The 270,417-nt window shown below is 37.6% G+C and overlaps 2 protein-coding genes across 9 annotated transcripts; both read right to left on the bottom strand.

The window, feature by feature from the left end:
• Positions 1-20,986: 20,986 nt before the first annotated feature.
• On the bottom strand, positions 20,987-144,406 carry LOC132302401 (ADP-ribosylation factor GTPase-activating protein AGD4-like). 8 transcript variants are annotated; one of them, XR_009480819.1, is made up of 21 exons: positions 144,280-144,406; positions 143,660-143,736; positions 134,359-134,459; positions 133,606-133,676; positions 126,334-126,396; positions 117,366-117,410; positions 110,191-110,256; positions 107,948-107,995; positions 107,633-107,728; positions 107,495-107,536; positions 89,985-90,200; positions 87,120-87,251; positions 73,959-74,177; positions 73,609-73,692; positions 73,254-73,523; positions 53,298-53,419; positions 39,019-39,106; positions 37,321-37,784; positions 35,955-36,092; positions 21,538-21,759; positions 20,987-21,370 (listed from the first exon to the last, which is right to left on the bottom strand). XR_009480819.1 is itself a non-coding variant. In XM_059799230.1 (20 exons), the coding sequence occupies exons 1-19, from the start codon at positions 144,325-144,327 to the stop codon at positions 35,978-35,980; spliced, it is 2,367 nt and encodes a 788-aa protein (XP_059655213.1). In that variant the 5' UTR covers positions 144,328-144,406; the 3' UTR covers positions 20,987-21,370; positions 35,955-35,977. The 8 variants fall into 8 exon arrangements, 5 of the variants coding, with proteins under 5 accessions (XP_059655213.1, XP_059655217.1, XP_059655216.1 ...); XR_009480821.1 differs by lacking the exon at positions 21,538-21,759 and adding an exon at positions 33,142-33,269; XR_009480820.1 differs by lacking the exon at positions 21,538-21,759 and adding an exon at positions 33,121-33,269.
• Positions 144,407-186,276: 41,870 nt separating this feature from the next.
• LOC132302403 (uncharacterized) lies at positions 186,277-216,429 on the bottom strand. Its single transcript, XM_059799237.1, has 3 exons — positions 214,717-216,429; positions 188,217-188,656; positions 186,277-187,990 (listed from the first exon to the last, which is right to left on the bottom strand). Exons 1-3 carry the CDS (start codon positions 216,187-216,189, stop codon positions 186,511-186,513), a joined length of 3,393 nt encoding a protein of 1,130 aa, XP_059655220.1. The 5' UTR covers positions 216,190-216,429; the 3' UTR covers positions 186,277-186,510.
• Between the last annotated feature and the right edge of the window lie 53,988 nt (positions 216,430-270,417).

Below are 270,417 nucleotides of genomic sequence, written 5' to 3' on the forward strand. Positions count from 1 at the left end.
CCTTTTAACTCCATCAGGTGCATCACAGTGACTTCAGTGAGAGAATACTACCCAATTTTCAGGACCACCCTTATACCTCTCTTATTTCATTATCTGTTTATCCCATTTACACTTGTATGTTCACTGTGCACTGATTATCCCATTTTGTTATCTGATAAGCTTATCTAAGTGCCAGTTTTCAGGACCACAGTTCATCCCAAGTTTGGGGGGGCCATGCCACCCACTTCGGATACTTCAGTCCCAATCATTCTTACTTAGTTGCACTGGTATACTCTTTCCTTTGTTCTCTTTGCACATTGAGGACATTGTGCAATTTAAGTTTGGGGGGAATGGTGCTCTATAGTGATAGTTTTAAATTCAAAATTTTAGCATAACTCGTGTATTAAAGGGATATTTTTATGATTGGTCCATACCTAGCTATGATTTTAATCTTTTGAGGGTTATATTGCTTAAAATTTAAAAAATTGCTTGATTTGAGAGTCCAATACTCCTTGTATGCCTTATGAATACCATTTAGGAGTAAATTTTTTGAAAGATTGATATCTTGCTTGCACTTGTGGTCCACATCATCTTGATTTTGTGATTGTTTTGAGATTCACTCTAATCTTCTACACTAGTACAGGCGCACACTAGCATTCATTTGCGGGGTACATGCTTTGTTAATTATTGAATTGGTTATATCCCAATTGACCTAGTAGTGCATTGAAAGCTTTCATTCTTGATAAAGGTGGATAACAACCCATTTTCACTAAGTAGCATGGATTCTAGTCTCATTAAGCACTGAACTTCTCGCGCCGAAAGGTGGAGGGCCCAAACTCTAGGTTAATAATTGAACTGGCTTACAAAAAAAAAAAAAAAAAAAAGCAAAAGCAATAAAAAGTGAGGACTTCTCCCAAATGGTGAGAAGTGGGAAATGATTAGATGGTTATTGTCTTGATTTCTAGCCTAGTTGATTTGAGCTTGTAAGTCCGTAGGGGTGTTTAAACACCTAGTGCCCTAAAGCCGTCTGGTTTGGGAGTCATTGACCTAACGCTCGATCTCATGAATCGCTAGAAAGCTTAATAGATCAATACATTGCACTATACTTCCATCTTTGATCCTTAAAAAAAAAAAATGAGTGAAAAGAATAAGCGCACCTAGAACAATAAAGCTTTAATAAAAGGTCCACTTTTTATCTTGATGATCGGTACTAGATTTGTATGCTAATTTGAGGGTAAGGATGTGATTAATTCTTTAGTTAGCTTAGATAGCAACACATTGATGCCGGTCCACTCAAAAGAATTCTAAAGTTGTTTTGATTTGCATGATCATTTTCTTGATGTGTGGAGGACCATACTTGCTTGGTTGATGTTGAAATTTTGAGAGATTGCTTGGAAAGGGTTGAAAAATTGCATACTTGAGGTAGTTTTTTCCCAATGTTTGTTTGCAATATTGGTACCTCTTTTGACAAAAATGAGCTTAATGTTTGTGGGTACCATTTCTGAAAACCCTCACGAGACTTCACTCGTCCACTAGGGGTAACTTAGGGGTTTAAAAGGCTTGTTGCATGTGCTAAGTGCAATCGTGTTCCCTACAAAAGTGGCGTTATCCATTTATTGCTTTTTAGTTATAGTCGTATAGTTGTTCATTTCATTCCTTTACTTTCTAGTTCATTGCTAGGGACTAGCAATATTTAACTTTGGGGGTGTGATGAGCACTGAAAAGTGCGTATTTAAACCCCTTAAGCTTAGGCATTCTAGTACCTTTATCTATCTTACTTTACCGTTTTAGATTGATTTCGTATTATTTCCATTTTCAGGCGCTTATCCCGAAAATAAGCTAACTCAGCCAAATAAGAGCTTAATTGAAGCAATTCTGGGATTGAACAAAGTAAGGAGCAAAGTAGAGGAAGAAAGAAGTAAAATGAAGCAAAGCAGCAAGTTCGATCGATCCAAGTCCAAGGTTCGATCAATCAAACATTGATCGATCTCAGCACTTTAAGATAGATCCAAGCCTTGACCTAAAACACTTAAGTCCAAAAGTTCAATCGATCCAACATCATTCTTCGATCGATCGAACACCTTTGTCCTTATCCAAATGATTGATCCCCTTTTGTCCTTTTCCCATAAATATCTCCCACAAATATCTCAGATTTGTCTTTTTCCAAAAAACTCAGCCAATTGGATTGATCTAGCCTAAGTTTGATCGATCTCACTTCCTTTCGATCGATCGAACTTCCTCAAGTACGAAAAAGTTAAAATTCCATCCCATTAAAAGTTTCCCTTTATCCAATCATTAGGGAATATTGTGTGCACGACCCCAGCTCATTTTGGGTGTCATTTTGACCTACCTATATAAGGATAAGGATTGTTTTTTTCAAAGGGAATGAATATTACTTTGATATTATCTCTTGGAGAGGAAGTTTAGGAGAGGAAGAAGGCTAGAGACACCATTAGAGATCTTCATCAATAAGGAGCAAACCTCTTCCATGGAGTTAGCCCTTGAGGGTTGGAGCATCCTCACCATGAGTGGCTAGACATCCTCTTGGGGCTAGAGTTAGCCCCAAGCATGCTTTCTATATCTTAATCTTGTGTATTATTGAGGGATTAGTGTTGTAATTAATGTTTTGACACTTTGATATATATAGATCTTGTTTAATCAATGATTTATGTGGTTTAATGTTTCCAATTGATCATTTCATTCTATCCATATGTCTATGTATGTTAGAATAGATGTTCATGTGCTTATTTCTAGATTTTGTGTTGTTGATACATGTCTATGTGTGTTGATGCCATAAATTTAGAGGTTGTCAAGACATAGTGCTTAAAGGAATGTTCTTGTGATTCTCTAGATGGTTCATGCTCATATCTTGATGGATTGTGTCTCCTTCTTAGCTAAATTAGTTTAATTTCAATGGTTTAATTGTAGTTTAGTGATAGTATAATATTATATGGGAAGACAATCCATGTAAGTTGTTTGATGCTCCATACTTTTGAATGCAAGTAGCATTTGTCTCTAATCTTGTGTTGTATTTGGATTGTGAGCCTAATGAAAAGGACCAATGATTTGCTAGATATGTTGTGCTTTTCACATGCTATTTAGATAATATATACTTAATTGCTAGATATATTGTGTTTTTCACATGTTGGTTAGACAATATATACTTAATTAGTCATCCTTGCTTGTTGAATCAACCAAATACACACAAACCAATATTGCAACACCCTAATTGCCCTCATTAATCACTTGTCAATAATATAGAAATGCATTGCTTGGTGGTGATCTCTAAACCCCAAGACTCTTCTCTCTCTCTCTTACTTAATCTCCATTGCATTCAATTACTTATTTTAATTTTGTTGCTCTTTAATCAACCTACCAACCAATTGTTTGATCACTCGACCTACTAACCCTAATAGCGATTCCACAATCAACTCCGACTCCAATCCCTTGGGACGATCCCTACTCACCCTATCTATATTTGTAGTGAAAGGTAGCAGTGGCTTTTACAAATGTAAAACTTGACCCTCGCCTAAATTGCACATTCTCAAACGTATGGTAGGACGACGGCCATCATGTCATTACGTTTACCGTGCAAGGGAGTGCGAGGGAATCGCTCGATTATGGCACCCTTAGCTTCAGAAATGGGTGAGGTGACATGTGCTGCAGTACTAGAGGCTGTTGTGGCTGGGTTTCCTGTCAATCCTAAAGTAACTAGAGGCTATACTACCGCAGGGCCAAGTGTGGCCCAACCGGAGGTGCCAGTTAAGTCGAGAGGTGGCAAAAAGTAGGCGAAGGCTACTTCAAGCAATGAAAGCGACAAACCGCTCATAAATTTGGTTCAACGTAAACGAAAGGCAGCTGTAATCAATTTATCAGAAAGCGCCAGTTCAGAGGAGGTTGTGTATGTAAGTGATGATGAAACAATGCAAGCGGATAGTACAGCAGACCCATCGGCTGGCGAGAGTGTGTTTAGTGGAAGTGTGAGGGCAGTTGTGGCAGCCGGAAGGTCAAGAAGCGAAATTTTAAGGCGGTTGATGACAGCAACAACTTCGTCGACCGTGAATGTAATGATGGGTAAATATCTAAAACTTCTAAATGTTTTTTTTTTTTTTTTTTTTTTTTTGTGGGGGAAACTATTGATCGTTTTAAATAAACTGTGGCAGGTAATCGACCAGAATGGGAAGTGAGGCAACCAGTTCGAATACTCCGTATGCCCCAGGTTGAAGAGCCTTCGATACCAAGAGTACCTACGCCGTTGCTCTTAGAGTATCATCCAATAGCAAACCCTGTAGAAGATGAAGTGTCGGATAAGCGAACATCAGGGGATATAGTGAGGATTGAAGATATGGATGTTGAAGGGATGAACGAGATAGGAGTTCAACCATTATCGTCGGTAGAGGGATCAAATAGTGCTGTGAACAAACTATCGATCGACGATGAAGTGGATAGTGGGAAAAATAGTGTAACAGGCAATGTAAATCGCAGCAATGTTGGTGTTGAGAGAAATTTGAATGTAGCAGACCAAGCTACTATTGAAGTGGAGCGTGAGGAAATGGATGTGGAACGTTCTGCGAAGAAAGCCAGTGATGATCATCAAATATTGGGGGGAGATACAAGTCAAGCTATTGCTGATGTGGAGGAAGTGATTGTTCGACCAGAGGTACTCTGGCGTGGTGTAATGATATGTGCCGAGTATGTTCCTCGATTGGAAGCAGTCGGCTGAGCTCATCCTGCGATGGATCAAGCCATTAGGGGACGGCATCCGGTTCTTCGGCGATGTGGGTATGAAGCTCTAGGCAGGATTTTAGAGATTTTTGCTACTGTGGCCTAAGGACAGGGTTCTGAGAATTTGGTGGCAGAGGGGCATGAATTGGTTGAGATACTGAAGGATAATCGTGTAGATATCAAATGGCTTGAAGCCAGACTCGAAGCATATGAAAGAGTAGTGGGTCGAGCATTTCTGGCCCAACAAATTGCTGAGCTTAAATCCAGGGTTGTTAGAGAGAGACAACAATTCGAAGAGGCTCAAGCGCGATTGGCGATAACACAGCATGAGCTAAAGCTTGTGGTTGAGACTTATAATGAGCTTGGGGTTGATGACTCTATTTTACTGTCTTATAAATGATGTACCAAGTAACCAATGTAATAACTAGTTGAAGCAAAGTAATAAAGGACAATATTTTGATCAAGTGTCATGGCTAAATATGAACTTTGTTATTAATATTGAAAAGGAGGAAATGTAACATAGATTAGTAATATGATGTAACTAGCTATGATAGAGCTTTAGCCAACAAGTGTTGATAGGTTCGGCGTTGCACCCATCACCATGTAACCTTCAATATCCACTAGGGTGGATTTCTGTGATGATAAAAGGCCCTTCCTAGTTGGGAGTAAATTTTGGTGCAGACAAGTGACGCATAATATGTTTAGCAGCTTTCAAAAAAAGATCGCCTACCTGGAATTCCCGAGGTCGGACATACTTGTTATAAGCTTTGGCTAAAGTATTTTGGTAAACTCGATGATGTTGTCTTGCCAATTCCCGTCGCTCATCTAAGGCTTTAAGGTGAGTGAAATGATTAACTTCGCTGCGAGCTGCTAGAGCGGCAACAGGGATTGCAATTTCGACTGGAAGGACGACCTCCATTCCGTAGAGGAGAGAGAAAGGCCAGTTGCTCGTTTCTTGGAGGTGCGATGGGCCCATAAGGCTAATGGTAGTTGATCAACCCAGTTGGACTTGTGTTCGACTACCGTTCGACTGATTATCTTGAGGAGAGATTTGTTTATTGCCTCAGCCTGGCCATTTCCCTTGGGGTAATAGGCAGAATATCGGCGCTGCTTGATGTCATATTGTCGTAGGAGCTGGGCGACCCTATGATTGACGAAAGCTGTTCCGTTATCTAACAAAACGATCGCGGGGATGCCAAAACGGCAAATGATGTGCTCTCGAATGAAAGAGGCAACAGCAATGCCTGTAGCATGTCGTAGGGGTACAGCTTCAACCCACTTGGAGAAGAAGTTAGTGGCAGTGAGAATCCAGTGCATTTGGCAAACCGTAGGGTTAATTGGGCCGATGAGATCTAAACCCCAAGTATGGAATGGCCAGAGGCAGCGAGAGGATGTAACTGGTTGGGTGGGTATGGATTTGATGGTGATAGTATTGACAAGGCTTACACTACTGAACATATGCTTTGGCATCGTGCTCCATGGGTGGCCAGTACAGCCCCTTCTGAATCAAATGTTAAAACAGTTTGTAAGTGCCTTGATGTTTGAGGGAGTGGGTTTGATGAAGGGCTTCTTGTATTTCAACCCCAGCCAGGCATCGCAAGGGGTTCCCTTAGCGAGAGATGCGGAACAATCGACCATTTGTAAGTGCGAAGCGGGTTGCCTGATGTTTGAGCCTTGCTGCTAAGGTGGGATCGTCCGGTCGATGACCATGCTGAAAATATCGAATGAAGGGAGTTCGCCAATCAGCCAGCTCTAGTTCCAGTACCTCAGCTGTATCAGGACACTTTTGGCAGGCGATACAGGCTCATTGTGACGCAGCAGCCTGACTTGACATTGAAGGCTAATAGTAACCCTGGCGTTGAAGATGTCGATAAAGGGCTATATCAGTTGTGGCACAATGCCGCTGATGGACTTGATGTAGTACTTCGCGAGCCTCAACATCTCCAAGATAGCGACTAAGGATGCCTGAAGGGGAGCGATGGTAAAGGATACCTTGAATGAGATGAACTTTCTTAAGCTGAGCAAGAGGCAAAGAACTGATGAACGTCTGCATCTGATCGATTATTGGGCGATGCCAATCAATTATATCTTCGATGGGAAGGAGACTTGCTATCGCAGATTGTGTTTGCCTGTGAATGGTAATCTACTGAGTGTCGTCGGTTATGTCAAGCTTTGAAGGGAGTGTGGCTAGGGCATCAGGGTACCGATTGACAAATCGAGGGACATGAGCCAGGCGAACAGTAGCAAAATATGGTAAGAGCTTTTGGATGATCATTCGGTAAGATGCTAATGAAGGTTCCTAGATTGCAAAATCACCTAAAGTCTGTTTGACTATCAATTTAGAATCTCTGTCGATACATATGCGGGAGATCCGTCGGTCGAGTGTTGTCAAGAGCCCCAAAATAAGAGCCTCATATTCTGCTTCATTATTGGTGCATTTAAAATCAAGTTTTATAGCGGCAGTGGAGGTTAATGTTGGGCATGAAAGTACAATACCAGCACCATCACCCTTGGCTGTCGTAGACCCATCAAAGGACAAGTGCCATTCTTGGGGCTTGTCGATGGAAGCGACTAGGAGATCATCGAGAGGTAAATGTTCAGCTACAGGCTCATAAATGGCATTCGGGAATTGGGCAAGTAAGTCGGCAAGAGCTCGACTTTTGATAGCCTTTGGTTGATGACAGGTGATGTCAAATTCGGCGAGAAAGAGAAGCCATCGCGCAGTCCTGCCTGCTAGCATATGTTTAGAGAGAAGATGCCTGTAAGGATCGCATTTGGTGAGTAGTAGGATGCGATGAACGAGAAAATAATACCAGAACTTATGTGCTGCGAAGACCAGGGCAAGGCAATGCTTTTCGATGATGGAGTATCGTTCTTCTGTATCGCGGATCAAACGGCTAATATAGTAAACCGGCCGCTCCTGACCATTGACCTCCTGTGCCAGCAGTGCTCCTATAGATCGAGGAGTGGAGGTAATGTACAATAAGAGGGGTTGGTCCTTTTGCGGGGCATGCATGATTTGAGGAGACATTAATGCCTTTTTGATCCGGTTGAAAGCTGCCTGGTGGATGTCTGTCCAAGAGAATTTTGTTTTTCCCTTGACAAGGGTCCTAAAGGCATGTGTTGCCTTGGTAGGAGCTGGCAAGAAACGCCGAAGGTAATAGACCTTTCCTAAAAAACATTTTAGCTGCTTTGGGGTTGCCGGGGAAGGCATATCAAAGATTGCTTTAGACTTAGCTGGGTACACCTCAATACCCTGTCGATTAACCACGAAGCCCAATAATTTGCCATGATTCATACCAAAAGCGCACTTAAGTGGATTCATCTTGAGATTGTATTGTTGACAACACTCGAACACCTGACGTAGGTCCAAAAAATGGTTAGCTGCCTTCTTGGATTTGATAACCAAATCGTCTACATAATCCTCGAGATTGTGATGAAGTAGGTCATGGAAAATGGCAGTCATTGCACGCTGATAAGTGGCACCTGCATTCTTCAAACCAAAAGGCATAGCAGTATAATGGAAGTTACCAAGAGGAGTTTGAAAGGCTGTTTTCTCTGCATCACCGTCAGCCATACGAATCTGGTTGTAACCGCTAAAACCATCCATAAAAGAGAACATTTCATGACCTGCAGTACCGTCAATGAGGGTATCGATGATGGGCAAGGGGAAATCATCCTTGGGGCATGCCTTGTTAAGATCTCAAAAATTGACACATACCCTTATCTGGCCATTCTTTTTTTGAACTGGGACGATATTGGCCAGCCAGGTGGGGTGGATGATCGGTTTAATGAAACCTGCATCTAGTAACTTTTGCCTTGCGAAAGGTGGATAGAGGCATGACATTGATAGATGATCCATTGTCCAGAAACGCATGCTTGAATTTTACTCCCTTGATTGTAGCGAAAACGTACAGTGGTCAATTTTGGGCGCCCTGGCTCTGTTTATCGGTATCAGTGAAGGTAATTACCTTTTTATTACCCAATGGCGTGGATTTAGCTGCAGTAGCCACTAAACAAAGATTAGCCTCTGGTGAAGAAGGTTCGACCTTCTGATCTGGGTTTGTTTCTGCGTGTTCGTCGTAACAAGAGATAGTTGCTGCTCGGTGATTAAGGTATGGAAATTGGCGAACATCCTTGGGAGGAGTAACCTCGAGATCTCCCGCAGCCAGCCGTAGCTGAAAAAGGCAGCGTAACCCCCAGCAATTGAGAGTAGGATGAGTGGTACTTTGATGATATGCGCAAAAGTCAGCACTGGCCTTATCTGCTGGTATGGGCTGTCGACGAGGAGTAGGTAAGACAACAACACCATCTTTAACCTACTGTGCAAGTGTACTCTTAACCTCTTCGATACGAATCGGAAATGGTGGTGGCTTCTCACTAGGAGGTTTAGACTCGGAAGCTTTTTCAAATCATTTTCAAGGGCGGTCATCAATAGCCGTCGTGGGTGCAGGCCGCCGACTGGATACCTTTAGAGCTTCAAATTTTTGGTTATCGTACTTGGGAATTGTATACTTTGCAACGACAGGCTTGAGGTCTTTGAGATTTCTAGCCGCAATCTTGAGTTCGCCGAAACTAGCGATCTTGAGATTGACTAGATGAAGCTTATAGATCTGTAACATGCCTTGGATACAGATATCAACCAGATCCATCTCATTGTTGCTTTCAAAGCATTTACCTGCTCGATCTCTGAAGTGACTAATGAAGGTGAGAATATCCTCGGTCTCCTCTTGGGTTTCTTTGGTGAGAGAGGGAGTAGTTACACGTTCTTCAACTTAAAAGAATTTGGTGAGGAATTGATCTTTCAATTGTTCCCATGTGCTGACTGAGTCAGGCTTGAGATTGAAATACCACCGGTGTGCGCGATCTGTTAAAGACTTGGAAAATTCCCGTAGTCGAACCATATGGTTCTCACCAAAGTGTCCCAATGCTTCAACGAAACGCATGACATGCTCCCTAGGATCGCCCATTTTGCCATTGATCTGCGGCAATTTTGGAACCAGATACCCCTGTGGATAAGGGGTCTGTACAATAGAGCGAGGGTAGGGTGGTTCACTACCAAAATCCAAAGCCCTAGAGGCGAGGGTACCTTTTTTGAAAAGATCACGAACCTCAGAACGCGTAAAAACCTCTTTTGGGGCAGAATAAGAATGGGAAGGGAAAGTAAAAGATGTCCTAGGGTTGGCTTGTGCATAAGTTAGTGGGGAGTAAAACATAGATTCCTTTCACCTAGAAGGAAGAGTGTGAGGAGCCCTTGGGGTTGTCTGTGGCATGAGGTTATAAGGTTTTGGAGTGGGTTGTAGAAGTGGCTCTGTACTGTTGCCTGGATCCGCTGGTAGTTGTAGCATGACTAACTGTTCAATCTGTAGAGGGGGATGCGTGTCAACCTGGTTAACAGCGTTGAGTGCTATTTGATTAAGTGGGGTCAATTTTGCCTGGTCGGTAGTTGTGGTTGGAACCCTCTTATTGAGAGCATGAAGAACCTCCTCGAACTTCTCTATTCGGGCTATGAGTTGAAGGTTAATGTTCTGCATTGTTTCTAAGATGGCATCTATGTTAGACCTGTGTCTCGACCGCGAGGAACGGGATCTAGCGCTGGTAGCTCTGGCGCTAGTAGCTCTAGCGCTGGTAGCCCCGACGGTAGATACCTCTGCTTGTGCTAGTAGGTTGGATCACTCTGGATTCATCTTCTTGCTAGGTTATTCCCTAGCGGAGTTGCCAAAATATAGGTACTGGTTCCTAAGAACACTGTTTGAAAAGTCAATTAAACCCGGGGTATATCACTCAAAATAATGTGCGGAAAGCAGAAAAGCAAAAGAAGGGAGAGAAATCTAGCCTGGAAGCAAGGATTGGAGCGATGGTAGGAGAGATGATGCCAGGAGATTTCTGTCTCCTCTTGGAAGTTACCAAGAGGCGTTCGAAAGGTTGTTTTCTCTGCATTACCGTCAGCCATACGAATCTGGTTGTAACCGCTAAAGCCATCCATAAAAGAGAACATTTCATGACCTGTAGTATCGTCAACGAGGGTATCGATGATGGGCAAGGGGAAATCATCCTTGGGGCATGCCTTGTTGAGATCTCGAAAATCGACACATACCATTATCTGGCCATTCTTTTTATAAACTGGGACGATATTGGCCAGCCAGGTGGGGTGGATGATCGGTTTAATGAAACCTGCATCTAGTAACTTTTGGACCTCCTCCTTGATCTGCAGTTCAAGCTCTGGCTGGAATGTGCGCGAGCTCTGCTTAACCGGTCGAGCATTAGGTAAGACGTTAAGGTAGTACGATACCAATGAAGGATGGAGACCGGCATTTCATTGTGTGTCCATGCAAAGATATCGCAAAATTCCTGTAGGAGAGAGACAAGGTGAGAATGATCTTGAGAATTGAGTGTACCCGAGAGGAACGTAATGCGAGGCTGCTCATTGGTATGGGCGAGATTAACTTCAACAAGGTCCGGCAGCCATACTTTCTCAAGGATCCAAGGTTTGTATTCTGGGGGCCAATAGAGTGAACCTGTACTAACCCCTGGCACCTTCATAAATGGTAGATGACACGACCATTGGGGAAACGGACACGCTTGCATTCACGTGGCGTGTCGTTGGTCTGAACTGGAGTTGGTGGGTGGAATATGCCTTTCTGGGCATCGGCCCATGTGGGTAAGGGAGTGCTGATAATGGTGGTGTCGCAGTCTTGTGCGTAGTCATCAAGTTCGTTGAAAAATAGTGTGTCGGTGTAATGAGCTTCGAATGTGGCGAAAGGACGATCGGAGCAAGGGACTGTGACCACCTTGTTGTTCCAAATTCCTTTGAAGCATTGATGGTAAGTAGAAGGGACAATGCCAAAGCGATGCATCCATGCACGTCCCAACAAGATATGATAAGATATATCATTATCAATGACATGTACCTTGGTAGAGGCTTGGAATTTATTGACAACTAGATCGATATTGACGTAGCCCAGCGTTCGGCGAAGATCATTGCCAAATCCTGCTACTTCGATGGATTCCTTGACCAGTCGATCCTCAGGGATTCCTTCCTTGCGAAAAGTGGATAGAGGCATGACATTGATAGATGATCCATTGTCCAGAAACGCACGCTTAAATTCTACTCCTTTGATTGTAGCGAGAATGTATAATAATCGATTTTGGGCGCCCTGGCTCTGTTTATTGGTATCAGTGAAGGTAATTACAATTTTATTACCCAATGGCGTGGATTTAGCTGCAGCAGCCACTAAACAAAGATTAGCCTCTGGTGAAGAATGTTCGACGTTCTGATCTGGGTTTGTTTCTGCGAGTTTGTCGTAACAAGAGATGGTTGCTGCTCGGTGATTAGGGTATAGAAATTAGCGAACATCCTTGGAAGGAGTAACCTCGAGATCTCTCACGGCCAGCCGTCACTGAAAAAGGCGGCGTAACCCCCAGTAATTGAGAATAGGATGAGTGGTACTTTGATGATAGGCACAAAAGTCAGCACTGGCCTTATCTGCTGGTGTGGGCTGTCGACGAGGAGTAGGTAAGACGACAACACCATCTTTAACCCACTGTGCGAGTGTATTCTTAACCTCTTCGATATGAATAGGAAATGGCGGTGGCTCCTCACCAGGAGGTTTAGACTCGGAAGCTTTTTCAAATCGTTTTCAAGGGCGGTCATCAATAGTCGTCGTGGGTGCAGGCCGTTGACTGGATACCTTTGGAGCTTCAAATTTTTGGTTATCGTACTTGGGAATTGTATACTTTGCAGCGACAAGCTTGAGGTCTTTGAGATTTCTAGCCGCAATCTTAAGTTCGCCGAAACTAGTGATCTTAAGATTGACTAGATGAAGCTTATAGATCTGTAACATGCCTTGGATATAGATATCAACCAGATCCATCTCGTTGCTACTTTCAAAGCATTCACCTGCTCGATCTCCAAAGCGACTAATGAAGGTGAGAATATCCTCGGTCTCCTCTTAGGTTTCTTTGGTGAGAGAGAGAGTGGTAACATATTCTTTAGCTTGAAAGAATTTGGTGAGGAATCGATCTTTCAATTGTTCCCATGGGCTGACTGAGTCAGGCTCGAGATTAAAATAGCACCGGTGTGCGTGATCTGTTAAAGACTTAGAGAATTCCCGTAGTCGAACCACATGGTTATCACTAAAGTGTCCCAATGTTTCAACGAAACGCATGACATACTCCCTGGGATAGCCCATTTCGCCATTGAACTGCGGAAATTTTGGAACCAGATACCCCTGTGGATAAGGGGTCTGTGCAATTGCGCGAGGGTAGGGTAGTTCACTACCAAAATCCAAAGCCCTAGAGGTTGGGGTACCTTTTTTGAAAAGATCACGAACCTTAGAACGTGTAAAAACCTCTTTTAGGGCAGAATAAAAATGGGAAGGGAAAGTGAAAGGTGTCTTAGGGTTGGTTTGTGAATAAGTTGGTGGGGAGTAAAACATAGATTCCTTTCCCCTAGAAGGAAGAGTGCGAGGAGCCCCTGGGGTTGTCTACGGTGTGAGGTTATAAGGTTCTGGAGTGGGTTGTAGAAGTGGCTCTGTGCTGTTGCCTGGACCCGCTGGTGGTTGTAGCATGACTGGCTGCTCAATCTGTGGAGGGGGATGGGTATCAACCTGGTTAACAGCGTTGAGTGCTATTTGATTATGTGGGGTCAATTTTGCCTGGTCGGTAGTTGTGGTTGGAACCCTCTTATTGAGAGTATGAAGAACCTCCTCGAACTTCTCCATTCGAGCCATGAGTTGAAGGTTAATGTTCTGCATTATTTCTAAGATGGCATCTGTGCTAGACTTGTGTCTCAAACTCGGGGAATGGGATCTAGCGCTGGTGGCTCTGGCGCTGGTAATTCTGGCGCTAGTAGCTCTGGCGCTGGTAGCCCCGACGGCAGATACCTCTGCTTGTGCCGGTAGGGGTTAGATCTCTTCTGGATTCATCTTCTTGCTAGGATATTCCCCAGCAGAGTTGCCAAAATGTAGGTACTGGTTCCTAAGAACATTGTTTGAAAAGTCAATTATACCTGGGGTATATCACTCAAAACAATGTGAGGAAAGCAGAAGAGCAAAAGAAGATAGAGAAATCTAGCCCGAAAGCAAGGATTGGAGCGATGGTAGGAGAGATGATGCCAGGAGCTTTCTGTCTCCTCTTGCTTGTCCCAACTTTCTTCCTTTTATAGCCTAAAGTCAGTAAAGGGGATTTGAATTAGCACTTATTAGTTTCCTTCCAAATAAGGTAAGATTTATGCAATCATTAAAATCACGCTGCCCTAACTCCTATCCTTTAGGATCCCCTAAATGGGTGTAACGTTCCTTTAAATGACCTAGGTAGGATTTAAGCATAACGGCAACAACTTTTACTCCGGCTATCTCTCACTCTGATCCTTGAATCAGGTCTTGTTTTGTAAGACTTGACTAGATTTCTTTCCTCCAATCCAAACTCCCTTATGTATTCCCCCTGACAACAAGGCAAGTCCTACCATTTACTCCTCGTTCTGATTAGTTTTAGTCTATCAGGTCGAGTCGGAGTCCTGAGTCCGTCGATTAACAACTTGTAATTGGGCCGAATCGAGGTTCTCGGCACCTCGATCGATAATTCATATTTGGTCGGATCAAGGTTCTGGGCCCATCGATCGAGGATTCATATTTGGTCGGATCGACGTTCTGGGCCCGTCGATCGAGGATTCGTACTTGGTCGAATCGAGGTTCTAGGCCCGTCGATCGATGGTTCGTACTTGGGTCGAATCGAAGCTCTGGGTCCGTCGATCGACTGTTCATACTTGGGTTGGATCGAGGCTCTGGGTCCATCGATCGATGGCTCGTACGATTCGTGGTTGGGTCGCTTTATTCCTCGACCCTCTCTTTGTGATTTTTTTCTTCCTGCAATGATTCATGGGGGCCACTTAAATGACTAGTAAGTGATGTGGCTTTTGCACATCCACATTTAGATTCTGGGTTTGATCCCAGCAGAGTCGCCAAAATGTAGGTACTGGTTCCTAAGAACACTGTTTGAAAAGTCAATTAAACCTGGGGTATATCACTCAAAACAATGTGAGGAAAGCAGAAGAGCAAAAGAAGGGAGAGAAATCTAGCCCGAAAGCAAGGATTGGAGCGATGGTAGGAGAGATGATGCCAGGAGCTTTCTGTCTCCTCTTGCTTGTCCCAACTTTTTTCCTTTTATAGCCTAAAGTCAGTAAAGGGGATTTGAATTAGTACTTATTGGGTTTCCTTCGAAATAAGGTAAGACTTACGCAATCATTAAAATCACGCTTCCCTAGCTTCTATCCTTCAGGATCCCCTAAATGGGTGTAATGTTCCCTTAAATGACCTAGGCAAGATTTAAGCATAACGGCAGCAACTTTTACTCCAGCTATCTTTCACTCTGATCCTTGAATCGGGTCTTGCTTTGCAAGACTTGACTAGGTTTCTTTCCTCTAATCCAAAGTCACTTCTGTATTCCCCCTGACAACAAGGCAAGTCCTACCATTTATTCCTCGTTCTGATTAGTTTCAGTCTATCGGGTCGAGTCGAAGTCCTGAGTCCGTCGATTGGCAATTTGTAATTGGGCCAGATCGAGGTTCTCGGCACGTCGATCGATAATTCATATTTGGTCGGATTGAGGTTCTGGGCCCGTTGATCCAGGATTCATATTTGGTCAGAGCGACGTTCTGGGCCCATCGATCGAGGATTTATACTTGGTCGAATCGAGGTTCTGGGCCCGTCGATCAACGATTCGTACTTGGTCGAATCGAGGTTTTGGGCCCGTCAATTGACGATTTGTACTTAGTTCGGATCGAGGTTCTGGGCCCGTCGATCAACGATTCATACTTGGTCGAATCGAGGTTCTGGGCCCGTCGATCGATGATTCGTATTTGGGTCGGATCGAGGCTCTGGGTCCGTCGATCAACGATTCGTATTTGGGTCGGATCAAGGCTCTGGGTCCGTCGATCGACGACTCGAACTTGGGTTGAATCGAGGCTCTAGGTCCGTCGATCGATGGTTCGTACTTAGGTCGAATCGAAGCTCTGGGTCCGTCGATAGACTGTTCGTACTTGGGTCGGATCGAGGCTCTGGGTCCATCAATCGATGGTTCGTACGATTCGTGGTTGGGTTGCTATATTCCTCGACCCTCTCTTTGTGATTTTGTTCTTTCTGCAATGATTCGTGGGGGCCACTTAAATGACTAGTAGGTGACGTGGCTTTAGCACATTCACAAAGTCTAATTGACAAAAGGACATGGTTTGATCAACCATTTTCCTCGAGTCAATTATGCTCAAACAAAATATCGGGTCAAAGTTCTATCTTTTTCACTTCAGTAGTGACTATGGAGGTAACAGGTTGGATATTATAATGATTTGAAACGAAAAGCTCTTTTAGAGATTGGTGTACTCTTGTGGATTAGTAAAGGCATCATTAAGGATAGGGTGTTAATTGATAGTTGTATTTGGATTGAGGATACTGTGACTCTAAATGTTTCATGTGACTAGTCTGATGGATTCGCAAAACTTGTTTTCGAGACTTGTGATTTAGGAACTTGTTAATGCACTTGATGATGTAAACGATCTCCATAATTATGATCCTAGATAGGATTAAATTCTATTTATTATCTTGGAGTTGAGAGATTGGGTGGACGGATCGATCCTGTCATTTGTGATTAGTTGTGTAGTAATGTGATGGTATGACTTGATTTTCGCAGGTGATAAGTTGGGTGACTGTATTGCCTCGGGATTGGTTATAATGAGTGACGATGAATGGTTCGTGTCCTGAGCAGTATGCACCGTTATGTTGAGTTTGGTACTTTCTGTAGTAAAGTGTCATATGGCCACATGGTCACCATTCCTTTGAGGGTAGATTGTGTCATGAGGACGGAGTTGCTAACCAGATTACGACGTGGGGGTTCCTGTGTTGGGGCTTGTTGGTGTAGCGTGTTGTGTGGGATATTCAGAGACATGCTCCGTTTTAATATCCTGGTTGTCCTTCTCGTGTGTTATAACTTTATTTCGGGGAAAAAATATTTTTAAGTTGGGGAGATTGTGACGTTTTGTAATTTTTTATTTTTCCAGTGTTTATTTGATTTTTTGAATTATTTCTTTTTCACGTCTCGTTTTGCATGTCACACACCGCTTAGCATGCCACGGAGATTCCGAGAGTGATTTGGGGTACTTCTTTGAGTTTAGAACTCTTATAATGCAATATGGATCATTTTAGCATTTTTTGAATTTTCGGGAGGTCTAGGGTGGGTCTCGTGCTCGAATTTGTTGTACTCGGGATTATTTTTCGGGGTCATTGTATTTTATATTTTATTATTTGACGCATAATTATGTGGTCGTGTGCTCTATTTTATAATTGTAGCATGAATAGTGTATATATATACATCAAAAGGCATATTAAACTTTTTGTGGGTCAATGTAGGACCCACCATTGACCAAGGCTTGTAATATAGAGCTGAGGAATGCATTTTCTGCATTTTTCTCCCCACCACCAGCCAAGACCTCTTTATTATCTCTCTAAGTTTCTTTCTCTCTCTAATTACATAACTTCAAGCCTAGATTTCACCCCTCTTATAGGAATTGATCTTTGCCGTAGAAGGCAATCTTGTAGAGCTCGACTAGAGCTTCAATTTGATTAGAGCGGATTTCCATTTGGGTGGCAATGGATTTTCAAAAATTGGGAAAAATTGGGGCTTTGCTCTTCTTTTAAGGTAAGGGTTTGTAAATCTCATGTTCTTTAATTTTTGTAAACTAATTCTCTTGTATGTGCCATGATTATGTGTAAATTGTGAATATATTAACATGGTGGTTAGTGTTCGTTGCTACAAGTGATGATATACATGTCTTATGTATCTATGATGTACTAAATTGCATGATTATGTGGACTATAGTGAAGTTATGTGATGAGAATATTGCTATGTGATTTATAAGTCCAAAATGCCATGATTATGAAGTTGGTTGTGTTAGAATTCTACTATTAAATTGTTGTAAAAGCATGTGAGCATGATTATATTTAAGTTGTGATCTTCATATTGACATGATGACATAATGCTTGAGACATTCATCCTATTAACATTGTATGAGTGTGGGGTTGTTTTGAAAAAAGAAATTGATTTTGAAAAAATTTGAAAGAAGTTTTTGAAAACCGGACGGTAAGGAATTGCGTTGTGTCCGTGGGGTTAATGGAACCTAGGGGAACGTAGAGAGATTGCCTTATGTGTGGTTGAGTTATCTAGGCTCCAAATGATGCTAAAGAGTTTCCTTAGGTCAGGGATAGTTAGCCAACCCTTCTCTCGTGGCGCCGAGGAGTCGCCCCGGGCTAGGTTACATTAACAGTTTGATGGTTGTTACATTGGTAAAGATTTTGTAAATGGCGAGTGAACATTGGCATTTCATTGATTATGTTCGGGTTTGTGTGATGATGCTTATTTGATTCTTTTTCCCCAAAGTAAGTATAATCCATTTTCCATACCCTATTCTTTGTGTGTGATTGACAGAATAATTAAAGAGTGTGTTTTAGGCACTACCTACTGAGCCATTGTGCTCACCCTTTTATTATCATTTTTTAGGAACAGGGAAAAAGGTTATGGAAAATCCCCAACCTTATGTGTGATGACATGAAGACCTTCTTTAGTCTACTAAACGCTTAGACTTTTAAATTATGTAATATTGGACATTTTGGGAAATGTAATGATAAATGTTTTTGTTAGCCTCAGACTTGTATGTATTTTGCGGATAGAAATAGTGTTAAGATCATCCTTGGTCTTTTGTGGTTTCATTAGGATTTCTAATCTCATGTACGGCTTATGGCCATGTTGAAATGTAAACGGATCTTCTTTGGCTACATTTGATGTATTTAGACTTACTATGATGTAACCGGATTCATTTTAATCACATGTGACGTATCAAGCTCGTTTAATGTTTTTATAAATGCATGGATGTCAAATTGTGGTCGTGTTCAATTTAAAGCATGATTTTGGGATAGGTTTATTTCATATTTAGGGTCATAAATAAACTAACGAGGATGCTGGGGACTTAGATCACCAAATCAAGCCTTAGACGACATTTCGGCAGAGAACCAGTCGATGTGAGGAAGCCTACACGTCGACTAGTATCTCATTTTCCTGGGCAGTAGCCAATTTCAAGGCGTAGACTCAAACCGGTCGATGTCTAGGCCCAGACGTCGGCTAATTTACATGAACCGGTTGACGTGTACCATGCACACATCGACCAATTCTTGTGGCTTCACTGTTTTCATTTCTTTTCCAATTTTGTCCAATCCTGACACATTCGACGATGCCCTTGTGCATTATAAAGCATAACATGACGTATTAATTACATTTTGACTTCAAAAATTTCGGGTTCGGGTCGTTTCATGTAATGTAGTGGTGGTGGTAAAAGGAGATAGTTGTGTAGGTGGTGGTGGTGGAAGCCATTGGAGGTGACTATGGCCATGGTGGAAGGTTGTAGAGGTGGTGGTGGCAGTGCTAGAAGGTGGTGGAAGGCGATGGTGGTGGTGAAAGGCGGTAGCGGTGGTGGTGGTAGTGGAAGGTAGAGGAAGATGATGGCGGCGGCGGTGGTGGTTGAAGGCGGTGGCAGCGGTGGTGATGGTGAAAGGTGATGGTGGTGGTTAAAGGCGGTGGTGAAAGTTGGTGGCGGTGAAAAGCAGTGGCGGTGGTGAAAGTTGGTGGCGGTGAAAAGCAGTGGCGGCAGTGAAAGGTGGTGGCGGCGATGAAATGTGATGGCGGCGATGGTGGTGGAAGGTGGTGGTCGTAGAAGGCGATAACGATGGTGGTGGCGGTGGTGAAAGGCAATGCAGTGGTGGTAGTGGAAGGTGGTGAAAGGCGGTGGCGGCGGCAATGGGGTTGCGGAAAAGGAAGGTGGTGCCGGTGGAAAGCGGTGGGCAGTAGTGAAAGTCAGTGGCAGCGGCAGTGGGGTTGCGGAAAAGGAAGGTGGTGCCGGTGGAAAGCGGTGGGCAGTAGTGAAAGTCAGTGACAGTGGTGGTGGTGGAAGGTTGTGGTGGTGGTGGAAGGCAGTGGTGGTGGTGGTGGTGGAAGGCAGTGATAGTGATGGTGGTGGTGAAAAGCAGAGGTGGTTGTGGTGGAAGGTAGTGGCAGTTTTTGGACTTGGAACATAATGGTCTTTTGGAAAGTTGATTTTTCCAACAAAAAAAAAAATAAAAATAAAATAAAAATAAAAAAACTACTTGGGAATGAAATTGTCATTTCATAGGTTTAGTTATGGAATGAATGATCTTTCCAATTGAACGATCATTTCCATTTTAAATTGTATACCAAACAAAGAAATGATTGAAATGAACATTCCATTCCATTCTATTTCTGTACACCAAACACAACATTACAAGTCGAACACCACATGATCTCAAATACATGTATACCGTCCCATTAATAAAATCAATCCATCCTAGCATTCTATTATTGGAAAATTTATCAAGACGCCCAGTACATCAAATCTTAATGTTGCTAATGAACTATATTGGCAGGAGATGGGCAGAGAATCCAAAGATTGTAAGTTTTTGTAAGTTGTTGTAGATAAAGTTGAAAATTAAGTAATAAAAATATTAAGATTTGAATTTTAAGTATTAAAGTTTTTAACTAATAATTAAAAAATAAATATTTTTTATACTTTTTGAATTTTCAGTGTACAACATTCAGTTATAAGTGATTTTTTGTCAATTAAAATTTTTCTCCATTTTAGATGGCACACTTAATTGAATAAGCACTTAATTCGTTCGGAATATTATAATTGTACTACATTTAAGGTGGCACAATAAACACTTAATATTTGAGTTATCAAATAATACATTAAATTTTGATACCCCATATTTACACATTATAAAGTATATAATTTATTTATTTATTTTATGATTATACACACACTTCGCTGCTCACATGAATCGCGCGCGTAAACTCTCTACAATTAGTGACTTAAGGTTTAAAGAAAAAGAAAGAAAGAAAGAGAGAAAAAAAAATCCTATACAAGCGTTTAGATTCTCTCAATCTTTAAATCCATAAGAAGATATATATAATCCTATATAGTCAGGGCTTAATGTAAAAAATAAAAATTAAAAATTAGTGACTTCATTTAAGTACAGCACGACCAACTCGTTTACAGTAGAAGATCCCAACGCCGACAAATTGCTCTATGTTAGTTGGGCTACTGTTATTTCCGTTGTAATGCCTTTTTTCTTTTAAGTAATTATCTGCCCCATACCTAAAAATAATTATAAAATAAAATATAATAAAAATAAATAAAGCATAAAAGTATACACATAAGGGGGAAATGAAGAACAAAAAGGCGAAATCATATCGGGTTTACACATCCTCCACTAAAGTGAAATAACGAAACGTAGGATACTTTATAATTAACAAGATTCCATACAGTATATATTATGATTGATAGTTCTCAACTCCTCCATCCTTGAATGATTTCAATTTCCAGGTTTAGACATGAAATATATATATATATATATATATATATATATATATATATATATATTAATTTATATATAAATTTGATAAGTAGACATTAAAAACAAAGATTACAAGGGTCTCCAAATAGCTAGTTCAAAAGTTTACAGCTCTTTCTATCTTGTAGAGAGATATGCCTTTTGATGCAATCTTATTCAATGTCCAATGCCCTGGTGAAGCATGAGCAGCTGCAACCGAACTGCAAATACATATTGAAAACTGTCACAATGGCAACAGTAACAGTTGCAATGGAAAAGGAGAAAAAAGGAATAAAGAAATAAAATATTGAAACATAATATGATTAAAAATAAATAAATAAATCCAACCCTCTAAATGCTTTTTGTCCCATTATTGAATTTATCTAACCTGATAGCATTAATTTGAGCAAGGGTTGAAGCAAAATATTTCTCATTTCAGCTATCACCATACAGTGGTTACAGGTTGCTACTCCACAATGAATCGAGATGGACAAATTAGATTCGGATTTACCAACCCACCCAAGTAAGTGCACAAAGTATCCAACCGCCTCACTATGTTCCCCTTCAAATAATAGCTTTTTTCTTTTTCTTTTTTTGTGAAAAAATATTTCTGTTTCAAACAAAAGTAATAATGAACAAAGAAAGAAACGAAGAATTAGTCTTCTAAGAAGTCAAGGGTAAATATGGAAATTGATGATTTTATAACTAATGTCAGAAATTCTATAAAAAAAAGTAGCACGTTGTTGTCATTAAAAATTGTTAAGAATTATTAGTTTTTAAAGAGCGAAAAAAAGGACATTTGGTAATTTTCCCTTTCATAAAAATACAAAATAAAATTAGAGGTTAAAAATATAACATAATAAGGAAAAATAATAATTTGAAAAAAAAGGCCCATCAACACCATAGCTGGAACTTTGTTTAAAAAGGTTTGTTGAAACATAAGCTATCACGTGTCTATGTACTTTTTGAACAACAATATCTTATTGCACACTTTAAGATAATTTAAATTTTAAAGCATGAAATGTGATCAAATCTATTTAATGTTGTTGAGAGAGAGAAAGTATATGAAAACGTATATGTTATGAGTAAGTAATACAATAATACAATGGTATTTATATAGGAGAAGTTACGGGAGTAGGTGAGTGGAGAATAAGTAAACCCTATACATAGTAATTCTATATATGGAAAATGAGGGGTAGGTGAAAACTCAAACAATATTAACTGTACACGTGTGACAACTCATACAATACTGTACAACACTCTCCCTAAAGCTGAAGAGTAAATGTCAATAACTCCCAGCTTGCTACATATGGAATCAATGAGTTCTTGGGAAGCGCCTTAGTGAAGATGTCTCCCAGCTGTCTACCAGAAGGAACAAAAGGTGTAACAATCTCATTCGAGTCAACTTTAGATCGAATGAAATGGCAATCTACTTCAATGTGTTTAGTCCTCTCATGGTAGACTGGATTGCTAATAATATGAATAGCTACCTAATTGTCACAATGGAGAGGAACTGAGTACTGGACTAGAATCCCAATTTCCTGTAAAGAGTTTTCAACCAAGTAAGTTCACAGGTAGTGTGTGCCATGGCATGATACTCTGCTTCAACATTGGAACGAGCCACAACTAACTGTTTCTTACTCCTCCAAGTTACTAGATTTCCTCCACTGAAGGTCTAATAACTCGTGGTGGACTATCGATCAGAAGGAGAACCGGCCCAATCTGCACGTGTATCCTCAATCCAAAGATTTCCAGAAGATCGATAAAGCAAACCACGGCCCAGAGCACCCTTGAGATACTTCAAAATCCGTACAACTGCCTCCATGTGAGGTACCTGAGGACTGGTCATGAACTAGCTCACAACACTGACTGCATAGGAGATGTCAGATGTCTGGACAAGTGATTGTGAGGTAAATAAGTTTACCTACAAGTCTCTGATACATCTCTGGATCATGGAGAGGGTCACCATCATCCACTTCAAGTTTTAAATTCGTCTCTATGGGTGTAGCTACAGGTTTCGAACCAAGATATCCAGTATCTTGTAAGAGATCAAGAGTATACTTCCGCTGAGAAAGACTAATGCCTTGCTTTGACTAAGCCACCTCAATTCCTAGAAAATGCCAAAGTTTGCCCAAATCCTTAGTTAGGAAGCTAGAACTCAAGTGATGGATTAAAAATTATATCCCATCTTTGTCACTACCGGTGATAACGATATCATCTACATACACCACAAGAATCACAATACCACGTTTCGTTTTCTTAAAAAAGAGATAGTGGTCAGCTTGGCTTCTGGTCATACCACAAGCTACCACTGCTTTACTGAACTTATCAAACCATGCACAAGGGGACTGTTTGAGGCCATAGATAGACTTCTTGAGATGAAACACACACTCCCCCTTATACTTGAGTCATATAGGATGTCTCAGTAAGGTCACCGAGCAGAAACGCATTTTTAACATCAAGTTGATGAAGTGGCAGTCTAGATTAGCTGCAAGAGAGATTATCACACTAACAAAATTCCCTTTAGCCACAGGAGAGAACGTCTCAGTATAATCAAGGCCATAAGTCTGAGCGTAGCCTTTAGCAACAAGTCGAGCTTTGAGACGGTCAACGGTACCATCAGGCTTCTGTTTAACAGTAAAACCCAACGACAACTAACAACCTGAGTATAAGCAGGCTTAGGAACAAGGCCCCAAGTATGATTCAATTTTAAAGCGTTTATTTCTTCTTCCACCTTGGATGAGAAAGTGCCTCCCTGTAGGACTTAGGAAGAGCAATAGAGGATAATGACAAAGAAAAAGCTTGAAAATAGGAAGACAATTTATTATACGATACAAAATTGGAGATAGGATGATTGGTACAAGACCGTTTACCTTTCCGAACAGCAATAGGTTGATTAAGATCAGAGTCCGGAGAGATGGAATAATCTCCAGGCATTGAAGTGACTGGTGGAAGAGGCAAGGCTGGGTTTACTACTTCAGTCGTTGGAAAATGATTAACTACTCTTTTCCGGCGACAAGCATAGACACGAAGAGCTGGTGGGATGTCAGAATCAAAAACTGGACAGAGTCCTCCAAACGACTGCCTTCCTGATAATAATAAGGAACATCCACAAAGAAAGTTACATCTGCGCACACAAATTGTTTACGAAGAGTTGGACTGTAACATTTATATCCCCTTTAAGTGCGAGAATAACCTAAGAAAATACATTTGTGAGCACGGAGATCAAGTTTGTTTCGTCCTGGGTTTAGATTATAAACAAAATAGACACACCCAAACACCTTTGGAGGAATGGAAAAAGGGTTTTTGTCAGAAAACATCATTTGGAAGGGTGATTTTCCTTAAAGGACCTTAGAAGGCATACGGTTTAAAAGATAGTTTTAGAACATGCATTTGAATTATTAAGGCATGAGCGATAGCTAGGAGTGGGCCATTCTTCCGTTCAGCAACTCCATTTTGTTGAGGGGTATCAACACAAGATGTTTGATGGATAATGCCCCTCGACTCAAGAAAATTTTGAAAAACATTTAAGTTTATTTTCAAGGGCATTGTCAGTTCTAAGAACAAGCAATTTTGCATCAAATTGATTTTGAATTTCAACATAAAAGGAATGAAAATAGAGAATACTTGAGATATATCTTTAACAATATAAATCCAAGTTAAACGTGAATAATCATCAATAAATTACACAAAATAACGAGCACCAAATAAACTAGTAGTACGACCTGGTCCTTAAACATCCGAATGTACTAACTCAAAAGGTTTTAAACTTTTATTATCAAAACAAGACTTAAAAGTAGCCCGATGATGTTTACTAAGTTCGCGAGTAGTACAATTACACTTAGAAAAATCAACTAAAGATGCGACCAAGGCTCGAAGACTATTTGAAGAGGGATGTCCAAGGCGGCAATGCCACTAGTAAGTTGAAGAAGAGGTGGAATGTAGAGCTGTCGAAACAGTAGTTGGCTGGAAGTAGTAAAGACCATCCTTCTCAAAACCCCCACCAACCATCTTCTTCGTCTTGAGATCCTGAAAGACACAACGGGAAGGAGAAAAAGTAACTAAGCAATTTAAATCTCATATGATTCTGCGGCTAACTATAAATTGAATGAAAATTGAGGGATATATAAAATTGATGAAAAAGTGAGACTTAAAGTGTGGAAAGTACCAATTCCATGAACAGGTGATTTGGCACCATTCGCTATAGTAACAACCGATGGTGAGAAAACATGAGAAATATCAGAAAGAAGAGATGGGTTACCTATCATGTGATCGGATACCCCCGAATCAATGATCAAAGGTATATAAGATGAAGCATGGAGACACGTATTACCTGAAGTAACAATAGTAGCAATGGAGGTGGGCTGATTCACATGCTCACGCATTACCAGTTTGGTGCTGGTGATTGACCTAAGAAGATGGAATTCCTTAGTATCCATCACAAGAGCTGCCAAATAAATGAGATATAGTAGCAAGAGGGAGACGAGTTAAGAGAACCAAGATCTAGTCGTGATGAATCCGAGAAATTATCGAGGAGAGAGCCGAGGAGGGATCTGAGAGAGATTGCTAAGATGAGAACTGAGATCACCGAGGAGAGATCGCCGAGAAGAGATTGAGAGAAAGCAGAGATGGAATCAAGATTGGAGTCTGAATAAGACTAAAAAAAAAAATTTAAAGAGGGATCGATTTCAGCTTTGATACCATGTTTAAAGAGAGAGAGAGAAAGAGAATATATGAAAACGTACATGTTATTGAGTAAGTAATACAATAATACATTGGTGTTTATATAGGAGAAGCTACGGGAGTAGGGAGAGGTAAAAAAGGCTGCTACAGCATATTGTTGCTGAATACAACTTGGAACAACCTTTTTATAAGACATAAGGGATCCCCTAGCCATGAATTAATCCTAACCCTTCATATAAATATAATCTAACAACTAAAATTCTTTCCAGAAAAATAAAGACGCTACAATGACAAAACGGAAGTGGTCACATGACTCACTTAAAAAGTAATAAAAATCAAATGGCAATAATATCCTAAACATCAAATAAAGACTTATATAACTGACTCTAGACCAATAAACAATTACACAATCTAACATACTTAAAGACTTACATAAATGACTCTAGACCAATAAACAATGACACAATCTGATCACATCATCAGCTGCCCCTATTAATGAAAACTCAGTCTAGACTTCTTAGGATTTTTAACTTTGTAAAGAAAGTCCTCTTCCATTTGCATTGCGTCAGTCCCCCCAAGTGAGAAAACTCGACCTCGAGTGAGAAGCAAAGTTTCACGATCAATACGATCAATAAAAAATCTGAGCATGGTGTTCCATCCCTGCTTTCTTCTTTTCCGAACTTGAATCAAATACAATCATCTTCTTATACTAACAAAGATTACAAGGATTTTGCTAGATTTTTTTCTGAAATTGGGTAGATTCGCAAAACTCAGCGGAACACGTATCTTGCAACAAAAGTTTAATCAACATTAATTTTTCTTCCAACAACCTCCTACCAGTTGTAGTATGTTCCAAGAATTCAACCAAATCATATCATAAAAGTGAAATCCATTTAGAGTGCTCGAATCTTCAAACACCAACCAATGATCAAATGCAAAACTTTCGTTGGTGAAAGGTTAAACACTTCATTGTTCTCCATTGCTCTTGTTACATCCACATTCTCATAGCTTCCTTTCTTTTGAGATTCTTCTTTTGTAGCTTCCTTACCAAAGATCGCTAATTGATCCCAATCCATAGATTCAATGTGTGGTTCTTCATCAAAACTTTGAGGCTTACTCCAGTCAACAATCGGTTCTATGGTAGTCGAATTTGAAGAAAGGCATTCGGATGGCGGCTTTAAGGTGAAAATTCTAGAATTCGTAGGATATCTTAGTGGAGAAGAAGAACCTATTTATGATAAGGATCAAGAGTCCAGTGAGAACACTTTCGTCAATCATGAGGAGCCACGGTTGGAAAGTTTCTATCATGATTCCGAGAATGATTCAACAAATGATGAGACATTTGTTGTTCATAACATCGGCTACCACAGAACCGTTTGTTGACTGGAGTAAGCCTCAAAGTTTTGATGAAGAACCACACATTGAATTATGAACAACCACGACCTATGTTACCCGGGCTAGGGTACGGGTGTCGGACACGGGTGCGTGTCTAGGGGCCGGATTCGTCAATCTATCAATTTACAGGATACGTGGACACGGCTCAAAAGTGTCCAAATATTGGACACGGGTACTTGGACACTTTGGAATGTTAAAAAAAAAAATTGGAATATTTTTTTATGTTTCAAACATCAATCATAAAACTAAAAAAATAAATATATCAATTGTAATTTTTTATAAACATTTTATGATTATTACTACCATTTGTTTGCCTCAATTGATTGGTGGCATGGCCATAGTCATGGATATGCATTCTCGTGTTACTATTTGATGGGAACTTGTAATCAGAAATTTTAAGGGCTCCTTTTGGGCAAGTTTGGGCCTGGGCTAATATGCCTTTGAATTGTCATCTTAGTCTTGACCTTTGGGCCTGTACAAGTCAAAGCACAATTAAGAAGGAAGCCCAACTCAACAATATAAACAATATGTATATCAGTCATAACTCGTAATAAAGGTAAGTAACAGCTGTATACCACACACAGCTGTAGGTATTGCTTTCCAGTTGTAAGTCATTGAATTTTTTACTTTTATTGAAAAGCCCATTATTGTCTCTTTCTTTTCAGATCCAAATACATAGGTAAATAGGTGGCATCATCCTGGCCATTAAAGGCTGGGTATTAACAATTGCGTGAAACCACGCTCAGGTAGGTACTTGCAAAGTCAGCGCGTGCAATTTCACAAACAAGAAGTCGTCTTCAACCTTTAGACCACCGATTCGAATCAGAGCGCCATTGTTGAACCAGGAAGCTTCGTATAGCTGCAGATCTATTAAATAAAACACGAAAAAAATCCCTAATCCTTCACAAGCATCGAGTTACACATCCTTTTGTTTATTTTCTTCATCAGCCGTGTCCGGTTGAAGAACGGAGGGTCGGACACATATCCCATGTCGGTGTCCGTGTCGTGTTGTGTTGACACGAACACTCTGGCCGTCGCCGGCGAGTCCAGGTAACACAGACCACGACTCATCATTTTGTTGAATCATTCTCGGAATCATGATAGAAACTTTCCAACCGTGGCTCCTCATGATTGACGAGAGTGTTCTCGTTGGACTCGTGATCCTTATCATAAATAGGTTCTTCTTCTTGTGGTTGTTGTTCTTCTCCACCAAGATATCCTACAAATTCTGAAATTTTCACCTTAAAGCCACCATCCGAATGTCTTTCTTCAAATGGAAGAGGTGTTGGTCTGGGTGCTGCGTTTCCGGAAAAAGGATTAACTAAATCCGCTTCCAGATCGTCCTCCTCCTTAAATTCGACGCCATCTTGAGAAGGGACTGAGGTTTGCGCAACACGCAGGGCTAAAGCTTTAATCTGCCTTCTTAGATCTTCCATCACAGCAAGCACTTGTTGATCAACAACTGTGTCCTGATGAGGTCAAACGGCTAGTTTGCGAAGTGGATTTCTTCTCCTTGGTGGCATTTTGCAAAACCTAAGAGAGATATCTAATATCCCAACACAAAACCACTGGATCAGAACTTGCTCTAATACCAACTAATGCAATCAGCTCTGAAAGAAAGAAAATACAATCTATAAGAAGGGAAAACAGACTCAATCCCAAAGAAAGGGAGAGGTAAAAAGCTGCTACAGCAAACTGAAAAATATTGATAATACAAAAAAAGGCTGATGAATACAACTTGGAACAACCCTTTTATAAGGCATAAGGGATGCCCTAGCCAGGAATTAATCCCTAACCCTTCATATAAATATAATCTAAAAGCTAGAATGCTCTAATACCAACTAATGCAATCAGCTCTGAAAGATAGAAAATATAATCCATAAGAAGGGAAAACAGACTCAATCCCAAAGAAAGGGAGAGGTAAAAAGCTGCTACAACAAACAGAAAAATATTGATAATACATAAAAAGGCTGCTGAATACAACTTGGAACAACCCTTTTATAAGGCATAAGGGATGCCCTAGCCAGGAATTAATCCCTAACCCTTCATATAAATATAATCTAAAAGCTAGAATTCTATCCAGCAAAATAAAGACCCTAAAATGACAAAACAGTCCATAAGTGGTCACATGACTCACTTAAAAAGTTACATAACTTACAAAATAAAAACCAAAATGACAATAATATCCTAAACATGAAATAAAGATGGGACTTAAAGACTCATACAAATGACTCTAGACCAATAAACAATCACACAATCTAATCACATCACCAGCTGCCCCTATCAATGGAAACTCAGCCTAGAGTACTTAGGATTTTTAATTGTTTGAAGAAAGTCCTCTTCCATTTGCATTGCATCCCTATTTCACAAGAACAAGTGATATAAAAATATAAAAAAAAGATCTATTACATAAAATACTTGAATTAGATGCTTCACATGCAACAAACATATTACTTGCTGATTTGTTAAGCAAGCGGATTAAACTAAAAATATATCTTTACCTTATCCGTATTCCTTAAGCTGCATGTGACATTTTTTCTTCTCCTCTTTTTTTAGGAAAACAACTCCCACAATGTTCTAGGGAGACTTGAACCCTCCACCTTTCACTTTGAAAGAAGAGGAATACCATTTGGCGACTGGCCTTAGTGGTGCATGTCACATGATATGGCGCTAAACTTTTCAAACTCGAAGCACCGACAAAACCAATTGGTTCATGTCTTTATATTTCTTAGTTGATGTGATGCAAACTACTATTTGAACTTCAGATCACATACAATTAATAATTGAAAATTTTGTGATATTATGCATAGTATTACTATATGCATTTATATTACAAAATATGGAATCTGTAAAGTGTAAGAAATAATAGCACCACTCCTACTTCGAAGTAGCAAAGGTTACTTATTGTGTAACTTTTGAAAATCAACAATGCAAGTGCGATGGCTTTCTGATTATCCTATCTGTGAAATAGATACAATTCAAGAGAGAGAGAGAGCAGATTGATATGAGAGAGAGTACAGCAAAGAGATGCGCAGCCCTCTGGTTCTCGTCAACTTTTACCCTTAAACATAAAAGGGTATAAATAAAATACAAGAAAGGCCTATTTGCATAATGGCTACAAACCCTATATATAATTACAATCTGACCCCTACACTAATATATATTTACATATGAATGTTATAACACTCCCCCTAAAGCTGGAGAATATATATCATATAATCCTAGCTTGGAACAAATCGCCTTTAACCGATTATGATCAAGAGCCTTTGTAAACCTATCTGCTAATTGATCTTCAGACTTCACAAATGGAGTAGAAATGTTCCCACTCAATATTTTCTCTCGAATGAAGTGACAATCAACTTCAATATGCTTGATCCTCTCATGGAACACAGGATTAGATGCAATGTGGACAGCCGCTTGGTTATCACAAAATAATGGAATAGGAGCTTTAACCGTCAGCCCAAGTTCCTCCAAGAAATGTTGTATCCATGTCAACTCACTAGTGGTATGAGCCATTTCCCTGTACTTGGCTTCAGCACTAGACCGAGTTGCAACCGTTTGTTTCTTACTTTTCCACGTAACCAGATTCCCTCCTACAAATGTGCAATAGCCTGTAGTAGACCTCCTATCTGAGGGAGATCCAGCCCAGTCAACATCTGTAAAACCTGCCACATTGAAATGACCATTGATTTATATAGTAATCCAAAACCCGGAGCTTGCTTGAGATATCGAATAATTTGAAGAATAGCATTCCAATGTGGTACTCTAGGTACTCTGGGAGCACTCATGAACTGACTTATAACACTAACTGCATATGAAATGTCAGGTCGGGTGATAGTGAGATAAATTAATTTCCCAACCAGACGTTGATATCTGCCATGGTCGTCAAATAAATCACCATCCTCAAGTAATAGTTTTATATTTGGATCCATAGGAGCATCAACGGGGCGACTACCTAACATACCTGTTTCTTCTAATAAGTCTGACACATATTTCCTTTGAGATAGGCTTATACCTTCCTTGGATCTAGCAACCTCAATACCCAAGAAATATTTGAGTTTGCCTAAATCCTTAGTGTGGAACCAATTCTGCAAGAACAAATTCAACTTTGCGATGCTGTCAGAATCATTACCTATTATAACAATATCATCTACATATACCACAAGAAATATAAAGCCAGTTTTAGTATGCATGTGAAATACCGAATGATCTATCTGGCATCTGTTAAGGCCGAAGGAAAGTGCCGCCTCGGAGAATTTTCCAAACCAAGCCCATAGAGATTGCTTTAATCCATACAGGGCCTTCTTAAGGTGACATACAGCATAACGAGAATCCCCTTGAGCAACAAAACCTGGTGGTTGCTCCATATAAACCTCTTCATGTAAGTCACCATGCAAGAAGTTATTTTTCACATCTAATTGAAACAACGGCCAATTACAATTGGCAGCAATGGAAATAAGGATTCGAATAGAAGAAATCTTCGTAACCGGGGAAAAAGTCTCATCATAATCAATACCATAGGTATCGGTGTATCCCTTTTCAACAAGGCGAGCCTTCAACTGCTCAACAGACCCATCATGGAGATATTTGACCGTGTATACCCACTCACAACCAACCGGTTTGGAATCAGGAGGTAAAGGAACAAGATCCCATGTCCCATTATGATGAAGAGCATCCATTTCATCTATCATGGCTTTGCGCCAATCTGTACTAGACAGAGCATCCTACACATTCTTCGGAATAACAGTTGCAGATAATGTGGATAAAAAACAAGAAAAGGAGGGTGATACATTGTTATAGGAAACAAAGTTAAAGATGAGATGTGCAGTGACATAAGAACGAATACCTTTGCGCAACGCAATAAGAAGATCATCAGTAGCAAGAGGAGCCTCAATAGAAGTAGACAATTGGGGGGGGGGGGGGGGGGGGGGTTGCTACTTGTGATCGTCGACTATACACTTGAAGTGGCTGTGGTAATTGAGGTGGTTGTGGCACTTGAAGTGGCTGTGGTGGGTCACAGTCTGATAACACAATAGGCAATGGAAGCAACAACTCGGAATCTAAAGACAAACCACTTGAAGAGAAATAAGGAGTGTCCTCAAAAAAGGTAACGGTCATGCACACAAAAGCACTACGAGTGCTAGGATCCAAACATTTATAACCTTTTTTAGTCCGAGAGTACCCAACAAAGACACACTTAATGGCACAAGGAGACAATTTATCAGTGCCAAGGCGTAATATGCGAGCAAAGCACACACACCCAAAAACACGAGGAGTCAATGCAAACAATAGCCGAGTAGGAAAAACAAAGGAATAAGGGCATTTCCAATTAAGAATGGAAGATGGCTTACGATTAATTAAATAACAAGCAGTTAAAACAGCATCGCCCCAAAATGCCTTTGGAAGACGCATATGGGTCATCAATGTCCGAGCTATTTCAATTAAATGCCTATTTTTCCGTTCAGCTACGCCATTTTGTTGGGAAGTATAAGAACAAGAAGTTTGGTGCAAGATACCACGAGAGTCACAAAAAGTAGAAATAGCACCTTTGACATATTCTATAGCATTATCAGATTGTAAAGTTTTTATAACACAACCAAATTGGACCTCAATTTCTTTAAAAATAATTGAAATATGGAAAAAAGTTCAAAACGGTGTTTCATTAAAAACAACCAAGTCATCCTTGAATAGTCATCAACAAAAGTAACAAAATAAGAAAAACCTGATAGACTAGTGTGACGAGAAGGACCCCAAATGTCCGTATGCAGCAATTCAAATAAAGAAGACCAACGATTATCAATACGAGGGGGGAAAGGCACTCTATGGTGCTTACCTAGCTGACAAGACTAACAATTTAAAGTAGACTTTAAAAGGTAATGCAGACTTTAAGTACCACAACGAGGGATGACCTAACCGATAATGCCACTGGTATACAGACATCTGGGAATGTAGAGCAACACCACTAGTGGAAGGTTGGCAATCCAAATAGTATAAGCCATTTCTGTTAATGCCCCCACCAATCGTCTTTTTCGTGTTGAGGTCCTGAAAGACACAAAACGACGGATAAAATGTGACAAAACAATTGAGTGCTTGAGTCAGTTTAGTGACAAATAATAAATTAAAGGGAAATTATGGAACTAATTGCACAAAAGATAATGAAATGGATGGAGTTAGTTTAATTGTTCCCTGGCCAATAATGGACCATGTTCTACCATCAGCCAAAGTAACAAAAGATGAGGAGCTAAACTTTTGAAAATTAGAAAATAGAGATTCATCACATGTGAGATGGGTAGATGCCCCAGAGTCAATAACCCAAGGGGAGCGCTAAGTCTGTAAATCGAATAAGCATGCAATATTACTTGATTGCGCAAAATTAACCACATCAGTAGAGTTGGGATGTGTCCGGTTGACCAAGGCACTGAACTCAGCTCGTGATAGTGTCACGCTGTCACTAGTAGATGCATGTGACGGCAATACAGAAGTCTGAGAAGGCGGGTGGTTGAAGTCAAGAGAGGGATGAGACCTAGCAATGTCAGAGGAAGACAGTACTTGATTTACCCACGTTGGTTTCCATAAAGAGCCCAACAGTGCTTAACAGAATGGTTAGTACCTCAACAGTGACTGCAGTAGCGAGTATTAGTACGTCCACAACCACGGCAACTGCGACCTCTATCACGGCCACCACCGCCACGAGAACCACTCGAATTTCCTCCATACCCTTTGTTGCTACTAGGAGTATCACTGACTCTATAGAACTATGTGGAGAGATAGAATGAATCATCATAGCTGAATTTTCTTTCACAGTGGACATCCCATGTGATTGTTTAGAAACTTGAAGTAATCGGGCATAAATGTTACCCAAAGATGGGAGTCCTCCATCACCAGCAAGGATTTGATCCCGAATATTTTGAAGGCTAGGATCCAAACCAACAAGAAAAATGGAAACATAAAATTCCTCACGTTGTCACTTGAGAACGGCAACATCAGTAGTTAAGGGATGGTATTAATTCAACTCATCTAACAAGCTTTTGAAAGCACTGTAATACTCACCGATGCCTTGACCAGATTGACGAGAACGGAACATCTTCTCATACAGTGAATATATGCGAGAAACATTGGTGTCCATAGAGTAGGTCTCTTTAACTGCATCCCATATTCCCTTTGCAGTGTTTACAAACATAAAAGTGGATGCAATGAAAGGTGCCATACTATTCCACAACTAGGACATAACCATATAGTTATTAGTTTCCCAGTCCTCATACGATGTTGATGTTTTAGATGGAGGGTCATCTATAATAAACTTTAGCTTTTGTCGAGCGCCTAAAGAGATTTTCATTGCTCGAGCCCATAGTAAGTAATTGGAATTACTTAATTTCATAGTTGTAATTTGCAACCCGACAGGATCAACATATGTTGCAGGAGATTTAATTCCAGTAGACTAAGAAGCAACAGTTGAAATTTCCGACATGGATTTAGTGCCACAGAAACAGAAGCAACTGCTGAAACAAAGTAAATGTATATGTAAACTGAAAAGAACTTATCTATCCCAAGTTAAAGTCACACTGATGCCAAATCTGTCTCGAGAAGAACCCAAGAGAAACAAAAAAAGAAAAGAAACTGCTACACCAGAGAAGGCCAGAACAGAACTGAACAATGCAGGAAGAAGAAAGTAGAACAGAACAGACCCAGATCAGGAAAAACATGGTCGAATCGGACCCGGATCAGAAAAGGATTCGGGTCGAACCTCAAACTGGATCTCAAATCAGGTCGGATCTGTAATCGGGTCTCTGCAAAACTGGCTTGGGGGAAAACCGGTCTAGACTAACCCAACTTCAGTGGCCAAACACCTCAAATCCCATCGCCAATCACCCCTCTTCTTCTTCACCTTCAGTCCCAATCTACGGCTCAACAACAGCAAGCCCCAAACGAAGAAGCCGACCACAAAAACAGTCACAAAGGGCAACTACACAACCAATCGACACTGGCGACAGCAACACAGATGGTCGTCGATTAAGAAAAACGACAACAATCAGCGACCGCGGGACTGGTTCGAAGCAAGAGATCAGTGATCACAGTGAATCACCTAACAGCGAGGACAGCCTCACGAATCGAATCTCTCTCGAAGCTAGTACACACCTTAGCCAATGATTACCCAACTCGTAGAGACAGCGGCAATGATTGTCGCTCTGATACCATGTGAAATAGATACAATTCAAGAGAGAGAGAAAAAGCAGATTGATATGAGAGAGAGTACAAAAAAGAGAGGCGCAACCCTCTGGTTCTCATCATCTTTAAACCCTAAACATAAAAGGGTATATATGAAATACAAGAAAGGCATATTTGCATAATGGCCACAAACCCTATATATAATTACAATCTAACCCCTACACTAATATATATTTACATATGAATGTTCTTAAACTATCCATTTCACACTCTGATGCCACTACTCAGGGTAAACATATATCTAACTCCTTCCAAAAGTACTAATACATGCTCAAGGGTACAACCAATATCATAGATACCACTAATTTTAGTTCACAATATAGATAAGTTGCAACATCCAACCAACTATTACATGCATTAATAAATTTAGAAAATAAAAAATAAAAAGAATGCTACTTTCCCTTAATATGAGAGATCAAAGAATCAGAATTGACCCATGATGGTGACAGACAACAAGAAGTGTGGCTAAAATTAGTGAAGCGAGGAATTCAAAAGGATTACCTATTTAGGCAGAAACTGCAATTTTACTCGCACTTAGTAAGCAAGACAAAAAGCTCTTCGTCCGTTATTGCTCCCATCTCCATAGCCCTTTCCAGTGCATCTAGGCCGCCACCATCTTTAATTGATGAGCATGCACCTCTGAAATTTATGCATGTCAGTGAAGGCATAACTGGAATAGCTGGGTGCAATTAGGAGCAACTCAAATGTTTTTAAATATAATTAGGAGCAATCCAGTTCGGTTTGCTCCCTGGCATAGCAAATATCAATTACTTTCGAATTTAAGTACAACAATCAATATTAATAAGACTGACGCTTTTACAAGAATGGAACGCTGTCGAGTACATGAAATTGAACACTACTAGATTTGTAAATATGATATGGTAGATATTGATAACAGAACTAATGTGAGGCTGTGAGCATATAAAGGTGAGGGCAAGTTACTTGCAAGAATATAAAGAATGCAATCCATACGTGCTGTATAAGGGATCATTTGATTCAACTCAAGAGTTTAAGTTAATGATGTACCCACAAATAATTACAAACTTGACTATAAATATATGCAGTCAGAAGATCTGAAAGCAGTTTGTTCACAGGAGAACAAAAAATCATCGTAAAGAATTTTCACACAGTTGAAAAATTGGGTAATCTTACGACACCAGTTCTAGTCTAGCAATATATACACAACAAAGAAATTATTTCACCTTTTCCAACAAAAATCCCTTATTGAAATTAAAACAAACAAAAAGAACATCAAGCAATATACTCCTAGACGAGTAACTTGCTACCTTAAGGGATTTCAATCTAAGACTTTCCAAATACGTATCCCAAATTGTGATTCTACACTATAAGTTCTTGCACCAGATGAGGTGTCAAGGAATAAAGGAAAATGTTAGATACTTGGCCTCTTTAATTACATCCCAATGCCCTATTGTTTTCATAGGGAAAAAATGCCCATTACTTAGAAAAAATTAAATACAGTAGAAGGTTTTAGATGTAATAACCAGCTACAAGGTTCTTGGAAGGTTTTTAGATTTGAAAGTTTTAGATGTGTACATTTGGCATCTAATAATCGTTGCTTGAACCTAAGAGTCTCCATAATCAAGTTCTTTGTGCAACTTTTTGTCAAGGGAATTTTTTTATTTATCTTTTGAAGTGGGACCACAAACCAAAAGCATCGTCTCACCAATATAATTTAATCTGAGAGAAACTTTGTAATACCACCAATAATTCAATATAATGAAGTTCTTTTCTTCTTAATCCAGGAAAGAAAAACAATAGATTTACCAAGTTCCACATGAGTGGTCTTCAATAATAGTAGATTTACCAAGTTTCATGTTTCAAATGAACGAGTCTCACTGATAAATACCTTCTGAGTAGAAATTTTGCCAATTGGTTGTTCCCTTTGGAGATGCAATGGTGCAGAGGAGTCCTTCCATGGAAGTCACACCTGTTTATATCTGCACCAAATTGTAGTAATAGCTCGAGCATCACCGAATTGTCAGAGTGACAAGCCAGATGCAATAATGAACAACCTTGAAGACAATTTTCTGGCGCACTAGAATCCTGGATTTTCTGACAGGCCGCTGGACTGTATTGTTTCTTTTCCACAGCACGATAAGGTACTTGCAAGTCTTGATCATTAACATGATGGTATAAATTGACACCAATTACTTCATCGTAAATGGAATTGACAATGGCCATATCTGAAGTAACAATTAGGCGATATACTTCCCGCAAATTATTGGCCTTAACTGCTTCCCAGATGCTGGTGGTGTGAGAAATAATGCCAGATGCAGTTGCTTTCTTATTGACTAGCAGTTTCTCGACATACTGGATTAGAAAAATTAAAATCAGGCCTTATTTCTATGATTACACCTTCTTCCTCGAGTTTACAGCGGGGAATTTGTTAAACTGATTATAAACAACAGATTGTAGGACATGATTATGGCAACAATCAGGGAAATATGTTCGAAGTTCTTACAAAAAGAAGTTGTATTTCTCAAAGGTACAAAATGAAGAGTTCTATATGAAAGAACATAAATGTATAATTAATACATCATAATGATCACACTTTCATATAACATCAAATAACCTACCAGACACAGCTACACATCAAACAGTGAAATCAATGTAGGAATTACTTCACATTTGGCATGCAATGTTTAAGCAACGATTTTAAATGAACAGATTTGCTCTCATTTCTTCTCTTTTAATTTTTAATGTTTGTGAGGCCATGATACCTACTGAACATCCCTGAAGGATTGAATAAACCAGAAACTTCCTAGCATTCATATCCAAAATTATTGTGGCACCAATATGGGATCAAGATATATATTGGCAATGCACAACTTCTTTAAACAGGTCCTTACACAATCAGGGCAGGAGATGGGCAAGGAAGAAACATCGGAATGGAATGGATCTGTAAGAAAACTGATGCTGCATATAAACTTATCACCTCAAAGTAGAGGTATTGGAATTGTACTAGAGATAAGATTTAACACGCACTAGATGTAGAAAGCATTGATGCATGCTGACTTTCAGTAAGGCCTGAAGATACCTCATTTTCGTCGACCAAAATGGTCTACAAATTTCTGTACGGTTGGAAAACTTCTGCAGAACGGAGAATATAACATGGGCTACAGTAAATGCAATGTTACAGGATATCACATGTTTAATTTCTCAACTTCACTGGAGAGAAAAGATGGGCCCTAGTCTTAGTATTTTATTTATTTATGTTTTTCAGAATTAAAATATTGGGGTAAAAAGGAACATCTAAAATTATGTTACTAAAAAAAAGTAAGAAAATGAAAGGAAAAGAGCAAGTACAGAAACTCAACCAATAATTGAAACATCAAACTAACATGTGATGGCTGCTTCAAATATAAAGTATATCTAGCATACAAGGATATTTTTGTCCAATAAAGCAGAAGGCAACCAAGCAAGTGCCATTGTTATGCAAAGATCACCAGTAAAATAATTGAAGCATCTCAAACTATTAATAAGAAAATTGCCTCTAATGCAACCAATGATTAAATTTTCATACACAATGACTGTAAAGATATACCTTTGCTTGAATGTATTTCTCCTTTTGTTGAATGACATCTTCAGGGCATGGTTTTGTAACTGATAAAAAAACACTTGGACTCCTTATTCTGCATGAAGATCATTTCAGTCATCAGTGTTAGATTTGTGCAAACAGTAAAGAGAAGAGAAGAAATCTGTAGTTGCTGTTATTCGATAATACAAAGTAATACAATATATAAGAATATAAAATAACCTAAACTAATAAACTGAGGGAAAGGACAAGACTGCCCTCAAATATAAAACTAATCAACCCCTCCCCCTTCCCCCCCCCCCCCCCCCCCCCCCCCCCCTTCTTTCTCAAACTCACGATGTGATAGAAAGAAGCATCGAGAGTTTGCCTAGAAGAAAACGAAAACGCATAATAGTATGAGACTTCATGAAGAAGTCAGCCAACAACATTGTAGAAGAAACAAAGGGGAGAAAAATATTGCCAAGCTGAAGATGATGGCGAGTGAAATGACAATCAATCTTTATGTGCTTTGTACGCTCATGAAAAACAGAATTGTGTGCAATCTGAATGGCACTCTTGTTATCACAATACATAGGCGTTGGAGCTGGCAAAGAAACACCCATATCAGCAAGTAATCATCGCAACCAAACTACCTCGGCTGTAGTGGCAGCCATGGCATGGTATTCAGCTTCAGCAGAAGAGCGAGAAACAACTGTTTGGATCTTGCTTTTCCAGGAAATGAGATAATCACCTAGAAAAACACAGAAACCAGTGGTAGACTTACGGTCTGTTGGATCCCCAACCCAATCAGCATCAGAAAAAGCTCAAAGTTCCAAAGGTGATGTAGAAGAAAACAACAAACTCTGGTGTATAGTACCACGAAGATAACACAAGATACGAAGAACTGCAGCCCAATGCATAGTAGTAGGAGAGGATACAAACTGACTGACAATGTGAACTGCATAGGTAAAATCAGGTTGAGTAACAGTGAGATACACTAAACTGCCAACTATAGCACGATATAAACTGGGATTTGCTAAAGGAACACCATAAGTAGAACAATAGCGAACATTAAGCTCTAGGGGAGTCTCAACTGTCCGACAATGACTTAGAAAGAAGATAGCCCTTGGGAGAAGAGGCTACTTCAATGCCAAGAAAATAGCGAAGGGGACCAAGATCCTTCATCTCAAACTGTTGTTGAAAATGCAACTTCAAAAGAGCAATGCCAGCTTTGTCATCACCGGTCAGAATCATGTCATCAACATATAAGAGGAGAATAATGTGACCAGCAGAAGTAGAACGAAGAAAGAGAGCTGAATCATGATCACTAGGTTAAAAGCTAAAGCCACGTATCACTCTAGAAAACTTCTCAAACCAAGCTCTAGGAGCTTGCTTGAGACCATACAAAGCCTTCTTGAGTTTGCACACCTCTCCAGGATTATGTGGAAGACTAGGAGGAGGAATCATATAAACTTCCTCAACCAAATCTCCATTTAAGAAAGCATTTTTCACATCCATTTGAGAAAGGTCCCACTGACGAACTGCTGCGACAACAATTAAGACACGAACAGTTGTCATTTTAGCAACAGGAGCAAAAGTCTCCTCATAATCAATACCATACTCCTGTGTGAATCCCCTTGCAACCAAACGAGCTTTATACTGCTCTATGGAACCATTAGACTTGGTCGTAATTTTATAAACTCATCGAAAACCAACCGCACGTGTATCAGGGGGTAAGGGTACCAAATCCCATGTGCCAGTCTTATGCAAAGCAGAGAGTTCTTCATCCATAGCTTGTTGCCAATGAGAATCAAGAACAACCTCCTTATAGGAGTTAGGTTCAGAAAGTGAATGAATAGATGCCAAAAAGGAACAAAAATTAGAGAAACCAAAACGATCAGGACACTTACGAACTTGTTGAGGAAAGCGAGGAGGTGCAGGATCCACATTTTCAGAATCCAATGGAGAGTCGGCCGAGAGAGGTGGAATTGTACCTGCAGAAGAAGTTGTATTCCTATGATGGTAAGTGTGAATAATAGGAGGGACAACAGGATCGGATGTAGGGATGGAGGAAGATCGAACATCTGGAATAATACTGAAATTGTCTTAAGAAAAGGGATCAATGTGAAGAAGATCAGGTTTACTCAAAGTGCTAGAACTAGCAGGACTAGTGATGCAGGCAGAATTTCAAATTTCTGCAAGGGAATTTGTGTTTTTCAGAAATTTTCCATATTTTGAAAGTTTCCTTATTTTGAGCAGTTTTCTTATTTTCATCAGCTTTCCTTTTTGAGTAGTTTTCTGATTTTCAACCGCTTTCCTGTTTTGGTTTTATTTTATATTTGGTAGTTAGTTAATATAAGGTTAGGATTGGGGAGGAAGAAATTCTATATAAAGCCTTGTAATTTCTAGGGTTTAATCAGTTTTTTTTGAAGAGCTGATGGCCTTACCAAGAGGAGACAATCAAATTGTCTTTCACAGCAATTTTAAAACGAAATAAAAGAACGATGCAAGAGAAAAGGATAAATTGCAAAGCAAATTTTATTTGCTGTAAAAATAATAATAATCTTTGATGCCGCCTTACCAAGAGGAGACAATCAAATTGTCTTTCACAGCAATTTTAAAACAAAAAAAGAACGATGCAAGAGAAAAGGAGAAATTGCAAAGCAAATTTTATTTGCTGTAAAAATAATAATAATCTCTTCAAAAAAAAACTAATTGAACCGTAGAAATTACAAGGCATTATATAGAATTTCTTCCTCCCCAATCCTAAGCTTATATTAGCTAACTACCAAATATAAAATAAAACCAAAACAGGAAAGCGACTGAAAATCAGAAAACTACTCAAAAAGGAAAGCTGATGAAAATAAGAAAACTGCTCGAAATAAGGAAACTTTCAAAATATGGAAAATTTCTGAAAAACACAAATTCCCTTGCAGAAATTTGAACTTCTGCCTGCATCAGTCTCCCCGTGTTGGAAAAAACTCGCCCTCGAGTTTGGAGCAATTTTCCACGATCAATCAAAAATCCAAGCATGGCTTTCCATCCCTTCTTTCTTCTTTTCCGAACTCGAATCAAATACGTTAATCTTCTTATACAAACAAAGAATACAGTTGCAGAACAAACATGAATTTTGTTAGATGTTCTTTGAAATTGGGTAGGTTCACAAAACTCGGTATCCTAAACTAGAAGTTTAATCAACTTTAATTTCTCTTCCAACAACCACCTAGTAGTTGTATTGCGCTCCAAGAATTCAATCCAAACCATGTCATAAAAGTAAAATCCATTATTTTTCATCTCCATGGATCCAAAATCTTCATGATCAACCAGGCATAATTCATCTTGAGATCTTTCTTTTGTAGCTTCCTTACCATCCTCATGTTTTAGAATCAACAGTGGCTTTTGCATAACCAAGAATTCACCTATATCTCCATATATGATATCATCCTCTTCCTCCAGGTAATCATCATATTTTGGCTTGACCATTGGGGTTGCATCATCTTCCTCGATCAAAGGTTGTTTTTCTTCTCCACCAAAATTTCCTACCAATTCAGGAATTTTCTCCATAAACTCACCATCCCAACGACTTTCATCAAGTAGAATAGGTGTTGGTTTAGGTGTTGTATTGCTGCAAAAAGGATTGAAAAATTCCTCTTCATAAAAATCAGAAATCTGGAAATTGATATTTGTCGGCCAACAACGATCAGTCCGCTCATCAAGTAATCTATGGCGACATGAAAAATATGAAATTTTCATAAGTCTCAGTGTCTAACACATCCTTATCCACCGAAACATTGTCATCAACCAGCGTGTTGACAACACGTTGACCCAATAGTTGAGTCAACAACTCAACTTGTCTCAGCAAAAACTCTCTCTCGCTTTCATGTTGCATGGGTAAGGGTTCAGCCAAATTCTGCATCCTACGATTTCCTCCTCTCGGTTGTTGTCGTGGAGGCATGACTGAGCAGCCGGAAAGCCGAACCTAAGCTCTAATACCAAACTGATGCCGCCTTACTAAGAGGCGACAATCAAATTGTCTTTCACAGCAATTTTAAAATGAAATAAAAGAACGATGCAAGAGAAAAGGAGAAATTGCAAAGCAAATGTTATTTGCTGTAAAAATAATAATAATCTCTTTAAAAAAAAACTGAATGAACCCTAGAAATTACAAGGCTTTATATAGAATTTCTTCCTCCCCAATCCTAACCTTATATTAGCAAACTACCAAATATAAAATAAAACCAAAACAGGAAAGCGGCTGAAAATCAGAAAACTACTCAAAAAGGAAAGCAGATGAAAATAAGAAAACTGCTCAAAATAAGGGAACTTTCCAAATATGAAAAATTTCTGAAAAACACAAATTCCCTTGCAGAAATTTGAAATTCTGCCTGCATCAACTAGAGAAGAAAGGAATGTGCTCAAGAAACACTACATGATGACACATATACAGTTTATGTGCAACAGGATCATAACATTGATACCCCTTTTGACCTTCAACATAACCAAGAAACACACACATCGCAGAACGTGCAGACAACTTAGTACGAGCTGCTAAAGAGAGAAGAACAAAACAGCTGCAACCAAAAACTTTCAAGGAAAAATAATCTGGAGGCTCACCACACAATTGTTCAAAAGGAGAGATACCCAAAATAACAACAGATGGTATTCTATTTATTATATGGATGGCAGTGAGAACAGCCTCCCCACAAAAACTACTAGGAACACTGGCAGATAACAAAAGAGAACAAACAGTCTCCATGATGTGCTTTCGTTCAGCAACACCATTCTGCTCAGGAGTTTCAACACAAGAGGATTGCAAAATTGTGCCATCGGATTGCAATAAGTCAAGGAAGGGACTATAACCATACTCTCCACCTAAATCATATCTAAAACATTTCATAACAGAGGAATATTGAGTGTGCAAAAAGCACTAAAGATGGAAAAGAATTCAGAACGACGCTTCATTAAATAAACCCAACAATATCGACTGTTATGACAAATACAACGAACCCAAGTTGAACCAAGAATCACGACAGAAAAGTAAACACGCCACACAAAGAACACAAAGATTTATATGTGGTTCGGCAACAGCCTACATCCACAGTTGGGATCCGGCGAAAGTTTTCACTATGTGTAAAATCGAAGATTATAAGTTTTCAGCCCCTTACTCTATTTCTATACGAATTTCAGTCTCTCTCTCTTCCCCCACTCCAAACCCTAAGCACCCTTATATATCGGGCTACAAGAGACTAATTAGGGTTCACGGCCCATGAGCAAAAAACGAGTCAAAAATTTTCCTCGGGGCCAAGCCCCTGAACCCCAGAGCCAACAGGTCATCGGGTCGCGCACCAAATTCGGGCCACAACATCACATCAACTATAATCAGCAATAAAAGAAACATAATATCTGGACCCTCCTTTAATAGAAATAGGAGCAGGTCCCCACACATCAGAATGAACTAAATCGAAAGGTGTCATAGAAATAGTAGAACTCTTATTAAAGGGTAAGGCAGAAAATTTTGCAAGTTTGCAACCACTACAGTCAGAGATATCATGACTACGTAAATTACCCAAAACATCAGTAGAAATTAAATATTTTAAGCGAGAACTAGAAACATGTCCAAGATGAGAATGCCATAAATAAAAATTTGACGACCGTGGACTCAAATGAAAAGAAGACAAATCAACAGAAGAAACAACTATAGGTATAGCTGGAACATGGAGCTTCTCTAAAACATACAATCCTCCCTCTCTATGACAAGTCCCAATCAGCTTCTTGGAATGAAGATACTATACAACACAACTGCTTGAAGAGAAAAGTACAGAATATCCCGAATCAAACAATTGACTAATAGAAATTAAATTCAAAGTAACTTAAGGAATGCAATAAACAACAGGATGAGACAAATTTGGAGAGACAATTGTGCCCATACCAGCCAATGGCATAGATGTGCCATTAGCAGCTGAAACCGATATAGGTGATGGAGGGGGGAAAACAAATGTGAATAATGAACTATCACTGGTCATATGGTGCATAGCACCTGAATCAAAAACCCAAGTGGTCCGAGATATACCTGAGAAAGCTGAAGACAAACCTACCGAGGAAAAGACTGAAGGAGCATTTGGCCGATGAAAGGAAAAAAGCTTCTGCAAATGGTCTCCCAGACAATGCGGGAGCTGACGAAAATGATTCATGCCCAAATTGTGCAACTTTCGTAGTGTATAAATTGTTACACTAATGCTGCTGTCCATAATTTATACCCCACATATTTTTGTCATTGGTCATCTTTAAAAAGAAATTATTTAACCAATCAAAAGGATTGTGAAAAACTACCAAACTAAAGTGAACAATAGTCGAACACAGTCCCAAAGCGATGGAGCGGAAGATGGTGCGATGCACTTGCAAACCAGAGTTTCACCTCGAACTCTATCCCCAAGAATGACTTCATTCGATATGACTATTCTGGATCATTTCGAGTTATAACAAAGTCACCACTATATACAATAAGGGCAGTGGTGCAGCCCTTGTGCTTCTTGATGAAGAGAGTATGATTTGCCTAACTCTGTGTGTACCCGACTCTTTTCACAGCAGTGTTGAACCTCTCTAACCAAGCACACAGCGACAGTTTTAACCCATACAATGCTTTATTTAGCTTGCACACTAAATTCTGACCATTGGCAAGCTTAAACCCTGGTGGCATAATCATATATACCTCTTCCTCCAAGTCACCCCGAAGGAAAACATTCTTTACATCCGGCTGTTGAATACGCCAATTCAAATTGGCTGCCAAAGAAAGAAGGACGCGTATAGAACTGATCTTGGCAACTAGAGCAAATGTTTCCAAATAATCAATCCAATAGATCTGAGTGAAGCCCTTTGCAACTAACCGGGCTTTATATCTTTAATTGTTCCGTATGCATGATACTTTATAATGTAAACCCAGTTGCAAATCATTAGTGTTAGAAGGAGTAGACATAGGCACCTCAGTGAGAAGCTCCCCCAGAATGGGAACAGGCAATGGAAGGAGGCATTCCCACTGAATGGAAGACGGATTCTCCACACGAATAATAGTCTCCCCCTGTAGAGAATCCCAAGGAGTGGTAAAAAAAGGAACATACTCAAAGAATGTAACATCCATGGAGACAAACCGACAATGAGTGGTAGGGTTATAACACCAATACCCTTTCTAAGTGGCGGAGTATCCAAGAAAGACACACCAAATTGCCTTAGGGTCCATTTTGTCCTTCCGACGTGAATGTGAATATAACAAACACCACCAAACACTTTCGGAGGGGCAGTAAACAAAGAAGTGTGACTGTGTAAGACAAAGAAGGGGATTGATAGCCAAGAACCCTAGAAGGAATGCGATTGATAAGGTATGCAACTATTAAAATTGGATTGTCTATCAAACCTCTTGTGCCGATACACCAAAACAAAATCGTGTAGCTGAAAGAAAACATCGTCATATTACAAATGTGACCTATTCTCTTCTAATTGGGATGGGAGTGCCTAAAATTTATTTGGTAAAAAAGGAGGCAAAACCACCATACATAAACTCTCTTCCATTATCAGATCGAAGGATTTTGAGGGGACAACCAAACTGAATTCATACCATCTTATGAAATGTTTTAAAAATGGAAATGGAACTTTATCTTTGGCTTTCACAAGATAAAGCCAAGTATAATGACTAAAGTCATCAACAAAGACAACAAAGTAGAGAAAACCAAGTAACGAAGTAGTAGATTCAGGACCCCACACATCAGAATGAACAAGCTGCAAAGGAGCTGTACTTTCATAAATACTAGTTGGATAACAAACACAACATTGTTTGGCAAGAACACGTGTTTCACAACTCGACTCCAAAGATTCAATAGAAGCAAACTGGGAAAGCATATGCTTCAAAACAGGAATAGGACCGAGTCTATTATGCCATCGAATTAATAGATCATTTTTTTTTTTTTTTTTGATAAGTAATAATTAATAGATCTTTATTGACATTACTATTCCTAACACTAGATTGATTTGCAACATAATAAGAAGTTGGCCTTGCGTTCAGCAAATACAAGTCATTGTCTTCACGTCCATTGCCAATTGTCTTCCTCGTGTCCAAGTCCTAAAATACACAGTGAGACGGAAAAAAAGTTACACCACAATTCAAGCCTTTTATAACGTGACCGACAGAAGGAGGTTATTGGTAAACTTTGGGACATGAAGAACATATAATAAGGTAAGATTAGGAGAGGTAAAAATAGTTCCCTTCCCCGCAACGAAGGAAGGTACCATCAGCCACTCTAACCTTATCCCTACCAAAACATAAATTGTACGAAGAGAAATCAATTGCCATATTAGTCATGTGATCAGTGTTCAACTTTAAGAGATAATCAAATTGTTATGACAAAAGTAACGAACTCAAGATAAAACCAAGAATCAGGACAGAAAAGTAAACACACCACACAAAGAACACAAAGATTTATACGTGGTTCGGCAACAGCCTACGTCCACGGTTGGGATCCAGCGAAAGTAAACGTTCACGGTTAGGCAACAATCTACGTCCACGGTTAGGCAATAGCCTACGTTCACGGTTGGGTCGTTGGGTTATTAGCGGGTCGCGTTGACCCAGCACCAAATTCAGACCACAACATCACAAATCTCCACCTTAGCTCGAATTACGCCAAGCTCTACAATCTCCAACTACTCCTTTCGCCTCCTCCATATGTCCGTAAGGGCCTCAACAACTGCAAGTACCAATCAAGTCCATACAGTGTCTGAACTTGAGTGTAGGAATGACCTTAGAGTCTGGAGAGATGGAAGAATCTCTAGGTGTTGAAGCGACTGGTGGAAGTGGCAAGGCTGGGTTTACTACTTTAGTCATTGGAACATGATTAACTACTCTTTTCCAGAGACGAGCATAGACACGAAGAGCTGGTGGGATATCAGAATCAAAAACTGGAGTTGGAAGAACAGACTCTTGAAGAACAGAGTCCTCCAAACGACAGTCTTCCAGGGAATAATAAGGAACATCCTCAAAGAAAGTTACATCTGCACACAAAAATTGTTTACGAAGAGTTGGATTGTAACATTTATATCCCTTTGAGTGCTAGAATAACCTAAGAAAATACATTTGTGAACACGAGGATCAAGTTTGTCTCGTCTCGGGCTTAGATTATGAACAAAACAGACACGCCCAAACACCTTTAGAGGAATGGAAAAAGGGTTTTGTTAGAAAACATCATTTGGAAAGGTGATTTTCCTTAAAGGACCCTATAAGAAATGCGGTTTAAAAGATAAGTAGCAACAAGAACTGCATCTGCCCAAAAATGTTTTGGGACATGCATTTGAATTATTAAGGCAAGAGCGATAGCTACGAGTGGGTCATTCTTCCATTTAGCAATTCAATTTTGTCGAGGGGTATCAACACAAGATGTTTGATGGATAATGCCCCTCGACTCAAGAAACTTTTGAAAAATATTAAGTTTACATTCAAGCGCATTGTCAGTTCTAAGAACAAGTAATTTTGCATCAAACTGATTTTGAATTTCAGTATAAAAGGATTGAAAAACAGAGAATACTTGAGATCTATCTTTAATAATATAAACCCAAGTTAAACGTGAATAATCATCAATAAATGACACAAAATAACGAGCACCAAATAAACCAGTAGTACGAGCTGGTCCCCAAACATCAAAATGTACTAACTCAAAAGGTTTCAAACTTTGATTATCAAAACGAGATTTAAAAGTAGCCCGACGATGTTTACTACGTTCGCAAGTAGTACAATTAAACTTAGAAAAATCAACTAAAGAAGGGACCAAGGCTCGAAGACTATTTGAAGAGGGATGTCCAAGGCAACAATGCCACTAGTAAGCTAAAGAATAGGTGGAATGTAAAGTAGTCGGAGCAATGGTTGGCTGGAAGTAATAAAGACCATCCTTCTCAAACCCCCCACCAATCGTCTTCTTCGTCTTGAGATCCTGAAAGACACAACTGGAAGGAGAAAAACTAACAACCGATGGTGAGAAAACATGAGAAATATCATAAAGAAGAGATGGGTTACCTGTCATGTGATCGGATACCTCTAAATCAATGATCCAAGCTGCAGAAGATGAAGCATGGAGACACGTATTACCTAAGGTAACAATAGTAGCAATGGAGGAGGGCTGATTTGCGTGCTCACGCTCACGCTTTACCAGAGAATCATACTCAACTTTGGAGAGAATGACTTGTTCATTCGCAAGAGTGGGAGTAGTCTCCTCTGAAACCGAAGCTTGATTAGCCCAAGCTGGATTGCCATGAAGAGCCCAACAGAAGTCAACACAATGATTGTTTCGACCACAATGAGTACGTTTCTTGCTGCAGCGACCCCCTCTGCCACCACGAGTACCACGACCTGGGTTGGAAGGACCTTTGCCCCCTCATCCTCCACGGAAAGTATCAAGTCGCTCAATATGAACAACAAGAGCAGAGTGGTTGTCCTTCTCAATCACACGGGCATGAATAAATGCTCTTCAAACTCGAGCAAAAGTCTCACTAGTCGTAGTTATCTCCTTGCCAGACAAAATCTACAAACTGATTAGAGCGAGTTCGGGTTTTAGTCCAAATAAAAATTTTGCCACCCGAAACTCCTCCCTATGCTATTTTTGTTCTTTAATGTCTGTTGTCAATAGTTGGTAGACATTCAATTCTTCCCACATACCCTTCAGCTCTGAGTAATAATCTTCAACAGAATGATCTCCCTACTTGAGATTAAAAATACCCTAGTACATCTAATATATACGTGAAATATTATTCTTTGAAGAATACATCTCCCTGAGATTTTCCTAGATATCTTTGGCAGATTCTAGGAATGACATATTGTTGAAGATCTCAGGCTCCAAGTTGTTCTACAACCAAATCATAATCTGAGCATCTTCTTTCTCCCAAGCCTCAATAATCTTTTTATCACTGGTGGGTTTGGCTGATTTAAGATAGGACAGTTTTCCTCAAGCCTGTAAGAACATCTCTACGGCTCGAGACCATTTAAGGTAGTTTAAGCCTTTCAGTTTGGTGCTGGTGATTGACCCAAGAAGATGAGATTCATTAGTATCCATAACAAGAGTTGCCGAACAAATGACATATAGTAGCGAGAGGGAGCCAAGATAAGAGAACCAAGATCAAGCCGAGATGAACCCGAGAGAAACTACTGAGGAAAGAGCCGAGGAGGGATCTGATAGAGATTGCCGAGACGAGAACCGAGATCATCGAGGAGAGAATGCCGAGCAAAGATTGTTGGGAGAAAAGCCGAGATGGAATCAAGATCGGAGTATAAGTAAGACCTAAGAAGCACGGACACGGATACGACACGATACGAACACGGCAAATCCAAAAAAATTAGGATACAAACACGGCGAATAGTGTATATATACGTTGTAGTACTTTAAAAATTACTGAGTGTTACTATTTTTCATCAACCTCACAATGAAAAAAATACACAAATCATAACTCATAACTAAAACTATAAAAAAAGAACAATCTTGCAGAGTTATAAAACCAAATGAAAAACAAGACATTAGAATAATAACTAGTATCATTTAATCATCATTGCAACTTTACTCCAAATACAAAAGCACAGACAGAAAGGACTATTGACATTCATGACTGTTTAACATTCAAGACTTTATTCTTAGCACTTAACATTCACAAAAACCTAAAGGCTAGTCCTCAAAAAAGATACAAAAACAAGTCAATGTACTATCATCTATTCCCACACCCCTAGCGTGTCGGACGAGTGTCCGCGTAGTGTCTGTGCCGTATTCGAGCCATGTCCGAAAATTAAAAAAATAAAAATTTCCAAACACGTTTTTTTGGTGTGTCCGACACGTGTCAAACACGGATTCTTCGCCCATTTTGGTGTGTCCATGCTTCCTAGAGTAAGACTGAAAAAAATATATATATATATTAAAGAGGGATCGATTTCCGCTATGATATCATGTTGAAAGAGAGAGAGAGAATATATGAAAACGTATATATTATTCAGTAAGTAATACAATAATACAATAGTGTTTATATAGGAGAAGCTACGGGAGTAGGTGAGTGGAGAAGAAGTAAAACCTATACATGGTAATTCTATATGTGGTAATGAGGGGTAGGTGAAGGCGGCTACAGAATTCAGAAAACCCTAACATACAATGTAATCTAACTGTACACGTGTCACAACTCATACAATACTGTACAACAATCATCAAGTGAAACAACTTGAGAAAGCGGAGTTGGTGCCGAAGGGACAGGGCAGACGGTTATGGGAGCAGAAGCTTGAATCGACTGTTTCACAGAAACAATTCCCCTGGAGGGGTATCACGCGGAGGAATAGTAAAACAGGAAACTTAAAAACCAAGGGTTAATGGGAACCACCCACTCTAAGAACCAAATGAACCACTATAGTACTGCGAAGAGACATCCATGGATATAAAATGCCGCCTACAGGGAGGATGGTAATACCTGTAACCTTTCTAAGATTGAGAATAACCCAAAAACACACTTTAATGCCTTGGGGTCAAGCTTTGTACAAGATGAACAAAACACACTCACCCGAAGACTCATGGGAGAATCAAAAAAAGAGATTGATTGGGATATAAGATGAACAAAACACACTCACCCGAAGACCCTGGAAGGGGTATTAAAAATGTAGACAACTGTAAGAACTACAACTCCCCAAAACGACTAGGGAACATTCATGCCAATGCAGATGGCTCTGCCTAAGTCAAGGATCTAGTGATTATTTCTCTCATAATCGCCATTTTGTCGAGGGGTTTGAACGTTAGACACCAGATTTTGGATTCCAAATTATGTAAATAACCGTTGTACCTCCCCATAAGTGTACTCGGTACCATTATTGCTTCTGAATTTTTTACTGGTTAAAACATACTGAATCTGAACCACTGTCACAATTTTTTTCAAAATAGTATACACCTCATTCTTGGTTTTCATGAGATGGACCAATGTAACACGATTATAATCATCAATAAACGACACAAGATTTCGAAATTCAAGACTGTCAATACTAGCAAAATTTGTCATAGGAAATAGCTGGCTGCTCACTGGTGTGAAAGCCATCATGAAAGGAAAAGTGATAAAAGAGTAAAATTTAGTACATTCATTATACATCTTAGCTCGTGGGTGAACACAATAGCCTATTTTTATATTTGTGTTAACTATATTAAGTGAACATGGTTCATTAAATTCATTATTAAAAGTTCATATATGCACTAGACTTTAAAATGGACTGCTGATTTTTTATTTTGTTTTGGGATAGATGTGGGTCCTTAATTGAATATTAGATGATTAATTCCTATCAACATTCGATTGACAAAAGTTTTGGCATGATATACAGTAGTTTATATATGTTAATTTATAGAATAAAGTTTTTAAAAATATAAAAAATAATGGAATATGATAAAAAAATGAAAAAACACAAAACGATTTTCTTTTTCTTGCTTAGAAGATAGAGTATGCTTAGATTAGGGTTAAGGAGATTTCTTTTTCTTGTTTGCAAGGTACAAACCCGTTGGGTCTCCTGTGAGATTGAGGCATGGAAGGTAGATGCCTCTCGTGTTTAAACGTGAACCTTCATGTCTAATTGTGAAAATATTTTTCATGCTTTTTTTTTTTTTTTTTGATAAATAAAAATATTTTTCATTCTTACCTTGTTTCACCTTGCAACTTGCAAATAATTTCAAACTTTGGTTGAATTTATAAACTTCCAATGACATTCCATAATTGTAGGCTGAAATTAACGTATGATTACTAATTTCAGATTTTATAGGTAAATCAAGCTCAGAAAATATGACTAAAATGTTGCTGATGGACAGAATAAAGGCATTAACAATTTGATAGACAGATATTATAGATGAACCAAAATCATAATGCTGCTGACCGTATAGGAATGGATGCTTATGACTATCAGATCTGTTGGAGAAAGAAAAAAGAAAATGAACTTTTAGAAGCTTTATTTTAACTACAGTATACAATTCTCTAACTGTTTGTCCGGTAAATTTCAGTAGCATCTTATCAATATATTTTTTTATGTAGCATCTAATATAAGGAAACTTGACACCAATATTATTGCGCACATCACCTCAAAATTTAGCATTTGATATAAAGAAAGTTGATACAAATAATATGCCACATTTCCTCAAATCTCAATTAAGGTCCAAGCCAACCCGCATAATTTATATATATGTCCTTGTAACGAAGGGATCAACAAAATATGTTCAACGATACATAAACTTAGTGACATACTGCACTGCTTATGTGGCATTAAATTTTTGGAAACTTACCCATCATTCTGAGGTAGAAGTAACTCCTCCCACACAGAGTTACAATATGCATTACCTAGGGTGCGAAATAAATCCAAGATTGTACGTTCCCAGACCTTGACATCCAGTGTTATAGATCTTACCTGTAGTTAGTAGGACAAACTATTTCATTAATCATGAGCTCCCAAGTCAAATCATAGTGTTAAAATAAATTCAGGCAATTCATACAGCCAATTCATAGTGATAAAATTAATTACTTTTTCTTCTTCTATGCTTAAACTTTGGGTATAGTAAACCCCAAACTTATATATATTAAAGTCAATATACTGTCCAAAATATATATTCAATCACAATGCTCATTAACTAACTTTACCAGTATCAGTGAGGTTGTGGCAGTTGGAAGCTATGACAGCACATATAATTCATAAACCTCTTCATGTTGCTATTTGAAAACTAGCAACATTTATGCCATCGTGTAAATTTAAAAGGGATAAAGGAGACATTGCGGAATGGACAAGAAGGATAATCAGCAATGAAAATTAAAGTTGACTAAGTGAAGCTGCATATTAGTATAACACTATAACATTAGTTCAATTAAAGTGTTAGGTTATGAGGCCATTGGATGGAGCAGTGATGTCTGGGCTAATACTATCAGCAATAGTGACATTCTCCTATCATTTACGGAATTTCATCAAAGCTGTTCAGTGATAAGCGCTGAATACTGTATATTCAAGCGCCCTAAATTACATTAACAAAGTCCAGTTATTGATTATTTTATGTAGATTAACTCCATTTGCATGTTTTTATGCATTTTCAGGTTAAAGTGCAAAAAGGAAGCAAAAATGATGCCTTGTGGAATTTTGAACAAAAAGGGTGCCATTTCTGAATTTCTGGCAGCAATGATCCTGACTTTTGTCGCCATTTTCGACCTAGCAAACTCAAGAACTGGACTTCCATCATAACATGAAAGATTTAGATCTCTGAATCAGCTTTCCAAATCTTCAAGCGGTTCATCATTTGGAGTGCGGAGCAGAGAGTTATGATCTTCTTAACAGAGGTGCGCAGAACTGCCTGGCAGCACTGAAGTACTGCCTTTCTCCCCATTTTCGACCAACCAGACTTGAGAATTGGGTCTTCATCAAAACATGAAGTTTTTAAAGCACTGAATCAGCTCTCCAAATCTTCAAACAGATCAGCATTCGGAGTTCAGGGCACAAAGTTATAGCAGTTTTACCAAAGTAGGTCAGCGCTGAGCAAGAAGAGCATGTTGCACATTACACTAATTTAGAGTGCTCGAGACCACTTTTCGAGTGCTCGAAAATCAGGCAGATTGCACTCGGAAATGGCTCAATTTCAGCCACTTGCACATTGGTTTCCTCAATGCCATCTTCCTTCTTTATGAAGTGGTTGGAGGTATTCCTTGGAGGAGAGAGAGAGGGTTTTGTTGGAGAATAAAAGGCTACCAAAGGCCACACATTGGCTATCCTTGAATTTTGGCAAGAATAGAGGGGAGAGAAGAGAGCAAGGAGGAGAGTGTTCTTGAGTGCGACAGTAGAGCTCGAAAATGAAGTGGTATTCTTCTTCTTCTTCTTCCATTTTTGTATCAATGGAGAGCTAAACCTCCATCTAGGGAGGTGATGAAGCCTCCTCTTTTGATCATGTTCTAGATTAGGCTTTACTTTTGGGGACTATAATGTATAATGTGTGGAAGTTTCATAGTCTAAGAGCATATTCCTTCTTGTAATGAATTTTAATGTGTAAATGGTTGATGTAAGTTCATTGTCATATCTTTGATGATTCTTGGATCAATCTTATTGCTTTTATTTTCATAGTGACAATGAAAATATAGACTATGAATGTTTTTCAAGGCATGTTGATTTTGAAACTTGATATTCCATTGCTTAGGTACCTCCTTTGATGGCTTATACTTGATTCCTACCTTCATGTGCTTCACCATTTGATTGAAAGCTTGTTGGTCTTTTGCTTGAGATAGTGTATTTGATTCTACACCTTAGTTTAAGTAGTTCAACTATGGTAGCTTTTGATGGATCATTCTTGTTTTGATTAAGTGAGCTCCTTGATGATTATTAAGCAACGGAGTTGCTTCATATTTCTTGACCATTGCATATATGCTATTTATCCCCAAATGTAGACCTAATCTAGCATGTACTTAGGGCGTAGTGTGGATTCATCTCCCTAGTCGTTTCTACTTGTATCTCACTTCTTCAATTTCATTGCAATTTATTGCTTTATGCGCTTTTAATTTCCTAGCTTAAGTGACATCCAACAAAACCTCTATAAACCCCTTATCATTCTAAGAACAATTCTAGACACTTAGGTTGCCATAGACTAGCGCAGTCCCAGTGGTTCGACTTACCCGACCAATAGCCCTATTTTACAATGATTCGTGCTATTGCGAAGGTTGATGTTAATTGACCAACCGATCATTCAGATATGGACTGATAGCATCTCTTTTTCCTACAATGGATGATGAGATAGAACAACGAATGTGGTATCTGGAGGAGTTTGGCAGTGTTAGGCCAATAGGACTTAGGTTGGCAATTTCACAAATCCAAACTGAGTCTATACTTTCGCTCTAATTTCTAGCTGAGTTAGAAAATATTCAAAAGTTGGTTAGTGTTTACCTCCCAAGGTCGAAGATAGAATTCAGGATACACTCAAGGATGCATTGGTAATCTTCGTCTACAAGGGTATAAAGGTAAATTGAGACACTAATGCACTCACCAAATTAGGGTTTCTTTGTTTACAATATTTCAATTTGATTTGAACCCCTAAGATGTTTTAAACTCGCATGAATTAGATTTCGGAAACTTCCATAAAGAAAATTTTCCAAGTATAAATCTGCAGAAGATTTCGATCTATCAAGGTATCGATCAAAGCCTTCTGATTCTGGAGAGATGTTGAACGACTTCAGACTGGATCGATCGAGCTGTTCAAAACAATGGTTTCCAACATGGTTTTTAATTCTGTAACAACCTATTGTCCCTATCTTGCTGCCTTTAAATACACAAGACTAGGATAAACTTAAAAACGACTCATACATCATAATAAGAGAATATTTTTGTGAATTTTTTAGTGCATCTCTTTTTCAATTAAATTAACTATCCACATTAGTTGGTGAGTGTATTCATATGTGTTGACATCAATTGTTGCGTACTACAAAGATCAGATAAGCACTACAATTCAAGCAACTAGTGGCTACGACCGAAACACTAGAGAAGTAGTTTTGTGAGGAGCGAAAGCTATTGACAAGTGGAACTACGGACTGAAGACTTTCAGGGGAAAGTTTGGAGTCTTCTGTGTTAAGGAGATAATTAGGATTCTTGGGGTAGAGTTTGTTAACCTAGGTTGTAACAATTTTTCTTAATAGTGGATCTGGTTTGCCTGGACTAAGTCTAGTGATTTTTCCCTCCTTAGTGCTTTCCAAGTAAAATACCGAGTCCAATGTTTATTGTTTTAATTGTTGTGGATTGTTTACGATTTTAACTATTTGAAATATAATTATTTTTTTTTAGGTAATAGGGTATCCGGGGCTTTGCTCCCTCTAAATCCCCACGACACTATGTAAAGCGCCCCTCCACACGGGTTGGGTAAAGATCGGGCTTTCACCCATGAGCGTGGCCCCAATGAATAGTTTGCACTCAAGGAGGTTCGAACCTTATACCTAATGCTTCATGAGGCACCAAGCCCAAGTGACTTGCCACTTGAGACAACCCCTTGGGGTTTATTTAATATATGTTTGAGATTGAATTTCTGTTTTACTTGTTTTAATTTAAGATTAGTTAAAGCAGTTAATCAGTTCGACAAGACCTATTCATCCCACAGGTCTAGATTAGTGGACCTTACGCGACTCTCTATCAGAGCCTCAAATTCCAGTCCTTCAAACTTTTTGCCAGGTTTATAGGGCTGAGTGGTGATACTCAGCTAGTGTTGTCCACCACAGGTGATATAATCCTATCAATTATGGACCTCCCATAAAGCTGCTTATATGTGGATGGGTAATATCTATGGCGGGGTAAAATGTCAAGGAGGGAGGTGGTCGTTGGGTTGGTACATAATTCTGCTAACCAAAAGAAGAGAAATAAGAATGGTAGAAGGGTTAGAGACAAATAGCTTAAAAAGAAGTACCACTGTTATGTCTAGGTTTTATATTTCTTTAAAGAAAATGTCCCCCGTGTAGTGACATGGAGGCGAAAAAAGGAAAGGGGATGGGGTTTCTCTCGCTTTTGGCATGGCGCCACCAATGGGAGGCTCACAGGATGGGCTATTAGCTCAAAGGTAGAGTGTGCCCCTGATAATTGCGCCGTTGTGCCTGGGCTGTGCAAAATCATGTCTTTTTAACAACTCAATCACTCACATATGGTTCGGGTTACAATGTAACAAACAGGATTCGGACAAGTTTGGACAAAATGGAGACAATATAGTCGTATTTTTATGTGATAAGAGAAACCAGATATATTAAAAGGAAAACTGTATAAGACTATCAATAGGCCAACTATCTAATACAAAGTATAATGTTTGGCATTAAAAAAGAAACAGGAACATGTTATGACAAAAGCAGTGAACCAAGAAATAATTACCAATCAAGTCCAAACAGTGTCTGAACTTGAGTGTAGGAATGACCTTAATCATCATATCTGCCGGATTCTCTACTGTCCCAAACTTCCTCACTGCAACAGCATCCTGTGCAACCACATCTCTGATGAAATGAAACCTGACATCAACATGCTTGGTCCCCTCATGGAACATCTGATTTTTAATCAGATGTATGGCACTCTGGCTATTGCAAAACACAATCAAATCATCCTGCTTCAAGCCCAAATCACCAACCAAGCCTCTCAACCATATAACTTCCTTCACTTCTTTTGTAGCTGCCATGTACTCAGCTTCAATGGTAAACAATGCAACTACGGGCTGCAAAGTTGTCATCCAACGGATCACACTCCCACAAAGAGTGAAGACATACCTTGTCATGGGTCACCTTCTCAAGATCTCCAACATAATCCGAATCCAGCAACACTACCACACGTGTTGCTGGTTCTACCATAGACTAAGCCAACATCTCCAGTGCCTCGCAAGTACCGTAATATCCACTTCAGAGCCTGCCAATGGACCTTCCCGGGTCTATCCATATATCTGCTCACTACGCTAACTACATGTGAAATGTTTGGCCTAGTGCACACCATAGCATACATGAGGCTACCAACTAGGGATGTAAACGAATCGAGCCGAGCTTCAGAGTGTTCGGGCTCGGCTCGGCTCGTCACAACAAAAGGGTTGCTTGAGCTCGATCGTGCCTTGGCTGAATCTAACCGAGCTCGGCTCGGCAATGCTCAAAAGGGCTCGAGCTCGGCTCGACAACTCGTTATGGCAAAAAAAAAATACCAGATGAGGGAGGGAGATAACAAGAAATGAGAGAGAATATGGGCTGTTGTAATCGTTAATTGATTGGAGCTCTTGCCGCTGCTGTGATCGTCAATTGATTGGGGCTCCTGACGTCCCTATAATCATGGGATCACGTAGATAAGATCCCCATAATCATGGGATCACATAGATTTAGGCATATTTCCTATTTTTCTTTGATTTGGTTTCCTTTCTTTATACCCTATTCTTGTATATAAATATAGCTCTTGGCTCTCGGTTTAAGTAAGCCAGAACCCAAAAACTCTAATTTTGTTTTTTTATGAAGCAAGCCTACAAAATTAGTTTGAGCTTGGTTCGTTTACTAAGTAAACGAACATGAACCAAGCTTTTATTGAGCCGAGCTCGAGATGTTTGTTGAGCGCTTAATTCATTTACAGCCTTACTACCAACTACACTAGCATAACGAACACGAGACATCTGCTCCACCACCTCCCCAATCTACTGAAAGTCTAAAATGGGCAGCCAATGGAGTACTCACAGGCTTTGACACTTGCATACCAAAGCGTTCCAGCACATTCTCAATATATTTCCTCTATGACAAATACAACTACCCGCTCCTCTGTCCCTGTGAATTTCCATACCCAATATCCTCTTTGGAGCACCAAGATCCTTCATCTCAAATTCACCACTAAGCTGAGCCTTCAACATGTTGATTTCAGACATGTTCTTACAAGCTATCAACATGTCATCAACATACAGCAACAAGTACAAATATGAACCATCTAAGAGCCTCCTGTGATACACACAACTGTCAAACTCACTCCTACAGTAGCTATTCCCAACCATAAAGGTATCAAATTGCTTGTACCACTGTCTAGGAGACTGCTTCAGCCCATATAAGGACTTTTTGTGTAGGCAAACATGGTCTTCATTTTCCAAAATCTCAAACCCCTCAGGCTGATGCATATAAATCTGCTCTTCAAACTCACCATGCAAGAAAGCAGTCTTGACATCAAGCTACTCAAGCTCTAAGTCATACAAAGCAACCATAGCAACACCAGGATTGAGCTATATTTCACCACAGGAGAAAAACTTCGTTGAAGTCCACTGCTTCCCTCTATGTATAGCCATTCGCCACCAAACGTGCCTTGTACCTTGCATCTTCCAACCCCTAGATTTCCTTCCTTCTACTTGAAAACCCATTTACAACACACAATCTTCTGGCCCTTAAGCTACTTAACTAGCTCCCAAGTCTGGTTCTTATGAAGAAACTCAATCTCCTCACGCATGGCAATAGTGTGCTGACATCAGTCAATGTCCTCACTATGCCGTCATACAACTTCATTCGAACTATACTGATACCTACAACTTTGCATACCGCATCATTCACCCATCAGAACTTCCCTTCCATCAATAGATCGATAAGAGGTAAAACGGTCTCTGTTTGGTTAAGCATGAAACGAGCAACCCGAATCAAGAATTCCCTCATCGCAAGAGCTGCCGAGTGAAATCGTGAGAACGTTACCACCATCTGAATCATTACCCTCTGCAACAGCAAAAGTATCAACTTCAGAGGATTTTTCCTTTCCCTTCTTACTCTCCAGACAATCTTTCCTGAAGTGCCTTTCCTTGAGACAAATGTAGCATCTCAACACCTTCGTTCAATTCTTAGACTTGGAACAATTTCTGCTGCCAGACCCTTCCTTCTGATTCATTCTCCCTCCAACAACCAGCCATTCTACCAAACTTTCTGTGTTGCCCTCTAACGCCCTTTTCTGCAACTCCTTGCAATTCAGAGTTGCCTTCACGTCTTTCATGGACAAAGCAATTCTGCCATACATCATCGTATCGACAAAGTTCTCATACGAGGGTGGTAGAGAACACAATAAAATAATTATCTGATCTTCATCCTCTACCTTGACATCAATATTATTCAAGTCCATGATGATATTGTTTACCTCGTTAAGATAGTCTTTCAGAAACGAACCTTGTGCATCTAAAGAGTGAACAACTGCTTCTTTAGATACAAGCGGTTCACAAGAGATTTCGTCATATACCGAGACTCCAACTTCTTCCACAGTCCATCCACCGTAGTCCTGCAACTTCTCGCAGAACCTCGTAGGGGTGCATAAAAGAACTGTGGAACCGGAACCGAAACCGGAACCATGAGAATCGAAATTCCAGTTCTCACGGTTTCGGTTCCTAAAATGAGGAACCGTTGAGATTCGGTTCGGTTCTGGTTCCGGTCTCACGGTTCGGTTCCGACACCGAACCGAACCGAACCGTAATATATATATTATATATATTTGATTATATTATTAATATTATTAACTCTAATTTATAAACCTTTAAAACAAAATATTTTTAGGGCAAATCATTTCAGCCTCCCCAAGCGCCTACATCTCTATTCTCGTTCTCGACTCTGAACTTGCCCCCTCTCTCTCTCTCTGTCCGTCTCTCTCTCTGCAACTGCAAACTACAAAATCTACAAGAATCAGAAGTTCAAAACCCATATATTTCAGATCTACAAAATCTACAAGAATCAGAAGTTCAAAACCCATATATTTCAGATCTGTTTGCAAGAATCAAAAGTTCAAAACCCATATCGGCATATCATTTCAAGATTGTTCAAAAAATCAAAACCCATATCTTTCAGTTTCCATCGCCCGCTGTTCCAGTTCGGGTTCGCCGTTCGCAAGCTTCAACCGCTGTCTCTCAACTCTCAAGCTTGCAACTGCTAACTAGTATGTATGGGTTTTCTTTTAATTTTTTTCTAAATCAACTAATCAAGGTCTGTAATTCTTGTTTTACAAACTAAAATCAAGTGTAATCTTTTTTTTGTGTATACATACATATATATATATATATATATATATATATATATATTGTTGAGAATTCTTTCTTTTTTCTCAATATGTAGTGGAGATATGGATTTATCCGTGAATAGCTGGCACCCTAATCTTAGGGTGTAAATGCTAGCTGATTGTTTTTCCTATTTAATGTTGATTTGATTCTTTCTGTGTTGACTTTCCTAATTTAATTCCTATTTATTTGTTGCTTGTTTTATTCCATCAATTTAGGAAATTGAGTACCTGGTCTGTATCCTCCAAATTTTCCTATTTATGTATTGTTTCTGTACAATTTCTAAATATGCAATAAAAGAATTTCTTCTTCTCTTTCTCTCGGAGTATTCACCTATCATCATTATGGTATCAGAGCAGAAATAAAGCGCTTGCTTGGATATGACATCTACTCAAGAAAAAACCATCCTTAGCCATGTCGGAGGATCCGAAGGCTCAGTCTTACCAATAATCGGACACAAACTGAACGGAAACAATTTCCCACAATGGTCTCAATCCGTCGTGATGTACGTTTGTGGCAAAGGAAAGGACGACTATCTCACCAGAGAGATTACTGCTCTAGCGAAAGAATATCAAAAATTCAAAACTTGGAAAGCTGAGAACATGATGGTTATGTCATGGTTGGTTAATTCCATGACTACAGAGGTGGGAGAAAACTTCATGTTCTATGCAACAGCAAAGGAGATGTGGGATGCAGCAAGAGACACTTATTCTGATAATGAAAATACATCAGAACTGATTCAAATTAAGGGTATCCTTCATAATCGACGACAAGGTGAGATGTCTGTTACCCAATATTTCAATATACTCACTCGTCATTGGCAGCAACTAGATATGTTCGAGACCTCTGTATAGGATACTCCCGAAGATGCAGAAAAATATAGAAAGATTGTCTAGAAAGAACGAATCTATAAGAGTCTGTTGGGTCTTAATAAAGACCTTGATGAAGTAAGGGGAAAAGTCCTCGGTATTAAAACTCGACCAAACATCCGTGAAGTATTCTCAGAAGTTCGACGTGAGGAAAGCAGAAAAAAGGTGATGATGGGTAGACAAAATCAACCTGCTTCAACAGAAGGATCAGCCTTGGTTACCCAAAACTCCAATCCCTCAAACTATGACAACCGTCCTCGGAAAGGCAGACCATGCTGTGACCATTGCCGCAAATCAGGTCATACCCGAGAAACATGTTGGAAAATACATGGAAAACCACCAAACTGGAAGCCAAGATCAAAAAGAGAACCACAAGGATATCAAACTGCAACCGACGGTTAGCCACCGATCCCTGTTCCAGACAGCCATAGCTCCGGTGCCTTATCTCTCAACAAGGACCAAATTGAGCAGCTGATCAAACTCCTTAACCAGTCTAGCACAAATTCCAGCAATCATTCGTCTTTCTTAGCCCAAAAAGGTAGTTTTAAAATTGCTTTAAGTGTCAGCAAAAAGGAACCCTGGATCATTGATTCAGGAGCCACCGATCACATGACAGGTTGTGCAAATTTTTTCTCTTCATATAATCCATGTCCTGGAAATCTAAAAATAAAAATTGCAGATGGTTCATTATCTTCCGTTGCAGGAAAAGGCTCAATTACAATTTCAAAGAGTCTAACCCTCAAATATGTTCTTCATGTTCCTAATCTTTCATGTAATCTTTTGTCTATTAGCAAACTGACTAAGGATCTAGACTGTATTGCTAAATTCTCTAATTCCTTGTGTGAATTTCAGGAACTATCTTCGGGGAGGACGATTGGCAGTGCTAGGGAATGTGAAGGGCTCTATTACTTTGATGACGACATAGTCGTGAGTGGACAAGCTCAAAAAACAAGCTGTGAGAGTGAAGTTCTTTCTTTATTCGGAGAAAAAGAAATAATGTTGTGGCATCGTAGACTTGGCCACCCTAGTTTTTCCTATTTAAAAAACCTATTTCCTTCATTATTCAAGAATAAAAATCCAGCCTAATTTCAATGTGAAATATGTCAACTTGCTAAACATCATCGCACTTTTTTTCCATCTCAACCGTACAAATCATCAAAACCTTTTTCCATCATTCATAGTGATATTTGGGGGCCTTCTAAAGTAACAACTTTTACTGGTAAAAAATGGTTTGTAACCTTCATTGATGATCACACCAGAATTTGTTGGGTCTTTCTCTTAAAAGAAAAATCTGAAACTGCGCATATTTTCAAAGAATTTCACTCCATGATCCAAAATCAGTTTCAAACAAAAATTCAAATATTAAGAAATGATAATGGTCGTGAATATTTTAACTCTGTTCTCAGTGAGTTTCTTAACAAACATGGCATTATTCATCAAAGCTCATGTGTGTATACCCCCAAACAAAATGGCCTCTCTGAAAGAAAAAACCGCCATCTCCTAGAAGTGGCTCGGTCTATCATGTTCACCTCAAATATGAAAAAAAAAATTTGGGGAGAAGCAATTCTCACTGCCTCTTATCTCATAAACTGTATGCCCACTAAAGTCGTAAATTATCAAACTCCCCTCAACTCCTTGATTGAAGCCTATCCTCATATACATTTCATTAGCAAATTACCTCTCAAAGTGTTTGGTTGTGCTGCTTTCCTCCATATACATAGCCATAACCGTGGCAAGCTTGATCCAAGAGCCATAAAATGTGTGTTTGTGGGATACTCTCCTACTCAAAAGGGGTACCGATGTTATTCTCTAGAAAAAAGGAAATTTCTCACCTCCATGGATGTCACCTTTTTTGAGAACCAGCCATTTTTTTCAAAAACTGATCTTCAGGGGGAGCAACATATTTCGGAAGATCAGTTTTGGGATATTTCTCTACCTAACTCAACCCCATCTCAACCAGATCAACCTCCACCTTCTCCTCCTAATCCTACTATGCCATTAACATGTGAAAATTCTCAGGTAAGGGGAGAACTTCAACAACCGAATGAACAAGAGCTACGGGTTTACACTCGACGAAACAATCAACGAGTAATAGAGCAACCACCACCTCAGCATCGCCAAGAATCCGAACCTTAGACAGTGACTCGAAATTCTGATTCAGGTAATCTCCCCTTCGAGTCTACTTCTATGCTTAATAATGAATCTAACCTAGATTTGCCAATTGCCCTTAGAAAAGGAATTCGATCATGCACCCTTCATCCTATCTCTAGATTTGTTTCGTATAAAAAATTATTACCATCCTATAGAGCTTTTACCACTAATCTTTCCAGTGTCGAAATTCCAAATTCTATACAGGAGACTCTTATCTATTCCAGAGTGGAGAGAAGCTGTTAAAGAAGAAATGAGGGCTCTTGAAAAAAATGGCACGTGGGAATTGGTAAACTTGCCTACAGGAAAGAAAACAGTGGGATGTAAATGGGTCTTCACTGTGAAGTACAAATCTGATGGTTCTATTAAGAGATATAAAGCTAGACTTGTAGCGAAGGGATTTACTCAGACATATGGAGTGGACTACCAAGAGACTTTTGCACCGGTGGCAAAACTGAACACCATCCAAGTCCTTTTATCTTTCGCAGCAAATTTGGATTGGCCTCTACAACAACTAGATGTGAAGAATGCCTTTCTTAATGGAGATCTTGACGAGGAGGTATACATGGACAGACCACTAGGATTTGAAAACAGGAGCGAATCTGGGAAAGTATGCAGACTGAGGAAATCCCTTTATGGGTTGAAACAGTCACCACGTGCTTGGTTTCAAAAATTCACTAAAGCAATTCGCAGCCATGGATACAGTCAAACTCAAGCAGATTATACTTTATTCTATAAACAATCCCGTGAAGGGAAAGTCACAATATTAACTGTTCATGTTGATGATATAATCCTCACAGGTAATGATCTTGAAGAAATTGAACTATTGAAGAAGACTCTGGCTAGTGAATTCTAGATTAAAGATCTTGGTTTCTTAAAATATTTTTTTGGCATGGAAGTTGCAAGAACCAGCAAAGGAACCTCAGTCTCACAGCGAAAATACACTCTGGACTTACTAAAGGAGACGGGTATGCTTGGCTGTAAACTTGCTGACACTCCGATGGATCCAAATCAAAAGCTAGGACTGACAGAAGGTGGAACTCCTGTGGATAAAGGCATGTATCAGCGATTGGTTGCAAAGCTAATCCATTTGTCTCACACACGTCCAGACATAGCCTTCGCAGTTAGTGCAGTCAGTCAATTCATGCATTCTCCTGGAAAGGATCACTTAGAAGCCGTGTACAGAATCCTCAAGTACCTCAAAAGAACTCCTGGTAAAGGCCTGTTTTTTGGAAAACATGAAGAGAATAAAATTGAGGCATACATAGATGCTGATTGGGCAGGTTTAGTTACAGATAGAAGGTCCACTACTGGTTACTGTACGTTTGTTTGGGGAAACCTAGTAACTTGGCGAAGTAAAAAGCAAGCAGTTATTGATAGAAGCAGTGCAAAGGCTGAATTTAGAGCTATGTGTCACGCCCCGCCTATGGAGGTTGTACCACGCAGGCGACACGCAAACGCTGAGGAGGACGCTGCATGGCAACTGCATGGCAAGTGGAGTTTCTAGAGTCTTCCGGAGTAGTCTAGAGTTGTGTGTAAGATTCTAGATATGTGTAGAAGTGTGTGGAAGGTTTTAGAATTCTCCAGAATTGTGTGGAGTAGTATGGAGGGTTCTAGAATGTTGTAGATATGTATGGAGATGTGTAGAAGGTGGAAGAAGATTCTAGAGAATCAATCTCCACCGTTGGTTAAAATGCATCCTAGCCATCCATTAGGGATGGGGATGCCTATAAATAGGAGTAGGACTTCATTTTGCAACCAACAAGTCCTAGAGTGAGTCTTGAGAGCCTTGTAGAGAGCTTGAGTGTTAGCCTTGTACAAAGCATTCTTTGAAGTAATAGAAGTGTTCTTTCCTTGCCAACTTAAGCGCCTTAGTGTGTGTGAGTGTGCAAGCCAAGTAAGGAGAGGGCGAGGGCAACTACAACACTAGTAAGCGCACGAGGGGAGTGTGTTGGCTAAGGTGTGCACGGGAGTTAGGCTGACCAAGTACTTGCAAGAGTGAAAGCAACGTCTTGGTGCCGCACGAGAGCAGCTAGAGTGGTGCTGAAACTCTAAGCCCGTGACATATGGCTCAGGGTATTTGTGAATTATTGTGGTTAAAGTTATTATTACAAGAATTAAAAATTGAAGCAAATCTACCTATGAAGTTGTACTGTGATAATAAGGCTGCGATCACTATAGCTCATAACCCTGTTCATCACGATCGAACAAAGCATGTGGAAGTAGATCGTCATTTTATCAAAGAGAAAATTAAAGAAGGAACAATCTGTATGACATTTGTTCCTACAAGTAGCCAAACTGCTGATATCTTGACAAAGGGCCTACCGAGATTGAATTTCGAAAAATTAGGAGCCAAGCTGGGCATGATCGACATCTATGCTCCAGCTTGAGGGGGAGTGTTGAGAATTCTTTCTTTTTTCTCAATACGTAGTGGAGATATGGATTTATCCATGAATAGCTAGCACCCTAATCTTAGGGTGTAAATGTTAGCTGATTGTTTTTCCGATTTAATGTTGATTTGATTCTTTCTGTGTGTTGACTTTCCTAGTTTAATTCCTATTTATTTCTTGCTTGTTTTATTCCATCAATTTAGGAAATTAAGTAGCTGGTCTGTAGCCTCCAAATTTTCCTATTTATGTATTGTTTCTGTACAATTTCTAAATATGCAATAAGAGAATTTCTTCTTCTCTTTCTCTCGGAGTATTCACCTATCATCATTATATATATAAAGGTCTGTAATTCTTATTTTGTAATCAAAACCCATATATTTCTCTTTTTTTTTTTTTTTTTTTTTTTTTGGATAGGAAGAGGGGTTGACCGTGGCCGGAGATTTGTGAAGCACTTGTTGAGGATTTAGCCGCTGTCTCGGCGAAAGTCTTCTCAGATCCGGTCTCAGTTTGGTCATCGGTTCCACTGCTCACGGTTCCAGTTCCATTTTTTAGGAACCGTTCAGACCGGTTCCGGTTCCAACAGGAACCGAACCGAACCGAACCGTGTGCACCCCTAGAACCTCATTACTCAAGCACAACAAAATAGTAATGTGTGCTTTCTCCATAACCTTATCTTTGTCTTTAATCTTTTCTGGCAGTACATCCTTCCCCTTCAGCGCCTTGGATAAACCATCCTAACCCGCCACTAGTTGAAATCGTTCCTGCCTTTAAACTTCTCAATTTCCAGAAGCTTGGACGCCATCCCTACTTCAAACCAGAAGCTCTGATACCAGTGAAGCGAACTTAGCAACAATTACGAAACACGACAAAAAATAAACACACCACACAAAGAACATAAAGATTTATACGTAGTTCGGCAAAGCCTATGTCTACGGTGGAGATCCAGTGAAAGTCTTCACTATGTCCAAAATCGGATATTGCCCCTCATTCTCTCTTTCTACGATTTTCAGTGTCTCTTGATCATCACACTCCAAACCCTAAGTCCCTTATATATCAACCTACAAGAGAGTCCTAATTAGGGTATGTGATGTGGTACAAATTTGGTGTCGGGTCACAACGACCTGCCGACCCGTTGGATGAGCTTTGTGTGGGCCCATGGGTCATGGACCCTAATCAATCTCTTGTAGCCTAATATATAAGGGTGCTTAGGGTTTTGAGTGGTGCAAAATAGAGACTGAAATTCGTACACAAACAGAGTGAGGGGTTGAAAACTTGTAATCTCTTATTTTACACGTAGTCAAGACTTTTGCCGTATCTCCACCGTAGACGTAGGTTGTTGCCGAACCACGTACAAATCTTTGTGTTCTTTGTGTGGCGTGTTTATTTTTCTGTCGTGATTCTTGGTTATATCTTGGGTTCGCTGCGTTTGTCGTAACAAACTGGTATCAGAGACAATGGTTCATGTTGAGAAGTTCAACCTTTATTCGAAAAAGATCCAAAAAACACAAAGAGTCTCAGCAGAATTTGCAATGGAGTTTAGTTGCAGGTGGAGTCAATCAATCGGTTTGTTTGGTCACGATGGTCAAAAATCGTGATGGGTTACATGGCATGGAGCTCAAGCAGTCAAGATGGAGCCTTCAGGTTTAATTGATTGAGCAGCGTATAGTGGGGACAATCCGAGTTCTGCCATAAGATCGAGAAGATTGAAGTTGCAAAGAATTGCCCAGATCAATGTCGTGGGAAGCGATGTTTGGCAGGATGATATTTGAATAAAGGTGGAGATTGTTAGGAATTGTGTTTCAAATTATATTGTAATTAGGTTTCTATTTTAGAATTATTTATTATGGTAATTTCTTGTAGAGACAAGTCTTGGGCTCTAAGAAATTGTAATCCTTGTCCACCAAGGAATTAGGTATGTGACTACAAATAGATACCTAAGTTTTTGTTGAGAGTTATGAGTTGAGAGAGATGTAACTTCATGTGGGTTGGAGTTGATGGACAGAGTTGTAGTTACATGTTGAGTAGAGTGAACACTAATGGCAAGAGAGTGTCTCGTGGAGTACACGAAGAACTCGGTTAAGAGTTTGTGTGCATTGTCCAGTGTTAGAAATTCTCTACTGTTAGTAATATCTCTACATATATAGTGAATCTCTTCTCATCCATGGACGAAGCCCTGATTTTGGGTGAACCACGTATATCTTGTGTTTGTTGTGTGATTGCTTTATTTCTTCTATTCCTTCTGCTATGCGAGGTTGAAATGTGGATGCTGCAGAGGGTAATGATTCAGATGGTGGCAACATTCTCATAATTTCAGTCGGCAGCTCTTGTGAAAAGTGGATACTTGATTCGGGTTGCTCGTTCCATGCTTGTCCAAACAGGGACTGGTTTACCTCTTATCGATCTATTGATGGAGGGGAAGTTCTGACGGCGAATGATGTGGCATGCAAGGTTGTACGTATCAGTACAATTTGAATTAAGAAGTATGATGGGATTGTGAGGATATTGATGTCAGGCATGTACCAGAACTGAGAAAGAATTTGATTTCCCTAGGTACGCTGGATTCCATCGGGTTTACAAGGCTGAAGGTGGGAGTCATTCGGGTTTCAATGGGTGCTCTTGTGGTGATGAAGGGACTGAAGAAGCATGGTTTATATGCTTTGCAGGGTAGCACAGTCACGGGTTCAATTGTTGTATCGTCCTCAGATCCGGATTCAAATATTACCAGATTCTGGCATATATGACTTGGGGCAAGGTTTGCTTGGTGGTCAGAAAATTGGGAAGCTGGATTTCTGTGAGTATTGTGTCTTCAGGAAGCAATGCAAAGTGAAGTTCAGTACAGGAATTTATAGGACCAAGGAATTCATTCTGATCTTTGGGGTCCCTCTCAGGTTACCACATGGTGGTGGTAGATATATGATGACGTTGATGGATGACTTTTCTCAGAAAGTTTAGGTTTATATTCTGAAGCACAAGAATGAGGCTTTTGTTACATTCAAGCAGTAGAAGACCTTGACTAAGAAGCAGACTGGAAAATAGGTCAGCACTTGAGGACAAACAATGGCTTGGAATTTTGTGATGGAGAATTTAATGAGTTTTGCAAGACTCACGGAATTGTGAGACACCACACAGTGAGGAAGACTCCGCAGCAAAATGGAGTTGCAAAACGGACGAATATAATACTATTAGAGAAGGCACGGTATATATTGTCCAATGCAGGGTTAGATAAAGCATTTTGGGCTGAAGCTGTTTCTACAGCTAGCTACTTGGTGAACAGGTCTCCATCGACTATAACACTCCAGAGATGGTCTGGTTCTCCTGCCAATTACAGTAATCTAACAATATTTGGGTATCCAGCGTACGCTCATGTGAATGAGGAGAAGCTTAAATTGAGGGCTAAGAAATGCATATTTCTTGGTTATCAACCTGGGGTCAAGGGATACAGATTATGGTGCTTAAAGGCTTCGGGAAAGAAGATACTTGTTAGCAAGGATGTGACCTTTCATGAGTCTGCGATGTACACTCCGCAGAAGGAGGTAGTTGATTTAGGGAGAGCTCAAGGTGTCAGTGAGCAGGTGGAGCATGTAAACGTTCAGTTAGAGGATAGTCCTATTCGGTTGACTCACAAGCAAGTGCAGTTTCAGACAGAGAGGGATGCACAGTTGCAGCAGCATAGTTTGGCTAGAGACAGGCCTAGGAGGGATATTAGGCCACCTGAGAAGTATAGGTTTTCACATGTTGATTCGGTTGCTTATGCACTTAGTGTGGCAGAAGATATTGATGAATCGTGTACTTATCACGAGGCCATAACAGGTGGAGAGTCAGCACAGTGGTATGTTGCCATAAGTGAGGAGATTGAGTCTCTTCATAAGAACCAAACTTGGGAGCTAGTTAAGAAGCCTAAGGGCCAAAAGATTGTGTTTTGTAAATGGGTCTTCAAGAAGAACGAAGGAACTCCAGGGGTGAAAGATGCGAGGTACAAGGCACGCTTAGTAACGAAGGGCTATATACAGAGAGAAGAGGTGGACTTCTATGAAATGTTTTCTCCTGTGGTGAAACATAGCTCAATCTGGTGCTACTTGCTATGGTTGCATAGAGCTCTAGCAGCTTGATGTCAAGACTATTTTCTTGCATAGTGAGTTGAAAGAGCAGATTTATATGCATCAGCCTGAGGGGTTTGACATGAGGTTCTTAGATGGTTCGTATTTGTACTAGTTGTTGTATGTTGATGACATGTTGATAGCTTGCAAGAATATGTTTGAAATCAGCATGTTGAAGGCTCAGCTTAGTGGCAAATTTTTTTTTTTTTTTTGATAAGTAATAATAAATTAAAAAAGGCGTTCAATAGGGGAACGTGTCCCATGAACATTAGAGAGACCGGGGTTTAAGGCCACAAAGAATCCAAAAAAGAAATTAAATCATCAGAAGAGGAACGAGAACTTCTGTTCACATAACTAAAGAGAGAGCGAATAATAAAAAGTTTCAGTGTCATTGTAGACAACTCCTTCCCTTCAAACATTCTACTATTTCTCTCCTTCCAGATACACCACCAAATACAATGTGGTACAGATCTCCAATAATCACGAACACTCCTACTCACACGACAACCTCTCCAAGCATGAATCAACCCCTTAGTAGAACATGGCATTACCCATCACATGCCAAATAGCCCAAGAATAAGATTCCAGCAATCGTGCGCTACAGAGCAATGCATTAGGAGATGATCGACTAACTCCCCATCCTGCTTACATATGCAACACCGATTAACAAGAAAATTTCCCCTTTTCCTCAAATTATCGATCATTGGAATCTTACCCCAAACGGCGGTCCATACAAAGAATGCCACCCTAGGAGTCACAGAACGCCATATGGTCTTCCATGGGAAATCATAGGATGCAAAATTAGACAAACATAAGAACAAAGACCTTACTTCAAAACGATCGAGAGAAGAGGGAATCCAAATCAAATTGTCATAACCCCTGCCAATTTCTTCCTGCCGATACAATTGATCCAAGAAAATGCTCACCTCTTCCAACTCCCAGTCCTAAAATGAACGCCGAAAATGAACATTCCACGTAATCCCACTATTATCAAGCTGATAACAGTTAGCTACGATGGCATGTTTATCAACTGCAATACTATATAATTTGGGAAATGTAAGACATAAAGGCTGGTTCCCACACCAAAGATCTTCCCAAAAACGAACGCAACTACCATCACGAACTCTGAATCTGATATGAGAGGAAAAGGCATCCCATCCTTTCCGAATGGATTTCAAAGCCCCAACTCCTCCTGCAATAGAAATCGGACGTGTAGTCCATCCGCCAACGTCTTCCCCATACCTGCAAGATACTAATCTATGCCAAGGGCGGTGTCTTTCCTTCCCGTATCTCCACAACCATTTGCCCAGAAGAGCTTGATTAAAAGGAATCAATCGTCTAATACCGAGACCCCCCAGTTTTAGAGGCTTGCATACTTGCTCCCAACTAACAAGGTGATACTTGAACTCTTCTCCCCTCCCTCCCCAAAGGAAATTCCTTTGAATTTTTTCAATTCTATCAGCAACTGAGCATTGAATTTGGAACATAGAAAGAAAATAAGTGGGAAGGCTTGATAAAGTGCTCTTAATAAGAGTTATTTTACCCCCCTTGGACAACTATTGCTTCTTCCAACCTGCCAACCTCTTTGCATACCTATTAAGCACAGAATCCCAACTCCCCACTAACCTGGAATAAGCCCCTAGGGGCAATCCCAAATAAAGGATAGGAAAGGAGCTCACCCGATACCCAAGAACTGCAGCTAAAGAAGAGATGTCCTATAGAAATTCACAGGGATAGGGGAGCACGCAGATTGCATTTGTCACATAATAAATACATTGAGAAAGTGCTGGAACGCTTCGGTATGCAAGCATCAAAGCCTGTGAATACTCCATTAGCTGCCCACTTTAGACTTTCAGCACGATTGTCACAATAGCTCGTGTTCCTCTCTAAACACCGCTCGCCACACCAAGAATCCTCCCAAAAACTAACAAGGTACCCGTCCCTCACCCTGAACCAGCTATGCTTGGAGAAAATCAATTCATGAATCTTGACTTGTGGTTTAGCACAAATTACTACGTACTCGAGTTTTTAAATATAAACAATTTTGATAGTAATTCACTCATAACACAACCACCATACTCTGGAAAGGCTACCAAATATGTTCTGAAGATATCAGAAACAATTGTATTCAGTAAGAAGAAAAGACATGGACAATAAAATAAAATAAAATAGACAAAAATAGGAAGGTAAAATGTTTTCCAAATTAACATTTAAAAGAAAGTGCACCTTTGAAATGTGAACACCAAGATTCCGGTGAACACCAGAGCACTCAATGCACATCAAAATCCCAAGATTTAGAGATGCCCAATCAGGTTCAGGAGCACTGCATTCTGCACAAATATCATTCCCAGGAATTTCTCTGAGAATCCTAGAAACACAATCTGCTCGATTGACTTTCACGTGATCCAGTGAACTTTCACAATTATCAAGTGGTCGAACATCACAAGGAACACCCCAGACAAAGTCATTCTTCGTATCCTTTTTTCCAGGATCTAGCTGCAGAAGCCACAATGACTTGTTATTCACACACATCCTTACAATATGATGTCATACAGAAGGAATGAAGCTTCGTAGAGTCAACCTGCTGCAGGTGATAGTTCAGAAGGGATGCAATAACTCCAGTGATTTTGTTAATCCAGTCCATCCTATCTGCTTCGTTTTCGGCCTGCACAAACCAGATAAAGGAAATGTCTGCATAACTTTCTCCAAACTAATTTAGAGATTAATCCAAAGGAAGAAAAAAGGAAAAACATTTATTTCATCATACTGTAACAAGATAGCAACAGAAAAGACACAAAAGCTTGTTAGCTCTTTTTATAACTCTTATCCCTCTTTGTGGATAGTCCCATTTATCTATTTGGTGCAACGCGTAAGATTTTGAATCAAAATTCACGGCATGATGAGATGTCAGATACCCATCTAATTTTTCACCTGCAATGTGTAAGATTTTGCAGGGGAAATTATTCGGAAGCAAAGCCGCAGATCTGTATCCTCAGCATCAATCTTTATTGTTGAAGTACGAAGATCAACAGTACGACAAGCAAACTTTTCCTCTCCAATTGATGACGCCCTATGATGCCTTGCTCGGAATCTACCAAATACACGACTATTATGTTCTACTGAACTAGTTGATTGAAATGACTGAGATCCCTGTGAAAAATAGAGGCAAAAAATTCAGAAGCAGTTCAGGCATGATTCTAGCAAATATTTGTGGAATATTTCAACTTTCAAATAACAGACATATAAATAAATAGATTTATAATCATCTGTCTAAATTAAAAACTATGTAAAATAAATTAAAGATAAAAAACATATTACAGTAAGCATCAGCAAAAGAAATGGATGTAACATTTATTTGTTTGCTTATTTATATCAGAAGTCAAAGAACAGATGTGAGAACTAGGTGCTGAGCATCTAAAACAGTCAACCACAAGAAAATAGAATGGTGATATACAGTTCACAATATTCTATTGACATAATTGCAATTTTTTCTTCCAAAACTTTTGTGATTATGTACATTTATGCAAATCACTTACTGACATGTGATTATGATCCTAAATTTTGGTCCAAGATTCTTAGGATCTATGTAACATGAGAACTTGTGTACAGAGTTGTGCCTATGTCAAAACCATGAGAGTGTAGGTGTCAAAGATAGAAAATATTGACTTTCCGTTTTGGAGCATATGGGAGACGTAGGCACCATATCAGGAACATGACAACCACTTCTTTCAACAAAAGAAAAAAAAAAAAGAACATGACTTCAAAGAAAATTGAATATAAATAATCCAGAAGAAAGACAACAATACATTTGTACCCTTTATAATTATGAGATATATATTATGAGAAGGATCAATATATATTTTTTTCCTAGTTGGTACTCCCCCCCACCAAAGGAATTGTTTGCACGTAGCAGGAATCGATCCTGAGACCTAATGCTTCATGAGGCGAGGGCCCAAGTCTTTTCCAACTAGGCCAACCCCTTGGGGTTGAGAAGGATCAATATTGATCTCAATCCTTGTATCATCTCAGATTGTGTGCATGTGTAAATGTGAGTGCATACACGTGCGCGCGTACGAGCATGAGCCCATGAGCATGAGTGTGTGTGTGTGTGTGTGTGTGTGTGTGTGTGTGTGTACGAGATGCATGATTTAGAAGTGGTTCAAGTTAGCTCAGATTCATATATAAACCGTGAAACTCAACCCAAAAATCAAGTTACATTTATTATGAGATGAATAGTACAGAAAATGGATTAAAAACTCCGTGCATGCTAGGAGGAGGCAAAGGGATGTCAAAATAGAAAACAGAAATACAACCTCACGAAGCATCGCAGTTAAGTCTGACCTGTAAGTTAGAAGGCACAACTATGAAAAAGCAATGAACTACCACTACAAAACTAGATATTAAGAGAGAGAGAGAGAGAGAGAGAGAGGGTTACTGATATTTGTAAAATTATTTGTTAATACTATAATTGAAGAAGTTAAGAGCTTCCATTTTCAATTGTCTGCTGTAAATTACTCGTGTGGTTTCCCATGGACCATTGCATCCCAAAAATTTAAATTAGTAGTTCCCGCTTCATATTTTAGATGCAATGGCTTTCTGTCATTTATGAAACTAGAGGAGTGAATCTTGTAATTTGGCAAAAACCCAACAAAGCTTAATGTCATTTACCTTGATGTTACTTATTGCTAATATCTTATTCCTCCAAAGTGCTCTAGATATTTCAAGGATGATGCCTAGTGTGAAAAAATAAATCTAAATATTCCCAGTTGTGATGATATGCACTTTTAGCCCCATGCAATAATGACCTTTTTCCTCATGTCATAGGAATATTTATAGCACAGTGAACTGCACGGAATATTTTAAAACTTTATTGAGAATTTTTTTTTTTTTTTTTTTTTGATAAGTAAATATGTATTGAAAAGCGTTCAAAAGGGGGACGCATCCCACAAAACAACAAGACCTAATAGGGCCTTTAAACTCTCAAAGAGTCCACAAAATCAACAATCTTATCCATGGATTTACAATTTCTCCCAAGAACCCAACAAAAAAGAGTATTAATAATGGAGAATTTCAGTGCGCCAATAGGGGTCTCCTTTCCTTCAAAAGATCGCCTATTTCTTTCAAGCCATAAGCACCAGCAAACACATAAAGGCGTGACCCTGCAGAAGTCACAAGCTTGGGTCCCCCACCATACAACCTCTCCAAGCCTCAACCAAACCTCTGGAAGACCGGGGCATAGCCCACTGAACCCCAAACAAAGTCAACATCAAAGTCCAACAGTCCCAAGCAACTGGGCAATGCAAAAGAAGTTGATCAACTGTTACCCAGTTTTTCAAACACATGCAACACAATTGACCACAACATGTCTCCTCCTCATAAGATTATCCTGGGTCAAGATCTTCCCCAAAACTGATGTCCAAGCAAAGAAAGCCACTTTGAGAGGAGCCTTATAACGCCAAATAGTCTTTCACGGAACACTTCCCCTAGAGCCTCCGCAAGACACCCAAAGAAAGATCGTACCTCGAAGCGACCCTGGGGAGATGGAATCCACACCACAGAATCAGGAACTCCGTCCACAATATCCTAGCGATACAACAACTCCAAAAAGCCAATAGCCTCCTCAATCTCCCAATCCTAAAAGCTCCTCACAAAACGCACATCCCAAGACATTCTCCCACTATCAAGGTAATAGCAATCAAACACCAAAGCATGTTTGTCCGTGGCAATCCTAAAGAGTCCGGGAAACAAAAGGGCAAGAGGGCGCTCACCACACCAAATATCGTCCCAAAATCGAATCCTGCTACCATCCCTAACTCAAAACCTGATGTGTTTAGAAAATTCATCCCAACCCTTCCGAATGAATTTTCAAACACCACCACCACCTGGGATTTTCACCTCAAGAGAACACCATCTACCAAAATCCTCCCCAAATCTACTCGCTATCAACCTCCTCCATAAACGATGTCTCTCCAACCCAAATCTCCAAAGCCACTTCCCCAAAAGAGCCTTATTGAAAGGCACCAGTCTTTTGATACCCAACTCACCTTTTTAAATAGGAGTACACACCTGCTTCCAATTGACCAAATGATATTTAAACTCCTCCCCCTTCCCTCCCCAGAGAAAGTTACGCTGCAACTTATCAATCCTCTCAACCACAATAGAAGGAATCTGAAAAAGGGATAGGAAATAAGTAGGAAGACTCGACAATGTGCTCTTCATCAAAGTAACCCTTCCCCCCTTTGAAAGATACTGTTTCTTCCGACCTGTCAGCCTCCTCTCAAACCTTTCAACCATGGGATCCCAATTTCCCACTCTCCTTGACGGCGCTCCAAGAGGTAGGCCTAAATAAGAAATGGGAAAAGAACCAATGCAACAGCCCAAATTGTTAGCAAGAGTATCAATCTCAAGAACCTCCCCAACTGGAACCAAAACACTCTTTCCCACATTGACCTTTAACCCGGATACAACTTGAAACCATAATAAAATGCATCTCAAAAATCTCATCTGAGCCACATCAGCGTCACAAAAAACCAACGTGTCATCGGCAAAGATCAAATGGGAGATCTCAAGCTGAGAAGGAACATCTCTCCCCACCCGGAAGCCACACAAAAAAACCCAGATCCACTACCCTCTTCATAATCCTACTAAGTGCCTCCATAAAAATGAGAAAAAGAAAAGGAGAAAGAAGATTTCCCTGCCTCAAACCCCTCGAGTTACCAAAGAAACCCGTCGGAGCTCCATTCACAAGGACCGAGAATCTAACACTTGAGATACAAAAATCAACCCATCTCCTCCATTTCTCTCCAAAGCCCATCCTTTCTATCAAATAAAGAAGGAAACTTCAAATGACATGATTATAGGCCTTCTGAATGTCCAACTTGTATAAAACCCTAGGAACCCACTGCACAGTCGAGAATCAACACACTCGCCCGCTATAAAGACTGAATCAAGAATTTGCCAGCCTCCTACGAAAGCGTTTTGGGAATCCGAAATAACCCCATCCAAAACCTTTCTCAGTCTCGAAATAAGAACTTTAGCAATTAATTTATAGATACATCCCACCAGGCGAATGGGTCGAAAATCCTTTACATCACACGCACCCCCCTTTTTAGGGATAAGAGCAATGAAAGTGGTATTCAAACTTTTCTCGAAGTGGCCCTAAAATGAAAAGCATGAAAAGTTCCCATCACTTCCGCCTTAACAGCCCCCCAAGCAACGATCTCCAACTGTGAGTCTCAGTGAATAAATTCTAGTAAAAAGAGGCAATTCCTCTACAAACCTCCTCATCCTTGCAAAGCAACTCCCCTTCCACCCACATCCTCCCGATATGATTGCCCCTACGATGTGCATTAGCAAGTCTATGGAAAATTTCGTATTACGGTCCCCCTCATTTAACCACAGGGCCCTAGATTTCTATCTCCACGAAATCTCCTCCAACACAGCTATTTCAGCAATCTCCGCCTGGCAGACCACCTTTTTATCTCTCAAAACCTCCCCAAGATCTCCCAATCCATCCATGTGATCAATATTAGCAATCTCTGAGAATGCCCCATTCTTCCTCCACTCTAAGTTCCCAAAAACCTCCTTATTCCATCTTTTAATTTCCTCCTTCAAACGACGTAATTTTCCTGAAAGAATGAAACTTGGAGTACCAATCACATCAAATCCCTCCCACCAAGGGCGAATCCTCTCAAAAAAGCCCTCTACTCGAAGCCACATATTCTCAAATCTAAAAGGAGAGCTTCTTTTCCGTAGTCCCCCACAATCCAGAACCACAGGAATATGATCCGAAGTTGGTCTACCCAACGCCACTTTGACTCCAGCCGGATATTTCTCTACCCAATCTCCGGCCAACAGGAATCTATCCAAACGAGAGAGCGTAGGAGACTCTCTACCACTGGACCAAGTGAATGTCGCCCCTTCTAATGACAAGTCAATCAACTGCAAATCAGCAATGATCTCGGAAAACAGCTCCATAGGTAAAGTCCATCTGCCCCATCGACCTCTCACTAAGGGATCGGATAACATTAAAATCCCCTCCAACACACCAAGGCAGAGGCCATCTACTCTGAATGGAAACAGGCTCCTCCCACAACAAATGTCGAACTTTATCCCCGTTAGGGCCATAGACACCGGAGATAATCCAATGGAATCCATCCTCCTCCATAGAGAACATACAAGAGACCAAAAATCTTACCATACACACATCAAGTTTTGAGACCCATCTTTTATCCCACATCACCAGAATGCCTTCCGAAGAATCCAAAGCATCCAAAGCAACCCAATCCACAAATCTACCACCCCAGATACTCCTCACCACCTTATCCGAAACCAATGAAAGTTTCATTTCTTGTAAACATACCACATTAACATTCCACTTACGAATCGCCAACTTCACCACCTTCCTCTTCTCCAAGTCATTTAGACCGCAGACATTCCATGATAAAATTCGTAACTTCATGAGCAAACAATTAAGTTCTCCTTCCCTCTTCTTTTCCCTCTACCCCTCTCCTTCGATCCCGCACTCATCCCCTTGTTGACAGTCGAGACAAGGTTCATCACCCCCATCTCCCCTTTCTCCAACGGCTTCTTTGCCTTGCCCCCCACCTGCTGGATGTTATTGAAATAGTGAAATATTCCCACAGCCCTACAGAAATCCCCTTCATAGGATACCTCAACCAAACAGCCAACCACCCCTACATTAACCCTAATCCACAACTCCCTATAATCTGCATCAACCTCCCTATCCCCTCCCCCCATAACCGACGATTCATTCCTCACTCCCTCACTACCAATGGGACAGAAAAATCACCATCAACACCACCCTCCCAAGGCACAATCCCCAAATCCCCACCCATCGATGTGTTTAAAGTCCCATCCCATTCATCCAATGCAGAAACAGAAGCACAACTGGCTGCCACCGAAGTGCCATACTCTCCTTCTGAATCGGAACTGCATGCATCAGACCCCTCCATCGAAGCACAATTAAGTCCCTTCAAGGCTTTATGCAATCGCAACTCTTTCACTAATAAGGCTACAGACTCATCCGTCAACTGGAATTTCAAATCTCGACCAACACAAACTATAACATCTTTCACACCCTTCAAACATATGGAAAAATCATCAACCTCGACACAAGCCAAACTCCCAGGGCTCCTGGACCCTAAGATGAAAACAAAGAATCGCCATCCAAACAGCCATCAGTCTCATCAGCTTCAACCACAGGCGACAAATGTCGAGAACCAACTAGCAAACCCCCAAAATCCATCTCCACCGAACTCCTCAACACCCAACAAAGAGTAGAAGAAGAAGAAGGAGCAAAAAAAAAGCTCTAAGAATTCAGAACAAAAGATTTACCGGAGTTCATATCGCAAGCCTTGGTCTTGACCCACTTTTGTTTCTCCTGTGTACATCTCCTGTTAGAAAAAAGCTAAACATTTCTCTATAAATTCGGAGACTGAAAAGAAGGCTATGGGTGCCGATTAAAAAGCTTGGCATTAGCAGAGTCCTTGTGGCAGTGTAACCCATCATAAAGCCCACTGTTAAGCCCCAACTGAAGAGGCCCAAAATGATTATGCAAACCAGGCCCAACAGACACTTTTTGATGGTGGTCAACAGACATAGATCTTAGGCCTTTTAAATCTAACCAACATTGTTGTTTAAAAACAGGCCCAATATAATGAGGGCAGTCAAACGTGGAGCTTTGGCCTTTAATGTTTGGCCCAAGTTGCTGTAAAATATCTGCCCAAGAAGAGAACTGCCAACACGTTTATGCATCTGCCCTAACATGTTTGCATCGAAAACAGACTTTCTTTTCAAGCCCAAATCATAAGTCTTCTCTCGATTTGATCCATAATGAACTGGGTCAACAAAGGCCCTTGGATTGCGTCCAGCACCCGTTCCCTCTGGAAACCCATCAAATCTTCTAGAAGATCTCCACCGCCCTTTAACATCATCAGAAAATCTGCCCCTTACACGTGACCTAGTTTTGAAATTCAAACCTTCCCTAACGATAAGGTTGGAATCCGGATAATAGGCTCTTTGTCCGCCACGTGTCCCACCCCACTTCCCCTCAGATCCACTCGCTGCATGCGCGTGAAAACAACTTCGTCTTCCTCTAACAAAACTGATCGACCTCTGCAACTCCCATTCATCCATCCATTTCTGGAGATCGTCGGCACCTTTCACGCCCATACTAAGAAGCTTCCAATAGTCTTCCTCCCTCGTAACATAAGCACCATCTCCTCCCTCCAGACTTTCAGTCGTAGGCACAAGCTCTGGTGGAGTCTCTTCCCAGATCATAACTTTATAACAGAAACGATCATCGTGGATGAAGATCGCTTGAGGACAAGTAGAACCATCGCACACCGTAATACACACACTTTCGGCATCTTTGGTCTCATCAGCTTCAGCCCACACGAACCCTCCACAAAAATCACCCACAGTTACAAAAAAGGGCATGACACCATAAGTGTAAAGGAAGGCTATACAGTCAAACCTTTTTCAACCCCTGTTGCTTCAAGATACCTGTGCATCCCACCCTAAAACTCCAAGGGTTCACGTGCAGCGTTGCCTTACCGTAGTCTCGTCGGCCCTCCTTCAAAACCCAACGTGCGTCCGATTGCGATGAAAGGCGGAAAAGAAGTAACGAATCAGGTAATGGTACAACATCAACACCACACCCAACACGAAAATTGTAAAGCCACTGAGCAATCGGAAATAAGGTCATACATATAGATGGTGCTTTATCACTAAATTTATCAATCAAAGACCCCCCTAAAAGGACAATGATGCCACCTTACCAAGAGGAGACGATCAAATTGTCTTCACAACAATTTTGAAACGAAATAGAAGAACGATGCAAGAGAAAAGGAGAAATTGCAAAGAATTGCAAAGTAAGTTTTATTTCTTGTAAAATATAATAATAATCTCTTCAACTAAACTGCCAAACCCTAGCAATTACAAGGCTTTATACAGAATTTCTTCTTCTCCAATTGTAGCCTTATATTAGGTAACTACCAAATATAAAATAAAATCAAAATAGAAAAGTTGCTGAAAATTATAACTACACAAAACAAGGAAAATTTCAAAATATGGAAAGTTTCTAAAAACACAAATTCTACTGCAGAAAATTAGGTTCTCTGACTCGATCAGTCCCACTGGGTTGGAAAGAACTCGTCCTCGAGTTTTGAGAGTTGGGCAGCAAATACAGTGGCTCATCGTATATTAGTATAAACAAGATTTCATACCATTGAAGACTTGATCTTAATGTCACAAAATCTTGCTTTATAATTTTCTGGCCTTTAAAGTTATCATGGGTTGGACGGTCACCATTAAAGATTTCAGTAGATGCCATTTGCAATCCATGGTGATGATACATCACTGAAGCCACTTCATCAGATCTATGTTCATTAAACCTGTAGTCATCTAGCCCACAAATTGCACTTGAAGAAAGGAACTTTAGTACTTCCCACTGTCCAAGGCATAAATCCCCTATCCAATGGAAGCCCGGTGATCCATAACTAAGGTAATAGGTGTCAACTAATTTGCCAAACACATTCAAGCTGTCCAAAATATTATTTGGGACATGGCTATGCATGAGAAGGCGTAGACCTCGCTCATGGACATTATCAATAGATAATTGGAGGTCGTCCTCATTCTGGATGCAAACTAAGTTAACACCCTTAGCATTAGTATGTGTGATCACGAGCTACGGCTCTTCCAACTTGTTTTTATTTTTCTCTTTAAAACACTGGTCAATATCACCAGTTGAGTAAACATGGGTTCTCTCACCCCTGCACTTTTGTTCCTCTGTTCTCGGCTAAGGACTCCACCATACCAAAAAAATCGGAATAATTCTGAAAATACTTGGGGATTTCATAATCATAAAGGAAAAGGTCAATGTTGGCCACCCCAAGGAACAACCAAGCTAGGCCACCAAACTTGAATGGAGATCCAAATTTCATAAACTTACCACATAGGTAGCCTTTGAATGGAGCAAGACTAGTACCAGCAGCAATCATCATGTGGGTGAGGCTTGGGTGATCTTGAGGCAAAAGCTTTATCTTGCCAGGAGGACATGTGACCTTAACTTTATCTTCACGTTTCGAGTTGCATAAGTAAATGCTATATATACCATTGTTCGAAAGGTCCTCTTTTTCTATCTCAAGACCACTATAAACAACACGACGAACACATGAAGTTGCTGTCTTGCCATCAAAAGAGTCTCCATACTTGGAGGATACAATTGAGAAAAGACGAGGATTCTAGGTAGTTCCTGTTTTCTACGGATTTTCTTTTTTTTTTTTGATAAGTAAAGATGTATTAGAAAGCGTTCGAAAAAGGAACGCATCCCAAGAGCTATACAAGGCCGATGCCAAGAAAGAGGTCCAAAGGACCTAAAAAACCCAAAAAATCAACGATTTCCTCTATGGATATACAATTTCTCCCCATCACCCAACTAAAAAGAGAACAACTAATAACATATTTCAAGGCCGCAATGGAAGATTCTTTACCTTCAAAAGATCTACTATTCCGCTCTTTCCAAATGCACCACCAAACGCAAAGAGGGGTCGCCCTCCAACAGTCACGGGTGTGGGCCCCAACGTTGAATCCTCTCCACACATCAATCAATTCCCTTGCAGATCGAGGCATGACCAATTGGACACCAAACAAACCAAAAATAAGGCTCCAACAGTCGTAAGCCACGGGGCAATGCAAAAAAAGGTAATGCACGGACTTTCCATCATTTTTACACAAACAACACCAATTAACAGTAATATGAATTCTCTTTCTAAGATTGCCCATGGTCAATATCTTACCCCAAACTGTCGTCCACATCAAAAATGCCACTCTGAGAGGAGCCTTAGATCGCCACATCGTCTTCCACAGGAAGACAGATACATGAGTCCTGGAGAGACAAAGGAACACGGAACGGACCTCGAACCTCCCCTGAGGAGAGGGCACCCAAAATAAGGAATCAGAGCCTCTACCATCCACCTTCTGCCTATACAAGAGATCCAGTAAGCAAGAAACATCTTCCACCTCCCGATCCTGAAACGATCGCCAAAAACGCACGTCCCACGAAAACCTACCGCTATCAAGTCGATAACAGGCAGCCACCATGGCATGTCTAACGACAGCAATTATGAAAAGTCTGGGAAACAAATAAGACAGCGAGCGATCCCCGCGTCATAAATCCTCCCAGAACCGAACATCCTTGCCCTCCCGACATCTGAATCTAATGTGCATAGAAAACTCGTCCCAGCCCTTCTGAATAGACTTCCTTCCACACTCCAACATCAGCAACAAACCTAGCCAGACTAGAGGACCACCCTCCTGTCTCCTCCCCAAAGCGGCACACAATCACTCTCCTCCACAGATGATGTCATTCACTACCAAATCTCCACAGCCACTTCCTAAGGAAAGCTTTGTTGAAAGGGACCAACCTCCTAATGCCAACACCACCCGACGAAAGAGGCTTGAAAACTTACTCCCAACGGACAAGATGATACTTGAACTCCTCTCCCCAGCTGCCCCACGGGAAATTCCGTTGAAGAGTCTCAATCCTTCCAGCTACAGATGAGGGGATCTAGAAGAGAGAAAGGAAATAAATTGGAAGGCTCGGCAATGTACTCTTCATGAGAGTAACCTTCCTGCCCTTCAAAAGATACTGCTTCTTCCACCCAGCCAGTCTTCTCTCAAATCATTCAATCACTAAATCCCAACCTCCCACCTTCCTCGACAAGGCGCCCAGAGGCAAACCCAAAAAAGAAATAGGAAAGGAGCACGTCCCACATCCAAGAACCACAGCAAGAGAAGCAACATCCTAAACCTACCCCACCGGTACAAGCACACTCTTGCCCACATTAACTTTAAGGCCCGAGACTACCTAAAAGCAAACCAGAACAAACCTCAAATATCTTAACTGGGACACCTCCGCATCACAGAAGACCAGTGTATCATCAGCAAACAACAAATGGGAAATCTCCATATATTGGGGGGACTCTAAACCCACCCTGAACCCCCTCATAATCCCAGAGCCACTGCCCTCCTCATCAACCTACTAAGGGACTCCATAACAATAAGAAACAAGAAACAAGAAAGGGGGTCTCCCTATCTCAATCCTCGAGAGCTACCAAAGAAACCGGATGGAGACTCATTGACCAACACAGAAAATCTAACAGAAGATATGCAAGCCTCAATCCATCTCCTCCACTTCTCACCAAATCCCAACCTCCCTTGCAAATATAAGAGGAAACTCCAGCTAACATGATCATAAGCTTTCTCAATATCCAACTCACACAGGACTCCAGGAACACCACTCATCAACCTGAAGTCCACACATTCACTGGCGATAAGAGCGAAGTCAAGAATCTGCCTACCACCAAGAATGCATTCTGGAACTCTGAAATGACTCCATCTACAACATCCCTTAATCTCAACGCAAGATCTTTAGCAATAAGCTAATAAATACACCGCAGCAAACTTATAGGTCTAAAATCCTTGACATCAGAAGTTCCACCCTTCTTCGGAATATGGGCAATAAAAGATGTGTTTAGCAACTTTTTGAACCTCCCGTTAAAATAAAACTCATGAAAAGTTCCCATCACCTCATTTCTCAACACACACCAGCTTTCTTCAGATTTTCACTTTACTGCCCGAACTCATCTATCTCTTCTTCAACAGGAAATTTGAAATTTCATTTATCTGATCATCAACTAATCCATGTTGCTTACCTTCATTAGCAAAAATTCTTGTCATCGTCTACCATAATACATGCAGAAGAGACCACATAACCCAAAAATACTAATATGTCTGCTGCAAAACTGCACTTCTTAAGGTTAGCATATAAGTGTTTTCTCCTCAATATATCAAAAACTGAACAAAGGTGTTGTAGGTTCTCATCAATGCTGCGACTGTACACCAAAATATCATCAAAATAAACAACTACGCACCTGCCAATAAGTGGTTTCAGAACTTGGGTCATCACACGCATGAAAGTGCTAGGTGCATTGGATAATCCAAATGACATTACTAACCACTCGTACAATCTATCCTTAGTTTTAAAAGCCATTTTCCATTCATCACCCAGCTCTGATACCAAACTGATGCTGCCTTACCCAGAGGGATACAATTAAATCGTCTTCTTCCTCCGAGTAATCATCATATTTTGGCTTGACCACCAGGGTTGCATCATCTTCCTCGATCAAAAGTAGTTTTTATTCTCCAACAAAAATATTTTGCAAATTCAAGAACTTCCTCCTTAGTGTCACCATCCCAACACCTTTCATCAAGTGGAATAGGAGTTCGTCTACATGTTGCGTTACTGCAAAAAAGATTGACAAAATCTTCTTCAAGATTGTCCTCCTCCTCATGAAACTCAAGAATTTCTAATTTGACATTTGCAAGCCAACGACTCAGTCCACTTGTCGGGTGATCTATGGCAACGCGGAAAATAGAATGGATTTTCCATAATATTCTCGGTGTTTGACACATCATCCACCAAAACATTGTCATCAACCGGCTGGTTGACAACATGTTGACCCAAAGGTTAAGTCAACAAGTCAACTTGTCTCTGCAAAAACTCTATCTCGCCATCGTGTTGCTTGGGTAAGGGTTCAGTCAGAGAACCTGCATCCTATAATTTCCTCCCCTCAATAGTTGTCGTGTAGGCATGATTGAGCAGTCGGAAACACGAAATCTAAGCTCTGATACCAAACTGATGCCGCTTTACCAAAAGGAGATGATCAAATTGTCTTCACAGCAATTTTGAAACGAAATAGAAGAACAATGCAAGAGAAAAGGAGAAATTGCAAAGCAAATTTTATTCGTTGTAACATATAATAATAATCTCTTCAACTAAACTACCAAACCCAAGCAATTACAAGGCTTTGTATAGAATTTCTTGTTCTCCAATCCTAGCCTTATATTAGGTGACTACCAAATATAAAATAAAATCAAAATAGGAAAGTTGCTGAAAATTATAAAACTACACATAACAAGGAAATTTTCAAAATATGGGAAGTTTCAAAAAACACAAATTCTACTGCAGAAAATTAGGTTCTCTGATTGCATCAGACAAAAACATACCGAAGGTTTGATGCCCTTATATCTGTGATAATATAAGGACCCATGACTGTCAAGAACAAAGAATCGCCTCTTCCAATCTGCCCTCAAACTTGAGGATCGTTTTAAGAGATATCCTTGCTTGATTGTTTGGACCTATGAAAGATAAAATAGCCTTCACAAACTACAAAACAGTAAATGAAATTTTTTTTTTTTTTTTTTTATAAGTACAAAACAATAAATGAAATTAAGCAATCAACAATTGAAATTCAATATTTAAGAAATTAGAGATCAAGAGAAGAGAATATATGTTACTATATATCAAAGGTACTTGGATTGAGTGACAAAAAATGCATCAACAAACCTGTGAGGCCCGAGTTCACTATTCATTTTTCTGCATTTCTTGTTTTTTATGCATTGTGTACTTTATGTGTGGGGATGTGTGCCACGAGGGTTCCGGAATCCTTTTGGACAATTCTTCAAGTCACGGACTATTAGAAATGCATTTAGAGTCCCTTTGTTCATTTCGGGATTGTGGGCCCAAGTTGGATTTCATGCTCAGGAAACTTCCAGACTTCATTTATTCATTATATTCTATGTTGGGATACTTTATTTTGCCTTGGTGTAGCTTATTTGTATATGTATGCTTAGGTGTATAGTAAAGGGACATGGTTCTCATTTTAATGGTTGTAGTGGAAAGTGGGTCCCAACCCCCACTTACTTGTGGATATACATATAAGAGAGTTAAAGAAATGAGAACCATTTTTCTCCCCCTCTATAGAAACCGGATATACACCCACACAGAGCCCATTTTCTTCTTCTCCAATTTTCATGATTTAGATGAAGTTTCATCTAGCTCCACCTAGAATTTGAAGAAGCCATAGTTGAAGAGAGTGTAAAGCAAGCCAAGGGCTACCTCTCCATAGTCTTGGATTTCAATTTGATGCACATTCAGTCTTGGGACACTTAGGGTTTTTCACCTATTTTAAGGTAGTGGTGTCTAACTTTCAATTCCTTTGTCTATGTAAGAGCCTTTGTGATCCTAGGTGCTTTCCATGATGTAAATATATATATATAGACATGTATAAATCTATGCATGCTGATGTTTGAGTGCTGAAAATTTGCAATTTGATGCTGGAAAATAATATATTAGTTGCTGGAAAATGATAAATTCATGTTGGAAATCATTTATTAGCTGCAGGAATATAATATTTTATGCTATAAATTATATATTATTGATTAGTTGCTAGAAAATGATAAACCCATGCTGGAAATTAGTCATTTTACAGCATGATAAACTCATGCTGGAAATTAGTCATTACGACACAACTCTCTGTTTCTAATAGATCTTAAAGGTCAAGCTAAGATATCTGTAAATGGACTAGATAAACCTTGTAAGTTTGAGTTCATTTTGAAATTCTATTCCGTATTTCTTCTTTTTTGTTCTTGTGGGAGATGGAGATTGGATTTCATCAAAGAGATCAGGGCGTTTTATTGATTTTGTAATCAGTGGTGCTGTAATTGAGGCCGAGCCTGAGCCGAGCCCAAGCTTGTAGAAACTTTATCGAGCCCGAGCCCGAGCCCAAGCACCTCTCTGGAACTGACGAGCTGAGCCCGAACAACCTAAGGCTCGGCTCTGCTCGGTTCATTTGCAGCCCTACAGAAAATTATAACTAAAGTGCTGGAAATCATATGGAGGTGCTGGAAATTTTGTCAATTGATGAATTGCATATTCTTGAAGTTGAATTTGAATTATAGCATGCTTAGTTGCCTTGCTCAATTTGAACTCAATTACCCAATAGCATGCCATGTGTTTGTTTAAATTTCACAAGAAGTTGCCCTAGTGATATGTGTGTAATATGGAAACATGTTGTATGACAACTCCTCTATTAACATACCATCTTGCATTGCATAGTGTGTGTGTGGTGGAATGCAAGTGTGAGAATTGAGTTTCACAAGTTTGTTGACATTGATTTTCCTAAGTTTGTGGAAAATATCTTTAAAAATGGGATTGGTTGTGGTTGAAATAGGAAGGGCGTGGCTCTAGGATTGAAAATCCCAAAACTTGGCCAAGCAGGCGTCGCTACCGACAGGCTAGTAACCATGAAGCCAGGGTAGGGATATGGAGAGGTACCTCGTATTCGGATGTGAACCAATCCGTGTGTTTGAGTTGGATTTTGGACTACATGCATATGTTAAGTGTGAGTCCATGTGTCTGGTTGCATAATGAGTAGGTGTGTATTAATGTGTAATGGACAATGAGATTTCCAGTGTTGCTCATTTTCAAACCATGTTGCATTTCAATTACGTTCATCTTGGTATTATTCATTGAGACTTATTGACGCATGTTTACTTTTCTACTTCTTTAAATGCAAGCATGACCCCTCATTTCTTGATTGTACTATGTGAGCATGACTTATGTGGCCTTAGGAACTGTTAGTTAGCCACTTTCTATTGAGCAATGTAAGCTCACCCATTGACAATTTCAGGTGAAGTTCAAGCGGAGGGAGAAATTCCTCAATCTCAATCTTGAAGTTGCTACTGTGGAGCCATGGATGTGTTTTGCTATTACTAGCATGTTGTAGCTTTTTGGTGGAACTTGATGCTATACATGGAAGTGTTATGTAGTTTGATGCAAGACATGTAATATTTTGGAAAACATGTATATTTTGATGTATAGCATGTATAGCTAAGGACATGGTTTTGGGACAATTATGATACCATACTTAGGTCCATTTGGATGCTTGTGACCGTGGATACTAAAATAGGTCATTTTATTTGGCTTGAATAAGAGCCAGTTAACATGCTTTCTGGCACATGATTTGGATCCTATGGATTCGGGTCATGACAAAACCTATAATGGAAAACTATGTGAAAGAAATTATTTACCTCCCCTTTTGCAGTGGATTGCATAATTGCTTCTATGTTCTTGTAAGAAATCATACCGACACCATTAATAGCAGCAGTACTTGTTGAGGCTCCCACATTACTGGTAGCTCGTAAAAGGTCCAGCTCTGCTTGTGTCCTGAACTCCTGAATTCTCTTTGCAAGTTTGTCTTGTTCAGTATTGGCAAGTTCTTTAGATTGTTGTGCGTAAGTTAATACCTGATTTCAAGAGAAGCAGATATTATGCATGAGGACATAATCTCCCTGAAATGAGTCTGAAATGCGTAACTACAGTAATACTGAACTAAAAATAAACTAATAACCATTCTAAGACACCACCCATGAATTCAAGTACATCAGAAACTATTAATGTGCATGTTATGAATACAGATGCATATCACCAATAAACAAGCTGGTGATAAACAACAAAAGAGTTCAAACTGCTTAGCATGAAGGTAAGCAAACCAGGAAAAAATGTTTTATGCATAAATAAGATTTCAAAATTAGAAGATCAAATGTAGTTTGAAAGATGTTGATGCAGTAAATAATGTGTTGTAAAGTATCTAATCAAAGTTTATTGCATAGTAATTATGGTATGGGGAACTGAAGATGTCATAGGAATACCAGAAGTTGTTATTAATGTTGTATGGGAAGCTCAAAGGTCTTTCTAGAAAAGTCTAAGTGTCATTAAAGCTGTACTACAAAAGGACCAGCCCTCTTTTTCTGCTGGAACAAGTCTTGATCAATATATTCTTGAGATACTATCAATTTATAAACTATTCTTCAGGCTTTTCTCAGACACTTTAGACATCTAGGCTCCAATGGTGATTGAAGTGGTTCTAATCTATCATACAGCTTTAAGAGGACTTCTGCTTTGTCGTTGTCTTCTCTAAGTGGTATAAGAGCCTGTCCTCCATATCTATGACTTTTTGCGGATCTATGGCTGGGTAAGGAAACAACCAAATAGGCAATCAGGAGAATGCAGAGATAGCTCAAGTAATAAATGTTGGTAATGTGGTTACAAAAGAAGCCTTAGAGATCCTGCAGCAACAAATTAATCAGTTGCGCACAAGGTTAGAGCAAACTGGAATCATTAGTCCTCCTAAACCAACCATTAGGAGATAAAGGGAACATCAAATGAATCTATATCAACATGGAAACCAGAGGAACCAGACAGTTTCAGAAATATTTCAACTTGTAGAACAATTTTAAGTTGAAGAAGACGGAGTTTTACAATTTACAAAGTAGCTGATACTTAATCATAAGATTGAGGAAGATGGCAATCCCCGTTGTTAGGTATCTAAGTCATGTGTTGGCATATTCCTACTTAAACTTGTGTTGTAATGTGTCTATATCTACTGAAGACATGGCAGACACAGAACGCAAACTCGGCATCCTCAGTCACATATCTAGGGCAAAGTCAAAGATGTAAATTATACTAGTTTGATCTTGGTAAGGCTCACAAATTTGTTTTAAATGTGTTTTCGAACAATGGCTTTTAAAAGACTATGTTATACACATTTTTCAAAACTGGATTTTAAGCATGAAAAAAATGTGTGTCGATCAATTGAACATTTTCCAGTAGCCATTGATCCATCGAGATTTTGCAAAATTTGAATAGTATGCCTCAACCGAAGTGTATACAGATCGAGGTCAATCCAGTAAACTTCAATGGGTGGAGAGATCGAACTCGATGGAGTGGAGATTCAGCTTCAAAAGAGCTTGGAGCAAATGTAGGGTTCAACATCCAGTTGTGCCTTGGGCTTCTGTCTCCTGGAGTGGAGGTAGACCACGCTGTTCAGTCACTGCTTGCTTGGTTCTGTTAGATAGAGTGGCCACTTTCTGTAATCTGCAGAGAAGAGGTTTTCAGCTGGCTTCTATTTGTGTGAATTGTAGGTGCTGCATCTGAAGAGATTGATCACCTTTTCTTTGGGTGTTGCTTTGCCTCAGAAGTCTCAAGTTGGTTTCAGCGGTTCTTCATTGGAACTGGCCACACTTTAATCCCGAGGGAGGTGTGCTTTTACAGCTGGTGCACTGGTTTCAGCATAATGTCCAACATTCTCTTCATTGACAGCTGTTTGCAGCTATCATTTGGGGTATTTTTTTTTTTTTTCTTTTTTTTTGATAAGTAAGAAAAATTTTATAAAAGTGCTCAAAAGGGGAGCGAAGCCCAGAAGATATACACAAGGCCACTAAGGACCTTTAAGCCTTCAAAGAGGCCAAAAAATCGACAATTTCCTCTAAAGATCTATGATCTCTCCCAGAAACCCAACAAAAAAGGGTAGAAATAATAGAGAATTTAATAGTAGAAATCGACAACTCCTTCCCATCAAAATATCTCCTATTCCTCTCGAGCCAAATACACCACCACACACAAAGAGGCATAGCCCTCCAAGCATCCAGAATGTGAGCCCCCACATGGCAACCTCTCCAAGCCTCAATCAACCCTCTAACGGATCCAGGCATAACCCAAAGAATCCCAAACAAGCCAAACATCAAATTCCAGCAGTCTCTAACCATGGTGCAATGGAGGAGAAGGTGATCCACAGTTTCCTCATCCCGAAGACACATATAGCAACGATTAACCACCACCTAATTTCTCCTTCTCAAATTATCCTGGGTTAAGATCATTCCCATAACAAAAGTCTAAGCGAAAAAAACCCACCTTGAGAGGAGCCTTAGAGCGCCAAACAGCCTTCCAAGGAAAGCGAACTCTAGGATCATCTGCGAGGCATCTGAAAAATGATCTAACCTCAAAGCGCCCCTGAGAGTTGGCAACCCAGGACCAACTATCAGAAACCCCATCCACAATCCTCTGGCGATACAACAACTCCAAAAAACGAATGGCCTCCTCAATCTCCTAATCCTGAAACAACCTCCTGAATCAAACATCCCAAACCAGTGTCTCGTTATCAAGATGATAGCAATTAACCACTATGGCCTGCCTATCCGTAGCAATCCTGAAAAGTAGAGGAAAAGTGAGGGCGAGAGGAGAATCCCCACACCAAACATCCTCCCAAAAACTGATCCTCCTACCATCCCTGATTCGAAAACGAACGTGTTTGGAAAACTCATACCATCCCTTCCGAATGACTTTCCAAACCCCCACACCCCGAGGGCCACGCACCTCCAGAGAACACCACCCTCCTTTAGACTCCCCAAAGAAACAAGCAACGACCCTCCTCCAAAGCCAATGCCTTTCCACTCCAAATCTCCACAACCATTTTCCAAGGAGAGCCTTATTCAAAGGCACTAGTCTTCTAACACCCAAACCTCCATAACGAATTGGCCTGCACACTTGATCCCAGCAAACCAGATGAAACTTAAACTCTTTTCCTCTACACCCCCCCCCCCCCCCCCCCCCCCCCCCAAAAAAAAAAAAAAAAAGAAAATTACGCTACAATCTCTCAATCATCTCTGTAACTGAAGAGGGAATCTGAAACAAAGAGATAAAATAAGTAAGAAGGCAAGAAAGTGTGCTCTTAATCAGAGTGACCCGACCTCCCTTGGAGAAATACTGCTTCTTCCAACCCGCCAACCTCTTCTCAAACCTATCCACCACAGGGTCCCAAACCCCAACACATCTCGAAGGGACCCCCAAAGGCATCCCTAAGTAAGAGATGGGAAAAGAGCCAATACGACAACCAAGAATATCAGCAAATAACTCAATCTCAAGGACCTCTCCCACTGGCACCAAAACGCTTTTACCCACATTCACCTTAAGGCCAGAAACAACTAGGAACCAGATTAGGACACACCTCAGAAATCTAAGCTGGGACACATTCGCATCACATAGAACCAAAGTGTCATCGACAAACATCAAATGGGAGACCTCCAACTGGGGAGCAGCATCCCTGCCCACTCGAAAGCCTATCAACAGCTCAATAGCCTTGCTCATCAGTCTGCTAAGGGCCTCCATCACAAACAGGAACAAGAAAGGGGAAAGCAGATCCCCTTGTCTTAAACCCCTCGAGCTAGAGAAAAAACCGGTAGGAGCACCATTCACAAGAATCGAAAAGCGAGCACTGGAAATACAAAAATGAATCCATCTCTTCCACCGATCACCAAACCCCATCCTCTCCATCAGGTAAAGAAGGAAGCTCCAACTCACATGGTCGTATGCCTTCTCCAGGTCAAGCTTACACAAAGTTCTCGGGACCCCACTACGCAAACAGGAGTCCACACACTCACTAGTAATAAGAACTGAGTCCAAAATCTGACGACCTCCCACAAAAGCATTTTGAGAATCAGAAATGATGCCATCCAAGACTTTCCGTAACTTTGAAGCAAGGACCTTAGCAATCAACTTGTAGAAACACCCCACCAAACTAATAGGGCGAAAATCCCAAATATCCATCAACGCCCCCCCCCCCCCCCCTCCGGCCCCCCCCCCACTTTTCGTAATGAGAGAAATGAAAGTGGCATTCAAGCTCTTCTCAAAAAAGCCCCAAGCATGGAAAGCATGAAAAGAACCCATCAACTCCCCTCTAACCACCTTCCAGCACTCCAAAAGGAATCTCATGGTAAAACCTTCAGGACCTGGGGCTTTGTCCCCGTTACAACTCTTAAAAGCAATTAGAACTTCCTCTTTAGAGAAGGCTCCTCAAGACCCGAGCACTCCTCACTAGAAATAGAGGTAAACTGAAGCCCTTCAAGCAAGGGTCTCCACTCAACAATCTCAGTGAACTACTTCTCGTAGAACTCTGAAATGCCCTTGCAGATATCCTCCTCCTTGCAAAGAAGCTCCCCTTCCACCTGAATCCTCCCAATATGGTTGCCCCTTTTATAAGCATTGGCTAATCTATGAAAAAATATCGTGTTACTATCCCCCTCCTTGAGCCACAAAGCTCTAGACTTTTGTCTCCACAAGATCTCCTCCATGATCGCAATCTCAGCAAACTCTGCCTTACACTCCGCCCTCCTAACCTTCAAAGCATCTGCCAGATCCCCTTGACCCTCCATCCTATCAATATCAGCAATCTCAGCCAGAACCCGATTTTTCCTCCACACAAGATTCCCGAAGACCTCTTTGTTCCAAATCTTAATACTTCCCTTCAAAAGACGCAAATGACCTGCAAGCGAATGACTTGGGGTGCCAACCACCCCGAACCCCTCCCACCAAAATCGGACCCTTTCCAGGAAACCCTCAGCCCGAAGCCACATATTTTCAAATCTAAATGGAGAGCGTCTACTCCGCAACCCGCCACAATCCAGCATCAGCAAAACATAGTCAGAGATAGGATGAGCCAAAGTAGCTTGCACAACATCAGAAAACATCTCCTCCCACTCCCCAGACACAAGGAACCTGTCAAGCCGAGAGAGAGTAGGGGGAGAACGTCCACTGGACCAAGTAAAAGGCCCTCCCTCCAGAGGCAGATCAATCAACCTAAACTCATCAATGAAATCCGAGAAAAACTCCATATAGTCCACCTACGCCCCGTCGACCTCTCAAAAGGAGATCGAACAACATTAAAATCCCCTCCAACACACCAAGGAAGCATCCATCGTCTTCGAACCTCCCCCAATTCCTCCCAAAGCAGATAACGCACACTATCCTCTGTAGGCCTGTAAACACCAGAAAAGACCCAAGGAACACCATCCTCCACTAAAGAAAAAACAGAGGAAAAAGAGAATCTCCCAACATGAGAATCTACCATAGACACCTATCTGTTATCCCACATGATCAAAATGCCACCCAAAGAGCCAAAAGCATCAAAAATAATCCACTCCACAAATCTCCCACCCCAAAGACGACGCACCATCCTATCCTACGTCGAAGCGAGCTTAGTTTCTTGTAAACACACCACATGACCTCCCCCTTTACGAATGACCGACTTCACCACTTTTCTTCTGACCGAGTCATTGAGACCCCGGACATTCCATGAAAGAATTTGTAGCTTCATAAGGAAACAACAGAATTAGCAAACCCTCCCCTCCTTCCGCCATCACTTTCCCTGGATCCCCTATTCCTCCTTTCATATGTGATAAAACCAGTGGGATTTTGCAACACCATTTCTCCCATCCCATCCTGCCTTCTTCCCCTACCTCCCACCCTTTCCCTGAGTTGAGAATTGAGAACTTCCTGGAACAACCGCATCACCTCATCCTCCCTACCCTCAAAAGATACTCCCAACAGAGAGCCCACATCCATCCCTTTCTCCCTCACCCACTCCTCCTCCAAATCGTTTGCTTCTTTAGTAACAGAAGGACCTCTCATCCAATCCCCCTCCGGACGAACAACAGTCAAAGGAACAGCCATTGCTTGCTCAATGAGTTCCCATTGAACTAAACCCAAATCCCCATCAGGTGCAGAACCAGCATCACCCTCCCAATCATCAAGGCAAGAAGAGGAAAGGGAGCAATCAGTCATCAGTGAATCAGGTTCATCCTAAAACTAGACAGATTTCGAAGCCAAAAGATCCCAAATCTCCTTCGACAGAACAGTGGCAGAAGCATCATTAATCTTCACCCTTACATCCCGTCCCACACAGACCGAAACACCCTCACCAAAATTCACTGAAAGTCGAGCGAGACCAAGCCCATTCACAGACCCGCCACCATGCCCTTCATCTGACTCAAACACCGAGTCACCTTCACCAACCGGAGCCAAAGGATTGGAAACAGTGACCATCCCACCCTCCTCCAACCCCAACAATCTACTCGATCCCCCAATAGAAGGAGAAGGGGAAGAAGAGAAAGTATGGAAAGTAGAAGACCCAGAAATAACTATGGACTTACCCGGATCAGAACCCGATTGCGAAGACAACACCCATTTCTGCTTGTCCTTTCGAGTTCACCTCTTACAAAGCGCAAGAAGGAGGACTTTCTTCTTAGACAAACGATGACGTTGCGCAAGCTTTCCTCGCTGATCCTCTCTGAAGCTCGCACTGAGAGAGCCAGATGGCTGAGAGCATCTTCCGTCCACTGAGGAAAACGAAGAAAAAGGCCTAAACCTGTTGCTCAAACCAACCCCAGAGCAAGAAGGGACTGAGCCCAGCCCACTCTTCAACCCAGAGATCCCTTCATCAGAAACATCATTTAATGGTTGAGTAATCAAACCTCCAACAAGCCCACAAACCTTAGGCCCCTTACTCGGCCGACCAAAAGATGTAGAAACATCTTTAATCCCTTTAACAACCAAAGCCCCACTCCCCGGCCCAAGAACAAGCCCGTCATCCCGAGTAGGCTTTGGACCCTTCCTAGCCCAAGCGAATGAAACTGAATTTGAAGCAGAATTTGAATTAAATGTGGGTACAGATGTATTCCTCTTATAACAGGCATAGCCTAGACGCCAACCATGGCCTAGACGCCAACCACATGTATGGATAAAGTTCCTCCCCCACCCACACGCTTGCTACACGTGAAGATCACCGCGATGCCTTCTCTGATCCCAACTATGCAAAAAAGACTGACGGCCGCTCCCGGTGATACCTCCACCCCACTGATTCGGCCGGAACCCAACTTGCCGGCGACGATCCGTCATGAAAGAAGGACCTTCCCGCCGTTTCTGAGTGAACAAACTTATAAAGCACTTCGTATTCCGGATCCACAGCGCATCCCTCCATTCTTTCCATTTTCAAAACTCTGCCATCCCCTTCTCCCCCGTCGATTCCCACCGCAACCATTCATTCTCCTTTAGCAGATGAGAACCATCACCCCCTTCCAAACTATCTGTCGTCGGAACAAGCTCAGGAGGCTTCTCCTCCCAAATAGCCACCTTAAAGCAAAACAGATCATCATGAATGAACACAAACGGAGGACAGACCTTACCGTCCGAAACTGTGATACGGACTCTCTCAGCATCAATTGCTTCATCGGCGTCCACCCAAATAAAACCACCACACAAATCTCCGATCGTCACGAACAAAGCATGGCTCCAGAGGTGAAGAGGGAGACCGTAAATCGAAACTTTCTTCAGCCCCTTCTCTTTCAGAACCTCCGAACACCCCACCCTAAAACTCCAAGCATCCACACTCAGAGGTGCCTTTCCCCAGTCACGTCGACCCACTTTAAGAACACGAGATGCCTCCGCCGGAGAAGGAAGCCGAAAGAGAAGCAGAGAATCCGGCAATGACGAAACCCCCACACCAGAGGAGACATTCCAAACTCGCGATGCCCAAGCAGCAATTTGAGCCCCATCACCCACATCCTTATCAAACTTTCCCACCAGACACGATCGAAGATCATCTCTTCTCCTTCGAACCGAATCGTCATCCAAGAAAATCGAGGGCCCTCTATACGGATTTGCAGATCTCGCAGAGCCACCTTGGAACAAACATGGCAACCTAGCAACCTCCAAGAACGAACGCATGCCAAAAACCAATGACAAGAAAACCACATAAAACACCAACAACAATCTTTAACAATTTTCCTTTTAATTTATTTGATATGTGTTTGACTTGTCGCATAGGATACAGGTAGCTTGCCTCCATTTTGTTCACCCTGCTCCACTCTACTTCCTAATTTTTTTTTATAAGTAAAATTAGAAAGCTTTCTCATTTGGGGTATTTGGAAGGAGAGAAATCTGATATTACATCAGTCCACTGAGCCAACTCCTTCAGACCATGTTAGATCCATAGGGTTTAATGTTCTTGATGCAAATTCGACATCTCTTCATGCAGTATTACCTTGGTATCAGTTTGCTTCGTTGTATTTCATTTTTCTATCTTTTCCATTCCTATTGGAAGTGGATGTACTCCATCCATGAGGGTGTTTTGTTATAGAGGGTATGCCCTCTCCTCTTCTTATACTCTGTTGCTCTATCATTTGATTTATTATTAGCAACCCATTCATGAAAAAAAAAAAAAAAAAAAAAAAAAAAAAAGCCTTCTTGATGGACATATATTTTTGGTAATTCTCTCAAAATACAATTTTACAAGAATTCTACATACTAAAACGTATGTGCTACCTATATATTGTTTTATAAATATGGGGTTATAGTCGTCTAGGAATGAGCTTGAAGTCTCTAATCATCCAGAACAAGAAAATCCTTTAGAGAGAAGAATTCCAAATTTACTCAATCTAGGGTTTCAAAAGACTCCATCATATGTGATTGTGTAGTCAGCAAAGAGGATTTCAATAATCTGATCCAATTCAACCAATCAAACGGCAGAGCAGAAAGGGTAAGCAATCCCTAGAGAAGCGGATTCGTGAGGAGCGAAATTTGTTGATGAGTATAAGAACGGCTTGAAGACTTTTTGTGAAAAATTTGGCATCCATCAATGTCAAGAGGTAACTAGGAGTTCAAAGGTGTGGGAACTGTCAAGGTAGTTGGAACTTCTTTCTCAAATAGCAGATTGTGTCTGTCTGGCTTGTATCTCTGCTGTACCTTTTTTTTTTCTAAGTGAAATTTTATTAGCAAACCAAAACTATACAGCAGAGCAAAACTTCTCTACTCTCTCTCTTCGATTCTCAGTTTGTTTACAATTGGAAAGTGATACAAATAATAATTTATAGTCTTGGAAAGTGTCTAGTCAAAGTTTTAAGTAGTAATTATAATATGGGAATCTGAAAATGTTATGGGAATAGTAGAAGTCATTATTAATGTTTTGTGGGTAGTTTGAAAGTCAGTCCAGGAAAAGTAAGTCATTAATTCTTGTCTTATAAAAGGACAGCCCTATGTATCTGCTGAATCAAGTCACAATCAATATAATTTGAGTTATTATCAGTTTATAAACTGTTCTTCAGGCTTTTCCCAGATTTCCCCTTAGAAATCTAGGTTCCGATGGTGTTTGGACTATCTTTGGTCTTGCTTACTGTTGTAAGAAGACTTGTGTCATTTCCTGTTTGCTTCAAGTGTATCGGAGTCTTTCCTCTAAGATCTGTGATTACAGCGGATCTATGGCTGGGCTAGGAAACAACCATGTGGGCAATACAGAAACATCTCAAGCAATAAATGCTGGAAACATGGCTAAAAATAAGATTTGGAAAACCTGCAACAGCAAATGCAGCAACAAATTATTCAATTGTGCACCAGGTTAGAGCAATCTGGAGTCTTTTGCCCTCCTAATCCGACCATTGGAAGACAAAGGGGGCATCAAATGAATGTATATCAACGTAGAAATTTGAGGAACCAGCCTGTTGCAAAAAGATTTCAGCAAGTTGCAGAAGAATTTTCCGATGAAGAAGATGGAGTTTTACCATATGCAAGGCAGCCGGCATTTAATCATAATTTTGAGAGAGATCAAGATCCAAGTATAAAGGTGGAAATTCCAATTTACACTGGGGAAGAGAAGCCGGAGGAAGTTTTGGACTGATTAAATGAAGTCAAAAGGATCTTCGAATTCCTTGACCTTCCTGATAATAAGAAATTTTGGTAGCTATTAAGATGAAGGGATATGCATCCTCTTGGTGGTAGCAAGTTCAAACAAATAGAGTTCAGTCTAGAAAGGATCGTGTTCAAACGTGGAAAAAAATGCAAAGGACGATCCAGAGCCAATTCCTTCCATTAAACTACGAAGGAATTCTATTTCAGCATTACCAGTCCCTCTATCAAGGAGTGCGCTCAGTTCGGGAATACACAAATGAATTCTATAAGATGAGAACTCGAGTGCAGTTGGTTGAGACAGAAACACAGGTGATTCATCGTTATTTGATGGGATTAAGGCCAGGTCTAAGAAACCACATGGAATTACGTGTTGTTCAACTAGCAACGAAGGTTGAAACACAGCAAAATCAGTGCAACAACCATTCAAATCAGTTCAGAAGGGGACAACTACAATTGGAAGCTGAACTTTATCAAGAAAACATCAGTCAGAAGGCTGGAGCAGCAACCAATGCTATGCAGGAAAATAATACAGCACCTGTTGCCTATGGACGTGGTCGAGGCCAGAGACGTGGAGCGACAAATACTGCTACTGTGAGTGGTAGCACACCATTTTAGTCCATGGGAAACAAGATAATTAACATCATTCAACTTTGTCTGAAGAGATAGCCACTTGATTGGCCCAAGTTGGTTTTCCATATAAATCCCAACAAGTATCAATATTATGATTGGTGCAATGACAATATCCACAATGACGAGCTTCTCCAGGGCCATGACCACGTCTAGTGTGACAACCTCTATGGGCGGGTGTGATGTGGGCAGGTGCTAGACAATGGGCGAGCTACCACACTAACAAGCTACCGGTATCATGATCCCACATCGCCTGGGGAAGGTGATGGTGAAATATTATATGTCAGTTCAACACCCTTCTATGACACAATGCGTTTTAAAGTCGTGATGGCCACGAATCCATCAGAACTCCACAGTTAAAGCTTGCTTATGCAAGAGTAGTACTAGGATGGGTGACCTCTTGGGAAGTCTAATCCGAGGGAGCAAAAAGCGGACAATAATGTGTCGAGTAGGGTGAGGGTTGTTACAAATGGTATTAGAGCCAGAACCCAGCCAGAAGTGTGGCCAGCGAGGACGTTGGACCCCATGGGGGTGATTGTGACAACCTCTGTGGGCGGGTGTCATGTGGACGGGTGCGAGACACTGGGCGAGCTACAACATTGGCAGGCTACGGGTGTCATGATTTGATGAAAATCACCAAGGGTACTTTAGTCAGGATTGAGGCAATCAATGGTTCCTTGGAAAGTGCCTTGAAGAAAAAGTCAAAGAGTCATTCTAGTTTTTGGGAAGTAATTAATTAAGTTTTGGAACTACTAAGTGTTTATTTAGGAAAGTGATAAAATGCTATTAAAGCTGTGTGGGAATTCAAGAAGTCGTTCAAGGAAAAGTCAAGTTTTATTAATGGTAGTATTATATAAGGGACAGTCCCCTTTATCATTGGTAATAAAATTCTTTTATCAATATAATTTGAGATATTTTCAGACTATAAACAGTTCTTCAGGCTTTCCCCAGATTTCCCTTCAGAAATCTAGGCTCCGACAGTGTTTGGAGTACCCCTAATCTTCCTTACTGTTGTAAGAAGACTTCTATCTTTTTCTGTTTGCTTCAAGTGGTTTCAGAGCCTTCCAGTAAGATCTGTGAATACTGTGGATCCATGGTTGGGCAAGGAAACAACCAAGTGGGCAATACAGAAACATCTCAAACACTGAATGCTGGTAATGTGGCTACAAAAGAACATTTGGAGAGCCTGCACCAGCAAATGCAGTAACTTTCTCAACTAAGCACTATGTTAGAACAATATGGAATCAATACTCCTCTAAATCTGGACATTGGGAGACGAGGGCAGCGAATGGATGCATATCAATGTGAAAATCAGGTAAGACAGCCTGCTCGATAGAGATTTCAATGCCATATGCAATCTAGAAGTCCAAAGCAGAGTGCTGCCAGATCACAACACACATGGACATCAATGGTGAACCATGCCCAAGATTCTGAATTTTGGTCGTACACCTGAGGATTCAAGATTCAAATCTGCCAAGTGTCCAATAATTTTAGACAATCGTGTGATCAATGCAAAACAACTCATCGTTGAGGAACACGTTGGAAATTGTGTTGATTTTGTGGATGTCACTCCAACTTGGGATGAAATCACCGGAAGAAATCTCAACTTCCTCACTTCCAGAAGTTGACAACAATGGCAAGGAATATGAAGAGACAGTTAAGGCAGAAGAGGAAAACTCTGAAGAAGCAGCCGAGAACTTGTCAGAAACTGAGGCCGCTATCATTATTCAGTCAGTATATCGTGGATTTGTGGTCAGAAAGTGGGAGGCAAAGATTTCATGTTGATTCCAAAGTTGCAGAAATTTTAGACTTCACACTTTTTGACAGACAAATAGGTGGAGATTTTGAAGATTAGATCATCGAACTTCCAATGGTATGTGGTTCAATAGGCATTACATCAGATTCAAGTTTCTTGAATAACTTGGTCAGCAATGAAGCTACTTTGTTCATGGAGTTGGAAAATCATCAACTCCATATTCATGACTCTATTTGGGATGGATTCTTGCTGCGACATGCAGCTAGGAGTTGTTCCAATTCAAAAATCAAATTAATTCAAGTTTTGTTCCTTCATATTTGTTCAAGCAAGCTTTGGAAATCTTCTGAATTTAAAGGAAGTGCTCAGAGAGTTCATGAAAAGATGCTCTTTGCTGGAGAAAGAAGATTATTGTGCTTTGTTTGAGTAAGGAAAAGAAGAAATAAAGGATTGAAGGCTTTACTCGGGCTCTTATTTGATCGTGGTAAATTGTTACAAACTCGAGGTCGAGTTTTATTCAAGGAGGACGGTCTGATGCAAATCACTAAGGGTACTTTAGTCAAGATTGAGACAGTCAATGGTTCCTTGGAAAGTGCCTTGAAGAAAAAGTCAACGAGTCATTCTAGTTTTTGGGTAGCAATTAATTAAGTTTTGGAACTACTAAGTGTTTACTTAGGAAAGTGATAAAATGCTATTAAAGCTGTGTGGGAATTCAAGAAGTCATTCTAGGAAAAGTCAAGTGTTATTAATGGTTGTATTATATATGGGACCGTCCTGTAACAAAGTCTTTATCAATATAATTTGAGATATTTTCAGAGTATAAATAGTTCTTCGGGCTTTCCCCAGATTTCCCTTCAGAAATCTAGGTTCTGGCGGTGTTTGGAGTACCCCTAGTCTTCCTTATTGTTGTAAGAAGACTTTTGTCTTTTTCTGTTTGCTTCATGATTCCACACCTCCTGGGGAAGGTGAAGGTGCAATGTTATATGTACTTTCAACACCCTTCTATGACACAACGCATTTTGAAGCGATGTGATGGCCGTGAATCCATCAGAACTACACAATTAAGCGTGCTTATGCATGAGTAGTACCAGGATGAGTGACCTCCTTGAAAGTCTGGTCCGAGGGAGCTAAAAGTGGACAATATTGTGTCGAGTAGGGTGAGGGTTATTATATCTACCACAACCACGATCACGACCACCATGTCCTTGTTTACCACCCATATTTCCTCCATAGTTACGGTTACCACTAGAAGTACCACGGCCACAATCTTAGTCCTTCCACATTTTGAGAAGCTATTCCAGGTGGATTGTGATGGCTCAATCGTTGGAATCGCAGCAATTTTGTCGCAAGAAGAAAGGCCAATAGCTTTTTTACAGTGAGAAGCTAAGTGAAGAACGCAATAAGTGGACTACCTATGGCTGGAATTCTATGCGGTTGTGCAAGCTTTGCATACATGGGAGCATTATCTTATTCAGCGAGAGTTCGTGCTATTTATAGATCACCGGGCACTGAAATCCATTAATAATCAAAAAAGTGTTACTCGGATGCACGCGCGATGGGCAGCTTATATCCAACGATTTACCTTCTCGCTAAAACACAAGTCAAGTTAGCAAAACAAAGATGCAGATGCACCAAGTCGGAGGACAAATTGCTTAGTGACTATGAGGGCGAAATCATAGGGTACGAGTGCTTAAAGGAGTTATATGAGGCCGACGAAGATTTTGGCCAAGCCTAGGCAGCTTGTAAACTGAACCAATCCTTTAAAGGGTTGCACATACACAAAAGGATTTCTCTTTAAGGGCAATCGGTTATGTATCCCACGTAGTTCTTTGCGAGAGCAAGTGGTTCATGAACTGCATGGAGGAGGATTAATAGGACATTTGGGGCTTGATCAGACGCGAGAGCTGGTGGAAGAACGATATTATTGACCGCAGCTCAAGCATGACGTGGAGAACCATGTGCGGCAATGCTTGATCTGCCAAACTAATAAAGACTAATCTCAGAATATTGGCCTTTACACAGCGCTGCCTATTCCAGATGCTCCATGGGAGGATTTATCCATGGATTTTGTTCTGGGGTTACGAGTTACCGACGACGCAGCGAGGAACAGACTCAGTTTTTGTGGTGGTCGGTCAATTTTCCAAGATGGCCCACTTTACTACGTGCAAGAAGACAAATGATGCAGTCAAGATGGCAAATAGATTCTTTAAGGAGGTGATTCGTTTACATGGGGTGCCACAATCCATTACCTCAAATCGTGACACCAAGTTCTTGTCTCACTTTTGGCGGACTTTATGAAAGAGATTTGATACCTCTCTTAATTTCAGTAGCACTAGTCACCCCAAACTGATGGCCAAACGGAGGTGGTGAACAAGACCCTTTGAAATCTTATTCGCTGTATTTTAGGAGAGAAACCAAAGCAGTGGGATCTTGCTCTTGCCCATATAGAATTTGCTTACAATTGCATAGTTAACCGGTCCACTGGCAAATCTCTATTTACAATTGTGTATTGCTATCCTCCAAAGGACGTTTTGAATTTGGTATCCTTACCAAAGTTACCGAGGAAGAGTGTTACTGTAGGGAAAATGGCTGAGCACGTTATGACCATTCAGAAGAGTGTCAAGAAACATTTAGAGGAAACTTACGCCAAATACAAGGCTACAGCTCACAAGAGACAAAGAAAGAGCTTTTTTTTTTTTTTTTTTTTTTTTTTTTAAGTAAAAATGTATTAGAAAGCATTCAAATGGGGAACGCGTCCCAAGAGTTGTACAAAAACCAAAAAAAAGAGAAAGGGGGAGTCCTATGGACCCAAAGAACCCAAAAAGTCCACGATTTCATCTAAAGATATACAATTTCTACCCATAACCTCTATTATATGGACTTTTCAAAAGTAGTGAAGTACCCATGTTAGACAAATATCCCTTGGACATGGATATGGGATATGTGTTCGACACTTTTGGTTAGACATATATTTAAAAAGCATATCCAATCATTCAATTACATTATATTATTACTTTAAAATGAGTTAAATACCTATATTGAACATTATATTAGATAAAAACATTACTTTACTCTAGAAAATAAAATAAAATAATTAATAAAATGAATATTTAGCCATGTCCGTGTGTCCTTCTATTTGGAGATTTGACACGTCCGACACATGGATACATACCCGAGTCCAATACATGTACCCGAGTCCATGTAACATAGCCCATAACCCAACTAAAAAGAGAACAAATGATAGAAAACTTCAACGCCCCAATGGAGAATTCCTCCCTATCAAAAAATCTTCTATTCCGCTCTTTCCAAAGGCTCCACCAAACACAAAGGGAAGAAAGAGAGTATTTGAAGAAGGGGACCTGGTTATGGTGTATCTAAGAAAAGAAATTCCAATGGAAACATACAACAAGCTGAAAGCCAAGAAAAATGGTTCGTACAAGATTCTAAAGAAAATAAATGACAATGCCTACGCGATTAATTTACCTGCAGACATGGCCATTTCTTCTACCTTTATGTGGCTAATATACATGAGTAGTATCCCGCAGATTCAGGCAACTCAGGGATGAGTTATTCTCACGCAAGAGAAACTGATGTAGAACAACTGGCTCACGAGTATATAAGAACACAGGATCACCGCAAGTCAGGGAGACTGAAAAGGTAAGGAAAGCTATAGAAGTATAGAAGAAAATTAAATAAGGAGAAGTCAACAATAAAAAAAGGAAAAGTTGAAAATAAACAGCAAGATTGGTGGTGGAATTGACAATAGGCAACAAGAAGATTGGTGTAGTTACCAACAATAGGCAGCTTAAATGAAGAATTATTCTCCACTGCAAGATTTAAGGAGGATTCTGCTCCACCAAAATCTCAGCAAATACTTCTTTGGATTCCCCTTTAGTAGAATTTTACGAAGTGTAATAAGTGTCCTTTACTTTCATAAGTGGTTTGATTTTTCTTTTGACTTGCCTATAAAGGCAAGAGTTGTAAGTTTGTACGCAAACAATTATGAATACAATTTCAAGTTTTCTCTATTGTGAGTGTGTTCCTTGTGGATTCAAGGTTTTAGTTCTGTTCTTATCATTTACGTTACTTCTTCACTAAGCTTTCTCTCTATTTATAGAGAATTCCTCAACCTAGCTTAGTGAGCAAGTAATACTATTACGATATACGCAGCGAACCCACGAAACAATCATGAAACATAAAAGAAAGTAAACACGCCACACACAACGAACGCTAAATCTATCCACAGTGAAGATCCGGCGAAAGATTTCACTATGTGAAAATCTGGAGATTACAAGTTTCAGCTCCCAAACCCTAGCTCTCATTCCCACACTCTTTTCTGCAATTTTCAATGTCTCTCAATCTCGCACTCCAAACCCTAAATGCCCTTATATATCAGGCTAAACGAGAGTACTAATTAGGGTCCACAACCCACAAGAAAAAATGGGTCAAAATTTTTCCTCAGGCCCAAGCCCCCGAACCACCAGAGCTTTGGTGGGCTTGGGCCCACACAAAGCTCATCCAATAGGTCGACCCGGCACCAAATTCAGGCCTCAACATCACAAATACAAATCCTTGTTGGGCAAGGAATACAGTTACTTAGGGCTCAAGTACAATTACTTTAGGCCAAAATCTAAAAACACATCCCGAAACCAATACAGCTCAAAACCCAACCTAGTAAGAACTTGACACATACATAACACTTCATATCTTGTACACGGAATTTATAACTTCCAAGATAAGTAACTACTTCTTGAACAAGTAATATAGCACATCTATAAGAAAGCAACTATCCAAATTGTAATAACAATATATCTCTAAACAGAAGCAAGTACATAAATTTAAGTGTTTGATGCATAAATGTTATACCTGGTGAATGAAAGGCTCCAATTGGCTCAATAAGTCGTATCCCTAAAAGGATAAAACAATCAAATTTGTTTAGTCCAGGTGAAGGAAATCACAGCCACTTGTATAGAAGTTAATGTCTAATAATTTAATAAAACACACCAACTTAAAATATCTCAGATGAGCATCCATAATTGCACCAAAAGATTCCAAGAACTCATACTTCTTTTTTGCTTCAATATTCATGAGGGCATTTACCTGAATTTCTTAAAACACGGAGGAATCAATTAGAATCAGAAAGACAAACAGACGAAAAAAAAATATCAGCAAGAAATTACCTGTGGTTTGGGGTTATTATGGGGATCCAAAGGGATGAGTCCCACCCCCAAAGTGGGTTGAGACACCCTCCCATTACCCAAAAAATATAAACCAAGATTCAGCAAGAATGTAGAAAATAAAATTGTGTATTAGACATACTAGATTGAATCGGCTTCTCTCAAATGCTGACTTGGAGTTGTGAAGATCCTGACATTAAATATGAGCAGATAAGCTAAAATGTTGCTAATGTGCCTTATCATAGATATGTTAAAAAGAATGTGGACCTGCCTGATTATTACACAAAAGCAGCGTTGAACTTTCTAATTATGAAAACAATTAGCAATATTTTACATGGAGTAAATTAATCACAGTTTCAAAATTTTCATTTAATTTTTCTTAGTTGGTACTCACACACACATGCCTCCATTGAGGCTTGAACCCCTGACCTCCCTTTGGAAAGTAAGGGCTTGATACCGCTAGGCCACTGGCCTGTTGGTAAATTTTCATTTAATTAATTTCCATTTTTTTAAAAAAAAAACATGTATTTGGAACTTACAGATATTGTCACCTTCAATTAGACTTTTAAGAGATGTAATCCAATAACTATAAGGTCAAACAGTTTGAAACAAGTATTTGCCAATTATCAAGGAACTATTGGAGCAGAATGATAAAGAGATTTCCACCAATGGGTAGCTGAGCATTGGCGAATATGTTCCAGGCCAATATGAGAAATAGATATCTGACATTGTTGTTTTGACATGAGACATTTTGTGAAAAATCAGATTTTTTCAGCATTTCTTTTTCACTAAGATAGAATTAAAGCGACAAATCAGTATAAAGAAAAGGAGCAGTGAATTGGGCAAACCCCAGGGAACTACCAAAATTAAGTTCAGAAACTTAAACAACTCGAGCTCATGGAAATAGACTACAGAACCAAAACTTTCACAAAAGAAGCTGGGTTTCCACCGCCACACTCACTAAGCCAACAAAATAGTAGCATCCCATAAATAGGGATGTCAATTTGTCCTGACCCGGATGATCCCACCCTGCCCCGCATCTAATGGGACAGTTTGGTGAGGGAGTATTCTGAAAAGGGATGGGTTTAGGTTAGAAAAGTTAAAACCCAACCTGGGTTCAGGGCAAGGTGGGTTTATGAGTATCTGGCCCCGCCCCGCCCCACCCATAATGCATTACATTATCTACTCTTATTTAAATTTTATATCGCATAACTGCCATTATGTGTGTGTGTGTGTGGAGTAGTAAGGTTTTGACATTTAACCTTCTCTCTCAACCACCTCAACCCTCCTCCCTTCCCCACTCCACTCTCGAATCCATGACTGAAGTTTATTGATGACGAGCACATCCAATCAGTGATCATTTCCTCCGCTCTCTCTATATCAGTCCCTCCCTCCATATCGAAACTAATCCATATATATGTAGATGTGCATATATAGATGTTTATAACTACATGTATCATAAGGTTAGAACTCATCCGCATGCCCTAACTATATTATATAGACAGAATTAGAGAAGATGCCCTGTTACTGGTCATGCTAATGATTTTTGGAGGGTCACCCCTCACTGTGTTTGGTGGTGTATTTGGAGAGAGAGAAATAACAGAAATTTTGAAGGAAATGAATCGTCTTTTGCAAACCTAAAGTCTCTTATTCTTCGCTCGATTGATGATTTTTTTGTTCTATTGGACTCTGTTGGTCCGTAGGTTTGGCTTTTGTTCTTTTGTTTTTGTGTATTAGGGACGCGTTCCCCTTTTGAACGTTTTTCTAATATATTGTTTACTTATCAAAAAATATATATATAGACAGAATTAGAATCTGTACATGAACTTTGAAATTCATTCACCGCTAAATACTATTGGTTCAATCTGCGTAAGTGGATTGATATTCTTATCACAAGCAAAATTAGATATTCTATAATAAATATTGGGGACCTCACGAAAGATGAGATCGAAGAGAATGCTCTATAGGAGGAACTGCATCATGACCATAGGTGATGGCGAATTGGTCAATTGGACCTTTAGATTTGAGTAAAAAGTAGTCAAAAACCATCTACAACAAAAACTGAACCGTGGTCAGTAGTGTGCCTTTTCGGTAGACATGGACATGTTCCATGGCACGAAGTCTTTAGTTGAAGTGCATATTTCTATTGTTCATCGATAGAGAAACCGTTGGCAGAAACCCATTGTAAGATGGTATAGCAGGAATCCTATTTCTTTTCACTATAGTTAGATTTTGAGGGCTTAACTTCGAAAAGTCAAATGGCAACAACAAAGAAAAACAATAATAATAATATAGCAATAATAGCAACAACAATAGTAAACAGTATGTCTACACTATTTTACAAAAGTATATCACAATAATTACTGCATAAAAGAAAGAGCATACCTCTTCTAGTTCAGCAACAATGTCATCCCGTGCACTCTTCTTTAAAGAAGCAAACTTTTCACGTGCCTGGCTATGATTAATTACAATTAACACGTTGAAGCTTGGAAAAAGAGAATTAATATAAAATATTAACATAAGGAAATACAGGGAAAAAAAAAAAAAAAAAAAAAGATCAAATTCTGAAGTCATGCGTAAAAAGTAAGAATTTGCATGGATAAATTGTATTCATGAATCCAAAAACTTTGACCTAATTATTTTCGTAATATTAACAACGTACAGAAATAGAAAGCCCGCCTTCTTAGTCAAACTAAAACTATTTAAAAATTACAACTGTTGTGTCGGTGTCTCGGATTATCCTTCCATTCATATTTCTCCACCAAACTTAACTTACCCAATGGGCCCAAACGGACCTCCAAACAGAGCTAGTGGTGCCTGTTATGCCTGAAACGGTGTCCAAATCAATGATACAAGCAACTTGACATTTCAATTGGCATGACTACCCCAAAGTATGATAGTTGTGTGTACTACAGGAGACAATGCAATGGGTTTGTTGACATGTCCATTGTAGTGAAAGATTTGTTTGAATCAATAAAATGAAAACTCAGCTCCTTAGTAGGTTAATAATCTTTGGAATGATTTTCCTGTTTGTGTTTTGTGTTTATTCACTCTGGCATGATATTAACCACATACATAAATATTAAATGGATGATGGAAGTGACTAAAAAAGATAGGGTCAATAATCAACATGTGAGGGACAAACTAAGAGTGGTGCCATAAAGATAAAATAAGAGAAAGTAAACCTGAGTGGTATGGTCATATACGACAAAAACCCTTGAATGCACTGGTAAGAAAAGGTAGATTTATTGCATAGAAAGTAAAAGACAAAGAGGCCAACCAAAACTCACGTGGATAAAGTAATTCAAAATTAATTCAAAAAATTAAACATAATTGGAGACAAGGTTTGTAATAGAAAATAATGGAAAAAGAGAATCCATGTGGCCGAACCCATTCGTATGAAATAAAGGCAAAAATAATGATGATGATATTAATATTAAATTGATACAATTCACCAAACATCTCCCACCTGTTACTTGCTTGAATATATCCAATTAAGCAAAATTACAATCAATAACCTAAACTATTGATATCTCCAAGCAGTTCTTACCATTGTTGCACAACCTTTTATTCTTTTTCTTGAGGAATTTTTGGGATGAATAGGTGAATGCCAAAGTTGTCCAAACGATTTCTAAATGTTAGAACTTAGTGCCTAGTGTGTTGTCAAATTTAGTAATAAAGGCCTTGTGTTTTATTTTTTTCATATTGGATTAGTTCCAATGACAACTGAGTCAGGAGGAGAAATGTCAACAAATTCATGCCACATGAAGAACTTTCACAAAGCAGGAGGTGATTGAAACTACGTAGTACCAAAATTAGGGCCCTTGCATTTCGCATTCTTTGGCATGCCTATTTTTATAACATGTTGAGAAAGGTTTTGAGTGTCAAAGAGGATTTTAAAACCCACTGAAATGAGTTTTGGACTTAACTTCCAAACTGCAGTAAATTAGAATCAGTACTAAATTTGTTAGTACAGGTACTAACAGAAGAGAAGAAGAAGTCGTATTCTCTCGTTCAGTTTGTTAAAGTGATACTAAATACCAAAGAAATATAATTTATACCCCAAACTAACTAAAGAATAGAAAGTACAACATTCCCTCAATAATAAAACTAAACTTCAAACCTTTTTTTTTTTTTTGATAAGTAAAGATGTATTGAAAGGCATTCACAAGGGCAATGCATCCCTCAGAAAATACAAAAGGCCAAAAAGGGCCTCTAAACTAAGAGTCCAAAAATCAATTATCTCATCCATGGATTTACAATATCTCCCAAGAACCCAACAAAAAAGAGTGTTAATAATGGTGAACTTCAGCATGCCAATAGTAGTCTCCTTTCCTTCAAAAGATCGCCTATTTCTTTTCAAGCCATAAATGCCACCAGATGCATAAAGGCGTGGCCCTCCAGAAATCACGAGCTTCGACCCCTACTACACACCCACTCCAAGCCTCACCCATGCCTCTAGACGACCTGGGCATAACCCACTGAACCCCGAACAAAGACAACATCAGAACCCAGCAGTCCCAAGCAACTAGGCAATGCAAAAGAAGATGATCAACTGTTTCCTCATTTCTCAAACACATGCAACAACAATTGACCACAACATGTCTCCTCCTTCTAAGATTATCCTGAGTCAAAATCTTCCCCAAAACAGATGTCCAAGCAAAGAAGGCCACTTTGAGAGGAGACTTAGAAGCATCAAGAGGTTTGCCTAGAAGAAACTGAAAATGAACGATAGTATGGGACTTTGTGAAGAAGTCAGCCAACTGCATAGTAGAAGAAACAAAGGGCAAGGAGATATTTCCAAGCTGAAGGTGATGACGCACATAATGTGAAGCAGACAGAAAAGAACACAAGTCTTCTTACAGTAACAAGGAAGACTAGGAATACTCCAATCACCGTTGGAGCCTAGATTTCTAAAGGTAATCTGGGAAAAGCCTGAAGAAACTGTTTAAAATCTAATAATAAGTCAAAATGTATTGATTATGAATTGGTTCAGCAGATACATAAGGCTGTCCCCTTTTATAACATTTTCAGATTAATGATGACTTCTACTATTCCATAACATTTTCCCATATCATAATTACTCCTTAAAACTTTGACTAGACACTTTCCAAGACTATTAATTATTATTTGAATCAGACCCTCTTCCTTGAAGAAAACTAGACCTTGAGTTTGAAACAATTTACCACGATCAATGAAAAACCCGAGTAAAACCTTCCATGTTTCTTTCTTCTTTTCCATGCTCGATCAAAGCACAAGCAGCTTTTGTTACTGACAGAATAACTTTGAACGAACTTTCAGAGCTCTCTTGTGAAATTTCCAAAACTTGCTTGATGATAGATCATGAATGAAGACTTGGACTACTCTGATTTTTATATTGGAGCAACTCCTAGCAGCATATCGGGCCAAGAACCCATCCCAAATCAAGTCGTGCATATGGAATCCATATTAGTCAAATCCATGAATGAAGAAGCTTTATTTTTAACGAAATTATTCAAGAAACTTAAACTTGATATAATGCCTAGTGGTAGTTCAGTGTTTATATCTTCAGATTGCCCAACATGAGAAGACTTTGCTGGATCAGATTTATTATCTTTACTCTCAATAGCTGCTGAAAAGATGAACTGAATTTTTTTCTTATAAGCAGTAGCAACATCCCAAGCCTTAGTTGTCTTGTCCTCTCCACAAGTTATGAGGCATAACTTTGGTTTGGATGAGAGAAAGCAAGATCAACATAAGCATCAATCTCTAGGCAGAAGCAACATCCCAAGTCTTAGTTGTCTTGTCCTCTCCACAAGTTATGAGGCATAACTGTTGGTTTGGATGAGAGAAAGCAAGATCAACATAAGCATCAATCTCTAGGTCGTTTTGTATATCCTTACCAGCACGATAGGAAGATGTCTGCACAATGTGCTAGGAATTCCCAACATCCAAAAGGATGCCATCAGGACTCCATATCACTCTCTTCACTGATGCAGGATACTCATTGGCCAAAGATGCTTGTAGAGTCAATGAACATGATCCAAGATCACAGACCTTGAAATTTCTAGAAGCAAACTCCTCCCTACCACCAACTTTCCATGATGCAACATCACCACCGTTCGTTGCAACAAGAAACAGAGTTTGTTGCACTGGACAGAAAATTCATGCTCTTGACAGCAAATGCCTGATTCAGTTTTGCAACTTGAGTCTTGGGCAAATAAGCAGAAGAATACAAGCGATCAGCAGAACCAGGATTTGCGATAGGCAAGATGTCAACAGGAAAATTGTTGACAACTCCATGACGCGCAGGTTGAACAATGACTGCTTCTTCAACTTTAGACAACTTGTTAATTGCTTCCTTAGATTTGTTCTCTTTTCTCTTACCTGCCTTTTTATCCTCAATCTCAGATTGGTTGTGGGCTGATTGATCTTCAGTTGTTACATTGTTCAATTCAATTGCATCACTTGAATTTCTTCTATCCCCATGCAAATCAACACCATTATTCACTAAAGAAATTTCATCTTCATGTTCCTCCTCTTATGTGGCATCCACAAAATCAACATAATTTCCAATGTTGCAATTATCAAAAACTAGTGAACTCTTGGCAAACTTGTATCCTGAACCTTCGCATGTGCAGGACCAAAATTCAGATTCTTGAGCATGGTTCACCACTGCTGTCCAAGTGTTTTGTGACTGTTTAACTGATGTGGCAGCAGCCAATTTTGCACTTTTGAACTTTTATGCTGTTGACTTCTTTTTCTAGTAAGTTGTTCAATCCAATTTTCACTCTTGAATTGCTTATGCTGCTGAATTCTTTCTCTAGTAGGTTGTTCTGTCCAATATTTTCATCCATTTGCCGATCCCTTTCTCTCCGATCCTCCAGATTCCCTCCAGTCCTGTTAGGCTAAAATGCCTTTAAAATGTAAATAAGGTTACTAATCCAAGCTTCAAGTTCAGAGCGGATAGCAGGCCGTGGGCTTTGTACATCAACATTCACATATAGGGGCACCCCTTCTCCAGTAGTGTTTTCACGATTTCCTCAACAGAGGATAAATGATTCCATATTGGTCAAATAGAGTGCTCAGTCGAGAAATTTGATGTTGCAGATTTTTTTGCTGATTTTTAAAGTTTCGAAAGTCTTCTTTTGTGGCTATCTTGCTTCCTTGCCTAGTGTCACGGGCTTAGAGTTTCAGCACCACTCTAGCCAAACCCATGCGGCAGCAAGGCGTTGCTTCTACTCACACAAGCACTTGGTCAGCCTAACTCCCATGCACACCTTAGCCAACACACTCCCCCCGTGCGCTTACTAGTGTCACAGTGGCCCTTGCCCTCTCCTCACTAGGCTTCCACACTCACACACACTTAGGCACAATTTAGTTGGCAAGGAGAGAACACTTCTATTACTTCAAAGAATGCTTTGTACAAGGCTAGCTACTCAATCTCTACAAGACTCTTAAGACTCACTCTAGGACTTGATGTCTACAAAATGAAGTCCTACTCCTATTTATGGGCATCCCCTTCCCTAATGGACGGCTAAGATGCATTCTAACCGACAGTGAAGATCGATTCTCTAGAATCTTCTCCCACCTTCTTCATACTTCCAGACATATCTACAAGTATCTACACATATCTACAATATTCTGCACAATTCTAGAATCCTCCATACTACTCTAGATAACTCGGAAGACTCTAGAAACTCCTCTCACCATGTAGTCGCCATGCAGCGTCCTACACAGCGCTTGAGTGTCGCCTGCGTGGCATAACCTCCATCGGCGGAGCGTGACACTAGCCATAGATCCACAGTAATCACAGATCTTAAAGAAAGTCTCTGATACCACTTGAAGCAAACAAAAAAGAACACAAGTCTTCTTACAGGAAGTCTAGGAATACTCCAATCACCGTTGGAGCCTAGATTTCTAAAGGGAAATCTGGGAAAAGCCTGAAGAAACTATTTAAAATCTAATAATAACACAAAATATATTGATTATGACTTGGTTGAGCAGATACATAGGGCTGTCCCCTTTTATAAGTCAAGTATTAATGACACTTGTTTTTCCTAGACTGACTTTCAACCTACCCACAAAACATTAATGATGACTTCTACTATTCCCATAACATTTTCAGATTCCCATATCATAATTACTGCATAAAACTTTGACTAGACACTTTCCAAGACTATTAATTATTATGTGCATCAAAATGACAATCAATCTCTATATGCTTTGTGCAATCTGAATGGCACTCTTGTTATCACAAAACATTGTATTAGGAACAGAACGAGGAACACCCATATCATCAAGTAACCAATGGAGCCATAGTAGCGGCCATGGCATGATCCTCAGCTTTAGCAGAGGAGCGAGCAACAACAATTTGCTTCTTAAATTCCCAGGAGATCAGTTACCAAGAAAAACACAGAAGCCAGTAGTTGACTTGCGATCAGCAGAGTCTCTGGCCCAGCCAACATCAGAAAAGGCCCATCCAAAGCAGAAGTGGAAGCAAACTAGTAAAGTACCCCGAAGATAGCGCAAAACATGAAAAACTGAAGCCCAATAATAGTAGTAGAAGACACAAACTGACTAACAATATGAACTGCATAAGCAAAGATAAGGCCGCGTAACTGTGAGATACACTAAACTACCAACAATAACTCGATATTAATATTATGTTTATTGTTAGAGGTAAATCAAAACTATGAGCTCCAAATAAAGGACATTTGCCTCAAAAAAATTGACACAATTATCACCATGTAAACTGCCATTCCATAAATGATTCTTCCATAATGCATCTTTGTATGTATGACAATGATCAAACTTCAGAAAATAACTACATTTAACATGTATAAGTGATGTTGACGATTTGCACTAACATTACCTAAAACAAATTGTTCTAGTACATAAAGTGGGATTGTGAATATTGTACATGCATATTCGAAAACATGATATTGCAAGGGTACATAGTTGGAAAGTATTTGAGGTTCTCAACTCCAGAGTGATGTTCTATTAACAAGTACACAATTAGTGGAACATAATGTCATTACAATGTACAACCGTATGTTTACTGTAGAAGTTTGTTTTGTTGGAATCAATCATGTCAATTGTCAAACCATAGAATCTAGGACATCCTACATAGAGTTGAACAATAAAAGTTACAAAACTATCATATAAATTTATATTCAATGGAAGAGATTATATGTAATACATCATACAACAATTAGTTATATATATATATATATTGCTTCGATTATGAATATATGTTCTAATTTTAATAGTATACAAATTTCTACACTAGTAACTACATAAAAGATAAGGTTAACATCATAACGCCAAAAGCTATTATAACTTGTGGACTTGAATGAAAGCATGATTGTCTACATATTAAACACTATTCCACTATTTCCAAATCAGATCAGCATAAGGCCCCCCCCCCCCCCCCCCCCCCCCCCCAAACCCACCCAAAAAAAAAGGGTAAGCAAAAACCACTCTCCAGTCATAACTAGGCCTTGTATCTTAATTCCATTTTTATGTTTCAATTTAAGGCATACAGGTCAAGAAAAAATATTTTGTGGTGTCTCCATTACCTGGTCATAAGCATACATAGCTTTGTCAAATCGATGACGGGAATCCTGCAAAACAAAGAAGCCAACCTATGAGTAACATGAAACAAGTAAAAACGTTAAATAATAGGGTAAAACTCAAAAAAAAAAAAACCCGAACCATGTTTGAATTTGCAAATAACCCTCTTAAACTATGTTTTGTGCATAATACCCCCTAAACTATCACATTTTGTTGCAAAATACCCCAATGCCTATACTATATTTCATTAAAGACCATAATGCCCCTTCTTATTGAATTACACTTAATCTATTTTTCTTATTTAAATAAATAAATTTGGTAAGTAAGAATTTATAAAAAGGCGTTCAAAAGGGGAACGCATCCCTCAAAAACAAAAGGAGGCCAAATAGGGCCTCTAAACCCTCATTAGATCCAAAAACTCTACAAGCTCATCCAAGGATTTACAATTTCTTCCTAAAACCCAACAAAAAAGGGTGCTAAGAATAGAGAATTTCAGCGACCCAATATGATTTTCCTTTTCATCAAATGATCTCATATTTCATTCAAGCCATAGACACCACCAGACGCACAAAGGAGTGACTCTCCAAGAGTCACGAGCTTGGGCCCTCACTATACAGCCTCAATCGAGCCTCTGGTACACCGTGGCATAACCCAATGAATCCCAAACAAACCCAAAAACATTAGCCAACAATCTCGGGCCACTGGGCAATGTAAAAGAAGATGATCAACTATTTCCTCGCCATTTTTGCAATGTAACACCAATTCACTACGATAATATTAAATTGATAACATATTCTCTATTAAATTTGCATAAATTTACCTTTAATTATTGAAATTAATTGTTTAAGAAAAAATCTTTAGTAGAAAATTTTTAGAAAATTTAATTAATTTTTTTAATTTTTAATGAATATATTACATGAAAAGAAGGTATTTTTTATTTAAATAATCTATTAATTGTTCATCAATATATTGCATAAAAAAGAAGATATTTTTTATGGTAAAAAAGTTTAAACTAGTTATAATAAGTTTAAATATATAATAAAATTTTAAAAATAAGTTAATCATTTAGAAAATGGTAGTTACAAATCTATTTATCTTTTTTTTTTATTATTGTAAATTGATACTAATAATAAATTTAAGATATATAGTATAATTAATATTTAGATAAGAGAAGGAAGGGATGGCGAGGGAGAGGGGAAGGACTAGGAGTGGGAGGAGGGGAGATGATTTTTCCGGCCTGTTAATGAAGCTACGTATTATTTCCTGGAACGTCTGCGGTCTCAATGATCCGGACAAAAGGAGGGTGGTGAAGGTAGATTGGAGAAAGTGGGATGCCCATGTTGTCTGTTTGCAAGAAAATAAGTTGGCTGCGATGACGGATGGGGTGGTTAGAAGTCTTTGGGGAGGAAGGTTTGTTGAGTGGGAGGCCCTTAATGCTACAGGGACTTCTGGTGGTATCTTAGTTATGTGGGACTAAAGCGGATTTTGCTGAGATTGCCAGCATGGAGGAGATTTCATGGCGTCAGAAGTCTCGGGCCTTATGGCTCAAAGAGAGGGATCGTAACACGAAATTTTTTCATAGGCTTGCAAATGCCCATAGAAGAAACAATCATATTGGGCGAATCCGTGTGGATAGTCTAGAGTTGTTGAGGGAGGATGAGGTTCGTAATGGGATTACTTCCTTTTATCAGAGGCTTTATACTGAGCCGTTACGTTGGAGACCTAGGCTTGACGGTCTTCTTTTCGATACTATTTCTGAGGCGGATAGAGATGGTCTTGAGGCCCCATTCTCTGAAGAGGAAGTCTTGAAGGCTTTGTCGAGCTATAACGGTGACAAAGCTCCGGGGCCAAATGGGTTTACCATGCGTTTCTTGTTGGAAGGCTGGGAGGTGGTCAGAAGCGAGGCCTCTTTTCAGGAGTTTCATTCTCACGGTGTTTTCGAGAAGTCGTTAAATGCCTCTTTTATTGCCCTCATCCCGAAGAAGGGCGGAGCTTTTGATATTAAAGAATTCAGGCCAATCAGCTTAGTGGGCTGCATTTATAAACTCATTGCTAAGGTTCTTGTTCTTAGAATGAGGGAGGTGTTGGATGCAGTTATTTCAGAGCCCCAGAATGCCTTTGTTGGAGGTCAGCAAATCCTTGATTCAGTTCTTATTGCCGGTGAATGTGTGGACTCCAGGCTAAGGAGCAGCATCCCCGAAATTCTATGCAAACTGGACATTGAAAAAGTTTATGATCACGTCAACTGGAGCTTCCTGTTGTACATGCTTCAAAGGATGGGTTTTGGATGTAGATGGAGGAGATGGATTGAGACATGTATTTCGTCCATCAAGTTCTCTGTTCTTATGAATGGGTCACCTGCTGGTTTCTTCGAGAGTTCTCAGGGGTTGAGACAAGGTGACCCTTTGTCGTCTTTTCTCTTTCTCATCGTTATGGAGGGTTTAAGCAGATTAATGAGGGAAGAGGACTTGGGTTTTATTAAGGGATTCAGGGTGGGTAGAGATTCTTCTCAACAGATTGAGATATCTCATTTGTTGTTCGCAAACGATACTTTGGTTTTTTGCGATGCTAATGTGTAACGACCCGAACCCGGGGGTCCGAATCGCTATCCGGGTCCTTACCCGAGCCAGAGGTCATCTAGGGGCCTTACTGTCATTTCTAATGTTGATACATCATTAATATACCATGCCGAGTTTCATAGCATTACGTAACATCATCATGTGGCTTGAAAATAGAAGCCAAGGGAAGAAAATAAGCAAGCTGCACAATAGCTACTTCAGTCATCTGAAGTGGTTATTTCAGCCGTCCGAAATGACTATTTCAGTAGTCCAAAATAGCCCAACCGGTCTGCTGGTTGTGAGTCTAAAACAAGGTTGGCTACTGGAATCCGTCTGAATTGCAACCGGTCATCTGGAATGGTCATTTCAGTCTTCCGGAATGGTCATTTCGGTCGTCTGAAATGACCCTGAGGAAGACCCTTCGTTTGCAAAACTGCTATAAGCTAAAAAAGCTTAATGGCCTCACTTAGGGCCTTAAAAATGGTTAAACCTATCCCAACGCATGGCAAGATAATACATACAACGTCCCAAATCATACACATCAATAAAACATTAGAAATAACTCAATTCCCATCCCATCCATTCCATATAGCAGCATAGATCATACATGAATCAATGGCTGTTACAAAACAATTTAATTTACATCAAAATACTACCAAGAGTTCATGATTCCAAATACAAGGCCATAATTTACAAGTTGAAACATCCCATTTTAATACTTTACAAAGGAACGAAATCTAAATACAAAAGATAGAAAAATAAGCTTCTAATCCCGTCTAAGCCTGTGGTGGAACGTCGTCCGCCACTTCCTTCCCGTGTCCTGAAAATAGTAAAGGGGTGAGCTGCAACAGCTCAGTAAGAGGTGCCTAAAACACACCTCTTAATGACCCCATGAATCCAAACAAAGCATAGAATGAAGAAGTACGGGATCATACCATTCCGGGGAAAATATAACAACAACATCAACAACAACAACAACTAAGCCATAAGCAAGTAATGCCATGCTAATGGAATGCAATGATATGCCATGTCGCTCCCCGTTTCCAAAACATTTCCGTTTTTCCATTCCAAACCGTTAATGCAACCCGGCAATGGCAACTCCATGGCGCCACGAGAGAAGGGCTGGCTAGCTATCCCTAACCACAAGGCAACTCCAAGGCGTCAGTTTGGGCCTAGATAGCTCAACCATGCTAGGGTCTCTCCCTAATTTCCTCTAGATCACATTAACGCCACAGACCACTAGGCAACTCCCAGGCGCCCGGGTTTTCGCAAACCACTTTTCAAAATCTTTCCCTAAAACGATTTCATTTCTTTTCAAAACAATTTTCCCATTTTTTGCTCAATGCCATGCATGAATGCATCATGCCTTTCGATGCCATGTCAAATATACATTTTCATATATCTCATTCAAACCTTAAGCACATAACATGCTTAACAAGAAAATTCTCATAGAAACATATCATGCTTTCTAATAACAAGAATCCGGCACGTTAAGCATATAAGACATGAAATAATTTCATATAAGCATGCTTTTTACACAATACATCAATTATCACATAGACATGCATATCATACACAATATCATAATCATGTTTCAAGAAATCGCTTCAATTGAATATGCAATACCTCAAATATTGAGAGATGAATCACAAAAATCAAAGAGATCATGCCTTAGAAATCCCCTACCTTAAAATAGAAGAAAAGCCCCAAAATACACCCAAAATTCAAAATCCCAAAGTGCTCCGAATAAAGAACGGCTCCGATCAAATCGCAGCCCTCACCAAGCTTGTCACCTTTGCTTCAATGGCAAAGTTGAAATCCAAGTGGAAAAGGGGGAAATCAAAGCTTAAATGGTGTAGATATAGAGAGAGAGAGTTTACTTATTGAGAGAGAAAGCTAGCCACGGTTTTAAAGAAAGAATGATCAGAAAATGGGTTATGTAATAATGTGTGGTAAGCTTAGTGCCATGTGGGGCCCATCTAAACAAATATCTCTTTTGCTTATATATAAACATATACACTAAACACATTACAACCACATAAATAACCACAAAGCCGCATAAGAATACATCAAATAATGATGTATGAAATGCAATAATCCCGAAAAATAATTCCTGTGCACTACAACTCCAATTACGGGTCTCGCCCGGGACCTCCGGGCCCGAAAGACTGAAAAATGTCGAAATGGCAAACGATGCATTTCTAAGAGTCCCTAACTCGAAGAAATGCCCAATCGACCCTCGGAACCCATCCGGCTCACCCCACGGTGTCTGGCATGCAAAACAAGGAAATAAATAAAATAATCCCAAAAAATCAAAAAAAATTCCAGAAAATAGAAAATATAAAAATGAGAAATACTACATGATGTGTCCCAATTGAGATATTTGAGGTGTATCCTTGCTTGTTTTCAAGCGGTTTCTTGGCTGAAAGTTAATGTTGGTAAGAATGTGCTTGTCCCACCTGGACACTGTGCGAGCGCTCGCACAGTGTCCTCCGAGCGCTCCCAGGTCCACTTAAGGCACCTTTTTTTCATTTCATCTTAATGTTATTTTTAGGCGTTTGTATACAGCATTGAGGTCAAGTATTGATTCACGAGACTAGAATGGACCTATTCATCTATAGTATGGTGTCATAACGACCATTTTACCCCTAGTTCTTCATAATGACTGTTTTGACCTTCGCTTCCACATTCGTGTTAGTTAGGACCTTTTTGTCCTTAGTTTCCGCAGTAGTACCGGGTTTGGGTCTCGTTGACTCTAATTGTCGTTCTATTGTTGCCTTAGAGATAGCTTTCATCTCTAGCGGCATCTTCCCTTGTTCTTGCTCCCGCATTCCGAACTCGGTATTGGGCCAGGGTTTTGGGGCATTATCGATGATGCAACGGATCATGGGATTCGGGGCATCACAATAACTCTCAGCTCGGGTATCAGATTAAAGCAAACCCAAATGTTTCGGAAAGCTAATCCATAGAGGGATGTATTTGTATTTCACAAAGAAGCCCTAACTCCGATCTTTAAGGGGTGAAAATCACGTATCAAAGTGGACCCAATAGTCTGCGCGAAAATTACACCAGTTATGATAATTTGACCATAACTTTTTACTTAGTCCTCATAATGGCGTGAAATCAGCGGCTATGGAAAGATTACTTGAAGCTCAAGATGTTTGTATTTCACGAAGATTTTATAAATCATACTCCAAATTAGTCAAAATTGGGCTCCAAGTTATAGCAATTATGGAAAGAAGATTTTGGCAGATTTTCATTTCCTATCTATTGCTTCTTTTGGAAAACCCTAGAGGATCTCTGTATAAGAGTAAGTATAAGCAGCCGAGACGAGAGGGAAAAAGAGTTACAGAAAAACATAGAGGATTGGCGGCTAAGGAACTCGTGCAACTAACAGAGAAACCACAGAAAACCTACTTATGATTCCAAGTTTGGTAGTAATCAATTTATTTTTCATGGGGTTCTAACTAGGAAGCACGAACACACCTAAAAGGGCAAAGAATCCGTGTCGGACACCGACACGCCCCGACACATGTTGAACACGCCAAAATACGTGTCCGAATATTTTATATTTTTTCGAATATCCGAACACGCTGTGGACACGCCATGGATATGTGTCCGACACGCGTGTCACTCTTTGGGAATTTTTAAGAAAGTTCTAAAAACAATGTTGAGTTGAAGTGTAAATATTAGGAGTTGTTTAATTACATAATTACTTAAAAACTTGTTCTTTCATAAAACAATTTTATATTCAAACAATTAGATATTTATTCTTATATTTTAGTTTAAAGGTTCGAACCCTTGCACAATCCTTTTGGCTATCTTGTTGTCCCACCAACCAAGCTTTCCTACCAGTGAATGGTCTCTCTATCTCTCTCCCCTCTTTCTCCTCTTTTTTCTCTTATTCTTCGTCGTCCTCTTTTCTTTCTTGTTCTTGTTCTTCACAAACCCTAAATACATTTTTTTTTTCCTTTCACAATAAATTTCTTTTCGTCTCTTTTTCCTTTTTCCTCTATATTCCCCATGAACTTTTTTCTCTTCTATGGATTCTTATCTTTCTTTTTCTAACAAAACCCTAATTCTCTGTCTCTCTGTTTTTTTCTTATTTTTTTTCTCTTTCTTAACCATCTTTCTATCATTCTTTCTTTTTTCCAGCAAAACACATTTTTTTTTCATTATGAGATTGTAAAAAGTAATATTAATCTTAATTTCTTAAAGTACAACATCATATATATAGAAAATATATTTCTTATTTGTCATGTCCCCGCCATGTCCGTGTCCTAAGTTTTTAGGATTTGCCATGTCACTATATCCGTGTCGTGTCATATCCGTGTCTGTGTCCATGCTTCTTAGGATTCTAATCTCTCAGCCAAGGCTAAGAGGAAGCCCTAACCATTGTAACTCTACTGTTTTCAACTGTACATTTATTGAATGTTTATTTGATGAATAAATCTTTTTCTCTATTTCAAATGCATGTTTCAACTCAATTAATTTTATGTGCTTGACCATAGACTAGGATTAAACTTTGGCATAAAGGTTGTTTGTCTAACATGCCTAGGCTTAACAGCCTCGAGGATGTTTCCTAGGGGTTTTACCTTGTATATCCTTGTGTTGTGTGATTTCTGTTTAGCACTCTATCAAACACTTGCTGAAACTGTTCAAGTTCATTCTATTAGAGACCTTTCACTCCATACAAGTTCTATACCTAGTTTAAAATCCTTCTAGAACCAATTCACCCCTCCCTTCTTGGTTATTCAGAGCCAAAATCCAAATGAAAAACCTCTTATTCTTTTTTCTTTTTCTTTTTTTCTTTTTTTTTTTTTTTTTTGGGGGGGGGGGGAGGTTTCTAAAGATTTAGATGCTATGCTGGAAAGCACAACAAATTAGGAACTTAAAAAATGCTTCCTGTGATTATTTTTATGGTAAGCTAAAGTCAGCATAAGGTTGTAAGTTAAGGGTTTCAATAAGTGGAAGTATAAAAGGGGTTGGAATTGGCTTCATTCTGAAGGCGATTGGTTGTAGAAAATCCAGAGGGAGGGAGGGAAAGGTGTATTGGAATCTCTAGACAGAAAGTATTTGAGGTTTTAGTGTTAAATGGAAAGTGAATAGTTAGAGCAAAGAGTTAGGGTCTACTAGGGCTGGTAATGCAGAGGTTTAGGACAAAATACTGACCATTCTGGGACTATGAACAGTAATTAAGAAGAAGAAGGAACCACAAATCTCATCAAGAATTCCTTAGGACCCACCCCAAGAGTTAGGCTACAAAAAAAAATTATACAACCTCAAATTTTCATAGTCAAATGTATATTAAATTAAAACTATTATGGATAATTTTTTAGGCTGCCGAACTACTAATTCTACTAGAATCTGATATAGGAATTTAGAATTACAAGGACCATTCTAGACCTACTCAATAAAATAAATTGACCCACAAGACAACCCATGGACCAACACTGCAGCCTATGTTTAGCAAAACTGGAAATTACTGAAGTATGCTTGATTCCTAAAACATAAAATAAAAACATAACAGCAATATATGAAATTAAAAGTAACTCAAAAATAAGAAAAAATTGAACATAAACACAATTACACTAATTGATCCAATCCTCAACCATGTTCCACATAAAATTTCCAACTAGCCAATTTTCATGTTATCATGTGCTGCATTATATGTTTTGAGTCCTATACTTATGAATGCTTCATTTAATAATTCATGCCACCATAGAAATGAATTAGATGGGCTATTTTGGTCTTTCAACTTTCTTTTACGTATGCATTAATTAAAGGTTCTCTAAAAAAAACAAAAAAACAAAAAACAAAAACAAAAATAAAAGTTGTTACCATCTCTTACAAAGTGATATTCAATTAGTTGCAGCTTTAGAGCTTTGCTTGATATTGTGATTGTCTTGGTTCTATCTTCTTCCTCTTCCATTAGTCGCTCTTACTACTTCTCAACTTCTAAGTTTCATTCTCTTCATCCTTTGTCCCAGATTTCCTTTAATTAAACACTAGCTGTTTTTAAGCAAAGTAACTTAAATACTTGTGAACTAGTAAAAAAATCCTCTACAAATCCCCAATCACTCTTAACCAGTTACAGTATAACTCCAAAGCACACTCTTAGTTATAGTGCTGTAATTTCAAAAGTCCCGCATCATGAAACTTTAAAGACTTTGATAAGCAAAAAGTTGAACTATATTCTCTAAATGTTTTATATATAACAACACATGAAATCTAGGGTTTGCATCTTGCAAAATTCAGGAATCTTTTCAATATTATTCTTACATATAAAATTATTTTGTGATGAAATTATTACCATTAAACAAGCAGCCATCTGACATACCAATTAGTATTTAAAGCCTATCAGTATCTATTGTAAAAGAGCAATTTCATAACAGCACCAATGGAGCAAGGGTACCTTTGCATATTGCAGATCAACTGACAAAAAGTGCATCAAACGATCAATCAGCACATGCTCTACCTGTAAACCCAATATCCAAATCGCATTTCAAATTCATAAAATGTTAGCATCTAAAACACCCTGCCATTGTGAAAAAGGGTACCAGAGTCCCCTTCTTGAAATATTTGGCTATATAATCAAACAGGTCTAATATCAGCCTCAAGTATTAAAGAACTGCCACAATTTTTTTCTTCGGGCTCTTTTGTTTTTTTTTAACATTCTACATATAGCAGGGCTACTGGCTTTTTGGCTTCTCTAGAAGAGGGACAAAAGATTCCAAACTATATCTCTTTGTGCTCTTCCGGTCTCATCATTAGTGTATTGTAATATTAACACAAAAAAAAAAAAAAAAAAAAGAGCTGTAAGCAAATAAAATGACATAATTGCAGGACATTTATATAGTCAAACGCCAATCCAAAATCAGTACGTCCATGCAGGAAGTTTTACTTAAAATGTTTCAATCGTGTGGTTACAATCATCTCGTTTCTTGCAATATTTTAGGGTACCAGAAAAAAGAGCAATTAGAAAGAAAGCATTAAATGGATATGATCATCAGCATCATCATCATCATCCTTGCCTTATTCCCATTTGAATGGGTCGGCCACGTGAATTCTCAATATCCACTCCTTTCTATTACCTACCATATCACTTACCATATTTAACTTTTTTAAGCCATTTCTAATAACTTCATCCCACGTTATTTTTGCTCTCCCTCTCCAACTCTTACCTTCTATGGATATTAAACTTCCTCTTCTCACCGGTGAATTCTAATAAAATGGATATGATCGTCCAAATCAAATCAAGTGAAATTTGAAAAACCTATCTCCAAGAGATATAGAAATATGGCCCAGAACAGCATGAATAAACCTGATATGTCATTTGCAGAGGAATGTCAAACTGTGCTCCTCTCTATCATGGAAAGGAGAGGGCAAATCCTTCAATGCTGCTTAGTTTAGGCCAAAATCATGCTACCAGTATGTCTCAATTGCATAATTCAGCAAAACATATATATATATAACACACACACACACACATGTTTGAGTGTGTGTAACAAGTAGATGCTCCAAGAAGAGAGGTAAACTGTTGATGTGGGTTCTTTATAAGTAACATGAGGCATCACCCACAACATAGTAGAGATCCGAAGTAGACTGAGTGAGAGGCGAACTTAAGAGAGGGAGAGTGTGGCAGTGTGCAAGTAGTTCACCATTGACTCCCTTGGTGAAGGTTTAGAGGGTGTGGTGAGAGAGAAAATTGGGTTAGAGAGCAAGACAGCTTAGACTGTGGGTGGGGTTTCTCCTCCATTTCTTCTCTCCTTTGACCTTGGTAACATGTCCTTTTTATAGGTCAAATGTGAGGGTGGGTGATGTCAAGCTAGGCTAAAAAATATAAGTTTAGTATAACGATAAAAAGGAAAAGAATACAAGGTAATAGGAGACAAGGATAGAGTGTGTAATTGTAGATGCAATAGGCTGGTTATTTATAAATAATGTTAATATGGTCAGGTAGGCTGGGGATAGGATCTATAGGAGTCAAAAATGGCTCTCTCTCTCTCTCTCTCTCTATACAAGTCAGGTCAGTGGTCTGCCTTCTAGACGGGCCAAGAGCTATATTTATATACAAGAATAGGATACAAAGAAAGGAAACCAAATCAAAGAAAAATAGGAAATAGCCAAAATCTACGTGATCCCAAGATTATGTGGATCTTATCTACGTGATCCCATGATAATAAGGATCTTATATAAAACACCTAATAAAAGGCTGAAAACAGCTAATAAAAATAAAAATAATAATAATAATAATGATAATAATAATAATACAGATTTTTCAACACTCCCCCTCAAGCTGGAGTGAAGATATCAATCAAGCCCAGCTTAGTAATCGAGGAATGAAGCAAAGATGTACCAACGGATTTGGTGAACACATCCGCCGACTGATTAAAGAAGCGAACAAAGCACGGATTGATAATCCTTGATCGAACCTTCTCTCTGATAAAATGAATGTCCACCCTATATGTTTAGTCCTCTCATGAAGAACAGAATCTGAAGCAAGCATGATGGCTGACTTATTATCACAAAACAAGTCTGAGGACTGTTTTTCACTTAGCCCTAGTTCCTCCAAGAAAGATCGAAGCCAGAGAATCTAACAAGTACCCTGGGCCATGGCACGATACTCAGCATTTGCTGAAGATCTCGAAACTACAGGTTGCTTCTTACTTTTCCAGGATATAAGATGATCTCCATAGAAAGTACAGAAGCCAGATGAGGAACGTCTGTCAGTCTTGCACCCAGCATAGTCTGCATCACTGAAACAGGATAACCCAACCTGCCTACTAGAATAATAGAATAATCCAAGTCCAGGACAGAACTTAAGATATAGAAGAAAAAGATATACCGCATCCATATGAGTTGTACGAGGAGCATGCATAAACTGACTCACAACACTAACAACAAAAGACAAATCAGGACAGATGTTGGTAAGATAAATCAATCTTCTTACCAAGTGCTGATACAGCGAGGGATCAGAAAGGAGATCTCCAAAGTCAACCGAGATCTTCATATTAGGATCCATAGGAGTGGAAGCAGGTTTACACCCAAGCACACCCTTGTCTTGAAGAAGATCCAAGATATACTTCCTTTGCGATAAAGAGAAACCCTGTTTAGATCTAGCAACCTCAATTCCCAAGAAATATCTGAGCTGCCCAAGGTCTTTCACATCAAAAGCTTTAGCCAATTGAAGCTTGACTTGAGCAATCCTAGAGATGTCTTTGCCAATAATGATGATATCATCAACATAGACAAGAAAAATGATACATCGACCAGTGAAGGAACGGTGGATAAAACATGTATGGTCAGAATGGCATCAAACAAACTCCATGTATAAAATTACATCACTGAAGCGGCTGAATCTGGGAGATTGTTTTAACCCATACAAAGACTTCCGCAATCGACAGACCTTTCCAACATACTTCCCCTCAGCCCGAAAACCGGGTGGAGGATCCATATAAATAGGCTTAAGAAGATAACCGTTAAGGAAAGCATTCTTCACATCAAGCTGATGAAGAGGCTAGTTGTGAGAGGCAGCCAGCGAGACAAGCAAACAAACTGAGGTCAATTTAGCCACTGGAGCAAAGGTATCATTAAAGTCTTTACCAGGAATCTGAGTAAACCCTTTGGCCACCAAACGGGCCTTATACCAATCAATAAAGCCATCGGCCAGATATTTAACATTGAATACCCATTTGCAACCAATAGTCTTTTCACCAGGAGGGAGAGATACAAACTCCCATGTTTCATTTTGCTGCAGAGCATCCATTTCTACCATCATAGCAAACATCCAGTTGGGATTCCGGAGAGCCTCAGAGATATTTCTAGAATGGAAAGGAATCAAGTTTACTTAGAAAGGCTCGATAAGACCCTGAAAGACCATCATAAGAGATGTACTGCGAAATAGGATGATCAGTACTACAAGCGAATCCAAATCCAGCAGGGGGTTTGCGGTCCCGAATGGAATACCGAGACTCAGGAACAAGGTCAGGGAAATGTAAAGGAGAGAGGAGATGTACCTGAACCTGTATCTAAGGAGGTTGAAGGTAGTGGAGGCAGAGCACAAGGGCGGCGAGAATAAACTTGCAAAGGGGGTAAGGAAACCACAAAAGAAGACTCTTCTTGAAAAATAGGAAGAGGACGATCAAGAGGTGTCAGTAGAAGTTCCCTGCAAGATAGTGTTAGAACCATAAAAATGGGTATGCTCATGACATCAAGAGAATGATACATGTGTTTGTGTACAGGATCATAACATCGGTAACCTTTTGACATTGAAGAGTATCCTAAAAAGATACATTTAATGGCCTTGTCATCAAGTTTAGTACGAGAAGGGCTACGATTCTAAACAAAAGAATGCACATCCAAACACCCGAGGCATGATGGAAAAAAGAGTAATATAAGGTTGAAGCACTTGTAAGGGGGCCTTACCATTTAATACTTTACTAGGGGTATAATTAATGAGAAAAGTAGCTATAAGAACCGCCATGTGCCAGTATGAGTTTGGCACATTCATACCACTTAAAAGGCATCGAACGACTGACATTAGTTGCGGTTTTTACGCTCTGCCACACTATTCTGCTCAGGGGTATATGGACAAGTAAGTTGATGAAGAATACTTTGTTGGTTAAGTTGAGACCGAAACTCATTGCAAACATATTCACTACCATTGTCAGACCTAATATTCCTAACAACAGTTTTATATTGAGTTTTGATCATTTGGAGGAATAGAGTGAACAAGGGAAAAACTTCAAATTTCTTTTTAAGTAAATATACCCATTTGCAGCGGGAATAATCATCAATGAATGTGACATAATAACGATGCCCCGAAAAAGCAGTAACAGGAGAAGAACCCCACACATCAGAATGTATGAGATCAAACATACTAGGTGCACGATGCATATGAGAAATATAACTAGTTCTAGTATGTTTAGAAAGCTCACAAATTTCACATTGAAACTTATTATCCTTACAAGCCGTTATTAATGAAGGAAAAAGCAGACATAAATACTGAAAGTTTACATGCCCAAGGCGAGCATGCCATAAATTTAAAGTCTGAAAAGAAAAATCATAAGATCTAGAAACTGGAAGAACATAGGCTTGAAGGCTTGAAGCAAGTGGAGGAGGTGTCAGTGGAGGATCCCTAAAGTAGAAGAGGTCATCGTGCTCATATCCCTTGCCAAAAATCCTCTTCGAACACAGGTCCTGTAAAACACAGTAATGAGGAAAGAAAATCACTACACAGTTTAATGATTTGGCAAGTTTGCCAACAGATAGAAGATTAAATGCAAAGTTAGGAACATGAAGAACAGATGGTAAAATAATATCAAGGGATAAATGAACATCTCCTTTATTACGAATAATGGTGGTTGACTAACAGCCTAATTAACAGGGGTAACGGGAGTAGAAAATAATGACAACTCACCAATTATGTGATCATTGGCTCCAGAATCCAGAACCCAAGTAGGTTTTCCCGCTTTAACATTAAAAGTAGAAGGAGCACCTATAGCTATAGTAGCCGTGGGAATAGAAAAGCCAGCCCTGGTAGATAAAGCTCCAAACTGCTCCTGAAGCTGACCAATCTGGGATTGTAACTGATTAAGTCCTAAAAAGATGGTTTGAGAGGAGTTGAAGCAGGAGAGACAACAATCTGTGGAGTATACCCACCAATAGTATCGGCTACTACGGCAGTGCGGCCACGGCCAGAAGGACGATTGCGAGAAAATTTCTGCTTTAGTTCGGGATGTAGCTAAAAGCAGCGATCCTTTACATAATCCGTGGCTCCACAATGTTGACAAATAACCTTTCCCTCTGAAAGTTTAGAATTAGCAGCAAGAGCTATCTGATCAACTGGAGTCTCTGGTAAAGCTACTGGCTGAGAGATCTGACGTCTTTGCTCCTCATGGTCAACAGTAGCGAAGGCATCATATAAATCAGGCATATGAGCAATGTTTATGATCTGACTTCTAAGAGCATCATACTCAAATCGTAAACCCATCAAAAACTGGTAGGTATGCTGGTGATCCAGTCAGAGTCGCAACTTCTTCAGAGAAATCGGAGAGAGGTTCATATTGTGCTAATTCTTCCCACCTAGACTGGAGGTACCCAAAATACTCTGATACTGACAGCTTGAGTCTCTTGAGATGCATGAGCAATCTCCTGATAGAGTTCAAAGATACGAGCGTCATTGCGGGAATGGGCATACATCTTGTTAAGGGCTTGCCATAGACGAAAAACGGAAGTGTGAAACGTGAACATATTATAGATACGCTCCTCCATTGAGTTGAAGATCCAACCCAGAATGGTGCACCTGTCCATGTCCCATGCAATATATTTAGTATCCGTCTTTTCCGGTTCCTTGACTAGACCCAAAAGCCAACCAGTTTTCCCTTTCCCTTCAATATAGAGTTGAAGAGAACGGGACCACGATACGAAGTTGCGCCCATTCAAGATCACACTAGTAACCCGTTGTGCCGGAGTATGATATGCCGAAGATAAAGTATGCTGGACCTAGAATAAAGTGTCCTTTTGGCTACTAGAATCAATCATAGTACCAAAATAAGGCTGGTCCACACGTCAAAGCGAAAAAAAAAACAAAAAAAAAAAAAAAAAAGAGAAAGAAAGAAAAAGAAAAAGAAAGAAAGAAAGAAGAAAAAAAGGCTAGAAAAATCGGCACTTTCCTCCAAATATGTTGCCGAACAAACACAGGCAGCTCACAAAGGAAAAAAACACCAGAAGGACCCTTAGGTCATTAAAAAACCTAAGGGAAATCTCTAAAAAAGGAGTAAAAAACACAGGGTTACCCGAGGGGTCCGGCACAAGGGCTGGGAGGAGACGGAGGTGCGCCGGAGGTGAGGGAAAATGGAGAGAGGGAAAGAGAAGGTGACAGCGTTGGGGAGGTGAAGGTTTTTGTCTTACTCTGATACCAAAAAGAAGAAGTTTTGGGTTTTGGCGTACTCGAACTGAGAGCCAAGACATATTTATATACAAGAATATGGTACAAAGAAAGGAAACTAAATCAAAGAAAAACAGGAAATATGCCAGAATCTACGTGATCCCATGATTATGGAGATCTTATCTACGTGATCCCATGATAATAGGGATCTTACATAAAGCACCTAATAAAAGGCTGAAAACCGCTAATATAAATAAAAATAATAATAATACAGATATTTCAACACTCAGTATACTTAGGAAAGTAGTAAAGTGTTATTAATGCTGTGTGGGGATTCTAAGAGTCATTCTAGGAAAAGTCAAGTGTCACTAATAATATTATTATAAAAAGGACGGCCCTTTATATCTGCTATAATCAAGTCTTTATCAATATCATTTGAGTTATTTTCAAAGTATAAACTTCTCTTAAGGCCTTTCCCAAATTTCCCTTTAGAAATCTAGGCTCCAATGGTGGTGATTGGAGAATTTCCATTCTCTCTTACTGTTGTAAAAAGATTTCTGTTCATATCTGTTTGCTCCAGTATGCAACGGAACCCATGCTCTTTAAGCAAAGCAAAAGGAAGAACTTCATTTATAAAATATTAAGGTATGTACTAGCTAGAGAGGTCAATAATGCTCTTTATGGAAATCAAAAATGCCATATAAAATCATTAATAGGCATAAAAGAAAGAAATTTTTATAATATATTATAATTAAATATCATAAGAAAGAACGTTCGCATGATTACAACACTTACTTGGGAACGAAGAAGCTCTTTATAAGTAGCAAGCTCACGAAATGCAGTCATGAACTTTGATATGACTGGACCTGGACAGAGGAAGAAAATGAGAAGAAATTAAACTATAGCTATCTCTTTCTGGTGGTTCTTAGCATCATACGCTATGCAAGTTGAGATCTTCCATGTGGCATTGCCATCGGGCAAGCGGCAAGCCTACTTTTGACATTTTTAAACTAAATTAGAAAAGAAAAAAAAAAAAACGTTATTGGAAATGGAGCCCATTGATATATAGAAACGGGCACTCATAAAGTTAGGTGACCATCAATTAAACGTGTGATATTCAGCGTATAAACAATTGATTGCTACAAAAATTGCAAGGCCTTGTTTGGATGCAATAGTTGCCTCACAATCAAACAAGGGACTGAATTTTGAAGAAGCAAAAAGCAATCAACTGGCCTATTGCAATCATATGGAAAAAGATTAAAAAAATTTAATCAACAAAAAAAGTAAGAATGGTTACGGAATCTACTTAGATTCGATTTAGACCCAGGGGAAACCTTTGTTAGAACCAGCTAAAGGTTAGGCTTTATATATTGCACATACCACGTTTCTTTCACTATAGTCCGCTGAGTATAGAAGTAATTATACTAACAAAACCTGTTTTACCCTAATAAAAACTTCACTATAATCCATAAGAATCATTTTTCATTTCATAATATTTCTCTAAGAAGGAAGTAGAACAGACTATTGAGAGTTGAAAATTCCATTAACCTCCTATGGATACGCTTATGGGATCGTCTTCACCACCACCAAATGCTTCTAAAGTTTCTGCAAAGGAAGTGTCACCATTACATGCTTCTCCAATAGTTTCCCTGTAGAGATAGAAATGAACACATTTCCTCTTAACATGGTTTCTCTAGTCTCAGAATGTGGATAAACATAAGAACTTAAAAAGACACAAAAAGCACAGCAGAAATAAATTTCTAATGTTTATAGAAATGCTTCTATATTTTATATGTTACTTCTAAAAGGTAAGAAAGTTCCATGGAACAAAAACACCAAACACTGATTGGCAAGTGTAGAAAAAGCCAATGAAACCCATTGATGGTATTATTGAGACCTAAGAGGAGAATCATACTTTCCATTGTTCCATTGTTCTTGAAGAGGAAAGTTTGGGAACTCTAAACCCAAAGTATTTAGTAAGATTGCACAAACCCTCTATTCCATACGAGTTATTTCTAATCCTGGGAAGTAGGAGCTAGCACCTCTATTTCCCTGGACTCTGGGAGTGGGAGAGAGTCATTTTTGTTGTTAGGCTTTTTCCTCTCGGACTTCACAATTTTTTTAGCTGAAGGTGTATTTTAACCCTTATGGTATATCTTTCTTTTTTTTGGTAATAAATAATTCTTACCAAAGAAAAAAGACAAGTGTAATAAGTAAAAGAGTTGTTACCATAAACAATATTATCACAATTGACATGTTGATACATTTGTTCTCAGATTCAGTTGAACATTCCTATAACCAATAGCCATACAATAGGAACATATTTAGATCACCTAAACACGACTTCACCCCACAATGATGCATCTGTAATCGTGCACTCTGTTCCTTTGCGAGGTCAAAACATTGATTATTAATTGTAATCTATTCCAACTCCAAGCGCAACTTTTTGTCAACATTTCAATCAACGAACTTTTCGTTGATATGTATGAAAATTTTGGGCAAAGCGAAAATCTTCACCCACCATGCCCATCCAGCTAACAAATCACAAGACAACAGTATTGGCATATCTCAGAAACGCCAACCCTAACATAGCTTGGAAGTTGAAAGACATCCACTAATAAACAGTGAAGTTTGATATTCCCTTAGGTGAACATGTTTGATCAACATATGTACCTCAAACAATTCAAGTTGCTCAACCTCCGTCCCTGTTACAAATCTCTGAGTTGCTCTATTGTAAACCAAGGTATGCAAAGGCCTCCTTGATGACTCAAATGTTCACAAACATAAGCTCTTTGTCTGTGAGAGCGTATTTCAATATACGGATAAACACAAATTGATTGTCCATTAACTAGGTGAACATATATCACACATAGGACAACCCGATCAAATGATCTTGGCCAATTGCAGATGGCCCTATCATTAAGTGATCAATATTCATCATTCTAGCACTCAAGAAATCCTATTGAGAATAATGAAGAAAAAACATAATAAAAAATAATAGAGAATACTGTGAAGCACCTCACATAATGAGTAGGATGAGAATGCTCTGAAAACAACTGATATAGGACAAGAATGCTCTGATACCAAACTTATGCGGGACAGATAAAAGCAAAGGTGAGATAGAAAAGAGAAAGCGCCTAGAGAAGGAGAGGAAGTTGAAGAGAAGAAGATTTCCGTGCGTGCGGGGGGTTGATGGGGAGGGGGGTTCTGTAAATCAATATTCACTACTCAAACAAAACTTATCTACAACTGACACATATTTATAGGTAGCAAAATGTTTCCTTAACAACTAAGCCCAAAGTTTCCTTAATAACTAAGCAAGTCAAAAATAGCTGCAGAGAAAGAAAATTGGACATGAGTCAGCCACAATGCATCATGATCTGCATTACTTCTTCCCAGCTGATAAGAACTCTCAAAGCAGGAAGTGTGGTTGAAGTGATAGTTAAGAAGATCATCAATCTAGAAGTATGGTTGAAGTGAAGTAGAAACTGATGATAATGTTGAAGAATGTACAGTTTCACCTCTAAGAAAAATGACAAAATATGAGGCTCAAAGGTGCCTCGGTTAGGTGACAAGTACTCCACATCAAAATCCGAATTTATACTGTTATCCAATGGCAAGCCAAATAAATATGCATCAGATACTCCTTTATGAATAAGGTAGAAAGGTCCAATAACTTAGGCAATCAATGTCCGTAAAGAGTTTTTAGGATAGTTGTGGGTTCCCAAGAATTAGAACATAATCTCCTTCAATAAATGCATGGTTCCTATTATGAGCATGTCCAGCAAGTTCATAATTTTTCTTACTCAAAACAATTTCTCGTCGCATATCGGCATGAAAATCACGGTCATGCTGAACAAAGGAATCAATAGATTCAATCGAACAAAAATATTGAGGGAAATTATGAATGTCAGGCAACTGAATTGGAGGTCTATCCAGTATTAAATGAGGCAACTGGATTGGAGGTTTATCCAGTATTACATTCTTAATTTCATTCAACTAGGTGATTTTAGGGAGTGGAAAATCAAACACCTTGTCGGATATGACATGGGAATCTTTCATAGCCACTTTTTTCTCCTTTTGTCAAAATATGTTGGTCAAGGGTGAGGAGAAGACCTATGTGCTGCTCTATAATCCCTTTTCTGATTGGTTTAATGGCTTTTGCAGGCTTTAATGTGATAGTTCTACCATTATACTTGAAGACATAAGTATTGTCTCTACAACAATTGTGAGGTGCGGTGGGTGGGAGCAGGCATGTGAGAGGCAAGGCTCTAGTGCAAGCTACGTGTGCTCACAAGTCCCACATCGCCTGGGTGTGGAAGAGTGAAGTGTTTTATGTAGGTTTAACACCCTTCTATGACACAACGCGTTTTAAAGCCTTGATGGCCGTGAACCCATCAGAATTTCGTAGTTAAGCGTGCTTAACTTGGAGTAGTACCAGGATGGATGACCTCTTGGGAAGTCTATGGTCCGGGGGAGCGAAAAGAAAACAATATTGCGTCTGGTGGTGTGAGGGCCGTTATAAATGGTATCAGAGCTTGACCCAGCACCAACCGAAAGTTTTCCAACGGGTACGTCGGGCTCCCAAGGGGGGTGGAATTGTGAGGCTCAGTGGGCGGGAGCAGGCATGTGAGAGGTAAGGCTCTGGTGCAAGCTATGTGTGCTCACAAATCCCACATCGTCTGGGTGTGGACGAGTGAAGTGCTATATGTAGGTTCTGCTGGAAGATATATATTATTTCCCTTGTTTTAGGGATTTGATTGATTTCTGACTATTGTAAATTAGAACAAGATCGTAGGATAGATTGATTGCAGTAAAATAGGATAGATTGATTGTTTTAAATTAGGAATAGATTTGTAGGAATATTTTTTTATTCTTTTCCTTGTATAGCTTTCCCTCTTTCCTATATATACTTGTACAAGATGTTAATGTTAATGTTAATGTATGAGGAAGAATATTTTACAAAGAGAATTTCTACATGGTATCAGAGTAATAGTGTCAGAAAGAGAGAAAAGTTTCACTAGTCTGAGCGATTACCGCTGACGTATTCTCTTTGTCCTCCTATTCTTGTTCTCTTGGTGTGCAATTGTCTTGGACGACACCCTAAAGCCTTGATTCTAAACACCATAGACATCGAAACATGTCTGTCGTTACCTCTAAATCTTCTGATTCTAGTACAGCACCGCCCATTCCTTCAATTGTGACCAATCAACTTGATAACATGAGTGTGCAAATGACTTCTTACAAATTTGATGGGACAAATTATCCTGCCTGGTCCCAGTTTGTGAAGTTGTACATCACATGAAAGGGAAAGTTGGGGTACTTGATTGGAGTGAAGAAACAATCAGCGGATACTGAACCTTCCTTCTCTACTTGGTTAGAGGAGAATACCATGTTGATGTCATGGCTTCATAACTCAATGACTCCGGATATTAGCACCAGTTTTCTTCGACTTCCCACAGCTTATGCTATTTGGGAAGCCGTGGCTCAAACCTATTTTGATGGTAGTGATGCTTCTCAGATTTATGAACTGAGGCGCAGGGCAAATGAGACTCGGTAGCATGGGAAGACATTGGTTAGCTATTTTTCTGCTTTGCAGGCCATTTGGCAGGAGCTGGATTTTCTCCAACAATGTGATATGGAGTGTGTTGGAGATACAACAAAGCTAAAGAAGAGAATTGAAAATGAAAGGGTCTACAATTTCCTAGCCGGCCTTGACCCAGGATTTGATAAGATAAGGGTACAGGTTTTAAGGCATGATCCTCTTCCCAATCTTTGCAGTGCATATGCCTATGTTCGACATGAGGAGCTCCGTCAGGCCACCATGTTTACAGGTGTCTCACATGAGAGTTTAGCCTTGGCTACTATGCAGACTCCAACTACATTGGTTACCTCTTGCTCAAGGAAACCTGAGAACAAAGAGTCTTTGTTCTGTACACATTGTAATAAGGCTGGACATAATCGAGAGACTAGTTTTAAGCTGAAAGGTTAGGCTGGTTCCATAAGCAAGGTGGAAACAAGGGGCATAATTCAATTTCTAGAGCACATAATACAACCTTTGATGTGCAGTCTGATGCACAATCTTCTTTTGCAGCCCAACCACAGTACTCAAAGTGAAGCACAAGGTAGATGGTTCAGTGGAGAGGTTCAGAGCAAGATTGGTAGCTAAAGGTTATATCTAGACCTATGGGATAGATTATCAGGAAACATTTGCACCAGTGGTGAAGATAAATACAATAAGGGTTCTCTTATCCTTGGCTGCAAATTTAGAGTGGCTAGGGCTGCAAATAAACCGAGTTGTTCATGAACAGCTCGGGCTTGGCTCGTTAAAAGCTTGACTCGGGCTCATTCATTTAGCAAATGAGCCGAGCTCGAGCTCATTTATCAGGCTCGTTTAATAAACGAGCCGAGCTTGAGCAATCCCAAGCTCGGCTCGCCAAGCTCGTGAACAGGCTCGTTTAGTTGAAGGGCCTAGATTTTAAAATTTGCTATTAAAGTTTAGCCCAAACACTTGACTTTCTAAAGCCCAAGAAATTTATTATTTATAAGTTTTGTCCTCTATATCCATTTCATCAGCCCATTAACCCACTATTCTAGCACCACCGTTGGATGACACTTATGTAGCACCACCATTGGATTATTCATCTTATAATCTACTAGTAAATCAAAAGAAACCCTAACTCTAATTGCAAACCCAATGTCAGCAGTCTACAGACCCAATGTTCTCTCTCTTCTTGCAGTTCCTAGTACAGCCACGCATCACTACAAAATGCCTCTCCGTCCATGGCAGATCACGTCTTTTCTGCCAGCTATTCCTTGTATCATCCTTCTTCAACAGAAACTGCAAGTTTATTACTCTGCTTCTCTAATCCATGTTCTCACTCTCTCTTAACCATTTTTTCTTTTCTTTTGGAAGGTCTCTGAACCATGTTTTTTTTTTCTCATAGCCATGTTCTTTCTCTTGATTGCCATTTATGGAATTATGAGATGATGTAGACTTGGCAGTGTGTTTTTGCCGAGCTTGAACCGAGCCGAGCCCAAGCTCGTTCGAACATCGGCGAGCCGAGCCCGAGCTTGGTTAAAACAAGCTCGTCCGAGCCCGAGCCGAGCTTGAGCACCCTTCTGACCTTGGCGAGCCGAGCCCGAGCAAGCCAAAGCTCGGCTCAGCTCAGTTCTTTTGTAGCCTTAAGAGTGGCCTCTTCAACAGTTTGATGTGAAGAATGCATTTCTTCACAGCGATCTAGAGGAAGAATTATACATGGACTTTCCTCTAGGCTTTGTTAATTCCTCTAAAAGAGGTAAGGTATGCAGATTGAGAAAATCCTTGTATGGACTCAAGCAGTCACTTAGAGCTTGGTTTAGCAAGTTTACTCAGGCCATGAAGAAATATGGATACCACCAGAGCCAGTCGGATCATACTCTCTTTCTCAAACATTCACTTAGAGGTAAGATTACTGCGTTAATCGTGTACGTGGATGATATTGTGGTGACTGGTAGTGATGGTGAGGAGATGGGTAAGCTAAAAGCATATCTGGCAAAAGAATTTGAGATCAAAGACCTTGGGTCTTTACGGCTAGGTCAAAGAAGGGGATCTTTGTTTCCCAAAGAAAATCACAGGTTAGGTGAATGCACAAATGATACACCTATAGACAGAGAAAGAGAGATACCAAAGGTTGGTTGGGAAGCTAATATATTTGGCACATATTCGCCCTGACATAGCCTATGCGGTGAGTGTAGTGAGTCAATTCATGCATGCTCCTTACGAAACACACATGTTAGCTGTAAACAGGATTCTTAAGTATTTAAAATCAGCTCCTGGGAAAGGTCTGCTATTCTCCAACCATGGTCATCTCGAAGTGGAAGGATATACAAGTATTGATTGGGTAGGATGTGTAATAGATAGAAGATCAAGTTCAGGATACTGCACCTTTGTGGGAGGGAATCTAGTCACGTGGCATAGTAAGAAACAATCTGTCGTGGCTAGATCCAGTGCTAAAGTAGAATTTAGAGCCATAGCTCATGGTATATGCGAGATGTTGTGGCTGAAGGCTTTGTTAAAGGAGCTGGGCTTTAATTCTAGGGATCCAAAGTTGCCATTAGCATTGCTCACAATCCAGTTCAGCATGATCGTACTAAACATGTTGAAGTGGATAGACACTTTATCAAGGAGAAGTTGATAGGTAGATTAATTTGCACTCCGTTTGTGAAGACAGAACATCAGTTTGCAGTTTTTTTGACAAAGGGAATGTCAACTACGACTTTCAATTTGGCACTTGACAAACTGGGCATTCGAGACATCTATGCTCCAGCTTGAGGGGGAGTGTTGGAAGATATATATTATTTCTCTTGATTTTAGGGATTTGATTGATTTCTGACTAATGTAAATTAGAACAAGATTGTTGGACAGATTGATTGCAGTAAAATAGGATAGATTGATTGCTTTAAATTAGGAACAGATTTGTAGGAATATTTTTTATTCTTTTCCTTGTATAGCTTTCCCTCTTTCCTATATATACTTGTACAAGATGTTAATGTTAACGTATGAGGCAGAATATTTTATAGAAAGAATTTTTACGTGTTCAACACCCTTTTATAACACGTGTTTTAAAGCCGTGATGGTCGTGAACCCATTAGAACTCCGTAATTAAGCGTGTTTAACTTGGAGTAGTCCCATCCTGAGAAGTCTTTGGTCCGGGGGAGCCAAAAGAGGACAATATTGTATCTGGTGGGGTGAGGGCAGTTACAGTAACAGACTGCACCAACATTATAAATACAAAGGCGATTAAGTAGTATGTAAGCTACATATATAGGTAGGACGGCAACCAGGTCATAGCACAGTTCTAGCCCATTCAAATAGGAACTAAAAATATCTTGGGGATGGTCATGAAAGTTTTGTTTATCCAAGTCCTTATAAGGTTGTGAGTGTGATTCAGGTTGAATTTTCAACCTAACACCACCTAATTTGGACACTGCATATTGATATATTTAATAGGTTTCGGTGTCTAAATAGTGGTTGCTTTAATTTGCGGGAACGACAACGGTGAGGTGTTTTCCGGAAGCTATTTGGTGAGATGGGGCTGAATTACAGTGGATTAGGTATCAAAGCTATGGGTAAGATGGATTAGGGGTTGAGAGTTGCAATTGGGTTTTGCTGGGGTTGTTAGTGGACAAAGGACTGGGATATCGATCATGTTTTGTTGGGTGTTAGGGTTATTGGATTCGTGAGAGGGCCAATGGTTATGGTTGTGTTGATGACGGTGAAGGCTAGGTTCAGTTGTGAAATACAGATAGTATGGATTTGTTAACATTGATGTTGACTGCTATGGATCATCCTTTACTATGATACCAAACTGATGTAGGATGATAATGCTTTGATCCCAAACCGGTGCAAGACGGATAAAAGCAAAGGTGAGATAGAGAATAAAAAGAGAGAAGTAGAGGGAGAAACACATAAAATTCAGAATTTGAGATGGCAAGAGTACCCGTTTTTCAAAGGATCTTTGGTGTGGAGACCCTTTGGCTTGTTCTTTTCCCATACTTTTCAGGATTGTTGTTGATGCACACACGTTATTTGCCGATTGTTATCATCTTGATAATGGGAGGATTACTTGGGATTTGCATTTGCTGCATTATTTTCAAGACTGGGAATTAGATGATGTCTGTGCTTTTTTGGAGCTTCTTAATAGGCAGGAATAGGATGGTGGAGGGTCGAATTCTCTCTTTTGGGTGCTTTCTTCCCGGGGAAGATTTGATGTCCGCTCTCTGTTTGTTGCCTTTCTAGTTTTTCAAGGGTTGACTTCCCCTGGAAGGAGGTTTGGTGTTCGCAGGCTCCTCTCAAAGTGGCCTTCTTTGTTTGGATTGGGGAAAGATCTTAACGTTTGATAACCTTAGAAGGAGAAAACAAGTTACTGTTAATTGGTGTTGCATATGCAAGAGGAATGGGGAGTCAATTGATCACCTTCTTTTGCATTGCCCCGTGGCTCGTGACTGTTGGTGCCTTATTCTTGGCTTGTTTGGTGTTCAAAGGGTTATGCCTAGGTTTGCGAGAATAATGATTGATGCTTGGAAAGGATGCCTTGTGGGGCCCCTTGCCCATGATTTCTAGAGTGAGGCACCCTTTTGCGTTTGGTGGTGCATTTGGAAGTAACGGAATAGTAGATCTTTTGATGGAGTGGAATCTTCCTTAGGGGCCCTAAATTTTCTAATTGTTAGCTCTTTTTTTTGTTGGGTTATGGGTCGATATTGTAAATCTATAGAGGAGATAGTTGATTTTTTTGGGTTCTTTGAGCTCTTAGGTCCTTTTTGGTTGCGTCCTTTGTGTAGTTTTTTTGGGCCGCATTCCCCTTTTGATCGCTTTCTAATACATTTTTACTTCTTTTTTTCTCTTAGTTAGTACTCACACACTCTGGCTTGAACCCCTGACCTCTCTTTGGGAAGTAGGAGCTTGATATCGCTGGCCACTGTCCCATTGATAAAAAAAGAAGAAGAAGAATTCATGTGGATGAAACGCCTGTAACTCAATCAAAACTTGTCCTGATACATATATGCCTATTTATAGGCACCAAAAAAATTCTTTAACAATTAAGCCAAAAACTTTCTTTAATAGGTAAGAAATAATAACAGCTAAGAAAATGAAAAATAGTTGCTACAAAAGTCAAAAATAGATGCAGAGAAAGAAAGCTGGACATGAGGCAGCTACGGTACATCATGATCTGCATCACATAATCTAAATTCGAACAGTAACAATTAAAGTTACTGGCCAAACAAACATAGTAGTAATGCAGGAGACAATCTAGTCACTTCAATAATAAACAATTAATCAAATAAAGGAATACTGTGAAGCGCTCACATAAACATTTGACACCCTTTGTATAGTCTTTGACAGCGGTCGTTGAGCTGCTCCGTGGTTCGTTCAAGGGAACATATCTGATCAATAGCATAAAATGAAAGAACAATAAATATATTCATGATCTCTCCAAAAATAAAACTAAGCAGATTATGGTACTTCAAAGGAGGCTTGGATGAATCACTTAAACTCAATAAAAATAAAAATAAATAAATAAAAAGGAGATAATAGAGATCAATCGTCATAGCAGGATATTGGATTACAGTTCTGCATTACAAACTTCAAAATTTTGCTTTGCTGCCCCGAAACCACCCTAATTACAGTTCTGCATTATAAACTTCTATGGGTTCAATTTTTATTTGAAAGGGCAATGACTCTGTGGGTGTATGTATAACCTTGAGTACCACCAAAACAATGGATGACTTTTCAAATTTTAAAATTTTATGGCAAGCCGTGTAGAGGGCATGACCTATGTTTTACTGGAATTATGATACCACAAAGTTCATTGAATGACTAGTGAGATTAGTACAGAAGGAAGACCATGTAAGAATATTAAAATTGAAAGATGCGGTCACCGATAAAAGATGAACTTATATATGTATAAATATGGATCAATCAGTTACCTGCTTATGAAACATAGGAGAATCATCCAGCTTGATGAAGGCAGCCATTGCTCTCTCTCTTTCCAACACAAATCTCTCTCTAGATCGCGGGACAGTCGCAGTCTCGCAGATGCTAGTAAGGGTGGATTGGTCAATATTAGGTATAAATTATAACAACTTGTTAAGTTAATAAAAATATGTCTGTCCAAAAAAAATGATAAATAAAAATATGTAAATTATGTGTGGGAAAATATGCGTAAGGTAAAAGAATTCGATTAATAAATTTGTGTAGGAAAATTACATGACAGTGGTTGCGTTTAGTAACAAAAACGTTTTTTTTTTGCTTTTTATTATGAGTTAGGGCTGCAACTTGGGCGGGTTTAAAGTATAACTTGAGTCAAACCCACCATATGAAATATTAAACCCAAGCCCAACCCTAACCCTATCCTCAACCTTAACCACTCAACTCAAGCCCAACCCATCTTTTTATTTTTAAATTCAGGCTTACAACTCGGGCTTAAATTTCAAGTAAAAATTTAGGGTTAATTCTGGTTACTCATATGACTAATCCTTATACCGAAAATTTAATATGATCTTCAATTAATTTTAAATTAAATTACTCTTAAATAAGGAAAAGTTTAAAGACTTTTTGTAGATTTTTAATAAATTACAAACAAATTTTTAAAAAATTTATTCTCCTAAATATTAATATACAATAAGTTAAGATTTGACAAAAGAAGTTAAAAAAAAAAAAAAAAAAAAAAAAAAAAGTAATCATAGTTTAAATGTTATATATAATGTATTTAAAGTAAAAATATATATGAAAATAATATTAGAATTCGGGTTCGGGTTGACTCGGGTTGATAGTACTTCAACCCAAGCCCAACCTTAATTAAATTTGGGTTGAGATTTTTTAACCCAAACCCAACCTTAATTGTAAAAATGATTGCCCAAGCCTGTAAAAAATCGGGCTGGGCTCGAGTTGGGTTCGGGTTACCTAACCCAAGTTGCACCTCTATTGTGAACCCCTAAAAAGGCAAATCAAGAACAAAAATAATGTTTAATAAAAATTTTTTTCTATAACAGAAAACTTTTTTTTTAAGAAAATATAAAAAAAGTGTTTCTCATGTTTTTGACATTATTGAGTAAAAATGTTTTCACTATTATTATTACATTTTTGACCTTATTGAGTAAAAATGTTTTCACTATTATTATTACATATACATTTTTCATTCAAATAAAATGTATATTATTCATGTTATATACTAATGCTACATATTAAATAATAATAAAAGTTATATTTTTATATAATTATATTATATATTAGTGTAAATTATTTTTTATTGAATTGCATACATATTTAAGGTTTTTTTATAGTAATGAAAAGTATTAAAAATAAAATAAAATAAAATAATTAAAAAATGTTATGTATATTGTATTAAATATGCATTATTAAACACTGTTATTAATTTTTTGTTTTCAAAATTGTGACAACAAGTGTACAACAAGTGTTAATAAACATTCATTTTTGTTTTTTATTTTCACTCAAGAAAACAAAATTATGTTTCTACTTTCTTGAGACTGCATAAACAAAAAATGAAAACATTATTAAACGCACCCCTACTTTTCTCCTTTAGGCTTCGTTTGGATAATTAGAAGAGAAAAAAAAAATGATAACAATTATTTGAGAAAAGTAAAAAAAAAAAAATAAAGGATAGCAATTATCTCTATTCATGCATGTTTGGATAAATTATGAAAGAAAAAAGAAAAAGAAAAGAAAAGAATAGAATAGAATAACAATCAAATTATTATCATACCTTTTTTTAAGAAAGGACTTAAGTGTCATAACATGTTTATTCTTTTAATTATTAAGGATACTTTTAGAATTATGCAAGTATTACTAGCTTATTCACTATCCTTTCTCTCAAAATCTTCTCATTTTTTGGAGGATAGGAATATGAGGGATTTGGAAGGATAGCCTAATCCTTTATTTTCTCTCCACTTAAGACAATTTTGACACATTTCACATTATCCTTTCTTTTCTTTTCTTTATTTACCCCTTCAAATCATTCAATCCAAACGAAGCCTTAAAGACAACTAAGTCCTAGAAATTTTGATTCGGACAAAGAAGTTCTACTTTTGATATGTATTGCTAACAAAGTTCTATGAAAAATAGAATGGGTACCTCTGATGTATACTTTAAGTAGCACTTTCATCCCTTATTTTAAAAAGTGTGTTACAAACACCCCTATTCTTTTAAAATTATGTGAAAACACCCATCAATCATAATTGTGACATAAAGTAATGTTGTAATACCAGTTTTGCCCTTTTACTCTTCCGAAAGTGCCTAAGGGAGTGTGTATACTAATAATCTCATAGTATAGGGGGTGTTATGTGCACATTAACTATATTTAACCCATTTTTAAGGATTTTCTCTTACCTTTTCGGAAAAAACAATTATCTTTATATATTTCCGCTAACAGTGTATTATCTCTCTTAAAAAAATTCGTTGTCATAATTGTCATATTAATGTACAGTATATCATATGGAATGAAAAACTTCAGTTCTTTTCATAATTAAAAATAATAATAAAAAATAAAATAAAATAAAATTATTCTCAATTAAATTTTAATATAGTTATCAGTTTTCATTAAATATATAATTAAAAAAATAAATTAAAGATACTTATTAATTATTTATACCAATATACAATTAGTTTTTAAACTTTAGAATTTGTAACAAAATTTCACAAATATATATATATATATAGATAATTCTTTACATAACAACAAATGGGTATTCAATCTTTATTCGGTAAAAAAACAAATGGGTGTTCAATCACCTGCGGTATTAATACTATTCAAATCGTGACAAAACTATGTTCACAATTAAATGTAATCGTTAATATCAAAATATTCAAAACAACAATAGTTTATAAAATGCAGAAAACACTCATATAATATGCTTACAATGCGTATCACACCCCTCATGTACTAAATGACCATTTTTGTTATTTTTATAAAATGATGCATTTTTAAATAATATGTAAAATATGTATATAAAAGCGCGCAATTTAGTTGAACTATAACTTAAATGTATCAGGAGGTACCTATTTTCTTTCTCCTTTTTTCTCTTTATTTCTTTTCCATTGATGAAGATAATAAAACGTGCATATAAAGAAAACACTTGCGACAATTACTACAACATACATATTATTATTAATTACAAATGTTTTTTTTATTAATTTCAAATTTAATATATGGAAACAATTATAGCGGAGAACATTTAAATGAAAATCTTACCGAAATTAATTACTATATGTATTTTTTTAAAATTACAATTTAAATTAAATTTACTTTGAATTTGAATTGACAAGAGTCATAACCATTAACCAAGTAAAAAACTCGTGAGCTAGCATCATTTCGCACTAACCAATTCTGTTACTGTAGTCCGTTTATTTTATATAAATAGCACAACATGCACATTCAAGTCACGCAACATTTCTTCGACTGCTTCTCATACTTTCTCTTTCTATCTCAAGTGATCATTCCATCATGGTGCAGCTATTGGTTATGGTTCTGATCTCCCTTTTTGCAGTGACGATGATTATGTTAGTTGGCAACGCTAACCTATCATTTGGAAAATACAAATTCTCAGTGGGCTCTTAAAAATAAAAATATTAAACTTTGCTTCAATAATAATTGCATTGTTAATGTTGATTTGTGAATGTTCAAAGGATATGGTATAATCAACTATCAGCACGGGTTGCTTACAAAAAAAAAAAAAAAAAATCAGCACAGTTTACTAATATTTGTCAATGAAATAATAAAAGCATTGTGGTCATTAATATTTGTTTGTGGCAAAAAATTGATTGGCGGCAAGCAAAAACTGTTGTTATTGTTTTAGCCTTTTGATATAACTAGCAAAAAGCATGTATAATGCACGTGGGCGAATTTAAATTTACTTTGACTCTGAATTGCCAAAAGCTATAACCACTAACCAAGTAAAAAACTCGTGAGCTGGCATCATTTCGCACTAACCAATTCTGTTACTATGGTCCGTTTGTGTTATGCAAATAGCACAGCGTACACATTCAAGTCACACACAAAACATTTCTTAGACTGCTTCTCATACTTTCTCTCTTTAGTTCAAGCGATCCTTCCATCATGGTTTAGCTACTGGTTCTGATTTCCTTTTTTGCGGTGACGACGATTATGTTAACTGGCAACGCCAACCTATCATTTAGAAAAATGAAATTCTCAATGGGCTTTTAAAAATAAAAATATTAAACTTTGCTTCAATACTAATTGCATTATAAATATTGTTTTATGAATGTTCAAATGATATGGTATGGCCGACTATCAGCAAAGGTTGCTTAAAAAAAAAAAAAAAACTATCAGCACAGTTTACTAATATTTGTCAATGAAATGATAAAAGCATTGTGATCGTTAATATTTGTTTGTGGCAAAAAATTGATTGGCGTTAAGCAAAAACTGTTATTGTTTTAGCCTTTTGATATAACTAGCAAACAGCACGTGCGATGCACGTGAACGAATTTAAATTTACTCTGAATCTAAATTGTCAAGAGCCATAACCATTAACCAAGTAAAAAACTCGTGAATTGGTGTCATTTCGCACTAACCAATTATGTTACTATGGTCCGTTTGTCTTGTATAAACAGTACAACACGCACATTAAAAAATGGGAAGACGGTGACAATTATAGAGGTAGGAGAAGAGAAGGAGGAACTTGTTGAAGAGAGCCTTCCTTCTATTATCTCTAAAAACCCTCTTGAGACATGCCTTTTTGAAATGTATAAAAATTATGGTTTTGACCTTGAAAGCTCCAAAAATGAAGTGAACTCTCTAATGGACTCCTTAGCTAACTTAGAAAGTGAGGAGATGATGATTATTAAGGAAGAGAAAATGGATGAAGAGAGTGCAATTCCTATTAATCCAATTGAGTCTTTGAAAGACTTTGCCTTGCCAAGTATAAGGCCGCTCATTATTGACTTTATTTTCAAGGCCGTAGATGAAAAGAAACAAATTGCATCTTTCATATTGTCTTTTCAAATCGTTTTTTTGGAGGATGTGTATATTGTTGTGAGAGATGATTCACTTAGAAAAATAAACAAGTAGATCAATGAAGATGTTCATATCCGGTTTTTGATACTTTCAACTAGTGAGTCGAATCAACGTCTTGCTAGAGACTTTAAACACTATTATTCGTAGAGTTTCACAACTCTATTCCTCCCCCATTTCTTTTTGTTTTTCATTCTTGCGGTGTCTAGATAAGATCCATTGCACTTCATTGAAAAATTTCAGGCATTTAGGGCCTTTGAAAAAAGAAAAAAAAATATTAGAACGATCAAACCTGATGTTGGATCGATCGAACTTATGTTAGATCAATTGAACCTGATGTTGGATCGATATAAGGTTCCAAAATTTCAGAACCCCAAAATGTATGCTCTCGGTCTTACCTTTCAAGTTTTTCTATGATCGATCCAATCTATAAAATAAAATAAAATAAAATAAAATATTATTATTATTTTTCCTTGCATCCTTTATTTCCTTACATTTTCATTCTTTGCATGTTTATTTGTTTATTTTATTTGTGTGTTACATATTTGTTATTTTATTTTTCTTTTATTTTGTTTCTTTACATGCTTTCATAATAAACTAAATAAAATAAAATAAAATTCACCATTGTGCCTTTATGTGTAGTCATGCTACTTTAATGTTTTTATCTAGGGCTTGATCTCATATCTCTCTTTCATCTGGTGTTATATTGCCTTAGAATGCATGATTTGATTATTCTTATCCCATTTAATATTTGATGTGAGTTTGCTAGTTTGGTTATTCAAATAGGTTGTTAATTCCAAGTTTGGGGAGATCCTTTTCATATTGGATCATTGCCGAGCTTCATGCTTTCGCCACCACGGTATACTCTTTCCATTGTTCTCATTGCACGTGCGGTATAAGTTTTGGGGTAAGGTGTCTTTGTTACATTCTACTTGAAGTTGAGTTTTAAATGCATGATTAAGATTGGAGATCCATGTTAGCTATGATTTTGATCTTTTGAGGCTTATGTTCCTTATAATTTAAAAATTGCTTGACTTATGAGTTTAATACTCCTTATATGCCTTTTTGATATCATTTTGGAGCAAAATTTTTTAAAAGTTTGATTTCATGCTTACTTTTGTGGTCCACATCATCTTATTTGTGAGAATACTTTGAGAATTGGCTCTAGAGTTCTACAATTGCACATACGCACACTAGCATTCGTTTGTGGGGTACATTGTTAGTTGATTATTGTTATGGTTATATCCCAATTGAGCTAGTAAACTTTGAAAGCTTTCATTCTTGACAACATAACCTTGCATGTTAATAACAAATATTTCACCGAGTGACCGAGATTCTAGCCTCATCAAATATTGAACTCTCGTATTGAAAAGTGAAGGGCCCTCACCTGAAAAAAAAAAAAAAAAAAACAAAACAAAAACAAAAGCAAAAGAAAAGAAAAAGTAAGTGCTTCTCACTAAAGGTGGGAAGTCGGGAAATGACATGATGAGAGTTGTTTTGATTTGTAACCTAGTTGATTTGAGCTTGTAAGTGCTTAGGGGTGTCTTTACGCCTAATGCCTTAAAGCCGGTTTGGGAGCCATAGACCTGTTGCTCGTTACATAAATCTTTTAGAAAGCTTAAGAGATCACTACATTGCACCATACTCTTATTTTTGATCCCATAAAATAAATAAATAAATAAATAAAAAGCTTTTTAATAAATTGAATAAAGAGGTTTATTCTTTATTTTGATGATTGGTGTTTAATTTGTGCGCTAGTTTGAGACCGATTGTGCCCATTTCATTGAATTGCTAAGATAGTAACATATTTGATGCCAGTTCACTCAAAAGGATGCTAAAGTTGATTTGATTTGCATGATTATCTTGCTTGATGTGTGAAGGACCATATTTGCTTGCTTATTTTTGAAATTTTGGAAATTGCTTAGAAATATTTGAAAAATGGCATACTTAAGGTAGTTTTCTTTCAATACTTGTTTGGAATGTTGGTGCCTCTTCAGTGAAAAAGAGCTTAATGTTTGTGGGTATCATTTCTGAAAACCCTTACGAGACTTCACTCGTCCATTGTGGGTAACCTAGTGGTTTAAAAAGCTTGTTGCATATGCCAAATGCAACCGTGTTCCCTAAGAAAGTGGCATTATCCATTTATTGTTTTTTAGTTTATAGTTGTTTAGTTGTTCATTTCTTTCTTTACTTTATAGTTTTTTGTTAGGGACTAGCAATATTTAAGTTTGGGGGTGTGATAAGTGCTCAAATGTTGCACATTTTAGCCTTAAACTAGGATATTTTAGTCCTTTAATCTATCTTTATTTTCCCGTTTTAGTTCTAATTTGTGTTTTTGTCGATTTCAGGTCAATAAGGTTCAAACGGGCTAATTTTGGTCCATTAAGGCCTTTTTGGAGTCAAACTGAGTCTTAGTGAGAAGTTGGAGCAAAGGGAGGCTGATGCTGAAAACTACCTGCTCTGAACGATCGAACCTTTTGATCTTATCCTCATAACTACTTTTGTCCTTATCCCCATAAATATCACAGCCTTTGTCTTTATTCACATTATGCGCCGACATGCTATGATCGATTGAACCACAGCTTTGATCGATTAAGCTCTGATCGATCAAACCATAACTGTGAATGATCGTGCCGAGAGTAGTTTAATATCAGTTTGGGCTCAAACTTCATGGACGAAGGGGCTACGGGTTTGGACCATTTTTGGGCATATTTCTAACTTGTTGGGACTCCAAGGGCCACATATATAAGGCTAATTGAACCATTTGTTAAAATGTTATGTTTTAATTTATATTGTAACACATTGTAATGGTTAAAGAGAGAAAGTGAGAGATTAGGGTTAGAAGAAAAGAGGGAAGTGGAGGCACAAGGGTTTGAAGAACATCTACACACACTCTCTTTAAAGAGCTTCAAAGAAGAAGAATATGATGATGATGTCATGCTTGGAGGAGGACCACTTTTGCCACGATGGGCTAGATCTTCACTTAAGGCTGAGATGAGCCCTAAGTCTTGTGTAATCTAAATCCTTGTATTTTTATTTTTGGGGATTTATATATATTGTTGTGATTAGTGATTAGCCTTGTGATTGTTGATTTAATTCTTCCTAATGATTCTCTATTTTAATTACATGTTGTCTTATGTGTGATTATTTGGGAATTGATCTATACACTAGATTCTCTATGTTAGTTACATGTCTGTGTAATTAATTAAGGATTTAGTGATGGCTAAACATGGTTTTCATTGAATGGGTTTGTAAATTAATTTGATAGATTATGCTTATACTTGATGGGTTGTTCTACAATTTAATTCATATTTGTAGGTAGGTAGACAATCTATGCTTGATTTGATACTCCACACTTATTATTGCAAATTCCATGATTCTCTAGATTGATGTGTGCTCTCATTAGATACATTTGTTAATTAATTGATGGATTATGCCTTTGTCTTGATGGGTTGTTTTACACTTAGTTTACTTATTGGTTAGGTAGACAATTCACACTTGCATTACATAGTTCACACTTTTACATGCATATTGTGTTTATGTTTGTGGCCACATCTAGATTGTAACAATGTATTCCCCATTAATGGAAAGCAAGTGTTTAATTACATGAGCTTAGTGGTGATTTCAACACCCTAAGACCTCACTTCTCATCTCTTAAATCCTTTATCTCAACTTAGTTTTATTTTAATTGCATTTTAATTAATTGTATCTTAGTGTAGTTAAACAACCAACCCTCATTTGCAATCATTTGATACATTAGAGTTGAAATTAAATTTCAACACATATAATCTCTTGGGACGATTCTTTTTTATTTATACTACATAGTATAGGTGCTAAGCGGTTTATAAATTTAAAGTAAAATGTCCATTTGACACTAATTTCCAAATTCAAAGTGTTGTGCATTATTTTGTGCACACGCTCGGATCGCATCAATTATCTTCTTTCTTGTAAAGTCATTGGAAACTCCATATAAAAGGAAGGATTCGAACACGTGACATTCAAATCTTCAGTCAAGTAGTAAACGCCCCATGTGGGCGTCTTACTTTGGCGCCACTCAGACAACCATATTTGGTTGCCATTATTACACTCCCTGATGTGTTCTAAAACTTGATATTCTTTCCAATTAAAAACCACTCGCAATAGCATGAGTCCTTATAGGATACAACTACGTAAAGGGTGTTGAACCAAGAGGATTGCAAAGTTTATGGCCCTTAATTTTTTAAGATTAATTTCAGTTTAATTTGAGAATAATTGAATGATGACTGTTATGTAATCTAAATTGCTTGAAAGTAAATACTAAACGTGAATTTAAATGGTTAAGCTTGCAAATAGAGAGATGGCTAGGGAATTGATTTCACCATCCCCATTGCAACTATGTCTGATTATATTTGCTTTAAGAAAAACAATATTAAGCATAACAATGAATTGTATGGCTTACGATGACAATAAATTCTTCAAGAGGATGAATGTACATACAATTCAAGAACTAAGCATACTTCATCTTTGGTTAGTACAACTCATCTACCTATCTAAACTAATCTAATGTGTAGCAGGAATTGTCTTCCCTAGGTATGACATATCAAATTTCTTTCCTTGTATGCCATGTAAACATATGTATAACTTGTCATTTCTGTTTTCACTACGAAGATGATTTTGGTTCAAACATAATAAAATCTTTCTAAGACAAGAAAATGGTTTTATCATGAAAGAATATAAACCTTGAAATTCATTACAATATATACCATACTTGCAATATCAAAGCTATACAACAAAGTTATGCATTAACACAATTTTTCCACAAAATACAAACAAATCAAAATATATTTACTTGGAGATGTCTACATCAACTCCCTAAGAAGAGGTTTAGTTGCTCATGGTCAAGATGGAGGCATTCTTGGTGGAAGAATACATCATCTCCAAGCTAGACTCCATGGACGAGCTCCAATCTTCAAGAACAAAAATTTCTCTCTCTAGAACTTTCCCTTTCCCTTTCTATATATCAAGATATGTTTTCATATGAAAGGTGAGTCTTTGTATAGCCAAAAATTTAGTCAAGACGACCAGAATTCGTGCCCCCAAAAAGCTGCCATGAGATCCACAAAAAGTGGGAAAATAAATCGGTTTTCAACCACTAAAGTTACGACCGGTTGTAGCTTGTCTTGGGGAGGGCTGTGGCTATTTTGCGTGTGCGTAAGGAGTTGTTAAGATGCTGCAGGCCTGCATGTTATGACCGGACGTAGGAAACTACGTCTGGTCATAATTTTACAAACTCTCTAGACTGGAATTACAATTGGGTCCTACCCATTTTACTTGGGTCCCAATTTGAGACGCCTGCCCACTTTGCCTTGGCGGCCCAATTTGCAACGTAGGGGAAACGTGGGCGCCTGTCTTGGGTGGGCTCTACTTGAATTATATTTATATATATATGTATAATTTAAATATGCTCTTGTCATTACTTTTTATTATAAGACATCTACATTTCTGACTCTTTTTTTTCTTTTTCTTTTTTCCTAGCAAACAAAAAGAAAATTACAAGGCTCCTACTTCCCAAAGGGAGGTTAGGGAGGGTATTTAAGTCATTTTACATTGTGTCATAACTGTGTAAGTAACGGTTGGGGTGTGAGTGAAAAACGGACTAAAAGTTTGTAATGTGAGTGATAGTTATTTTCGAAAGATGTTTGAAGGTGATATTTGGCCAAGCCTGAGGGGGTCTCAGTGAAATTAACCCCAAAAAATAATTTAATTAATTAATTTTTTTTTAAGAGAGAAAATCCAGAGGTCTGATGACGTGCATATTTCTGGAGAGCAAAAACTGCTGACATGACTCTTAGAATTGTTGACGTGGCTCTTGGAAAAGCTAAAATGCCATTTTTGGAGAGCCAAAATCCGGAGAGGCTGGGGCAGATGCTCTCAGATACCAAGATGGCAAAGGGGAAGACGTCATCGGCAATTCTTCATCAATGGAATTGCCTACCTTCCCAAAGAAGTATCGCCGATTACTGTGATAAATAAAATATCCAGTCACCAAAAGCTTGCCTGCCAAAACCCAGTAAACCCCATCCACGGGCCGAAAGCCAAGACAATTAGGGAACTCTCATCAAAGATAGCCTGTCGATTCGCAAGGGGAACCCCATGGCAAGAGTCCCTCTGATGGACAGAGAGGAAGCATGGAACACTGAAAGCAAAAAAATACAGGGAAAAAGTTAGGGTAAATAGTATAACAAATGACATTGGACCAATACCCAGGTCAAAAGGGAAAATTAGCAAAGATTGGGCCACAATCCTTCCACGGTGCCTAAGCCCCAATTTTACGCTCTACAACTGTGATGACCCAAATACTTAGAACCTGGTACATCAGTGAGTGACCCGAAACTGACCCGATATCGGATCCCAAATGCAGAAATGAAAGAAAGAAACAATGTCTCTAGAGATATACATCACCTCTAAGACACAAAAAAGGCTTCCCGAGGAGTCCCGAGACCTAACGGAAGCACATGCAGAAGCTAGGATTTAAAACAGACAAAATGAACCACTAGGGGTAAAATGGTCATTTCAAACTGGAATGGATGCTACCGTGTATACCATTGGATAGATAATGAAAAATTAATAAATTTAGACTCAAAAATCACTTGATTTGGAATCCGAACGAATAAGATATGATCAAATGAAGAAAAAAGTTAAAAGAAGCAACATAAGACCATCTAATCAATTAGATGACAAAACAGAAAGGAAGAAAAACTGCTGGAGGCCATCTAATCGATTAGATGGGTCTCACAGTCAGGAAATGTTGAAAAAATGCACTGTTTTGAGGGCCAATATGGACTTTTTTGGAAAAAATTTGTGAAGTAACCCCCTTTAAAATTGGATGTTCTGATCAACCATGATCCAAACCAAAGTCATCATGCAAAAAGAAATGATGAAAATGCCCCTATGTGCATACATTGTAAAAATAAACATATATTTGAATTAAAAGGTATCCATAGCATATATAAAAGTTTTTTGGCCCTAGGACTCATTACATGAACATCAAGAAATATGAAAAGAGTGCACTTATGTATACTTTACATGTTCCAGATGATATCTACATGTTCCACAAGTTACATTTTACATGTCAAAGGTGACTAAGCATGCCAACACTTGCATGCGTCAAAAATACACAAAAGTACTCCAATGCTACCAAGCCAACCTAAGGATGTTGTGCATCCCAAAATAAGTCTCATTACCTGAAAAATATCCGAAACAACTACGGTGAGCAACCAAGTTACTCGTTGGAAGAAGAGCATGCGTATACCCTAAAGTTTCAACGATTTTTTGCAACGTAATATAAACGGTTACATGTGGTGCATGCCACCTAACGTCTATGTTCAAAGTGGTACTAAGGGATCATCCTAAGCTACCTTAGAATATTTTTAAGCCCAACCCACAATGAATGAAACAATTAAACAACATTGGAAAAGCCATTACAAAATAATAAGTTACAACGACTTAATTTAAACAACATTGGAGTAACCAATACAAAACAGCAAGTTATAACGACTTCAAGTTATCAACTTGAAATGAAATGCGAAATCAAACAATGTGGATATACCTGAACATCATGTCAGATCAAATCCAAACGAATAATAGCTATTTTGGGTTACTAGCCCGCTGGTAATAACCCTAGTGCGCACGTGTGGGGAGAACTCGTATCTCCCACATCAGAGCCGTACTCTAACTAGAGTCAAGACAATGATATCGCAAGTTTTCAAAATCAACAAATTGTAAACAACGTACACTACGTATACAATGCACTTAACCACATAACATGTACAACCAAACATGAATTCACACAATTCATGATCTAAGCCCTCAACTACAATGGCATTTGAAATGTCAAGTTCACAATGAGAATTCCACAAAGCTACATCAATGTAGTCAACAATTGAATTTCATCTACACTATTACAAAATAAGTCTCAAATCCATGATTTGAACATTAACATGATACTAAATACACAATTGAATCTTCAACCTCAACAATGTAGAAATTCAATAAGTACACAAATAACAATCACATGGTTTTAAAACACCACTAAGTGAAACATGACAACTACAATTACAAGGTAATCAACATAGTGATTTTAGTTATGCTAATATGGAATTCATTTAAATCTGTAACTTAACAATGACATTGTCAAATATCACAACACACTAATAACAATAACAATTCTAAAACAACATAGTGATAACAACAATACAAGAGTATATCACATATGAAACTTGCATAAAAATGAAATCCTAGGTTAGATATAATCAATACTTATCTAATATAATCCTAGAACATCATATTACATGCATACAACTTATATCAACAACAAAGGAAATAAGAAACAATAACAAGAGTATAAACATAATACAACCCCTACCTCACTAGAGGATTGTTCCTCTAGAATCCAAGGCAAATGAACTCAAAATGAAAAACTAAAAAAATGTGTTCTATATCAAGAAGAGAGGAAGATTTGATCTTTAAAGTGGAAGACCAAAATCCTCAAGCAAGGGGGTCGAATTTCATAAATGGCAAAACAGGTTTCAGGATTCCTCAAACTGCCTACTCGAGATTCACCCCTCTGGAATCCCAGGCAAACAACATCAAAATGAAAAACTAAAAAAAGGTGTTCTAGATCAAGAAGAGAGGAAGATTTAATCTTCAAAGTTGAAGATCAAATTCCCAAGGGAAGGGGTTAAAAAACTAAAAATGGCAAAGAGGCTACAGGTGGGCTGCAATGGGGTTAAGTAAGGAAGACCAAAATTCCCCACCTTTCCCACTAACAATAGCTAAGTTAGCCAAACACACACACACCAACACTACCTCTCTCACACACATACACATTCACCCTCCATTTGTCACAATCCTAGGGCTCCTCACAAAGCTTAATCTCAAGCCTACACTTTTCACTAATCTAAGCCAACAAGTGTACCAACCAAAAGTCTACAAGTGGGTGAATCTTCACCCTCTATTTGTCACCATCCAAAGCATCCTCATAAGGCTTAATCACAAGCCTACACTTGTCAACATTCCAAGCTAACAAGTGTCCCAATCCAAGGCCAACAAGTGGATGAATCTACACCAAACACTTGTCACCAAAACAAGCTTCCAAGTCTCTCCACCAACATGCTTACAAGTGGTCCAATGATAGTGTGACACTTATTACACTTTCCAAAAACTGTAAAATGGTCCTTCCCCAAAATATCTTGTAAAATAAATTGAAAAATGGTCCCTAAGACAAAAATAATTAAAATGCACAATTACACCAAGTACCACAAAAAGCATAGATGTTTCCGAAGAAATTATATATCCATACCCCTATGGGAAAAAGTAAACAAGTAGCATGCTTTTATACAAAAGTAAAGTTACGCATTTCATGGAAATAAAATAATGTAAATGCACGTGAAGTTGGAAATCAAATTTGAACTCAAAATCTTACCTCGGGTCTCCAAAACCCTAAGGTCACAATGACGAAAAAAATGAATAATTATTCAAATAATTAAAAAAAAAAAAAATGAATGACGAAAAATCAGAAAAGGAAAAGGAAAACACGGTCATTACAACCTTCCCACCTTAAAGGGATTTCGTCCCCGAAATCCGGCCTCGAAAAAACAGAAGGCCAACTCAAGATAGCTACGGAGTACATCTCTGAGAATCCCACATAACACGCCACATCAGCAATACCCAAACCGAAAGAAAAAGCAAAAACTATTGCCACTTACACCCACGTGCTCATGACACAACACACGCAACAACATCAGCCAAAAATGGCCCCATCCCAATGTCATTTGCACCCACGTGCTCACGGCGAAACACTCTTAAAAGAAAGATGACCATACGGCCATATTACACGTCAAAACTCAAACACCGAATACACGGTCCCATCAAGAAAAAGGTCATTGAGAACTAAAGGACAACTCTTAAAGCCTCGAGATCAAAGTAACATGGTTGTATGAATAGTGACTGAAACCCGCCCACAATGTACTCAATGTATGATAAAATGATAGTGTTTAGTGCCCGCCTACACTTACATTACCAGCTAAATAATGTAAGGTAGCATTGACGGCAACTAGCACTCGCCCACGGCACACAAATTCGTACGGTAGCATGACAATATAAAGCACTAATTCATAGTCTGCCCCACAAAACAAACATTGCCAAAAGCATTACAGTACCCCGGCATTTTGTAAGAGTTGGGGTATGGTCCAAAAACGTCTGGCTAGACCATCTTAGCCAATCCTAAAACTCTAACAAGCATACCATCGGTACCGTCATGCTTAAGGCCCAAAAGTGTCAAAAGACAAACACAAAAAAAATGTGAAACACCAAGGTCAAAGACTTCACCCCCTATAGTGAAGTAAGTCGAACAAAATCAAGCAAATCCTTATCAAGAACTCAAAACGACAATGGTGATCCCCACAGATTAACCAACCCACGATTATGCACAATGCAATGAAAAAAATGAGACTCATTCCTAGTGAATTCATAACACGAACCATGAAAAGAGGAAAAACCTTTTTTTCCTGCAAGTGCCAAAAGATAAATACGAAAAAAATGAAACATTCTTCCTACCTTAGGGAAATGGAGAAACCAAAATGAAACAATATGTGGTAACTCCCTAACAAGGAATTTCACTTTGCAACCACTGTAAAAGCTCGTAAAGACACTACGTGCAAACAAAAAGAACACGACATTAGCTCGTGTTCTCACAAAAATGAGCAAAAGGAAAATTCTGCCTAGACATCATATATCATGCAAAAAAGAAACAATAGTAACACTAAACATGGATATCAATGCATAAATCATGAAAATGCACTGCTAAAAAGATAAACCTGCTAACGTAAGAAAAATCAATGATAAATGCAATACGTCTTCACGTAGGCATAAAATCATATCACTAAAGCACAATCATATCATGGCATCTGTTGCACAATTCTTGCAACAAGTTGAAAATTTTCTCAAAATTTCCCATGCATTGGAATGAGGTTGACAAGTTTGCAAAATTATCCAAGCATTAGAGAAAAGTTGCCAAGTTTAAAATTTTTTCTAAATTCATCCAAGCATTGGCGCACAATTGCAAAGTTTGAAGAATTTTCAAAAATTAATCCATGCATTGGATTGACATTGCAAGTTTTAAAAATCTTCCATGAATTGTGTGATGTTGTATTGAAGAGATGTTCAAAAGTTCCAAAATTTTCAAATTCATTCAAAATCTGGAAATTTTCCAAAGATGATGCAATTTGAAAATTTTCTTCAGTTCATTCAAGCATTCTGAGGCACAATTTGAAAATTTCCAGAAATTCTTCCACTGCATGGGAATGACATGCAAAGTTTTTTGTGTCCAAGTCGCCAACTTGCAAAAAATTCCTGGAATGATGTTGCAAATCCATCAAAATGCATGAAAATGCATGCAATAGTGCTCACTATCTCCCATAAAATGAGATTGCAAATGCAAATGCATGGAATGATGTTGCACATGAATCAAATTGCATCTAATGCATGCAACAGTAACCACTGATAATGTATTTAGATTGCATGCATTCCTTCATCTCCAAGCCACTGACTTTCCATGCATGGACTCCATTTTGAACAGCTTCCATTTCCATGTTGCTCACATTACACATTCCATTGCAATGAATTCATTTTCGAGCTTACTGATCCAATTTCGAGCAATCTATCATACCTGTCGAGTGCTCGCTGATGCCTCCAATCTTGCATGAACCACTGTCCTAATTTCGAGCATTCAAAATCCAAGTTCGAGTGCTCGCAGCTGCACTCCAATTTCAGCACATCATTTGCAGCTACTGTCTCCATTTCGAGCCCTCGAATCCCAATTTCGAGTGCTCGAACCTTCATCCCAAACATCCCTTGGCCACTGCCTCACATTCGAGCACTTGAAGGCCAATCCAGAGTGCTCGAAGCTTCACCAATTCCTTAGCATGCTCGCTGCCTAATTGTCGAGCACTCTAACTCCCCTGTGGAGTGCTCGAAAATTCACTCCATCACCCCATCAACCCACCATGCCGAGTGCAAACCAAACCCACAACCCAACACCACCATGCTCGGGCACCACTCCTGCACAGCATACTGCACATCCCCTCTCGGCAACATCAACAACCAACCACCATCCTTCTCCACTTTCACCTCTTCCTTCACTTCATCCCCACTCTCGGAGCCAACTCCTCACTCACCCACCACCTCGGCTCCCAACTCACCCAACCCACTCCATGCACACCACACCCCAGCCATGTAACAACCCAACCAACCCTCCTCCCTTATCCACACCCAAAACCAACCCAACCTCCTCTTACCTCCCCCACCTCACCACCATCATCAAACCACCCTTAAACCCACACCCCCATCACCCTAACCAAACCTCTCTCTCGGCATCTTGCCTGCACCAACCATACCAACCACATCAACCTCACCTTCTCTCTCTCTCTCTCGGCAATTTCAAGCTACCTCATCCACCCCACTCCATGCCAACCCCCCCTCTCAACCCACTGCCCCATTTTAGAGCACTCGAAGCCAAGCTTCGAGTGCTCGCAATCACCCACTCCTCATACAACAAACCAACCGAGCCCACTGCCCCATTTTAGAGCACTCGAAGATACACTTCGAGTGCTCGAACCACGCCACCTCTCTTTTAAAACCAACCCACCTCATTCTTCTTTCCCTCTCTCTGCATTCTCTCCATCCACCACCATCCTCCTCTTAAACCTTCAAACCAACCAAACACCTTTCACCCTCCTGCATGAACCACCATGCACACTCCTCCACCACCTTCCCACACTCAACCCTCCTCTCGGCTTCCACCATCCTCAACCCCAAACTAATCACCCCACCACCTCATGCATGCACCTCCATCCTCCTTCCTAATTCCATCTTTCCCTTCTCTCAATTCTTCTCTCAAGGTATGCTTTCTCATCCTTTTTATTTTCTTCTTTTTTTTTTTTTTTTATGTTGTTGTTATCCTTTTGAGGAGTATGAGCATGGAAATTGTGGAGTTTGGGTGTGATTGTTGTTATGCTCTAAGCTAGAGAGCATTTTGTCTAAAATTTTTTTTTTTTTTTTTGGGTTTTCATCACTCTAATCAACCTTTGGCCCTCTTCCTTTTTGTCATGCACACTACCTGTTCGACACAATGCCTGAACCAGCTTCATCTCTCTAACTGGCCCCATTCTTGGCATTGTTTTGTTATCCATTGTAACCTTATGACTAATGTGTGCTAATTTATGTTTTGTTTGGATTTTTACTAGACTTCATGTTTGTGTTATTCATTCTCTTTTAGTTTTTCATTCCGAAACCTATGCTTTTACCTGTGTATATTAGTGCTGTTTTGGCAGGTCTTCGGGTCCAAGTTTGGGGGACGCATTTGTGCATTCACATAGATGGACATCTTTGCATTCGTTACTCCACTTGGTAATATTGTTCTTTCCCCCCCTTTTTTTGCTCTTATTTTGGTATGCTTGTCTTCACACCTTGAGGACAATGTGTCATTCAAGTTTGGGGGTGCATTTTTGCATTGTTGGTTTCATAATTTTTGCTAAGTAATGATAGTATAACTTGACACTAGTTGGAGATGAAACATATGTTTAATACCTTGTGTATAGAAGCAATTGACATTTTTGAAAATAAAGAAAAATTTGAGTTGAAATGATCATGTGGATTCAAATTAGTCTGTATAAATGTCTCAATTAGATTCTCACTGGATTTGACACTCTTTTAAGCTTCACAATGCATAGATGCACATTGGAAACTTAACTATGAGGCATGCAACTTGATCAACCTTGACCTTGGCCTAGTTAATCTGATTTGATGAACCTAATAGATGAATATTTTTGGCATGATTTAAGTTGTCTAAAAAAAAAAAAAAAAGAAAGAAAAAAAGAGAAAGAAAGAAAATAATGACCAGTTGACGTTCGTAGCCTTTCCAACTCGAGCTATTAAGCCCTAGGAGTGTCTCTACACTTAACAACCTAAAGCCATCTGGTTTGGGAGCTGTTGGCCTAACGCTTGCTACATAGGTTGGTTAGAAAGCTTAAGAGACTTCAGCATTGCACGACCATTCTATGTTTCGCTTATGAGTTACAATAAATTGTCAACAAGCAACAAAAGTTGTCTTGTAAATAAAATCATGTCTTAGGGACCTCATTTAAAGGGGAATTCAATGATTTGAAAACTTGTGCTTGGAAATTGGAAAAAAAAGTAAAAGCCGCATGTTGAGAATCCAATCCACTTTCACTGAAGTTAGAGTTGATTTCCATTTAAGAGATGACAATTGAGTTATTTATATGGACTATGATGTTGATACATGCATGTTGAAATGTGTTTAGTATCAATGCTTCATATATGCAAGGTAGTCTTCCCAATGACCCCATCTCCAGCTCTTTTTCTGTTTCAAGTTATTTTTGAGCTATGTATATATCTCATTTTACCATGGATGATATTTTTGTAGTAGCATGCCCATGGTTGTCTTTTCATTAAGTTTTTCATTATAGTTTTGCTAAGGGACTAGCAAAATGTAAGTTTGGGGGTGTGATAAGCGCCGAATATTGTATATTCAAGCGCCCTAAATTGCATTAGTAAAGTCCGTTGTATGTTAATTTATGTAGATTATCTTCATTTCTATGTTTTTATGCATTTTCAGGTTCCTTGGTCCAAAAGGAGCAAAAATAAGGTGTTGTGGATTTTTTATCAACAATGTGCTCAAAAGCTGAATTTTAGGCAGCAGTGGAACTCGATTTTGATTGCCACTTTTGACCCAGAAAGCTCGAGATCTGGACTTTCATTATAAAATGGCATATTTAGAGCTCTGAATTAGCTTTCTAAATCTTCAAACGGTTTGTCATTCGGAGCTCGGAGCAGAGAGTTATGTCCTTATTACCAGAGGTGCGCAGAACTGCCTGGCAGCAATGAAATTCTGTCTTGATTTTCATTTTCGACCAACCATTCTTGAGAATTGGATCTCCACCAAAACATGAAGTATTTAAAGCTCTGAATTAGCTTTCCAAATCTTCAAACGGTTCGTCATTCGGAGTTTGGAGCATAAAGTTATGGCCATTTCATCAAAGTAGGTCCGGGCGGAGCAAATGGAGAATAGGCATTCTGCCCAATTTTCGAGTGCTCGAGGCCCAAATTCGAGCACTCGAATTTATGGCAGTTTGTCTCCGAAAAATTACTATTTCAGCCACTTGTTTCTTGGTTCCTTCATTTTCTGATTTCCTTCTTTATGAGGTGGTTGGAGATGTTCCTAGGGGGGAGAGAGAGCCTAGTTTGGTGGTAGATAAGAGGGATAAGAGCCACACATCTCCGAGGGAGTTTTGATCAGATTTTGGGGAGAGAAGAGAGCAAGGAGATAGAGTTCTTCAAGCTTGAAGAAGGGAGCACGAAAACGGAGGAGGTCTTCAAGCTTCTTCCTTCTTCCATTGCTCCTATGGGTAACTAAATCTTCTCTAGGGAGGTGATGAAGCCCCTCCCTTGTAAGCATGTTCTAGTGTAGATTTTACGTTTGGGATTTCAATGTATTATTGTTGGTGATTTTATGATCTAGAGGATTATCTGTGTTGTAATGAATTCTAATGTCTATACATGATTATTTTGAGCTATTCATCTTGTCTTAGATGGTTTCTCTTCCTAATCATATTGCTTGCATTTCCATAGTGACAATGGAAGTTAGATCATGGAATGGTTTTAATAGCATAGAGTTTGAGAACTTTGATAAATCATTGCTTAGGATGGCCTTTGATGTTTTATACTTGATTCTTAACTATGTGTGCTCTCATCATTTAATTAAGGGCTTGATAATCTTTGGCTTAGGGAACATGTTGAAGACTACACCCTAGTTTAGGTAGTTCAAGCATGTGAATCTTTGATGGATTATTCTTGTTTTTGATTTAATGAACCTCTTGAGGATAGTATAGCAACCAAAGGTTGTTATGTGTCATGACCATCATTTATGTTGATTTTCCCAATTTAATCTCAATCTAGAATGTGTATAGGGTTGGAGCGGATTCATTTCCCTAGTTTTTCTCTACTTGTATTCATCTCTTTTTAATTCTTGCAACCTACTAGTTTATGCATCTTTGAATTCTTAGTTTAGTGACCATCAAACAAACCCTTATTACCCCTTATCGTTCTAAGAACAATTCTAGACACTTAGGTTGTCATAGACTAGCGCAGTCCCAGTGGTTCGACTTACCCGACCAATAGCCCTATTTTACAATGATTCGTGCTATTGCGAAGGTTGATGTTCGTTGATCAACCGATCAATTTTTGGCGCCGTTGCCGAGGACTTGCCATAAAAACGATAAGGCATATAAACATATGAGAGTGACTATACAAATAGCGATGCCACAAAAATTATAAGTAAAAATGGAATGCCACTCACAAAAAACGTGCCCAAAAACATAGATGAGTCCAATCCCCCACTGGGAAGAAAGAAATCATCCCCAAAAATAACTATTAAACAACAAAACGACAATGTAATGGATAGTTCCAACACTAACAATCACAAAACATCAACAAGAAAGACATATCTCAAGATGCTAAAGAGTTCGATAAAAATAAAAACAAAAAGCGCAAGTAACAACTAGCATGTCCATAACCTAACACAAGGTTGACATAAACACTAAACACGTAATCATGCTCAACAGCTAGCATATATCATACGTCATGCTTAATACTTTAGAATCAAATCGGGCTAGACAAATAGTAAGCAACCACTGTAAAAGCTCGAAAAGACATTACGTGCAAACAAAAGGAACATGACACTAGCTCGTGTTATCTCAAAATGAACAAAAGGAAAATTCAGCCAAGACATCATATATCATGCGAAAAAGAAACAATGGTAACACTAAACATGGATATCAATGCATAAATCATGGAAATGCATTGCTAAAAAGATAAACCTGCTCACGTAAGAAAAATCATTGATAAATGCAACACGTCTTCACGTAGGCATAAAATCGTGGCATCTCTAAGCATATAAGTAAGGAATGTAAATGCCAAACTAAAAAAAAAAAAAAAAAAGATACATGTGAATGCACTTCCACCTACTCATGCGTCAATGCAGGAACAATAATATAACATGAATACCATCTAAAGATAAAACTCGTGAATGGAATACCGAAACAAAATACAAGCATTAAAATGCTAAATTGGGACCTTGTCCCTTATCATAAAGCAAACGTATGTACAGTGACCGCATCACAATCTAAAAATATATGTACAATATGTATACAACTCCAACGCAATACAATATACTTATGCATGTACTCGACACCCACATAGCACATACTCACAATAACAAATCACATAAACCAGATTACGTCTTACTAACACATCACATTGTGTACATAAGTTGATCAAATAAGCTAACTATCACATAGGGATCAAGTAAGCAACGACACGTTATACATCACTAATGAAACTAGTATGTTAAACAGATATAGTATACGAAAAACGCATCATCAATATCATCGCACAAGCCAACATATAGCCACATATCCTTAACATGTCTCAAAGGCATGCTCAAAAATGATAAGACATATAAACATGTGAGAGTGACTATACAAATAGCGATGCCACAAAAATCATAAGTAAAAATGGAATACCTCTCACAGAAAACGTGCCCAAAAACATAAATGAGTCCAATCTCTGACTGGGAGGAAAGGAATCATCCCAAAAAATAACTACTAAACAACAAAATGACAATGTAATGGATAGTTCCAACACTAACCATCACAAAACATCAACAAGAAAGACATATCTCAAGATGCCAAAGAATCCGATAAAAATCAAAACAAATCGTGCAAGTAGAAACTAGCATGTTCATAACCTAACACAAGGTTGACATAATCACTTAACACGTAATCATGCTCAACAGTTAGCATATATCATACGTCATGCTTAATACTTTAGAATCAAATCATGCTAGACAAATAGTAAGCACACATAGCACACACAAATATCAACTAGCATGCTCTATTACAAAATGCACCTAACAATGCATGAAAATCGAAAATTGAGAAGCTTACATGCCCCTCTCATACCCTACTAGTTCGTCTAAGTCAAAAACACAAGGAGTGACAAGGAAGGATAGCCAGTCACTTCCAAGCACTCGTGACTACATGCAGTTCACCAATGAATGCACCAACAAACCCCATATGGTAAAACATATGAACATTTAAATCATACCAAGTCATGCGGTAAAAGCTTTAAACACTTAAGCACATAAGCATACATGTCATATAAGAGATGTGCGTAACACATAAACACTTAAGCACAAAAACATATAAGCATACGTGTCAAATAATGGTGTTTTTAAACACATAAGCATATAAACACGTAAACATGCTAACACATCAAAGCATGTCAGCAAGAAACATGAATGAACCCAAAATCCCGTTGTCAAAAGGTTTTCGAACATTAAGCCTTGATACCACTTGTGACGGCCCAAATTCTCAGAACCCGGTGCGTTAGCGAGTGACCCGAAACTGGCCCGATATCGGATCCCAAATGCGGAAGCGAATGAAAGAAACAAAGTCTCTAGAAATGTACATCACCTCTAAGACACAAAAGTGGCTTCCCGAGGAGTCCTGAGACCCAACGGAAACAAATGCGGAAGTTAGGATTTAAAATAGACAAAATGAACCACGAGGGGTAAAATGGTCATTTCAAAGTGGAATGGATGCTACCATGTATACTATTGGATAAACAATGAAAAATTAATAAATTTAGACTCAAAAATCCTGTGATTTGGAGTCCGAACGAAGAAGATATAATCAAATAAAGAAAAAAGTCAAAAGAAGCAACACATGACCATCTAATCATATTGTAAATGGAGTGATGTTTTGGAGTAAGACATTTTATTGTTGTATATGGAATAAAAAGAAATATGAAGATACAGAAGGAAAAGTAAAGATAAGTGAGAAAGAGGTGGTGGCAGGGTCCACTTGTTATTTGTCATTGATTTGAGATTTTTTGTGTTGGTGGAAGCATCTGATTGTGGAGGCGTGTGGTGACCAGTATTGATATTTGTCTTGTGTTGGTGGATTGCCTTTATATATGTATCTGCCTTGTGACTATGGTGAGCAAATAGAAGAGAATTAGAGATGCACAAAAAGAGAAAAATTATAGGAAAGACAGAAAGAGCCGAGATGGACAAAGACTTGATGATCCAGTGATGAATTTATTTTTTTGGGTAGGGTTTTTTATACATTGAATTATTTGGGTTGATTTTATCTCAAATATTTTGTAACTGTTATTTTGCTAAAATTGCATATATGTATTTTTGTTCAAAACCATATCTATATTTTGTCAAGCTAATTTTCATGAAACCTCCTAAAAATTTTTGTCATGGTTTTTCCTACTGGGATTTCCCCTGTCTCGGCCCCTTCCAGTTTCAGGTACCGAGAATGAACTTGGATTGCTAGTTTCGGGCTTAGGAGGAAGAGTTAGCGTTGGTATATTTATTTGAGGAAATTGATTTTTGTACCAATAAAGGGCATTTTTTTTTATTTTTTTTTATTTTTATTTATGATCCTAGGAGTATTTTTATATATTTGTGATTTGAAATAATTGAGGAATTTTATTAGAAATTTCGGGTCGTTAAAACAACGTAATTGTGTCCTTCCGACCAGACAACCCAAAGGACCATCAAACGGGGGATAGATAAAAGCAATCCCATAGAAAGCACACAATCTTGGACAAAACCCAAAACTCTTATGCACAAAGAACCTCAACAAAGTTAGGAACAGTAACTCTGATGAAACAGAGAACATTAACGTTTTTTGCCTCTCAGACTTGATTAAAGTTTTCTCAATTGCACAACTCAAAGAATACCACTGGTCTACATTTCTGATTCAGGGTTAGGAGAGTGCGTGAAGAAAACATTGGGGGAGAGATGTGTTTCAAAAAGTGGGGTAGGTTAGGTTTATAAAATTACACAAATGCCCACCTTTTTCATGAGGTGACAGAGAGTATCTCCAATGGCCTCACAAACACAAAATATAACAAGTGGATGAAAATAAAGCACTCAATGGCATCTCAAAAGACCTCTCATATTTTGAGATTCTCAAAAGTATTACCAAATATAGCAGCTCTCAAACTCAAAATATAGCAAGTGGATGAAAATAAGGCACTCCAATGGGCTCTCAAAACAAGGAATGGTTGTTGTGTCAAAAAATTGCATTTTGGATTAAATGCACTATTGGATCAGAATTGCAAAAATATAGCATTTTGACACTATACCCCCACTCAAAATATAGATTTGGCATAGAAATATAGCATTTTGCATTGGAAATGCTCAATAATGTTTTTTATCCAACAAAATAGTGAAGACAAGCTTATTCTCCCCGGAGGTGAGCTTTCCCCTACACATACAAAAAATGAGAGACGCATAGTGTCTTCCCCAGGCAGCAATCTAAAATGTTTCAAGGCTGCTTTAATACTTTAGTAGGAATATGCAACCCACATTCTCTTTTCACAGTAATTCCAACTTATATTTCGCACTGCACGTTTTAAACCCGAAGAAAAAAGATTTATATACTTCGTAGGTAATATACAACCACCCTAAAAGGCCCATAAAACTGAGTCTATGGAAAGTAGAAAATCACGATTAAAGTAGAAAATCACGATTAAACACACCAAGCCAATAGGCCATGTGAACATCAATAAGAAACTTTTGGGTAAGTTCTACTTTCCAATCGCCCACAGGGAAAAAAGGAATCATCCCCAAAATAACTACTAAACAACAAAACGACAATGTAATGCATAGTTCAAACACTAACCATCACAAAATATCAACAAAAAAGACATATCTCAAGATGTTAAAGAGTTCGATAAAAATCAAAACAAACTACGCAAGTAACAACTAGCATGGTCATAACCTAACACAAGGTTGACATAAACACTTAACACGTAATCATGCTCAACAGCTAGCATATATCATACGTCATGCATAATACTTTAGAATCAAATCATGGCAGACAAATAATAAGCAACCATTATAAAAGCTCGTAAAAACACTACATGCAAACAAAAGGAACACGACACTAGCTCGTGTTCTCTCAAAATGAACAAAAGAAAAATTCTGCCTAGACATCTATCATGCAAAAAAGAAACAATGGTAACACTAAACATGAATATCAATGCATAAATCCTGGAAATGCACTGCTAAAAAGATAAACCTGCTTACGTAAGAAAAATCAATGATAAATGCAACACGTCTTCACGTAGGAAAAAAATCATATCACTAAAGCACAATCATATCATGGCATCTCTAAGCATATAAGTAAGGAATGCGAACGCCAAACTAAAAAAATAAGAAGGATACATATGGATACATTTCCACCTACTCATGTGTTAATGCAGGAACAATAATATAACATGAATACCATGTAAAGATAAAACTCATGAATGGAATACCGAAACAAAATACAAGCATTAAAATGCTAAATTAGGACCATGTTCCTTATCATAAAGCAAACGTATATACAGTGACCACATCACAATCTCAAAATATATGTACAATATGTATGCAACGCCAATGCAATACAATGTACTTATGCATGTACTCGACGCCCACATAGCACATACTCACAATATCAAATCACATAAACCAGATTACGTCTTACTAACACATCACATTGTGTACATAAGTTAATCACATAAGCTATCTATCACATAGGGATCAAGTAAGCAATGTCACGTTATACATGACTAATGAAACTAGTATGTTAAACAGATATAGTATATGAAAAACGCATCATCAATATCATCGCACAAGCCAAGGCATGCTCAAAAACGATAAGACATATAAACATGTGAGAGTAACTATACAAATAGCGATGCCACAAAAATCATAAGTAAAAATGGAATGCCTCTCACAGAAAACGTGCCCAAAAACATAGATGAGTCCAATCTCTCACTGGAAGGAAATGAATCATCTCCAAAAATAACTACTAAACAACAAAATGACAATGTAATAGATAGTTCCAATACTAACCATCACAAAACATCAACAAGAAAGACATATCTCAAGATGCCAAAAAGTCCGATAAAAATCAAAACAAACTGTGCAAGTAGCAACTAGCATGTTCATAACCTAACACAAGGTTGACATAAACACTTAACATGTAATCACGCTCAACAGCTAGTATACATCATACGTCATGCTTAATGCTTTAGAATTAAATCATGCTAGACAAATAGTAAGCACACATAGCACATACAAATATCAACTAGCATGCTCTATTACAAAATGCACCTAACAATGCATGAAAACCGAAAATTGAGAAGCTTACATGCCTCTCTCATGCCCTACTAGTTCGTCTAAGTCAAAGACTAAATGAGTGACGAGGAAGGATAGCCAGTCACTGCCAAGCACTCGTGACTACATGCAGTTCACCAATGAATGCACCAACAAACCCCACATGGTAAAACATATGAACATTTAAATCATACCAAGTCATGCAGTAAAAGCACTTTTAAGCACAAAAGCATATAAGCATACGTTTCAAATAATGGTGCTTTTAAATAAATAAGCATATAAACACGTAAACATGCTAACACATCAAAGCATGTCAGCAAGAAACATGAATGAACCCAAAATCCCGTTGTCTAAAGGTTTTCGAACCTCAAGCATTGATACCACTTGTGAAGGCCCAAATTCTCAGAACCAGGTGAGTTAGCGAGTGACCTGAAACTGACTCGATATCGGATCCCAAATGCGGAAGTGAAAGAAAGAAATAAGGTCTCTAGAAATGTACATCACCTCTAAGACACAAAAGTGGCTTTCCGAGGAGTCCTGAGACCCAACGGAAGCAAATGCAGAAGTTAGGATTTAAAACAGACAAAATGAATGACTAGGGGTAAAATGGTCATTTCAAAGTGGAATGGATGCTACCATGCATACCATTGGATAGATAACGAAAAATTAATAAATTTAGACTCAAAAATCCCGTGATTTGGAGTCCGAACGAAGAAGATATAATCAAATAAAGAAAAAAATCAAAAGAAGCAACACAGGACCATCTAATCATATTGTAAATGGAGTGATATGTTGGAGTCAGACATTGTATTGTTGAATATGGAATAAAAAGAAATATGAAGATAAGGAAATGAAAAGTAAAGATAAGTGGGAAAGATGTGGTGGCAGGGTCCACTTGTTATTTGTCATTGATTTGAGATTTTTTGTGTTGGTGGAAGCATCTGATTGTGGAGGCGTGTGGTGAGCAGTATTGATATTTGTTTTGTGTTGGTGGATTGCCTTTATATATGTATCTGCCTTCTGACTATGGTGAGCAAACAGAAGAGAATTAGAAATGCACAAAAAGAGAAAAATTAGAGGAAAGACAGAGAGAGCCGAGATGGACAAAGACTTGATGATCCAGTGATGAATTTATTTTTTTGGGTAGGGTTTTTTATACATTGAATTGTTTGGGGTGATTTTATCTCAAATATTTTATGACTGTTATTTTGCAAAAATTGCATATATGTATTTTTGTTCAAAACCATATCTATATTTTGTCAAGCTAATTTTCATGAAACCTCCTGAAAAAAAAATTTAATGGTTTTTCCTACTGGGACTTCCCCCGTCTCAGCCCCATCCAGTTTCAGGTACTGAGAATGAACTTGGATTGCTAGTTTCAGGCTTAGGTGGAAGAGTTAGCGTTGGTATATTTATTTGAGAAAATTGATTTTTGTACCAATAAAGGGCTTTTTTTTTTTTTTTTTATGATCCTAGGAGTATTTTTATATATTTGTGATTTGAAATTATTGAGGAATTTTATTAGAATTTTCGGGTCGTTAAAATAACGCAATTGTGTCCTTCCGACCAGACAACCCAAAGGACCGTAAAACGGGGAATAGATAAAAGCCATCCCATAGAAAGCACACAATCTTGGACAAAAACCCAAAACTCTTATGCACAAAGAACCTCAACAAAGTTAGGAACAGTAACTCTGATGAAACAGAGAACAATAACGTTTTTTGCCTCTCAGACTTGATTAAAGTTTTCTCAATTGCACAACTCAAAGAATACCACTGGTCTACATTTCTGATTCAGGCTCAGGAGAGCGAGTGAAGAAAACACTGGGGGAGAGATGTGTTTCAAAAAGTGGGGTAGGTTAGGCTTATAAAATTAAATAAATGCCCACCTTTTTCTTGAGGTGACAGAGAGTATCTCCAATGGCCTCTCAAACACAAATTATAACAAGTGGATGAAAATAAGGCACTCAATGGCATCTCAAAAGACCTCTCATATTTTGAGATTCTCAAAAGTATTACCAAATATAACAGCTTTCAAATGGCCTCTCAAACTCAAAATATAGCCAGTGGATGAAAATAAGGCACTCTAGTGGGCTCTCAAAATAAGGAATGGTTATTGTGTCAAAAAATTGCATTTTGGATTAAATGCACTATTGGAACAGAATTGCAAATATATAGCATTTTGACACTATACCCCCTCTCAAAATATAGATTTGGCATAGAAATATAGCATTTTGCATTGAAAATGCTCAACAATGTTTTTTATCCAACAAAATAGTGAGGACAAGCTTATTCTCCCCGGAGATGAGCTTTCCCCAACACACACAAAAAAAAAGAGACGCATAGTGTCATCCCCAAGCAGCAATCTGAAATGTTTCAAGGATGCTTTAATACTTCAGTAGGAATATGCAACCCACATTATCTCTTCACAGTAATTCCAACTTATATTTCGCACTGCACGTTTTAAGCCTGAAGAAAGACGATTTATATACTCCGTAGGTAATATACAGCCACCCTAAAAGGCCCATAAAACAGAGTCTATGGAAAGTAGAAAATCACGATTAAAGTAGAAAATCATGATTAAACACACCACACCAATAGGCCATGTGAACATCAATAAGATACTTTTGGGTAAACTCTACGTTCCAATCGCTCACAGGGAAGAAAGGAATCATCACCAAAAATAACTACTAAACAACAAAATGACAATGTAATGCATAGTTCCAACACTAACCATCACAAAACATCAACAAAAAAGACATATCTCAAAATGCTAAAGAGTTCGATAAAAATCAAAACAAACTGCGCAAGTAACAACTAGCAAATTCATAACCTAACACAAGGTTGACATAAACACTTAACACGTAATCACGCTCAACAGCTAGCATACATCATACGTCATGCATAATACTTTAGAATCAAATCATGCTAGACAAATAGTAAGCAACCACTATAAAAGCTCGTAAAAACACTACATGCAAACAAAAGGAACACGACACTAACTCGTGTTCTCTCAAAATGAACAAAAGAAAAATTCTGCCTAGACATCTATCATGCAAAAAAAGAAATAATGGTAACACTAAACATGGATATCAATGCATAAATCATGGAAATGCACTGCTAAAAAGATAAACCTGCTCACGTAAGAAAAATCAATGATAAATGCACCACGTCTTTATGTAAGTAAAAAATCATATCACTAAAGCATAATCATATCATGGCATCTCTAAGCATATAAGTAAGGAATGCGAACGCCAGACTAAAAAAAATAAAAAGGATACATATGGATACACTTCCACCTACTCATGCGTCAATGCAGGAACAATAATATAACATGAATACCATGTAAAGATAAAACTCATGAATGGAATACCGAAACAAAATACAAGCACTAAAATGATAAATTAGGACCATGTCCCTTATCATAAAGCAAACGTATATACAGTGACCGCATCACAATCTCAAAATATATGTACAATATGTATGTAACGTCAACGCAATACAATATACTTATGCATGTACTCGACGCCCACATAACACATACTCACAATATCAAATCACATAAACTAGATTACGTCTTACTAACACTTCACATTGTGTACATAAGTTAATCAAATAAGCTATCTATCACATAGGGATCAAGTAAGCAACGACACGTTATACATCACTAATGAAACTAGTATGTTAAACAGATATAGTATATGAAAAACGCATCATCAATATCATCGCACAAGCCAACATATAGCCACATATCCTAAACATGTCTCAAAGGCATGTTAAAATACGACAAGGCATATAAACATGTGAGAGTGACTATACAAATAGCGATGCCACAAAAATCATAAGTAAAAATGGAATGCCTCTCACAGAAAACGTGCCCAAAAACATAGATGAGTCCAATCTCTCACTGGGAGGAAAGGAATCATGTAATACCCCGATAATTTTAAAAGATTTATTAATTAGGATTAATTATTTTATTTTATTTTTCAATGATTTATTTTATTTTATTGAGTGCTAGATTAATTATCTTATTTTAATTAAGTTATATTTCGTGATTATGTATGATGATTGATTGTTTGTGTGGTTGATTATTGATTGAATTATTGGTGTGTTGATTTTATTGGTATTATATGACTTAGTTGTAAATTCTTGTTTGTTTATGTGCTTCATGTAATTAGTTATTTTAATTTCGGTATTTAATTAATTATCTTATTTATTTAAATTAATTGGATTGGGCTTAAGGAAAGTTGGACCAAAAGATGTGGTCTTGGGCTTGTATGAAACCTTATTGGGTTAATTAATGAAGGTCCGTGGTTATTTAATTATTTAAATGATCACTTTTGTATCAATTATATATATATATATATAATTATATATAAATATAATTAATTAATAATTGTTATGAAAAGATATATATATAGATATATATTTATTGATATTTATAAGTATATATGATTTAATTAACTAATGAGTTAATTATGGAAGGAATATATATTTATATATATATATGTTTATAGATATAAATTATTTAAAGATTATTATTTTAATTCATAATACTAGTTGGAATAGGATTTGGAATTTAAGGTGTATAAAAATACACATAAGGCTTTAGGGTTAAAGGTTTTACACGTTAGAAAAATAAAACAGACAGAGAGAGAGGAAGAAGAAGGGCTGACAAGGAGGAGGTCGGATCTGAAAAGGAGGACGTCGAAATTGGAAGAGATAATTAAAGCTTAAAGCGTCGGTTTCGTTTCGAAACCTTCAGGCGAGTTTTCTCTAACTTTCCTCTTAGAACTCATAAGGATTTCACCTTGAGTATCAAGGCTTTAATTAAATTTATTTGTTTAAAAATTATGGTTAGATCGGAATAATTAAAAAGTATAAACTATTATATTTGATTTTTAGATTATTGGATTTTAATTGATATATATAGGTGTTATGTATATTTTAAAATCAATCTATAGGTGGATTTGTGACCCAAGAGAGTTAATTATGGTTTCTTTATTTTCTAGAATTATTCTGTAATTTTCTGGAATTTTTCTGATATTTTTAGGAATTTATTAGGATTTATTTTCCTATTATTTGTTAGGAAAATAATTATATATATATATATATATATATATATATATATATATATATATATATACTAGGTAACTGGCGCATGTGGAGCGGCGGCACAATAAAGAATTGATCCAGTGCGGCGCGGTGTAGGATAATAGGGTGTATACGCCAATTAGGGCCATTTGATTAATTAAACTTATGTGAATTGATATGGTGCATCGCGGCGCATAAAACTTTGGTGCGCATGTGTATCTGGACCATAGAAGTGGTCTGGTCAACTATGGGATTATTTGGTGTATTGCAGACCATGAGAAGATGGTGCACTCGCTGATCTGGACCTTAGATCTATTATAGTTAATAGAAAATAATCTAGTGTGAGCGTGTTCATTTGCGCACTCATTTATGACCATTGGATGCGGCATAAAGGAAGTGATGGATTCAGTGTGGTGAGCTCACGGTAGCTGAAAGAGCTTAGCCAATACCAGCACACAAGGAGGCTTGAATCCAGCGCGTGCAAGTGCATAGTAAGCACGTGGGCGCGCGTGGGAAACTATGTTGGCCTAATTCGACACTAGGAATTAAAACGGTCATAACTTAGTCATTTTAAATCGAAATTGGATCATTCTTGAGCTCAAATTCAAGGATTTTTCGTCTTCTTTCCAATGGTACCAATTTCATTATCAGATTCCCATCCTACTAGGAGATATTTATGTTTTAGTGAGAAAGTGTCGGAAAACTATTTAAACCAATATGGAGTATTTAAAGGAAACTATTTCTGACATATTTAGTTGCACTAATTTGTGTAAATATAATAAATTAATAATTTGTTATGGAAGGAAGTGTATATATATATATATATATATATATATATATATATATATATATATATATAATTAATATATGGGTATATATAGTTTAATTTGTCTATGAGTTGTATGGAAGGATGAATATATATATATATATATATATGTATGTATGTATGTATATTGATTTTAAATAATCAAGGATTATTAAAGAAGGTGTTAAACACATATATACATTAAATAACATATGTGTAGGTATATATATATATAAATCATTTAAGATGATTAATATTATCATTCTTATTTGGCATATCTTAATAGGCTGGTTGTTAAATTAATGATATGCGTATAATATGCATGTGATGGCTATGTATGATTTAGCGTATTGTTAATTTTAAACTTAATTCATGGTTAAAGTGTGGGCATGGATGAATTGTCAAATGATTAAATATATTACCTAAATATTTGTATGAATAGAATACATATATGGAAAGGATGGATGAATTGCTAATTAAATGTATGAATAAATATACCTGTGGAGGCATGGTTGAATTGCCAATGTATAAATATACATACACGGAGGCATGGTTGAATTGCCAATGTATAAATAAATATACTTATGGAGGCATGGTTGAATTGCCAATATATAAATAAAAATATTTACAATGGCATGGTTGATTTGTCAAAGCATAATTACGTTGTTATGTGTTAGATGATTAAAATATCATCTATGGTTGTTGTATGTATGGATTGGATTAGGGTTAGATATTCTTAAATGAGAATAGTTTAGTACTTACTGGTAAGTGTATTATTTTACATTAATAAAATAATATTGGGGAAGACGTGGATGATTTGTCAAAACTTGGATTTTGGATATGTGATTTAAACAATTGAAATCATTATCGGGTTGGGATTAAATAGAGTATTTCTTTTATTATAATTTGTTGTTTAAATGATTAGACAACTGACTAGGATGGGATTAAGGTCAAAGGAGTTTTTATAAAATGAAATGGTAGATTGGTCTAGGTATGAATATTATTTTAATAATTATTTAACAGGTATGGAAATTTAATAAACCTATTAATGGATGTGATTAGTATAGTATATATAATTATATATAGACATGTATATCGTGCTTTATTAAAGTTAAAACTTTATTAGGTTTGGTTTTGATCAGAGATGATCTGCTTATTGGTTTTCAGAGGCCTGGTAGAGTGAACTTGCTCGTAGGGTTTAACCCACGATTTATTTTTCAGGTTATTAGAGGTTCCAGTCTCGAGGTTGAGGATCCGCAGCTGGGAGACTGTCATTCGTCTATTCATCTTGTGTACTTTTAAATAGTATTGGATTATTGGATAATGTTTTAAGGGGTCCTTGAGTTATGGGATTTCCGAATTGTAATTGTTGGAGAATCATTAAGTAATATTTATTTATTAGTTTTCTTCAGCGGTTTATTTATTCTTTATTATTCATCTTTGTATTCTGTGCTTGTTAAATACTTAAATTGTTTTGATATCCCTTGATTTTGTGCGCGGACTTGATCAATCCGTGTTCCAAAATTAGGGGGTATCACAAATCATCCCCAAAAATAACTACTAAACAATAAAACGACAATGTAATGGATAATTCCAACACTAACCATCACAAAACATCAATAAGAAAGACATATCTCAATATGCCAAAGAGTCCGATAAAAATCAAAACAAACTGTGCAAGTAGCAACTAGCATGTTCATAACCTAACACATGGTTAACATAAACACTTAACACGTAATCATTCTCAACAGCTAGCATACATCACATATCATGTTTAATACTTTAGAATCAAATCATGTTAGACCAATAGTAAGCACACATAGCACATACAAATATCAACTAGCATGCTCTATTACAAAATGCACCTAACAATGTATGAAAACCGAAAATTGAGAAGCTTACATGCCTCTTTCATACCCTACTAGTTCGTCTAAGTCAAAGACATAATGAGTGACGAGGAAGGATAACCAATCACTTCCAAGCACTCGTGACTACATGCAGTTCATCAATGAATGCATCAACAAACCCCACATGGTAAAACATGTGAACATTTAAATCATACCAAGTCATGCGGTAAAAGCTTTAAACACTTAAGCACATAAGCATACATGTCATATAAGAGATACGCGTAACACAAAAACACTTAAGCACAAAAGTATATAAGCATACGTGTCAAATAATGATGCTTTTCAACACATAAGCATATAAACACGTAAACATGCTAACACATCAAAGCATGTCAACAAGAAACATAAATGAACCCAAAATCTCGTTGTCTAAAGGTTTTCAAACCTCAAGCTTTGATACCACTTGTGACGTCCCAAATTCTCATAACCTGGTGCGTTTGCGAATGACCCGAAATTGACCCGATATCGTATCCCAAATGCGGAAGCGAAAGAAAGAAACAAGGTCTCTAGAAATGTACATCACCTCTAAAACACAAAAGTGGCTTCCCGAGGAGACCCGAGACCCAACGGAAGCAATTGCGGAAGTTAGGATTTAAAATAGACAAAATGAACCACTAAGGGTAAAATGGTCATTTCAAACTGGAATGGATACTACCATGCATACCATTGGATAGACAATGAAAAAATTAATAAATTTAGATTCAAAAATCACTTGATTTGGAGTCCGAACGAAGAAGATATAATCAAATGAAGAAAAAAGTCAAAAGAAGCAACACATGACCATCTAATCATATTGTAAATGAAGTGATGTGTTGGAGTGAGACATTGTATTGTTGTATATGGAATAAAAAGAAATATGAAGATAAGGAAGGAAAAGTAAAGATAAGTGAGAAAGAGGTGGTGGCAGGGTCCACTTGTTATTTGTCATTGATTTGAGAATTTTTTTGTTGGTGGAAGCATCTGATTGTGGAGGCGTGTGGTGAGTAGTATTGATATTTGTTTTGTGTTGGTGGATTGCCTTTATATATGTATCTGCCTTGTGACTATGATGAGCAAACAGAAGAGAATTAGAGATGCACAAAAAGAGAAAAATTAGAGGAAAGACAGAGAGAGCCGAGATGGACAAAGACTTGATAATCCAGTGATGAATTTTTTTTTTTAGGTAGGGTTTTTTATACCTTGAATTGTTTGGGGTGATTTTATCTCAAATATTTTGTGACTGTTATTTTGCTAAAATTGCATATATGTATTTTTGTTCAAAACCATATCTATATTTTGTGAAGCTAATTTTCATGAAACCTCCTTAAAATTCTTTTTATGGTTTTTCCTACAGGGACTTCCCCCGTCTCACCCCCTTCCAGTTTTAGGTACCGAGAATGAACTTGGATTGCTAGTTTCAGGCTTAGGTGGAAGAGTTGCGTTGGTATATTTATTTGAGGAAATTGATTTTTGTATCAATAAAAGGCTTTTTTTTTTTATTTTTTTTTTTTATGATCCTAGGAGTATTTTTATATATTTGTGATTTGAAATAATTAAGGAATTTTATTAGAATTTTCGAGTCGTTACAACAATGCAATTGTGTCCTTCTGACCAGACAACCCAAAGGACTTTCAAACGGGGGATAGATAAAAGCTATCCCATAGAAAGCACACAATCTTGGACAAAAACCCAAAACTCATATGCACAAAAAACCTTAACAAAGTTAGGAACAGTAACTCTGATGAAACAGAGAACAATAACGTTTTTTGCCTCTCAGACTTGATTAAAGTTTTCTCAATTGCACAACTCAAAGAATACCACTGGTCTACATTTCTGATTCAGGCTCAGGAGAGCGCGTGAAGAAAACACTGGGGGAGCGATGTGTTTCAAAAAGTGGGGTAGGTTAGGCTTATAAAATTAAATAAATGCCCACCTTTTTCTTGAGGTGACAGAGAGTATCTCCAATGGCCTCTCAAACATAAATTATAACAAGTAGATGAAAATAAGGCACTCAATGGCCTCTCAAAAGACCTCTCATATTTTGAGATTCTCAAAAGTATTATCAAATATAGCAGCTCTCAAATGGCCTCTCAAACACAAAATATAGCCAGTGGATGAAAATAAGGCACTCCAATGGGCTCTCAAAATAAGGAATGGTTATTTGTCAAAAAATTGCATTTTGGATTAAATGCACTATTGGAACAGAATTGCAAAAATATCGCATTTTGACACTGTAGCCCCTCTCAAAATCACGATTAAAGTAGAAAATCATGCTTAAACACACCACGCCAATAGGCCATGTGAACATCAATAAGATACTTTTGGGTAAGCTCTACGTTCCAATCTCTCACTGGGAAGAAAGGAATCATCCCCAAAAATAACTACTAAACAACAAAACGACAATGTAATGGATAGTTTCAACACTAACCATCACAAAACATCAACAAGAAAGACATATCTCAAGATGCTAAAGAGTTCGATAAAAATCAAAACAAACTGCACAAGTAACAACTAGCATGTCCATAACCTAACACAAGGTTGACATAAACACTTAACACGTAATCATGCTCAACAGCTAGCATACATCATATGTCATGCTTAATACTTTAGAATCAAATCATGTTAGACAAATAGTTAGCAACCACTGTAAAAGCTCGTAAAGACACTACGTGCAAACAGAAGGAACACGACACTAGCTCGTGTTCTTTCAAAATGAACAAAAGGAAAATTCAGCCTAGACATCATATATAATGCGAAAAAGAAACAATGGTAACACTAAACATGGATTTCAATGCATAAATCATGGAAATGCACTTCTAAAAAGATAAACCTGCTCACGTAAGAAAAATCAATGATAAATGCAACACGTCTTCACGTAGGCATAAAATCATATCACTAAAGCGCAATCAAATCATGGCATCTCTAAGCATATAAGTAAGGAATGCGAATGCCAGACTAAAAAAAAAAAAGATACATGTGGATACACTTTCACCTACTCATGCATCAATGCAGGAATAATAATATAACATGAATACCATGTAAAGATAAAACTCATGAATGGAATACCAAAACAAAATACAAGCATTAAAATGCTAAATTGGGACCATGTCCCTTATCATAAAGTAAACGTATATACAGTGACCGCATCACAATCTCAAAATATATGTACAATATGTATGCAACTCCAATACAATACAATGTACTTTTGCATGTACTCGACGCCCACATAGCACATACTCATAATATCAAATCACATAAACCAGATTACGTCTTACTAACATATCACATTGTATACATAAGTTAATCAAATAAGCTATCTATCACAAAGGGATCAAGTAAGCAATGACACGTTATGCATCATTAATGAAACTAGTATGTTAAACAGATATAGTATATGAAAAACGCATCATCAATATCATAGCACAAGCCAACATATAGCCACATATCCTAAACATGTCTCAAAGGCTTGCTCAAAAATGATAAGACATATAAACATGTGAGAGTGACTATACAAATAGCGATGCCACAAAAATCATAAGTAAAAATGGAATGCCTCTCACAGAAAACATGCCCAAAAACATAGAAGAGTCCAATCTCTCACTGGGAGGAAAGGAATCATCCCCAAAAATAACTACTAAACAACAAAACGACAATGTAATGGATTGTTCCAACACCAACCATCACAAAACATCAACAAGAAAGACATATCTCAAGATGCCAAAAAGTCTGATAAAAAATCAAAACAAACTGTGCAAGTAGCAACTAGCATGTTCATAACCTAACGCAAGGTTGACATAAACACTTAACACGTAATCATGCTCAACAGCTAGCATACATCATACGTCATGCTTAATACTTTAGAATCAAATCATGCTAGACAAATAGTAAGCACACATAGCACATACAAATATCAACTAGCATGCTCTATTACAAAATGCATCTAACAATGCATGAAAACCGAAAATTAAGAAGCTTACATGCCTCTCTCATACCCTACTAGTTCGTCTAAGTCAAAGACACAATGAGTGACGAGAAAGGATAGCCAGTCAATTCTAAGCACTCGTGACTACATGCAGTTCACCAATGAATGCACCAACAAACCCCACATTGTAAAACATATGAACATTTAAGTCATACCAAGTCATGCAGTAAAAGCTTTAAACACTTAAGCACATAAGCATACATGTCATATAAGAGACTTGCGTAACACAAAAACACTTAAGCACAAAAGCATATACGCATACGTGTCAAATAATGATGCTTTTAAACACATAAGCATATAAACACGTAAACATGCTAACACATCAAAGCATGTCAGCAAGAAACATGAATGAACCCAAAATCCCGTTGTCTAAAGGTTTTCGAACCTCAAACTTTGATACCATTTGTGACGGCCCAAATTCTCAGAACCCGGTGCGTTAGCGAGTGACCCGAAACTGACCCGATATCGTATCCCAAATGCGGAAGCGAAAGAAATAAACAAGGTCTCTAGAAATGTACATCACCTCTAAGACACAAAAGTGGCTTCCCGAGGAGTCCCGAGACCCGACGGAAGCAAATGCGGAAGTTAGGATTGAAAACAGACAAAATGAACCACTATGGGTAAAATGGTCATTTCAAACTGGAATGGATGCTACCATGCATACCATTGGATAGACAATGAAAAATTAATAAATTTAGACTCAAAAATCACTTGATTTGGAGTCCGAACGAAGAAAATATAATCAAATGAAGAAAAAAGTCAAAAGAAGCAACACAGGACCATCTAATCATATTGTAAATAGAGTGATGTGTTGGAGTGAGACATTGTATTGTTGTATATAGAATAAAAAGAAATATGAAGATAAGGAAATGAAAAGTAAAGATAAGTGAGAAAGAGGTGGTGGCAGGGTCCACTTGTTATTTGTCATTGATTTGAGATTTTTTGTGTTAGTGGAAGCATTTGATTGTGGAGGCGTGTGGTGAGCAGTATTGATATTTGTTTTGTGTTGGTGGATTGCCTTTATATATGTATCTGCCATGTGACTATGGTGAGTTAACAAAAGAGAATTAGAGATGCACAAAAAGAGAAAAATTAGAGGAAAGACAGAGAGCCGAGATGGACAAAGACTTTATGATCCAATGATGAATTTATTTTTTTGGGTAGGGTTTTTTATACCTTGAATTGTTTGGGGTGATTTTATCTCAAATATTTTGTGACTGTTATTTTGCTAAAATTGCATATATGTATTTTTGTTCAAAACCATATCTATATTTTGTAAAGTTAATTTTCACGAAACCTCCTTAAAATTCTTGCTATGGTTTTTCCTATTGGGACTTCCCCCGTCTCACCCCCTTCCACTTTCAGGTACCGAGAATGAACTTGGATTGCTAGTTTCGGGCTTAGGTGGAAGAGTTGGCGTTGGTATATTTATTTGAGGAAATTGATTTTTGTATCAATAAAGGGCCTTTTTATTTTTTTATTTTTTATGATCCTATGAGTATTTTTATATATTTGTGATTTGAAATAATTGAGGAATTTTATTATAATTTTTGAATCGTTACAACAACGCAATTGTGTCCTTCCGACCAGACAACCCAAAGGACTGTCAAACGGGGGATAGATAAAAGCCATCCCATAGAAAGCACACAATCTTGGACAAAAACCCAAAACTCTTATGCACAAAGAACCTCAACAAAGTTAAGAATAGTAACTCTGATGAAACAGAGAACAATAACGTTTTTTGCCTCTCAGACTTGATTAAAGTTTTCTCAATTGCACAACTCAAAGAATACTACTGGTATACATTTCTGATTCAGGGTTAGGAGAGCGCGTGAAGAAAACATTGGGGGAGAGGTTAGGCTTATAAAATTACATAAATGCCCACCTTTTTCATGAGGTGACAGAGAGTATCTCCATTGGCCTCACAAATGGCCTCTCAAACTCAAAATATAACAAGTGGATGAAAATAAGACACTCAATGGCCTCTCAAAAGACCTTTCATATTTTGAGATTCTCAAAAGTATTACCAAATATAGCAGCTCTCAAATGGCCTCTCAAACTCAAAATATAGCAAGTGGATGAAAATAAGGCATTCCAATGGGCTTTCAAAACAAGGAATGGTTGTTGTGTAAAAAAATTGCATTTTGGATTAAATGCACTATTGGAACAAAATTGCAAAAATATAATTTTTTGACACTGTACCCCCTCTCAAAATATAGATTTGGCATAGAAATATAGCATTTTGCATTGGAAATGCTCAACAATGTTTTTTATCCAACAAAATAGTGAGGACAAGCTTATTCTCCCCGGAGATGAGCTTTCCCCTACACACACAAAAAATGAGAGACGCATAGTGCCATCCCCAGGCAGCAATCTGAAATGTTTCAAGGCTGCTTTAATACTTCAGTAGGAATATGCATCCCACATTCTCTCTTCACAGTAATTCCAACTTATATTTCGCACTGCACGTTTTAAGCCCGAAGAAAGGAGATTTATATACTCCGTGGGTAAATACAACCACCCTAAAAGGCCCATAAAATAGAGTCTATGGACGCTTAAAGTAGAAAATTACGCTTAAACACGCCACGCCAATAGGCCATGTGAACATCAATAAGATACTTTTGGGTAAGCTCTACGTTAAGAAAATTTGTTCGCATGCAACTTATGATATAGCTATTTGTTTTGTTTGCAGAGACAAGTATGGCAATACAAGAAAATAACAGGAACCTTCTCTACCATCAGTTAGATTGCAATGGCCAGGCAATTTAAGGATGGGAAGAAGCTTGTTCATTAAAAAAGAAACGGACGATGGGAAAAAGCATCTCATGACCCATTCAAAGATTGCACATTCGCAGTTAATTTGACAAAGTAAAATGCAGATGCCAATAGAATACATTTCTGAAATTTCTAGTACATGAAAAAATACATAAAGAAGGATCCGCACTAGGAGGGGTATGTACATTGTACACTATTTATTCTTGAGTGCCAAATAGTACTTCCGATTTGGGGAAAAATATGGGAAAAGAATTTAGAGTACTTGCAATGATCTTTCAACAACAAAAACAGAGAAACTACATGCGCCAGAGAAGGGGGTAAAAAAAAAACATTCTATAGAGTAAATAGAGCTTCCAGGTAGTCATCGATATAAGCTAGGCATGGCCAGTGATCAGTTCTAATTCGAACTAATGTCGAAACATCACATACTTCCATTTGAAAAAGGAGATGGAATCTGGGTGGAAGGAATATCAAAATGAGAAAGCAACCCATGTTTTTCTTGCTGATGTGAACATGACTTTCTCTATCATCCTCATCCTCAATGTATTTGAGATAAAGTGGGCCCTTATTAAACTTTGTATCTGAGATAGTAACATCAAAGGCAGAATCTGAAGCCACATCCTTCCAGATAATGTCCCTGATGATTCCTTCACTCTTCACAATATTGACAAGGGGTTCACCAATAACACTAACAACGAAAGGTGCCAAGTATTGCTCAACAGCCTGAATCAAAGAGGTTGCAGGAACTTCAAGCAGCTTGACTGACCGGGTCCCGCTGATTGCTGCAACCCCTTTGCCTCCTTTCAACGGGAAGATCTCTCGACCAGTACTGGAAGAAGTACCGCATGCCTCCCACAGAGCACTGAATAAATCGAAATAATAACCAGGTACTGCAACTTCCGGAATGTCAGATGGGACAATAGCCTTAAGAAACATGTCTTCAATGCCAACAGTGACATTCTGAAGCTGACCAAGGATTATTTGACCATTTTCTGCATTTGTTTCAATCGACACATCAACAAGACCAGGCATTGGTTCCCGTGGTTCCAATTCAATCATAACAGGAGCTTTGAAGGTTGTTTCTTTTTCTAAACCATTTCCGACATTAACAATTTCTAAGGAATCCCTTTGCACCAAGGAATAATCATTTCTGGGAGGTTCCCCTAGAAGAAAAGGTATGTGATATGATGGAATAGACCCATACGGTGCTGAAGAAGAAAAGGTTAGCACAGTTGCATAGATGGCAGGAAGTGCATCTGTTCCATCAGAACCATTAGCAGGCAGACCCCATATGTGATTATAAGGCTCTGATTCAAATCTTAAACTACAGGATATTCTTATCTTGATGCCTGGGATGTGTCTGAAATCAGGAATAGATGAAAAATGTTTTCTTAATGTTCCAACTATCTCTGCAATTTTTGAATCCATCACACGTAATGGCTCCCGTGGCTGATCAATTCTTTCTGTTTTCGAGATAATCTGGATACTAGTACCTCCATCAAGCTCCCTTTGGTCAACCAGGGCTTCATTGTCCCTGGTGTCCTCTAAAAAACCAGTTTCATTGCCACTGATACCTAGAGTTGATAAGGACAATGACCAAGATTGTTTGACAAGCAGCGGTATCACCCGCTCAAGGTGGATGTAGGATGTAATATTCCCGAATTTCTTGAGATCACGAGAAGGTCGAGGAGACTGAACATTGAAGAATGAGCTGGGCTGGGAAGATGGTGAAATGCCAGGTAATTGCTCCCCTAGATCAAGTATGTGCCGGAGTTTCTTTCCTGGCACACAGATAAGCATCCGCAGGTAGATCCTGCAAAATGCCATATTTATGAGAATTTGTAGCATGCATCAGATATTGATGGGTTTTTTTTTTTTTTTCTTCCTTCTCACAGGCTGTTTATGCTTTTCAAATCATTTTTACTTGGATCTTCGTGATTAAAAGGAGCATATAAACTGTAAAACATGCTGATTGAAATAGAAAAGCCAAAGATAAAACAAAATAAGAAAACAAATAAACAAGAAAAGGCAATATGTACCTTGCATCATCACGAACCTCCAAATCAGGAAAATGAAGGCAAGTAAATGCAAGAAGACGTGATAGTCCAAGGAACAACCTGGAGCTGTGGTGGTGCATCAGGATCGTTCGACAGATGCCAAGAACTTTACTTCCCTGAGACCAAGATTTCAATCCGGCGTCTGGGCCATGTTTCTCGACAAGGAAAATCATGAACCTGGTAAGCAGCTCCAACAATCCACCAGGAGGAACCGTATTGTTCTCAGCAATTCTATCAAATATTGGGAGGTAAGATACCAATTTGTAGTCTACCATGACTTTTGGAAGCAAATGCTCATCAAATGTCTGAAGCAAGCGCTCTCCCAACCAATGGTGCTCATTACAGCCCAACAAGCGGTCTACAAAAGCAACAATGACTGGGACCAATCCCATGAACTCTATTGTCAGGTCCACCAACATCATCTGCACAAGGAAAGTTGGAAGCCTCAATTTTGGAACAGATTCCACAGCTGAACATCGAAGATCTTCCGCCCCCCCCAACACACACCCCCCACCCCCCCACCCCCCCCAAAACATCCCCGGGCACTATGCGATAGCTATCTTGGTCAATTCTTGGCAGTTGCACATCTTCGGAAGCCAGAAATCTAGGTCTTGCACCTCAGGTCAATCAAGAAATAATTGTGAATTTGTGGTATGAAAATAAGTGCTTATGGTAGTTTTAGGTTGTTTCACTATTTTAGCTTCAGTCGCTGTAGTAATTTTGCAATAGGCACTGTTCATACTATTTTGGCAATCTGTTCATTTTCATGTAGTAGATTACTTTTCTTTTTGTTGGAAACGAGAATATTCGGCTGAGATTTATTGTTGATCTCTAGGGATTGCCTAGTTGTATTTTATGTTTAAATATAGGCCTAGTCAACTTTGTAAATAAGGAAAATTAGTTGTATAGTTATTCTGTTCCTTTTTTAGTGCCTTGTATAGCCTATAAGTAGTGTACGTGTATATCATTCTCAGTATCAATGAAATACCATTTCACTAAAACAATTCTCTCCTAATTCCTTGTGGTTTAGATGGTATCAGAGTAGGAACTTCATTTCTGACTCTTTTATGCATTCCGAAAAAATACCAAGACTTATTCCTTGGTAAACTCCACATTTTTTTTCTTTTTCCTCTCAAATCGAAACCCTAGCTTCTCATGATATCTGTAGTCTCTTCTAAGCCTACTGAAAACTGTGGTCCCAATTCTAATTCGCACTCTGTTCAGATAACCATTCTGCGCTGGTCTGAATCAGTGTGTATGTATATTAGAGAGAGAGGAAAGATTGGGCACCTGACTGGTGAAACAAAGGCACCTGATTTGAAGGATACGATATGTGCTATCCAACTACCAAGGAACTCTGGGATAATATTCACCAGATGTATTCTGACCTTGGCAATCAATCCCAAGTGTACGAACTGCAACCACAGCGCGGAGAAATTCGACAAAGGGGAGACAACGTCACCAAATACTTCAATATGTTGAAAAGGTTGTGGCAGGATATGGATATTTTCAATGACTATGAATGGAAATCTCCAGATGATTGCAATCACCACAAGAAGACAGTGGAAAACGATCGCATCTACAAATTTCTCGCTAGCCTGAACGTAGAATTTGATGAAGTAAGGGGAAGGATCATTGGTCGTGGTCCTCTTCCTTCATTTTGAGAGGTATTTGCTCAGTTCGGAGGGAGGAAAGCCGCCGTAGTGTTATGCTCGGAAAAAAGGGGGCTAGGGCATCAATTGAAAATTCTACCCTAGTCGCTGCTGATGCAAATATGAGCAGAACTTCCAATAGCTAGCGCAGAACCGAGGACAAGCCTCGGATATGGTGTGATTTCTGCAACAAACCCCGCCATACACGAAAGACATGCTGGAAGATTCATGGCAAACCCGCCAAACTGGAAGAGCAGCAAACCTAGAGACCGATCTGCTCATGCAAATGAGGCTGATGCTGGTCCCTTTAGTAAAAAGCAGATGGATCATCTTCTGAAGCTGCTGAAATCCAATCCAGAGTCTGGTATTCCTAGTGTTCTCTGGCTCAAACAGGTAGTAACTCTAGTGCTTTCTCTTGTCATTCTAGTCCCACACCTTGGATCATTGATTCGAGTGCTTCTGATCACATGACAAATCTCTCTCATGTATTTCTTATTCGCCTTGTTCTGGTAATAAAAAAGTTAAAAATGCAGATGGAAAATTTTCATCTATTGCAGGAAAAGGTTCAATCAAAATTTCTAAAAAAATCACCCTAAAATTTGTCCTTCATGTCCCTAATCATGCCAGTAATCTCTTATCCATGAGTCAACTCTCTAAAGATTCTAATTGTCGTGCTACCTTTTTTGACTCTCACTGTGATTTTCAGGACCTGAGCACAGGGATGATGATTGGCAGTGCTAGAATGGTGGACGGTCTCTACTATTTTGATGATAACTTACTCCGTAATGAACAAGCTCAAGGCATTGGTACTAGTATTAGTTCTCTCTCTGTCCGTGAACAAATAATGATTTGGCATCTTAGACAAGGACATCCTAGTTTTTCTTATTTGAAGTATCTATTTCCTGTTCTATTTAAAATTGTGGATTGTTCATTTTTTCAATGTGAAAATTGTCATTTATCAAAGAGCCATCATACTACTTACAATTCAAAACCATATTGTGCCTCAAAACCATTTTACTTGATTCATAGTGACGTTTGGGGTCCTTCAAAAATTACCACATCTTCTGCAAAAAAAAATGGTTTGTAACTTTCATAGATGATCACACTCGGCTATGTTGGGTATATTTGATGAATGATAAAGAAGTTGAAAATTTGTTCAAAAATTTTTATAATATAGTTGAAAACCAATTTCAAACAAAAATAAGAATACTTCATTCTGATAATGGAACTAAGTATTTCACTCAATTTTTGGGAAATTTTTTTTTTTGAAAAAAAAAGGGATTCAACATCAATCTACTTGTAGTGATATTCCTCAACAAAATGGTATTGCTGAGAGAAAAAACAGACATTTACTTGAAGTTGCATGTGCCATTATCTTCTCAATGCATGTACCAAAATATCTATGGGGGGATGCTATTTTGATAGCATCTTATTTGATAAATAGAATGTCTACTCGTATTTTAAAATATATTACACCTTTAGAGTGTTTCAAAAACTTCTTCCCTGAACGTCGACTTTTCTCTGAATTACCCTTGAAAATTTTTGGGTACACTATGTTTGTTCACATACCTAGTAGGCTTCGATCCAAACTTGATCCTAGGGCAGAAAAATGTGTGTTTATCGGTTATGCGCCAAATAAAAGGGGAGACAAGTGTTATAATCCTAAAATAAAAAACACTTTTGTGAGTATGGATGTATCGTTTATGGAAAGTCAGTCTTACTTTGGACAAAACTGCCTTCAGGGGGCGATAGTGAATAATGAAGCTCAGTTTTGGGAAAGAGCTGTTCCTCTGCCTAATACCTTCTTTCCCGTACCTATTCTTGATCCTTCCACCTCTAATAGTCAAGACTCAAAGCTCCGTATTTACACTAGAAGGAGTACTCATCAAAAAAATGTTGTTCCTCTGCTTAAAACCTTCTTTCACGTACCTGTTCTTGATCCTTCCACTTCTATTAGTCAAGACTCAGAGCTTCGTGTTTACACTAGGAGTACTCATCAAAAAAATAAAGACTTGCCTACAACTCTAGCACAAGACCAACCACTATCTCCGAGCGATGGTCCATCTACTACTCCAGGTAACTCTAATCCTTCTTTGTCAAATTCCACTCCTGCTGCTTTCGATCTTGATGTACCTATAGCACTTAGAAATGGAGTCCGAACCTGTACAAAACATCCTATTGCTAAATATGTGTCTTACCATAGGCTTTCTAAGTTTCATAAAGCTTTTACCTCAAAAATCTCCCACCTGTTTATCCCGAGAAGCATTCAAGAAGCTTTAGATAATCCGGATGGGAAATTGGCAGTTTTGGAAGAGATGAATGCTCTGAAAAAAGAATGGGACTTGGGAGATAGTTAACTTACCAAGGGAGAAGAAAACGGTAGGATGCAAATGGGTGTTTACAGTTAAGTGTAGAGCTGATGGAAGTATAGAAAGGTACAAGGCGCATTTAATGGCAAAAGGATTTACACAGACACACGGTATTGATTACAAGGAGACTTTTGCTCCAGTCAAAAATATTAATTCAATCCGTGTCTTACTATCCTTAGCAGTTAGTCTTGACTGACCATTACACCAGCTAGATGTAAAAAACGCATTCTTAAACGGGGATTTGGAAGAGGAAGTCTTTATAAGCCTACCACCGGGGTTTAATGAACTTCTTGGTGAAGGGAAAGTGTGTAGACTAAGAAAATACATGTATGGCCTCAAACAATCTCCCAGAGCATGGTTTGAGCAATTTGGGATAGTTGTAAAGGGCCACGGATATACACAAAGTCAGGCAGATCACACTATGTTCTATAAAAGAAGGAAAGATTGCTATTTTGATTGTTTATGTTAATGATATAATATTAACAAGTGATGATTATATTGAGCTCAAAAGACTCAAGAGAGTTCTTGCTGATAACTTTGAGATCAAGGACTTGGGAGCCTTAAAGTATTTTCTTGGAATGGAGTTTGCTAGGTCTAAAGAGGGCATCTTCGTGTCTCAACAAAAATATGTGCTGGATCTTCTTGGAGAGACAGGTCTACTCGATTGCAAGGTAGCAGAGACACCAATTGAACCTAATTTGAAGCTCCAATCTGCTAAACCCGAAGATGTGAAGAACAGGGAACAATTTCAGAGACTGGTTGGTAGACTGATTTATCTATCGCATACTCGCCCAGATATAGCTTTTGCAGTGAGCATGGTAACTCAATTTATGCACTCACCAGGTCCAGAACACTTCGAGGCTGTGTACAGAATCCTAAGGTACTTAAAGGGATCATCAGGGAAGGGCCTACTGTTTGAAAAATACGGTCACCTACAAATTGAAGTATATACGGATGCAAACTAGGCTGGGAGTATAACCGATAGAAGGTCAACCTCTGGCTACTGTACTTTTGTTGGAGGAAAACTTGTTACTTGGCGTAGTAAAAAGCAAAATGTGGAGGCAAAAAGCATTGCTGAAGCCAAATTGGATCAGTTGCCCATGGAATTTGCGAGGTGTTGTGGGTTTAAGAGAATCTTAGACGAACTGAAGGTCTCAAGTCCCTCTCCGATAAAGGCATACTGTGATAACAAAGCAGCAATCTCAATAGCACATAATCCTGTTCTTTATGACAGAACCAAGCATGTTGAGGTAGAAAAGCATTTCATCAAGGAGAAAATAAAGAACAAGCAGATTTTTCTAACCTATATACCAACTGATGAACAGATTGCAGATGTTCTTACAAAGGGTTTGTCCAAGAAACAATTTGAGAAATTGACGGGAAAGCTGGCTATGGAAGATATCTTCAAACTAGCTTGAGGGGGAGTGTTGGAAAGAAGAATATTCGGCTGAGATTTATTGCTGATCTTTAGGGATTGCCTAGCTGTATTTTATGTTTAAATATAGGCCTAATCAACTCTATAAATAAGGAAAATTAGTTGTATAGTTATTCTGTCCCTTTTTTAGTGCCTTAGAGCCTATAAGTAGTGTGCGTGTATATCATTCTCAGTATCAATGAAATACCATTTTACTAAAACAATTCTCTCCTAATTCCTTGTTATTTAGACTTTTAGTGCAGCAATCAAGTGGCTGAGTTAGAACATGTCTTTTTTAGGCTCCATGTATTTAAATTTTAATTAACGGTTGCAATTAGTTTAATCTAAAGGTTAGGACTAATTCTGACTGGGGTTTTGAAGCCTGTTAGAATGTATACCCTTTATAATGTTGGGTCATTATGTAATTACCCATAATAGTTAGGGTTATTGTGTAATTGTGTAATTAGGGTGTCTAACCCTTGTTCTTTATATAAGCCCTATTTAGAGGGCTGAATAGTGTGTGAGACAATATACACATTTCTCTCAATCTCTCTCTCTCTCTCTCTCCCTATCTCTCATGAATCTGAACATGGTAACAGAGCGGTATAAATTCATGGGTGTGGGAAATGACAAGTGTGTTGCCCTTGTATGAGAGCGACTGGAATCGTGAGTATGTTGTCGGTGGTTTTGTCGGAAGTTCGTGTCGCCAGTAGGTTGAGAACATCACTCAAAGCCGTCATCGTCCTTAGTCGCCGTCAGATCTGAAGCCCGTAGTCGTCGTCGTCAGATCTGCAGCCTCCTTCGTCGCCGTCAGATCTACATCCTCCTTCGTCGCCGTCAGATATGAAGCCCCTTGGCCGTTTGTGTTGTTGCCGCGTCGATCGTCAGCAAGATCGCCGACACCCACCGTCGTCATTTGCAGAGGTGAAGCTTCTTCTCTGCCTTTTTTTTCTTCGTCGGAAGTTGCGGAAGTTGTGTGGTGTCACCGCTGTGTGCTTGCCGGAGTCTGTTGGTGGGATTGTGAAGAACACCCCTGTTTGGTTACGCGGCTACACTATTCCAATCCTGGTTTACTAAAACCGGGATAGCAGAGACCTGTTTTTGATCCAATCCAGTTATCCAGATCCGACCCGGTTCTGATTCTGCATTTTTCCCAGGTTCGTTTTTTTTTTTTTTTTTTATCTTCTCCATGGCTTCCAGTTCAGATCTCCTATCTCCTGCATCCTTTAATCCTCCCATGACTTCAGTCAAGCTTAATGGAAAAAATTACATTTTATAGGCCAAGTCAGTGGCCATTTTCCTGAAAGCCAAAGGCTTTGGCAATCATTTGATTCAAGATAAACCCAAAAGCAGTGATGCTAATTTTAGTTCATGGGAACAAAGGGATGCTCAGATCATCTCCTTAATGCTGACTTGTATTGAACCTCATATTAGCTCCAACTTGTTATATCTGGACACTGCCAAGGAGATATGGACCCGACTCCAACAATTAGATTCTGGTGCTGGTAATATAACCAGAGTTTATAAGGTGTGTAGACAATTTTTTAACCTCCAGCAAGGGACTCACAGTTTAGAAGAATACCTCTCACGGGCAATGGGACTGTGTGAAGAAATGAATATGTACCAGCCCATCACCTCTGATGTGAAAAGCATGCAGCAGCAACGTGAGGATTTTAATGTCGTTCAGGTTCTCACAGGATTGTCACAAGAGTATGAACCTGTTCATGCACAGATTTTGGGTAGCCCTACACTTCCCTCTCTACCTGATATGTTATCCAGACTCCAGCGTGCCACTTTATCTAGTGGCGCTTCAGGAAATGCTTCCAGTGGTGTCACTGCCCCTTCTAACAGTGAACGTTCTGCCTTAGTTGTAAACCAGGGTGGCTTCCAGTCTTCTCATGGAGGTGGTAGTGGTGGTCGTTTCAGCCGTGGCCGTGGCCGTGGTCAAGGCAAAGGCAGAGACTCAAAAATTTGCACTCACTGCGGTCTTACTAATCACACTGTCAATTACTATTGGGATCTTCACGGGAAACCATCATTTTCTTCCTATGCACATCAAGTGACTTCTAGTGATGGGGATTCTTCTCTCTCTGCCACATCCACTGCTCCACATGTGGCTGTTGAGCCTGCTATGGTCACGATTCCCCAGGATGAGTATGCTCAGTTTCTGTCTCAACAACAGACTTCCACCTCATCTTCCATGGGGTCCTTGGCTCAATCAGGTAGTGCCCCTGCATGTCTTTTGTCCTTTAGTCAGAGTCCCTGGATTCTTGACTCTGGCGCATCCGATCACATGACTGGTAGTTCTCATCTCTTATCTGATTTTCAGTCTGTTCCTTCCTCTCAAAGTGTTGCTCTTGCTAATGGATCATCAACTAAAGTCTTGGGTTTGGGAACTATTCATCTTACCCCTTCTATGTCCCTTTCCTCTGTGTTATATGTTCCTCAATTCCCTTTTAATTTGTTGTCCATTAGTCAAATTACTAAATCTCTTAACTGTTCTATAACATTTTATCCCACATGTTGTCTTTTCCAGGATCTTAAGACGAAGAAGAGGATTGGTATGGGACATGAAGTAGGTGGCCTGTATTACTTCGATCTTGCACCATCTCCCACGGCTCTTCAATCATCTTTGTCTTCTTTCCAGTGGCACTGTCGTCTCGACCATCCCTCACTATCAGTTCTGCAGCATCAAGTTCCCGATCTTAGTCATGTTGAGTCTATGTCTTGTGAAACATGTCAGCTTAGTAAGCATTGTCATGTATCTTTTAAACCAAGAGCTAATAATCGTGTGGCTAGTCCTTTCCAATTAGTTCATTCAGATGTATGGGGACCAATAAAACATATTTCTATTAATGGATTTCGTTATTTTGTGACTTTTGTGGATGATCATTCTCGGATGACTTGGTTGTTTATAATGAAAAATCGTTCTGAGTTGTTTTCTATTTTTCAAATATTTCGCAAAGAAATCAAAACTCAATTTGGGTGTTCCATTAAAGTTTTACGTTCTGACAATGCCAAAGAATATTTCTCAGACCCGTTTGAGACTTATTTTCATACTAAGGGCATCATTCATCAATCTTCTTGTACTTATACTTCGCAGCAAAACGGAGTAGCTAAACGTAAAAATCGTCATCTTCTGGAAGTCTGTCGTGCCCTTTTATTTCATATGCATGTTCCCAAATGTTTTTGGAGTGATGCTGTTCTTACGGCATGTCATCTTATTAATAGGATGCCCTCGTCAGTGCTAAAGGGTAAATCTTCTCATTCTGTTCTATTTCCTGACTCAGTCTCGTTTAATCTGACTCCGCGGGTCTTTGGCTGTGTGTGTTATGTCCATAACCTTGGACCTGGTCTTGATAAACTCGACCCTCGTGCAACTAAATGTGTTTTTCTTGGGTATTCACACACTCAGAAGGGCTATCGTTGTTACAGTCCTCATTTCCAACGCTATTTCACTAGTGCTGATGTAACATTTTCTGAGTCTATCCCATATTTTTCTAATTCTACTACTCCTCTCGATATTATTTCTAAGCCACCTCTGCCATCGGTTCCCTCTCAGTTTCCTGTTTCCGCACCTCTTCGCTCTACTGTCCCATTGCAGGTTTATACTTGACGACCTCGCCTGCCTACTTCGCTCCCTCCATCTCCTTCAGAGTCTTCGGATCCGACGACTTTACCTGATGATTTGCCTATTGCCCTTCGTAAAGGTATTCGGTCGTGTGTTACTGCACATCCCATTTCTAACTTTGTCTATCGTCATATTTCATCCTCTTTATCTTGTTTTTTATCAAAAGTATCTGCTACTTTTGTTCCAAAGACTTTGCAGGCTACTCTCTCTGATATGGGTTGGCGGCAAGCCATGGTAGATGAAATGGATGCCTTTCATCGTAATGGGACATGGGATCTTGTTCCCTTACCTCCGGGCTCCAAACCGGTTGGTTGTAAGTGGGTCTGCACAGTTAAATACCTACAAGATAGGTCTATTGAGCGGTTGAAGGCTCGCCTAGTGGCAAAGGGGTACACTCAGACTTATGGTGTTGACTATGATGAGACTTTTTCTCCTGTTGCTAAGATTTCTTCTATTCGGATTCTTATTTCCATTGCTGCCAATTGTAACTGGCCATTGTTCCAATTGGATGTCAAAAATGCCTTCTTACATGGTGACCTGGTTGAAGAAGTTTATATGGAGCAACCACCTAGGTTTGTTGCTCAGGGGGAGTATCGTCACACTGTTTGTCGTCTTAAAAAGGCCCTATATGGATTGAAACAATCTCCACGGGCTTGGTTTGGGAAATTCTCTGAGGCGGTATTAGAATTTGGTCTTAACAGATGCCAGACCGATCATTCGGTATTTCACCTGCGCACTAAAGCTGGCTTCATTTTTCTTGTGGTGTATGTAGATGATATTGTGATCACAGGTGATGATTCTGCAAGCATTGCTAAGTTGAAGTTGTTTCTGCAAAATCGATTCCACACTAAAGACTTGGGTAAACTTAGGTACTTCTTGGGTATTGAAGTTGCTAGATCCCAGGAAGGTATAAGTTTATCTCAACGGAAATATGTGTTGGATTTGCTAGAAGAAACGGGTATGTTAGGTGGTCGTCCAGTTGATGCTCCTATGGATTCAAATACAAAACTTGTGTCTGATGAGGGTGATCTATTTAATGACCCAGGCAGATTTCGCCGCCTTGTTGGGAAATTAATTTACCTCACTATCACTCGACCTGATATTTCATATGCAATTAGAGTTGTAAGTCAGTTTATGGGAGCTCCTAGAATGCCACATTGGATTGCTGTTCTTCGGATTATCCGATATCTCAAGCGAGCTCCAGGTGTTGGGTTACTATACAAATCAAATGGTCATCTCAGGGTGGAAGGTTTTACAGATGCTGACTGGGCTGGTTCTCCTTCAGATAGGAGATCTACTACAGGCTACTGCACATTTGTAGAAGGAAATCTTGTTACGTGGAAAAGTAAAAAGCAAACGGTGGTAGCTCGGTCTAGTGCTGAAGCTGAGTACAGGGCAATGGCACATACCACTAGTGAGGTGACATGGATACAAAATCTTCTAAAAGAACTTGGGTTGACAGTTGAAACTCCTACTCCATTGTTCTGTGATAACCAAGCAACAGTTCACATTGCACCGAATCCTGTGTTTCATGAGAGAACCAAATATATTGAGGTTGATTGTCATTTTACTCGGGAAAAAATATTAAGTGGTAGCATCTCTACTCCATTTGTGAAGTCTGAAGATCAACTAGCTAATATGTTTACCAAAGCACTGGGTCATAATCGGTTAAGGACTATCTATTCCAAGCTGGGATTATTTGATATATATTCTCCAGCTTGAGGGGGAGTGTTAGAATGTATATCCTTTATAATATTGGGTCATTATGTAATTAACCATGGTAGTTAGGGTTATTGTGTAATTGTGTAATTAGGGTGTCTAACCCTTGTTCTTTATATAAGCCCTATTTAGAGGGCTGAATAGTGTGTGAGACAATATACACATTTCTCTCAATCTCTCTCTCTCTCTCTCTCTCCCTATCTCTCATGAATCTGAACAAAGCCTAAAATGGGTCATAATCTATGTTTTGACTCTTTAAAAACGCGTTAGGTATGAGATATGTGTCAAATACATCAGGTTAGACAGGCATGTAACATATCCAATCATTCAAGTTTATTGTACATAGAACACTCTTACTATTACATTTTTTTTTTTTTTTTTCTAAATGAACTCTTACTATTACATTATTACTTCAAAATGAATTAAGTGTCTATGTTAAACACTCTCTGTCACATAAAAACAAAATTTTACTCTAGAAAATAAAACAGGAGTATTAAAGAAGACGAACATTAAGTTGTGTCTTTGTGTAACACATTACGCCACATGGTATGATATTGTTTGCTTTGGGCCTCAGTCGCACGATTTTGTTCTTGGGTTTTACCCCAAAAGGCCTTATACCATTAGGAGATAGAACAAGCACTTACAAGTACTTCACTTTCACCTTTCCCAGGCGATGTGGGATTGTGCAAGCTGTAACTCGCCCAGTGTGGTAGCTCGTCCAGTGTCTCGCACCTGCCTACATAGGTTGCCACAATACCTCCCCCCCCCCAACACACCCACACACACAACCCACGAGGCACAATGTCCTCGTTGGCCTTAACCAGGTCCACATGGTACAATATTGTCTGCTATAAGCTGAAGCCCGCACTGTTATGTTCCTAGGCATAGCCCAAAACACATTATACTGTGGAGAGTACCAATCCTACATATATAGCACTTCCCCTTTCTACACCCAGGTGATGTGGGATCGTGCACCCGTCGCCTACCTGCCAATGCCTCACACCCGTCCACAAGGTCGCCACAATCCACCCCCCTAAGAGACCCAATGTCTCCGTCGACACACTTCTAGGCTCTGATATCATTTTATAACGATCCACTACACCACATGGTATGATATTATCGCTTTGCCGCGCGGCTTTGTTCTTAGGTTTTACCCCACCTCATACCATTTTGAGATGAAACAAGAACATATAAGTACCTTCACCTTTCCTAGACAATGTAGGATTGTGGAACCGGTAGCTAGCCCACTATGGTAGCTCGTCCAGTGTCTCACACCCACCCACATAAGTTGCCACACTCTGTCTCTTTGGGCCCAAAATTTGACAAATCTGACGCTTACACACAGCCCACACATGTACCCAAAACCATGTAACATAACTTGTATATAACTCTTTGAAGTTGGTAAATATTGAATAAAGAAGTTGTATCTTTAGTGCTCTCTTTAAGAGATTATGGTTGCTTTCTTATAGAAGAAATACAAGATAGAAGGAATAGAAGAGAAATATTTAAAGAATTGAATGAGAATTAAGAAATAGTTGTTTTTCTGACATGTCTACACCCATGTGTTTATGTTGGTAAGAAATATAATTTACAATACTTAATTACTTATGCGGTCAAATCCCACTAATTACGCTCACTAATCATGACAATAATTACATGGTCAATTCCCACAAATTACGCCTTCAAATTCCACAATTCTAATCTAACAAATCTAAGCTAACACTCCCCTCAAGTTGGTGCATAGATATCTGAGATGCCCAACTTGGACAATGCATCCTCAAACACGGTCTTACTAACACCCTTCGTCATAATGTCTGCAAGCTGCGGAGTGCAAATTTGACCAAAGATGATTTTCTCTTGAATGAAGTGTCGATCAACAAATATAAGTGTCTCCTCAGACCATAAACAATCAATAATGTCTCCTCAGACCATAAACAACCAACCATGCCTCCTCGGAACATAAACAACCAACAATATCTCCTCAGACCATTTCCCTTCATACACATGTTTAAAATATGTAGATGAAAGAATCAACAATGTCTCCTCAGACCATTCCCAAATGGGTGGTGCTAAGTCGGACCACCCTGTTTACCCAACACCTCTCAGGTGGGCGTTGTCTACTCATTCCTAAATGGGTGGTGCTAAACTCGCAATGCCCTCGTTGTGGTCAAACCACCCTACCTACCCAGAATCTCCCAAGCGGGCACTTAACGTGACACTAGATTAAGGATTGGATCTGGATCTGGATCTGGATCTGATACGAAGAAGAAATACATGATAGAAGGAATAGAAGAGAAATGTGTAAAGGCTCGAAGGAATAGATTAAGAAATGGTGGTTCTTTTTTGCCTTGAGCCTTTAACAACTACGGTCATGGGGTTGAGTCTTTCACTCCCCATGGAGGTACTTGGCCATACAGAAGTTTGAGATCAAGTTATCAAGATATGACCTTAGTTGTTAAAGGTGTCAAGGTCTTCTGGAACCTACGACGCAAGGTGCAAGGCAAGGCACAAGCCTAACTGAAGCGACGCTCACATTGCACAAAATATGTGCCAAAAATAATATAGGTTGAAGTAATACCATATACGCTAACATTAGGATCTCCAACCATTGTTTTGGTCCATAGAATTATTAGGTAGTTGGGAAAGCAGTGTCAAAAATTATTTACCCAGTTAACATACCCACTATTCTAGTGGATGAACCCATGAAGAAGGGAAAAGAAAAACCCACTAGAAAATAGCAGGCAGTACATATACTGATTTTGAAAATAATAATAATGATACAGGAAAGAAGGGCAAAGTGGGTAGAGAAATTATGTTTCTTAAGATATTCTTTTTGCTGTATCTTCTGCAATATAAATGAGATTTCTATGTTAAATTGTCTTCATGAATTTTAAGTAAACAAATGCTTAAATGGGTACGATATTTAGTGGAGCAGATTTGAATCACTGAATTTCTATCAAAAGAATTTGAACTGATAGCAATCAAACATAAAAATTGTCCAGATTCTGATGTTGTGGAACATTTTCAGAAACCAAATTGATATTGTAAAGTAGAATATGCAAGAATGAAACAAAAAAAGACACAAGAAAAAACAGCTGTTGGGACAACGGAAGCGCAAGCACAAAGATCCAATGAAAGCCAACAAAGCAATCACACACAAACACAAGACATAATGTGGTTCAAGCCAAAACCAGCTTACATCCAAGGATGAGAAGAGATTCCACTATAATTAGTAGAACTATTACAACAATAACCAACACCACGTACATGTCTTTGACCCGGTTTTCAGCTTACGGGTCGTGAACCCTGTTAGTACTCTCTATTAACCCGATATATAAGGGCGCTTAGGGTTTGGAGTGGAAAGATTAAGACACTGAAAATTGCAGAGAAAGAGATTGAGGGGCTGAAATTTGTAATCTCCTATTTTTCGCATAGTGAAAACTTTTGCCAGATCTCCACCATGGATGTAGGCTTTGCCGAACCACACTAAATCTTTGTGTTCTTTGTGTGTGGTGTGTTTATTTATATGTCACGTTTCTTGATTTGTTTGTGGCTTCGCTAAGTTTGTCGTAACAACAGCAATAACGTGGCAATTAACACACAAAAAAAAAAAAAAAAAGCAATAACATGGCAAATTAACAGCAATAACAACAAATAAACAAAAAAAAAAAACAGAGAAGCAGAGCTTTAAAAGGGGAGAAGAAGAAGAAGAAGAAGAGAGAAGCTGCCAAAGGGAAAGAGAAAAAAAAATAATAATAATAACAGCAATAACATGGCAATCAAAAGAGAAAAAAACAGCAACATGGCAATTAACAGCAATAATATGGAAATTAACAGCAAATAAAACAAATAAAAATAAAGGGAACAAACAGAGAAGAGAGAAGCAGCCAAAGGGGGGAAGAAGAAGAAGAGAGAAGCTGCTGAAGGAAGAGGGAAAAAAGGAAAAATGAGGAGAACTGGGAAGAGAGAATCTGCTGAAGGGGGATGAAGAAAAAAAACAGGAGGAGACAGAGAAGAGAGACGCAGTTGTAGTTGTTAAAATGTGCACCAATCACATTTTAACAACTACAACAACAACAAGCCTTTTTCCCAACTACTTGGGGTCGGCTATATGAATCATATGTTTCCATTCTGCTCTGTCTAAAGCCATAGCCTCAGTCAAACCACATGCTATCATATCCTTTACTAACTCTACCCATGTTAACTTTGGGTCTTCCTCTTCCCCTAACATTACCCTCAATGTGGACTATGTCACTCTTCCAAACTGGCACATTTAAAGTTCTTCTTTGCACATGTCCAAACTATCTTAACTGATTTTCCCTCATTTTACTTCCAAGTTGTGCTATTCCAACCATCTTCGAATGTGGTCATTTCTAATTTTATCCTTTCTAGTCTTGCCGCAAATCCATCTCAACATTCACATTTCCGCCACACTCACTTTATGCATATGTTTTTTTCTAGTTGCCCAAGATTCTATGCCATAAAATATGATGGGTCTACTCCAACCATCTTCGAATGTGGTCATTTCTAATTTTATCCTTTCTAGTCTTGCCATAAATCCATCTCAACATTCACATTTCTGCCACACTCACTTTATGCATATGTTTTTTTCTAGTTGCCCAAGATTTTGAGCCATAAAATATGGTGGGTCTAATAGCGGTTCGATAGAACTTCCTTTCATCTTAAGCGGATAAGCATATCACATAATATACTAGATGCACTCCTCCATTTAACCCATCCTGCCTTGATTCTATGAAAAACGTCATCTCCAATTTCTCCTTCATTTGAATAATTGAACCTAAATAACAAAAATGTTCACTTTTTTGTACCTCTTGATTCTTAATCCTCACTATATCTTCATTTGTATTTCTAACTTTACTAAAGTTACACTCAATGTATTTAGTTCAATTTCCACTTATCTTAGACCCTTTGAATTCTAAAGCTTCTCTCCAAACCTCCAATTTGGCATTAGCAACTCCTCTAGTCTCATCGACAAACAATATCATCAGCAAATAGCATGCACCATGGAATCTCACCAAGGCAAAAAGGTATTGGCTTAATGTTAACGGTTGATGTAAGCCACAGTGATTGGAAATTCACTTGTTTCCCCTACAAGTGTTCTAACTATGGTCACACAACAATCATATATGTCCTTTACTGTGTCAATCTATCCCTTTGTGACTCCTTTCTTTTATAAAACCCTCCGTATTAGATCTCTAGATACCCTATCACAGGCTTTCTCCAAATTAATAAAAACCATATGGAGATCTCTTTTCTTCTCCCTATATCTTTCCATGAGTCTTCTTAACAAGTAAATAGCCTCCATCATTGACGTTCTCGGCATGAATCCAAATAGATATTTCGACACTTCAGTCTCTCGTCTTAGGCATTGTTCAATCACTCTCTCGCAAAGTTTCATAGTGTGACTCATTGATTTAATATTGCAATAATTATTATGACTTTGTATGTCCCTTTTATTTTAGATATAGGCATTAGGATACTTTTGCGCCACTCATCAGACATCCTCTTATTACAAAACAATTCTTAACCAAGAGTCCAACACATGCTAGCTTATCCCAGACACTTGCAAACCTCAATGGGAACGCCATCGGGTCCTAAAACCCTCCCAATTTCATCTTCTTTAAGGCATTTCTAACCACACACTCCTTGACCCGATGAAATAATATGTTATCTCTAAGGTCACTATATGCATCTAAGCCTAAACTTCCTATATGGTTTTCATTTAGCAATTTCTCAAATAATTTTTCCATCTTTCTTTAATTTCATCGTCTTTTACTAAAACTCGTGTTTAATATGGCTAAAATCTCTAGTTTACTTTAGAAAGTTTATATATATTCTTCTCCCCTACCTTTGTGCCTAGTTTAGAATAAAAATCGTCAGATGCTCTATCTTTTGCTTCACTTACTACTTTCTTAACTTCTTTAGTTACCTTTTAATATTTTTCAAAGGCTTCACTATTTTTATTTTTTTACCAAACTTTATTGCATTCCCGTTTTGTTTTTACGACTTTTTTAACTTGTTCATTCCACCAACAAGTTTCCTTAAATAATGGACTCGTTCCTTTAGATTTCCCTAGGACTTCTTTTGCTAGTCTTTTAATACATGTAATCATCTTACCCCACATTAAGTTTGTTTCATCTTCTATATTCCATGTTGCTTCTTTTAACATCTTATTCTTATGTACTTCTACTTTATCCCCTCTTAAATTCCACTACCTAGTCCTTGGGTTTAGAATTCTCCTCCTCCTCTTAGGTTGTCCTTTTATATATAAATCTAAAACAAGGAGCCTGTGTTGTGATGTTAAACACTTTTTGAGGATTAATCTTACAATCTTTGTTGTTAATTGATCTACCTTTCTAGTTAAAACAAATCGATTTGATTCATATTTGTTCCACTTTTAAAGATTATTAAGTGTCCATCCCTCTTTTTAAAATAGGTATTCCTAATTATAAGATTATATGCTACCCAAAATCTAAGATAGCCACCCCGACATCATTTCAATCTCCAAATCCACATCCATGATGTACCATCTCATATCCTCCACTCTTTTTCTACATGCTCATTAAAGTCTCCTCCGATATACACTTTTTCTCCTTCAAGTATCCCTTGCATTAATTCGTCCAAATGTTCCCAAATTTGTATTTTAATATTTTCATCTAGTCCTACTTGGGGATGCATAAGCGCTAACTATATTAACTTCTACATTTCATCCTCATACGAGTTTTACTAATATTATCCTATCTACTTTTCTAATAACGGTTACCAAATCTTCCTTTAAATTCTTATCAATCATTATCCCTACTCCATTTCTATGTCTATCCTTTCTGGTGTAATATAGTTTATATCCTTCAATTTCTCTAGTTTTTGCACCTACCCACTTAGTTTCCTATAGACATAAATATTCTTCTTTCTAATCATATTGTCTACAGTCTACCAACTCCATTCCTTTACCCGTCAAGGTTCCTATATTAGTATATTCCAAGTACCTATTCTAAACCTACTATCACGTGCTAAGTTCTTTAACCACGCTCGTCCAGAAAACGCGGGAACCCTTACCAATTTTTTAACGCATCCGAGCACCGATGCAGCGCCCCTTGCCCATTTTTCGAAACATCCGAAAGCTGCAACACGTCGCTTAAGGGTAATGCCCTAGCATTTACTCATGTATTCACAGGATTCACGTTTATAACATTTTAACAAGCTTAATTGAAGAGTGGGGTTCCTAGCGTTTTATGCAAGCTTGATATCGAGAAAGCTGAAAGCCTATGATCACGTTAATTGGAAGTTTCTTCTTTATCTGCTTCGGAGGATGGGGTTCAGAGATAGGTGGATAAAATGGATAGAAACTTGTATTTCGTCCGTTATGTTCTCTGTGCTCGTGAACGGTTCCCCTGCTTGTTTTTTTGCTAGTTTGCGTGGTTTGAGACAAGGAGACCCATTATCGTCTTTTCTATTCCTTATTGTCATGGAGGGATTGAGCAGATTAATGAGGAAAGCAGAAGATTTGGGTTATTTCAGGGGATTCAGGGTTGGTAGAGATGTCGAACATCAGATGCAGATTTCCCATTTGTTGTTCGCAAATGACACCTTGGTTTTTTGCGATGCCGATGCCTCCTAACTCAAATATTTGAGGTGCATTCTTGTTTGTTTCCAAGCGGTTTCTGGACTTAAGATTAATGTTGGAAAGAGTGTGCTTCTCTCAGTGGGGGATGTTCCAGAAATTTCCTCCTTAGCTGCAGTTCTTGGGTGTGGAGTGACGCTTTTCCTCTTCCTTATTTGGGATTGCCTTTGGGAGTTTCTTCTATGAGAGTGGGGAACTGGGATCGGATGATTAATAGATAACAATTTCTTTCGCGGCCCCCCGGGGGGGGGGGGGGGGGGAGTCACTCTCATTAAGAGTACTCTCTCGTCCCTTCTTACCTACTTTTTATCTTTGTTTCAAATCCCATGCTCTGTTGCTGAAAGGATTGAAAAAATTCAGAGGGATTTTGTATGGGGCAGAAGAGGAGAGGAGTTTAAGTATCATCTTGTTAATTGGGAACAAGTTTGCAAACCGTTGAAATTAAGCGGTCTAGGCATTCGTAAGCTAGTCCCTTTTAATAGAGCTCTTTTGGGAAAGTGGTTATGGAGATTTGGCAAGGAACGCCATTGCCAGTGGCGAAGACTCGTGTCACTTTAGAGAGAAGAGTGGGGGATGGTCCTCCAGTCCAGTCTCTGTTACGAGAAGCGTTGGTGTGTGGAAATTCATTTAGAAGGGTTGGGATGTTTTCTCCTCGCATATTAGATTTAAGGTTTGTGATGGTATGCATATTCGATTTTGGGAGGACTTATGGTGCGGAGATCAGTTGTTGTCTCACTCCTTTCCTAGACTTTACAGTATTGCTGATAATAAGAACGCCTACATAATTCATTGTTATCATCTTGATAGCAGTGGAGTTACGTGGGATGTACGTTTTAGGCGTTCCTTTCAGGATTGGGAGATGGAGGAAGCATGTGTTTTTTTGGATACGATGTATAGACAGAAGGATATTGGCAGAGGGTGTGACGATATTTTGTGGGTCCGGTAACCCATGGTACGTATGGTGTCCGTTCCATGTTCTTGTGTTTGTCAAATTTCATTGGTCACGATTTCCCATGGAAGTCTATTTGGTGTTCTAAAGCTCCTCTTAGAATCGCATTCTTTGTTTGGACTGCCACATTAGGAAAGATTTTGACATTGGATAATCTGAGGAAGAGAGGTAACACCATTGTTAACTGGTGTTGTCTATGTAAAGCAGACGGAGAATCCGTGGATCACATTCATACGCACTGTCATGTGGTGTACGATTGTTGGAATTTCATATTTAGCATGTTTGGCGTTTATTGGGTAATGCCTAAACACTCCTTACAACTGATTAACGCATGGAAACAACGATGCCCAGTTAAAGGTCATGATCGTGATTATTGGAGGATTGTTCCACATTGTGTTTGGTGGTGCCTCTGGCAAGAGAGGAATAACAGAAATTTTGAAGACAAGGAATCGTCTACAGCAAATCTAAAAATTCATATTCTTTGTTCTCTTTTCTGTTATGTAAGAGGAAGAGCATGTTCCTCGATTGATGACTTTTTTTATCTTTTGGATGTTATTGGTCCTTAGGTCCTTTTTTCGGTTTTTTTTTTTTTTTTTTTTTTTTTTTTTTTAAATTAAAATGAAATGTATTAGAAAGCGTTCAAAAGGGGAACGCGTCCCAAGCTGTACAAAAACAAAATAGAACCTATGAACTCAAAGAGCCCAAAAGGTCCACAATATCCTTAAGAGAAGAATAATCTCTCCCCCAACCCCAGCAAAAAAGAGTACAAATAATAGAAAATTTCAGCACCCCAATGGAGGACTCCTTCCATCAAAAGATCTGCTATTCCACTCTTTCCAAAGGCTCCACCATATGCAAAAAGGGGTCACCCTCCAGAAATCTCTCGCCTGAGCCCCCACCCATTGGCCCCTCTAAATATCCAGCAATTCCCGAGAAGTCCGAGGCAGGACCCAATGAATACCAAACAAACCAAAAATGAGACTCCAACAGTCATGGGCCACAAGACAATGCAGCAGAAGGTGATCCACGGACTCCTCATTAATCTTACAAAGATAGCACTGATTAACAATGATATGTCTTCTCTTCCTCAAGTTGTCCAAAGTCAGTATCTTACTCCAAGCTGCAGTCCACACAAAAAAGGCCACCCGAAGAGGCGCCTTAGACAGCCACACCGTCTTCCACAGGAAGGTGGTACCATGAAAACCAGAGAGGCGCACAAAGAAGGACCGGACCTGGAACATCCCCTGTGTAGAAGGCACCCAAATCAAGGAATCTGCCCCAGTGTCCTCCACCTAGGGATGGCAAAATCCCCATACCCGGCGGGTCCCCGCCCTGTTTATGGCGGGTTTGGGGATTCATTTATGTAAATGGGGAGGGGATGTGGATTGTATTTGAAACCCAGGTGGGGGATGGGCGGGGACTGGGGAGGGTAATCCCGCCCCACCCCGCCCCATTTATAGTGCATTTTTACAAAATTGTCCTTACATGTTATAAAATATTATTAAATTACATAACTATATATATAATTTATTCACTTCTGAATGTGAAACCCTAGATCTATTCTCTCGCAGCATAGAGAAAAAACATAGTCGTTGTGCATCAAACATCTGATCATGTTTTAAATTGTTATAATTGTGCTGAAGTTTTATTAAATTATTAAGTTGAAAATATTATAACTGTGTTAATTTTGTTGAAGATGAATTGGAATTTAAAAAATATTATGCGGGGCGGGGCAAGGCGGGGACGGGGGCTAATGTGGCGGGACGAGGCGGGGATGGGGGTAAAAAAATTGACCGGGGATGGGGATGGGAATGGGGAATGAGATCCTCGCCCCACCCCGCCCATTCCATCCCTACCTCCACCTCCTATCTATACAAGAGAGCCAACAAACCAGTGACATTATCCAACTCGCTTGAATCGCACATCCCAAGACAACCTCCCGCTATCAAGGCGATAGCAATCAGCAACCATAGCATGTTTGTCAACAGCAATCCTGAACAGCCTTGGGAACACAAGAGCCAATGGCCTATCCTCGTACCAGGAGTCCTCCCAAAACCGGACATACCTTCCATCCCGAACTCTAAATCTAATATGTTTGGAAAATTCATCCCACCCCTTCCCAATAGCCCTCCACACCCCCACTCCACTAGCAGATCTGACAGGCCTAACTGACCACCCCCCTCTCTCCTCCCCAAAGCGACACGAAATAACTCTTCTCCATAATCTGTCTTTCACTACCGAATCTCCAAAGCCATTTGCCAAGGAGAGCACTGTTGAAAGGGGCCAATCTCCTAATCCCAAGGCCTCCCAACTGAAAAGGGCTGCAAACTTGCTCCCATCTGACAAGATGATACTTAAACTCCTCTCCATGACCCCCCCAAAGGAAGTTTCGTTGAAGCATCTCAAGTCTTCCAACAATAGAGGCTGGAATCCGAAAAAGCGAAAGAAAGTACGTTGGGAGGCTTGACAAAGTACTCTTCACTAACGTAACTTTACCACCCTTGGAGAGATATTGCTTTTTCCAACCAGCTAATCTTCTCTCGACCCGCTCAATCACCGGGTCCAAACTTCCCACCCTCCTGGCCGAGTCCCCCAGCGGCAAACCCAAACTTTGAAAGCTTTTCTAATATACTTCTTACTTATTAAAAATAAATAAAAATTAACAAGTAATGAAAAAGGGGAAAAAAAAAAAAAAAAAAAAGGATGAGGGTTTAAATTAGGGATCTACGCCTAGCCAATAAATGCACGCCTGATTGAACATTCTTGTACTAGGAAATAGCACATATTACTACTGACTAATTTCAACTCAACTGAACAAATCAAAGGTTCACCAATACAGTACCATCAATGATTCAAATCTCATCATCCGTTGGCAACGCTAGTGTATTGTATAAGAATGTTCACTTGGATATCTGGAAATACTCCTTGCTATAAGTAATAAGTAATGTTACTTATCAAAAAAAAAAAAAAGTAATGTTGCTTGCTTAGGGACAAAAAAGGGTGAGTTCTCATCATCTCATGAAAAGTAAATAGAACAGGAGAGTAAGCAAAAAGATGAACAAGGGCAAATCCAGGGACACTAGCAAATGCAACATGTATTTTCCCATCCAATTTGTACCTCACGAATACCCTTTTCCCAGCACTATTTTCGTTTAACAACCAGTAGTATAGTCAGGTTCCCATGTAGGAGCACTCCAAGAAGTTAGCATTCCACTTATTTGGCGTTTTGGTGCTTACAAAAGGATTAATTCCATGTAAGAGTATTTCGCATAGTTAACATTGATATTTCACTTATTCCTTCACTAAAATTTATAGCAATAACGCCAAGGGCTTAGCCAAAGTGATATCTCCTCCACCTCCCACATAGGAGTTTGGTGGTTCAAGCCCCCATTGGGACAGCCGGCTGTCTTATCTACCAAAAAACAAAGGTGGGTTGAGAGTTCCTCAAACTAGGCTGGATGAGTTTAATAGTGTCATCTATGATAGCAGGATGGAAGATCTTCCTATTAATAATGGTGACTCGTCTTGGTGCAACAAGTAAAACCTTCACACTAGGATTAATGCCAAGCTAGACAGAGCTTTGATAAATGATTTGTGGCTCCAACAGCTTAATGACACTAAAGTCTATCTCACAGCTGCTTCACTATCTGATCATTATGGTATGGCAATCAAATGGCATTTTGATTGTTCAGAAGGCCCAAAACCTTTCAAATTTCTCAAAATTTGGTGTCTGCAAGATGATGTGGATAAAGTTGTGGCCAAGGCTTGGGAGGCTGTAGGTTCAGGTAATCCTATACATGTGTTGCAACAGAAATTAAGGGCTGTGAAGGCTGCGGTTAAAGAATGGAACAAGTCTAGGGGTACTGTTTCAGACCAACTCCAAGGAGCCAGGGATGAATTGGACAAAGTTCAAATGGAGATGCTTCAGAATCCAGCCAATCAAGATAGTATTAATAGAGAAAGGGAAGCTAGTGGTAAGCTGCAGCATGTTCTTGATCTTGAAGAAATCATGTGGGCTCAAAAATCCAGGGTTAAATGGATTAAAGAAGGGGATAAATGTACTGCTTTTTTCCATAACATGGTCAAACAATGAAGAGGCTTGAATGCTATTACTCAATTGGAAAATGTCACAGGGGAGTGCTCTGCTGATCCTAAGACTATTAGAGACTGACTGGTTCAATTTTAGTCTGACTTATACAAGCAACAAGGGGATATGCTCTGCAGGATCGTACTCCTCCTAGGAACGTTCTGAGCCAAGAAGTGTGGTAGCTTGGATTGTGCTGTTTCTGCAGAGGAAATCAAGGGTGTGGTTATGAGATTTCATCCAGATGGATTCCCTGCTAGGTTTTTTCAACAGTTTTGGGGAGTGGAAGGACCTGATATTATCAATGTTGTTTCCCACTTCTTTAATACCAACCAGTTCCCTCAAGGTATCAATTCAACCTTTCTAACTCTTATTCCTAAAATGAATCATGGAGACAAGATTTCAAACTATAGGCCTATAGCTTTATGCAATCTAGTATGTAAAATTATATCCAAGATTCTGGCAAACAGATTGAGTGGAGTTCTTCCTAGTCTCATTGGACCTGAGCATTCAACTTTTATCAAGCACAGAAGACTACATGACAATATCTTGTTGGTAACTGACTTGGTTAAGGACTCTGGTAAGAAATATGGGGATCCATCTATGACTTTGAAGGTTGATTTGAAGAAAGCCTATGATTCAGTTGATTGGGGATTTATTCTAAGGAGGCTGCAGGCTCATGGTTTCAGTAAAAAGTGGATTAGCTGGATTACAAAATGCATTTCTACTCCCAAGTTTTTTGTTTTGTGCAATGGGGTACCTGCAGGCTATTTCTCTGCTTCTAGAGGGATTAGACAAGGGCGTCCATTATCTCCTCTGCTATTCTCTTTTGTCACTGAATATTGCAGTACTTTAATGACAAATGCTATTGAGATGGGGACGGTTAAGTTATACAAGGCTGTGACAAAATCAGGGATGCAGATTTCTCATGCATTCTATGCAGATGATCTTCTTATGATGGTTAAAGCTGAGATTCCTTATGCTAAAGCAATTGCTGAAGTGTTCAAGAAGTTCAAGGCTGTCACTGGATTGCAGGTTAATCAAGACAAGAGCTCCATTATTTTTTCTAAGTCAATTAGAGGTAGAAGAAGACTGTCTTCTATTATGCATTTCCAAACAGAAAAATTCCCATTCAAATATCTTGGTCTGCCTCTTTCAAATTACAGTTTAAGGATAGGAGACAACAGGATGTTGTTGGATAAAGTAAATGCTAGATTGGCTTACTGGAATACTATCAACTTGTCCTTAGCAGGGAGAATAAAATTGATTAAATCAGTCCTATATTCCTATTTATATCACTGGCTGTTTGGGTTTAAAGTCCCTTGGGAGGTCAAAATTCAGTTGGAAAAGAGGTTTAAGCAGTTTCTATGGAGTGGCAAGCAAGATGTGAAGAAGATGTCTCAAATTAAATGGAGTCAAGTAACCTTACCTGTGGCTGAGGGGGGTTTTAATATCAGCCTATCAGGAGAATTGAAGATATTGACTGTGCTGCAAAGATGACATTGTGTTGGGATTTTGTGCAGAAGAAAGACAAGCTATGGATTCAGTGGTTAAATGCAATTTATTTAAGTAGATCCTCCTTTTGGACTGTTGTCCCAAAGATTGGTGATTCACCAATTTGGAAACAAATTTTGTTAGTTAGACATCTACCCTTGGAAAATTCAGATTTCAAGATTGGAGATGGTTTGAAGTTTAAGCTGCTGACTAATCCTTGGTGTGGAAATCAATCTTTGATTCAGAAGTTTGGGTTTAAACAGATGGACAGAAATGCTCTTGTGGCTTCCATCATTGATAATGGAATCTGGTATGGTGCATTTTCCTTGAAAGCTGCTTGGAGTGCTTGGAGATCAAAAAGGCAGATTTTGCAATGGAACTGCTTATGTTGGAGATATTGCAGACCTAGGATTGCAGTGTGTCAGCATCATTCTTCATAACAAGAACCTTTCATTTGTGAATGTACAGAAACGTGGACTGACATTAACTCCCATCTGTCACAATTGTTTGGCTAATGCAGAAACAAATGATCATCTCTTCTGCACATGTGAATATGCCAATGCTATTTGGATTGACCTGTTCAGCTTGCTTCAACTGGAACTACCTAGGTTTACTACTGTCATACAGATTGCTGATTGGTTTGTGTTACAAATTGTCATCAAGTCTACCAAGTCCAAGATTTTGAGTGCTTTGTTTTCAGTCACCATATGGAAGATTTGGACTATGCGTAATTCAGCTCTTCATAATGGAATTAAAGATCACCCTTCCTATGCTGTCCAAGCTATTATTTGGGATGTGCTGGCATACCTCAATATTAGATTAGAAGATATTTTAACTGTTTTTTCTTCTTGATGATGTGTTTGGTGTTTTTTAGCATCTACTGGAAATGGGCTTATTCTAGCCTATGAGTTATAAAAGGAGGTATACCTCCTTATGCTTTTGTAATGTCTGTATTTATTTATAAAATCATCCCATTCAGGAAAAAAAAAAATATATATATATATATATATATATTATTGCAATCATAGCCTCACAAGTCACTGTGGTATCTGAACAGATCCATGCGTTCAGACGTTTCATTATTCACAGCAATCCCTTGTTTAACAAACATAAATTTTTGCATTCATTTGATACAGTTTGTTTTTGTTTAATAAGAATGATCAAATTTTCAAACTAAATCCAAGAGACAGTTATGTTTTCATCCTAATAATTGGAAAAGTGCCCAAAGGCGGTGATACAAGAGGTTTTTTGCTTTGTGTAAGGGTTGGCTATTGTAAATTTGTCTTCCAAAATGAAACATTTCAGCACCTCACAACATATCATAATTACTTCATTTAGTTGTAGAAGCTAAGGGGGAAGCCAACTCATAATCATATGCATAAATAAAATCTCTTAAAGAAAATGCATAAAATAGTTAAGGTATAGCTAAATCTGTGGCATACACAGGACATTTTTATAGGAATTTTGTTCTCTTAATTAATTAACAAATGAAAGAGCAAAGGAAACAAATACAAAAGCCAGCATGTACCTGTAAAGTGAGGAAGATGGCGGACTCCATGAGAATTCTAGTGGAAGAAGAATCAATGTTGGAACGAGACGACACACCTATCAAAAATTTGTGGAAGGAACGGAAAGCCACTGCAGTTTCAGTGCTCCAAGGAGGCAACCATTTGAAAGCAGATACTGAGACGAGACCATCTTTGAAGAGCTTCACTGCAGATAATCCAGAACCTGTGTCCTGATCCAATGCACTGTTTGCATCTGCCAATCTAGAGTTATCAAGCAAAATTGAACAATAGGCAAGCAAGTCAAGTTTCAACGACTTCAACGCAAGGGAATCAAATACTGTTGGGTAAAAGCTCAAGCTCATTTGGATTATTGCTTTCTTTTTTCTTACATCTCTATTTGATAGTAATCCAATGAAACCAACCAGCCAGTGAAGCGATAGCAATTGAAAAACCAAATGATGCTGGGATTCTCTTGATATTAGCACAAGACGGTGCGCAACTTCACGTTCTTGCCCATCAAACGCATCCAAGTATTGTGAATACATCAATAAAAAAGCATGGCATAGCAGCGGATCATACGAATAAAGAAGGCCAGAGAACTGTACCTTCAACAACGATGCCTGCAACTCCAAAACCACTGCAACCGGCATTATCATGGACATGAACTCCATCAACCCAGCAGGAGTCAAACACTGCAGCCATTCAAGCAAGAAAGCCATAGCCCTCCTCAGCTCCTTATAACTGGAACCTGAAATCTCCTTATTCAACCCACCACCGTCACCAATCAAAAATTGGGGAACATTGAATGGAACCAAAGGGACGGACGTGTTGAGTATGGAAACATTCACCTTCGACATCACTATACTGTGAATTACACCAGACAGCAATAGAACATAGCTCTGGAAGGCATGCGTCCGCTCGCTTTGGCACAGTCCCCAGAAATGCCCCGCGATTTCGGAAAGCAAGCAAGGGCAAGCTCTCTCTAGCTCTCGTAAGCACTCACAGGCCACCGCCCTGGTCTGTCGGTCCATCCCGTGATTTGGCCGATTTATAACTGTCAACAACAATTCCGTCAAGCTCTCCAGATGGCGTACATAAAGCACCTCATCATCAACAATTGCATTTCCAATGAATATTGCGGTTGCCGAAACCATCATTTGCTCTTTGAGAGAGTATGTGACAGAGACATTGTCAATTGGAGCTTGGACTAGCACGCGGAGGGTCTCGACAAGCCGATTCAAGGCTTGTTCGGCCTCTTCCGCTCGGAAGGGTAAGTCTGAGAAAGACTCCTCCAGGAAAACGATGAGATGGAGTTTGAGATTCAGAGGGAAGTCCTTTCTGAGAAGTGACGAAAGAGAGAGCTCGAGGAGAGAGACACCCGTGTAGTGTGCGACGGTCCATCTCTCGTGACGTGCACCTCCGTACTGGAAATCGTCGATGAGAGCCTCCCATTCTTGGGGTGACAAAGGTTTCAGTGGTGACGGCTTCTCCATCAGCTTTCTAATTTTTCATGAAGCTTCCTTAATCATAAATCTTCATCGATATTCAATAACAGCAACTTTATACTAATCATAAATCTTCATTGATATTCAATAACAGCAACATAATAGAGTTATAGAGTTATGCAGGACAACTAATTTTTGTTTTCGAAATTTACATTGCTCCTAGAGTTCTAGCCCGTTAGGAGCAATTTTGGAAAAAGAGAAAAAGAAATCCAACCCTAAACAGGAGAAGTCGAAAACTTTTTACGGATTTGGGGCTAACAAATTATTATTATTTTTATTTAATTTTTAAATCAGAAAGGCAACTACTATTACCCTTTCGCTAAGGAAAAGAAAATAACACCCAACTCAGGTTTACAAATTTACTCTCCATTACCCCCTTTTTCTTTTCTTGTGTTTTTTGTTTAACCTTGACAATAAACCAGGGCAGAGACTTAGAAAATTTGGTTTGGGGTAATTTATAAATCATTTGTAATATTTTTTTATAGCATTAATCTTATCTAAGTCACATATATCGGGCGGAAGCCGACAGCAAATTCAATCGGAGGCGGAAGCCGACAGCAAATTCGAGTGTGGAAGTGTGAAAGTCGCAAAATTTAAGTCACAGAATAAGAACGGGAGCGACAATGCGTGTGAAGCGGGAGTATTTGAAACGTGAGAATTGCACATATTGAGAAAAATTGTGTGATTTCGATTCTTATTGATATATTGAGAAAATACAATCTAGAAAATATGAAAAAACAAATTAAAAAAATAAGAATAATAATAACAATAATAATAATAATTGAGAGGAAGCCATAAGATAAAAAAAGAGGTAAAGGGAAAAAAACATTGTTCAACATTTGTTTCAATTTTTAAAACATAGTTCAAGAGTTAAATTAATTACTTTGTTTCCACTTCACAAAAATGCATCAGTGTTACCTTGATGAAATATTAAGAGAAAAATGTAACACTTTAACTATATAAAATTTCACAAACAGAGCAAAACACTATAACTTGGTACATAGGATATGAGGTCATTTTTGAAGGATTTGTGTCCATACCATTGAGGATCACATGATTTGTTGAGTGAGTGTGATGTTCGTTTTATGGATATTATTTTATGTTTTGAGGTCTTTTGTAGAGGAATGTATTGAAATGATCGATTTTGGATATGGTCTGTATCATGGAATTTTCTCGTTTAAGTTCATGGCTCAACGTGGTTTTGAGTAGGGGTGTAACTTGGGTTGGGCAACCTAAACCCAACCCGAGCCCGCCCGATTTTTCGTGAATTTGGACAATTATTTTTACAAATAGTGTTGGGTCTGGGTTGAAAAATCTCAACCCAAATTTAATTAGGGTTAGGCTTGGATTGAGGTACTAACAACCCGAACAAACCAGAACCCGAATTCTAATATTATTTTCATATATATATTTAATTTTAAATACATTATATATAATATTTAAACTTCGATTACCTTTTTTCTTTTCAACTTCATTTGTTAAATCTCAACTTATTGTATGTTAAGATTTAAGAAAATTAATTTTTTTAAAATTTGTTTGTAATTTATTAAAAATTTATAAAATGTCTTTAAATTTTTTTTTTATTATTTAAGAGTAATTTAATCTAAAACTAATACAAGATTATATTAAATTTTTGGTGCGAACATTAGCTATAAAGTAACTCAAATTCACCCCAATTTTTAACATGGAATTTAAGCCCGAATTTAAAAGTAGAAGGATGGGTTGGGCTCGGATTGAGTAGTTAAGGTTGAAGATATGGTTGGGTTGAGCTTGGATTTAGCATTTCATATGGTGGGTTAGGCTCAAGTTATACCTCAAACCCGCCCAATCCGCCCGAGTTGCAACCTTAGTTTTGAGGGACCGTGACCATAATTATTACTTAATTGAATGATTACGAGGGTTAGAGTTATGTAGAATAGTATATTGAGGTTCTTGTTTTGGTTTGGCATACCAGTTGCAATCTTGAAAGATTCGAATTATGATTGTTGTTTAATGGATGAACGGTTTCCTGTTTCGTAGAGAGATATGTGACATATTTTTTTGTTGATATTCTTGACATGATGATTGTGTTTGAAATATTGTCGAGGTTTTGATATAATGATCGAGCAATAATGAGTCTTTAAGGTCACTCTGAGGCTTTGATGTGTGACATTCGGTTGGTGACTGTGTGAGAGTGACATTTGGAAATTTAGATCTGAGGACTAGAACGATATGATAATTAAGGTTGGATTGATATGGAAAGAAATGGCTTGCAGGCATTTCTTCTTGGATCAATTCCGTTTTAATAGAGTCAAGGATCAATGATTGTTTCATTCGAGTAATGATTGTGAGAGTAAGGGGTTGAGTGTCGTGATGGTTTGATTTAAATGGTTCTCTTTTGGAGAAGGTTGTGTTTTCATGGATTTGGGTTTTTTATTAAGGATATTGATAAACGCTGAATATTGCATATTCGAACCCTTAAACGTGCATAAGTTAATGTCTTAGTGATGCTTTTATCTCTGTTCTTATGTTTGTTTTCATTTATTTACTTCTTGTAGGTCTTTACCCAAAAATGTGGACAATTCAATGTATTTAGAGCTTATGGTGATGTTTTCGATGCTTAAGGAGATGTTCTGGGCCTTTTGTGTCAATTTGGGACTCAATCGGGCAAATTTGCAAGAATTTAGGCCCCAGAGCTCGAGCACAACTTTTTGTACTCGAACACAAATCAAAAAATCAGAAGAAAAAAAACCTAAGTGTTGGATGAAAAGACGCTTCAAAAATTTCAAAGAAAAAAAAAAGGCTAAATATGGAAACAGAGCTCGAGCACAAGCATTTATTGTGATACCCCTCGATTTCGAAACACGGGTTGATCAAGTTCGCGCACAAAACCGAGGGATATCAAATAATTAATAATAGACAAGCACGGAATACAAAAGGATACATAAAGAATAAATAAATAAAGTTGAAAGGAAATAATAAATAAATAATTTAAATCCTCCAAATGAAATCCAATAATAATAATAACCTCTGATACCAATAATCCTCTAGAATACAACTCGGGAATCCATACTATGTGGACCTCTAATCAATTCCCAACTAAAAATAAATAATAATAAAAATTGTCTAAACTGAATACTAATCATAAAATAGAATCCTACGTAGATAATCGGGAGACTGATGATGACTGATCTCTACTCTGCACAAACAAGGTCTACACTTACTATTGACGATGACCTGAAAAATAAATGGTGGGTTAGGCTCACAAATAAGTCATTTCTACTACACCTCATAGAGACCTAAAGAACGAATACGTCATAGTCAACTCATGCAATCGCTACATAGTCAATATATACATATAGATACTCTCACTGGACTACAGGGTTGAACACATAATCCTCTATATCCAGCTATGCATCCCCAAGGCAATATACGTTTCCTAACCACTGATCCTAAGATCTCAAGCTCATATTGTGGCACATATCCATATATATAAATCTATATCATATCCAAAGCATAAAATAAACTATTTGACATAGTCTTTCAATGTCATGTCATCCACATATGAATCTATGACCTGACACGAAGAATGAGACTAAGCATATTAGTCAGATCATCTATAATATGCCAACATATCCTAACAATGGTGCATAAATCCAATAAATGATGCAAGCATATAAGTACATCAAATAAACCAGAAATAAACATGTTAATAATCATACAAATATCCATTGCATTTATTTAAGCATTATAAACACCAATTAAACAACTTGTAAGTCATTTAAATTCCATTATGTGTCAATCCTTAGCATATTAATGTATTTTATGCATTTTGAAAATTTTCCAAATCCATTTAGCCCATTTAAATTAATTAAAATAGGCTACAATAATTTCTGGGAACCCATAACGTAAATCCCAAGTCTCACCCTAACTAAGCCAACTTCTTCTCAGAAGAAGTTAACTCAGTTTCTAACTGAGTCGACTCATTCTCAAACGAGTTGACTTCTTCTCCAATCAAGTCGACTAAGTTCCAACTGAGTCGACTTCTTCAGCAATTGAATCGACTTTGTTGGAACTAAGTTGACTCGCTCCTGTTGCGAGTCGTCTCCAACTAAGTCGACTTCTTCAGCAATTAAATCAATTTAGTTGGAACTAAGTTGATTCGCTCCTACTGCGAGTCGTTTTCTCCATCTCCGGCCATTGTAATTCGCATGTAACTCCTCCGTTAAGGGTCCTAACCATCCATCATTCTACCAAACACCAATAGCTGACAATCCTCTACCTTTGCAACGTCCTGTCCAACAGTAACTTGACCTCAAGTTTATGCTTGATCTTTGTAGAAGAGTAGCAGGTAGATCAGACAACACTCCTCAAATGTCTAAACCCTTTCAAAGTATGATCACTTTTACTTCTGTTCTTCAATATCTGAATTTGATATAAAAGTAGATCTGCTTTATTCTGATCGATGTAGATGCAACTGTATGATCATGATCAAGATTTGAACAACACAACTCTAAAATCACTATGTGAATATGTGTGTGTTCTAGAAAGACTAACAAAAAAATCTCTAAGACTTTCTGAAACAATAATCTTCCTAAGGCTTTTAAGAATAATAAATTGATAGTGCAGAAGCCATTCATAAACCTAGATGACTAACAAGGTTTATATAGAGTTTAGAATGTCCTAATCCCTCTGAAAATATAGAAAAATTTGTGCATAGGACATGGTACGCTTATAAAAGAACTAAGAAAGAAATTAGGAAAAGGAAACTGAAACTGAACTGTGGACAAGACTTCTTGAACCGGTTCAAGATTGGACGATTTAATTTCGAGGCCAATCTTGAGCCCTTGAACCGATTCAAGGAGGCTAAACCGGTTTAAGCCCTGTAGACTGGAATCTTCGGGCCAGTTTTGGTAAAAACCCTATTTTGGAAACCTCTGAAAATTATACCAAATATGGAATATGTCATAACCTCTTTAGAATTCTTCCTAATATGTTGTTCTTACTTTTTTCTTCGAATGTTCTTCAATTATGGCAACTTCGAAAAACTTTCCAATTCTGCAGTTGCTGTCGATTCCAATATAGTAACTTTGAATTACAACTCGACAATGACTTATTTTGTTTATGATAATTGCCAATTATAAAATAATATCTCACAAAAATCAAGCTTAAACAACAAATCATGCATCAAATCTCAAGATAATATAAATCAAGAACATATACATATATAGACATATAACCTCTGTTTTAATTCGATTTAAGTATGCAACCATGTTTATTAATCTTGTTTAATCATCCTAAAGCTGTCCTAGACATGCATTGAATCCTAGGTCAAAGAACAGGAGTAGAACATAGAACTTGCCTTAAGATTTCGAATTGAAAACCTTGAAACTCCTTATTCTCCGGCCAAATTCCTCAACGTCAGCAGCCTCTATTGCCGTCATCCTCCTCTGTAGGTTTGGTCCTATCCCCACACATAGCCCTAGCCTCTTCCTTCTTTGTTCAACCTTACTTTTATTGACCAAATCTCATCCTTCTCTCTCTGCGTTCTCTCATTTCTCTCTGTCTGTAACTCTTTGTTTTCTGCCTCTATATTACTCACGTAAATCCTTCTACAGACCCATAATATATGTATATATAGACTATACTATATCCCTAATCCTAATCCATCTATACCTTTGCCTTAAAGATTAAGAAAATGAAAATAAATATAGTAATTATATGATTACCATACTCTGATACATGACATACATATATATATATGTATACACACATATACACATAAATTTATATATATATACACATAAATATATATATATATATATTTAACTCCTCGCTTATATATAATAATAATAATAATAACTAATACACATGTGTCATAATCCTTACCCCTCTAGGCTTCCTATATAAGTAGTCCACGAGGGAGCACCTTCTACCATGATTCTTGAGTTGTCGTAGAAGGAGAAAAGGTCAGGAACACCCAGAGGAGCAAAACCCTTATTTTTATTTTCAATTTAAGACACTTCAAGTTTTGGGTGAAATTTGGATTTGAAGGCAGCCATATGAGACTTTTTTGTTCTCCTCGTCATCCTCTTGTGCCCTCCGAAGTTGTAGATCAATAGGAGCAATTTCATTTTGGTGATTATTGAGGTTTTCATCCTAATTGAGGCAGGGGTGTATTGTGTTTATAACTTAGGAGTTCTTGGGGTTTTATCAGCATGATGTGAGTTATACATGCATATATGTGTGTGGGTTAGACTAGAGTGAAATATTATTGGATAAATTGTATATTATTGATGCCAAAGTGTTTTAAGTAATGAAATTCATGTATAGGTTGTTTAATGAGTTCATTACATTGGTTATATGTGGTAGTGTTGATGATTGTGACTATATATATATAGGGCTGATCACAGATCGGATCAGTTCGGTTTAGGGGTAAAGTTCAATCCAATCTGGTCCCTACGGATTGGTGAAATTTGAAACCGAACCGATCCATAAGGACCTTCAATCCGAACCAAACTGATCCGTGAAATAACAAATCGGATCGGTCTGGTTTCCACAGATTGGGCTTTTCAAACAACCCAATATTATTACACTTTATGGCCGTTAAAATCTTAAATTAGTAATTAAAAACCTATAATGACTAATGACTTTGGTAACCTAGGGTTAACTTAAAATTTAAAATAATGAATAAAAAAATAGAAATACAGTACATATATATATAGTAATATATATATAATATTAATATATAATTAAGGTAATGAATCAGATCGGTTCGGTTAACAGATCAAATTGGTTTTTTCATGGCCCAATTCATTAACCGAACCGCGAATAGCGGATTACTATTTTTTTATATTATCACCGAACCATGAGATCTGAAAACCGAACTACATAGATCGGATTGGTTCAGACTAGATTGACAGATTATTTGTTCACCCCTATATATATTTGTTTTGTTTCTTTAAAGTGTTCTAGATCGTATGCATATGCTTATATGGTTATTAATTGTGTTTTCCATTAATTTGAAATTTTGAAAGCATGTTTGTATGGCGAATTTGGATTACCACACTTCTTTAGATTAATATAACAAGTATATTCATGACCGTGTATTGCTCAATTTGAGGTCATTATGTCAAATTGAATGTCATTGTAGCGTTTGGACACTAGGGCATAGGTTGCATAATTTATATTATCAGAGTACGCTTATGATTGTAATTTTTATGCATCTTGGGTATGATTTCTTACATTGGGATATTGTTTGTTGATTTTTGGAAATACTCGGGGGATGTTTACTTTGAGAATGCGAGGGATTGGCGCTCGTGAGCAAGACATAAGTTTGCACAATTTTAATGGCCACTCGATTAGTTTTCGGCGGGGTTAGTAGCCCCAAAATGATTTTTTTTTTTTTTGGCGCGTGGCTTGACTATGTGACCGGGACTGTGGGTGTGTTTTTGAGTTATCCTATTGGTTGATTTTGAATCTTATTATTTAAGTTGGCATTCATGTGTTATTACAACTTGTAGATTATTTTTATTTCACTATTGTGCTTATGTTTGCTTATAGTGAAATCATTTTTAATTCCCCATCCCCGCCGGGTCCCCGCCCCGTTTATAGTGGGGATAAGGACCCTTTTATGTAAACGGAGATGGGGATGAGGGTAAAATTTAAAAACCTGCAGGGGGCGGGGGTGAGGGGGGGATGAGGTAAACCCGCCCCGCCCCAATTAAGTATTAAATTACTAATATACTCTTACATTTAATAATTTATTACTAAATTAGATTTATTATATATATGAAAATAAGAAAAATTATGTTTTTTTTTAAAAAATAATATATGTTAATCGGGGCCAGGGCCGGGGATGGGGAATGGGATCCCCACCCCGCCCCGCCCCATTGCCATCCCTAATCAGGAGATATCAAACAATTAATATTTTAAAACGAACACAGAATACAAAAAAAAAAAAAATAAAAGAAATATTATTGCTAAAAGGAAACTAAATAATAAACATCCCCTAGATAAAATCAATAACATCTAACATCCATAGTAATAAATAAACCTCCTTAATAATAAGTAAACCTCCTGAGTATAACTCAGGAATCCGAATACCATGGACCCCAAATAATTATGTAATTGAGTTGAAATAAATAATAAATGTATAGGGAAATAAAATAAAGACATGAAAATAATGTTACATCGATGACACCAGAAGAGTGATGATGACTGGCATCTGCTCTATATGAACTAACTCTATGCTTGGTACTGACGAGGACCTGAAAAGATAATAACAAAGGTGGGTCAAAACCCACGAACAAGTCTTTTCTACTACATCCCAAATAGAGATCCGATAAACGATACATCCTAGTCCAACTCATGCAATATCTACGTAATCGATACATATACATAAAGACACACTAAAGACTCCCACTGGACTATAGGGCAGACTCAACTTAATAGTAGGTATCCCATGCAAATCGCACATGAGGTGGTCACGAGTCCCTTTTCTATTAGGACACACACATCTCCTATATCTAGGTACTCATCTCAACTGGTAATATATGCCTCAGTCATAACCATTGATCCCAAGATCTCAAGCTCGTATCATGGTGCACAATAATAATAATAATAATAATAATATATATATATATATATATATATATATATATATATATAGCCATCCTGACAATGACAACAATAGACATATAACACATAATAGCCATATCCTGACAATGGCATGATATAAAATGATTCTAAACTAATTAGCTAGCTCATCCACATAACACATTACAAAGCCATATCTTGACAATGGCATAAATAGAACCATATTCTAACCATAGTCCCTAAACAAAAAATAAATAATAGGTCATGTATAAGATCATATAATAATGTCATGAACATGATTATAATCATATTATCATTCATTGCAATTGTTATAACAATATAAGCATTAATAAGCATAATATTAAAAATTTACAACCCAAGTAAAGTCCATTATACCTCAAATCTTAGCATATTACTGTATAACATGCATTCTGGGATTTTATCAAGTCCAAATCAGTCATTTAATTCGACCTAAACAACCTATAGTAACATTGGGACCCACAAAACAAACATCAAAGCCCAAAACCAACTCAGTCGGCTTCTTCCAGAAGGAGCCAACTCTTTCTCAACTGAGCCAACTCTTTTATAATGGAGCCGACTCTTTTAAAATAGAGCCGACTCTATTCTTCTGGGTTCCTTCTTCTCCAAATCCGACCATTGTAATTCCCTTTGATCTCCATAGTTAAGGGTCCTAAGCTTCAAAACTAAATTCCACAACGTCCCAAACACACACACACACACACACACACACACACACACACACATATATATATGATGTGGATATTTTGAGGGCATTGTGGAGATGTGGCTTAACTTAGAAGGGCATTTAAGTAACTTTGGCAAAAGTTATAACCAACCATAAGTTGACACTTGGCACAAGGAGGACCATACACACGATTTAAAGACATTGGCAACCCTTTCTTCCTCCTCATTTTTGGGCCAAGTCTTTTCTTTCTCCAACATTTCTCTTTCTCTCTCTATATCTATATACACACACATACGCTCTTCCTTTAAAGCCATATTTGAGAGGTTTATGGTGAGATTTAAGAGAAGACCAAGAAAGGAGAATTGTTTTACTCGACGAGGGCTACGTTTTAACATCTCACTTAAGGGCACTAACAGAATTTCAAATTTTGGGGCTAGACAAGGGCTTGTTTGGCTTACACTCTTGAGGTAGGGATTTCTAATGCATTAAACTTTGTCTTTCATTGAAAAATACTTCCTTGTTCTTTCATTAAATTAATGTTGAATGCCAAATTGTGAATATGTTGCTAGTTGGATGATGGTGTAGAGAAAGCATGCTTGTGTGTGGTATAAAATGTGCCTTATATGTTAACTGTGATATATGATACTTCTTAATTGTGAGAATGCTAAATTTACAAATGCTAGAATGGTTGTGATGAAGGAACTTCAATGACGAGCATGCTTGTGTTTGATTTCTAGAAAATGCTATGATTATGCCATTATTGTTATGTAAATGAAATTGAAGTTAAATCGATGTCATTGATTCATATGCATGACATAATGGGAAGGTTGAATGGGTATAACAAGTGAGTTAAGGTAGAAAGATTGTGAAAGAGATTTTGTAAAAGAACTAAATTTCGCGAGTCCGATGCTAACTTGACCTACAGGGAGCGCGTGCCGGTTATAGGATGTGTAACATTGATTACTAGATCCCAAATGGTCGTCGAATCTGAGGCTAGGGATAGCTAATCAATCAGGCCTCGGTAAAGTTGGTTAGCGGGTTTTCGGGGTGAGTTGGGTCGTTTTAGGATCGACGTTGGGGCGATTAACCATTTTATTGCATTTCCATACATATTCATGATAATTTGTGTATGTGACATTGTGGAGTTGAAATGTGATTTGTATTCCATAAAATCCCCATTGTATAATCCCAGTTTCTTTTAAACCTTTTTATGTATTGCTTAACTCAGTGGAATTTAAAGTTGGTGCCTTAGGCATCTCCTACTTAGCCTTAGTGCTCACTCCGTCCTCTAACATTTTCAGGACATGGTAAGGATATTGTGGATAATGCACCTTCCTAGACGTAGATGAATAAACCATCTTTTGTAATATTTTTATATACAGTGCTTAGCTATGACATTCATTTTGTAAAGATGATCATATTTGTTGATTTTCGGATAATGCATTGTAATTATGACCTAAAAGGTCTCAAATTTGTAATTATATTCTTTTGGACATATTTTATATATTTTGGGAGTGTAATTGGATTAAATCCTTACACATGGATATATATTGTGTATTTTATAACATGTCTGTATGTATAAGCCTAAAACTATATGAACTTAGTTTTGTTTGAATATATATGAATCAAAGAATTAATTGGGAGTGTTTTCACGTAAGTATATATATACACACACACACACATACATGTTCAATGGTGCTTTTAGTGGTGTGCTTAGTGGTTTTTCAGTGGTGTTTTTAGTGGTTGTGTTGTGGGGTGGTTGAATACAAATTGGTTGAGTAATCAAAAAAATTAATCTTACATGCCTGAAATATTTTGGATAGTAGAGTTCTTACTGCACGCAACTCATACCGGTCAATGTATCAATCGATTCACCAATTTTGGTCAATGCGTGGGGGTTTCACGTTGACCAAGTCATGTTGCTTTGCAGTTCTTAATTCTTTTCATGTTTTGCCCCTTTACACCCATTTAGGCTTTATTAGGTTAGGTAGAAACAGCTAGAAAAGAAAATAAAGAGAATTTTTAATTTTAAAAAAAATTTGGATAGATAGAAAGAGAATCGTAATAAAAAATTTAGTTTCCTGCTTTGAGTTTTTTCCCCCAAAATTTTTCCCTAAAAAACACACGTGAAAATTTTATTTTCGCGTGAAAGAATCACCTATTTATTTGTCGTTCCTATTTTACCTATAACTTAACTGTTGCAAAGTTCTCTCCAAAAGTAAGTTGCAACGCAAATTATACAATTAATACAAAATATCAATGATAATTTTGGTAAAATTACTCCTTTTAAATATAATTTTTTTTTTAATTATCTGTTCTATGTTTCAATTCTAGCCACTCATAATCCCAAATCATACTTAAAATAATGAGTTTAATAGTCTTAGATCACTACTACATCTATAGTTTCAGAATTTTTGATAATTAAGGATGCTATTTTAACGATTTCTTCGTTCCAAATATATACATAGTATCCAATAGACAGCACATCGTATGATATATATACATATATATATCATACGATGTGTTGTCTCTTTGTGCTTTTCCCTTTCAGTTTGTAAAGAGGATCCACCTGTACCTGCCTTCGTAGATCAGTAATATATATATATCGATACTCATATACCTATCTTTATATATAAACGAATATACAATATAATCGGTTTTTGCTCTTTTTATGTTCTCTGATCGAAAGCCGATGAGACCGACAGTGTCGAAGGTGAATCTCTCTCTCACACACACAAGTTCAATACACTTATGATTTCAATAATGCATTACGAGTTCTGATTGCATACTCAATTTGTGTGTATATATTTTCATATTGAGATTATCTTGACTAATCCCAATTATATGCTTTTATTGTTGTTAGAGCTCGAATTTAATTAATTTGATTTTCAAATTATAATTTCCCAATCTTTGCTAATTTTGCAAGAATTGTACCGAACTTAGTGAATCAAGTAAGGCATTCTTTGCATACTTTTTTCAATACAATATACACAAAATGTGTGTTTGTGCTCAATGAGTCTTTCTTCATAAGATTTCATTGTTGGGTTCTCATTAATTTTAGTTAACTCAAGTGAGTTTTGATTTGTCTCTTTGTTTTTTTATATTTAATTATGTTTCCATTTTCTTTATGTTTATTTGACGTATATTAGACTAGGTGTCTTCTTAGTGTGCTTATAGTTTTGTGAATTGGCTATCACTGAGTTTTATTTATGGAATTGCTTGCTTTGGTGTTATTTTCAAATGAGTTGTTTTCTTCTGAATTAAACAACAAAAATGTGGTGGTTAGTCTATGTTCTTAATTTTAGTTGTTCTTATCCCTATAGTGCGTGTGACAGAAGACGCATGTCTAATGATTTGTATCACAATTATAAAAAGAAAAAAGAAAATAAAAATTAATTTAGTGACTTTCGGAACATTCATTTGAAGGTATACTTTGTTAACAAGTTTAGATTTTTGAAGTTAATCTAGAATTCAGTATACTATATAGATAACAAATTAGTTATCATTGTGCTATAACCATTGAAACTAAAATATTACTTCTTTGTCATACTATATGTGTTTGATTATAGTTGTTTCTTGTTGTTAAACTTTTCAGATGGATAGTAATGATGAACATGATGAAGAGCTCAGTCTCATTGTTACATAATTTGTTGGTACTGTAGCTTATATGTGTACATACTACTTACCACAATTTGATAGGGGTCCACAATGTAATTGTTATTTGACTAGACGAGAATTTGTGAGTGACATTATGCAATCTAGTGAACACTGTCATAACTTATTGCGGATGAATGTGGAATCCTTTCGAAGATTCATGTACATATTTCGGGGAACTGCGTGGCTGAAAGACATTGTGCATTGTAGCAGTGAGAAACAACTTTTAATGTTTTTACACATTGTATCACATAGTGTTAAAAATAGAAGTGCAAAATACTACTTTAAGCGTTCACGTGAAACTATATCTCGATATTTTAAAACCGTGTTAGATGCAATAATAGGCATGGAAGAAGACTTCTTAAAGCAACCTAGCTCTGAAATAGAGACACCAAAGGAGATACGTGATAACAACATAATGTGGCCATATTTTAAGGAATGGTCTCATTTAAATAACCTAACATTACTTCAAAATACCTATAAAAAAAAATTTTAATTTCATAGATATTTTTTAATATAGGATTGTGCGGGAGCAATTGACGGTACACACCTCCCAGCAAAAGTCCTAACTGAATCTGTAGCAAATTTCATGGTAGAAAACAATGGCCTTCACAAAATGTATTAGCAGCTTGTACCTTTGATTTGAGATTTACTTATGTACTAGCTGGATGGGAAGGCTCGGCATCTGATTCTAGAGTTTTAGAAGGTGCCACTCGCAGGAAAAATAAACTTACATGTCCCCCATGTAATTATGTAATCTTCAGGTATATATAATCCTTTTTAAACTTCTAAAAAATTAGTAAAACTACTATTGTAATTTTCTTAGGTAAGTACTACTTTGCAGATGCGGGTTTTCCTCTATTGGAGAATTACATTACGCCCTTTAGAAGCACACGATACCACCTAAATGAAATAAGAGGGCGTTTTCCTATAACTGTAAAAGTATTGTTTAACTATAGACATTTTTCATTACGAAACACAATTGAGCGAGCCTTTAGGATATTAAAAAAACGATTCCGAATCTTAATGGATAAACCAATGTTTCATTTTAACACTCAAGTGAAGTTAGTGGTTGCTTGTTGTATCGTGCACAATCACCTTCGAGGAGTGATGCCAGATGATCCATTTTTAAATGATGTTGATAACGAGATTAGCACTCAACCAGCATATACTCATGATGTTGTTGAGACACATTTGACTAGGTCTAAAGAGACAAATATGAACGAAATGTGGCATGATTATAGTAGTGGACGTCGCTAGAATTCATAGTATCATTAATGTAAACTTGTTTATCGACATTTTGCTCACTTGTATTAGGGGCTGAACTGGACGATTTGGGCTAGTTGTATAGCGGTTTGGTCCAGTCTTGGGCCAAAATTATGAAATCGCAATTTTACGTTCTGGTCCTGATTTGGGGTCATGCTGGACCGAACCGTTATATAACTTATATTATATTATATTATATATATATATAAATGATACAACTTATAGTTTTAGCTGGACATATTCTTTGAGCTTTTCTCAGGCCATGATGAAAGCTAGCAAAGAGAGAGATAAAGAAAACGAAATGATGGGCCATAATAAGAAAAACATCATATGAAAATTACCAAATAATAAAAATTACACAATCAGAGACCACATGGTGCAAAAATAAAGCATAACCATTAGGGACTAGAGGAGATTATTGGTTCTTTAAACACTAAAGGGGAAGAGTAATGTTTGTCAAATGGTATAAGAAAAAAAATATATATAATAAATATATATATTGAATTGTTGGTTCCCTGTTGATGTATTATATACAGGGAAAAATAAGAAATTATTTTTTAAAAAAATAAAATAAAAAGGAAATCAACTGAAATTGACAAACCGAACCGAACCAAACCAGTTTTTCGTGATTTGGTTTGGCTTGGTTCCTTGGGCATTATGGTTTGGTCTGGTTTCAAAAATAGTGGAACCGTTATAAATGGTTTGGTCACAAAACTGGACCGTGTGCACCCCTAGCTTGTATACGATAAGTTGATTTTGGTGGACAAAAGTATTTATTAGATTGCAGTACATTTTTATTTTCCTCAATAAAATTCTTTTGCATTTCAGTTACTAAGCTTAATCATCATTTTATTTAATTTATTCCTCTTTTAAGTTCCTTTAATTGCTTTGGAAGTCTGTTTTAGTGCATCTTGTTTTGGGGTATCTGCAACAACTCTTTTTATTTGGTTGAATGGTACAATTTTGCTGAGTTTGTTTAGGATAACCAATAGGCTAACTAGTAGTACTAACATTATGTTTATACTCTCAAGGATTCTTGAAATGACAAAAAAAATTTGCATTAATTGTTTAGAATTGTATAATTTAATTTTATTGGAATGTAAGAGCTGAATTATTGTTGTTTTCTTTGATTTAATATTTAGTTTATATTATTAATTTTTATAAAGAAATGGAGCCCAATGGGAAGAAAAAAGGCAAGAATGTGGTATGATCTAAAGAGATGGATAATTGTCTTATTATGGAACTTGTGCATCAAGCTAATAAGGACTATAAAGTAGATAAGGGTTTCAAAGTGCATGCTTATACTGCAGCTTGTTCAGTTTAAAATTCAAATTTTCATCTGTCAATATATCAAGAACATTGTGTTAATCGCTTGAAAACTTTCAAGAAAAAGTATAGACTTATTCAGGGTATGTTGAGCAAAAGTGGATTTTCTTGAAATTCGGTTATGAAAATGGTAGAATGCAATCAAGTATGGGTTTCATTTGTTGCGGTATGTACTTATTTTCAAATAATACTTTATTTGATAAATTTTAAATTAATCTAAGATTACTTATCTTTATTTATATTCTTAATTCTTTTCTTTCAGTTTTACTTTTCTTTTACGTACTTCCTTTTTTTTATCATTACAGTGGACTTTTTGATGATGGTTACAAGTTTTTTAAATGCATGCATTTATATTACCTTTTATTTATTTATTAATATTTGATTCTTTGAAATGTTGACTAGGCGAATCCTGATGCAAATGGTTTAAGAGGTAAAAACTTTGACTTGATTGATGAATTGACTATTGTTTGTGGCACTGATCATGTAATTGGAGAATGGGCTAGTTCTGTGAAGGATATAAATGCTAACATGTCAAAGCAAATGAATGATAGTGAAGAGGAATATACACTATTATCGGATCCTGGTGGCAACAGGATTGGGGATGACTTAGGTGACTCTGAAGGTAATTGTTCTACTAATCCATTGGATAATGTTCGCAGCCAAACATCTGGGGACAAACGTAACCAAGGGTTTTCTTCATGTCCATCTAAACATCGTGCGAAGAAACCACGAACCGTAGAAAGTGTTGCTGAAACAATGACTACTATTGCAAATAATATGGCAAGATTAGCTAATGCATATGAGAAAAAGCAAGCCATATATCAATTATTTAGAACTTTACAAAGCTGTGAAGGATGTTGAAGAGCTTGATATCCTTAGCCGCATGAATGCGTTTGAGTTCTTGAATGTTGATCTTATCAAAGCAAGAGCCTTTTTTATTTATCCTTTTGAGATGTGTTTCTTGTTTTTACTTCGACAACTCTTCCCAAGTAGTTTTATTACTATTTAAATTTTGATGGAAAAACTTTGTTGCATGAATGTTTTATTAAAAGACCATATTGAACTCTTAATTTGGTATATTAATGCAAGTCATTTCCGTATGGATATGGATATGTGTGTGTGTGTATATATATATAGTTATACGGTGAAATATTTGATTTTTCTCTTAAAGGGTAGTTTTGGTATATATAATCACTTTACTTTCACTTTCTTTTCACTTTCATGCTATCCAAACCAACAAACTAATATTTTTCTACAATTTTCTTGATAAATTTTTCATGCTAACCAAATACATGCTAGAAAATCTCTTTTCTTTTCATTCACTTTTTTATTTATTTTCTTTTCTTGCTTATTTTTATCTAACCAAATGGAGCCTTAATGACCCTAGCATGTACCATTGAGCTTAGTATGATGTAATAATAATATTTTAGAGATAGAAATTATCATATTACCCTTGAATGACTTCGGGTCGGGTTAGGACCCAGATAACGATCCGGACCTACGGGTTTGGGTCATTACAGATTTGGTATTAAAGCAATGGTTTGAAAACCATTAGAACAATGGGTAGTGGCTTACCTGGATATGGTAAAAGGTTGATTTACATTAACTATGCGTTTCGTGCCAAGGTGTTTAATGTTTTTGAAAGCATACTTATTTGCAATGTGCTTATGTGTTTAAATGTTAATGTATATTAATTACATTGCCATGTATGTGAAGTATTTATGTAATTATACTATGTATGCTAAATGATTCGGTGTTGTGATCCATTCTACGCATGTTAAATGTCTAAGTATTACCGTTATCGTTGAGTGAGTTGCGTAAGGACGTCATTTCGGGTGGATCATTTATTGTTGCTGTTTTAAAATTGTATTCTCGTTTTATAGCATCATACCACCACGATGAGCCAATGAGGAGAGTTCTAGCTCCAATCCTAGAGAAAGGGTCGAGGAGTAAGTTGAGGAAGAGGTTCTCTTGCGTGACTTGGTCCTACCTATGGGGAACAAGTTAGAAAGATGTTGAACCGCCTTTTCAAGTAAGCGAGAACCAAGTTAGTCAAACCCTAACCACGGCTTTACAAGAGCTTCTACAGGCCACAGTGGCGTCTTCATCACAAGTCATTCCGCAACCGGTACCGCAACCGAAAAAGAGTGAGTCGGAAAAGACTATTGATTTTATCTATAAGTTCGTCAAATTGATGCTGACCTTGTTTGAGGGTGGTTCGAATCCGATTGTGGTAGGTAAATTTATTGAAAGGGTGGAAAAACATCTTAATGCTATAGAGCTATTGTTAGGTTTTTTGAATAAAACATAAAACTTTTTATTTTTAAAGTGGCGTAACCCCTTATGACTAGTTGTGTCTATTAGCTAATGGTGTGAAAATAACCTATAAATATATGGTTATTCTAACAGATTAAATACTTTTTTTTTACTTCCATCCTTCAAAGTTCTTTCTGTTTAAAACCTCTATTCATTCAACCAAAATATTTTATATATATATATAGAGAGAGAGAGAGAGAGAGAGTTTATAGGCAACATGACAATGGACTTGGTGATTTGTCTCTCTATGAACGTTCTTATAGAGGATATTAGGTCTTTCATATTCGTCATAACCTGCACGTAGAAAGACTGTAAAGGTTTTAGGGCAGTGCATACTGCATGCCTCTCCATTACATAGGTCAGACGTTTCTTTACTCTTCTCTTATTGATATAATATATTTTACTGCCTATTAATTTAGTATATTATTTTATTTATACTATATATATTGTGGTATGATTACACTATGATATGAATACAGAAGTGTTTTAGTTAAAGTGCATTTTGATATGATTACGTGAATAGACTTAAAAATAAGAATGTATAAAAATATACAAAATCCCCAACAATCTAAACCCTTTATTAGTTTTTAACGTGTTTATCTATTATTGCATGATTATTCTGTCCTATTTTGTTTTATATGAAATTGTTGTTTGTGTCTTTGAAACTCTGTCCTGTTTATTTATTTGAATAGCCATTTGGAGACACTATTTATTTTGAAGTAAATTACTTTTAAACTAATTGTGAATTTTGTGTCTCTAATTTTGCGGAAATGTATTAATTAAAGTTAGAGGCAGAATGTAATCAATCTATTAGTTGAATACCAAAAAATAGATAATCTATTTGTACACGAAAAATAAAGGTCAGATAATAACTAGAATAAAATAATATATATATATATATATATATATATATATATATATATATTGATTTCGCGTATATATGCACACAACACTCTGATAGTTGTTTACTCATGCTGAAATTGTCCTTTACTAATTTTTTATATTCAAGAAATTGATACTTCTTTAATATATTAAGAATTTAAGACTTCTTACCCGAATATATTAAGACTTATTAGTTAAAATCCTTGGTTGAGTATTAGAGTACAAAACCAAGTAACAATAAGTGGATTGAAATCCAGTAAAACGTACACACCCTTTCACATAAGAAGTCCATACTTTTTCAGTTTTTTCTCCACATAAGATGACAGCCTTCCCTGGAGTACTAAGAGTCTAAGAGGGATAAAGCTATATCATAAAATGTTACTGAAAACGTTTATATGTGTAGGATGTTTTATAGAGAAAACGATTATTTGAATATATATATATATATATATAACACAAGAATAGTCCTTTCTTTTAGGAAAGTGATATTCTGAAACTAAACTACAGTTGAAGAGGCGTGTCGTTTAAAAGAAAGTCACGTCTGTTAAAATTGTTATCATGATAGGATTATGTATTGCATCCATGCAATGATAATGACAATGATAATATAAGTATGTTTCATGTGTATTGAATCTCTTTTCAGTCATTGCCTATTATGCCTCATATAGAATTGAATCAATACATTGATATATGTTATTGTTAATTGTTCCTTATTTGAGCATTTGTTTGATATGTTGTATTGAGTAAGGTACGAGTAAAATAAAAGAAGTAGAAAAAGAAAAGAAAAAAAAAAACTTCACAGCCGTTAGATTGTCAACACTATAATGTCATATTGTTGTTGTTTATTTATTATTTATTTTATTTTACAAAAGAGTTGTATAAACTAAAAACTATTTTTCTATTTAAATTCTAAAAGAAATTGTGTCCTGTTAAATAAAATTACTGAAAAATCACGTTTTTTAGAAAAGTCGTATAAGGGTATAATCTAGAGACAGTTTGCTTCTCAATTTCTATTGTTCTTTTATGAAAGAGTGAAAAGTCACGTTTCTTTGCACAGACGTATGACCTGATACTCTTTTATTTTTAAATCCAGAAGAATATTAGAGAAAGTTTGGTCTGATATATCTATTGGATCTCTATATATTCATATAGTTATTTAATTTGATTAAAATTAAAATTATTTTTATTATGAGTAATTACAACGTTATTGAAAGATTGACTCTGCACGGTGTTGGGACTTGGGAGACACCATTCCGTTTAGTATAAACTATTTTTTAGATGTTTTTGTAATATGGTCTCTACCTATCTATTAATTTTGTTAACGGTTAGTTGGAAAATATTGAAACGTCGTGTCTTAAAAAATACAATAAAAAATTGTATAAATTGATATTAATTTAGGAAGTTTATTACCGTTGTTAGAGTTAAAATTTTATTGATCAGTTTTCTTTAAAAAAATAATAATAATAAATAAAATAAAATTATATACTGTCTCACATATAAATAGAATTATATATGAATGAAAATCAGTCTTTTATCATTTCAGTATCCAAGAGTGATGAAAATGTAAATTTACAGTCTAGTGTAATTTATGTACGCGTGACAACGACTTTTGTGAATTGTTTAATTTTTAAATTATAAGGCTTTGTATAGACTTGAATATAGAGAAAGGCTATGTTTCTTCTGAAAATTTTAACATATCTTGTAATGATTTTACAATGGTCATAGTTACATAATAACAATTTGAGGTTAATTTAGTTACAACATGAATGACTGTGAGACTATTAATGACGTTAGCTACTTGACAATATTTTGAATCATACTTTATACATACATATATAAAAAGGTAGACATATATGTGAGTGTGTATATATATATATAATATATAATGAAAAAAAAATGATATTTGTTATCTGTATCATAACTTTGAAATGTGGGGGTAAATTTAGTTGAAGTTATATTTTTCTGATAATTTATTTTAAAGTTGAGAATTTGTTTATTTCAACAATTATGTGCTTCATTATTAATCAAAATAAATTTATTTATTTGAGAATGCATGTATGTGGCACAACTTAGAGATATTATTTCAGTGCCTTATTTTATACAGGAGAGACAAAGGTGCGTCACTTGAAAATTTCAGAATTACTTATTGTATACTTCAGCATATAAATAAGACACTTCTTTATATCATTTCAAAGGGCGAATGGCCAAAAAAAAAAAAAAAAAACCTTTTGACTTTTAACCGTTTGCAAAAAATCCCCCTCAATTATCTTGAGGGGTGACTTTAACTGACGTTAATTTAGTAAACATACACTATTACCAAATTACCCATGCTTTCTTAATTTTTTTTTTTATGACAGCCTAAAACGAATTTTATTTCCATTTGTTCATGTTTGGACTCAGTCTTTACAAGAGTTATAGCATTGACTCGCTCATTTACAACAAGAAAATCAACCAAAATTGGCATTGAATATATTCGTTTACACCAAGTGAATCATCATGCAATTCACTCACTCGCATTAATAGTTATACGAAGATCATGCAGGTTTGGATTGAAATTCGAAGATTTACAGTTTGGGATTTTAAACCCTAAATTTTGAGGGTTTTTTTTTTTTGGTAATGGTTGTCCCTTTTGAGAAGAAAACAACACAATAATTACTTTTAGTGGGAAAGCTGGTATGTTTTCAACTTTTTACTTATACTCAATTATGGTTTTTTTGTTTTTGTTTTTGTTTTTTTGTGAGTAATTAATTAGTAATTGTTTATGAAAAAATAGGGCTTTTGTAGTTTAACAATGTTGTATGCATTTTAATTAGGCTTCCACATTAGGTTTTTTTAATGAATAATTTTCAATTGTTTATGCAATATTATATGCAATATATATATATATATATATATATATATATATAAAGAGAGGGAGAGAGATATTTTGTTTGCATGTGAAAAGAGAACAAGTAATCAGTGAGTTTTTATAAACAAAATCTCATTCAAGGTGGGTACTTTAATTAAAGTACCGCAAGATGAAATTAACCACAAACGTGACCTGTTTAGAGATATGTTTATTTTATTCTATTTATTTTTTTGAAAAACAAGTTTAGTGTAGTTATTATGAGCTGGGCTATTTCTACATATTTTATTATATTTGAAATCTTGATCATTATGCCATATCAAATTTGTAACATTGTAAATTACTTTCTACGTCACCAGATATATTATATTATATTTGTGATTCCTTATTCCTAGTTTATGGAAAGACATTGCTTACATAATTGTAATTTTTGTACTTTAATATCTTTTGCATTATATTTGTTTTATAATTATGCATGTTCAAAAGGCATGTCATTTTGTATTTACTATTACTTTGCATGTGGTACCTAGTGACTTGGACAGCTTTCATGGATAAGCATTTGACATTTGAAGTTCATCATGGGGGTAGGTTTGAGAATTCTGGATTGTTGTCATACAGTGGAGGGAAAATACATTATATTGAAGAGGTTGATACTGACTTTATGTCATATTTTGAATTAAAATTCATTGCTCAACAATTAGGATATTGAAGAATGGTTGATTTTTATTACAAATCACCTTTGGTTGTTGGTTACGAGTCATTGAAAAAGATTTCAGATGATGTTGAAGTCATTGAGATGTTTGAAGCCCATAAGAGGTTTTCAGTAATAAAAATCTTTATAGTTGAACCAACAAATCATGTACTAGTTGATGAAGAAACTGTAGTGGTAGATTATGATGAATCTACATTTGGTGAAGATGGTCCAGAAGATATGGATGTTGCAGTGGGTGAGGAAGAAGTTGCAATTGGTGATGAAGATGCTGCAATAGGAGATGAACAAGCTACTACTAATGTGCATGTTCCAGTGTTCAATGAAGAAACTACAATTGATATGCATGGGAAAGTTCTAAGTTTTGAAGCATCTGAAAAAGATTTGCGCATTGATGAAGTGTTCGGAGAGGAATAAATGCTACAAACTATAGTGGATATTGAACAACATTTTTCTGATGTAGATTCACAGTATGGACCCACTAATGAGTTAAGAAGTCTTTGTGGGCCATCAGATGATGAAGTTGAATCTAGATACCAAGATTTTGATCCTCAAAGAGACTTGGAGGATGTAGAACTTAAAGTGGGCCTCAAATTTGCAATAGCTGCTGAATTTAGAATGGCTTTAAGGCATTTTGCAGTGAAAAAAAAAATTTGATATCAAGTTAAAAAAAAATGATATAAAATTAATCACTGCCATATGTAAACAAGAGTGTGGGTGGAGAATACGTGCATCTCAAACTCAAAGTAAGAGTTGTTTGAGCATTAAGACATTCATTAAAGATCACAATAGTACTAGAATTCCAACAAATAATCAAGCATTATCATCATACATTGCAAACGGGTATTTGGAGACAATTAGAGAGAATCCAAATTAGGAATCCAGTTCAATGAGACAAACTGTTACAAGGCAACTGGGAACAGATGTTTCTACGCACAAGATTTATAGGGCAAAGGGAAGAGCAAAAGAGATGGTTGAGGGGAACCATGGAGAACAATATTCAAATCTTAGAAAGTATTGCTAACTAATTCAAGAAACCAACCCAGGTTCAGTTGCTAAGATCTCTAATTATCTTAGTGAGACTGAACCCAGAAGATTCAAAAGACTGTTTATATCTTATGAGGCCATGCATAGACATTTTAGGGAATGGTGTAGACCATTCATAGGTGTTGATGGCACTTTTTTAAAAGGGCATTTTGGTGGACATCTTCTTAGTGCAATTGGGATTGTTGGGAACAACAAGATGTTCCCTTTGGCTATTGATATTGTTGAAGGCTGAGAATAAAGACTCATGGTCATGATTTATGGAAGAATTGATGCAGATTGTTGGTCCCCACGTAGCTTGACATTTATCTCTAACCGGCAAAAGTTAATTTTTTAAAATTTGTGTTTTAATTAATATAAAATTTATTTTTATTAGGTTAATATATTTAAGTGCTAATTAACTTGTTATTTGTTTCAAGGTTTACTTCAAAGATGTCTTGGTAGGAGCTGACCACAAATTTTGTGTCTGACATATGTATGAAAACTTCAAACAAAAATTTAGGGGATTGCAATTGAAAGTTGAGCTATGGAATGCTGCTAAAGCTTATGATGAGCTTGAATTTAACAAGCATATAAAAAACATAAAGGACATAAATGGTGATGCATATGATTGGCTTGTGAAGATGTCATTCCACCTTTGGGCAAGATCGCATTTTCCAACCATTTCAAAATGTGATTTGGTAATTAACAACATGTGTGAATCATGGAATTCTGTCATTCTAAAAGCAAGGGAGAAACCTATGATTGTGAGATATATATTTTGTAATTGGCGTATTTCGTTGTCAAAATAAGTCCGATCGAGTTGTAATTTTTTGGTTCAAAATTTCAAAGATTGAAGATCGGATGCGGATTTGAAGAAAATCAAGTATTCATGATATACTACACTCCGAGATAATGAGAACGATGCTCTAAGAAGGTTGAGAGGTTGTGAGAACAGTTAAAAAAGGTTCTAAAAGGTTCGAACAAGTTTAATTGCAAAATTTCAAGACTGGTCATCTTGAACCGGTTCAAGAGGGCTGAACCGGTTCAAAAATACATGGGATTCCTTACTGGCCATTTTGAACCAGTTTAAGATGGCTGAACCGGTTCAAAAAGTCCTGGATGCATCAGGTTTCCAAGTTTCCATCTTCTGATGTTTCCTTTTTTATCCCAGATTCCTTCCAAATCCTATGCACGAAATTTATCATATTTTTTGAGGGATTAGGACTTTCAAAACTCTATATAACCAATTTCATATACATTGGTTTGAGAGATGGCTTTAGGGAAAATCAATTCTATATTTTTAGAAAACCTTTAGAGAGAGAAAAATTCATAAAATCAAATCTGATTATTCTGAATTTATTTTTGAGAGCACACATATATATTCATGAGTGATTTAGTTGTAATGTTCTCTATCTCATCAGAATTGGAGCTGTATTGAAGATTCAGATATTCCGGATGATTAGCAGGATTTAATTCTTCTACAATCGCGTTCAGATCTTGAAGAACGGAAGTAAACGCAGTCACACTTTGAAAGGGTTGAAACATTCGAGGAGTGTTGTCTGATCTACCTGCCACTCTTCTACAAGTATCAAGTGTAGGGATGTCAATTTTTACCGCCCCGTCGGGGCCCCGCCCTATCCCGCCCAGTTAATAACGGATATGGAAACACTTGTTATACCGTTGGGGCGGACATGGATACAAATTTTGTACCTGTCGAGAGTCACGGGGCGGGTAAGGGTTCAATATACATATCCTAGGGGCCCCGCCCCGTATATAACTATATTTAATATATATATATATATTAAAAGGTTATTTTAGCGGCTTATCTAATTACCCATCTCTTACAATCCTAATTTGGGATGTAAACTTGGTATTAAATTTGCTTTTGTTTTGATTATGATGGAAGTTGGAGCTTAGAACTTCTTGTGATTTGGTTGTATTAAACTTTTATTTTTGTTTATTATGTTCTCTGAATTATGTTATGTGCATGTTATTTTTTTTATTTTTATTAGGATACATAATTTTATTTATGTTGTGTCATTCCTAGGCTTTGCACATTTAAATAGCAGGAGTTTAAGTTCCAAAAAGTGGGAGAAAAAAATTTATTAGTGGGGCGGGCACGGGGGTACAGTATTTCCTAACGGGGCGGGGTTGGATATGAAAATCCAACTCGTCGCGGGTCTCGGGGTGGGCATGTACTTGACAAAAATTAAAAGGGGCGGGGCGGGATTTAGGGAAACCCGCTCCAAACCCGCCCCGTTACCATCCTTAATCAAGTGTAAGCATGAGGTCAAGTTGCTGTTGAACGGGAAGTCACAAAGCCAGATGATCGTCAGCGATTGGTGTAGTGTAGAACGACAGGGTGTGAGCCAGAGTCAAAGTTCGGTACTTTGTTTCAAACATAATGCATTGGTTTAATTTGGACTGCACAGTCCACGAGATTTTTCCTATAACAGTTGACGTATTTTATCAACTGGGGTTTCCTCGCTAAAATCCTAATGCAATCTCTCTAACTCTAACTTGCTTTACTTTTCATATATTTGTGATTGTGAATGTTTAAATTGGTCATATAATTTAATCAATCATAAATTGAGTAAGTTGACCTAATAATCAAATCTAGGTCGTTAAGGGAGTTAATCACAATTAAAATCAACTGATTGTTTCCGCACCCCGCGTAACTCTTGTTTCATAGTTTGGTATCAGAGCGGGGGTTACTCAATATACAGAGTAGATCATATTTGTTGATTAATTGTTGATTTTTGCATCATGTTTGAAAATTCATCTGTTGTTGATGCGTTGCCTTTAACTTCTGTTTTTTATTCTGTCACAAGCATGCAAATTGAGTGGTCTAAGTTCAAAAAGGATTTTGAAAATTTGTTAAAGAAATTGAATCTTGCGGAACTTGATAGAGATATTTATAAGTTAGAAGTTTCTGTCTCTAATAAAAATTTGGAAGAAATTGGCCATAAGAATTTGTATCTTCTTCATAAAATTGATTTTCTGGAAAAGGAACTTAAGAAGGTAAATTTATTTAATAAATCACTGGAACTTAAAATTGATAATTTGAGTAGTGAATTTGTTAAATAAAAACAGTCTGTTCAGAAAGTTGATATTGACACTTGCAAAATTGATAAGTTGAAAGGAGTGGTTGAGAATGTTATAAGTAACAAAGATTTGGTATCAACTTCAAAGGATTTGTATTTTCAAAAATCTAAAGATATTTTTGTGAAAGTTGAAACTAAACCTTGTGTTGTTTCTAATTCTCCTAAACTTATTTCAACATGTCATTTTTATAGTGAAAAGGGGCATATCAAATATAAGTGTCAGAAAAGAAAATTTAACTAGGAAAGAAATTGAAAAATTTAGAGACTTCAAATTTAAGGAAGAAGAGGATTAGGACTGTTGAGCCTTGTGACACTTTGCCTAGAACAATAAGGAAATTATTGCATAATGAATCTAAAATTGTTTGGGTAAAGAAAGAGAATTTTAAGTGTCTTGACATGCACACTGCACTTAGAGCACTTGGTCTGTGTGGTTGGTATTTTGATAGTGGTTGCTCTAGGCATATGACAGGGGATAGAAAATGTTCAGCTTGTACTATTACTTTTGGTGATGGTAAAGCTTCTACTGTAAATGGTAAAGGTAAGATTAAATTTCCAGGAATTGGGGAGTTAAAAAATGTTCTATATGTTAAAGGCTTAACTGCTAATCTGTTGAGTATTAGTCAAATCTGTGATGAGGAGTTTCAAGTCAATTTTACTCAACAAGAGTGTTTTGTAACTAATGAAAAAGGTGAATGCATCTTGAAAGGAACTACAACTTCTAATAATTTCTATGTTGTGTTTTTAGATCCTTCACTAATGTGTTTTTCTGCAGTTATTGATGTGGCTGTTTTATAGCATAAAAGACTTGGACATTTGAATTATAATGATTTAGTGAATTTGTCTAATAATGATCTTGTTCTAGGTTTGCCTAAATTGAAAATGCCTAAGAATGAAATATGTGGACCATGTCAATTAGGAAAACAAACTAAAGTGTCACATAAGAGACTTATTCATAAAGTCACTTCTCGACCTTTGGAGTTGATTCATATAGATTTAATAGGTCGCATAGCACCTGATAGCATTGGAGGAAAAAGATATTTGTTTGTTATGGTTGATGATTTTTCTAGATTTACTTTTGTTGCATATTTGAGGGAAAAATCTGATACTTTTGTGAATTTTAGGTTCATTTGCCAACTTATCCAAAATGAGAAGGGATATCGAATCAATCGGATTAGGAGCGATAATAGAAGTGAATTCGAACCTAAGGAATTTATTGAATATTGTGATAAGAATGGCATTAAGTATGAATTTTTAGCACCTAAAACACCACAACAGAATGGTGTAGTAGAAAAGAAAAATAGGACAATTATAGGTATGGCTCGTACTATGCTTCAGGAGAATAAGATTGCTAGTCACTTTTAGGCAGAATCGATACGTACTACTTGTCATGTCCTAAATAGAGCTTATCTTAGACCTGGAACTAACAAGACTTCATATGAATTCTGGTATGATAGGAAGCCCACTATTAAATACTTTAGAGTCTTTGGAAGTAAATGTTATATCTTTAGAGATAGGGGATACTTAGGAAAATTTGATTTTAAAAGTGATGAAGGTGTGTTTTTGGGTTATTCACAAACCAGTCGGGCTTATAGGGTTTTTAATCTTAGAACCAAAGTGGTTATGGAGTCTATAAATGTTGTATTTGATGATACAAAATCTAAGATAACCTCTTCTCAACCTGATGAAGAAGAAACTAATTTTGAAATTGCAGGAGAAAATAAAGAACCTACAATTTATGAGGAAGAAAGAGTTGAGGATTTAGGTAAAGAAGGTGAAGAGGTTGAAGAAGATAAGGATGATGAGTTAGAGGTCACCACTAATGAACCTATAGGAATTTCTACACCATTTTTAGATATTCCCACATTTAGCAGTTCTAGAGTTAGATTGAGTCATCCAATTGACAATGTGATAGGTCCATAGAATATGCATGTTATAGTCTCTATGTCATCACTAGACTAATTATTAATTACTCAAACTAATTGAGTAGAGCTTGATATTGGTGCATTTTTCATATTTGAAATGACTCATTTTTTTGGTGTGTAATTATCTCTCTCAAGTAAGGAAGAAAATGTGGGAGTCTCAAGAAAATCTAGAAAATGAAGAATGAGAGAAATATAGGTAGAGAGAAGTATATGGTTAAATGTAAGCCCCAAGTTATTAATTGCAGTCTAATAACATGGAATAATACGTGTGCTATAAATTTAAACCATTTAGATTCGATTTATAAGTTGAAGGAATTGATTTTGATGAGACTTTTGCACCTGTTGCTAGACTTGAGTCTATTCGACTTCTTTTTGCTCTTGCATGTCATTTTAAATTCAAATTGTTTCAAATAGATGTTAAAAGTGATTTTCTAAATGGTATCTTGCAGGAAGAAGTTTATGTAGCACAACCAAAAGGGTTTATTGATTCACATAATCCTGATTTTGTGTTTCATCTTAAAAAGGCTCTTTATGGTTTAAAGCAAGCACCTAGAGCATAGTATGAGAAGTTAACTTCTTATTTAATGCATAAGGTCTTCAGAAGAGGAGGAGCAGATAAAACATTGTTTATTTTCAGGAAAGGAAAAGATTTTCTTATTGCTCAAATATATGTGGATGATATTGTTTTTTGTGCTACATGTGATAACCTTGTTCATACTTTTTCTAAAGATATGAGTAAAACTTTTGAAATGAGCATGGTTGGTGAATTGACTTTCTTTCTAGGTCTCCAAGTGAGACAACTTGATGATGGGATTTTAATATCTCAATCAAAATATGCAAAGGAGTTAGTTAAGAAGTTTGGTATGAAAGATTCAAAGCATATTCAAACTCCTTGGATAGAGATTCTGATCCTAACAAGGTTGATCATTTCTTGTATAGGAGTATGATTGGTAGCTTGTTGTATTTGGTAGCAATTAGGCCAGATATTTTATTTAGTGTAGGTGTTTGTGCTAGGTATCAAGCTGATCCTAGAGAACAATACATTCTTACAGTCAAGCACATTATTCATTATGTTAATAGTACATTGAATAATGGATTACGTTATTCTTCAGAGTCTAACTCTGGGATTGCAGGCTATACTGATGCTGATTGGGCTGGAAACAAGGATGATAGAAAGAATATTTCAGGTGGTTGTTTCTATGTTGGTACTAATCTTGTTTCATGGTACAGCAAGAAGCAAAATTGCATATCATTATCATCTTGTAAGGCTAAATACATTGCTGCTAGAACTTGTTGCACACAATTGCTTTGGATGAAACAGATGCTTCTAGATTATGGAGTAGATCAAGGTACTATTTCTATCTTTTGTGATAATACTAGTACAATTAATATTTCAAATAATCTAGTTTTGTATTCTAGGACTAAACACATTGACATTCAACATCACTTTCTTAGGGAACTTGTTGAACAAAATGTCATGTCTTTGGTAAAAGTGCATACTGATCAGAATTTGGCTGATATTCTCACTAAACCATTAGATATTCCTAAGTTTTCTCATTTTAGGAAATCTATTGGTGTCTGTTGTCTTGATTAGATGCATTGCAAAGACATAGTCTAAAAATGATCTTCATGCATATATTGAGAGTCTAGATTATGTTTTTGAGAAGTGAAGCAAACCATATTGATTGAGTATGTTGAACAAAAGGAGATTAATGACACATGGATTGTCTATGGAAAGCATACAATGGCTATGAATTGATGAAATTGGTTTTACTTACTTATTTCGTATAGTAAATGAATCATTGATAGTACATTTACTTGTGTTTGATGGTATTATTTTGATCAAAGATAATGTTGATATGATTGATCATTATCTTGGAATTTAAACTTGATTTATGTGTTTAAGACCAAAAAAGTGAAAAAAAAATTGAAAAACAGCTTGGAATGAAATTTTTTTTTTTTTTTTAAAAAGAAAGAAAAATATTTGCTGTTTAGAAAAAGGTGAGATGGAAAAGGCTACCTTTGGGATTTGTTCGAAAGCTACCTTGACTCGAAACAAATGGGAATAAAAGAAAGAACTAGCTGCCCATAAGCGTGAAAGTCGCCAATGTGCAAAAAGCAAAATGGAGCACAAAGAGAGATAAAAAAAATATATGTTTTTTGCACATGTTGATTGTTTGATTTCTAAAGATATGTAATATCATTGATTTATTATCTGAAATCTGAACAATTAACAAATCATATGTTTTTGGAACTTGGTGATGATTTTACTACACTTACTAAGTTTGTGGAACTTCATTGAATTGATCTTGGTTATTTCTATTGATACATATAATCTTGTGGAGTCAACATTCTCAATGATTTCAATTTACAAGATTTATATGGTTGGTTGCTTCCTACTTCTAAGATTTTTCTTCCGTGAGACCCTTGTTAATTTGTGATAAAAGGGGGGAGATATTTAGGGTTTTGTGTCTTGTCTTATCATTCAGGGGGAGAGATTCTTTTTACATTGAGGGAGAAAACCATTGTTCGGTGCGTTACCTTGCATTGACATTCAGGCATTTTTAGCTTTATTTTTAGCTTTGTTATTTTATGCTTGTATTTATTTTCTTGATTAAACTTCACGGGTAGTTGTGTTTGAGTTAATGTGCAGATTACAGGCTGCTACATGTGTTGAAGTTTCATGAGATTCAAGAAAATTTTCGCGTTTTATTTCCTTGAACAATCAATGTAACTTACTTTCCTATTTGGGTAGATTGCTAAATTGTTTTTAGGGTTTTGTCACGAAATTGCCAAAGGGGGAGATTGTGAGATATATATTTTGTAATTGGCATATTTCATTGTCAAAACAAGTCTGATCGAGTTGTAATTTTTCGGTTCAAAATTTCAAAGACTGAAGATCGGATACGGATTTGAAGAAAGTCAAGTGTTCATGATATACTACACTCTGAGATAATGAGAACGATACTCTAAAAAGGTTGAGAGGTAGTGAGAACAGTTAAGGTTCTGAAAGGTTCGAAACAAGTTTAATTGCAAAATTTCAAGATTGGTCATCTTGAACCGGTTTAAGAAGGCTAAACTGGTTCACGAATTCGTGGGATTCCTTACTGGCCATCTTGAACCTGTTCAAGATGGCTGAATCGGTTCAAGAAGTCCTGGATGCATCAGGTTTCCAAGTTTCCATCTTCTGATGTTTCCTTTTTTATCTCAGCTTCTTTCCAAATCCTATGCACGAAATTTATCATATTTTATGAGGGATTAGGACTTTCAAAACTCTATATAAACCATGTCATATACATTAGCTTGAGAGATGGCTTTAGGGAAAATCAATTCTATATTTTGAGAAAGCCTTTAGAGAGAGAAAAATTCAGAAAATCAAATCTGATTATTCTGAATTTATTTTTGAGAGCACACATATATATTCATGAGTGATTTAGTTGTAGTGTTCTCTATCTCATCGGAATTGGAGCTGTATTGAAGATTCAGATATTCCAGATGATCAGCAGGATTTAATTCTTCTACAATCGCATTCAGATCTTGAAGAACGGAAGTAAACGCAGTCACACTTTGAAAGAGTTGGAACATTCGAGGAGTGTTGTCTGATCTACCTGCTAATTTTCTACAAGTATCAAGTGTAAGCCTGAGGTCAAGTTGCTGTTGGATGGGAAGTCACAAAGCCAGAGGATCGTCAGCAATTGGTGTGTTTTAGAACGATAGGGTATGAGCCAGAGTCAAAGTTCGGTATACTTTGTTTCAAACATAGTGGATTGGTTTACTTTGGACTACACAGTCCACGAGGATTTTCCCATAACAGTTGACGTATTTTATCAACTGGGGTTTCCTCGCTAAAATCCTAGTGCAATCTCTCTAACTTTAACTTGTTTTACTTTTCATATATTTGTGATTGTGAATGTTTAAATTTGTCATATAATTTATCAATCATAAATTGAGCAAGTTGACCTAATAATCAGATCTAGGTTGTTAAGGGAGTTGATTACAATTAAAATCAACTGACTGTTTCCACACCCCGTGTAACTCTTGTTTTCACAGTGATAACTATGTTGGAGTGGATTCGAAAACATTTAACGAGGAGATTTCAAAAGAAGAGAGATTTTATGTCATCATACACTGGATTGGTGTGTCCTGAGATACAGAATGAATTGGATAAATATAAGAATGCATCTTTGGAGTATATTGTTGATTATAATGGAGGGTATCGGTACGAGGTTTAGTATAAGGGTAATAATGAGGATGTGAACATGGATGAGGGGACATGCACTTGTAGGGAATGGGATGTGACTGGTATTCCTTGCCAACATGCCATTGCTACCATACTTTTTAGAAAGGAACAACCAGAGCATTATGTTGCTGGTTATTATCTTAAAGACACGTAGCTTAAGATATATAACCCTATCATGTATCCCATGCCCTTAAAGATGATAAGCAAATATACCACAAACTTGATCCTTCCACCCCTGTACCCTAAACCAGCTGGAAGGCCTAAAAAAGCTAGAAAGAAAACAAGTGACGAAGTTTTAAGACCAATGAAACTTAGTAGATCATATGTGGATTTGAAATGTACCAAGTGCTTACAGGCTGGACACAATTCAAGGACATGTAAAGAAACTGAAATAGTTATTAGAGAAAAGGCCCCGAGAGGTAAAGAAGATAGACCCTGTTTGATTAAACCTAGTTTTCTTGGGATTGACACTTGTAATGACACAAGTAATCTGTGGCATGCTGAGGTATGGTGTAGATGTGGTGTTTATTGTTATTATTTTTTTAACATTAAGTAATCAATGGCAATATATATATATATATATATATATATATATTTACCTAACTCATTTTTGTTTGCATAAAGTTTTTTACTGAACTTTTTATCCTTTACATTTAATGGTAGATGAGTAACATAAGAAGAACTGCAGTCTCTGGAAATGGAAATGGAGGTTCAGTTGCGTCAAAATGGAGTGGAAGAGTAAGAGGAAGAGGAAAAGGAAGAGGTTCAAGAAGAGGCAGAGGTTCAATTGGAGTTGCAAACACTCAAACTTCAGTGGCACATGAGGTTGCAAACACTCAAACTTCAGTGATGCAAGAGGTTGCAAATGGAGTTGGAACAAGTGACATAGGAGCTTTAGTTGGAGATTCTTTAGCAGCAACAACTGGTCTAATTGGAACAAGAGGCGGTAAAAGAGGTGCTCTATTTGGAAGAGGTTTTGAGGTACAACCTGAATTTGAATTTTTCTTTTATTTTTGATCCTGAATTTCCTCGGTTGCAATATTAATTGTTATAGTGTGATTCATTCTCACAACAACATAATGGAGGTGGAACAAGTGGAAAAGTGGTTTCAGTTGGAGATTCATTAGTAGTAAGAGCTAGACTAATTAGAACAAGGAGTGGAAGAACAGGTCCTGCTAGTATTAGAATAAGAGGTGGTCTACTTGGAAGAGGTTCTGAGGTACAACCATCAGCATAAATTTGAATTTTAATTGAGTTAACATTGTTCCTAAAGTAATTTTTTTTTTTTTTTTTTTTTCATGTTTGATGTATAGGTGAGGTTTCCTTCAACACAAAACACCCATGGAAGAGATTCAGTTTCAGTTGTAGGTACAAATGGTTTTGGAGCAAGAGGTGGTCTACTTGGAAGAGTTAAGGTATAACCGTCAGCATAAATTTGAATTTTAATTGAGTTGATATTGTTTCTTAAGTAATTTATTTATTTATTTAATGAATAGGTGAGGGCTCCTTCAACAAAAAAACACCCATGGAAGAGATTTAGCTTCAGTTGGAGATACAAATGGTTTTGGAGCAAAATGTGGTCTACTTGTAAGAGTTGAGGTACAACCATCAGCATAAATTTGAATTTGAATTGAGTTAACATTGTTCCTTAAGTAATTTTTTTTTTTTTTTTATGTTCGATGAATAAGTGAGGGCTCCTTTAACACAAAAAACCTACGGAAGAAATTCAGCTTCTGTTGGAGGTCCAAATGATTTTGGAGCAAGAGGTGGTCTACTTGGAAAAGTTGAGGTACAACCATCCATAAATTTGAATTTTAATTCAGTTGACATTGTTCCTTAAGTAATTTTTATTCTTTTTCATGTTTGATGCATAGGTGAGGACACCTTCAACGCAAAACACCCATGGAAGAGGTTAAACTTCAGTTGGAGGTCCAAAAGATTGTGGAGCAAGAGGTTCAGCCTCAGTTGGAGGTCCAAATGATTTTGGAGTAAGAGGTGCTCTACTTAGAAGATTTGAGGTACAACCATCTATAAATTTTAATTTTAATGGAGTTGAAATTGTTCCTTAAGTAATTTTTATTCTTTTTCATGTTTGTTGCATAGGTCAGGACTCATTCTTTTAAGGAAATGGAAGTTTTTAAAACTTTATGAGGGTTTTTCAAATAAAGATCTTGATTCATGTGGAGAGACAAGTTTTATGTATGAAGAATATGATAATCCATTCAATTTACGGATTGAAAACTTACATCAAGGTTTGAGCAAATCTTAGATCTCTCATTTAAAGTGAATGTTCTCACTTATTGTAGATCCCTTTGCTAGATGCTTTCTCCTTGGATCTCAATCTTTTTGGTAATGGTCTTGCCTTTAGGAATCACCCATAAGCCTCTATGAATGACCTAGGAAAACTAGGCTTGTGGGAGCCTCCATTAGATGAGAATACTAACCTTAAAAATCTAGAGAGAGAAATTATTTTCTTGTCTTCCAAAAATTATTTTACCAAGTGTAACCTAAAATATACATAGACTCCATGTATATATAGGCAACTTAAAGATAAGGAAATGAAACAATAAATCATTCTCAATCTCCAATTCACATATCTCAAATCTAATAGGATTCTAATATCAAGTTGGGCTATGAGTGAGAATCATTTGGGCTTATTATTTTATTGGCTACAATGAATTAATAATTGGTCCGATCCATGGACCCAATTCAATTAATTCATAAATTAATTTCTACTCCACTAAAAGAAATTAATTGAACTCCAATTAAATAATAAATAACCTCTAAATCAATGTTGCACTTTGACCCCTTTATGCATAATTAGTTATCGGATAAATAAAGCCATCAATCCGACTACTTAATTAATATATTTATTTTGGTACCTTTGATTATTTCCGGCTTGGTCACAATAAAACATTTGTTTGACAAAAAATAATAATTTAAATAAATATATATATATAATAAATCATTTTGTCTAAAAACACACGAAGGCCTTCGAATTTACTTTATGATTAACCATAATCAATACAAAATAAATATAAGTAGCAACAACGCAAATATTGAAAATATAATGTTGACCTTAATGATTTCATCCAAGGACAATCTAGAGGTTTTGATAATAATAAACCGTTAATGGTGTTTAAGGACTAATGTTTACATTGAGTGTTATATAAATTATTCATATTCAAAGAATGACCTCAATGAAGCACGGAAGATCATAAAGTCAATTCCAAGTATTTCATTATTTAAGATCACATCAAGGAAAACAATGGATACAAAGAAGACAAGAAGTTGCAAAAAAAACAAATGTAAAGTCCATCCAAAGATATCTTGAACTACAACGAGTAAGAAAACAACTCAAAAAAAGGAAGAAAGCAAGTCTACCTAAAAGCCTACACGATCGTGGACAAAGCGTGAAGAAAGGGGTAGATAAAATGGTGGGTGTTTAGGATTCAATGTCAAAGTATTTATGAATTCATTTGAAGCTCATTTCTATAGGACCATGCATATCATATCATCATATGCTCATTTATCCATTAGCAAGAGACTATATACTTCATTCATATATTATTGTACATGAAGTCATTGCTAAAGAATGAGTTAGTTCAAGCTTGCATAAGCTTTGAAAGAACTCATTATTTGTGCTAGAAATGCTAAGACCATGATCATCAATCATATAATTCATATTGGTCAACAATTAAGGCAAGAGAAGCTTTCATTATCATGAGTTGGTAACGGACACTAGGACCCCAAAATGCGCGTCATAAAAAACTATATTTTTGGCTAAGTGTGAAAAATGAATTTTTAAAATAATGATTATTTCAAAATAATTTTTCCTGGTAATAACTCTTTATACTTCAACTAGCCTAAACTGATTTTATCAGAATTTTTAACCAAGTTTACATTGGTCTATATAAGGATTCATTTTTACCAAAACTGTCAAAAATCCAAATTTGTACTAAAACTGAATTTATACATTTTGATTTAGTTAGATTTCAATTTTCTAGTATTTTTTATTGAATCCAAATGGGGGGTACTTCCTTATTTACATTGTAAACTTAAAGTAAATGGACATATAAATACTGTAATGATAAGGTATGTGTAGATGTCCTATGTACAGACTGTTTCATCTGTTAACTTAGAACAAAATTCTTGAAACTACAGTTTCATTTCGGCAGACCGAAATGCATAGGCAAGTTATTTCTTCTTGGAGCTACAGTTTCATTTCGGCAGACCGAAATGCACAGGCAAGTTATTTCGGTCGACCGAAATAAAGGACCAAATGAATCGGCTCGTCTGATTCTCACAGAATGTTTTGGCACAAAGGAGGAAGGACTTTCGGTCGACCAAAACTGAAGAAAGAATTCTTTGGTCTACCGAAATAAGTATGAAAGCTAACCTTATACCATTTCAGACGACTGAAACAAAATGGTGTTTAAGTTCAGTCGACCGAACCTTCCCAGATTCGAATTTGAACGGCTATTTCCTCTCTGGCAGTGTGCACAACAACTATATTTTTGAATTAGATGCATCAAATCTCTATAAATGGAGCTGGGGACTTCGGGATTTAATGTTGCTACCATTGAGAAACATTATATAGCATCTAAAGAGCTTTTGTTCTCATTCATATAATACTCTCTCATCCCATATCATTTATAAAGTATTAAGCTTCAATCTATTCATATATATACTCTAGAGTGAGCTGAAAGTTGTGAGCTAATATTTGCATATCAATATTTGAGAGATATATTTGTATGCAACAAATTTGATCTTCAATTTGTAAGGGCTGGTGTAGCCTATGGAAGAAGAAGCAAGTTAGCTTCATATTTGTAAGGGTTGGTGTGACCCAAAGGAAGACTAAGAGAGGTTGTCTCTTAGCAAGGAGAAGCAATGAGTTGCTTCTAATCAAGGTTTGTTCTCCACCCGTAAGGAGGTGCCATAGTGATTGGGAAGTCTCAAAAGGGATCTTGAACCGAGAAGTAGGAGTTTCCGAACCTCACTAAAATCGCCATGTGAATGTTTGCAAATCTCTCTTCCCTTATCTCCTTTACATTTATGCTATTATTTGCTTATGCATATATATTGATTATTGCATAAATGTTATAAAATGTGTGTTAGAATTTGCAAAACAATCAAAATCGAAAAATTGGCCATTGTTTGCCATAGACTCTATTCACCCCCTCTAGAGCTAATACTTGGGCAACATATAACCCTCTAACTATTAATTACATAATTACTCAAAGTGCCGGTTTAAGGATTCCGAAGATTAACAGGTCAAAGTAATTACTAATTAATAAAAGAGTCTATACTTCTCTCATACTTAAGAGTCAAATGCCATGACAATAATAGTGAACAATTGCATACGACGGCTCTCGCAATATATCTCAACCTAACGCGAATCCAATTCAAGTCTTAATTAATAATGAGTCCATCTTTAATTACCGACTATGAATAATTTATTATTACTATTTATATTCATGTATTGATCGTCATCACATACATATATAAATATCTCTTGTAATCAAGTAGACACTATCAATTCCATAATGAATCGAAACATAGTACATTGAATTCACCAATTATATAAATCATAAATATTTCAGATATATCAAGAAAATATGTCACTATAATCCAAATAGAAATTTGTTATGTCAGGGCATATAAATCCCAACAGCTTTCACTTGCCCTCATAACCAATTCAAATTGCATATAACTCCAATGTTATCTATGTGACGATCAAATCTATTGATCGATGACACATTTGTTAATGAATCAACAAAGTTGTATTCCAATGCAATGTTCTATCCATGAGTACATATTCTTGCTGGACAATATCATGTAAGACATGATACTTCCTCTCAATGTACCTTGTTCCTCTATGGAGCCTTGTGTAATTGGTTTGGGCTACTTCTGCACTATTGTCGCAATATAGCTTAATAGGCAAGCTAGTATGCTGCACAACCTCTAAATCAGTAAGATCAAACTAAAAGGCTTCCTTTGCTGCCTTTACGGTTGCAATGTACTCCACCTTCATGTTTAAGTAAGCAGTTAAAATTTTCTTAACATTCTACCAACTGATTTCCCTTCCATTGAGTGAACATACACCAAGTCATAAACCTCATAGTATCTACATCTGATTAAAAATCAGAACTAGCATACCCGATTGGAACCACATCATCACATCCATACATAAGTATGAGATTATTGGTTCTCCTAAGGTACTCTATGATATTTTTCACAACAGACCAGTTATCAAGTCTGGGATTAGACTGATATCTACTGACTATCCCTACAATGTAGCAGATGTCCTGTTTGGTATAGATCATGGCATATATGAGAATCCCACATGCCGAAGCATATTATTCCGCTTTCATTTTTTCAATCTCCTCTGCTAGTCTTGGAAAACTACTTACTAGAGAGAGTAATCCATGTCAATAAAGCAAAAACTCATTCTTTGAGTTTTACATACCAAACCTAGTCAAAACTTTATCAATGTAGGATTATTAAAATAAGCCTATTTTCCTTTTAACCTGATCTTACAGAAGCTTGATCCTAGGAATATAGCTTACATCTTGAAGATCTTTCATTTCAAAGTAATTGAACAACTACTTTTTTACTGATGAGAAACTTCCACGTTATGCTAAATAAGTAAGATGTCATCAATATATGGAATTAGAAAAACAATGACATTACCCTGTACACACATAGTTCATTCACTAAGAAATCTTCTGGTATTCTTTTGTAGATTAACTTGCCTTCCATAGGTATCACCCTACTAGAAAGTTCTACAAGATTCCAGATTTTATTAGGATATATAGATTCCAACTCTGATTTCATAGCAACTTGCCAAAACAATCTATATCCATATCAGTTCACGCTTCCGTGTAGCTTACTGGGTCCAACTCATGTTTAACAAGGATGTCCATAAAAGTTTCACCTAAAAACATGATTTTGTCAGATTGGATGATAATCATCTCACTACAACAATGTACCGATGCAGGAATCTGTACACTAGATGATGCTGACGCATCAGTAGGGAATTCATATATAATTCTTAATCTCTATAATAAGTGTGTTCATTTGTGGTACAACTGGTACTCTGACCATATTCTCTAATATTATGTTACTAGGTATGTGATTCATAATATGATTTTCCTATAGATAAATAGTGAGTATAAACAATCAACTTTTATCATTGAGATCATAAAATAATCCATCATAGTACCTTTAGATTAGCCATCAAATCAAGCATACCTATGATCTGCTTCCAACTTACTTGTCCATATTAAGCGCACATGTACAAGACTATCACATATGTGCATGTGATTCAAACTAAGATTTAGTAAAAAAAACACAGCTCAAAAGGTATCCTTGAGATAGACTAAGATGGAATGTAGTTCATTATGTGCATCGATATCGTCAAGGCTAAACTCTAAAATGAAAGAGATAATATAGCATAACTGATCATAGATCTAACTATGTTAAGCAGAATTTTGTTATTCCTATTTGACACCTCAATTCATTAAGCGTCAATTTCGAAAAACTGGTACACAACACCCTCATTGGCCATATAGTTTTTGCACTATCCCAAGAAATACTCATATACACGATCAGATCGAAGTGTATTGATAAGTTTACCTAATATGTGCTCCACGTCAGTCTTGACACTCTCGGAATATACCAAAAGTTTAAGACTTGTGTCGCATCAGGTAAATTTATCCAAAACGTGAGTAATCTTGCTTGGATGTTTATAAGACCACATGTGTTAGTGTGTACCGATTCCAATTGTTCTTTATGTCTATCTCATTTGGCTGATTAAAGCCCTTAGGGTTATTTATCCTTCAAAACAGGATTCACAAGTTGGTTTAGGCTCCCCTGCCTCACTAGGTAATAAACATTCTTATCTCATTTTGACTGATTATAACCCAATAATAGACACTAAAAATATAATGAGTCAGGAATAACAAATTTTCTCTTAACATTCAATCTAGAAGATGCAACATTAGTTTCTATATCCTACAAATATTAAGAGCTTGTGGTTATAGTATATTAACCATCTTTCAATGCACCAGAAGCAATCGCACATTTATTCAATTTTATAAAAGCAGTTTTACCAAAAGTAACAGCACAGTTTTTATAAACCAAAAGTGAAACAATAATGAGATTGTATCTAACATCTGTGCATAAAGATAGTTATCTAATACCTTTATCCCCATACTCTCTAATTTCATATGTAATACTCCCACTGACTTAGCTACAACATTGGCATCAAGTCAAAAGATAAATATATATCTATATCATCGAGGCTTCTGGATTCCTGAAATCCTTGCAACGAATTGCAAACATGTTTAGTGGCTCCAGAATCTATTCATCAGGAATTAATAGACACAACCACATAACATAGCTCAATGATTAAATATACATTTTCCTATGCCACATCCTTGCTTAGACAGTTCGTCCTTTAGTGTCCTAGTTAGCCGCAAAAGAAATAGTTTCCTTCGCCCTCAACATACACTACCTTATATCCTTTAATCTTTTGGATCCCCATGTTTTGTGGTAGCCTAGTCCTATTGTCATCCTTCTTCTTTTCCTTTGCCCATCCACTTGAGCCTAGAAGAAGATGGTATAGACTAAGTTAGATTAATAGGAACGCCCATACTTGTTAATTATCCCTTCATATGTTACCAACTCTATAAGAATATCAACGGGTGTGAACTCAAGCTGGTTCCTTATTTAGTTCACTCTAAAAGAGCCGAATGAGTTTGGTAACTAGGCAATAATCATGTTAACTTGAAACCTACCACCCAAGTCAGCCCTATTGACCTCTAGTTAATTTTTAAATAATAAACAATCATTTTCAAAATACGATCTCATACTGGAGTTCCTTAGGCTATCTTAATGGTTTTCAAGTTTGACATAATACTTAGGCATACGCACTATCTGATCTTGACAAAACATCTCATTGAGATTTAACATTATGCTTGAAGCAAATAAAATATTACAAATGTTAGCTTTGGAGTGTATTCGAGATAAACTCTAGAATGTTGCACCGAGGCATATGCTTTGTCTTGTTTCACTTATTAAAAACATTCATGTTATTTCCGGTATCTTAAAGTAAAAGAATTAAGTATAAGAGTAGTAAATATATTTTGTACCCTTACGTTGTGAATAAAATATCTAAATTCCTTTTCCAGTCCATATTAAAAGAGGTCCAATTGTATTGAATATGTTAGCAAGCAGATTAAATGGATTAGACATAATTAATCTGAATATAAATGCATTCATACAATATGCAAGGTGAATTATTAATACTATTATGCATATTTAAAATTAAAATGAGTTTGTCAACCACATAGTATAATAAATCTCAATAGAATATGAATTCATTATCATTATTGGTGATTAATCCCTTTTAATTAATGCGGGTACCTCAATTTCGTAGCATAATAAATCACACAATCAATACGTCAATAACTTATCCTGATGGAGGAGTTTATTATTACTATTGTTGAGATTTATTTGTTATTAGGCGAGCACTTCCATTAAAATAATATGTGGGTCCCTTAATCGCTGTATAAAAATTGGATAACCAATACGTCAATAACTTATTCGGTTGGCAAAGTTCATTATTGCTATTAGCAGGCAAATCCCATCATTTCCATATCTCTTAAAACAATGTCTTGTCTATATATATGAAATGATTTTCGATTATGTTTAGCCTTTCTAAAATAACCTAGTGTAGACCACTAAGTTGGGGAGCTAACACCATTGATTTTAGATTGAGTGTATAACGTTATTAATGCTCAAACGAAAAATAAAATATCAAATATCTTGTCATTATAATCTAGACTCTTTAAATCATGCGTAGTGCCTTATTTTTAAAGATCTAATTACAATGAACATTTATTATTTTTATTTTCATGAGACAACTATTCTTGTAATTTTTAGACTTTTTAAATCATGCGTAAGGCCTTATTTTTGAAGATCTAATTACAATGATTATAATAACGAAGGCCATGGGATAATGTATACAAATTCCCGCTCCCACTTAATTTTTAATCATTCATAATTAGGGTTTTTCATTTATTCACATACATGATATGATGCATGTAAAACGCCTTGATTTTAATCCAATTAAATTTAGAAAATATTTGGACATTAAATGATTCACTAATATTTAATTTGAGGCACGCCTTTTAAAAAATAAAAATAATTTTTCATTTCCCTCTTTAAATGCTTTCTAATTAATTAGTAATCACATCCAATTAATTTTCATAATTTAATTAATATAAATCAAGTCATTTAAATAATATTATGGATCCAATGCATGAACAATAATTAATCAACAATTATCTATTCCATGCATTACATATATCACATAAATAAATGATAAAGCAAGTAAAATGGCCAATAGATTTAGCTTTTAACATTAAAAACTAAATAATTATTGCACCCTATTAAACTCCCATTATCTTTAAGTGATGGAGAATAATTTTAAAATCTACTTTGGGGTAATAATTCACTCTTTAACAAGCGAAAATAGTACAAAATAATCATAAAAATGAACCTAGAGGTCCACCATAAGCTGAAGTGCACATCCATAGCCAAAATCCCCATCACACGCGCCCCCATGTGCGAACCATGCGCCAGGAGAGTGAGCAGCGTGTGGCCGTGCCACGCGCTGATGGGAGTTTACATTACTGGCACGTGGTCCTCACGCGCCAGCTGGTTGGGTGCACCTTGGGCACACCATGCGCGCTGCCACACCAGATCTCTAAAGCCGCTTGATAACGATCCAAGAGTTGCTGGTGCGGACGCATGTGGACTGCACCACACCGGATCAGCTGCCCACTTTCCGGCGCTGCCGGTGACTCTCCGGTCGCCGGAAAATCGCAGAAAATTCCAGAAAATAATTTAAAAATTTCAGAAATTATAATTTGGCTAAAAAAATTTAAGAAAAATTCCAGAAAAATTCTAAAAAATTCCTGAAACCAAATTAAACCCTCTTGGACCTTCTTAAAGCTTCATAGCATCCTTTGATGAATATTACATGGTTTTAAAAAATATTTACACTTGAAATACAACGAAAAAAAATTAAATTACATCATTAAACTTTCAAATGGCTAAATCAAAGCCTTAATTACATTCATTCAAAGATAAAATTATATTATATTAACCTATAAGCTTCATCCATGGTCCAAACATACATCAACATCATCCAATCACAAATATACATATATCATGATCATATATTAATATATACATATGCATATATAAATTTGGATCCATAAATGATGATTTTCTTTAATAAAAAAAATATGAACTCTATACATGAATCAAATCTAGCTCTGATACCACTGTTGGGGAAACGGAAGTTTTTAAAATTTTATGAGGGTTTTTCAAATAAAGATCTTGATTCATGTAGAGAGACAAGTTTTACGTATGGAGAATATAATGATCCATTCAATTTACGGATAGAAAACTTACATCAAGGTTTGAGCAAACTTTAAATCTCTCATTTAAAGTGAATGTTCTCACTTATTGTAGATCCCTTTGCTAGTTGCCTTCTTCTTGGATCTCCATCTTCTTAGTAATGGTCTTGCCTTTAGGAATCACCCATAAGCCTCCATGAATGACCTTAGAAAACTAGGTTTGTGGGAGCCTCTATTAGATGAGAACACTAACCCTAAAAATCTAGAGAGAGAAAATATTTTCTTATCTTCCCAAAATTATTTTACTAAGTGTAACCTAAAATATAAATAGACTCCATGTATATATAGGCAACTTAAAGATAAGGAAAGAAAATAATAAATCTTTCCCAATCTTTAATTCACATATCTCAAATTTAATAGGATTCCAATATCAAGTTGAACTATGAGTAAGAATCATTTGGGCTTATTATTTTCTTGGCTACAATGAATTAATAATTGGCCTGACCATGGACTCAATTCAATTAATTCATAAATTAATTTCTACTCAAATTAATTTCTACTCCACTAAAAAAAATTAATTGAACTCCAATTAAATAATAAATAACCTCTAAGTCAATGTTGCACTTTAACCCCTCTATGCATAATTAATTATCGGATAAATAAAATCATCAATTCGACTACTTAATTAATATATTTATTTTGGTACCTTTGATTATTTCTGGCTTGATCACAATAAAACATTTGTTTGAAAAAAAATAATAATTTAAATAAATAAATATATAATAAATCATTTTGTCTAAAAACACACGAAGGCATTCGAATTTACTTTGTGATCAACCATAATCAATACAAAATAAATACAAGTAGCAATGATGCAAATATTGAAAATATAACCCTCTAACTATTAATTACATAATTACCCAAAGTACCGGTCTAAGGATTCCGAAGATTCCGCCGAATAAATCAAAGTAATTACTAATTAATAAAAGAGTCTATACTTTTCTCATGCTTAAGAGTCAAATGACATGACAATGATATGGAGCAATTGCATACAATGACTTTCGCAATATATCTCAACCTAATGCGAATCTAGTTTAAGTCTTAATTAATAATGATTCCATCCTTAATTACCGACTATGAACAATTCATTATTATTATTTATATTCATGTATTGATCGTCATCACATACATATATAAATATCTCTTTTAATCAAGCAGACACTATCTATTCCATAATGAGTCGCAACATAATACATTGAATTCACCAATTATATAAATCATAAATATTTCAGATATGTCAATAACATATGTCACTATAATCCAAATAGGAATTTGTTATGTCAGGGCATATAAATCCCAACACCTTCAACACCAAACACCCATGGAAGAGGTTTAACTTCAGTTGGAAGTCCAAATGATTATGGAGCAAGAGGTTCGGATGGAACAAGAGAAAATTTAACTCAAAACACTCAAGCATCCTCCTCGGGGTATTACTAATTTAAATTCATTAGTCTCACTATTTTCAAAAGGCCGTTAATTGATATCATATTCTCATTGAAGTCATTCTTTGTACAGTGTAGTAAATCAAGGATGAACTTGATATGCAGTAATTTTCTTTTGGAAATTTTGTTCATTCGGTAAGGTTACAAACCACCAGATCGTTATGTTTTAATGTACATAGTTGACAATGTATTTAACTTCATTGAGCCTCATTTGGATTTTTTTATTATTATTTTAGCAGGTGACGAACAATATTTTGTTTGATGATGGCATTATTTGTTGTTGGCAGTACATGGCAAAAAAGGTTATGGAAAATGATTTTTAATGATGGATGCAATTTTTGGTAATATTTTTTGGATATGTGTTTGCTAGTTATTGATGTAATTTTTAAACATATGTTTTGTCAGTCCTAGATGTATTTGAATGTTTTAGTAAACAGGTTGGATTTATTTGTGTTAATGGATGCTTGGACCTTTTTGATTTTTATTTTTTATTTTCAGTTGTTATTGGTGGAAGTAATTTTTGAGAGGACAAATGGTTGCTTATCAATTACAAATGTATTTTAATGTTGTGTCTTTGCAAAATCAATTTTAGTTGATATTTGATAAATGGGTGAGCAGATTATTATAATTATTTAACTTTTATGTAAGCTCGTTTAAAAACACCCTTTTATATATAAACATATAATATGGTTTCATACTAATTTAAGATGATATTAGAAAAAAAATATATATATCATATGGATATGATAGGATAAAAAATAAAATAAAATAAAATAAACTTAACTTATAATATGGCTTCATACTCATACGGTAAGAGTAAATAAAATAAATTTGACTTAGATTAATTTTCACACACGTATATAATGGTGTGGCGCTCTCTCTCTTTCTCGAAAATAATCTCAGTAATCCATTAGCATTTCTCGAAAAAGGTGTCTTTCAAAGGCAGATTCTGGCGTTGGAGCCTTGCCTGACCACCCATTGTTGATTCCATTCATAAGGCTCACTTTCTTGACTACCCTCTTGCGTGGACGTCCGCTATTTGTTACAGAATAAAGGGAAGTCATTAATCCAAGAATTTGCTGATGTGGCGAGAGAGTAAATAATAATAATAAAAAAGTCCTTTACTGTTAAGGGACAATTTTGTCCAAGAAAATAATTCAGCAAATCATTTAAATAGACATCAGTTAAAGTCACCCCCTCGGGATAGTTGAGGGGGATTTTTTGCTAAAAATATTTATAAGGGGGATTTTTTGCAAGCAGCTAAAAGTCAAGGGGTTTTTTTTTTTTGCCATTCACCCTATTTCAAAAGAAAATTCTATGTTGGAGTTAACACCTATATTACTTTATAACCTTTGAGACAGGTTATTGATACGAGTTGAAAGACGCATGCAATTCAAAGATGAATTAAAATAGAAAGACCAAATGTTTTTTCTTTCTGTGGGCGTAATCCAAGAGAAGTCCCCTTCGAAAGTAACCCGTCCTTTATGATTGGAGATCCCATGAATTAGGTTTAACGGGTATAAACAATCCATACTGCGTGACTTCTTTACAACATTTTCTTATTAGGAGGTTTCTCATGAAGATTCACTCCTACCCATCCCTATGGCGCCAGTGCTGCTTAATGTGACGTTAGGAAGGGCATTGCCCTGAATAAGCCTGAGGCAAGCAAACTCTTGCAAGGTATTAGTCACATGTATCTTTGGAAGACTCACCTAAGTGAAAGTAGTTATGAGGCCGCAACTATGAGAATTGGGCTATACTCTAGTAACTCTCATGAGAATCAAGATACCAGCGCATGGCCATTAATAGCGTTACACTGCTAACCAATTCTTACGTCAATACTTTGTGTGCTACATGCTGAAGTCTGATTCAAGGGGCCGAGTTCAAGACCTAGTCTCTCGAGTTCCTCAGATGGAGACAATAACACTAAGTGCAAGTTCAAGTCCGGAAGACTCTTGCACATACTGCATAGTATTCAGTTGCCAAGTTATTTTATTTTTCCATATATCTATATTTATATCTTTATATGATATTTTGAAGTTTGAAGTTTTAAAAACTTGTGGGGGATTGTTAGGTTTTTTTGAATAAAACGTAAAAGTTTTTAAAACTTCTTATTTTTGAAGAGGTGTGACCCCTTATGACTAGTTGTGTTTATTCGCTAAGGGTGTGAAAATAACCTATAAATATATGGTTATTTTAACAGATTACAAATGCTTTTTACTTCCATCCTTCAGAGTTCTTTCTATTTAAAACCTCTATTCATTCAACCAAAATATTGTATGTATATATATATCTAAGTTTATAAGCAATATGACAATGAACTTGGTGATTCGTCTCTTTGTGAACGTGATTATGGAGGATATTTGAGTTGTATCTTGGAGCATTTCATAGTCGTCATGACCTGCATATAGGGAGGCTATAAAGGCTTTAGGACAATGCATATTGCGTGTATCTCCATTACACCTGCCAGACGTTTCTTTACTATTTTCTTATTGATTTTATATATTTTACTAGCATATTACTTTAGTATATTGTTTTATTTATACTATATATATTGTGGTATGATTACACTTTGATATGAATATAAAAGTATTTTAGTTAAAATGCATTTTGATATGATTACGTGAATAGACTTAAAAATAAAAATGCATAAAAATATCCAAAATCCCCAACAGTTACCATCGGATAGGTTAAAGATCGTGTTTGCTACGTACATACAATTTCACGGGAGACACGGATATTTGGTGGAAGACTATTTCTCACACGCATGATGTGGAGCACTATGAGCTATGATACGCTCAAGAAGCTCTACTATGAGAAGTACTGTAACACCCCCACATTTTCCACGCATAAGTTGATCAAGCTTATACACGAAAAACGAGGGATATCAAAAACAATTGGCAATATACAAGCATGGAATACAAAATGATGATAATAAAAGAATTTAGACCGGAAAGGAACACTAAATAATACAACATCCATCCATCCTTTATTTAATACAGTACTTCATTACAACTTGGAAATCCTACGTCAGGGATCCCTAAATATAACCCTGAGAGTTCAACGTCAAAAGTAAATAAAAACTGAAACTGAAATACTACATAAAACTTCTACCCTGCACTGGATCGTAGGAGTAGATGAGTTCGGATGATGGTCCCACACTGCTAACCTCAGCCTTGAAACGGATACTGACCGTATCCTGAAATAACAACAATGGTGGGTCAACCCCACGAGCAAGTCCTCTCTACTATGACCCAAATCAGAGAATCAAATAAATTAATCATTATGAATCGGATGAGTACTATATCTGTATACATCCTACGGGAACTATCCGATGTATAACATGACCTCAACCAGAATAGACGGTGATCACTTAGACTCACACTAGGTGGTCAAGTGTCGCCTTTCCCTACCCGGGAAATCAGCTATTATACATGGTGTACGGTACTGACAACACAGACTATAACGAACTACACAGTGATAACACCTCGCAAAGTACTGATGAATATACTGAGCATATAAATTAGGCAACACATGCCAACAATATTAATAAATGTACCGAGAATGTCAATTTAGGCAACACATGCCAATAATATTAATAAATATACCGAGTATGTCAATTAGGCAACACATGCCAATAATATTAAACCACATACCCCGACAGCCACACATCTGTCTATCGCAACGAATGCATAAGGTATAAATGAGTCTAAACTTATTAGCCAGCTCATATGGTTCTATATGGCAACACATCCATATAATATAAATGCGACATAATTAAACAGTCCATTTATTTCCTGAAATGCACACAGCATAATAATCATGGTTTATATATCAATTAACAGTATAAACATCCTATAAGATATCATGGATAATTTATCTGACTAAAACCATGGCCTTATTTAATTTAACAGTAATGTTTGATACCATTAAATACGATAATAACACTATTTATATTTAACAATGTCGTTAAATAAATCACATTAGTATCCGTACTGCGAACGAGCCAATAAATGCTTAGAAAAGATTAATCGGCCATAAGAATAAGTAACGGGTGTTAAAATAATAATTTCGTGGCCCGTTAAACCCGTAATTACCAACACAGTACCTAAAAATCCAAGTTTAAGGTTCTGGAATTTACAAAACAGGCCCTAAGGGTATTCTGGTAATTTCCAGCAGCTGTAGGGACCCCACACGCGCCCTCACGCGCCTCCCAGAGCCTCCCCACGCGCAGCCCAACCTTCCCCACTCTCCCACGCGCCTCCACGCGCGTCTGGCATCAGCCACGCGCTCCCACGCGCGCACTAAGGGTGCCTTGCTGATGTGTCACTTCCTGGTTGGTTGGCTGCATCCGGATTCCGTACTCACGTCACACCGGATCATCTCACCCTATCTTCCCTCCATCCAACGCCCACAGATCCGGGTGTACCGCGGTATCATGGACCGCGATGCACCGGATCAATCAGACTCCACTAATGGCCAGGATGCGCGCGTACACCCTCCTATGGTGTGCCGCGTCGCACCGGATCACTCCGGTCGTCTCCCCCACTGCCGGCGACCGGAAAACTCGCCGGAAGGTCGCCGGAAATTGCAGAAAATGCCCGGAAAAATCTAGAAAATTCTAGAAAAATCCCTAAAGTCTTATTTAATTATTTTTAGCCATTATTAATTTCATAGGACATTAAATAAATATATACCATCCTATATAATTAAAATTCCATTAATTTAATAAAATAAAATTAATAATTTATTAACCTCCAAACCTTGGCTCTATGCATAAAAATAAGCTAAACAATTAATTTATTAATTCAAAGGGGAAAAGTAGATAATAACTTGCCTTTTTGGATTTAAAATAAATCCGCCGGTCTGCGCGTAGTCGGGTAAAATTGCCTACACCGGTCCAAGCTTCTTTCTCTTTCTCTTTTCCTTTCACTCTTATAAAATAGCTCTCTAGAATTTATACTTTGCTTCTAACTCCCTTTTATTTTTTTCTAAGGCAAGCTAGTTAATTTATAGACAAAATATATAATATAAATATTACAAATATCTAATTTATAATAACTTCTCACCCATTTCTCATATTCCTACCTATATGGCTTTAATTCCAACCATAACCATTGATGCAATCCTATCCTAATCTCTAATTTCATCATGACTTTGGTTTAATACTATTATTATTATTATAAATATTATTATTATTATTACTAATATTATTATTAATAAACTTTTATAATAATTATTATTATTATTATATTATTATTATTATTATTATTATTAAACTAATATAATTATTATTATTACAAAATAATACATTATATCATCATAATACTATATAACACAAATATAATACTTTAATTAACTAATAATGATTAATTTAAGCATAACCAACAAATGAAATTATTATTAATAATACATGCATAATTAAATGAATAAATTTACTATTTTAACATACACAATTAATTTACATGCACAATTAAATGAACTTAATATAATAATGTAGTATGCACAAATAAATAAAATTAATTAACCTAACACAAGATTAATTTAAATACATTCTTTAAAATTACGGGGTATTACATTCTCCCCCCCTAATAAAGGAATTTCGTCCCCGAAATTCACTACATACCTGTAGTAAAAAGTTCTGGATACTTGGCACGGATAATATCTTCCCGTTCCCAAGTAGACTCTGTAGCACTATGATGACTCCACTGTACACGTACTAATGGAATAGTCTTCGTGCGCAGTATCTGATTCCTACGATCGAGAATACAGTAAGGTTGTTCCAAATAGGTTGCATCAGGTTGCAACTCAATCTCACCCACATCAATGTGTTGATATCGATCTTCGTCCCGTAGAAATTTTCGCAGCATAGATACATGAAAAACATTATGTACCCTATGAAGATTATCTGGTAGAGCCAGACGATAAGCTACTGCCCCAATCCGATCTGTAATCATAAAAGGACCCACAAAACGAGGCGATAACTTACCCTTTGACCCAAACCGCATTACTCCCTTTATAGGAGAAACCTTAAGCAAAACCTGATCACCAACCTTAAACTCCAAAGTACGAGTTCGACGGTCAGCATAACTTTTCTGTCTGCTTTGAGCTGTACGCATCCGATCCCTAATGATAGCGATCTTTTCTGACGTGTCCTTAATAAATTCAGGACCCAAAAAGCTGTTCTCACCAACTCCAAGCCAACAGACAGGAGACCTACACGGTCTACCGTACAAAGCCTCAAATGGTGCCATACCAATAGTTTTCTGATAACTATTGTTATAAGCAAACTCTGAAAGCGGCAAATATTCCTCCCAATTGCCCTTAAAATCAAGAACACATGCCCGCAACATGTCTTCTAAAATCTGATTAACTCGCTCAGTCTGTCCATCTGTTTGAGGATGATAAGCAGTGCTAAGATATAGTTCTGTACCCAAAGCCTGCTGAAAGCTCCTCCAAAATCCTGATACAAACTTCGGATCTCTATCTGATACGATGGACAATGGTACACCATGAAGTTTCACCATTTCTGCAATATACAGCTTAGCATACTGTTCTGACGTAAAGTTTGACCGAACAGGCAGAAAGTGAGCGGACTTGGTCAATCTATCAACAATGACCCAAATAGAGTTGTGATTATGCTGTGAAGTAGGTAATCCCTCTATGAAGTCCATGGAAATACTTTCCCATTTCCACTCTGGTATGGGAAGTGGCTGTAACGACCCTGGCGGTCTCTGATGATCAATCTTAATCATCTGACAGGTGCTACATTTAGAGACAAAGATAGCTATATCTCTTTTCATGCCGGCCCACCAAAACTGGCGTTTCATGTCCTGATACATCTTGTCTCCCCCTGGATGTACAGAGAACTGAGAAGTGTGTGTCTCTCTCATCACAACATTTCTCAAATTATCAGCTGAAGGCACAATTAAACGTCCCTTGTACCTCAATCCTCCATCAGTCCCTATAGAATAAAAAGGAACATCTCCGGAGGCTAACTCCGAAACCCGATCAATACACTGTTGATCTGAGAGTTGCGCTTGAATGACCTGATGAATGATAGAAGGAGTTACTACCACACATGCCATAAAAGCGTCTGCTAACTCATCAACAGTCTTCAAAGCATCCCACTCTGTTGTAAACAAAGCTGAAAGGCTGACATAGGGTCGGCGGCTGAGTGCGTCTGCTACAACATTCGCCTTCCCTGGATGATACTGAATAGAGAAATGATAGTCTTTCACGAACTCCAACCATCTGCGCTGTCTCATATTCAGTTCCCTCTGTGTGAACAAATACTGTAGACTCTTATGATCGCTAAACAATCGAAAAGTCTCCCCCAAAAGATAATGTCTCCAAATACGCAAGGCAAAAACCACTGCGGCGAGCTCTAGGTCGTGAGTCGGGTAATTAAGCTCATGAGGCTTAAGCTTCCTAGACCCATAAGAAACTGGTCGCTCGTCTTGCATCAACACACAACCCAAACCCTTCAGAGAAGCGTCGGTAAATACTAAATACTCGATTCCACTCTGAGGTGTGGCTAAGACAGGTGCAGAAGTTAACTTACTCTTCAATTCAGCAAAAGCAGCCTGACAAGAATCATCCCATACAAATGGTACATTCTTCTTAGTCAGATGAGTAAGTGGACCCGCAATTTTGGAAAATCCCTGGATGAACCGGCGATAATACCCCGCCAATCCCAGAAAACTGCGAATGTCTGTCGGTGAGGTAGGCTGTCCCCACTCCATAACGGCCGCAACCTTGGCTGGATCTACTGCTAACCCTTCTTCTGACACTACATGTCCCAGAAATTTGACCTCTTTCTGCCAAAATTCACACTTCTCAAACTTCGCAAACAACTGATGTTCTCGAAGTGTCTGCAATACTGTGCGTAAATGTCTGGCATGGTCCTTCTCCGACTTAGAGTAAACCAGAATATCATCAATGAAAACAATGACAAACTGATCTAAGTATTCTCTGAATACTCTATTCATCAAGTCCATAAAGACAGCTGGAGCGTTCGTTAAACCGAAAGGCATAACACGAAACTCATAAGATCCGTACCTTGTGAGGAATGCTGTCTTTGGAACATCTTGTTCTCTGACTCGTAGCTGATGATAACCAGACCTCAAATCGATCTTTGAGAAGTAAGTAGCTCCCTTCAACTGATCAAACAGGTCATCAATTCTGGGCAACGGGTACTTGTTGCGAATAGTGACCTTGTTCAGTTCTCTGTAATCAATACAAAGACGAAGAGATCCATCCTTCTTCTTTACAAACAATACTGGTGCTCCCCATGGTGAAGTACTCCTACGAATAAATCCCTGGCTGAGCAGCTGCTGAATTTGATCCTTCAACTCTCGCATCTCTACTGGTGCCATTCGGTACGGCGCCTTAGCAATAGGCGTAGTGCCTGGAGCTAAATCAATAACGAAATCTATCTCTCGACTCGGTGGCAAGCCTGGAATTTCCTGGAATACATCCTGGAATTCCTGTACTACCGGGATGCTGTCAAGAGATACCGCAGTCGCTTCCTGTGAGTCCTCCTCAAGAACGAACAAATAAGTGCTAGGCCCTCTATCAGGTTGTGGTACAACAAGAAGATACATCTCCTGTCCTGGTATGGAAAATACAATAGACTTTTCGTAACAGTTAACCTGAGCATGGTACTGAGATAACCAGTCCATCCCAAGTATAACATCATACGAATGC

Source organism: Cornus florida, unplaced genomic scaffold, assembly GCF_030987335.1.
Source record: "Cornus florida cultivar Cherokee Brave unplaced genomic scaffold, ASM3098733v1 CherokeeBrave_3.0.0_Hap2_Chr04, whole genome shotgun sequence".
NCBI classification, from domain to species: domain Eukaryota; kingdom Viridiplantae; phylum Streptophyta; class Magnoliopsida; order Cornales; family Cornaceae; genus Cornus; species Cornus florida.

What these genes read in the sequence shown, in the direction of transcription:
- LOC132302401 (XM_059799230.1), bottom strand. Translation starts at nt 144,327, where the DNA reads ATGGCTGCCTTCATCAAGCTGGATGATTCTCCTATGTTTCATAAGCAG. An exon ending in AAGAGCTTCTTCGTTCCCAA is followed by an intron (nt 126,397 to 133,605) that starts GTAAGTGTTGTA and finishes TTGGGTTTACAG; the next exon opens with GTAGAGCATGTGCTGATTGA. An exon ending in AGAGAAGCCGATTCAATCTA is followed by an intron (nt 107,729 to 107,947) that starts GTATGTCTAATA and finishes TAAGAAATTCAG; the next exon opens with GTAAATGCCCTCATGAATAT.
- LOC132302403 (XM_059799237.1), bottom strand. Translation starts at nt 216,189, where the DNA reads ATGGAGAAGCCGTCACCACTGAAACCTTTGTCACCCCAAGAATGGGAG. An exon ending in CCATCTTCCTCACTTTACAG is followed by an intron (nt 188,657 to 214,716) that starts GTACATGCTGGC and finishes TTCCTTGTGCAG; the next exon opens with ATGATGTTGGTGGACCTGAC. An exon ending in GAGGTTCGTGATGATGCAAG is followed by an intron (nt 187,991 to 188,216) that starts GTACATATTGCC and finishes GGCATTTTGCAG; the next exon opens with GATCTACCTGCGGATGCTTA.